Source organism: Stegostoma tigrinum, chromosome 10, assembly GCF_030684315.1.
Source record: "Stegostoma tigrinum isolate sSteTig4 chromosome 10, sSteTig4.hap1, whole genome shotgun sequence".
Classification (NCBI taxonomy): Eukaryota; Metazoa; Chordata; class Chondrichthyes; order Orectolobiformes; family Stegostomatidae; genus Stegostoma; species Stegostoma tigrinum.
This window is the reverse complement of record NC_081363.1, coordinates 42,787,114-43,047,770: the sequence shown is the minus strand read 5'-3', so window position 1 is coordinate 43,047,770 and position 260,657 is coordinate 42,787,114. Positions and strand designations below refer to the sequence as shown.

The following is a 260,657-nucleotide window of genomic DNA, read 5'->3' as shown; positions in this document are numbered from 1 at the left end:
TCCCCAAACAGGTTTTGTCCAAGGTCAGCTTTGAATTTTCCTATTCATTTATTTTTCTTAGACAAACTTCAATTTCTGGACTTGAAATCAAATAGCATTGGCAGTAACTGTAAAGATTCACTGCTGGGTCAGACAGCAGGGTAGGCTGCTTTGTTAATTCACTTCCCAGCATATGGTCACTGCTTTTGTCTCCCTTCCTCCTTTTTTAAAGTGCTGTTGTTTTGATCTTTTTCCCCAAAGTTCCAAAACAATGCAACACCTTATAAAACAGTGATCACTGCTCTTAGATTTCAAGGAAATCGGCTTCTTTAGTAAAAATACCTCAATAAAGGAGCAACTCTTACAGCCACAAATTTTTCCCGTCCTCTGTCTTGTATTGCCTAATCCCAATTCGTTGTCCCCTCTCTCTGTCACTGATACCCATGTCAGTATAACAAGAGGAACAGAGGTATCTGAGATAACAGGGTGTAGAGCTGGCCAAGCAGCATCTGAGGAGCAGGAACGCTGATGTTTTGGGTCTGGAACCTTCTTCATTTTCTGAAGAAGGGTCCTGACCCAAAACGTCAGCTTTCCTGCTCCTCAGATGCTGCTTGGCCTGCTGTGTTATTCCAGCTCTACACCTTGTTATCTCAGATTCTCCAGCATTGGCAGTTCCTACTATCTCTGAACAGAGGTATCTGGTTTGTGTTACATCTGGAAAATTCTCAAGAATCTGTTTTATAGCCTCTGGATTCAGATGCTGTTTGAGCCTCCAATTTTTTGTGATTTCCTTTTTTTTATTTTCTCAGGAACCAAAACAAAACCCTAAAATCAATATTGATTAAAAGGTCCTTAATAGGCACTCATTTTAAAGCACTTCACTTGTACATAGGGGCTTCCTAGTTAACACATTTCCCATTTGTACAATCCAATTTATGAAAAAGATTGCTACAAATGCTGGGCTTCATGAGAGTTTTAAAAACTGTCTCATTTAATTAAAGAAAAATGTAGTTTGCCCAAAAGCAAGCCCATGACCCTGTACTAAATATGCTCAGAGATAAACCCATATAACCTGCTCATTATCAAGACAGAATCTCAAATGCACACTTAGTTCAAGTAAAGGTGCAAGTTTTAACATCTGAACACAAAGGAGGAAGCAGTGGTTTTAAGCTCTCAGAGTCTGACAGAGGGAAAGATTTTGGAGGACCCATTACAGGTGTTGCAATGCCAAATAGATGCAAAGAACAGCTTTTGGGTGCGTTTGATCTCTAGAGAATGTTTCACTTCTGGTAGTCTATTCAATTTGCTCAGGGAAAGCTTTGCTTTTGAAAGAACATTGGAAGATTCACCTTGGTACAGCAGAGGTGAGAGTTCCTATTAATGGAAGCATGTGTTTGGCACTTTAAACTCAAGGCTGCATTGCTGGCAGAAGTGCAGTGAAAGGTAGGAACATTGGCATGGGGTTTTCAGTTATGTTAAGTAGTTAGTAGGGAATATTCATAGTTTAGTATATTAGTTGCCTACTGAATAATATTTAGTTGATGTTGATTTTGTTTTGGCTGTTTAATATTTAAATTATCAAAATCCATTATGAGTAAGCATAGTGATGAAACACCATAACTTTTATGTATTGGAGACATTATTAGGAAAGTTCTTTGAGTTGGCATATCTTTAGTTGCCAAATACTGACACGTGACTTTAAGGAATTATATGTGGAGTTAAGGTTAGGACACATTTGGACTCTGGTGAGTTTAGCATGAGAGGTAAATAGATGGCAAGGCTGAAATAATGATTAGCTAGGGGAATGGCCCGAGGAAAGGACCTCTGGCTTAATGACTAAATTAAGATTGAATTGTAGTGGGAAGCTAGGAATGCTTCTTCCATTGATCAAGAGTTGCAAATATTGGGTTTGAGTTCTTAGTCATGTTGATTCAGAAACGCCTAATTGGACTAAAAGCTGCAGTACTCAATGAACATTCAAACTCTGCCTCATTATTCTGGTGGGGTAGATGCTTTAAGCGTAGTCTCTGTTACTTCAGAATGGTATCAGTGTGGATTTCACAAGCTTCAAAATTTCCCCTCCCACTACTGCATCCCAAAACCAGCCCAGTTTGTCCCTGCCTCCCTAACCTGTCCTTCCTCTCACCCATCCCCTCCTCCCACCCCAAGCCGCACCCCATTTCCTGCCTACTAACCTCATCCCACCCCCTTGACCTGTCCATCCTCCCCAGACTGACCTATCTCCTCCCCACCTACACTCACCTCTACTGGCTCCATCCCTGCCCCTTTAACTTGTCTGTCTCCTCTCCACCTATCTTCTCCTCTATCCATCTTCGATCTGCCTCCCCCTCTCCCCAATCCCCTTTTCTGATGCATGGTCTAGGCCCGAAACATCAGCTTTTGTGCTCCTAAGATGCTGCTTGGCCTGCTGTGTTCATCCAGCTCTACACTTTGTCTTGGATTCTCCAGCATCTGTACTTCACATTATCTCAGAACATACTACATTCTTATTCTTGAATGTGTGAACAGCAGATGTTATAAAGTTTTCAAGTGGTTGTTAATGTAACTTTTATTGCACACCAGGAGATGTGGGTAAACAACATAACCAAAAAGCTGCATTTGCCTTTGCAACAATAAAATTGTACTTTCGATGAATGATGTCTTTGCCCAACTCTTGGAAACGGATATCAGTTAAGATCTGCTTGGCTCATCGTATCTAACTCTGCAGGCTATCATAGTGAAAGTAACAGTCCTCCCAATTAACATCCTTATCTCACTTCTCATTTGGCTGTGCTGCTCTTCCAGCTCCTCAGTGTCCGTCACATCCTTTCATTGCCTGCACCCATTGTGCAGAATAAAGCATGCCAGGATTATACCGCACAGTCTATCTGGGCTATACTGCAAGACCCCTGCAGGACAGTCCTAACATTGGAACCTCATCTACCATCTGTTTCATGGTAACAAAGTGAAAAGCTGAATGAACACAGCAGGCCAAGCAGCATCTCAGGAGCATAAAAGCTGGCGTTTCGGGCCTAGACCCTTCATCAGAGGATGATTGTCATTGGCTCTGATGAAGGGTCTAGGCCCGAAACGGCAGCTTTTGTGCTCCTGAGATGCTGCTTGGCCTGCTGTGTTCATCCAGCTTCCCGCTTTGTTATCTTGGATTCTCCAGCATCTGCAGTTCCCATTATCACTGATAAGATCTGTTTCTTGATGTGACTGAATAGCAGACTGCATTGTACATGGATTCAGGCTCAGTCAGTAAACCACATAAAGGATTCATCAGCATAGTTGCAGAGGGTAACCCTTGTCTTTAGCAGCTATTCATGTATGGCATTTGGACAATGAACTGACGTAGGAATTTGCAAATTATCAAGAATACAGGTATCATGCTAGCTTCCATATACCTTGTACAGACCTCTAAGACTTGGTAGAGATGATCACATATTAGTTGTGGTCAAAAAGTCACATTACATCATGTTATCGTTCAACAGGTTGATTTGAAATCACAAAGCTTTCAGAGCACAGCTCCTTCACCTGACGAAGGGGCTATGCTCTGAAACCCTGTGATTTCAAATAAACCTGTTGGACTATAACTTGATGTCATGTGACTTTTGACCTTGTCCACCCCAGTCCAACACTGGCACTTCCCCATCACAGAGTAGTTGGACAATGAATGAGTGCAACTGTTGCTTATTATTGAACTCTGCTGCATTACACTGTGGCTCTCAATAGGTGTACAGTTAATAATGGCCTGAGCCTGGGACAAGTCAGCTGCATTGGAAAATCCCAGTGCCCAGGCTCTCGCACTGACCTCACCATGGGGAAAAGAAATGCTGAAGTGTGATCTTTGTTACATCCTTGATACATTTATGGGTTGAAGTTTAGAAGATTCCACACACATTCCCACTGAATCCTTGGAATGAGCCAGTCACCTAAAAATTACATACCTTGAAGGTCACTGGGATGAAATGGCCACCCAATCCTTTAGAGCAAATGTGCTTCCGCATCAGATGATTCAGATATGGTTGTGCCAGGACATCCATAGATAGTGTCACCACTGAAAATCAGACATTTATCATTCAGAACTCAAGAAGAGTTGAAACATTAACTTTGTTTCTCTCTCTACAGATGCTGCCAGACCTGCTGCATTCTCTATGTTTCTTTCAAATTTCCATCATCCAAAGTATGAGGCTGTTTTCGTTAGAGAGAAGAAGGTTGAGAGGTGACTTAATTGAGACACATAAAATAATCAGAAGGTTGGATAGGATGGGTAGGGAGAGCCTTTTTTCCTAGGATGGTGACGGCGAGCATGAGGGGGCCAACTTTAGGTACATTTAAGTCGTCATTGGACAGGCATATGGATGTACATGGAACAGTGTAGGTTAGATGGGCTTCAGATTAGAATGACAGGTCGGCACGACATCGAAGGCCGAATGGCCTGTACTGTGCTGTTATGTTCTATGTTCTATTCTTCTGGTATTTAAGACATTTGAACAGCTTATTATCAAATTTGTGTCATGGCCTTAATAATGCAACAGCCTTACATCTTCAAACACATTGTCCTGTGGTCAAATTGTCATGTACCAACCATTCTCATCCTCTTTGACAGTCTGCAATTTGTAATACAGTATACTAGACCCCACCCTTCAATGTCTCACCTCCACTCCCAAGATGATTGGCATTGTTCTTATTGATACAGGATGATGAATGGCTTGTAGGGAAACCTAAGTATCTGTTGCGCTTGTCCTTCTAGATGATAATGGTTATAAGTTGGAAGTTACTGTCTAAGGAATTTTGGAGAATTTCTACAGCACATCTTACGGATGGGACATATGACCAATTATCCCTGGTGGAGGGAGACAATGTTCGTGGTTGTGGTGTCAATCAAGCAGGTGGTGTCAAGCTTCTTGAGTGTTGTTGGAGCTGCACTCATCCAGGCAAGTTCAGAATATTCCAGCACACTCCTAACTTGTGCCTTATGGATGGTGGACAGACTTTTGGGGGGTGTGGGTGGGATAGGGAGGAGGTTGATCAGGAAATAAGTTATTCATGTGGAATTCCTGCTCTTTTACCCACTGTACTTATATGGGGAGGCCAGTTCAGCATCTCATCATGGTAACTCCCAGAATGTTGACTGGTAACACCATCAAGGGATGAAGTTTAGATTGGCTCTGGTTGGAGATGATCAAGCCTCATGTGTGCTGCGAATGTTACTTTTCATTTGACAGCCCAAACCTGGATATTGTCCAAGTCTTGCTAGATTTGGACATGGACTGTTTCAGTATTGGAGGAGTTGTGACTGGTGTTGAACATTGATCAATCAACAACTAGCATCTCCATTTCTGATCTTATGTTGGAAGGAAGGCCATTAATGAAACAGCTGAAGATGGTTGGGTCTAGGACACAAGGCTGAGGAACTCCTGTAGAGATGTCCCGGAGTGGGGACGATAGACCTTCCAACAACCACGGCCATTTTCCTACTGCCAGGTATGCTGAATCCCTAGAGTGTGGAAACAGGCCCTTTGGCCTCACAAGTCGACACCAAACCTCAGTGTATCCCACCCAGACCCATTCCCCCATAACCCACACACCCCTGAACACTACGGGCAATTTAGCACGGCCAATCCACCTAGTCTGTACATCTTTGAACTGTGGGAGGAAACTGGAGCACCCGGAAGAAACCCACGTAGACACAGGGAGAACGTGCAAACTCTACACAGACATCCAAGGTCGGAATTGAACCTGGGTCTCTGGTGCTGTGAGGCAGTAGTGCTAGCCACTGTGCCACCCCGCCACCCCCAAGATATATAGTTTTTTCTCCTCATCAGCACCTCTTACTCTATAGCCTCTGTTGTCAGTCTGCTGGTCTAAAATACAGATCTTGATAATGGGAACTGCACTATCTCTTGATAGTGCAGTTGCCTCCTGTAAAACTGAGAAGACTGATGTAATCACTTTCAGTTCCTGCTACAAACTCATCACCAATTCCACAACATTTCGACCTTGATTCAATTTCAAGCTGTTTGTAATATTGGCATCCTATGAAACTGAACCGTGCCATTGTCTCCTCTATTACAATTAACACTCGCTTTCTCTTCCATTTCATTTCCAGTTCTGTACTAAATTTCAGTTAATTTGAATCTGAGCCTATGAGCATAGCAGGCCTTCTCTGAACTGTTCCAATGCATTAAAATCCTTCCATAAGTGTGGTGACCAATACTGTACAAAGTATTCCAGATACAGTCCCACCCGTGCCTTGTATAACTGAAGCATAACCTCCCCCCATCTCTTGCACATAATTCCCCTCACAATAAAACATAACTTTCTATTAGCTTTCCTTATTACTTTCTGTACATGAATACTAATCACAGAGATTTTTCTCCTTCTCAGAGCTCTGTAACCTCTCACCATTTTGGTAATAAAAACTTAATTTTTATTCTGCCAAAATAGGCAATTTCACACTTTTCCACATTTGCTAGATTCTTGCCCACTCACTTATCCCATTTATATCCCTTTGTGAGCTTGTTATGTTTTCCTCTCAACTAACTTTCCTCCCTATCTTTGCATCATCGGCAAATTTAGCCATTGTACCTTTGGTGCCTTCATCCAAATCATTTTTAGAAGTTTTAAAGAGTTGCGACCCAGCACTGACCTCTGTGGCATGCCATTTGTGACATCGTACAGCTGGCTTGCTCACAGGAAGCAGATCTACTAATCACACCAATATGTTAACCCCTACACTAGCAGTAACCTTTGATGTGGATTCTAAACAACACCTCCTGGAAACCTAAGCACAATGCTGGTCCCCTTTACGTAGAAAAGTACATAGAACATAGAAAAGTACAGCACAGTACAGGCCCTTCGGCCCACAATGTTGTGCTGTGGAATAATCCTAATCCAAAAATAAAATAATCTAACCTACATTCCCCTCAATTCACTGCTGTCCACGTGCATGTCCAGCAGTCGCTTAAATGTCACTAACGACTCCGCTTCCACGACTACCACTGGTAAACTGTTCCATGCGCTCACAACCCTCTGGGTGAAGAACCTCCCTCTGACGTCTCCTCTATACCTTCCTCCTAACACCTTAAAACTATGACCCCTCGTGGCAGTCAATCCTGCCCTGGGAAAGGTCTCTGGCTATCGACTCTATCCATGACTCTCATTACCTTGTACACCTCGGAGATAATGGGAACTGCAGATGCTGGAGATTCCAAGATAATAAAATGTGAGGCTGGATGAACACAGCAGGCCAAGCAGCATCTCAGGAGCACAAAAGCTGACGTTTCGGGCCTAGACCCTTCATCAGAGAGGGGGATGGGGGGAGGGAACTGGAATAAATAGGGAGAGAGGGGGAGGCGGACCGAAGATGGAGAGCAAAGAAGATAGGTGGAGAGGGTGTAGGTGGGGAGGTAGGGAGGGGATAGGTCAGTCCAGGGAAGACGGACAGGTCAAGGAGGTGGGATGAGGTTAGTAGGTAGCTGGGGGTGCGGCTGGGGGTGGGAGGAAGGGATGGGTGAGAGGAAGAACCGGTTAGGGAGGCAGAGACAGGTTGGACTGGTTTTGGGATGCAGTGGGTGGGGGGGAAGAGCTGGGCTGGTTGTGTGGTGCAGTGGGGGGAGGGGATGAACTGGGCTGGTTTAGGGATGCAGTGGGGGAAGGGGAGATTTTGAAACTGGTGAATCTCCCCTTCCCCCACTGCATCCCTAAACCAGCCCAGTTCATCCCCTCCCCCCACTGCACCACACAACCAGCCCAGCTCTTCCCCCCCACCCACTGCATCCCAAAACCAGTCCAACCTGTCTCTGCCTCCCTAACCGGTTCTTCCTCTCACCCATCCCTTCCTCCCACCCCCAGCCGCACCCCCAGCTACCTACTAACCTCATCCCACCTCCTTGACCTGTCCGTCTTCCCTGGACTGACCTATCCCCTCCCTACCTCCCCACCTACACCCTCTCCACCTATCTTCTTTGCTCTCCATCTTCGGTCCGTCTCCCCCTCTCTCCCTATTTATTCCAGTTCCCTCCCCCCATCCCCCTCTCTGATGAAGGGTCTAGGCCCGAAACGTCAGCTTTTGTGCTCCTGAGATGCTGCTTGGCCTGCTGTGTTCATCCAGCCTCACATTTTATTACCTTGTACACCTCGATCAGGTTACCTCTCTTCCTCCTTCTTTCCAGAGAGAAAAGTCCAAGCTCAGTCAACCTCCCCCGTAAGATAAGCCCTCCAGTCCAGGCAGCATCCTGGTAAACCTCCTTTGCACCCTCTCCAAAGCCTCTACATCTTTCTTATAAATAGGGCGACCAGAACTGGACACAATATTCCAAGTGTGGTCTCACCAGGGTTTTGTACAGCTGCAGTAAAACCTCGCGGCTCTTAAACTCGATCCCCCTGTTAATGAAAGCCAAAGCACCATATGCTTTCTTAACAAACTTATCTACCTGGGTGCAACTTTGAGGGAGCTATGCACTTGAACACCAAGACCCTGCTGTTCCTCCACACTGCCGAGAATCCTGCCTTTAATCCAATATTCAGCATTCAAGTTCGATCTTCCAAAATGTATCACTTCGCATTGATCCAGGTTGAACTCCATGTGCCATTTCTCAGCCCAGGTCTGCATTCTGTCAACGTCTTGCTGAAGCCTGCAATAGCCCTCGATACTATCAACAGCATCTCCAACCTTTGTGTCACCAGCAAACATACTAACCCACCCCTCAACCTCCTCATCCAAGTCATTTATAAAAACTACAAACAGCAGAGGCCCAAGAACAGAGCCCTGCGGGACACCACTCAGCACTGACCTCCAGGCAGAATACTTACCATCTACAACCACTCTCTGCCTCCTGTCAGCCAACCAATTCTGAATCCAGACAGCCAAATCACCCTGTATCCCAAACCTCCTGACTTTATGAATGAGCCTGCTGTGGGGAACCTTATCAAATGCCTTGCTGAAGTCCATGTATACCACATGCACTGCTCGACCCTCATCAACCTATCTCGTGACTTCCTCAAAGCTACATATAGCACAAGTTACTTCTTTAAAGAGCTGATTACGCCTTCAGCCACCTGCTCAAAGATCTGAAATTCTGTCATAATTCACTCCACCTCCCCATCCTTTCAAATATACCTCTTTGCTGAAAGGTCGGGCAACTCCATCAAATTTCTCTTTTTTTGGTTTTGTCAATTTTCATCTCAACACATCTATGAAGCATTCAGGGATGTATTTCGATATTAAAGGCATATTATAAATGCACATGGCTTTGGGTCATTGTTATTTGCACTGAAGCAGGGATAGCTGACAAGGTATTCAATAACTTCTTTAAGGCATACAGCAAGAAGATTGGTAAATTAGTGACAGGGCAACACCAGGGCAAAACTGCGATGAGCAAGTAAATTAAGATAAATTTACTTAGGCAGACAATTGGTAGAGCATGATAACAAAGTGTGAAGCTGGATGAACAGCTCCTGAGATGCTGCTTGGCCTGCTGTGTTCATCCAGCTTCACACTTTGTTAAATTGAAAAGGACTGCAAAAGCAACTTTGAGATTTTAAAGTTTGAGCAATGTTAGCTTGTTAATTGTTATTGTCTTTATATTTTTTTTTCCAAACATTACAGCTATTCTTACTGGTCAGACAATTTACTGCAATTATCAACCCAATATCAAAGAAAGTTTTAAATAAAGGTCAAGTGGCCACAAGTGTACCGCAAGGGTCGGTGTTGGGTCCACTGCTGTTTGTCATTTTTATAAATGACCTGGATGAGGGCGTAGAAGGATGGGTTAGTAAATTTGCAGACGACACTAAGGTCGGTGGAGTTGTGGATAGTGATGAAGGATGCTGTAGGTTGCAGAGAGACATAGATAAGCTGCAGAGCTAGGCTGAGAGGTGGCAAATGGAGTTTAATGCAGACAAGTGTGAGGTGATGCACTTTGGTAGGAGTAACCGGAAGGCAAAGTACAGGGTGAATGGTAAGATTCTTAGCAGTACAGATGAGCAGAGAGATCTCAGTGTCCATGTACACAGATCCTTGAAAGTTGCCACGCAGGTTGACAGGGCTGTTAAGAAGGCGTACAGTGTTTTAGCTTTTCTTAATAGAGGGATCGAGTTCCGGAACCAAGAGGTTATGGTGAAGCTGTACAAAACTCTGGTACGGCCGCACTTGGAGTATTGTGTACAGTTCTGGTCACCGCATTATAAGAAGGATGTGGAAGCTTTGGAAAGGGTGCAGAGGAGATTTACTAGGACGTTGCCTGGTATGGACGGAAGGTCTTACGAGCAAAGGCTGAGGGACTTGAGGCTGTTTTCATTAGAGAGAAGGTGGTTGAGAGGCGACTTAATTGAAACATATAAAATAATCAGAAGGTTAGATAGGGTGGATAGGGAGAGCCTTTTTCCTAGGATGGTGACGGCGAGCACGAGGGGGCATAGCTTTAAATTGAGGGGTGAAAGATATAGGACAGATGTCAGAGGTAGTTTCTTTACTCAGAGTAGTAAGGGAATGGAATGCTTTGCATGCGATGGTAGTAGATTCGCCAAGTTTAGGTACATTTAAGTCGTCATTGGACAAGCATATGGACGTACATGGAATAGTGTAGGTTAGACGGGCTTGAGATCGGTATGACAGGTCGGCACAACATCGAGGGCCGAAGGGCCTGTACTGTGCTGTAATGTTCTATGTTCTTTGTAATTTAATTTTATTAAAATATTTATTCTGATAACTAAAATTTACTTATAGGGTATATTTTGTAATATATGAATGCACTAAATCATGCACTAACAGTTGAACAACATTACAGTTATAGCCCAAATGACTGCACAGGATGAATTCAGTCAAAGTGATTATGTGAGCAGTACTCATTACATTTTTCATGTAGAAATCAACATTTTCCTGCTCCTTTTTTAAAAAGGAAGAAAACGATGTTACAGCAGCAGGAAAAATAAGAACTTATCAATATTGTGAAAATGTAGATGCAATTTACTATTCTTAACATTCATTTCTATCAACATACTGGCCCCTCTGATCATTGTTCAGCCCAAATTCTGACTTGCCTTAACGCACACTTCCAGCAGAGGTCACTGGATAGTATTCAAAAAGTCTGGAACTGCGACTGATTAAATCCTTAACTCAGCAATGACAAGGAGATCTGGAATATTTCTGGCAATATCTTGGTCAAGGCAGCTCACAAGAACCCTGAATGATGCTGGTATTTTCTTATTTGTAAAGCTCACTGGATAAACCTACCGAGCCATCAGAAAACTACTTAGTTTATACAAAACAGATCAGCACCACACAAATAACAACGTATGAGTGATATATTTAGTGCCGAGTGGATGATTCATCTTGGCGTCCTCCAGAGCTTCCCAGCTTCTAAAAAGGAGAGACGATGGCTTAACAGTACAATTGCTGGACTGTTAATCCAGAGATCCAGATAACATTCTGGGACCAGAGTTCAAATCCCACCATGGCAGATGGTGGAATTTGAATTCAGTAAGATATCTGGAATCAGAAATCTAATGATGACCATAAATCCATTGCTGATTGTCAGGGGATATTAAAATAAAAACACTATCTGGGTCGCTAATATCCTTTAGGGAAGGAAATTGCCATCCTTACCTGGTCTGACCTACATGTGACTCCAGACCCACAGCAATGTGGCTGACTCTGAACTGCCCTCTGGGCAATTAGAGATGAGTAATAAATGCTGCCTAACCAGTGATGCCCTCGTTCAATGAATGATTGAAGAAGAAATGCCAATCTTCATCCAATTGTATTCACTTCATGTGATACAAGAGACTGCTGAAGGCATTAAATACCGCAAAAGGCTCTAGGCCCTATCAACATTCTGGCAATAGTGCTGAGGATGTGTGCTCCAGAACATGACATGCCCCTTGCCAAGCTGTTCCATCTACCCAATGGGGAAAATTGCCAGGTATACAAAAGCAGGACAAATTCAAGCTGGCCAATTACAATCTCATCAGTCTACTTGCCATCATCCATAAAGAGATGGAAGGTGTCATCAACAGCATTATCTTCAGTACATGTAAAGGAATGACCTACTCACAGATCTTCAGTTTGGTTTCTGCCAAAGCCTCACAGGTCCTGACCTCATAATTAAGCCTTAGTTCAAACATGAATAAAAGAATTCAATTCCAGAGGTGAGGTGAGAATGACTGCCCTTGACATCAAGGCTGCATTTGACGGAGTACAGCATCAAGAAGCCCATCAAAAACAGAATCAACGGGAATCTGGGGGGGAAAGCTCTCTGCTGGCAGCCACTTTGTCTCCATACCCCTCGATCCCTTTAGCTGCAAGGGCCGTATTCAGCTCCGTCTTGAATACATCTAGAGCTGGCTCCAACAGCATCCTGTGGTAGAGAACTCCACAGGATCACAGCTGAGAGAAGAAATTCCTCCTCACATCAGTCCTAAATGTCTTAACCGTTATTCTTAGACTATGGCCCCTAGTTCTAAACTTCCCAACATGGGGCATCTTCTTCCCACATATAGCTTGTCCAGTCCCATCAGGATTTTATATTTCTAGGAGATCCCCTAAATTCCAGTGAGTGCAAGACCAGCTGATCCAAACTTTCTTCATGTGTCAGTCCTTCTGGAGGAGGGTCTAGGCCCAAAACGTCAGCCTTCCTGCTCCTCTGTTGCTGCTTGGCCTGCTGTGTTCATCCAGCTCTACACAGTGTTATCTCAGATTCTGCAGTTCCTACTATCTCTTCCTTTGCCACTATGCTATTGTCTCAGATATTAAGTCTGGCTTTAATTTGTATATTCTATAACATTTGTTTTGAAAGGCTCAGTTCACATTGCTAAAAAATACAAACTATTCAACATCAGATTTTTCAATCTTACTAACTGCATAATTGCCTAGATTATGCAGAACATTTTTTTTCAGTGAATCTTAGCAAGTATTATCCCCTAAATTGTGACAATGAACCGTGCCAAAGGGAAGTATCCAGTGATGGGCTCAGAAATGTTGCCTGAACAATGCGAAACATACGCTGGAAATTTTTAACGAAGCGCACAGCATGGTAACGTTGGATCTCCATCAGAGAAGCAGAGTTGCATACAAATACATCTGTTTGCACTGGGTGAGTTTGCCTGGTCTCAGCTGAGCTGACAGATGGAGCACTCTGACGAAATGGAGTGGCTACATTTGAAGGGCAGCAAAAACCTGGCAGAACCTTGAAAACACAAGCGTTTTGTACCCAATCACGGAGCAGCATTGACAGCAGCTGAGAGGACTCTATTGTTTTACCCCGGGGGTGAAGATAAAATTACATAAGAGTGCACAGGCAAGGAAACCATTTTCCCCCACACACACAACCCAACCCACTTCCCAAGATCCTTCCAGTTTAGCGAAGAATATGGGTAGTTACTCAGATAATAAAATGTGAGGCTGGATGAACACAGCAGGCCAAGCTGTTGCGTTGCTTAGAATGCTTACTTATCGCGATGGGAAACACAGCATGTGCACGGGTTCCTTAAAATAGCAAAACTTCCAATCTCTTTTAAAGAAAACCCCAAACTAGGTGCTGTCTGTACGGCGAGGAAAGAAGCTTAGAGTCCCGTTTGACCCAATCACTAATACAGCAGCACGTGGGAAGGCACAAGGCGAAGGGAGAGAAAGGTTTGCAGTTGTTCAAACTTTAGGATTAGGACTCGTTAGGTATTATAGGTAAATAGACGGAGGCTGTGTCCAAAACTAAGAAGTGATTTGCTTTCCGTGTTCAGTAGAGTAGTTCAGGGAAGTGCTGTTAATCTTCTTGCGTGCAAGTAAGATATTACAAGGGTAACTTGCACGTAGACCGATGTGCATGTGAGTGGGTGCAGCACAAAATAGAAACGCATTTAAAAAAGGACAAGGCAGAAGATGATATGGAAATGCATCTGCTGCCTAAATGGATAAAAAAACCAAAACAAATATAAATTATTAATTATAAAGTAATAAATAAGAAAAGCAAGGCCTGTGCAAAAACGCTGGCGTAGAAAGTCTCTTTGTATTGCCTTCCTCGTCCAAAAGAGTTAATTGTACAAAGCCGGACAAGCAATCCTGAATCACGCACGTATACTTTAGTAGGATTGGAATAGATTGTATACTGAAATTTGTGAATTTTTCATTTTTGAAGAACTTATAGCATTGGATTTATTAAAAATATAAAACATTATTGAATTATTTTCAGAACTTAGATATTGAAGAAATATAGACAAAGTATTACAAGTCAGTGTAAAGTACATGCACGTCAAATTTATGATTATACATTTTCCTATAAACGTTTGGTGTTACCCCCATCGCCTCTATACAACTGGACAATTTGCCAGACATCCAACCTTGGATGAGCTACAAATTCCTTCAGATAAACATTGGAAGAAGCAAATACCTGATAAGACAATTAGTTATGTTAGCTCTCAGAATGCAGCAACTAGATACGGGCAATGTAAGACAGCAAATTTCAGAATATGCTGATTACAGCTCCTGATGGTTACATGCATTGCGGTGTCTGACAAAGGTTAAAATATTCGGCTTCAAACTGCAGCAAAATACCATCTAGTTTGAAAGAGGACCTGGGTCTTGCTAAATTAATATATTAATTCTTCCAGCATTAGTAATATAATTTACATGGAGACCTTTAAGTGAAAAATGAAAGGCTGAGGTACCTTCAGTCTAGACATACTTAGGCCACCATCTTCCTATAAGATGTAGGTGATGGAGCTACACCAGTGTGTGGTTGTTAACTTTCCAACCATCCCATCCAGTTCTGCATGAAGCTGGTCACATTGTACTTTCTTGGAAGTTTGAGCGTCTTTTCACATTTGAGGTGCATTACACCACACAAAAATTGCATTGAAAGAGCCTGGGTACAGCTCTTTGACAGTCGATGAAATAAACTGCACCACACCTTTGTTCCATTGCAGTTTGGCTTGAATCTTATGAATTACCACCATAATCGAGACCTGCTGATTTGTTGGTATCTTACGTTTTAGGTAGTTTGAGCAATAAATGCTGACCTAGCCAGCAAAACCCTCATCCCATGAATGAATGAATGAATGAATGAATGAATGAAGAAAGCCAAAAAAAACCTGCCTTTTCAGAACACAAAGTTCATTGTTGTAAAAGCTTCTGATAATCTTATACCACTGCCATCTTTTGTAAAGCAACCCACGTTGAAAGTGTGCCCACTTTCCTAAATTAGCCTTTTGCTCATTTGACTGTTTTACTGATCATCTTGCATTTTGTTCTAAGGTCTAGATTGGCCTTTGGAACCGGATTTTTGCAAATACAAACCAATGTCCTTCGGTGCCATGTAGTTAACAGATGTGAAGAAATATTGAATAGCAACAGGTGAGAACTGTTAAAAATCTCGTTGGTTTGCTGACTTTGTAGACTGTAGTAAGAGTGTTGATTGCACCTGAACACATCACGATTGCTATCTTCCAACAATGCGATGATCTTGCCCACAAGATCCCTTCTGAGGCTTCAATTAGTGTAAAGGTGATTACCAAGTCAATGAGTCTCTCTAAATATTTTCCTTTGGTGAAATCACATGACTTTTGCTAAGGCATTTTGGGACAGGTTGATCAATAGACTCTTGGTGTTTCTGTCTGTATAACATGAGTTACAGTCTTAATCCAGAAATTATTTCTTAGCTTCAGCTGATCTTCAAGAACCCTCTAGATCTTTTCCGGAATTAAAAGAAAACACCTACAGCAAAATCAGATATTTTAATCCTGCAAGACCCTTCTTGCCAACAGCAAGATTTTTCAGAACTCCAGAAATCATTTCTTACTCGACATGCAAAATTAAGCTGCAGATATTGTTTAACCAGCTATCATTCAATAAAAGATCATTTGTTGCCCAATCCATAATTAGGGTTTGCATTCAATTTCTCTCTATTAAAGCAACAGACATTTACAGTACTAAGATTGTCTGCTCATTTGTTTTACTGCTTTGTCCTTGTAAAACAAAAGCAAATTAAGAACAGTATTTTATACTGGTTATAAATCACTTTCAAACTGTTCCTTCAAGAAAAGGAGGCATATAGTAGGAGGTTTCAGTCACTGTATGCGATTTATGACAAAATAAGGAGTGATTAAAAAAGTGCACAGGGCTTTCCCCAGCAACATCAAGACAAAACAAAGACAGAATGGCTGAATCCACTGACTTCTGCACACAGGTAAGCTTAGTTTAGAAAGCTGCTTTTTACTATTTTAAAAGTGGCATTTCATTCAGATTAGCTTTGTATTTAAGCTGAGAGTAACCTTTGACTGTAACACGATTTTCTTTCTTAAAAGAAGAAACTTTCACATAAAAACAAACTAGCAATTTAAGTACAAAGCTCTCGTGAACAAAGTGCCACTTTTAATCTGTAGCTGTCTACTCAAATTAATGCTGTTTTCAGAGATCTAAGTCCAGAACTGGCATCTAGTTAATCTTCAGTAAAGTTTCAAAGTGTTTGCCACTGTGAACTTGTACTCTTAAGTGGCTACTGTTGCCCATAGTTGAGCTGCCACCACATTAGGTTTCTTTCCCTCTAGCAGGGTAGTTGTACCTGATTAGGTAATACTTACGTTACCTGCCATGACATAAATCTAAGATAGTAAAATGTGAGGCTGGATGAACACAGCAGGCCAAGCAGCATCTCAGGAGCACAAAAGCTGACGTTTCGGGCCTAGACCCTTCATCAGATGAAGGGTCTAGGCCCGAAACGTCAGCTTTTGTGCTCCTGAGATGCTGCTTGGCCTGCTGTGTTCATCCAGCCTCACATTTTACTATCTTGGAATCTCCAGCATCTGCAGTTCCCATTATCTATGACATAAATCTACTTGTGTCTAGCTCTTAAAGGGAAAATGTATTTATTACAGCTCCTAGTATACTTATATACTGCAGCCATAATGATTTCAGTGTCTGAATCAAGATTAAACAAATTGGTTACAAAAACTAACACACTTCCATCAATTTATTGTGCTTCAAGTGGCCCTAGTTAAGGTATGTCTGAGACTTCTGTACTTTCATGTCACATACTAATGATACAATGATGATTTTTTGATCTTGGTTTTTAAAGGAGTACTTAATACTAGCTGAGACATAAACCTACAGACACAAATTGTTACAGAGATAGTAGGATTTCTGAAGAAGGGTCTCAACCTGAAACATCAAACTTTCCTTCTGATGCTGCTTGGCCTGCTGTGTTCATCCAGCTTCACACTGTGTTATCTCAGACTCAGAAATTCTAAGGTTCGCCACCACTCTCCCTTCTTTTATGACTTTCAGCACTCACATTTGTAACAAAGCTTTTGGTCACCTCACAAAAAAAATCTCATTGAGAACAGTCACCCAAAAGAAAATGGGCTGTTTTAAAAGAGATAATGGTTCTGTTCTGGTCAAGAGACATTCCCATGAAGCAAAAGTAAGGCAAACAAAATCAGAACTTAATGAGGGTGAAAAAGCAGAAAAAGAACATTTGTTAGATGTAATCATTTTTTACAATATCTACAAGTTAGAATATGGAAGGTGCTATCGAAGAGAGAGTGGAAGCAAATTTGGTTGATGCTTTCCAGAAAGGATTTGGGCAAGTATTTGAGGTGAATGTTTGAAAGGCTGCAGGAAAAAGACAGGGGAGTAGGACAGGCAAATTGCTCTTGGAGAGAGCCAGTATGGTTTTGACTGGTCAAAAAGCCTCCACTTTAGCCACTAATTCTGTTTCCCCCCCTCCGATTATGCTTCTGGGAATTATTTTTTGGGTGTTCTTTTTTCCAGTTTGGTGGTTGTATGCATAAGTTGGACATCACTATTAACATAAAAGGAAATTTATATCATGGGTTTTGTAGATGGTATGACAGAGCACTGGTAAAACCAATTGACCCCTTTTGATGGTTTGATGGCACAGTAATTACACATTCAGAATTTAAGAAACAGTCAAAAGGTAACTTTACTAGTTGTCATGAATACATTCACTGCTTCATTTTTAAAAGAAGCTGAGAGTCAGCTAAACGTTTCTTAAAAAAAAGGAAGAAAGCAAGTTCAAGATACAATTTGAGAACACAGTAGTTCTAATATTAAAGACAAAGCTGAAATTAAATTTCCAGTTGAGCTACTTTGATATTAAAAGGTTGATTAGCACTAAAGTAGAAATCAATAAAAGGTTTTCATTAGTTCACATTGCAGATTAAGATCAAGCATACTAATGTGCTGAAAGTTTTTGAAAGTTCAAGTTTCTTTAGCAAACATTTGCAATATTTACTTGAAATACAGATCAAATGAAAAGCTGTGTTGAGAAAACAGGCTTTATGGCAAAGTAAATTTAATTCAAGTATTGTGTTTCATTATTAGGGACTGTAAATACCACATACTGTCTTAAAAGCACAAATAATACAGCATACTAACTTAAAAGATAAAATCCTTACCTTATGTTGCATTAAGAAGGCTGGATTTAAACATATGCAGATGATGAAGGGTCTAGGCCCGAAACGTCAGCTTTTGTGCTCCCGAGATGCTGCTTGGCCTGCTGTGTTCATCCAGCTTCGCACTTTATTATCTTGGATTTAAAGATTACCACTAGGTGGTGGTATTACACCAGTGTTAAATATAGGCCAGCGAGATTACAACCCAAATATACCAGACATGGTTACACCTTTGTGACCTTACATTTTAAGAGGTATTTTTGTCAATTGCTTTCACATTTACCAATTTTAATCATTTCTAAACCTTTAGAGGTTTCTTTCTGACTAATCTTTCTTACTGTTTCCTTCAAATTGTGCTCACTTGCCATGGCTGTCTCCAAGACAACCATGAATACTATTCTGAAACACCAAAGATGTTCACTTCTTTGCTTCTGCATCTCCCCACCACCCCTGAGATGTTATTCTCTTAGGGCTACAGAAAAGCTGAATACTGAAAAAGACTTTTGTTCTCAGATTAACGAGCAAATTTATAAAAAAGGATTACAAGAAACAAAATTGCTTTCTGAATTGAAAATGCTAGCAGATGCAGAACATAGAATGGCATATTGGAAAGTTATAAAGAACCCAGAAACATAAACTGCATACCTGTGGAAATGCATTTATGTCAGAATCAACTTATTTTAGCACTCGGCGACAATTCTGAAGTATTGTACATAATTGATTCCAATCATATTTAGAGGTCGGTGGGATGCTGTTCAGGAGGGTCGGTGTGGATTTTATGGGCCGAATAGTCTACTTGCATGCTGTAGGGATTCTATCAACTGTTGAATAAGTGACAAAAATCACAAATTGTGGTGTTACGTATTTCACGTATTGTTTCTTGAAAATATGTATTTCAAATTTTGCTCATCAATTAGTGCATAAAGTTAAGTTTGAGCCATGTATAAATTATGCCTAAAATAGGTTACTGTATAATCTGATGTTAAATCACTAATACTAATTTGAATGCTGAACAAAAACACTGATAAAAGTTAAGGAGTAACATTCAACACATTATGTAAAATGTACATAACTACTAATAACATCCAATAGTGACCACACAGAAAATGCTAGAGAAATTCAAATGGGTCCAACAGTATTTGGAGAGACAGAATTAAATATTTCAAGTCTAGCCTAATGTTCTTCAGAAACAATACAGGTTGCCTCTCTGTTAAAGGCCTAGAACACAGTAACCCTATGAAAAGTTGCAGATAGCAGCACAAGAGAAAACAGGCTACGTCTATACCAAACACTACTATTTTTCAATGCTGAATTAGTCACAGTCAAAAACAAGAAGACATTTAACATATGAAATTAATTTTAAAAACGTGTTCTTTTTTCTAAAATAATTCAATAAAAATTGAGATAAGATTTGGAGCTGGATGAAGAGAAGAAATTTTGCACTGGTTAACAAAACGGTACATGAATCTAGTGACCAAAACTAACAAGGAACTTATTAAGGCCTTTACTACAACATTAAGAATAATGTAACTCAGTAACATTACTTTCAGGAATCCAACTCATTGAATATTACACTTCAAATAATTCAGGATGTAACATATTGCAAAGTGCTGAGAAGTAGAGTAAAATCAGCTCACTAGTTTAACACACTGGTGCAAAGTACTCTGGCTTCAAGTGTATAAAGCTTTGCAGTAACCAAGTTCTTTTTAATTTCACATTGACTGTTTGGGAAATGCATATCCAAAGGATAGGAGGAAACATTTGCTAATGTCCATAACTTTGTCATCTTTGTATCAAAGATGAATGTGAAAGTTATATTTTCTAGTATTTTGAACACTAACATTTAACAATTAATTTAATACTATGGAAATATATTAGAAGCTAGTCAGAAGTAACAGAGCAAACACCACTCCAGAGACATGAGCGCACATTCTCGCCTTGCAATTAGCACAGGCGCTGTTGTGTTGCTAGAAATGTCAACCTTCAGATGCGCTATGAAACAAAGACTCTCCTGGCTTCAAGGATCAGGGGAATTCTCTTGACGCCCGGCCTAAGATTTGTTCCTCAAACCAGTATCACCAAAACGGATTATCCAATACTGTTTGGAGAACACTGTGTAAACTGGTTCCAGAAGATTACAGTGACAGCATTTCCAAAGTACTTCAATTAACTACTTTGAAACAAATCAGTTCAAAAGGTGCTAGGTAAATGCAAATGTGTTCACTTATATTGGCTAGGTTATTAATGTCAAATGGAGTAGTATTATTTATTTTAGCTTGCATTTGTATAGAAGCAGCAGGTGATTTAGAAATTGTCAACATTGTAGCTTAACTTGTAAGATAGAAAATAGCCTTTGTGGCTTCAACCCACACTCCAAAACAGTTCTTGCACCTGTAATTAAAAGTACTTCATATTGCATATCAATCCACAATAACATCTATCAACTTGCTTGTCATTAAAGATGCTAATGAGAGAAGTTGCAAATTCCACTTTAACATTTGATTCCAATCTCCAATCAAATTAAATTATTTTATAGAAAAAAAAGTCTGCACGAATTTGTTTTGTGGCCTATCTAGGAAGTTCAATTCAAAAAGGTTATTTGTGCCATGGGATAAGAAATGGTCATTAATAAATAGTTCTAGCATTTACATAACTTGAACTGAATTTTTTGATAATAAAGGTGATTACCATCCTTCAATGGATGTCAGGTACACAATGTAGGATCAACAAAAAAGCAGTTTGGCATATAAACATGCAAATAAAAAAGAGCACTAAATTTGATGATACGTTGATGATAAGCACTAAATTTGATGAAATGGCTATCGCTTGTACAACTCCTGAAGAGACCTCTAACAAAATTGCTACAAAATTGCTACAATAACTGGGAAAAACTAGAAGAATGACAATTAGACAGCAAACCGAAATAATTTTGATGCAGCTCCAAAAGTAATTTTATAAATTGTGTTCTCTCAAAAAACCCAAAAACTAATTGCATGCATGTGAATGTAGCAAATTAGCTTCCAAATGGACTTTAAAAGGAATACAAACAATAGGTGTCCTGTTAGCACTATTATTACGGTAAGTGGAGGAGCATTGCCATATCACTCACAAGCATGGAAGCACATTTAACTATTACAGATGTTTCACACATGCAAAACAAGAAGGCTTATTAATAGTGAAACAGCCTATGGTTATGCTATAGAGATTTTAAAAAAAAAACACCAAAAGATTGAGAAACAAACTCATAACCCTGAAACTTAAATTTTTATGATGAATTATCCAGCAAGACATTGAATAAAATGAATTTAAAACTGTATAAGATCACAATGGGGGTTTGAGAACTTCAACTGTTCATCTGTAACATCCTACATTCAATGTAATTAGCTTACTTTCCATAATTAAAAAGAAACACACACAGGTCAATGTCAGTTCTTTTAATAGGAGTTGTTCAATTTTCTGAACAAGTTGCAATCGTGCACTAGGTATTCAATCCATTGAATGAGGTAAGATATAAAGGCACGTCTTCACAAAATATACAGGCATTTAGACTTTGCCATGAGCAAAAACAAGTTAGGAATCTCAATATACTTAAATTTTTTAAAAAATTTTGCTAAAACTAAGAACCTAGTCACGATTGTCACAGTTTTACAACACAAACAGGGCAAAAAATTAAAAAACATCTTGCTGTTTAAGCGCTACAGGTTTAATGAAAAAAACCTTCACTTTCTGATTGTCTTCTATAGACCATACAGAACACTATTGTTAAAATTCAGACCAGGAAACATTTTATTATAAAAAAAAGCAATAAAAGTTTTGTTAAAAAAAAATTAGACTTCATTCTAAGGGCTCTGCTACATTCTTACTATAAAACTCTCCATTAATAAATTTCAAGGATAGGAATTATACACAGCAAATTCGTAAAGACCACAAAAAGCTATAAATAAGTGTTTTTTCTGTTTGTGTATACAAAACATTTTACATACCTTACCTGTTATATGTTAGATGACTAGTCTCCAGTTTTTTAAAAATTTTCCTTGAAGTTGCTTATTAAGCAGTTACGGTAAATTGAATTTAACAAAACCCCAAGAAAACCCAGAGTGCAACATAAATATTTTCCAAGTGTGCAATACAACTTTTAAAATATACATTAAACAAGTGGTTTTGATCTTAAAATTTTCAAAGAAATTGAATTTCACATTTTACTTCTTAGCCATTTTTGTTCCAGTATGGATCAGTAATACCCAACAATGATCAGGGAACTCATTACTGAAAAAAATTCCCCATTAACAATAATAAAACACCATAATTCTTCAAAGAACACACATTTATACAGTTAAATAAGAAAACGCAATAAAATCAGTAGTAATTTGTTATTTTTTGAATCTTTTGACATAGAACTCAAATTTTCATATAATTGCCCATTTGTGGCATCAAAATAAACTTTTATACTAGAAGAAAATTAAAGTTCTATGAAACAGTTCAAACTTTAATTTTCTAAATTCAGCCTTGAACAACAGAAAATTCACTACACCCCAAACGATCAAAACGCTATAAATACAGTATCAAGTTTCATCAGGAGAAAGAAATAACATTTAGTAGTTGTTCTTAGTGCTATATTCCAATCACAGCAAACAACAAAATTCATAACTGAATTTCTCCAGAAGTTAAGACCACATATTCAACATTCATAGGTTAAAGCTGCAGTACTGCATTTCAAAACAGTTAATTTACCTCTCATTCAGAATGGTATTGGGTCACGTTGCTAGGTGAAATGTCATACCATCAAGTGTATCTATGTACAGCAAAAACTATTTCTGAAGGAGTAAGAGTGTTTGCTTAGACATTAACAGACCAAACAAACAATTTAACATTCACCAGCATCAGCATTATTGTGCCAGCGAATTCTTAAACTGTAAAATTCAGGATACTCGATTAATCAGTTGCTTATTGATTTTTAAATAATGGTTACTATTTTGATGACTCAGTAACGATTCAGCAGGAATTTTCATTTAAAGCGAACCCCCTGCAAGGTGCCATATTTGTGCAATGTCAAATCCAGGGCTGGTCAGGAAGAGGGGAAACATAGTAAAAGCCAACTTTAGGAACCGAGATCATTAAAATCTTTCAGACTGAAAAGAAATGGGACACTCCCCTAGTGAATACATTTGGATCTTCTTGAAATGAGAAGAAAATGGTTCAAATTTTACAACATTGTTTCCTATGAAATACTGCAACTTCAACAGATTTTTAAAAAATATTGAAAGCAGATTTCTTTTCTCACATTTTATGCAAGAAAGTAATGCAGTGGAATTTTTCTTTACACTTGTAGCCTAAACCGTGCAAGGTTTCCAGATATGAATATTAACTTTAAGATATTCAAATTTGATGCTAAGTATTATCTAACAGCAATATTCTTTACAAGACCACAGTGGAATTTGCGTATGTGCCTGTACAGGTCACCCGACTGAGTAAATCGTCTTTCACACCATTTGCAGGCATGTGGTTTCTCCCTGGTGTGCACAACTGTGTGACGGCTGAGATTATGAGAGTACTGAAAGCTCTTTCCACATTGACCGCAGGTGTAGGGCTTTTCACCCGAGTGAGTTCGTTCATGACGTTTTAGTGTGTACATGCAGGAAAAGGTTTTCCCACACTGTGAGCATGTGGGCATGGAGCCATCAGGAGGCATTTTGGCTCGAGGGCCATCTTTTTCCTTGAAGTGAGTGCTCAGGTGGAGCTGAAGAACATGTGGGCTTGGGAAGCCTTTGCTGCAGAGAGGACAGATAAAAATGTGTCCTGTTGACATTACCATCGTTTTGCTTGAAATATCAGATGACGGCACATCATCCTCACTCCCATCCCTTTCATGCTCTCCTCCTGCAGTATGCGTCACACCATTCCCTGAAAATACAGGGCCAAATCCTGTCAGCATACTACTGGCAGAATTCCCACTCTGACTTGCTGGATCCATTTCTTCACTGTCCTCTTGGTCTGACAGCAAATCTTGTTGATCTCCAACAAGTGGCACGGTGCCCTGCTGCTGGCTGTTGGAGGCCAGCTGTCCAGAAACATAGGAGGAATAAAATAAATCTCTTGCAGACACAGGCTTGAAAGACAGATCTAGAGCACAGTCCACATCAGCTGGGGCCTTGATATGGTCAATAGCTGTCTGAGACATAGGTTCTGTGGAACTACTGACGCTGGACTTTGTTTTTCCAGCTGCTGCATTGTGTAATTCTGGTTCTGCAGATACAGGATTGATACCTACAAGGTCAGAAAAGCCTCCACAATGTCCATTAACCTTTTCACTGCTTGTGGGTTTATTATCTGCAACAGTACAACTTTTCTTGATTTGTGTGTCACAATGTGCTATTGGCTCATCGTTTTCTGAAGAGCTCTCTTCTTTCACAGATCCAAGTGCATTACCATTCATTCTATCATCTGCGCATTGTTCTTTATCTTTCAATCTTCCTTTACAAACTTTCACAATATTGTACATGTGAAGGTAGCTGGCTGCAGCTAACACATCTTCCACTGGTAGACTATTAAACTGAAGTTTTCCCTCATACATGAATTCAAGAAGCAGGCCAAAGGCAGGAGCTGTGACAATGTCACTGTTCAAATGCACAATGTCTCTTTTGTCCAGCTGGTCCCTGTAGAATAGATGGAAGTACATGCTGCATGAAGCAAGCACTGCGCGATGGGCTCTAAACTGAACGTCTCCAACTAGAACAGTACAATCACAGAGAAAGCCCTGGTGACGCTGCTGACTCAGGCACTGCAGCAACTGCCGGCTATGGTCTGGAAACTCCATTCTTCCTTCATAACCTGCTGAAGCACGAAAATGAAACAGAAATTACAACACAAGAAATGCATTCAATTGAAACTGCGCTATTAATACTTTAAGACAGTCGAAAATTTGCAAAAGAGAGTAATAAACATAACGATTGCGCGGATTTGTAACGTGCACCTAGGGTTCGTGCAGATGGCATCTGAAACACGACAGCTGTCAGAGAAAATGTTATCAATTAGGGAAATTAAGTAACGATCATTTAAAGCAATTAAGTTTTCCGAGTAATCACCAAACTTTGGCACTTCAACATGACAAAAGAGCGTTCATTCAGTGATCACTCGCATGGCGAGCAAACAACTGTTTACTGTTAATACCTTGACCACAGACAAATCGAATAAAACTAAAAATTCTCACGCCCCCTTTTGGTTCACTCCTCCCTTAAAAGCGTCAAATACCCTGAAAGCTTTTCTTCAAACGCCGCCATCACCACCACGACCACCCCCTTACCGAAACCCACCCGAATAAAATCGGTTGGAAATCCGAAATGGACTCTGAGGAAAAGTGGCCTCGAAGCAAAAAGGAGGAAAGAGAGAGAGAGAGAACTGGGTTTACTAACTCCAGGAACAAGCTGGAGAGTCAGCTGCTCTGACATCACTGGCAATGGAAATGCTACCTCCAGCTGTGCTCCTTTAATGCCATATGTTCCTTTAACTCCAGTTCGCAGCCAACGACCAGAGGGGGAGGGATAGTGAAGAGAGTTCACTGCTGTTCCAACTTTACATCCTTCTCCTGCTCCGGCCCTTTTCCTCCGTGTATTTTTTTTTAAATGTTGGTTCGCTGCCGTCCTTGTTGTTTTTGCAAACACAGCACCCAACTTTCTCAAGTTAAAACGTCCTGGAAAATTACAAAAGTGCGAGCGAACTCTTGATACTTCGGCCTAGGGGGGCGGTAGTGATTAAACCAGTGTGAGAGAGAGAGAGAGAGAAAGAGGAAAGGAGGGGTGCAAAAGAAACAACACGTACGGGCATAACTCGTTACAAAACAAAAAGCAAAGCCGCCCCCCGGGTGCACGGACACAAACTTGGGAGCTGGGTAGGACAGGAGCAGCGGCGGCGCCTGGCTGTCTCTGCGCGTGGCCGTGGTCCGGAGCGCGTGCTGAATCACCCCCCCATGCCCCATGCCCCATGCCCCCAGGTGCGGATGCACTTACCTGGGCAGAGCGAGCGGTGCAGCTGTCGGCTCCGGGACGAGGTCTCATGAGGCCAGTGTCTGCGCAGCCACCGTGTGGTCCCCTTCATCTGCGGCGGCCCAGATGTTAGTGGCCGCGCAGCCAACTGTTGGTGAGTGCGGGACTCGTCTGGGAGCCCGCTCTCGCGATACTTACCTATTGAGCAGCGCTGCTGTTAGGTCAAGCTAGTGCATTCCCTACCTCCCTCCTAACCAACACTCCGGACTGTTTACTCACTCCGCTCTACCTGCTTTCCACAGCCACCCAGCCATCTCACTACATACAGTTAGTGTTCCCCCCTCTTTAATTAAAAACCCACCTCCGTTCAATTTTTGCACTCGCACCCCGACAGAGCTGCACGTCAGTTTATGACTGGAGCGTGAAAAAGATTACTGCAGATGCTGGAATTAAAACAAAATGTTGCAGATCACAGCGGGTCGGGTTGAAGGTTATGTTCCGTGCAGTGGATACTTATTTATTTGTGTATCATCTTCCACCCCCCCCCCCATCATCTTTTCTAACTCTTGCCGCACCCCCCTTCCGCTCAGCGCATGATGTGTGCCACTATTAAAAGAAAAGTTAGGAAGTTCTCCCAGTTCCCCTGGTCAATATTTGTCCTCACCCAAGTCTATCCAAAACAAATGCCGTTTGTGATGTGTAAAGTAACTCTTGTGTTTACCTACATAGCAACAGTCGCCGTACCTCAGAAGGAATGCTGCAAAACACTTTAGGGAGTTTCCAATAAAATATGAATACAGGTCTTTCCCTCGTTTTTGCCAATATTATTCAGGAATTGACTACATAAACACAAGAGGATAATGCTCAATGATTGCTTTTAATGGTTACATCCCACTTTTCTTGGCATTTACAGTTTTCCACTGCCCCTTTCCCATTGCTGCAATGCCACTCTTTCTCACTCAGGGGATTTGCTCATTGCTCAATGAAAGGTCCATGGCACTATTTAAAGAAAAACATAATGTTCTCCCAGGTTCCTGTCCAATATTTATTCTCACCCAACTCTATCCATATAAATGCTATTTGTGGAATCTTGCAAAGTGTAAAACAAATCTAATGTTTGCATCCATAGCAATAGCCAATGCATCCCAAATGTGGACATGAAAAGCTTAAACTTAAGATGAAATCAAAACTGACATCTTTTCACTCCATGTATGACACCCATGACAGGAATACTTTAATAAATGATCCTTAATAGGTTTAGTAACAAAAGACTATCATGACATCCTCACTTTAATAGTTTATTCAAACTTAATCATCAATCAATTTAAACATTGAAGAAAAGTGATTTGGTTCAGGGCAGGAAGATCAGTCATGATTTTACGGAGTTTGGCAGCAGGTTAAATGGCTATATTATCTATTTCTACTGCTTTTTCTTCTGTGCTTACATTCTTAAATACACGATGAACACAAAGAACATTTTAACATTGTGGATTTATTCCAATTTAAAAGCAGTGCTGCCATTAGATTTGTTCAACAACGACAGTATTTTCTTCTTGGGCTTCAGGATCCCTGCTGTAATGGAAGTCATAAACTTACACCGTGGGGAAAAGTCAGTCATCTGTGATTTTTCATTTAATAGCTAGAGGGTGGACTCACTATGCAAACTAAGGCAATTGTTGGTGGTCTGTTGAACCCAAAGAGCAAAGAGGATGCCTGCCAGCATGAAAAGCAGCAGCAGCTGGATCCATGGTGGACAAGTGAGGGAGATGGTGGTTTAAAATGGAACCACTCTTCTCTCCAATCTTTCAAGTATAAAATGAAAGAAAGCATTTTGAGCCTTGCTGCTAATGAGAGGGTTGTCACTAATGCTGAAGCCACGCAGGCTGGTGGGATCTCCAAGGTTCAGAGTGTGTTGATCACCATACTTTGCCACCAATAAATTGCCTGTTTGTATCTGTACAGATCCCCATCATGGGGTGGAAAATCCCAGTCAGCCTCTGACAACAGGCCTTAAACGACCAGTTGGCTACCCACCACTTGCATTTGGGTAGCCTTGCCACACCTCCATAATGCCCCTCGGAAATGGTACAAGGATGAAGCTAAGGATGGGGCATGCTGACCAACACTGCTATTTATGTTCCAATGCAATCTTGTGTGTCACAGTTCTACCCACTTCATTTTGGTTTGACACCAACTAGAATGTAACTCCACTGCAATGTCAAACCTGAAATAGAACGTGCCCTTTGACACCTCCACTCTTTACACCTACTTGCAGCATTCAGTATTTAAGTGCCAAGAGAAAAGTGCTGCTCATATTTGTAAATTTACATGTACCTTTTTCTCTTCTGGGCAGAAATATACAGTCTTCAGCCCAAGCATTGTAAGTCAGGTACTGAAGTGCAACTGGAAGGCTTACATGTCAGATGTAATAATATAAATGAATCAGAAATCAATAGAAATAAACAGAAATATCAAATCATATCAGAAAGATAAAATATAAAGTATAGTAATATAAAGTTCTATCAGACTGATACAGCAAATTCAATGTAGTATACATCTTGCCTAATAGATTAAAAAATGTTGCAGCATGCTGACACGTTATATCACGGCCTTGCCGCAGTAAAGGCTCAAATTCATGCTTGTGATTCTTTATATAGAAAGTTCTTACATTCAGCCATGTTACTTGGAAGAGCCACCTTCCCATTGAGAAAGAGAGTGAAAATTAGAGGAAAAGACATCCTGAGCCACCTTTGGCAACCCCATAGCAGCTAGTTACAGAATGGCACTGGCAGAGTGCTTGAGAACAGATTGCCTTCTTGTCATCTTGGCAAAGATGTAATATGTGACTCAGGGGAGGGGACTAGAAAGGATATAAGGAAAATATAATCCAAAATCAAAGCCCCAAAGCAGTGAATCTTTACAGGTTATTTATAATAGATGCATTATTATTCAAAAATACACAGAAGTAGTTTTATACCTGGCTTGATATGACACTTTGAAACACATAATCAAATTTGGTGTAGGTATAACATTTTATCAGATCCAAATTCAGTTGCACTCCTCATTATTTCATGATGTAGACAGGACTTTAGTGAGTTAGGTGGTCTCAGTCAGGACAGTAGTTGGAATTTAAGGCTAGGGAGGAGAAAATTCATCAGTGTTCTTTCCCCTGATCATTATCTATTCTGAGAGTGCCTGCATGTATCAGTCGGATTGTTTGGCGGTTGCCACTGCAGCTAACTACTTAGGCAAAGTATCTGAGAGGACGTATGGAGTACAGAATGCCATGAAAAAAACAAGGTGGGAAGTGTGTGAGAAAAATAAGGTTTAACTTCAAATGTATTTTGAATATTGAAAACAATATTGACACTTTTTGAAAACAATTACAGTTGCGATGTAAATATAGTTTAGTTTCCACATTGGAGGCAGTTCAGAGGAGGTTTACTATATTTGTATAATAAACTAAAGAACTACAGGTGTTGGAGATTTGCATCAAAAAGAAATTGCTGGTGAAACTCAGCAGGTCTGACAGCATTTGTGAGAGAAAGCAGAATTAATGTTTTGTATTTCACTATTTCTCACATATTTTGAAAATCATCATATTGAAAGTGTGCACTCAGTTGCATGACACTACCAAACCCCTTATATCATATTTGTAGAGCAGCACACCTTTTGCAAAAGACAAACAAAAAGGACTTAAATATCTACATATCTGCTGAGTATGTTTGATTTGTTCACATTCATCTATTGAGTGACCCAAGCGAAAACTAAGAAATCACTTTTTTAATTTTAGAAATGCAACCAGTAAGTAACACAAAGCCACTAAATCTCTCCAATTTTTGGTTGTACATGTTTTTAAAACTATTTCACTTCAACAAACCAAATGAACTTACATAGCAAAACATTAAATTTACATCTCAACAAGCTATGACTTTTTTAAAAAGTAAAGCTTACGCATTAGATTCTTTGCTTAATGTTAGAATACTCTGCAAGGAGTTTCTTTGATAATGGTTGTGTTTTGATATGGAGCTTGAGCATAAGTTTCCAGCTGTTGAAAAATTCTGTGTGAAAATGAGCAGAATGAGATACATATTTTTTTAACCTCTGATTATAGGAGTAGAATATCGGTATGCATTGTACCAATCAATGGCACATTATAACTAAGTATAAAAAGAAATAGGGAGTTTTGGCTCCTGTGGCAGAATGCTTTGATGATGAAACGGTTTTACATGGAACTTAGTTCCCATCTTTAAATTAGAAATAAATCTTCAAAGGTCCTTTAACATAGTGGACCATTCCAAGACATTTCGCGAATGAAATTTGAGAGACGCACATAAAGAAAAACTAAAGTAGATGATGAAAAGAATGGTTAAAGAGATAGGTATTAAAAGAAGAAAACAAGATGTAGGGTTTAGGGAGGGAATTCCAAAGCTGAGGGCCTTAGCAGGTGAAGGTATGTCAACCAATTATGGGTATCCTAAAATTAAAGAATTACCAGAGTCTACAGTTATTGGAGTGCAGATATCTAGAGGCTTGTAGCAATGGAAAAGGCTACAGAGATAGAGAACGGCAAGAGCAGGGAGGGATTTTAAAACAAGGATGAGAACTTTAAAATTGCCAGACAGGGAGCCAATTAGTCAATGAGTGTAGGGGTGATGGGTCAAAGGGATTTACTGCATATAAGGAAATGCCAAGTTCTGCAACTGTCTTGAGTGAAAGATCTGAAGACAATGTCTGCAGAATCAAATACAATCTCCATGATAATTCATCTCATCAAACATCAATGCCCTCTGATGTGAGTATTAAATCCTGCTTAGGTGGGAAATTGTTTAATCCTAGACTCCTCTGTGTCAATATTGAACTGACCATGCATGATCCAAAGTTATTGCCCACTTTACACAGATTTGCAAACCACTCTAAATTTCTTTAACACTGCAGATCAGAAACTCACCTGGTTCTTGAATGTCGCTGAAATAAAACTGATATCAACCAACATCTGGTTAGCCAAATATTATATCTCCAATATATTGAAGGTGAGACTCTGGAGAGACTCAGTTTATTCACTTGGCAACCAAGTCTATTTCAAAGGGCTACCATTGACAATGAGATCCAATTTTTACAGCGCAGTCTTGTTTTACAATAAATATTTCCCCAATGTTCAAAAGAGCAATCACTGAATTCAAAATTCATGAATTCCACAGATGCTGCCAGACCTGTGAGCTTATTCAGAGCTTTCTGTTTTCATTTCAGATCTCCACCTTTGCTTCTTTCTACTTTTATTACAAAATATACATCCATGAGACAGGATGAGAAGCCATTTCAGGTGACTGAAAACAAGGAGTAGGAAAAAATTACTGCAGATGCTGGAATCTGTACTGAAAACAAACAATGCTGGAGATCACAGTGGGTCAGGCAGCATGCTTGGAGAGAGGGCAAGCTAATGTTTCGAGTCAGGTGATTGTCTTCCTATCACTGAAGAGAAAAGAATTAAACTAGCAAAGAGTACTCTCAAGAATTTGGATGGCAGAGGGTGCGGAGTCAGAGGGTCGATATGTAGTCAACCATGGCACAGAGTGAAGTCAAGGTGAGAAGGTTAAACTACAGTTACACCAACAACTTAACATTTACAGATATTTTCAGAGATATTTTTATCCAAGTTCAGAGATGTTACCTCTAGATTAGGTGGGTCATGAACCCAGGCTTCCTGGCACAGAGACAGGGACTCTATTACAGAACTACGGAAGCCCTACTAATCTATATATAATATATTTAATGAAGAATAGATTTCATAGGCCAAATGGTCTCCCTCTGTGATGAATCTGTAAATAACTTCAAACTCTTTGATTGGAGTAAAATAAGGCAATTACTGATGATGTGCTGTACAGCGGTTTCATTGAAATCTTGGTCAAAGAGGTAGAATTCAAGAAGAGTTTAAATGAAGAGAAAGGTATGAACAATGTTAGTGGTTCTGGGAAGGAATTCCAGAGCTCACAGTATTGAAACCTGACAACAATGATAAGGGCAAAGACAATGGGGCATGCAAAAGTCCAAAATTGAATTGACACAGATCCTCAGTGTTTTACAAGAGGAGAAGGTTGCAGAGATAAGGTGAAATAAGGCCATGGAGGAATGGATCATGAGGATGAGTATTATAATTTGAGACATTAGTAGACTGGAAGACAATTAAGGTCAGTGAGTATAGAGTTAATAAGTGAGCAGAACTCAGGGCTGATTACTGTAAAGGCAACCAAGATTTGAATAGGCACAAATTTATAGATAGTGGAAACTTGGAGACTGGCCAAGAGAGTATTTGCATACTTCTGCCTGGAACAAATCTACAATGCATGAAAATTTCAGCAGCAAACATGCCAAGGTGTGACAGAGATGGACATTTTTATAGATGTGGAAGACCACAATCTGACAATGCAATGAAGATGACGTGCAATTGGAAGCTCAACCCTGAATAAAATATCAGGTTGTGAACAATTGGTTCAGGCTGAAACAGAAGCCATCCAGGGGTACTAAATTAGGGCTAAAGGCAATAGTTTCAATCTTCCTATTGTTTAATTGGAGGAAGTGAGATATATTGAAAACTAGATGTTGGAGAAGCAGGCTAAAAGCACGGAGACTTTAGATAGTTTGGGAGAGCTGGTAACAAGAAACACTGGGGTTTATATATGAAGGCAAATGTCACATTTTGTGATGTTGTTGCTAAGAGCAATAATGTAGGTGTGAAATTGCTGAGAGTCAAGGATAGATACTCTAGTCAGTTATATGTGACACTTTGCCTCTTCAAAGTTGCTGTCTTACTAAGGATGAAGTGTTATTATATTTGAACTGTAGCAGATTTGTGAGAACATCAAAAGGTACACACTTTTTTGCAGTACCCTTGAACAATGTCAATGAAGTTGACTAAGATTTGCGAAAAGAAAACACAGATGAACATGCAGGAGTGGCAAAGGGAGCTGGAATGAGTGGTTAATGGAACGGAATGCAAGGGAGTGTTGTGGAGCAGGAAAGAGCAGGAAAGAGCAACGGGAGATGAGATGAGAAGAAGAGATGTGGGAGGCAACAGATGTGCAGCAATGATATGAGGAGGAAGTTTGCATGCAATGGAAGTTGGAGTGGCAGGAATCAGTATATCTGACTGACTATATCACCTTGAACATCAGGTTCGATCAAACACATGCTATTGAGGTGGTTTCTTGTAAATAATTTTCCATAGTCTAGGTTCTGGGCAGTTTTGTGTGATACAATAGCTAAACATTATTGTAAACTATTTGAGCCTGATTGTATGACAGTTATTACTCCATCAATCTTGTACCTGTAAAGGGAAACAAATATATACTGTCATTATTTTTGCTCTCCCGAAATGTGCTAGAACCAACATAAAAGTTTACATTTTAGGGCTACATCAAGCACAATGTAAAATAATGTGAGGATTTCTAATTGTCTTCAGGATGGATTCAGTAGATTTTCCCATGGAATTAGTAGTTTTTCATTGTGTTATATAAATACAACACCAAACAATTTTGTTCACTAACAGTGTTGATCCCTAGCACAGATACCACCACAGTTCCAGGTATGTCATGTTCTGACTATCTTCTCTGTTTATCGTTCCGCAGTCAGGAAGTAATGCTGAGTCACTTCACTAGGGAAGTGTGTATGTGTGTGGAGGTGGGTGGTGATGATGATGTTTGTGGAAGTGACAGATCGGTGCGTGTGTTTAGTGGAGGGTTATGCAGAGCTATTTGGACAAACCCTGTCTTTATTTTAGGTAATATGTACAGGTATGCATGGATCATCGAAGTCTAGGACACATGGAGCTCCAATGTCCAGTTCTTCTACTGCAGTAAATTATGTGTTTGTGGGGAAGGTGAAAAGCAAACTAACAAAACATTTTATGTAGGAACTCAGAAGGCTTTGTTGGCATTGTGGCAGACATTTTATGAAATACGCAGTTGTCAGTACATAAATTAAGATTGTCAAATTAAGACTTGGACTGCATTATTGCATTAAAGTTTTTATGCAAGAAATGTTTAATATACTGAAGAGTATTTTAGATTAATTCCATGTTACTTCTCTCACATTAAGCATCTGATCATTTCAGGACAGGTGAGTTATTGTTCAATCAACAGATTTATGTTACATGGATATGGCCTAGTATGTATACAGCTCTTACAGACCATTCGAATTTGTACGATATAATGTTTATTATTCTGTTATATCCGTACTTGTAAAATACAAGTAATAGTCATCTTAAATGATGGCTGCCTGTGGTAGCACAATGGCAATATATTTTATTAATTCTTGGAATGGAAGCATGTTTGTTTAGTCATCATCATGGTGGATGGTGGGGCTAGAGAAAGCTGGAGCAATGTTATCCTAGGATGAATTGATGTGGCTTCCGACTGGTGGAACAAGAATGGAATTAGCAGATATACTTTGTGCATTTTTCCCCGACTGTCTTAGCCCATTCACATACATGTATAGTTCATCAAGAGGATCAGATTATGATGCATGATCCAATGAAACAAGAAGAATGGCAAAAATTGTATTTGTGTTGATAGTCGTTACATCAGAAGACAGAATGTAACCTGCATTGGACTAAACATAATTGCCTAAAGCAGTTATGTACCTTCACATATATATCATGACCAAAAGGTAACTACAAAATACATTTAGAGGTAGTAAGAACTGCCGATGCTGGAGGTTGAGATAACACAGTGTGGAGCTGGAGGAACACAGCTGGTCAGGCAGCATCAGAGGAGCAGGAAAGCTGACGTTTCGGGTCTGGACCTACATTTACTTCTCTTAACTACGCCCCAGTAGATGCACAAGGCTGGGGAAGTTGATGCTATGATTGTTTAGTACCAAGAGGAATTAAATATAGTTAGCTTTCTCAGAATTAGAAGTAAGTGGTTGATCAATTGACAAAGTTCCCTTTTTGTGTTCTTGAAAGCAGTGAATAACATTTTGTTAAAAGTTGAAAACACATTTTCTTCCTCATTTTCATTAGACATTGTGAGTTGAAAAGAGGCCCCAATTCCTGTTACTGTAAAGTTCCACAAACTTGTTATTTTTTAAGGATCTGGCAGAATAACACTGACCTTCCATCAAGAAAACAGACACTACCCTATGCATACAGTTCAGTTGATAGCATTCACACTTGGAAGACATTGGCTAGACTGAGAACCTACACCAGGGAACCTTTACAGATTAACAGTACAACTTCAGTTACGGTCTTAGATAAGAAGCAGCTGGTTCATTTTCCACTGATTATAGTAAAAGGCTCGAGCCCAAGCTTGATGGGGTGAAATTGGATGAGAAATTTTCACTGAGATTGTCTCAACATTTTTCATTCAGAAAATGGCTGCCTGAGTAAAGTCTTAATTAAATATCTGGAAGTTTTTTGGAAAGGTCTAGGGACAATCAAAGGAGCCAAGGCCACCTTGCATTTTGACGAGGAAGCAATTCCGCAAATAGAATAGAATCCCCACAGTGTGGAAACAGGCCCTTCAGCTCAACAAGTCCACACCGACCGTCAGAGCACCCACTCAAACCCACCCCCCTATAACCCACCTAATCTACACATCCCTGAACACTGTGGGCAATTTAGCATGACCAATCCACCTAGCCTGCACATCTTTAGACTGTGGGAGGAAACCGGAGCACTGGAGGAAACCCACACAGAGACTGGGAGACTGGGAAAATGTGCAAACTCCACAGTCGCCCATGGGTGGAATTGTGCCTGGGTCCCTACTGCTGTGAGGCAGCAATGCTAACCACTGAGCCACCGTACTGCCCTATAATAAAGAATGGCGGCAGTGAAGTAGCTGGGAATACCAATGAGAGTGGGATTCAAACCCACGTGTACGGAGCACAATGGTTTAGCAGTCCATTGCCTTAACCTCTCGGCCACCTCACGCATTCTGCAAGGCCCACCCAGTGCCATTTACCTTATATGCATGGATAACAGACATGCTCGATATAAGGTCCTGTGATATACGGAGTTCCAGTAGGTGAGGTGGTCCTGAACAAGCATGTGGGCCAGATGAAAACTGCAAATTTACAGATGGGGCAGGAGTAAAACATATCCAGCCCCATAGACTAGCTGGAAAGGCTGTTGGAACCCACGGGTTCTCCCCCTCCACCAAGTGTTGGAGAAACCGTGGAGTCTGAGACGAACAAGGTGGATGTCGCAGCTTTGATGTCGTTACTGACTGAAGAAATGGATAAATTACTTCTGAGGCGCTCCAGGCGCAAGAGGCAGGCTCAGGTCTGTTATACGTCACCTGTGTCCAAGGCTGAATCGGAGGAACCCGACCCACAGGAGAGGTTACAAGAGAAAGAACAGACCTACATCCCCCTGATTAGAGGGATGTGGTGATTCTAACCAGGTCAGGTAGGTGGACCTCATTGAATACAAGCTCCCTAACTTTGGCTATAAACCTGGTCCAGTCAGGGAGCCCTGGTAAAAAGACATAAACAAGAGTATCAGAGGTTCAGCTCACGCTCAGAGCTGGCTGAGGAAGCCACACCAGTGTCAAGTACTATGCACATGTAAATGGTGATGAGATACTGGTTTCTGTCGAGCTATTTCAGCCCACCTCTCTCTATTGCTGAAAAACCTCTCTCACAACTGACTCCGTTAAACAGGATGAAACAATGTTAAAAATTTATGCAGTAAAGAGGTTTCCTAATTTAATAGATTTATCTAATCAATAGCTAACCACAGTGACTAGGTAGGTCATAAGTTCAATTCCTAGCCTGTGCTGAGGTGGCACAGTTACAGTGATACAGACAAAAGTACAGACAATTGGCTAGTTGCGATAAGTAAACCTGATAGTAGTCAAAGTTCAAATGTTTGGTCAGAAAATATTGCCGACTGGAAGACTCTTGTTATTTAGCAATTACAGCAACAGTTCAGAATCAGATTGAAACATCCTCAATTCATGTTGGTCAACTGCTTGATTGGTATCTCATAATAGTACATAGTCATCAAAATTTAATATGTTATAATTTTGAAGTAGTACAGGCTGTTGTGGCACAGTGATAGTGTCCCCACCTATGAGCCAGGAGGCCTGGGATTCAAGTCCCACCTGCTGCAGCAATGTGTCATAACATCTCTCCACAGGTTAATTAGAAAATATCTAAAATATCGAAGTCCTCAATCCTTGTTAGAAATGCTATATTATGCTGTAATAAATACAGCAAGGGCTTATTCTTGAAAAGAAGTTGGAAAATACTGATTCAAGTAATTAAAATGCAGACAGGAGATGTTAGCTTGCAAACCTGAACTCTGGTTTTTCTTAGATAACTGGTTACCTGGAACAAATTAAATTATAGATGCTGTCTGACCTGGATTGAAATGCAAAAGTAAAACAAAATGTAAATAAGGTATTTGTAATTATGAGCTTTATAAGCCTGGTATGTTTGTAAGATTGTTTCTGTCTTTAGGATAAAAGGAGTGGCTTATGTGACTTGTTTAACAGGCCTGGATGAGAGGACTAATAGTGATTAATGGAAGACCTATGTGCTGTTCGTAGGAAAAAAGGTGCAAAATTTTCACACTTGGAGGCAATGGCACCTGCATTTCTGTTTAAAATGGTTAAATGCCTAGTCACAAAGTCCCAGAATATGTTGAGAATGTTGGGCTGTCAACAGTTCTGCTTTTAATTCAGTTGTTGCGTCCAAGATAAATAGGAATTGAAGTGTCAAGAATCAATATTTCTACCTGGAAACAAGATCTGTGATTCATAAAGAATGGCTTTAAATGGGAAGGATGTCACATAAAGTGTACAGACACAAGCAGTCTGCACTGGATCTGGTAGAGAGGGAACAGCTAAAACCTTAAAGTCCATATGATTCACTGAGCAAGAATGTGGCTAGGAGTGCACACTTAATTGAGAAGAACAAATTTGTGTGACTTTCAGATGATGGTGAATGATCTGCCTAGCTTGTGCAAGAGGTAAAATCACCATGAAAAACCTCACAATAAAAGACATCTCTCGGCTTTAGAGTTACTGTGCTGGAAAAGAAAAACAATGGAAGTAAACCCTCAGAAGCGCATTTTGGACTTGATCCAGGAAAATCAAAGGAGTGCATAAAGAGCAATGTAAAGTATACCTGTGAGATGGAAAAGTTGGTTGTGTTAGAAGTGAAAGGGAGAATTCATGCTCTGTAATTTAAGTATAAATTGCCTCCTAAATATTATGTTTAATCCACAGTATATTTTGTCCATTTGTTACAATAAAAGTCTTGAGATCTTGTCACATTATTGTTTCAGTTATCAAGTAGGAAGTTTGAATTTCTTTTTTCAAAATGATCAGTTTCCACAATGATTGTAAAAATCTCCCTAACTTTTGGATGTGTTACCTCACATATTTTGGCATATGCAAGATAGAAAACAGGAGCAAGAGTAGGCCTTCAAAATGATCATGGCTGCTCATCCACCTTTGTCCGCATCCATCTTTGATCGCTTTACTCCTAGGAACTATATCTAACTCTTTTCTTGAAAACATTCAATGTTCTGGACTCAACCACTTTCCGTAACACACAATTCCACAGCTGACCACTCTCTGGGTGAAGATATTTCTCCTCATCTCAGTTCTAAATGGCCTATCTAGTATCCTTAGACTGAGACACCAACCCCTCCACCGCCACCACCATCCCCACCCCCCCAACCACCACCATCTCCTCTTCCTCCCCCCCGCCAATGGTTTGGGATCCTCAGTCATCAGGAACATCCTTCCTGTGTTTTCCTCATCTAATCCAGTTAGAAATTTATAGGTTTCTTTGAGATACCTCCTCATTCTTCTAAATACCAGGTGAGTATAGTCCTAACCAATCCAATGCCTCTTCATAATGTGGAGATGGTAAAGAGGTCAGCCAGGTGGACCTCACAGAATATAAATTCCCTGATTGGGGCTTTTAATCTGGTCCAATCAGAGATTCATTCTGAGATCTTGCTGTAAGGGAGTTGCATCAGATTCAAGGACTCTCCACATGTAAATAAAGGGTGACTTGGTGACAGGATACCAGTCCTCACGTTCCTAGGAATAACTCTGGTAAATCTTTGTTGCATTTCCCCATAGCCAGAGCTATGAGGTTCCTGAGATAAGGAGACCAACCTCCACACAATATGCCAGGCTTAGTCTCCCAAAGCCCTCTACAATTACACAAGACATTCCTATTCCCGTTCTTGAATCTTCTCACTGAGAAGTCCAACAAACCAGCTTCACCACCAACTGTGCTTGCATCCTCACTTTCAGTGACTGGTGCACAAGGGCATCCAGGTCTCATTGCTCTCCCTCCCTTCACAATCCATCACCATTCAGATGCCAGAGTGAATAATCTCATGTTTATCTACATTGAACTTCTTCTGCTTTGCATTTTTCCTCTCAGTCAACTTGCCCAAAACACACTGAAATATTACTGCATCTTCACAGTTTGCCCTTTCACCCAGCTTTGGGTGGTCTGCAAACTTGCATGTCATTTTGCCCCCTCCTGTAAATCATGAACATATTTGTGAATATGCAATATGTTAAATGTCAAACAGTGATGCAACTTATTTCAGGGCATAGTCATGTTTTCCTTGTTAAATAATTTTTGTTAGAAAAGCTGTGTGGTTTAGTAGTTTTGTGGCAAATTGGCAATAAATCTGTCACTGCATGTGTTAGATATTGGGTTACAATCTGTTCTTGAAGGAGATGCATCCATTTATTCTAATTCAATTTTCTGGTACTTTGTAGCATATTTATATTTGAATGCTTTTTTTAACCAGGTGAATACATTATTCACTTTTTTATTTAAAGGAGTATAGTCACATTATAATGAAACTGACTAATAGTACATTACTTAACACTTCTCGGGTATAAGCTTATGCAATGACTGTTGCTTAGCAGTAGTTAGCTGCCATGAATCTTTAGGAATCAGCACAATAGGTTTATTCACTATGAATCATCCAGGGGTCATTTAACTTACTCTCAATGTTTTTATTTTATGCAATTGAATTTACTCTGCTGGTCCCACATTTAACTGTACGCGAGGCAAAAATTTTCAAAGACATTCAATAGGCAAACAGTCACGTCTGATCTGGGATAATTACATGTTCGTGACTAACAAACCAAATACTAAAAATAACGCTACTTTGCAGTACAGATGCTAACTATAATGTAAACATATTCTGAATTTTCTGATGTAGGCTGAACTAAATTCTGTAGGTCAATTTAGCAATGAAAATGGAAGGAAGTAGTTGTGCAAAATAGTTTAAAACAAAATAAGGGCAAAAGAATGTCTGTACCCAGTTTGAAGAGTGGGTGTCATGATATTTGAACCTTCCATGCCCAGTTTAAGCAAGCATCACAAAACATCACACTTCTCTCTCATTTGCCTCATTGTAATGCACAGCTGAGCACAATGCATACTCCTGGCTGGCTGCATGTGTTGCAACTAATCTCCAGTTCTTAAAAACACTGACTGCCCTTCTTTTCTAACACTGAATGAATCCCTTGCTAACTACCAGCATAGAAATTGGCTGAAAGAATAAGCAATAGAAATGGAGCAACATGGCAAAACATGAACTCCCAGGCTCATGGATAGGGCACTTAGTGATGGAGGTCAACAGGAGAAGAGTGGCCATGTTTCTGTAAGGGAATTACAGACACTGAATGATCATCACCCTCTGCTGGGAATGGGAGAAAGTGGTTTTGAGACTTAATGTGAGGAGTTTGGACCTGAGAAAATGACAACAGTGCTGGGAAAAGTTTTATAGCCCCACATTGATGGTCAAGGTCAATGAAAGCATCTTTACATGATATCTCCAACTATCACACAGTCAATTTCTCATGCAGTTGAATGTACCACACCCCACATCATTAAACAAAAAACAGTCTTGAGCAGTCAGAACTGAAGCTTAACATTCAGATATTCTGCCTTCCTCTCACACAATTTCCAAGGATGCAAGGTGCATACCCACCTCCTGCAGCCTCCAAATGCTTCTAGATGTTTGGAGGCCGTAACAAGCACATCAGCCAAATACATTGCAATACACTCATTGACATTCTTTCTTCAAATCGTGCAGGTCAAGGTGGCACATAATAAAGGGAGGCAAACAGAACTAGTGGAGGCAGGCATGCCTCCATTACATAAACACAAAGGAGCTGATGGCATTCCACATCACATGGCTAGCTGCAACAGAATGTCTTTTTATCATGAGTCAGCAAGAACATACACGATGTCAATGTTATATCAAATACGGGCTATTAATTTTTTTAAAATCTTGTTGACCAACTTTAAGGTCTGGGATTTTGAGGTTGAGAGATCAACAGTTACAAATTATCTGGAACAATTAAATGGCAGCCAAGGTTAAATTAGCTGAAAAGTAGACAAGAACTATTACAAGGAATGGAATTGCTGTGACTTAGAAAAGGCAAACTGTTTAAAAAATGCAAGGTGGAGGTGAGAAAATAAACAGGTCACCTTCAGTAATGTATCAAATAAGAGATTTCTCGACTGCAGGTATTACTGAAAGGAATATTTAAGTTTGAATCTCATTTTGCAAAGAGGAGGAATGGAACTGTCCTCACTTATATTGAAGGACCATAGGGAACTCTGGAGGGAGCATAAAAACCCATTGTAAATCCAGATTGTCCTCATTTTGTACCAACAACCAGTCCTAATACAACAAGCCCCCACACCTCCTGCCCTACCCTTGTGATGAGCCAGGGCTATAAGCCTGTATTTGTTGCTCCAGTCACACATTCGATAAGTGCAGTTACATCCAGAGTGAGGGATCTCTCTCTCTTTGGCATAAATACCAGCGCTATAAAATGTGATCAGCCCTGACAGAAAACTGATTGTGAGCTGAGAATTTTCAATGACTGCAACAGTATGATAAGTGACACCTAAGAATTCAGATAAACAACATCAACCTCAGAATTAAAAATAATCTTACACATAAAGACAACCAAATGACTCTAAGCTATGTATTATTTTATCTTAATAAAAACTGATCAGTTCTGAAGAAGGGTCACCGGACCTGAAATGTTAACTCTGTTTTCTCCTTCACAGATGCTGCCAGACCTGCCGAGCTTTTCCAGCAACTTTGTTTTTGTTCCTGTTGTATTATTTTATCTTGCTTTGTATTTCTCGATTGTGTGTATGTGTATGTGTTGGGGGTGTGCATTCAGGTGATTGCACAAAGTGTGCTTGGTGTCATATTTTAATTACCCTTCTCTGGTATAACAAAAAATAAATCTGCCCAATTTAATTTGTTTGAGAAAACTCTGTTGATTGGCTCCTTATTACTCACAGAAAAACATAGTTAACTGCATTTTTATTTAGGGAGAGGCACAACCTTGTGCAAAACAAAAGTCAGAACTTTGTTATGACCAAACAAAGAGACTGAAAAGGAGGAGGTTGGTTCTCCCCTTCTCCTTAGTTCTAAATAAAGGTGGGGCAGCATCTTTCTGCCTAGTACCCTTTCTCAAAAGTCATCTCATGTTCACCCTACTTTCTAGCAATGAAGTGCTACATGAAGATGGTGTGGCCATGAATCTTTTGCTTCCCCCTATCTACCTGCTCCCACATTTTTCTTCCCCAATCATGTCCTTTTCAATGTCTGCATTTAACATGGGAATAGCTGTTATTTGGCAGAGACACTGCAATGACATCCTAATGTGACATCAATCAGGTAACATGGACAATTGCCTAGATATGGACTGTTCACAAAAGGCAGGACAAATGCAACCTAGCCTATTACCACATCATCAGTTTATTCTCAATCATTAGTAAGGTGATGAAAGCTGTCTTCGACAATGCTATCAAGCAGCATTCAATGAGCAAATGCTCGTTTTGTGTTCCAACAGACCAGGCCAGCTTTTGGCCTCATTATAGCCTTGGACCAAACATGACAAAAGAGCAGAACTCAAGAGGGGAAGGATGAATGACCACCCTTGTCATCAAGGCAGCATTGGCCAAAAAAGTAACAAGGAATTCTGGAAAAACTGGAATGAATGGGTATCAGGGGAAAGCCCTCCACTGGGCATATTCATGCCTGGCATAAAGAAAGATGGTTGTAGTTGTTTGAATTCAATCATCTCAGCCCCAACACATCACTACTTATGCCTCCTCATCATAAATATTTTCTAAACAACCTGTGATGACACATTCTGGAGCAGGTTGAACCCAAACCCAGGCCTCCTGGCTCACTGCATCACAAGAACCACCCCAGTCCCTCATGCCAGACCTAATCATCTACCACTGCTTTAGCAATGACTTCCTAAAATCATAAGTTGAGAGTTGGGATATTTTCTAATGATTGCAAAAAGTTCAGCACTTTAAATGACTCCTCAGATACTGAAGCAGTCCATGCATCGAGAAAAACCTGGACATCATTTTTGCTTGGGCTGATAAATGTCAAGTAACATTTGCAATATATAAGTGCCAGGCATTGACCAATGACAAGAAAGAATGCAACCATCACCCTATGAAATTCAATGGCATTGCCATCAGTTAATAGCCAACCATCAATATCCTGGATGGTGTTATCATTGACCTGAAACTGAACTGAATGAGCCACTTAAATACTGTGGCCACAAATGCAGGTCAGGGACTTGGAATTTTGTGGTGAGTAATTCATCTCCTGATTGCTCAAATACTGCTCACCACCTACAAGGCACGAGTCAGCAGGGTGTTGAAATATTCTGCTCTTGCTTGAGTAATCACAGCTTCAATAATACTTAAGAGACTCAACTCCATCCCATTAAACACCTTCAGCAATCACTACTTCCAGCGCTGATGCACAATATCAGCAGTATGTAACTCATGAAAGATCCTCAAACAGCATCTTCCAAACCTGTGACCTCTATCATCTTAACAGAAAAGGGCAGCAAATACATGGGAACACCATCGGCTGCAAAATCTGCTCAAAGTCACACAGAACCTTGATTTGGAACCACATCTCCCCTCTTTCACTGTCACTAGGTCAATATTTTATACCCTCACTAACAGCATGTGAGTGTACATATATGACAAGGATGACAGTAGTTCAAAAAGACAGCTTATGGCCACCCTCTCAAGTGCAAATAAGGGATGGGCAGTTAAATACTAGCCCAGCCAGAGACACCCACAACTCAATGAATGAATAAAAGAAAATGCACTGACTCATCAAAAGAAATCCAAAAACAAGCCATTGTATTTTCACAATCTTTGCTGGTTGAAATAAGTCTAGAAGACTGGATACCTATCCTGTAGAAAGGACTAATGCAAGTTCTTCCTTGCAGCTTAATTCACGTCATTAGATCAGTTGGAATAGCGGTGTAATATCATGTGTCCACTCCTGTGCTTCCATATGACAGACCCAAGCTCATGTCTTTCCAGCTTGCGCCATCAAGTAAATGATGACATAACTCTCCAGGAACTTGGCACAATCCATTTACAGATTTTAGGCCGCTATAGCAAGGGCACTATGGAGCATATTTCATGAACTATTTGTCGCTGTTTAGCATTGTTGTGAGGATTTCCTCTATTTAATAAAAAGGGTCAAGTATTTGTAAGGAGAAAGGTATCTCAACTGTTAAACACATGATAAACTTCTGTAGAATTACATATGAAAGAAAAATGGAAAATATGAGTGATGTACACCCGATCATATCTGGAGCTGAACAAAGGCAAAATTTAAAGTATTCATCACAGCACTTACAAAGCAAACAAGGTAGCTTCATGGTAAACAGGTAGATATCTGTTTATAGGCAAGGATTTTGTATAGGCGCAGGAAAGAGGAAGAGCAGCTATACCAAATCCTTACTATAAATGGATGTTCCTGCAACTTCATCCGCAGATTCCTACTAAATAGACAACAACAGGAGGACACAACGTGCCCTAACACACTGGCCCCAATGCCCTACATCAAGAACATATTGGAACTGACATCGACTCCTAAGACCACTAGGAATCATGGTGGCTCACAGGTTCACAGCCACTCTATGACAAACGCTTACAAGGATTAAGACCCCATTCCCACAACATGCAGAATCAACATGGTTTACAAAATGACTGCCACAAACATTACATTGGACAGACAGGAAGGAATCTAGTCATCCGAATAGCCAAACATCAGCTAGCAGCAAAACGGCACAACGGACTCTCCTTAATATTGGTACACTCGGACAATTACAGCCACATACATATCCATACAGATCAAAACCAGAAATGACAGGACTCACCGTAACAGAGCAGACAGTATAAATTCCAAGCTGAGCAGAATAACATTGGTTTATTGGAGGCTCCACTGATGATGTCACCCAGCATGGTGACGAAATGTCTGAACGAGAACAAGCCAGCTTGGCAAGCAAATCAACAACCTCACCCACAACCCGAGCTGCAGATCTTGGCCAAACCTTTAGCCTTAACTATATTGCTGTTCCTACACTATTGCTGGGCGAAATCTGGAGCCCCCTTGCCTTCATACCCAAAACATTTCTTCCAGTTTTTACACTGTTACCTCCTGAATTCTCTAAGGATCTAATCATGATCCATCGCTTCCCTGGTTCCCCTAAGCAACATCATCCACACATACAGGGTCAGATTCAAAATGTACAGACTCTCAGTTAAAATATAGTTTTGTATATAATTACAAACTTCCTCTTGGCCATAATAGGATCTGTTCTCCTTACCATCCAAGCGTCAATCTTCTGGTGTCCTTTTAAACAAAGTCTGCTCTCTCAAACTTCTGGGTATAACTGAATGGACTTTGGTAGCAAGACACTCTCTAGCAATTCCTTGGTTCTCCTCAAATCTTTATTTTTCTTCTTTTAGAGGATTTATCATCACTGGCATTCTGTTTTGTAGTTAAGCTGAAAATAATCCTTTTCCTGTGCTGGGAACAGGAACACATGATTTGGTCTTCTCCCTCAATTCTCTCTGTCTGACTGAAGCTCAGATTCTGTAAGTCTATATAGAATAAAACCAGTTCCTTCCTCCTTTATGTCGCATCTTTCTTTCAAGGTGTTTCACATAGATTCCTGTCTCTGTGGCAACCAGGTCACATGCACTTGTCTCTTGGTGGATTTTGATCAGATTTTCTTTGCCAGGTAACTCCTTTTTGTCTTGAATTAAAGGAGACAGTTTAAAATATTTCTATCTCACAAAGTCTAAGATTTGTAACAATTATATATCAAAGAGAAAATAATCCCTCTTTATGCAATTTAATACAAACTTTCAGCAGTAATGATACTGCAGTGATCTCATTATAACAATTTATAATTTGTTATTCTTCCTTAAGCAACCATTGTACAACTGGTCTACCAAAATACATTCCTACAATTTTTCAAGTAGTTTAATTCTGTGTAATAGCTATCAATAATGCTTCTTCATATAGAGGATTCAGAGTTGTAAGAAGTCTGGGTGAAATCCAGTTGAGAGTGTGTAGGTAGGTATTAGGTCATTTTAAATGTTAGACAGAAATTAGACTATATATTTAATAGCATAACTTTTCTCGAGTAACTATTTGTTTAATTTCATTGGAGCCCTCCAAAATCACTGACACTCAGAAGGTTCCAGGTGGAGAGGGATGGTCCAGAGCAACATTAAATTTCATGTTTGTCATACAATGTGAAAAAGTAATGAGTCCTGTACAATGCTTAGGAAGTTCCATATGTTTTTAGCAACAGTAGCAGTTACTGTTTTGAGCAAATAGTAGTTGATTCCTCAACAGTAGATAGTTGTATGTTTGCCACTATACCCACAATAGTTAATGAGTGGTTTGTTCTAATCATTTAATAGTTCAATAATAGTTCTTTGTTTAGTAGTGGTTTCAAATTCAGCTTTGGGCAGGTTCTTCATTTGGTAAAATAAATATTTATATTGCTCAGTATTAGTTCTTTAGTCCAAATAGTTACATAGTTTATCTGCTAACAGTTACTTTTAACATGTTACTGGTCCAATTCTCATTCAGAATAATTGCCAGCAAAGGACCACGCTCTGACATACATCCACGTGTGAAGAAAGGGTTTTGCAGCACTGAAGGACATCGTGGACACCTGGCACCAACATCTCATGGCACATTCCAAAGCTTTTTTTTTCAGTTCATAGAAGTCAAGGTTGGATTGAATGTATGTAATAATTTGTCCTAGAAAAAGGAGTTGCTTTCAAATTCCACTTGGGAACCCTGCAGCCCAATGGTATCAATGTGGACTTCATAAGCTTCAAAATCTTCCCCTCCCTCACTACATCCCAAAACCAGCCCAGCTCATCCCCGCCTCCCTAACCTGTTCTTCCTCTCACCTATCCCCTCCTCCCACCTCAAGCCGCACCTCCATTTCCCACCTGCCAACCTCATCCCGCCTCCTTGACCTGTCCGTCCCCCCTGGACTGACCTATCCCCTCCCCTCCTCCCCACCTATACTGTCCTCTCCACCCATCTTCTCCTCTATCCATCTTCGGTCCGCCTCCCCCTCGCTCTCTATTTATTTCAGAACCCTCTCCCCATCCCCCTCTCTGATGAAGGGTCTGGGCCCGAAACATCAGCTTTTGTGCTCCTGAGATGCTGCTTGGCCTGCTGTGTTCATCCAGCTTCACACTTTGTTATCTTGCTTTCAAACTGCTAGGAAGTAGGTTAGCTCAGTGTAAGGTCTTTAGTTTGAATCTTCCAGACCAGTTGTATTTGGTAGAACCTGGAAGGGATTATTCATAGCTGAGAAAATCTGAGCTTAGTTATCTGACTAATCAGGGAACAGGCTAATAAATTGTCAAGACCAGGAAGTAAAAGAAATAGTTATGTTAAATCTGTGGATGTGATAAAGAATGCAACTCACGGTGGTTTTTGAATATTGTAACATGATCGAGTTGGACTAGATGGGATAATGTTGTTAGTGTATGTTTAGAAATCTTTCAAATTGTGTTATATACAAATAGCTTACTTTTTAAATTTATTTTGCGTAATAAAAACTTCTGTTTTATTGTTAAAATGAAATCTGCAGCATGCATGTTTAGGTTTCAATGAAAGACTATCTCACTAAATAAAAAAAATATGATCTATAAAGCCAGGTTTCAGTCTGGAATTTGACTAGTAACAGCATCCGCTGGGATCATAACAGTGCATCTAAGAGATCTTCACTTGGTCTCTTCATGCTCACTCATTTTGTGCCTACTTGTATGCTCACAGCCTCCCTGCCTTGCCTCAACTTTGTGCACTTTGTCCCCTCAGACAAAGTTTAAAGGCTCACAAAATTTTTGTTTGCCTTGCCTTTCAGCACAAACACAAAGGCAGACAGCTTGTTAAGGTTGTCAACAGTCATCAGTCAATTGGGTGGTATGTGCTGTGTCAGTCTCAGAACTGCACCCTGTATCAGTGCGTGCAGCGTCCAGCACACTGCATATGCTTCATACAAATGGTCATGTCTCAAAGTCTGAGGGGAGTAGTTCCCAATCAAGTCAAGGGGGACACGCATTTTGCAGGGATTCCTGGCATAGTAAGTCAAGGTCAGCCTCTGGTATCAATTCAGAGGCTTGGGTATGGTCAGTGGAACATCTGGGATGGTCATTGTCAGTGGTTCATACTTCTACAGCCTGGGGGTGAGCCACAGTCAGCCCTGTGGCTCCAGTACATCCAGTTCGGGGAGCTGTGGAACCACAGTCAGGGAGCTATCCAACTACCAGTCAGTGGGCCTGGTCACTCATTGTTCTGGCCTTCTAAGTGACTCAAGGGGGTGAGCTGTAGTCAGCCCTGGGGTCTGTTCACTAAAAGTCCCTGGGGGGTTTATCAGGGGCTTGAGCGTGGGAAGGTCGCTGGAAACTTAATTTTGTGGATTAGAGGCAGCATGCTGGGGTTCAGAGGGGATTACAATTGTGCAAGGGGATGGCAACTCATTATATAATGAGGAGGATGATATGTTGGAGGTAAGGGGGTATTACTAGAGTCATGTCATCAACAGTCAGCAACACCCTAATTTCTACGGGTGACAGTGGAGGACTAGGTCTGGCATGTTTACTTGATATGCCTGGGGATGGGGAGCAGGGACTGTGTCAAGTGGGGCAATGAAAATTCAGACAGAGTGGGAGGATACTTGGGGATGTTTGAAGACTATGGGGATTTACGAAAAGGGCTACAAGAAGGGAACATGTAATTTGCAGACTCATCTAGAGTGAGAGGCTGAGTTGACTTTCACTGGTTGAGGAATAACCACTGTTTCATTCCACTGTACTGGAAGCATCAAGTGCTGAAAATGGCTGCCACCACACCCAGAGACAGGGTAAGTGTGAGGGAAGGGTCTTCAATAAGTTTCTTCAATAAGATGCACTTTGAAGGGCAACAATACTTCACAGATACCCTTACCCTTTTGCTGAAACATATCTGCGAGCATTACGTACTATGTGAACCAAAGGCATTAAATCCTGGTCCCAAGTACTCTTGACTGCAACAGGCAACAATACAAATCAATTCCATTATTGGCTGTGATGCACAAACAATGCTTTGCAAAGTGAAAACATTCACAGTTATAGAGCCATAGAGTCACTCAGCACGGAAACAGACCCTTCAGTCCAACCAGTAGATGTTGACTGTAATCCCAACCTAAACTACTCCCACCTGCCTGCACTTGGCCTAGAGCCCTCCAAATGCTTCTTATCTAAATACTTTTTAAACATTGTAACTGTACCCACATCTGCCACTTCTTCTGGAAGTTCATTCCACGCACAAACCACTCTTTGTATCAAAAAAAACCCCCTCACATCTTTTTAAAATCTTTTTCTTCTCACCTTAAAAATATGTTGTCTACTCTTGAAAGCCTTTACCCTTGGGAAAAGACACCTGCCATTCACCTTATCTATACACATCATGATTTTATAAATCTTTATAAGGTCACCACTCAACCTCCTACGCTCCACTAAAAAAGGTCCCAGGCTATCCAGCCTCTCCTTATAACTTAAGCCCTTCATCCCCGGCAATATCTGGTAAATCATTGCCAGAGCAGCAATCACATTTCAAATTCCCAGAGCCTGTACATGAAGCTTAACACCTTGGACAAAAGGACATTGTGTAGCACTACAGATGGTTAGGCTCTGTACCTTCAGTGTCAAAGTTGTGACAGATAGACATTCGCTCACAGACCACTGGGGTGGCACAGTGGTTAGCACTGCTGCCTCACAGTGCTAGGGACCAGGGTTTGATTCCACCCCCAGGTGACTGTCTGTGTGGAGTTTGCACATTCTCCTTCTGTCTGTGTGGGGATGCTCCGGTTTCTGCCCACAGTCCAAAAGATGTGCAAGCTAGGTGAATTGGCCATGGTAAATTGCCCTTCATGTTCAGGGATGTGTAGATTAGGTGGGTTTACAGGGGAATGGGTCTGTGCAGTTTATTCCATACATGCACCCTCCTCTATATCAACAGGTTAACTCTTATGTCCCTTTTAAATCTTTTCCCTCTCACCTTAAACCTATGCCCTCTAGTTTTGGACTCTCCTGCCCTGAGAAAAAGAGCTTGGCCATTTATCTTATCTATGCCCCTCATGATTTTATAAACTTCTATAAGGTCCTGCCCCAGCCTTTGACGATCCAGGGAAAATAGCTCTAGCTTATTCAGGCTCTCCTTATAGCTCAAACATTCCATACCCAGCAACATCCTTGTAAATCTTTTCTGAATCTGTTCAAGTTTCACAACATCCCTCCTATAGCAGGGAGACCAGAATTGCACATAATAGTCCAAAAATGGCCGAACCAATGTCCTGTACAGCCACGGCATGACCTCCGGACTCCTATACTCACTGCACTGACCAGTAAAGGCAAGCATACCACATGCTTTCTTTACTATCCTGCCAGGGACTCCACTTTCAAGCAATTATGAACCTGCACTCCAAGGTCTCTTTGTTTGGCAGCAATTCCTAGGACGTTACTATTAAGTGTATAAGTCCTGCCTTGGTTTGCCTTTCCAAAATGCAGCACCTCACATTTACCTAAATTAAACTCCATCAGCAACTCCTCAGCCCATATGCCCATCTGACCAAGGTCTTATCGTGCTCCAAGGTAACCTTCTTTGGTTTCCACTACACCTTCAATTTTGGTGTCATTTCCAAAATTACTAACTGCACCTCCTATGTTCACATCCAAATCATTTATATAAATGACAGCACCGATCCTTGTGGCACACTGCTGGTCACAGGCCTCCAGTTTGAAAAGGAACCTTCCACCACCATCCTCCATAATTTTAAGAATATATTTACAATAAAGTGTCACCCATTGCTAACTAAGTGCCCGCAGAAGCTCATTTTCTTCCTTTCCTCCCAGTCTGTCTCAGTGAAATTCTAGGTGCCTCAACATTGATGGAGGCAGCTTGCCCCATTATGGAGTTAAATGGACTGGGAGTTTTGGTTGGGTGATACCGGATGCATTTGTGCCTATAGGGTCCAGATGCGCTGCGTGTCTCTTGCCCAGAGTCATCTCCGCAGCTTGACCTTCCAGAGGGCTAAAGGTGAAAAGCAGGGAAGGGGGTTGAAAGCCTAGTCAACTCTGCAGTATCCTGAGAGATGTCTTGGGGGAATATATACGATTCCTCCTCTGGCTGGGTGTCTACCAGCACTGCCCTGTGTGCTGGTGAGGAAGGGATGAGTCAGAGTCCATTGAGACAGTTGGCACCCCTGGCATTCTCTGAAGTGTTCTTGGAAACAGCCAGACAATCATAGACCTAAGGCTGCAAGGTACCTGTAGCATTTCTGGAATCCTGCAACCTTTCTTTCATGTTGCCCGGTGTTCCTGACAAACGTACCTGTTGCTCCTGTGTTTGTCTCAGCATTAACTCCCTTGTTGCCAACATCAATGGGCTCCTCCCCTGGGTAGTGTGGGCAGGTGCCTGTTCTCCAATGCCAATGACCTGGGGCATTTCTCAGTCAGCTGCACAGACCTAGGAGTGACATGCTCATCAGCAGATACTCCCACATCTAGTTGAAGCATTCACTGAGGGGGCAGTACCTGAACTAGTGGATAGGTACATGAGGCTGCCTTGCTGGTATATCCTCTGAGGCAACATGCTACTTTGCTCAGAGATGTGAGGAATGTTGACTATGGAGACCATGCTATTGCTGTTTATATCTGCAGGATAGAAAGGAGACAATGCATTGTGAACAAGGAGTAAAATTTCTAATGTGTTGCAAAGTCATTCACAGTGATGTAATGTAGGAGTAGCACAGGAATAGAGATTGCTTTGTATAGAAGACAGCGAGAAAAGTTACCTCAGCGTACGACTGGATCTTGATCAGATGGGCCAATGGGCTTAGGAGTGACAAATGGAGTTTAATTTAGATAAATGTGAGTTGCTGCATTTTGGAAAGGCAAATCTGCGGAGGACTTATACACTTAATGGCAAGATCCTGAGGACTGTTGCTGAACAGCAAGCCTTGGAGAGCAATTTCATAATTCTTTTAAAATACATTCATCACAGGTGGGCAGGATGATGAAGAAGGCATTTGGTATGCTTGTCTTTATTGGTCAGTGCATTGAGTATAGGAGTGGGAGGTTATGTTGCAACTGTACAGCACATTGGTTAGGCCACTTTTGGAATACTGTGTGCAATTCCAGTCTCTCCTTCTGCATTGTTAGGTGTTTCTCCAAACTCTGGAGTCCACTGATCCAGGTGGCAACCTTATAGGCAGGTAGGGTCTGGTTCCAAGATCACCTCTACCAGGCTGGGGTTGGAGGACGGCCCTCCTCAGCAGCATGCTATCGACTAAAGCTTCCAGGTCCCCTGGTCTACAAAGTGAGGTAGCAATTTTCCATTACCTGCATCATCCGGGGCAAATATCATTGATTACACAGGGCAGCACTGGACTGCCAGCTCTAGATAGGATGCACAATGAGCCGGTGCCAGTAGTCCTGGGACCAATGCTTCTGCTTACTGTGAATTGGCTAGCACTGGCTGTCATGGGCATGGTACCTGGTCAGTGAGTAAGTTTGGGATTGACAGACCTCTCTGGGAGAAACCCTCCATGAAATTTGACAAAATTTCCACAACACAGTCCTTTTACTTAAAAAAAATCTTCAATCTAATCCCACCTGCCAATGGAAACAATGATTTTGTTGACTATCCACCACAATAGTTTGCCCCTGTTATTGACTGTTCTCTGCTGGTCGAGGGGTTAGTCTGAAAAATGGCTGTCCGAGTCGTTGATCTGCTCAGTGTCACGTGCAATAGTAGCAGGTTAGTTAATTTTTGAGCCCAAGCAGTTCTTATCTCATCAGTTTCTGTGAATTGTCTGCTGTCAGTTATGATAGTTACTTTAATGCTAGTAGTGAGTCTCAGTCGTTACTTTCTTCACTGCTGTTAATTGCCGGAGTCGTTGAATTTGTTGCGGAACCTACCGATTATTGTATTTACTGCTTGTTAAGGATGTAGAGCTCGCCTGGGCGTTGTGTAGCCCCCGTACTGACGTGCTGGGGAGACTAAGCCAGCCTAACGTCACCCATTCTCGCACAAGGAAGAAGCTATCACACCGTTTACTGCAGTTCAGCGCCTTGCGAACCTTAGTTATGATCCGGAGCTAAACATAGGGGCAATACAAAGAGGTCGGGAGCCGGACCCGACTAGCTGCAGGTAGGAAAGCAAGCCTCAGGGTAAACCTTTCACTGAGGACGGTCCCAGCGCCTACAGGCCTGCCTCAGCTTTAGGCCTGTTCCCATTTGCCTGTCCGGAGATGTTAGACTGGTCTGCCCCCTGCCCTGGGCTTCCCTCCCGGCCAGCCGCCTCAGGAGCCGGGGAAGCCGCTTGTCCTGCGGCTGTGCCCGGGGAACAGGATGCTAGCTGCCGATGCTCCGCCAAGCGCGTTACGTTCTCTGCCATTCATTAAAATCAGTTCAGAGTCTGGACCGTAAGTTCATAATGGCCTGGAAATCACTGACTTGTACGTGAACGCCCACCTTGTCCTAACCCACGCAAGCTTGCTAACTGATATAATTACCTGCTACTTACCCTTGCTTTTTTCTCCCTTTAACACAGGTTGCTGTGAAGAATAAAGGGTTTCAATCAGGAACCTTCGAGTCAACTTACTTTTAAATCTTTTGTATCACTATGACTGAAGGTACAATCGTGAAAGAGGGGTGGCTTCACAAAAGAGGTAAGATTTTGTAATTGATTCCAGTGGAAGTACACAACACTCTTCTTTCCACGTGTTTAAACAGACATTTTACTATTGTCTAGTTTTAACAAGCAGAGTTGGTAAACAACTGTATTCCTATCAAAGTTTGCAAGAGAGCATCTTGATTTGATATAATTTGCTACAGTAACCCTATTTGATCTTATGGTATCGGTTAAGGGTTTTCTTCTGTAATGTCAGAAGCACTGTCCATAAGGTGCATTTTTTGAATTGTATTATTGATTATGTTTGGTGAAAATGGTAACAAATATAGGCACTTAAAATGTTGAATTGTGAATTAAAACCTCCTTGCTGCATTTACAGTATTTAACACAATAATACTACTGTCAATATTAATAAATAATTTTATTGTACAAAACACTATCTTGCAATAATTTTCACATGCCAATACTATCTAAGTCCCCAGTTATGGTATAGACCTTGAGTGCAGTCTGAATAGGAGGTTCTAACATAAGTACAAATACTGGAATTGAGCTTTTGTGCAATGATGGATGTGGTTTACTCTCCACTTCCTGACATGAATGAATGCCTTTTGAATGATGAAGACATGTCATTTGCCACTCCAGCAATTTCACCACATTTTTACGGTGGAAAAACTGACTCCATTGAGTTCAAAAACTGACATATAGACTCTTTAATCGCGCATTGAAAAAGTTCTATGTTTACTTTGTCAAGAGTACTTGTAATAAAATATTATTGATATGCAACTGATTACTTTTATTATATCACTTGGAGGAGAGTATTGCATTGTGAAATGCTGTCATCGCAATTAATTTCATGGGAGGTATGTCCTTATAACAAATGCCGCACAGTGTATGAAAAGATTCAAGCACATTTATACATTACAAGATAGGATATCTGATATACACATCATAATATTACCAAGATGTGTATATGTATTTTGAGGAAATGTTTTTAGATATATATGTCACTTTGTTAGAATGGCATATTACTTTTTACTTTTATACAGTGCTGCTTAATTTGTGGCAACTGCTATACAATATAACCAGTTGAAGCATAAACTGATGAAAACTATTACTCAATATTAGATAGTAGATGTTTGTGTAGTAATATTTGGGAAAAAAATAGAAATACAAACTTCATATTTAATCAAAATTGTAGTGATAGTGGGCATAAAAACATTTTATCTAGGATAAGTAATGTTGAGTGTGTCCCATTTAATGTAATGGTTTATTTGATACATTTCTTGAAATTAATTTCAATCAAAATATTAACCTTTGAGATTTTAGTATAAATGGGTTCATTTAACTGGTAGGTTAAAAAAGAATTTCTGACATCTATAATTACATAAAATAGTTGAACGATTGGACTTTATGCGATGATTTTATTCTGACAATTTTCAGAGAGTAAATTGTCCATAAAAATGTGAGTTTAACATTTCATAGCCTTCATTTTCCAGGTTTGTTAATTTTTATAAATATTGTTGTGTATAATGAAGTGGTTTTCACAACATTTAACATTCTAAAAGAAAACTTTTCTGATTGTGCTCTGAAGACATAAAACGTAATTCAGAAATAAGAATCTCACAGTACGATAACAACTTGCACTTAAATATCACCTGGAGGAACACTGCAGGCCAGGCAGCATCAGAGACAAGAACGGTCCCGACCCGAAACATCAGCTTTCCTGCTCCTCTGATGCTGTCTGGCCTGCTGTGTTCCTCCAGCTTCACATTGTGCTATCTCTGACTCCAGCATCGTCAGTTCTTACTATCTCTGAGTGACTTATATATCACCTGTGTTGAATAAAATGTTCCAAATTACTTCATTGGAGCATGATCAGAAGAAACTTGCCACCGAAACTGGTAAAAAGAGTTTAGGAGGTTTGATCAGTTACTTTGCGAAGAGATAGATTTTAAGGGAGGACTTAAAGGACATTTGGAGGAGAGGTGAAGCAATTTGCAGGCATATGAAAAGAAGCAGAAGTAGACTACCTGGCTGCACAAACCTGCACTGCTATTCAGTAAGGTAACAGCTGATGTCTTTGTATTTTAAATGTTACATTCCAACCTACTTTCAATAACCTTTGATTCCCTTGTCTAGCAAGAATCTATCTCCGTCTGCCTTAAAAATACATTGTGACCCTACCTTTGTTGCCTTCTGAGCTAGAAAGCTCTAAAATTGCATGATCATTTCATAGGAAAATAGTCTTCCCGTTTCCGTCCAATAGGGGAAATCCCCTAATTTTGAACATATGCATAAGAGGAAACAGCCTTTGCACATGACTTTGCCAAGACCATTCAGGATCCTGGACGCTTCAATCAAGTCCCTCCTCACTCCGCAAACCTCCAGTGTAAACAAACCCAGCCTGCCTAATCCATCCACATAAAATAAGCCACTGATTCCATGTCTCACTCTAGTAAACCTCCTCTGAAGTACCCCCAATTCATTTACATCCTTTATTAAATAAGATTTAAACTGCACAAAATGTTCACAATGTGGACTTATTATTGCTATGTATAATTGAAGCTTAACATCACTTTATGTTTAATACCTCTCATAATGAAGATTAGTATTTCATTACCTACCTTAACTACATGCTGTAGCTGAATGCTACTTTTCCGTGAATTATACACATAGTAAATTCCACTGCACCTTAGAATTCCACAGTCATTATCCATTTAAGTAATACTCTGCTTTTTCATTTTTCCTGTCAAAGTAAACAATTTCAAATTTTCCTCATGTTATATTCCATCTGCCAGATTTTTGCCCACTCACAATGCTTATCTACCTACAACCTCCTTATGTCTTCTTTATAACATATCTTTCCAACTCGTTATCACTCCTCATTTTGACTGCAGCAGACCAGTGATCATTACACACAGAAACTACCATCTATTTTTACATTCCTAGCTAACTTCCTGTCACGCTTTTTGTCTTTTCTTGTTTTGGTTAACTTTTTAGTCATTCTCTGCCATCCTGTATTCTGACTAATGACTCATCTTTGTACAATTCCTTCCTTTTCCTTAAGTTTCGTACTTTCCTAACTTCTTAAGATTGGGTGATCCTTCCTTTAGAATTCTTTTCTTATTAGTAGTAATATACTTATTTTGAATATTGTGAAATACCCCCTTAAACATATGCCACTGCTTGTTTTATTCCTCAGCATCAGAAGCTAGCTCAGCTTTCATGCCCACATAGTTGACCTTACTTTAAATATTAGATTTAATCAAATCTTCTCTGAATTTTATATTCAGTTTAAAAAAAATCATATTATGGTTGCCAGTGTTCCCTCTAAGTTGCACATGCAGAGCATACACACGTGTCAGTCAATGTGTGGACACATTGATGTTCAGAAGCTGTTGCTCTGCACAGACTTCAGTGATCTGCAAAGTGGCAGAAAAATCAAAAGGGAATGTAGCTGGTCTTTGATACCTAGGTCATTACTCTGAAGTCATTAATTAATCCTGCCACATCTCATAATGTCAAATCTAATACAACCTGCTCTCGATCCTACATTCCCCCTTTTTTCTCAGCTGCACAAACCTCTGAGGCCCAGACGCAACAGGAACTTCTGCATAGGAATTGAGTACAGGAGTAGGGATGCCCTGCTGTAGTTATACAGGGCCCAAGTGAGGCCAACCATGAGTACTGTGTGCAGTTTTAGTCTCCCGGTCTGAGGAAGGACATTCTTGTTATTGAGGTAGTCCAGCGAAGGTACACCAGGCCGATTCATGGGATGGCAGGACTAACATATGAAGAAAGACCGGATTGACCGGGCTTGTACTTGCTACAGTTTAGAAGAACAAGGGGAGAATCTCATATAAAATCCTGATGGGACTGTACAGGCTAGATGCAAGAAGAATGTTCCCGATGTTGGGAACTCCAGGACTAGGGGTCACAGTCTAAGAATAAGGGGTAAGCCATTCATGAGTAAGATGAGGAAGAATTTCTTTACTCAGAGAGCTGTGAACCTGTGCAATTTTCTCCAACAGGAAGCTGTTCGGTCTAGTTCATTAGATATATTCAAGTCAGAGTTGGATGTGACCATGCAGTTAAGGGGATAAAGGGTATGGAGAGAAAGTAGGAAGGGGATCTGAAATTGCATGATCAAATATGATCATATTGAATGGTGGTGCAGGTTCAAAGGGCCAAATGACCAAATCCTACACCTATTTTCTATGTTCCTATGTTTCTATGAATATGAAAGTCAATACATCAGCATGTCATTCAGCATGCCCGGGACCTTCCAGCAGCGGCTTGGCAGTGCAGCTTAGTGGGACCATTGTCCTGGTCAGTCCCAGAATATGCCGCTCTTAAAAAAAAAGCCTTCAAAAGTATTCCATGAATTCTTCATTCAGACTATTACTGCCAGTCTGATTTTTCCAGTGGTCTAAAGTGACTCATGATTATTGCTGTCTCGTTCATCAGTTTATACCACATCCTGACTTACTGAACCAATTCATCCCCAAGTATTGTGCAAAAGCTTTCCTTTCCTAACAATGCTACCCTTCCACCTTTGTCCAGCATCCTTTTCCTTTTGAATGCCACAAGTTCCTCAATTACCAGGACCAATCGTTCCCATCTTGCAACCAAGCCTCTGTCATAACTATCAGATCATATTTATTTCCTTCAGTGTATGCTATGAAGTTGTTCGTTTTCAGCATGTTACACGCATTTTGATATTGAGCCATTAGTTTTATCTCTCTAAGATAACAAGGTGTAGAGCTGTATAAACACAGCAGGCCTAGCAGCATCATAGGAGCAGGGAAGCTTGACATTTCGAGCCTAGACTTGTAATATCTTGTATTAATTGTTGATGTATTTCAAAGTTTTCTTTCTCTCTGTCCCTTCATGTTACTCTCTGACCCACATTTTCCATACTACTATTTTTCTCCTCCCAGCTTGTTTCTACTCTTTGTACAACACCTTTCTACATTTTATCCTTGCCCATTACTTAGTTTAAAGTCCGTTGGACTTCCTTGTTCTTGCAAACTGCATAACTAATGGTGCCAGCTTGTTTCAGGTATAGAGTGCCCCCAAAGTCTAGCTTCAAGTTTACCCACTGGTGGTGCCAGTGATCCGTGAACCAGAATTTCAGAGATTAGAGTCTAGATGTCTGAATGACTAGCTGCAAATATGTTGTGAATAAAATAGGCAATTCACAAGAGGCAAGAATTGGAAACATGCAAAGAGCTCAAAAGTTGTAGAGTTGGATGAGTTTTCAGAAATATGGACGTGCATTGTCATATAGGGATTGGAAAAGGATTTTAAAATAGAGGGATTGTAGGTCAGCAAGAACATGCGTGATGGAAATACAGAACTTGGTGTGAAAAAAGATACAGCCGGTAGAACCATGGATATGGTCAAGTTTTTATATTAGGTGGAAGAATGGGAGGCAAGTGGGTGATCCTTTCCATACTTCTGTCTGAGGGTAAGAGCATGAGGCTGAGGAATAGGCTGAGACTCGGTTATTATTGTTACCTTTTCCATAACAGAGGGTCAGAAGCACAGCTTAGATCGTGTGGGATGCTGAGGTTGTGAACAGTGTTGTTCAGCTTGAATGAGTGAGCAGTAGGTGAATTGAATCATTAGTTGGGAAATCATATTTGTAGTAGGGACTGAAGGCAATGACTTGGGTTTTCCAATATTTTATTGGTTTAAATTTATGCTAATTGAGGATTGGATGTCAACAATACATTCTGACGTCACAAGAGGTGGAAAGAGGTAGTGATAGGACAGAGCTCGCTATTGTCACATGGAACTGGGACAAAAATGGATCTTTGTGTGGCTGGAGTAGCAGCAGTAGAGACAGGAGGAGAAGCTATTATATGAGACTGAAATGACACCAATAATAACCATGTTTTATTTCTGCAGTCCTCATAAATATTTCCTTGTGTAGTTTTGTGACAGGGTAGGAGCTATCACTGAAATGTAAAGCTCATTCTACTCATGTGGACACTTAAGTATTCAGAAATATTGATTTATCTCAAAACAATTATTTTGAACTGTGTATGTGCTTTTACCAAGAATTAGTTTGATTGCTTTGATAATTAATTAACTGTTTCCAAGTTCTGCTGAGTATTCAAGCCTTCAGTGCTGGCATCCAATATTTATACATCTTTTTAATTATATGAAGTTGGTCCTGTCATATGAGAAGAATCACATTTAAAGCAGCTACTATCTTATACCTCATTATTCAAGCAGCAACAAGACACCAAGAACAAAGATTGAAGTTTTGAGACCATTACACCATAAATTGACACCATCTTGGGTCAACACAGGGTGGAACTGAAGGAACACAGCAGGTCAGACAGCATCAGAGGAGTAGGAATGTTGATGTTTTGGGTCAGGACCCTTCTTCAGACCTAAAACATCAATTTTCCTGCTCTGATGCTGCCTGACCTGCTGTGTTCCTCCAACTTTATGGTGTGTTGGTTCTGACTCCAGCATCAGCAGTTCTCGGCACCATAAAATATTGAGCATAGTTCGGACATTCAGCCCAGCATGTCTGCTCCGCCTTGCAATCATGGCTGATATGTTTCTCAATCCCATTCTCTTGTCTTTTCCCTCTAACTCTTGAGATCTCCTTACTAATCAAGAACCTATCTATCTCTGTTTTAAATACACCCAATAACTTAGCCTCCACAGCCTTCTGTGGGAATGAGTTCCACAGATTAATTACCTTCTGGCTGAAGAAGTTCCTTCTCATCTCAGTTCTAAAGGGTTTTCCCTTCACTCTGAGCCTGTGGCTTTGGGCCCTAGTCTCTCCTACTAGTGGAAACATCTTCTCCATGCCATTCTGTACAGGCTTCTCAGTACTGTTTCAATCCGATTCCCCTTCACCCTTATAATCTGTACTGAGATGGACGTAGAGTCCTCAACTGTTCCTCAGATGACAAGCCATTCATTCCTGGGATCATTCTTCTCTTCCTCCTCTGGACCCCCTCCAATTTCAGTACATCCTTCCTTAGATATGGGGCCCAAACCACTTACAATATTCCAAATGCAGTCTGACCAGAGCCTTATACAGCCTCAGCAGTACACCCCTGCTTATGTATTCTAGCCCTCTCCAAATGAATGCTAACATTGCATTTGCCTTCTTAACTGTGAACTGAATCTGCATGTTAACCTTTAGCTAAGAGAAGCCTGAATTAGGACTCCTAAGCCCGTTTGTGCTCCAGATTTCCAAAGCATCTCCCTGTTTAGAAAATAGTCCACTTCACTAATCTTCCTACCAAAGTGCATAACGTCACACTTTGTTTTTATCTTTCACCAGTTACCGTAATAAATTTAAAAGAAATATTTTTAAAAACCTGAAGATGTTAATATTGGGCCTAGAAGGCTGGTAGAAATATGACTGCTACTCTGACGTTTTTTTTCTCTTCTGCTTTCAGCTGAAAACTGCTCTGGTATTCAATTTCTTGTACTTGTATTTTTGCCTTCCTTGTATCTCCCCTCCGACCTTTCTCATCATTTGGTTCCTGTTTAATAATGTTTCCGTTTGTAATATATTCAGTTCTTGCGAAAGGGCCTGTGTATAAAAAAGGCTTTTCTTTCTTGACAGAGGCTGCCTGACTTGAGAGTTTCTGCCGTTTTCTCTCTTTGCTTCCAAATTGCAGCATCTGCAATACTTTAGACTTTGTGAACAAAGCTGTGTTGAAATGGAAAGTGTTTAGGTGTTGTTGAACAAACATGGAAGAATATGTAACTTAAAAACTAAGGTGGCCTTTTGCATACAGAATTGTTGAATTTTCCCACATGGATGTTTATAATGTACTTTACAAATTATCAACCTGGAGAGAAGTGCTGGGATAGTACTGAGAAACATGTTACGACTCCTCTTTTAAATATTAATATCAGAGCAAACCTAAAGAGCTCAAAGCTGAGGAACCATAGGAAAACTGCATATTTTCAGAACATTCATTGACAAGTATTCAAAGAATTTTAATAGTGTGTGGTTGGCAGCTCATTCAGTAACCCGCAGGTGTTACTAGATTTTCATTTAAAAGAATACCTTGGCAGATATCTTATTCTTCTTTTTGTGAAGTTTAACTTTTATAAACTTTGTGTGCTGCCAGAACATAATTTCATCATGCCTGAATTATAGTGGACAATTTGCAAATCTCAAATGTTAACATTTAACCACAAAATTGTTATTGGATTGGATTTGCTTGCTTTGATAATAAAACTGTTGCCCATTCCTTCAGTTTTTAAAACTATTTTGAACTTGTTTTAAACTTTTCCTTTCTGTATTTATTTTGTTCCTTCTCTTTTCTTTTTTATCTTCTTATTTCTTCTTTATCTTCTTATTTCTTCCTGTACCTGATTTCATTCTCATTCCCTCTTCTCAATCGTTTCTCCATTTCTTCCTCAATCTCGATATCTCAACACTCAAGGAGGTACAGTATTATCCTTTGCATTCGTAAGTTCCTGCTTGCCTTCTCACTGTGTTATCAGTTTGCATATCTGCATATGATGGTGCCAAATCTCTGAGCTGAGGGTGTAGGATAAAATTTAACAGAGGTGCCCATTCCAACAGATCTGACACAGTGCTTGAAAATAATTAAAGCAATACTTGTGGATGGTTTACCTTATACTTAAACTTTTTTGACTTAATGTGATTTTTCATGCAACATAAGTGTAGAATTTTAGACCGTAACCTGAAAAGTAGGGCTGATACTGATTCTGCTTGAGGAGCTTAGAACAGAAATTGAATTAAATAAGTAGGAGTTGCAATTTTGCTCTAATGTGATAACAATTATTACGTTTAATAGTTCTAATCCTTAACATTACAGCTGTTAAGTGCACTGGGGCATGAGGAAGTTATAATGGGTGCTATGTAAATTCAAGTCTTTTCTCTTCTGAATGATTTTTTACACCATGTGAATCCTACAGTTGTCAATCCTGTCAGTTGATTAAACTGTCCTTCATTCTTCACAGCCACACTGTTGATTTTGCCATTTCCTGCTGCCTCTCGCCTGATTTCAGTCAAAAAAACCAGACTCATCTCTGTCCACTTCCGTGTACCTCACCACCACATCCACTGTCTTATTCTAATTCCTTCATTATCTGTTCCTTTGGAAAACTTGTTCTCAAGGCCATTTACAGCTATTTTTCAAAAAGCAACTGTTCAGCCTTTAGCTTTCCATTTAAGAAGATACTTCAAATTGTTCAAACGTTCCTTCACTTCCATTTTGATCCCTCGCCCGTGTTATTTATTTCTGTAAAATATTGGAAAGACTGAAGCCCTCGTTGTCAATCATCATCACAACCTCAGCACCATTGCAATCAATTTCACTGACTTCCCTGGGTAATATAACAGGCTCAAGCAGACTCTGAGTTGAGTAGTCAACTGCATATCCTTTCCAATGTGAAGATTGTTTACTGTCTTTTCTATCTTTGCAACTATCTCAGTCCTTATTTTGTTGGCTTTAAAACGCTTCTTGTCAGTGCGTTTGCTCTTTGCAAAATAAGCTATTCCAATGCTCTTCTTGTTAATGTCACAGCCTCCTCTCTGCTAAATTTCGGGCGATCTAAAGTACTTCCTGATTTCAGCCTCCACCAAGTCACACTTTGCAAACACCCTTGTTTTTGTTGACAATTCTCTTTTGGTTCCTGGGCCCCACTGCCTCTGTAATTTAAGATTATTTTTTCTTGTATTCAAAACTCTTACCTTGGCTGTCCAATAGGACTGTGTGGTCATCTAGCAAACCCATTCTAGACATTTTGCATTTTTGGACCTGATGGGAGATGCCCAAGATGGTCATGCTTTTAACTCTGAGATGTGAGGCTGGATGAACACAGCAGGCCCAGCAGCATCTCAGGAGCACAAAAGCTGAAGTTTTGGGCCTAGACCCTTCATCAGAGAGGGGGATGGGGTGAGGGTTCTGGAATAAATAGGGAGAGGGGAGGCGGACCAAAGATGGAGAGAAAAGAAGATAGGTGGAGAGGAGAGTATAGGTGGGGAGGTAGGGAGGGGATAGGTCAGTCCAGGGAAGACTCCAGTTCAGGCAACCAGCTTGGAACTGATGTCCATTTCAAACCCACCAACTCTCACAGCTACTTAGAACACACCTCCTCCCACCCACCCTCCTGTAGAAATTCCATCCCCTATTCCCAATTCCTCCGCCTCCGCCGCATCTGCTCCCACGATGAGGCATTCCACTCCCGCGCATCCCAGATGCCCAAGTTCTTCGAGGACCGCAACTTTCCCCCCACAGTGGTCGAGAACCCCCTTGACCGCGTCTCCTGCATTTCCCGCAACACATCCCTCACACCCCGCCCCCGCCACAACCGCCCAAAGAGGATCCCCCTCGTTCTCTCACACCACCCCACCAACCTCCGGATACAACGCATCATCCTCCGACACTTCTGCCATCTGCAATCCGACCCCACCACCCAAGACATTTTTCCATCCCCACCCTTGTCTGCTTTCCAGAGAGACCACTCTCTCCGTGACTCCCTTGTTCGCTCCACACTGCCCTCCAACACCTCCACACCCGGCACCTTCCCCTGCAACCGCAGGAAATGCTACACTTGTCCCCACACCTCCTCCCTCACCCCTATCCCAGGCCCCAAGATGACTTTCCATATTAAGCAGAGGTTCACCTGCACATCTGCCAATGTGCTGTACTGCATCTACTGTACCTGGTGTGGCATCCTCTACATTGGGGAAACCAAACGGAGGCTTGGGGACCGCTTTGCAGAACACCTCCGCTCGGTTCGCAACAAACAACTGCACCTCCCAGTCGCAAACCATTTCCACTCCCCCTCCCATTCTTTAGATGACATGTCCATCATGGGCCTCCTGCAGTGCCGCAATGATGCCATCCGAAGGTTGCAGGAACAGCAACTCATATTCCGCTTGGGAACCCTGCAGTCCAATGGTATCAATGTGGACTTCACCAGCTTCAAAATCTCCCCTTCCCCCACCGCATCCCAAAACCAGCCCAGTTCGTCCCCTCCCCCCACTGCATCCCAAAACCAGTCCAACCTGTCTCTGCCTCCCTAACCTGTTCTTCCTCTCACCCATCCCTTCCTCCCACCCCAAGCTGCACCTCCATTTCCTACCTACTGACCACATCCCACCTCCTTGACCTGTCCGTCTTCCCTGGACTGACCTATCCCCTCCCTACCTCCCCACCTATACTCTCCTCTCCACCTATCTTCTTTTCTCTCCATCTTCGGTCCGCCTCCCATCTCTCCCTATTTATTCCAGTTCGCTCTCCCCATCCCCCTCTCTGATGAAGGGTCTAGGCCCGAAATGTCAGCTTTTGTGCTCCTGAGATGCTGCTGGGCCTGCTGTGTTCATCCAGCCTCACATTTTATTATCTTGGATTCTCCAGCATCTGCAGTTCCCATTGTCACATGCTTTTAACTCTATTGGCTCAACTAGAATTCATTTGCTTGATCTCTCCTCCTCCTTTATTTAACACCTATTCAAACCCTTCATCATGTTTTGGCTCACTCTTCAAACAGCCAGTTCTTCAGTTTAGTACTAATATTTGCACTTTTTACTTTGTAAGGTGCTGGAGGTATTTTTCTCTGTTAAAACCATGATATGAACATGACAATATTGGTACACATATGTTCATCATTGCAAATGGATCCAGTGAATATTGTGGTGTGAGGAGGGCGTCACATAACTAATGAAGGTAAAGTCACCATAATCTTGCCAGATCATAGGGCTGCTCTCTCAGTAGAGAGAGATGACTAGCGGTGATTTAACCTACATACCATCCCATGTGGATGTGTAGAATACCCGAGGTGAAATTTGCAAAATCACTCTCTAGAGATGGAATTCCTCGAGGCCTTATTTATCGTGGCCAGCGACTTCAACCAAGCCAACCTCAGGAGGGCACTGCCAAAGTACCATCAACACATGTCCTGCCCCACCAGAGGACTGAACATCCTGGACCACTGCTACACAACCATCAAAGACGTGTACCGCTCAATCCCCCGTCCACACTTCAGAAAATCAGATTACAGCATTGAGTTCTGACTCGCAGCTTACAAGCAGAAGCTGAAACGGGAGGATCCTTCATGAAAAGAAATACAATACTGGTCCAAAGGAGCGGAAGACCGTCTCTGGGACTGCTTGGAATTGGTGGACTGGACCATATTCAGGTACTCAGTGGAAAACCTTGATGAGCATGCCGCAACTGTCATGGACCTCATTAGCAAATACGTGGAGCACTGTGTACCAAAGAGGTCAATAGAGTGTTCCCCAACCAGAAACCTTGGATGAACCAGGAAGTCCACTTCCTACTGAAGACTAGACATGCAGCAATCAAGTTGGACAACCCAGACCCATACAGAAAATCCAGATATGACTTCTGCTAAGCCATCACACATGCCTAGAGGCAGTATCTGACCAAGTTACAGGCTCAAACTGACCATACAGACCTCTGCTGCCTGTGGCAAGGCCTAAGTAACATTACGAGATACAAAATGAAGCAGAGTAAGATAGTGGACCAAGGCACATCCCTCTCTGATGCAGTCAATGTTTTCTATGTTTAGTTTGAGCAGAATGCCAGTGGCGCGGTGTCACTTGCCCCAACAGCCCCGGATGCACACGTACCCACTGCCACTGCTGCAGATGTCAGAACGGTCTTCCTGGGAATCAACCCAAGGAAAGCGACGGCCCAGATAGAGTTTCTGACCAAGCACTCAGATCCTGTGCTGACCAACTGGTGGAGGTATTCACCAACATCTTCAACCTCTCTCTCCTAAGACCTGACATCCTCACCTGCTTCAAGAAGACCACCATCAACCCCGTACCTAAGAAAGCACATGCCTTAATGACTACCGCCCAGTGGCTCTGACCTCAGTAATCATGAAGTGCTTTGAGAGGCTGGTCATGGCCCACATCAACTCCAGTCTCCCAGCCTGCCTTGATCCTCTAAGTTCTGAGGCAAGGTCACCGGAATGTTAACTCTGTTTTCTCCTCCACAGATGCTGCCAGATCTGCTGAGCTTTTCAGCAACTATGCTTTTATTCTTGATCCTCTACAATTTGCTTACTGATGTAATGAGTCCACAGTGAACGTCATTTCCCTAGCCCTGCACTCATCCCTGAAACACCTGGACAACAAGACCACCTAGGCCAGACTCTTGCTTATTGAATGCAGCTCCACCTTCAGCACCATTATCCCCTCCAAACTGATCTCAACACTCCGAGACCTAGGTCTCAGCTCCTGACCCACAGACCGCAATCATTGAAGGCAGAACACTGCACCTCCTCCATGATAACACTCAGCACTGCCCCCGCCATCCCAAGGATGTGCTTACTGTACTCCTTGTGCACCAATGACTGTGTTACTAAATTCCAAATGAAGGCCATCTACAAGTTTGCTGACAACACCTCCGCAATAGGACAGATATCAAACAATGACAAGTCAAAATAGAGAAAGGAGATAGAGGGCTTGGTGAGGGGTGCAATGAGAACAATTTCTCTCTCAACATCAGCAAAACTGAAGAACTGATTATTGACTTCAGAAAGAAAGGAGGAGAACATACCCCTTTCTACATCAATGGAACTGATGTTGAAAGGGTGGAGAGTGTCAAGTTCCTAGGAGTGATGATAACCAACAACCTGTCCAAGTCTTTCCATGTAGATGCGACAGTCAAAAAGGCACATCAAAGCCTCCTCTTCCTCAGGTGGTTCAGGAAATTTGACACAACCACAAGGTCCCTCACCGATGTAGCATTGAAAGCATATTGTCAGGTACATAATGGTCTGGTATGGCACTTGCTTTGCCCAGGACCGTAAGAAACTGTGGAAGGTGGTGTGCATAACTCAGATGATCATGGTAGCCAACCTTCCATCCATGGACTCCATTTATACAGCCCATTGTTGTGTGAAGGCTGCCAATACCATCAAAGACCCATCACAGCCTGGCAATGCTCTCCTGCAACCTCCTTCCATCAGGCAAAAGATACAGAAGCTTGGACATACGTGCCAACAAGTTCAGCAACAGTTTTATCCCCATCACTATTAGACTAATGAATGGACTGTCTAATTTCAAATAATGCTGACCTTGTTAATGTTGATCTTGCCTAGCACATGCCCTGTGCAATGTAACTTGTATGCCTCTGTCTGTTTTTTTTTTTCACCCTATGATCTGTATGTCTTTGCATACTGTGATCTGCTTGTACTGCTCGTACACAAAGCTTTTCACTGTATTTAGGTACATGTGACAGTAAATCAATTCAGCCTAATGGTTGCCATGCCTCAGGTAAGGGGAGAGATTAAGAAGGCTGGTTCTTCATGCTCCTGTCAGCTGGAGGAGAAATTGAACCCATGCTGCCTGAATTTCAAACCACTTGTACAGCCAACTGAGTGAAATTTCAATTTGCATTCATTGGGACAATTTGCAAGAAATTGCAAAGTGAAGGGAAAACAATATATATTGTGAGAAGTGAGTGCTGATTGGGTGGTGGGTGGATTCTGATTGCAAGAAGCTTTACTGTGGAGACTGCACCAGTTAGATGATGACTGACAGTTAACTGCTAGGTTTTGTGGAAGTTTTGACCAAGGCAGGTTTACGTTAATTAGACAAGACATTGCCTTGAAGATTAAATTGGAGAATGGCTTTCAATATTTTTGTTACATTGTAACAGGAACGTGTACATGGTTTTTATGTCTGCAAAGAACAGGGCCCTGTGTATTAATATATCAAGCTTCCAGTACATGCACATGTGCCATATTGTGAGTCCAAATAACGATCCAAAATTGGTTATCAACATAATTCTTTGCACACTCTCAATAATGTCGCAAATGTTGTTCAATCGCAGATTCACATCTAATATTGGACATTTGGGAGTTTTGCAAATGTGTGCAAGTGAGGTACTGTCAGTATTTTGCTTGTTGCAAACAAACAGAGAAATATGCTATTTTAGTATAATTTGTCAGTCTTTAGGATGCACTGTTTTATATAAGTAGCATCACAATAGCACTGAAATACACATGTACCACATTATTAGTTAGCAGACAGGGATTGAAATCTACATGTATAAGAGGTAGATGAGGTACTCTAGTAATGTGCCTCACCTTTGCAATGCACTCTATATTGTTCCTGCATCTGTAAATGCCACAGAACTAGCTAAAAATTTCACAAACCAGAAAAAGAAGTGTTCCCTAAGATAGCTAGACTCGATATTGAGGTATGATGGATGTGGATGATCAGACATTACTGATTTGACAGAAAATCTGTCAAGGATTTTTTTTGGATTTAAAATATGTATATCCCAGTTAACATTATTTATTGCTTTCTCTATCTCCATCATTGTTTAGCATTCCCATTCCTTTTTTTTGCACTTTCTTTATCTTCTTAATACTTTTCCTTTCAGTTTGAATTACCTTTTTTTTTTAAGGAGAGGCTGTAGTTTAGTATTGGTGTCACTGGATTAATAACCCATAAAACCATAAAACATAGCCGTTTAGCCTGTAGAGTCTGCTCTGCTATTTGATCAAGACTGATGTGTTTCCCAACCACACTCTCCTGCCTTTACCTTGTAATCATTGATCCCCTTAATCCAGAAGCTAAGACTAATATTCTGGGAAATGAATCTGAATCTCACAAAGTAGATAATGAAATTTGAACTCAACTTCTTTTTAAATAAAAGGTCTGGAATTAAAAACTAGTCTGATGGTCATTCGGTGGCCATTATCAATTGTCATAAAGATCCGTCAGGTTGATGAATTGCCATCAAGGATGGAAATCTGTTGTACTTACTTGGTGTAGCCTATAGGTGACTCCAGATCCGCAACAAGCAAGTGCCCTCTGAAATGGACTGGCAAGCCACAGTGTTGGTTTAGAACTGTTGCACAATCTAAAGAAGGGAATGACAGATGCACAACCTGGATAACCTAGCGCTGGAAATGAGAACAGTTAACCCACCTCCTTTGGGCCTGCAGAGTATTCCTTAGTAGGATCTCGAGGCATGTATCAAAGATTGGAGAGCTATCCCACCAACTTGTCAAGCAAAAGCCTGACATAGTCATGCTCAAGGAATCATACCTTTCAGACAGTGTTCCCAAACACCACCATTACCAGATGTGTCAGTATTGTGGTTTCCAATCAGATAGCAGTTGTCTTGAAAATGCTCAACATTGATATTGGGCTCCATGAAGTCTCATGGCATCAGATCAAACATGTTGATTTCCCCCACCTCCACCTTAGTTGATAAATCAGTGCTGCTCTATTTGAATATGACTGAGAGAAAACACTGAGATTATAAGAGCAAAGTATGTACTTTGGGCCAGGAACTCCAAGAATGGCTCAGTAGGACCACTACTGATTGAGCTGGTAGAGTTTGTAAAGTATACGTCTGCTCGTCTGGGTCTGCAGAAGATGGTACAAGAACCAATAAGAGGGAAAACTTTTTAACTTCATCCTGACCAGTCTACCTGTCACAGATGCATCTGTCTGTGACAGAATTGGTAGGAGTGATCACTGCACAGCCATTGAGGAGCTGAAGTCTTGTCTTCATGTTGATATATTCTCCATCATGTTTGTGGCACTATAACTGTGCTAAATGACAGATTTGAACAAATCTAACAACTCCACTTTGGGTATCCATGAGGTATTGAGGGCTGTCAGCAACAGAAATGTATTCAGCTGTAACCTCCTGGCCTGGCATATCCTCTACCTATCCAAGAAATCAAACCTGATTTAATGCAGGAGGGCAAGCCTGGAAAAACAGAGTTTACCTAAAAATCAGGTGTAAACAAGACTACTTGAGTGCTAAGCAACATGCAATAAACAGAGGTCAACAATTCCACAAGTAATAGTTTGGGTTTAAACTCTACAGTCCTGCTATATCCAGTTATGAATAGTGGTGGACAATTCACTAACAGTCTCAACAAATATCCCCACACACAATGGGAGATCACAGCAAATAAGTGAAGAAGACAAGGCTGAAGTGTCCTCATCCATCTTGAGCCCAAAATTCTGAATGGCTGATCTGTCTCAGCCACCTTCTGAGGTCCCCAGCATCACAGATGCCAGTCTTCCACCAACTTGATTCACTCCACTTGGAAAGTGCCCTTGACGATGTTTATCAAGTGGTACTTGCAACTGAATAACTTGTTCACAGATGCTCAGTTTGGTTTCTGGTTTCACTGCAGTCTTGCTCCAAATGTGGGGAAAAGATCTGACACCCAGATGTGTGGTGTGAGTAACTGCCTTTGAAATCAAGGCTGCATTTTACCATGTGTGGCATTGAAGCGAGCTAGCAATACTGGAGTGGATAGGAATTAGTAAAGGCGCTCTGGTTTGTACAAAGGAGGACACTCGTGGTTGTTGGCTGTTAATCACTTCACATCAATGACTTTCGCCGGGCTAAACTTCTTGGAGAGGGCTCCTTTAACAGTTAACTTCTCTGTATTATAAGGCCATAAGTGCGATGTGCAATTATCAGTTAACGGTGTTCTGTGCCACTCGTGACTTCTCAAATGCTGAAGCAGTGCATGGCCAAAAACAATCAACCCGAACCTTAAAACTGTCCAGGGCTGACAAGTGGCAAGAAACATATACGCCACACAAATGCCAAGCAATGACTTTCCCTACAAGAAAGAAACCATCGTAGAAACATAGAAAATTGAAGCAAGAATAGGCCATTCGCACCTTTTGAGCCTGTTCCAATATAGTATAGTCATTGCCGATCATCTCACTCAACGCCCTGTTCCTGCTTTCTCTCCATAGCTTTTGATCTTTTTAGCACTAAATCTCATTCCTTCCTGAAAATATTAAATGTTTTGGCCTCAATCACTTTCTGTGGAAAAGAATCTCCCAGGTTCACCAGTCTCTGGGTAAAAAAAATCTCATCCCAGCTCCAAAGGGCCCACCTTGTATCCTGAGAGTCTGAAATTCCATGGTGTTGCTATCACTCCATCAATATCCTAGGATTTCCATTGACCACAAACTGAAGTGAACTAGCCATATAAATACAGTGAAAGCAAAGTAGGTGAAAGGCTAGGAATTTGAGTAACTTGCCTCCTAATCCCCAAAGCCTGTCCCCAATCTACAATACACCAGAAAGTGTCTCTCTGATGAAGGTTCTAGGCCCGAAACGTCAGCTTTTGTACTCCTGAGATGCTGCTTGGCCTGCTGTGTTCATCCAGCCTCACATTTTATTATCTTGGAATTCTCCAGCATCTGCAGTTCCCATTATCTCTCTCTCTACCAGAAAGAGTCTGTTGGCTTAATCTCTACTTGCCTGGATGAACAAAGTTCAAACAACATTCAAGCCTTCACACCATTCAGGATGAAACATTCTGATTGACACCCAATTTAACACCTCAACCACCACACACACTGTCAGAAGTATATATACCACCCACAAGATGCATTGCAATAACTCGCATGACCTCCTTGATAAACTGTACCATCTAGAAGGACTAGGGTACCAGGTCTGTGGAGCACACCGAAGAAAGTTTATTTTCAAGCCATGCTCCATCCTGACTTTGAACCATATTGCCATTCCTTCACTGTCACAGGGTCAAAATCCTGGAACTCACTTCCTTAACATTTGCGTGTCCCTACTCCCCAGAACTGCAGAGCTTGAAGAAGATAGCTGACTACTGCCCAATTGAGCACTCTTGGGGGTGGGCAATAAATGTTGGCTGTTCCAGAAATAGCCACATCCCATGAATTAATTTTTTTTAGAAAAAGTTGGGATTTTGTTAAGTATTGTAAGGGATGGTGATAGGTGAGTGCAGGTCGGCAGTGGTGGGGATTGGTCAGGTGAGGTGGGAGGGGCGGACGGGTTGTGTCAGATCAAGGAGATGGGGATGAGAGGGAGGGTTGGTCATGGGATGAGGAGATTGAAACTCGTAAAGTTCACATTGAGACCATTGAGTTGTCGGCTCCCAAGGTATAATATGAGATACTGCTCCTCCAGTTTCCGGGTGGTGTCATTGTGACACTGGAGGAGGCCTAGGATGGACATGTCATCCAGGGAGTGGGAGGGGGAAATGCTGATGCTAATCTGAAATGCTAATGAAAAATTATTTGTGATTGAGTTTCTCTGACACTGGATTAACAGTGAATGTGATGAACAGTTTCCATATTGTAAGTATGCAGCCTTTATATCCTCGAATGTTTTAATGAGACATCACATGTTGAAGTGGTGAAGAGTTCAACTGCCAAATTATTTGCTTTTTTTATTAATTTCACTGGAGACCTGCCCCTCAAAGAGGGTTTCCATAGAATTTTTTAAGGTCAAATTATTTGATGTTAGAAGTGGATTTAGTTCCAAAAAATGAGACATAAGTAAATTAGTATACTCTTGAGCTAAGTAGAATTGATACAAAATAATATCATGTAGCCTTGCTTTGTGCAATTGGCAGCTGGTATTGATTCCACAGTGTATGGTGCCTATTGCATCACACAGCGAGTTCACTTGCCAAGACATGCACTGATATTTCTTTTCATTTTAGGGGTAATGTCACTGCCCACAAGAAACTTGCTTAGACCCTGTTTTGTGACTCCTTAACCAATATCAGCATGTTATGCCTCAACGGTATGCATCATTCACAGGAAATCTGCATTTAATTCTTCAACCTTTGTAATTTTATCTGTTAATGTAGCACCTCCCTTGAGGGGAAAAAAAATCAGTATTTTAAGAGACAGAGAGGTGGATGCTTTGCAGGAATTTGGAGAACATGAGCTGAAGAAATGATTGAAGAGCAGCAATGAGGCAAAATAATGTTGGGAGAAGATTCCATTGAGGTTGGATTGCTTGGCTCAATGAATGGATTGTGGGAATAGGGAACAAAAAATTAGGCTTGGTATGGCAGAGAGTGTACTGTGTGATATATAGCAGCAGAACGTCACTGACAAAACTGGGAGAATTTGAACACTGGAATGTTGACGTTTATGCCAATACTAGTGGAGTGCATGATGATAAAGAGTATACAGAGCATTGATATCAATTGGTTACAGACTTTGCGATTAATTGAAGTTTGGATAGAAGATTGACTGTGTTTGTTATGGACTGGCTTAAAACATAAGCGGAGTAAAACATAACTCCTCTCTGAAGGATTCATGATCACAAGCTAACCTTGGGTCTTGAGCAAAACTATGAAAAGCTGTCTAGAATAGAAGCTGGTCAGAAACAATATAGAAAAAACTTCATTTGCTATCGAACTTTGAAATTTCACTGTCTCTTTAGTGTTCTACAAGTCAGACAGTTCTGTGAAGTTGTGTCCAGTGGCATGTGTGTTGTCGGAAGACTCATGTATTGTGAGGTATAAATGCAGATTTGCTTCCAACACAGTATTTCTTGCATCGGTCTGATTTTCTAGCTTCAGACTTGCCGAGAGGATATAGCATAGCTTTCCTTTACGTTTCATGTAGTATCACAAAGAAAAGTGCGTGGAGGATGAAATTGAGTCCTCCTCTCTTTTATTCACTTTAAACAAAATCTTTCAGAAGTATACATTTTGCTGCATGTTACTCATGTCTAGTTAAATAAGCTCATGTTAGGGATAATAGAACAAAATCTTAATTTCATATATTCAAATAGTGCAGCTGTTCAAAAATAAAGAACTGGTGCTGGGGAGATAGTGATGTTTCCACAACCCGATTCAATGTGGTGTGTGTGTGTGTGTGTGTGTGTGTGTGTGTGTGTTGTTAATGGTGAGAATATTTGTGCTGTGCAAGTGTAATGTTTAGCCCAAGGCATAGAACTTTTCTTTAGTTGTACCTAAGTCACTATTTGTCCTTTTACCAGTTAACAATTCAAAATGTTCAAATCGTACTGTGAGGCCATTTGTGGGTAATACATGATGAGGCTATTGCTATTGAAAAGGTATTGCAAAACATTTTGTTGCAGCTTTAAACAAAGAGAATAAAACGCAACTTGTTTAGATGGTACAATTGATGCCTTTGTTCAGAATGTAAAACTTTCCCCTGTAGTTTGTTTGAAGAAACTGTATTGCGTATGCTGCAGCTGAAAGAGTGGAGCAGAAACTTTGTTTAGTAATTATGGCTAAATGCCCACCGGATCTTCTGTACATGCAGGAGGTCTGTCTAGTTGCCAGTGTGCCAGGCTTTCAGTGAATTATTGTAAGCCAGATGCAAAAGCTTGCTCTCATTACACAATGTTTGGTAATACATGATAGAATACTTCTGCTGGTGGAGTACAGATTCAATAATCTGGTAGCCCAGACTGAAATCATAATGAAAGCTTTTCCATGTGCAGATTAATTAAGTTTCAGGATGGAAATAACAATTTTTAAACTCTTTGTCGGTGTTCATTTCTAAAAAATACGAGGAAAGATTCTTGGGTTTGTAATTGGGGCTGGTGATATTGAACTCAATCTAAATGCTAAATCAAGAAATTAATACTATTTTTACGTATTTGATTCTAAGTTTGCAAACTGTAAGATGTATAAAGTAAATTGCATTTGAGCAGCTGTTGGGATTTGACATCAGCTTGCAAACAAAGTTAGATATTAAGCCCATACAGAAGAAAATAGCCATTGGCTGTCTACAAGCTCAGAAGGCCTGCTGTGTTGTTAATTTGGTGTGTAAAATTAGCTTGCTTTACAGCTGCAAAATGTAGCATTTCTTTTGGCTTAACAGAGAACTGTGGTAAACACTGGAATATAGAATTTTGAAGAGGAAATAATGTGAACGAATATCTATGAAAGCAGGAACAGAAAAGTGTTTTCTGGAAATCAGAAACTTGGTAGATTAGCATATAAAGTTAGATGAAGAAATAGAAATTGCTTTGATGTTTTGTTTTAAAATGGATGAATAAACTTTTTGTGAATAAAAGGTGTGTTTTGGAAAGAAAAAATTATGACCCAATTTGCTCCAGAGTTTGGAAGCATATACGGAGGTACACTTTTTAAAATGGTTATTCCTTTGAACTCATAATCCTGAAATCTGGACTCACGTTAAAACAGGAGTTCAGCACAGCAGCTGGAGGATTCATATTGGTCTAAGCTGAAGTGCTAAAAATATTTGACTCTGGTTGTTTAAATTGAAATATAATCACCTACGAATGTCCTTGCCAGTCTGCCATAGTCATGTACCCAGTACCGTTAGGCACATATATTGCGGGCGACCAGCTTAGACCTGCTTCAAATAAGCACAACATTAGGACCCAACTTCTGCCTTGTGAGCACCAAAGAAGATGTCAGAACTGAAGCTGAGATCCAGTGTGGAAGGCCGGTTTAAAAAACAATCACCGCTGCTGATAGAGCGACCCAGTAATATTCAGAGCTATGAAAGCTGCAGTAAGCAACTGAAATAAACTTTAAAACTAACGGAAAGATACAGTAACGTTAAGAGAGAGAGAGAATGGCTGCAGCTTTTCTCTTAAGTGCAGGTCAAAATAAAAGGTGACATGAAGCAAAACATGCAGTTATTCCACACATCCTGGCAAAATTTTTACAAACTAGTAACTGATCTATGCTGCAAGCTAAAACAGATACAATTTGTACACTCATTAACACTGTTGGGAAGGCGCTTTGTAATAGTTTCAAAGGGTATTCCATTGTATCTCTCTGGAGAACAGAAAAAGACTGCAGAAAATTTGACATCCTTGAAGGAACATTTTGAACCCTGAGCAAATGTAACTTATGAGTGGTTTGTAATTAAAAAATTTATAAAAAGAGTCCATTAATCATTATAAGACCATATCAGCTCAGCTCACAGAATTGTGTTTAATTTGCAATAAAAGAATCTAATTCTAAACCGAATTATGCATAAGAAATCTTGCAATGAGAACATGTCTACCGAGAAAGGTGAAGCTCACTCGAGGAGCAGCAAGTGATGTGTGCAGAAGTGCTGTGGTTATAAATCGGGAGCTAGAGTATATTTGCAGCAGAACAGATCTGACATTGCATTATGTTGATTATCTGCCAGTTGGGTCTCTATCACTGAAAAACGTCTGGATGCAAATACTATGGACTTCATGCAAAACTCAAGAAGACATGGCCTGTGTAAGGCAAGTAGTGTTTTCACTGCAAGAAGCTAAATAATTTTGGACAAAAAAAAAGTATCGCCAGAAGGAAGCACATCAAAGAAGCACAATTGGTCACTGGAGAGATAGCTACTTCAGATGCTAAAAAAAATTATTCTATACCATATCACAGCTTGATTTAGTCAGGTTGATAGGTGATGCATGGTTGGGAATGAGGACTGCAGTAGGTGAACTTGAAATGTCCGATTAGACACCATGCAACATCATGATCTCCTGACAAGAACAAAATGGTACTCCAAAACTGAGGATCTTGAAAGTATGGTTGAGGCTGTGTGAAACAGGATGAAAATAGTAACTTCTCAGTCACGTTCTGGGTGCTCTCGGGAGATATGGATGGTTGCACCTGCTGTTTAACATATCAGTGAGATACTTACTGATTTTCCTGGAGTTGGAGGTATATTGGATGATCTATTGGTTTATGGAGACAGAAACACAATCAACATTCCCGGTGTCATTGTGTCGCCGCTTGGAAGGTCCTCACTTGCCAATTGACATGTGAACCCATTGAAGTCCTATTCCTGAAGCCATGGCCATGCACAGACATCAGAGGACAGCACAACCACCGAAAAACTTAAAAGGGCATGTACTGCCAATATAAGGTCTTCACATGAATCCTGAAAAGGTGAGATTTGTAGTAGCAACCAAGCATTGCACCAACTTGTAGCCAAAATGTGATTGATATTGGAGCATGGACAAAGAAGCAGCATTCACTAAAGCCAGGTGACCAATGACAACAATGTCAGTGCTGAAATATTATGAGAGAAATGATAAAATTGCCTCAAGTGTGTTGCCAGCAAGGCAGAACTTGGGCAACCTTAGTGCACCAAGGACAACCAATTACATTTGCATCCAAATAGTTGACACAAACAGAACAGTGCTAATCTCAGATTGCCAAAGAGTGTCTAGCCATTGTCTTTGCTTGTGAATATTTTCATCATTGCCTGCTTGGAAAAGACAAAGTGACAGTTGAGGCTGATCAAAGCATTTTCCTACCATCTGCATCTTCCTCAGACTTCGTTACAGAGGCTATCAATGTAACTTGTTGTATCGATTACTGTTGGATCATAAACTACATCTGGTTTAAGACAAGAACCTCGTGTTAGATTATTCTTTTTAAAATTCTCTTCCAGACCAAACCAGGCCCTGTAGATACCTATTCTGTAAAAAGATGGTGGCAGCGTTGAAGCAAAATTATAAATGAGAGAAAGATTTGAGGGATAGAGAAAAAGGAAAGTAAAAGTGAGCCAAATACATCTTTTTAAAGTATCCCCCAAATACTATGGCTAATTCAGCATGCAGGTTTGGACTGAGGGAAGAAACTGGAGCATTGGACCGAAAATCGTGCAAACACAGGGAAGACCATGCAAACTCCATATGGAGTCTACCAAGTTTGGAATCGAATGCAGGTTCCTAGTGCTGTGAGGCAGCAGTGCTAATGACTGAGCTACCATGCTGCCCCCGTTGTAAGTTTTATGTTGGTAATGTTTTTGGAGAGGTAATAGTAGGAGAAGGCTTGAGGAAGATGATTCACAAACCTATTCAGCTGTTTCCAGGATGTTGTATAATTAGTCTTTACATATGCACGAAAGAGATGTTGTAACAGTACATTATGTGTATTAATGTGTTGTTTCTTGTACAGGTGTATCTCATGCAGTAAGCCACTGAGCTCATTTCAGGTGATCTGAAGGAAATGGAGGCCATTTGTCGTAAGTGAGAGAGAACAGATGAACTTATGGTGGTGGGGGTTAGGGGGGAAAGAGATGAGAAAAGAAGAAGGGGGACTCCATTCCCACATCATTCTCGTCCTCCATTTAATAACCATCTATATGAAGAAACCTTAATAACAGAAAATCATCTTCCAAAAAGGAATATAATAGTTAAAAAAGAGCATTTGTGGAATTCCGAACTAAATATGCTTTGCAGTCAGTTTTAAAAAAAAAATACTAAATGCAATTTAAACAAGTATTTTCTAACTGCATTATTCAGACTTTCAGCTGTTTGATGTTAGTTTTGTGTGTCTGGATTTTTACAAAGTGTAACTTGTAAAGTTACTGCCTTATAATGTTGCATTCAGATATTTCTACAGCAATAAATCATCCAATTAATTCTAAGACGAGAAGTTCAGGAGGATTTTTAATTATATTTGCTTGCCACCGGGATTTAAGGAAGCAAGCTGAAAAGATTTTGCAACAAAAACTCCAGAGTTACATTGTCATATCTTTTTATTTGTTAACTCAGAACTTTGGGTACCAATATGTGCATAATAGTATGATAATTAAGCAGGTGCAATATGTAATGTGTGAGCGTGAGAATAAAATTCAGCTTAAAAAAGGCTGTAGTGGCACTTGAGAGCCTGGCATTTCTCATCAACCTGTTGACGGCAATGTCAGTCATCCTAATGCAGTCTGTTGTAAATGCATTAATGCAAATTTCATAGGACTGAAGTACGTACAAAAACAGCAAGTGGATTTGCCTTATTGTGAATAGGTGGTTTTAATGGTGAGCTGCCTTATATGGCAATGAAAGATGCAAAGCGTCGCTAAGCTGTGGAGCGCCAGCCTAGTGCAGACAGTCTGCTGACTCAGGCTTGACCTCTCCATTGGGGTGCACTCCTAACTGCAGTCTGAGCAGGTTCATTGAGATGCAGGGCACAGTGGAACAGTCCGCAGCTGTACGCTGGAGGCAAAGTTAGAGAATGGATACAGAGAGTGACCGTAGAAAATCAACAAAGAAGCAGTCCTATAATCTCTCAATAGCCAAACAAAACCGAGGTTCTCAGTAAACACATGTTCTTTATTTAGCATACAGCAGAGAAGAGAAAATGGTTCTCGTTTGAGATTTTTTTTCCACATCTTCATAACAGCAATCTACAGTTTCAATAAATCTGTAACACCAGTTTGAGGACTATCCAATCTGTTATCTAAAGAGGGTGTAATATTGTTAATGCATCAACTTTGACAGAATTCTAACATTTGGCTAATCAAAATGCACTAACATTTATTCTGTTTAGAGCTTGATTATTGCATTGTTGCCTGTCCCCAGACGTTTGCTTGAAAGCTGCAGCTTGTGATATTGAACAATCTATGGTTGCAAGACAGCACTGGATTTAATGAATTTCTGATTTGGTGAAAACCTGCAGATTATCTTCTTAAAGATTTTGGATTCTTATCTTTCTTATTCTAAAGTTAACACCACTAAACACTTTTTTTTTAAAACGCCATTTTCAGAGATCAGACCCCATTTGATGAAATGCTGAATTAAATGATAAAGATTAACATTCCTTTTAATGTCGCTCAGTTTGAGTTTATCTGTCATGTTTGCCCTTTATTTACCTTGTCTACATAAATCAAGCTTCATATTTGTTCTTTGTTACACTATATAATTATTAGACTGGGAATATAAGATGACAGGAAAAATTAGAAGTTGTGCTGCAGTTAGGGAAGTTTTTGAAGAGATCTAGAATTTTAGGAACAATTTTATGAAATAAATACATTAATATGGTTCTATTTCATCAGAGAATCAAAGAAAACTGATTTTCTCTTTCATAATATATCTTTGAAATAGATTTCTGCTTTTATAAAAATATTTCTTTGATATATACTGCCTTTGCTGTTGGTCCAGTTCTGTCATTATTAAGTGAGAACTGGTGGAATTGAGTCATTTTTTCACCTCCAGTCTAGAACAAAGAACAAAGAAAATTACACCACAGGAATAGGCCGTTGGGTCCTCTAAGCCTGCACTGATCCAGATCCTCTATCCAAACCTGTTGCCTATTTTCCAAGGATCTGTATCCCTCTGCTCCCTGCCCATTTGTGTATCTGTCTAGATACATCTTAAATGACACTATCATGGCTGCCTCTACCACCTCTGCTGGCAACATGTTTCCAGGTACCCACCATCCTCTGCGTAAAGAATTTTCCGCACATAACTCACTTAAACTTTTCCCCTCTCACCTTGAAATCATGACCCCTCGTAACTGAGTCCCCCTCTCTGGAGGAAAAAGCTTCTTGCTACACCCCCTGTCGATATCTGTCATGATTTTGGAAACCTCAACCAGGTCTCCCTTCAACCTCCATTCTTCTAATGTAAATAATCAAAATCTACTCAACCTCTCGTCATAGTTAGCGCTCTCCATACCAGGCAACATCCTAGTGAACCTCCTTTGCACCCTCTCCAAAGTTAAACCAGTGGGTAAAAACTTGGCATATGGAATAATGTGGGGAAATGTAAGGTTATACTCTTTGGCAGGAAGAATAGAGGAGCTAAATATTATTTGAATAGGGAAAGATTGCAGAAAGCTACTACAGGGAGGGATTTGGGAGTCCTCATCCATACATCACAAAAAGTTATCGTACAAGGTAGGAAGAAATCATTTGGAATGTTGGCCTTTATTTCAAAGGGAATGAAATAAAAAAAAGGAAGAGTTGCTAAAATTATACGAGGCATTAGGCAGGTTACACTTAGAACACTGAACACTTGTTGTGCCTTTATCTAGGGAAATATTTACAAGCATCAGGAAGTATCACTGGGTTAATCCAGAGTATGGACGGACTGTGGTATGAGGACAGGTTCAGTAGATATTCATTGGAGTTGAGAAGAATGAGATGAGACATTGTTAAAACATTAGAAGTCTCTTGAGAGTCTTGACAGAATTGATATTCTAGAAACAGAGGGCATAATCTCGGAGTAAGGCATTAGCGAGTTAGCATTGGAATCAGGAGAAACTCCTCTCAATGGGTAGCGAAATGTGGAATTTTTTACTATAAAGAGCTGGAGAGGCTGGTTTGTTGAGTATATTGAAGGCCAAGATAGACAGAATTTTACTTGGTATTGGATTTGAGGGTTATGAGAATAATGCATGAAAGTGAAGTTGGGAATTATTAAATCAGCTATGATTTCATTGAATGGCAGAACAGACTCAAGTTGTATAGCCTTTCCCCACACCTACATCTGAATTGCCTGTAATGTTCAGGGGTGTTTGGGTTTTGGGGGGATGTGTCTAGGTGGGATACTTCAAGGGGCGGTGTTGACTTGTTGGGCCGAAGGGCCTGTTTCCACACTGTAGGGAATCTAATCTAATCTAATCTTACAGTCTTAAGGCCTTTTGCTACCTTACTTAAGTTACAGTCTTTATGCGTGAGTCTGGTCAGTGTGTTCCAATTGGTATTTGATTAAAAAATATGCCACATACAGTAAAATTCATTTTTAAATTGAGATTAATAAATTTGACGTAGTTCCTTTCCAGCTTCAGCTAAGGACCTAACTCATACAGATTGTATCCAGTGTTTGTATACGCTCTTGCTTTGTATAAGATATTAAGGTGACCTTTTGTTTTACAGACCTTTCCCATCTTAATTTCATTTCCAAAATGACAGTTTACATATTTATAGTCTCTTAATCTTTAAGCTTGTATACACGTGAGCTATATGGGCAATAAAGTTAACCTACCACGAATGGGGCTTGCGTTTTTCATGAGTGACATATTTAGGGCAGCCACTCCATCTGCTTGATGCAGATATTTAGGGCCTGTGCATGTCCCGTTGCTAACCCTCCAGGTAAAGGTAAATTCATCATAGTCCTACCGGACCATAGGGTTGCTCTCTAATCAGAGAGAAATGATTGGTGGTAGTTTAACCTGTTCGTCACCATGCCTCAGGCAAGAGGAGGCGTTGAGAAGGAGAGTCCTTCAGGGTGACGCCAGCCAATGCAGGAATTAAACCTATCGCTCTGCATTGCAAACCAGCTATCCAACCAAATGAGCTAACTGACCCGCTAAGCCTAGATCAAGCCTAATTTAATTGTAACTGGCAAGTCGATGATGATTCTGTTAAACAACTTGCCAGTTGAGATGGATGGCTTCTGCTTAAGGCCAAACAGCAGCCCCTTAACAGGGAGGAATATTTTCTTGATAATATAGTAAAAGGCATAAAGCAAAAAGCCTGCCTTTGACCATGGCCATTGTTCCCTCCAAATTGTGTGATCACAGAGCAATCCGGAAATTTCGTCCGAGGCCAAGACCTTTTCCGTTTTAAGTTATCATATGTATCTGGTGCTATTAAAAAAAGTTAAGGATCTGTGCAATTAAATGAATCAGCTACATACTACAAGTAAACAAAGTGTATGATATGATGGCTGAAGTCCTGAAAATCTCTGGTGTGCTGGAGGTAATCATGGCATTTGTTATCAGCAAGACTATTTCCTTTCCAGTGAGCAATAGTTACAGAGCTGGTAAGGCAAGTAAATGCCACAAATTCTGTGGAACTTCCAGCAGTGCAGTGCAATTGAAAAAAATGTAATGAGAATATTAGAGCTGCCAGAGTGGGTTTGATTCTAGTGCAGTTCAACCACTGAGTGAGAGTTCCGGAGAGGATAACTGACGTAAGAGTACCAGGGCAAGCTGTGTTTCCAAAAGTAACTAATCTCACATTCTCTGTGCAAGGACAAAGAAAGTAGAGCTGAGGTCGTATCGTTTAGCCTGTGTCCAGTCAATGATTTTCTGGACCTAGGGTAAAACAGGCATCCTGTTTGGTTGTCTGTGAGGAAAGTTAATGCAAATACTGGAAATGGTGGTCTTCCATCTTGCACTATCCATAGTTTATGGGTGGGGCATAAGTCAGTGGTAGCAATGTTAACTGAGGCAGAATTGCCACTGGCCGTTTGAGAACAGAATTTGACCTTAATGTTAGTTAGGTGCACACCAGTTTTCCAGTGAGCACTCTAGCAATCTAAAACAAGGACTTCTTCTACAGCATCCGGAACCTGCTACCACCATGTTTTTGGTGTAAACTGAACAAGATGAATAACCTCTCCCCACCGTGTGCTGTGTGAACATATATGATTGACCCTGTAAATAGAATTTCAGGATTAAGTGATCACTATATGATGGAAGTAGCTAATAAACTGAATTTTTTTCTTGTATGATGCAGTTAAATTGATTTGATTAGTTCTATTTACATCCCCGTTACAGTTTGCTTAAAATTATTGATTTGATATCTGTCTCTTACTCCATTTGTCATTCCCTCCTTTCACATATACCCTCATGTTTAAACTTTGGTGTTCATTTATACAGTCTGCATCAATGTTGTGCTGTTGCTGTTCTCAGTGTGCAATTCCTGATTGAACTCGCTCTTTCTGCTTCTTCAAAATCCAATATGCAGTTAAACCATAAGACAGCTGTTATGGCAACAGTGAGATTAACATGACAGTAGAAAGTCTATGCAGAAGTGTGTTCCATGACTTATTAAATGCTTCTGATGCTGAAATGCAAGTCATAGCCATAACCTGGGTCATAACCACATTTTTGAAACAAATTGCATTTCATGTGGCTTTCTTCAGACTATATCCTGACCAGCAGCATAGTTATTTGATTTTGTCGCCATATTCCCAACCCTTTGTGATGGCATTCTGTTGCTAGAGAGTACTTCACTTGTATGCTTGATATTTGTGAACAAGTAGGAACTTGGTGAATTGTATCAGTTTATTTTTCAATCTGACCAAAAATGGATGAAAGCGTTAATGATAATATAAAAATTAATCGGAAGTGTCTCATTCCAAATTTTCCACTGAAGTTAGTGTTCTGGTATAGGATGAATCATTAACCAGTTCTGCCACATATAAATTCTACTATATGTTAGCAGCAAGCTGAAGCATTTGTTAGTAAATGTTGCTACTTTATTGATTTGAAACTTTCTGTATAGTTTTATTCATGTGGCATGAAGCATTATAAGTTAATAATTCCTTCAGTCATCTGGAACATTGAATTTATCTTGAATATGCCCAACTGTGTAACTTCAGTTTGAGATATAGTTATCAAAGTTTACCTCTGGGTAACTTGGTGTTTTTTGCACAAGGAGCATTATTTTATACCTCAAATGCTTGATTCTGATACAGCTGAATGGCACCTTGCGCATAGTGAAGTGGTTTTAGAAGTGAGCTGTTGTAGACAACCTCATATTTTTCCAACTCATAGTCATGCTGTTGATATAATAGAATCTTGGACAATGACCCAATGCATCCATTATTTCTAGGGCCATAAGAACCACAAGATACAGGAGCAGAATTAGGCTGTTTGGCTCAGCAAATCTGTTCCGCTGTTTTATCATGGCTGATATGTCTGTCAACCCCAGTCTCCCATAACCTTTGATTCCCTTACTAATCAAAAACCTATCTATTTCTGTCTTAAGGGTACACCATGACTCGGCCTCCTTTCTGTGGCAGTGAGTTCCACAGATTCATCATGTCTGGCTGAAAGAATTCCTCCTCATCTTAGTTCTAAAGTGTAGCCTCTTCACTCTGAGTCTGTATTCAGTTTGGCTAGTACATTTTCAGTTGATCTATTCATATATTTTGCGAGGTAACATTCCCTTGGAAGCTATTTCTCCTTTGACAAGTGCTCAGTGCTTAATTTTTGATTACTATGAAACAATCTCTGAAGCTATAATTTATTAGATTACTTAACTTTCTGCGATGTTTGAAGTTGTACAGAAATTCTTTATAAGTTTTAGAACCAAGCATTGTTAAGGCTGATTCAGTGTTGGTGTGTGTGATCTACTTCATCAATCTATGTGTGTGCAATTTTGTACTATTCTATACAATTTTGTACTATTTTGTACTACAATTGTGTAAATGATGCGGGAAGTTATGAAGTAGAATGAGCAGAATACCGAAAATAAGCCCAGGCATTTATTGTAACATAAGTTGTGCAAATTGCCAGAACTATCTCTCTCTTTTTTTCACTGGATCATAGGAGGTTGAGAGGTGACCTTGTAGAGGTTTATAAAATCATGAGTGTAAATATAGTGAATGGCAAGTGTTTATCCCTCAGGTGGGGGAATTTCAAAACTAGCGGGAATATATTTAAGGTGAGAGGAGAAAGATTTAAGAGACATGGGGACATTTGTTTTTTACACAGATGGTTGTTCATGTTCATGCATTGAATGAATTTCCAGAAGTGGTGGATGCGGGTACAGCTAAAATGGTTAGAAGACATCTGGATAATTATGAGTAAGAAATGTTTGGAAGGAAAGATATGGACCAAGAGCAGATAGATGGGGATTGTTTAGTTTGGGATTATGGTCAGCATGGACAGGTTGGACTGAAGGGTCTGTTTCTGTGCTGTAACACTTTATGTTCCATCCCCTTCTGAACCCATTTATTTTAATGTTTGAAAAATCTTAGAAAAGGATTTTGCATGTTTATATTTTCACTGTTTTGATCAGGATTCATATGGTTTTGGATGTGATGGACTTAAAATTTAGTCTGAATATGGCATTAGATTAGGCGCAACATTTCTTTCAGATTTGTAGAAAAAAAAATTAACTGTTACTAAATTAATGGTAGGTAATATATTATTGCTGGTCCAATGATTTATGTTGTTGTAAAGAAAACCAGACATTTTCTGTGCACCATGTTAAAACTGATAGCTATATCAAGACAGTTCTATGGAGTCTGCAAAAAGTGTTAATTGGTCTAGTTGTATTTTACAGAAACCAAGCCAGTACAAGAAATCCCATGAAGATTTGTTACGAACATATATTGAAAACTGTGTGGTGGAATACAAGACCAATCTAGAAATAATTTAGTATTTTGATATTTTTCTGGTCAACCTCTTCAGAAATGTTACTACGTACCTCTGGAGCAGGTGGGATGTGAACCCAGGCCCCCTGGCTCAGAGGTAGGGACAATACCACAGTGTTACAAGGGACGTCAAGTAGTGTTTTGATATTTTTAATCAACATTCAGAGATGTTATGCCATTCTTCTGAAGCAGGTGTGACTTGAACTTAGTATTTTGATATTTTTAAATTATTACTTGAGTCCTTGCCTCCCAGTGCAGAAGTAAGGACAGTGCCACTACATCACAAGAACCTTAACTTAATATTTCAATTGAATAAATAAAGATGCAAAGAATGAGGGTGTCACCACCTAAGCCAGCATTTACTCTCCATCCCTAATTTCCCAGACAGTAGCTAGAAATCCACCACACTGCTGAGAGTCTAGTGTCACTTGTAGTCCAGACTGAATAAGGATGACAGATTCATTCCCTAAAGGACATCAGTGAACCAGATGTGTTTTCCTGATATTTGGCAATGGATTAATGGTCATAATTAGATTCTTAATTCCAGATTTTTATTGAACTTTGACCTATTTTCAGCCTATTTTTCTAATCAACCTGCTCAGTGATGTTACTATCCACCTCTGGAGTAGGAGGGGTTTGAGGACTGTGATTATAACCCATATGAAGTGCGGTATATCAGCCATCAAAACAAATCATTCACATATTTTGACAAGTATGCAAACAAACTGTTGTCCTCCTGTAAGATAATTGAGGTTGTAGAAATATCCAGTTCATGAGGAAGACATCCACAAGTGTGAATGAAGACATCCAACCTACTCAGCAAGCTGAAGTAAAGAGATTACGTATTTCAATACAGAGTTATTTGCAAGATGAGAGTAAATATTTACTTGAACAAAATGGAGATGAGCTGCATCTGATGCAATGGAAGACAGTCCAACATCTGCAGGCTCAAGATTTGGTCAAGAAGAGAAAATTATCTGTATAAACAGATTAATCATCTTTCATCATCAAGTTTCATGAAGTTAAAGGCTCTCCTGATGTTGTTATGGGGCAACTACCTGACCTAGCAAGAAGAAGATTTTCTGCAAAGGATATTATTCATTGTCTCAACAGTCTTATGGACCAACGGCCAGATTTTGCAAGAATAACAGCCTCTGTGAAAGGCTTCGCAAAGATGACTAGACCACCTGAACTTGTGGAGTCAGAGATTTAAGGGCTATGGAGTATAAAAGTAGTTATATACCTAAAAGTATAAATGTTAACCAAGGGATAAAATCTTGTGGGGGATGTTGTGTAAAATAGCAGTTCTGAAGGTGTTAATGTTGAAGCTGTAATAAGCTCCACAACATTTAATATTGTGGCAGTTTTCGGGTGGAGAAGAGCGGTCAAGTACCATGTCCCAATGGAAACAGACATGTCCTCTCTGGCTCCTTGTGGTCATTCTAATTATACCTCATTAGTCAATGTAACTGGAAGCTAGTTGCTGACATGCAATTAACAACATCATGTGTGGAAAACAAGTGCAAACAAAATATTCTCCAGATTTACAGTCACATACTCTATCCTGGCCATTGGGCCATTTGAAGAAACAAAGAACTCGCAGTTATATAGTGCCTTTCATGTCCTTAGGATATCCCAAAGCAAGCACTTTAATGCGTTAGCTTAAAACTTACTCTATTACACAACATTATAAATGAGTAGTTTATTGGTTCAAGTTTTGGTGGTGGTTAAATGATGAATGTTGTCTAGTAGATACCATGAACTCTGAAATGAACCATGGCATCTTCTGCATTATCTAAACAAAGTCTCATCTTTGGAGAGAAACTCCTTGAATAAACTTAGTATTGTATGGGAAATTAAAATATCAGTCTAGATTATATGGTGAGGCTGTGGTGTGGGATTTGAAACATCAAGAGTTGATTGTACAATCAAATTGGTTAAACTTTCATATCAAAATGCACTTTACAGAATGGTGCCCCAAAATTCATGCAACTACTTATGAATTCTATTCACAGCTAATTTCGGAGAGCGTTGTGTTAGTAGGAATATTGGAATGATTTGGTTTGATTTATTATTGTCACACGTACTTAAGTACAGTGAAAAGTTTTGTTTTGCATGCAGTACAGGCAGATCGTACCATACAAAGACCATAGGGTGATTGAACAGAGCGGGGCATTCAAACTTAACTGAAATTGTTTCGATGCTGTGCAAACTTGTTGTTCATATAACTACTGCAGATTGGTCCCTCAGGCAGTTGTACAAGATTGATAAAAACCTAAGAAATGCTGTTTGGGTTTAACTTGAAGTAGCTGAAAGGCAAAATTTCCTGAATTTTCTTTTTACAGTCCTCTGCTGGAAATTGATCGCAAGGAAAATTGTGTTTTATAAAGTACCCTTTCTGAAAGGTTTTTAGTTTTTGTATATTCTCTAATACAAGGTCATGTTGCGACTGTACAGAACATTGGTTTGGCCAATTTTTGGAGTATTGGGTGCAGTTCTGGTCTCCCTGATATAAGAAGGATGTTGTGAAACTAGAAAGGGTTCAGAAAAGATTTGTGAGCATGTTACCAGGGTTGGAGGATTTGAGCTATAGAAAGAGGCTGAATAGACTGGGGCTATTTTCCCTGGAACATTGGAAGCTGAGGGTGACCTCATGAGGGGCATGTGTCGAGTAAATAGGCAAAGTCTTTTCCCCAGGAAGGGCAGGTCCAAAACTAGAGAGTGTTATTTTAAGGTGAGAGGGGAAAGATATGAAAGAGATCTAAGGGGCAACTTTTTCACACAGAGGGTGGTGCTTGTATGGAATGAGCTGCCAGAAGAAGTGTGGAGGCTGGTACGATCACAGCATTTGAAAGGCATCTAGATGGGTATATGAATAGGAAAGGTTTAAAGGGATATGGACCAAATGCTGGCAAATGGGACTAGATCAATTTAGGAAATCTGGTCGGTTTGGATGAGTTGAACCAAAGGGTCTGTTTCCATGCTGTATATCTATGACTCTACGTCAACACAAATTCCTGAAGTGTTCACCTAGTGAGTGAAGATGTAACTTGCAGCAAACTATATCTGTTACCTTTGTAGGAAGCTAACTAGTCATGATTGCACCAAATCCTAACTTATCAGGAGCTAATGACTTGACTGGAAAAAATTGTATTTTCATTTATTCATTCATGGGATATAAGTGTTGATGGCTGAAGTGTGCATTTATTACCCATCTCTTGTGTATGTGGTGGTAGAAGGCAGCTTTCTCTATCCACTGCAGTCCTCAGGGTGTTGAAAGACCTACAGTATTTTTATGAAGGAGGAAATTGACCAGCAATAGTGGAAGAACAAGAATATAGTTCCAGGTCAGGATGCTGATTGGCTTGGAGGGTGTTTGGTGGTGTTCCTGTGCACCACCTCCTTGGTGGTAGAGCCCATGGGTTTAGATGGTCAGGTTGGAGGAGCCTTCATGAATTGCTGTAGTACATCCTGTAGATGGCATTCACTGGTGAGTGAACATTGAAGACGGGACACTGGTAGTGCCAATCAAATGGGCTGTTTTGTCTTGAAAGGTATTGTACTTCTTGCGTGGTCTTGAAGCTGCACTCATCCAAACAAATGGGGAGTATTCCTTTACAGAGATAGTAGGAACTGCAGATGCTGGAGAATCTGAAGAAGATTGATTTCTGAAGAAGGGTCTTGACCTGAAACGTCAGCTTTCCTGCTCCCCTGATGCTGCCTGGCCTGCTGTGGTCATCCAGCTGTACACCTTATTATCTCAGTATTCCTTTACACTTCTGACTTTGCTCTACAAATGGTGGACTGGCACTGGGGAAACAGGAGATAAAATTATCGCTGCAGAATTCCGAGATTCTGACCTGATTTTATAGCTACAATATTTATATGGCCAAACTAGTTCTGTTTCTGGTCAATGGTAATTCCCAAGTGTGATAATACTGTGGCTTTAAGAGATGTACTTTGCCCTGGTTTCTTTTAAGAGAGAGATTGCATGAGAGGTGTTGAGCATCCTGCAAGGAAGTAAACAGCTTTTCAGGCCTGAGATATTAAGGTGCTGGATGAACACAGCAGGCCAAGCAGCATCAGAGGAACAGGAAAGCTGACATTTCGGGTATAGACCCTTCTTCAGAAATGGGGGAGGGGAAGGGGATTCTGAAATAAATGGGGAGCAAGGGGGAGGTGGACGGAAGATGGCTAGAGGAGAAGATAGGTGGAGAGGAGACAGACATGTCAAAGAGGTGGGGGTGGAGCCAGTAAAGGTGAGTGTAGGTGGGAAGTTAGGGGAGGATAGGTCAGCCCAGAGGCTGGCAGTTAGGAGGTAGGGATGGGGCTTAAGGTGGGAGGAGGGGATAGGTGGGAGGAAGGACAAGTTAGGGAGGTGGGGACAAGCTGGGCTAATTTTGGGATGCGGTAGGGGGAGGGGAGCATTTGAAGCTTGTGAAGTCCACATTGATACCATTAGGTCGCAAGGTTCCCAAGCGAAATATGAGGTGCTATTCCTGCAACCTTTGCGTGGCATCGTTGTGGTATTGCAGTAGATCCAGGATGGACATGGTATCTAAGGAGTCGGCTGGGGGAGTGAGTTGAAATGATTTGTGACTGGGAGGTGCAGTTGTTTGTTGCGAACCGAGTGTAGGTGTTCTGCAAAGCGGTCCCCAAGCCTCCGCTTGGTTTCCCCGATGTAGAGGAAGCCACATTGGGAACAGCGGATACAGTATACCAATCAGCAGATGTGCACATGAACATCTGTTTGATTATGGAAGGTCCTCTTGGGGCCTGGGATGGAGGTGTAGGGGCAGGTGTAGGACTTACTGCGGTTGCAGGCGAAGGTGCCGGGTGTGGTGAGGCTAGTGGGGAGTGTGGAGTGGATAAGGCAGTCACAGAGAGAGTGGTCCCTCTGGAAAGCAGATAAGGGTGAAGAGAGAAAAACGCCTTTGGTAGTGGGGTCAGATTACAGATGGCGGAAGTGCCAGTGGATGATGCATTGGATCCAGAGGTTGTTGGGGTGATACGTGAGGACAAAGGGGATCTTGTTCTGGTTTTTATTGCAGGGAGGGGGTGTGAGGGATAGGTGTGGGAAATGCAGTAGACGTGGTTGAAGGCGTTTTCAACTCCTCTGGGGAGGATGTTGCGGTCCTTGAAAAACGAGGACATCTGGAATGTCCGAGAGGTAGAGGAATTGGCAATAGGGGATGGCATTTTTGCAGGAAGATGGGTAGGAGTCAGTAGGCTTGAAATGGATAACGTTTTCCAAGTGGTTGCCAGAAATGGAAATGGAGAGGTCCAGGAAGGAGAGAGAGGTGTCAGAGATGGTCTAGGTGAATTTAAGGTTGGGGTGGAAGGTGTTAGTGAAGTGGTTGAACTGTTTGAGCTCCTTGTGGGAGCACAAGGCGGTGCTGATACAGTCGTCGATATAACGGAGGAAGAGATGGGGGATAGGGCCAGTGTAGCTTGGGTCCATATGGGTACCCATGGCCACCCCCTTCGTGTGTAGGAAGTGGGAGGAATTGAAAGAGAAGTTGTTAAGGGTGAGGACGAGTTCAGCTAAACTTTTGAGGCCTTGAAATTTTGTCAAAGAATGGAACAATAGAAGCATCAGTAGAATGGGTATGGTGCAGCTCCCATGGAGTCAGGACAGTTAGATTTTAGCTTTCAGCAGTTGTGCTGTGGTCTCAGCAAGGTTGGAAGCTACTGTAAATCTTGCCTGTGTACTACACCAAGTTTTCTCTTTATGTTTTTCTTCTGGGGCTTCTGCAGCTGCTGTTTGGGTCTTGAAGAAGTGAATTCTATTCTTTCCCTCTCTCGGTTACAGCCAAAAGCTGGGAGTTCTCTACCTGCTATGGGAGTTGCAAGTGAGACAATCTGTTTTCTGAATTTACCTTTTACCAAGGGTGTGTTTATAAGATGTTAATATATTGGAATAGAATAGGTCAGATGTTGGGAATTCTATGGTGAGTAACTTGCTACCCGATTCCTCAAAGCCTGCCTGCTAACTACAAGAGAGGAGTGTGATTGTGTGCTTTCTCCTCGTCTGGGTGTGTGCAGGTCCAGCAACACGTGTGAAACAAAATATCTTCCTGATCAAAGCTGCTTACTTTCTGGCATCCCATTCACCACCTTCAACATTTACTCAATCCACCATCTACATGATGTACTGCTGCAACTCACCTAGTGTCCTTCATCAGCACCTTTTCAAAACAGCAATCTCTGCTACTTGGAAATGCAGACCCACAGCAAACGGGAGTAGACTATTTGGGCCTTTGAGCCTATTTCATCTTTGAATATGATCATGACCGATCATCTAGCTCACTTACCTGTTCCAGCTTTCTCCCCACACCTTTTAGTCCTAAAAACTCTATTTAATATCATGTTGAAAACATTCAGTAGTTCGGACTCAATCACTTTCTGTGGCAGAGAATTGCACAGGCTCGCCTGCCCTTCATCTTATCTATACTTCCATGATTTTATAAACCTCTAAGGTCAGGGTTAGAATACGAACAGTCTCTCTTCATAAGTCAGCCTGTCATCCCAGGAATCAATCTGGTAAACCTTTGCTGCACTCCCTTCATAGTCAGAAAGTCCTTCCTCCGATAAGAAATCAGAGTTACAAATAAGACTTTCGTTGTGGTCTCACCAAGGTAAAATTGCAACAAGACAACTCTGCTCCTGTACTTAAATCATTTGGCTATGAAGGTCAACATAACATTTTCCTCTTCACCGCGTCCAAATCATTTATATGACTCATAAAGAGATGACGCCCAAGCACTGACCCCAGTGACACACCACTCATGATGTCAGTTTAAAAAAAGAGCCAGCCCTGCAGTCTGGCTAGTGAAAAGGAAGCAATCTCTATCCACAACAATAGGTGTTATCCCCAACACCAAAAAGTTTTATTTTCCACAATGACTAGTGATTTGTCATCTTATCAAATGTCATCTTCAAATCTAAATACAATATATCCACTGGTTTCCCCTTCCATCCACAGCACAAATTGCGTTTTCAAGGAACTCGAATAAATGAGTTGAACTAGACTTGCCTTTGACAAAACCAAGTTGGCTCTATCTGATTACCTTGAACTTACAGAAATGTCATAGGATCATGGAATCCCTACAGTGTGGAAACAGGCCCATTGGCCCAGCAAGTCCACATTGACCCTTGGAGTATCCCACTCAGACCCATCCACCTATAACCCCCTTAAGCTACACATCCCTGAACATTACAGGCAATTTTAGCATGGCCAATCTACCTAGCCTGAACATCTTTGGAGTGTGGGAGGAAACTGGAGCACCTGGAAGAAACTCACGCAGACATAGGGAGAATGTGCAAACTCTCCAGAGACAGTCGCCCGAGGGTGGAATTGAACCCGGGCCCCTGGCGCTGTGAGGCAGCAGTGCTAATCACTGTGCCACCATGCCGCCCCTGTTTATAATATCTTTAATAATAGCTTCTGACAAGCATAGGCAATCCTGACTTGGGGCTTTTTATAACCATGCATCCTGTGTAATCACATCAAAATCTTGGAATTCCCTAACAGCACTGGAGGTGTTCCTAACTTCCCCATGGACTGCAGAAAGTACTGCTATCAACCAGCCAGAAATGCCCACTGTTTGTGAATGAGTAAAAACATCTCTGAGGTGGCACAATGATGTTCAGTTTATCGATTTTTAAAAATCTTAATCTCCCAAAGCAGCTCCTGATCCAAAAACAAAGTGTTTGCATCTAAATTGTTTCCACTGTCTAAATGTTGTTACCAAGTTATATTTTGGGACTGTCTTTAAAGTAAACTAAAGAGAGTCACGTAGTCTGTTCTGAAGTCTGCCTAATGATTACAGATTAAAGTGTTGCTTGGGCTTTTTGACGGGGAAGAAAGTGCAAGATGTTGATTCTTGGACACAAGCAGCAGTGTCTGTGTTTACAGTGGTGGTCTCATGTCCCAGGGATGTTGCCCATGCACAGCTATCTTGCGAACTATTTACTGATTTTAAGATAAAATGAAGTTGGTGTCTCGAGGATAGCTAGTCAGCATTTCCACTTGGATACAAGGGCCACATCTTTTACTTCACTGTGCGTTGAGGCTGTGAGAATTGAAGGGGCTCGAAGATGTCCCTAAAACTCTCAGGCACAGTTATTATGCCAGGATGTGAGGAAGTGAGAATAGCTAAAGACTGAAATTCTCTATGGCTAACCACGCAGGAATGAAGGTGGGAGGCCTTGTTCAATTGAAAGAACAAATTCACAAGTTAAACTTACAGGTTTGCCTAGCTTGTGATGGGAAGAATCTCCAGGAAAGCCCTCCTTAAAACAGGCAGTTCTGGGATTAATAATTTACCGGGGTAGGAAAAGAATGGAATGGAAGTGCAGATCCTTTGGATTTTGTCCAGAAAAATTGAATGCCTGTTTAAAAGATAGCATAAAGTATATTTGCAGCATTTGACTTTTGATTGTGCTACAAGTGAAAGGGAAAAGCTCTGTTGTGTACTTTAAAGCATAAACTGCTGACAACATAGTTAATTGTGATTTTAGTATGTTTAGTTATTACAATAAATGTCTTAATGTGAAATCTTATAGTTTCCTTTCAGCGTGTTGGAACTTTTGAAAAAGGTATTGCTCTCTATAGAGGTCATGACAAATTTGGACTCTTCTGGGATTTTGAGAGCTCACAAGTTGAGACTGGTACATTGGATTTGACTAGGATTTAAATGAACTAGTTTGCACAGTCACATCACAGTTCTAGCTTTGGTTCAGGCGTATTTCTTTCAGAAGGAGCCAAAAGCAGGAGCTGGGAGGCTAAACATACAGAAGTCATTGTCTACGTTGGCACAAATGATATAGGTATGAAGAGTGACAAAGTCCTGCAATGACAATTTAGGGAGTTAGGCAGTAAACTAAAAAGCAGGACCTCTAGTGTAGTAACCTCAGGATTACTTAACATGCCATGTGCTACTGAGGCTAGGAACAGAAACATAATGCAACGGAACACATGGCTAAAGAGCTGGAGCATGGGGGATAGCTTCAGATATGTGGATCATTGGGATGTCTTGCAGATAAGATGGAACCTGTACAAAAAGGATGGTTTGTATCTAAATTGGCGGGGTACAAATATCGTGGCAGGGAGGTTTGATAGTGCCACCCTGGAGAGTTTAAGGTACTGTGGTCGGGTTGGGAACTGGAACAGCAGGTCAGTAACTATGTAGGGATTACTGCTCTAGAACTCCTGCTTTTTGGTAGGTGGTAGAAACCACAGATGGCCAATAAGTTGCGGATCTAAGTAAGGGCTAGGACTTGGTGCAGGCTTGGTGAGCTGAAAGGCCTGTTCCTGTGCAGTGTTGTCCCTTGTTTTACTGAATTTATGGGAAAGTTAAAATGTCTACGTCTATTTCTAAAACATCCCTTAAAAGTGAGAATTTATCTTTTATTACTTTGCAACAATACAAAGATTAATTTGATGTCAGTGGCAAAGAAGTTAGAAATAGATTTAAAAATGTGCATTGAAACTACAGGGATAGTTGAGCTCAATTCTTAGAACTTGAGGAATAAAAAATATCCAAATAAAACACAAAACAAAAGGCAAAATAACTGCAGATACTGGAAATCAGAAAAAAACCCAGAAATTACTGGAAAAACTCAGCAGCTGTGGCAGCATCTGAGGAGAAAAGCAGAGTTAACATTTCAGATCCAGGGCAGCATGGTGGCTCACTTCCAGCCTCAGGCGACTGTTTGTGCGGAGTTGGCACATTCTCCCCATGTTTCCTCTGGGTGTCCTAGTTTCCTCCCACAGTCTAACAATGTGCAGGTTAGGTGGATTGGCAATGCTAAATTGCCTGTAGTGTTCAGGGATGTATAGATTATGGGGATAGGTCTCTGTGGGATGTTCTGAGGGTCATTGTGCACTTGTTGAGCTGAAGACCCTGTTTCCACAATGTAGGGAAAGCTTTTGGGAGTGGGAGGTGGAGGTGGGGGTGGGGGAGAAGGAGAGGGAGAGGAAATGATAGGTGAAGATAGAGCCCAAAGAGAGATGAAAAGGAGTTATTAAAAGACAGTCTGGGGGTATGAATAGCTGTGAAATGGGGGCTATCAGTAGCTGACAATGGGTTGTGTTTGGTAGCATGTGATAACGAGGCCTGGTGAGGTCGTGGTGGGGACATTGCCTCAAGCCCTAAAATGATTGAACTTGATATCAAGTCCAGAAGGCTGGCAGTCCCCAAGTGGAAAACGAGGCCTGGTTCTTCCAGCTTTTGCTGAGCTTCGCTGAAGTACTGCAGCAAGCCTGATACAGAGATGTTGGCAGGGAACAGGGTGATTTGTTAACTTGCCAGGCAACTGGAAGCTCAGTCGTTTTGGCGAGCAGGATGTAGATGTTCCACAAAGCAGTCACCCAGCCTACACTTCGTTTCCCCAATGTAAAGAGGACCGCATTGTGAGTAGCGACTGCAGTAGACTCGATTTGAGCAAAGTGCTGCAACACCTGACGGGTATGTTTGGGCACTTGGATACTGAGGAGGGAGGAAGTGAATGGACAGGTTTTATACCTTCTGTTGCTGCAGGATAAGGTGCATTGGCACTGTCAGGGTGTGTGAAGACTGATGGAGGTGTGGACCAGGATATCCCAGACGGAATGGTCCCTGCGGAAGGCTGTCAAGGGAGGAGAGGGGAATACTTGTCTGGTGTTGGCATCTCGCTGGAGGTGGCAGAAGTGGTGACCAATGATCCCCTCGATGTGGATGTTGGTGGGCTAGTAGGTGAGGAGAATGACGACCCTGTCACTGTTGTGGGAGGGAAGAGAGGTGGTGCAGGAGATGGGTTGGACATGGCTGAGTGCCCTGTCGACCACGTGCTGGGGAATCCTTGGTTGGGGACGAAGGTAGACATTTCGGAGGCTCCTATTGTCGAAGTTGGCATCCTCAGAATAGTTGAGACAGAGGAACTGGGAGAGTGGAATGGAATCTTTACAGGAAGATGTTAGTCAAGGTAACCATAGGAATCAGTGGGTCTGCAGTGGATATTAGTGGCCAGTCTATCCCTGGAAATGGAAACAGAAATGTTGAGGAAGGGAAGGGAGGAATTCGAGACGGACCAGTTGAAGGTGAGAATAGGGTGGAAGTTGGAAGTGAAATCGATAAACTTTTCCAATTCTGGATGAGAGAGGGAAGCAGCACTGATGATGTCATCGATATACTGGAGAAAGAGTTATGGGTGTCATTGGAACAAGGAATGTTCCATGTACACTACAAAGTGACAGGCATGACTGGGGTCTCTGTGGGTACCCATGGCCACCCCTTTGACCTGAAAAAAATGAGAGGAGTTAAACATGAAGTTGTTCAGGGTGAAGATGAGCTTGGTCATCCAAGGAAGAGGGTGCTGGTGGAAGGGTTCATTTCAGGCCTTTTTCCCAGGAAGAAATAGAGAGCCCTGAGACCATCCTAATGGGGATAGACATGTAAAGGGACTGCACATTCGCGGTAAAGACAAGGCGGGTGGAATCCGAAAACTGAAAATTCTGAAACTAACGTAAAATGTCAGAAGAATTGCAGATGTAAATGGGCAGGGACTGTGTAAAGGCAGAAAAAAATCAAGTCAAGGTAGGAAGAGATGAGGTCCATGGGGCAGGAGCAGGCAGAAACAATGGGTCTGCCTGGGCAGTGCAGTTTGTTGACTTTGGGAAGGAGGGTTGGGAGACTTATCAGCTTGGAGACAGTGGTGGGGGAGATCACCAAATGAAATGAGGTTAGTGACTGTGGTGGACGTGATGGCCTGATGTTTCATGGTGGGGTTATGGTCCGGGGGAGATAACTTGAGATATCTGAGTGCTGGCACTAATTCTATTCAATGGAAATGTCAGTGTGCCAGGTAACAACAGCACCGCAGTTACCAGCAGGCTTCATTACAAAGTCAAGGTCGGATCAGTAGGCTCGGAGGGAGATAGGTTGGGATAGAATTTGATGGTGGGGCAGAGAAATTGAGGTGACCAACATCATATCAACAATTTTCGATAAACAGGCCAAGTGCAAGTAAAAGGCCAGAAGAAAGTGTCCATGTGGACGGAGAGTGTTGAAAGTTGGTGACAGGATCTGTGGGATGGCTAGAGGACTCTTCTCCAAAGAAATAGGGATGGGGGCAAAGGTGATAGAAGAAGAGATCGATGAAGTGTCGTGCCCAAAATTCATTAAGGTGGACACCTGGAGGCATAAAACACATGTTGAGTTGGCCAGAATTCAATTATAACTGTAATTTGAAGTGAAAAGAGGAATTCATCACGGGCTGAAAAGAGAAGGAAGGGAAATATGAAGGCTAGAGTTAGAATTTCAAAGGAAAAGAAGAGGAAGATGTTGGAGAATTTCAGAGTGCCAAAGAAACTTCTGGTTCGCCTTGAATTGCAGAAAGAAAGCAAAGCCAGGAGGTTTCAGTTGGGCAGAAAAAGGCTTTGAACAGGAAATGGCAGGGAAACATGATGGAAGGTTGGATTTAACTCCTGTTTACAGTTTTGCAAGGAATACACGCCTGATACTTAAACTCAGTGAGGAAGGGGTTAAAATGTATTTTGTCTCCTTTGAGAAAACTGTTCCTATGCTGCAATGGCCAAAATAAATCTGGACAATTTTATTGCGGTGTGCTTTGGTAGGGAAAGGGTTAAAAGTTTATTCAAACTTTTTGTGATCTGGTTAAGACTGCTAAACTTAATGTATGTGTGGTAGTCCAGAAGCTAATGGTCAACAATTAGGAGCAGGCAACATTGACTGCTATGGAATATTACTAGAGAAAAAAAATTATTGTATTTGTATAAGGCGATGAACGTTGATTAGGATTTTGAAATCTTTAGGCAAGTGTAATTAATGGAGGAATTTCAAGACAGTATGAGGCCCCACCTAGGAAATGGAAAAATTTCTAAAATAAGAGAATACAGTTATTTCTGAATTGTCCTACAAACACATACTTGTTTGAAAAGCAAGCTAATGCAGAAACTGGAGAGATGATAGATCTGGTACTGAGCAGAGTATTATGTGGAGAACAACAACAATGCAAGGACAGATGCTTCTCAGAGTAGCAAAGGGGATAGAATGGGAGATAAATGTGATTCAAGTCCAACGTGTTCATTTTGCCAAAGCACAGGGCATGCAAAGGCAAACTGTTGGAAGCTTAAAGCTAATCTGTTAGCTTTAGTGGGAAAGTTTAGCGTTTCTCCAGAAAATGTTGTGCCAGTGAGTGAAGCTTGTGGAAAATTAATGTTGTTTGATATGTTTATTGAAGTTCATCAAAACTTTAAAAAAGTATAGGATTTCTGTATTTGTGGCTTAAGTAATTTCACTTGGCCTGATACTTACATAGGGTCGTCCAATTCCTGAAGTTAAAAAATAGACTGTGAATTTCTCTCCAGATGGTTCACTAAATAAAAGAGTACCAATGGAAGTTGTTCACCTGTTCCATTGTGTGACATGAATTTGAACTGTGCTTTGGTCAATGTATCTATTGTCGGAATGAAGTTGAAATTACGGTTAACCCTAACTATAATCTTAACGGTATCGCAAGTGGCCTATCCAAGTCAGTTATGTGTAGAAGTCACCTCATGGGAACTGAAGTGCTGCCATTTCCCGGATGGTACACAAGTCCAATGACAATCCCTGATCTGAGATAATGGGAACTGCAGATGCTGGAGATTCCAAGATAATAAAATGTGAGGCTGGATGAACACAGCAGGCCAAGCAGCATCTCAGGAGCACAAAAGCTGACGTTTCGGGCCTAGACCCTTCATCAGAGAGGGGGATGGGGGGAGGGAACTGGAATAAATAGGGAGAGAGGGGGAGGCGGACCGAAGATGGAGAGCAAAGAAGATAGGTGGAGAGGGTGTAGGTGGGGAGGTAGGGAGGGGATAGGTCAGTCCAGGGAAGACGGACAGGTCAAGGAGGTGGGATGAGGTTAGTAGGTAGCTGGGGGTGCGGCTGGGGGTGGGAGGAAGGGATGGGTGAGAGGAAGAACCGGTTAGGTTCTTCCTCTCACCCATCCCTTCCTCCCACCCCCAGCCGCACCCCCAGCTACCTACTAACCTCATCCCACCTCCTTGACCTGTCCGTCTTCCCTGGACTGACCTATCCCCTCCCTACCTCCCCACCTACACCCTCTCCACCTATCTTCTTTGCTCTCCATCTTCGGTCCGCCTCCCCCTCTCTCCCTATTTATTCCAGTTCCCTCCCCCCATCCCCCTCTCTGATGAAGGGTCTAGGCCCGAAACGTCAGCTTTTGTGCTCCTGAGATGCTGCTTGGCCTGCTGTGTTCATCCAGCCTCACATTTTATTATCTTACAATCCCTGATCTCTTTAGTTTACCGTGTGTAATCCTGCTGTAGAAGGTATTCCGTCAACTCAAGACGTGCCCCAACGGTCAAAGACTCAGATTTCTGAAACTGAAGTCAGAGAGTTTTAACAAACTGAATCTGTCTGCAATGAGGCTGCCTGCAGAACTAAAGATGTTGGTAACTTTAAAAAAAGCAATATTGGTGCCAGAGAGAGAGAGAGAGATGGTCTTTTAAAGCAAAATGACTTGGTGATTCTGTGGAGTTACAAGTATGAAAGTTTTGGAGTGGAAAGTAAAACTTCAAAATGAAGACAGTATCTAGATGAGGTGGAATTGAGCAAAGCTTTGTGTTTACTGAGATGATATGGAAACATTACAAGTGCAAATGAATCTGAGTGCTGATATTTAAAAATGAGTATCTGGATCGATGAGATTCTTTAAGCAGTGAAACATTTAAACTGGGCAAAGATGACTCATGCTTCACTCACTGAAGCTTTGTTTAAAATGTGAGCGTCAGGGGAACATAGAGCTCTGAAACAGAAGGATGATTCAAAGACTTGCATTAAAAAGTCACCACCCCGATGACAGTGTAAGTAAGATCTGAAGGTAAAAAGCGTAATGGGAGAGAATTTCTTATTGGTGTGCAGGCATACACTAGCTGGTTCTCAAAGACCCGATGGATGATCAGAAATCAGCAGTGTTGTTCATGAGAAGTTGGACGGCACTGCTGCCTCACAGCACCAGGGACCCAGGTTCAATTGTAGCCTCGGGTCTCTGTCTGTGTGGAGTTTGCACATTCTCCCCGTGTCTGCGTGGGTTTTCTCCGGATGCTCCGGTTTCCTCCCACAGTCCAAAGATGTGCAGGTTAGGTGGATTGGCCAAACTAAATTGCCTGTAGCGTTCAGGGATGTGTAGCTTAGGTAGGTTATAGGGGGATGGGTCTGGGTGGGATGCACTGAGGTTTGGTGTGGACTTGTTGGGCCGAAGGTCCTGTTTCCACTCTGTAGAGCTTCTTAAATAAATTTAGCCAAGTCAGACTAAGTATAAAACTGTCTAACCAAGAGCAAGAAATATAAATGATCGTGGGAAAGGAGAGATACTACAATGACCAATGGAAAGCAAAGCCACAGCTTAAAAAAAAATGCTTAATACATGAATGAAGAATTTTAGAAATCGAAATGAAGCCAACTTTAAATCTTAAGTGGTGCAAACATTTGGTTGATGTGTATTGAGGTCAAATATTGAGATGCTGCCAACATGGACTGATTGATATATTAAACTGTGACAGTATGTGGTTGGGGACAGTGGAGGAATCATTTTACAAAACAAAGTTGTTGGAAAAGCTCAGCAGGTCTGGCAGCATCTGTGAAGGAAAAAAACAGAGTTGACGTTTCTGAGGAAGGGTTACTGGACCCGAAACATTAACTCTGTTTTTTCTTTCACAGATGCTGCCAGACTTGCTGAGTTTTTCCAGCAACTTTGTTTTTGTTCCTGATTTACAGCATCCACACTTCTTTTGGTTTTTATGAGGAATCATTTCACTTGTACTGAATGTGCTAAATTAGTTAAAATGTGTAAATTATTGTTCGTTACGAAAACCCATCACTTCAGTGACTTTTCATTTCTGAGCAAGTTACAATTTGAGATTTTTCTTTATCTTTTAATTGCGGATAATTGAATAGAGTCATCTGATCAGTTCTGATGGCAGCTTGACAACAGATCTGGCCAACATGGCTGGTAAATGTTTGTTTTTCTGGGAAGAATGTGCTAGGTGGTCATGCTTCGGTACCTGTGTTTACATTGGTGAGACTGCAAGTTGCCAAAGTTCCAGGAAGATGCTGACAATGTTGGAATTGTAAGCAAATATGATTTAAAATTGTCCATATACTTCAAATATTGAGGTCTGAAGAGTAATTAGTCAGCATTTACAATTACATTTAATCTCCAAAAGGTTTTCTGTGATGTTCCTGAAAACTCTCAGGGGCCATTAGTCTGGCAGGACCCAGGAGAGAGGAAGAAGCTGGAGACTTACCAATTTCAAAGGAAAGCATGTCAGAGCTCACACTTAGGATGTTGGAGCCAAATTTCTGAGGTGTAAAAAGAACACTGAAAATTTCTCCTCACTTTGAAGGATCTGTTTCCATTCTAATCAACTCTGAATTGCACAGAGGAATGATCTCCGGTGGAATAAGTTTCACTGTGAAGGACAATACTGATATTAAAATTTACCAGAATAAAAATGGCTGTAAATTTCAAGCTCTAAATTACTTTGGATTCATTCTGGAAAATCAAATATCCAATTAAGGGATAGTTTAATATGTACCTGAGACATGGGTTTCTTGATTTCAAAGTATAGGGGATTTTGTTTTTCTGTGGAGTAAAGTATAAAGTTCCTATGAAAATTAGGTTTAGTTTAAAGCACTTTCAGTCTTCAACTTTTAGTTTTAGTTTTTACAGCAGAAGTTTGAACGTGTGAAATATGGTCATCATCAGCTATCAACTGAAAGCTTGAATTCCTTTTCTAAAAATTCTCAGTCTCCACCAGGATCATGACATTCTTTGCTTTCTTATTTCTCTCAATTTCATTTGACTTTCCAGTTTTTTTGTAATTTAGTTCAATGACTTTCACTGTTGATGTCATGGCTGTTTATCCAAGGAACTCTAATGTGATTTTAGAATCATGGTGCAATGTTCCTGACCCACCCAATATTTTTAAAAGGGCAGATGGAAAACTTAATTGGGTGGGAGGCAAAAAAATCACCTTCCTATTAGTGCGTTAAAGATTTGTGATTGGGTTCTTGACCTTTCAGGTGGGTTGGCTGTCCCAGCCCTGATGGTGAGGAACCTGCATTGCATTTGTTAGAATGCCATGAGTAGTCATTAATAACCCAGTCCACTGGACTTAAGTTTACAGGCACAATAAAACATATGTTCACGAATTTGCCTGTGTAAGTGAGTTGTCCTCCTCCAAGCACTAGTATAAACTCTTTCAGGACCTTGTCCCCTTCACAATCGAGCTATTTCTTTGCTCAAATGCTTACAGTGTAAAGGATGAAGCCAGATGGGATCAACAAGCCCGTCCAAGCAAGGGAGCCAAAATGCCCACAAACCTGACAGGGAGAGGAAAATTGGGCTGTACTCAATATGGGGCTCTAGTGGTTTAAGCCTTGAGGTACAAATAAAGGTGGATTAAAGGAAAAAGAACAATAGAGCATGTGTAACTTTAAGAGTATGTTTGTCAGTGGCACTAAGATTCCTGGAGACTTGAAACGGGGATACTGTTCAAAGGAGAAACTCTCAGTGATAAGGACAAAATGAACGAGGAAGGATTGGAGCTTCATATTTAAGGTCAGGAACGCGTAAGGTAGTTGTGAGTGTCAAGATGGGAGAAAGAGCAGGTTAATTGCTGAAAGGGTCCTATAAGGCTAAGACTTAGCAAGAGGATCTAGATGGGAGTGAAACAATGGAGTAGTTGGAATACTGGAGGGAGATTGAATAGAGAAAGGAGATATTAGAGGAAAAGAGAAGGTCATCTACAGTGATTGGGAGAACTCAAAATGTACAGAGGGAAAAGATAACAGATAAAGGAAATGAATGAAAAATCAACTAATATCCTTCTCTTAAATTGGTTTGCATATGTGGTACAAATTTTGATTTTAAAAAATTGATTTATTATTGGCACATATACCTAGCTGCAGTAAAAAGTTTTGTTTTGTGTGCAGTACAGACACATCATACCATACGAAGTACATTAGGGCGAAGAATCATGGCTGTAGAGAAGGCGCACAAAGAGCGGGATCATCATTTCAGTTTAAAATTTGAAAGGTCCATTCAAAAGTCTGTTAACAGCAGGGAAGAAGCTGTTCTTGAATCTGTTGGTATGTGTATTTAATTTTTGTACCTGAGAGAATCGAGCATAAACTGAAAAATTCTATTGCATTTGCACACAGTTATAAGGGCTTAGTGCTAAAGTGAGGCACTCTGCAGAATAAAGGTGAATAAGCTCTATCAATTACAAACACAAATATCATGCCCCTTTTTAAATCTAAGAAGGGAACCCAAGACTCCCCAGAAGTGGTTGTGAAGGTTTGTTATTGCATAGGCAGTTGTGAAGGAGCATTCAAAGGCCCTTTCAGCGAAGGTCAAGGACAGGGGATAAAACTTTTTGGTAGATTGTAGGTTCCATTGTTGTAAAGCTGCCTTGCCGAGGATAATGAAGACTACTAAAATTCAGATTGAGCTAATTTTCACCTGCGTGAAGAGCAATATGAACGTCAGCATGGACATGATCGTACATAGGGCAGAATGAGGAAGAGGAAAACCAGTCATGGCTTATGGAGGATGCACCTCATCACAGAGAGCTGGCTGTCAGTCAGGCTATCTCACAACACGTTAGCAACCTGATAAGGGCCCAATGGGTAGCATGACTATGTCGAGATTTCAAATAGGAAAGAACTCGCTCTGATATTTCTTCATAGATTGGAACTCCCGTGCCAGATGTTTGACCAATTTAACCGAGTAGCAGCATCAACATTGTTGTGGTTGAGGAGCAGGAGAAGAAGAATTACCCAGTGCTAATAGAACCAGAGATGTGGGAGTGAGATGGCTGCTGTGGACAAGTAAGCAATGCCTGAAAGGAGGAACCAGGGTCTTCGGTGCCATCAAGCTGTAAACTGAGAGACGATGTATTGAAGATGTTGTAGCTATCTACAGATGAATGAGAGACAATGTTGGAAACATCTTCGCTTAACTATGGAAACCAAGTCATATGTCTGCCACCTTCTGTACACAATCTGAAAATTCATGGCTTGGGAGGCAGAGCTATGGCTGTGGCACCAAAGATGACAACGATTTAGAACCTCCTCGCTACTAGGTCCTTTCAAACCTTAGTTGGGATGTGTGGCAACTCCAAATCTGCAGATCACAAGTGCAATTATAAGTTTATTTGTTGCAGGAAAGCAATATGGTTGTGTTACATGGGGAGCTGACGTGAAGTAAAAGACATTGATTGCATATGAGACATCTGATGGAGATGCCCGGCACCCAAACTTGTATGTGTCAGTGCTTGTAATGGCAACCTTACAGCGTCAACTTACGCACAGAGGAATGAAGCATCGAGCAAATGGTGGTATGACCCTTGCAGAATGCAACAGGTCATTCATCCTTTTGTGGCATTGGAACCACATTCTCTTGAGCCACCCATGTGGGCTAATTCCTGCTACCACCTCAAAGTTCAAAGAACTTACCTTCCTGCCTGGAAAACTTGCAGAAGAACATTTAAGGAAAGATTGTTAAGGCCTCACTTTTTGCCTAGTCTCTGACATCGCTAGGGATGAATCAGGGTTATATATAGAGATTGAGTAATCTTAGTTGCAGAGAATGAAGTGCTGAGTGTTACCTTTTAAATATGGTGTCTGGTGGCTGGAGATCAAAGAGTCCCTGGCCTTGGGGTGGGTGGTGGTGGGAGAGGTTCAGAATTTAGTGCAGGTGCAGGTCTTCCCAGTTGCCTTTCCATACAACTTGATATACTACCTGTGCATGCATATCCAATAATCTGAGAAGGATATAATCACACAAGAAAATCTGAATGGACATACCTCCTACTTTAGGCACACATCTGTACTTAGCTTCCATAAAACAAGATTACACCCCATATGTGGTTCGCAAGTAGCATTTTCAAGTCTTCCTGGAATATTCCTCAGGGTTAATTTATTTGATTTATTTTTAAAAAGGGACAATAACTGGTTTAAAGAAATCGTATGCAGATAATAAAACAATTTTGTGTACACTGAGGCAATGCACAAGCAGAACACTTCACTCTTTCTTTACTTTCTATAGTTAATCAAAAGACATAGATGCTGTGTTATGCCTTTAACAAATAAATTACTTCAGACAGTCAACATGCATTAGCTGTTCGGCAGCATGGTCCTTCTAAAAATGAAGCCATTGGTGTGTCATGCTAAAAAATGACAGCAGCAGAACAAAAGTGTTAGGCATCTGCAGTGGTTTTAGAGAGAGTTATTTCAAATGAGATGTTTGAGAGCTGAGAATGATCTATTTTGCAGCATCAAATAGGTGTTGGAGTTAGTATTTTTATTTATGTGGCCTATTTCCTAATTAGCTTTGAACCTTTGTCTTATTTTATAACTCATCTTGCTCCTGAGCAAAATCCTCTGGTGCTTTATTATTTTTGAAGCATCTAAGTATTTGGAGTGATTTTCATACATATTATCTCATTATAGATTTTGGGCTTTGCATGTTGTTCTAATTGTAATTGTTTAGAAGTTATGCTGTGCATCAGTTACTCAACTGGTTAACGGTTTTCCTTTGTACGTGAGGAAGTATTTTGTTTGTTGTTGCAGCGATGTATCCAGTTTTGTCCAGAACTTCAGTAATGTGAAAGACAAAGCAAGGGCACAGCATTTAGTTTTTCTTATAATGTTTTAAGCCAACCGCAGCTGGATGTGGATTCCCCAATTAGATGGCTGTCAAGCCATTAGATTTTAATAATTAGAGGAGTCTAAGCTTGTCAATTTTAAACTAAAATAACACAGCGTGGAGCTGGAGGAACACAGCAGGCCAGGCAGCATCAGAGGAGCAGGAAAGCTGACGTTTCGGGCCGGGACCCTTCTTCAGAAATGGGGCTTTTCTGAAGAAGGGTCCTGACCCAAAATGTCAGCTTTCCTGTTTCACTGATGCTGCCAGGCCTGTTGTATTCCTCAGCTCTATGCTGTGTTATCTCAGACTCCAGCATCGGCAGTTCTTACTATCTCCCCAGTTTAAACTATGTTATTTTCAGTTGCTCAATTATTAAAACTCCTAATATTCATTTGCTTTACCTGTCTTAAAACAAATAAGCATTGAAAAGTTTATGTATAAAACCTTGCTTTTACTGTAAACGCTTGATCCTAACAAATTAGAATATTGAATAGATGAGCCATTCTTTTCAAAACATAGAGGTAATTTTCTATCTGCTGGAATATGGTGTTAGATATCTGTGGTACAGTCCCTTGATACTGATAATCTAATGCTTCCTTGCTTAGTCAGTTTATAGGAGTGTGCCATTTTAGTTTTGAAAACTGAGCGACAGTGATGCAGAATAGATACTTCAAATATGATAGCTGTTACAAAGTAAATTATTCTTTAAGTAGAATTTGTTTCTTCTCTAGAAAGATTTAAGCAGTATGCACAAATGACAATACAACAGTTTTTGGTATTGTAAATTGATTTTGTTCTCTGTTGATAGACTTTGAAAATTTATTAGTTCCATTAGTTGCAAATTACAAGATGCTCGAAGGTATTCTGAATTATTATGTTTATTATTTTTATTTTGCTATTGGAAATAATATCACCACATACTTGACAGCAAGTATCGATTGTGTGGATATCTATATGTTTGCCCATGTAACATGTTTCACAGACTTGGGTTTTTATTCAAACAGTTATCTAGAAGTGCCTAAAAACAACTAGCTACATAGACTGAGATAACAAGGTGTAGAGCTGGATGAATACAGCAGGCCAAGCAGCATCAGAGGAGCAGGAAGGCTGACATTCTGGCCCTAGACCTTTCTTTTCTGAAGAAGGGTCTAGGCCTGAAACGTCAGCCTTCCTGCTCCTCTGATGTTGCTTGGGCTGCTGTGTTCATCCAGCTCTACACCTTGTTATCTCAGACTCTCCAGCATCTGCAGTTCCTACAATAGCTAGTTGTACCAACTGGCTTATAGTTGGTTGGCTGACTGACTAATCTGTCTGAGATGATGGGAACTTCAGGTGCTGGAGAATCCGAGATAGCAAATTGTGACGCTGGATGAACACAGCAGGCCAAGCAGCATGTTAGGAGCACAAAAGCTGACCTTTCGGGCCTAGACTCATCAGAGAGGGGGATGGGGAGAGGGTTCTGAAATAAATAGGGAGAGAGGGGGAGGCGAACCAAAGATGGCTAGAGGAGAAGACAGGTGGAGTGGAGAGTATAGGTGGGGAGGTAGGGAGGGGATAGGTCAGTCCGGGGAGGACCGACAGGTCAAGGAGGCGGGATGAGGTTAGTAGGTGGGAAATGGAGGTTCAGTTGAAGTGGGAGGAGGGGATAGGTGAGAGGAAGAACAGGGTTAGGGAGGCGGGGACGAGCTGGGCTGGTTTTGGGATGCAGTGGGGGAAGGGGAGATTTTGAAGCTTGTGAAGTCCATATTGATACCATTGGGCTGAAGGGTTCCCAAGCGGAATATGAATTGCTGTTCCTGCAATCTTTGGGTGACATCATTATGGCACAACAGGAGGCCCATGATGGACATGTTGTGTAAGGAATGGGAGGGGGAGTTGAAATGGTTCGCGACAGGGAGGTGCAGTTGTTTATTGCAAACCGAGCAGAGGTGTTCTGCAAAGCGGTCCCCAAGCCACCACTTCGTTTCGCCAATGTAGAGGAAGCCACACCGGGTACAGTGGATGCAGTATACCACATTGGCAGATGTGTAGGTGAACATCTGCTTAATATGGAAAGTCATCTTGGGGCCTGGGATGGGGGTGAGGGAGGAGGTGTGGGGGCAAGTGTAGCACTTCCAGCGGTTGCAGGGGAAGGTGCCGGGTGTGGTGGGGTTGGAGGGGAGTGTGGAGCGGACCAGGGAGTCGCGGAGAGAGTGGCCTCTCCGGAGGACAGACAAGTTTGGGGATGGAAAAATGTCTTTAGTGGTTAGGTCGGATTGTAGATGGTGGAAGTGTCGGAGGATGATGCGTTGTATCCAGAGGTTGGTGGGGTGGTATGTGAGGACTAGGGGATTCTCTTTGGGCCGTTATTGTGGGGGCGGGCTGTGAGGGATGTGTTGCGGGAAAGGCAGAAGACACGGTCAAGGGCATTCTCGACCACTGCGGGGGGGGGAAGTTGCGGTCCTTGAAGAACGTGGAGATCTGGGATGTGCGGGAGTGGAATGCCTCATCCTGGGAGCAGATGCGGCGGAGGCGAAGGAATTGGGAATAGGGGATGGAATTTTCACAGGAGGGTGGGTGGGAAGAGGTGTATTCTAGGTAGCTGTGGGAGTCAGTGGGCTTGAAATGGACATCAGTTTCTAGCTGGTGCCTGAGATGGAGACTGAGAGGTCCAGGAAGGTGAGGGATGTGATGGAGATGGCCCAGGTGAACTTGAGGTTGTGGTGGAAGGTGTTGCTAAAGTGGGTGAACTGTTCGAGCTCCTCTGGGGAGCAAGAGGCGGCGCCGATACAGTCATCAATGTAACGGAGGAAGAGGTGGGGCCAGTGTAAGTGCGAAAGGGGGACTGTTCCACGTAACCTACAAAGAGGCAGGCATAGTTTGGGCCCATGTGGGACCTGTTCTTCCTCTCAACTATCCCCTCCTCCCACCTCAAGCCACACCTCCATTTCCTACCTACTAACCTCATCCCGCCTCCTCGACCTGTCCATCCTCCCTGGACTGACCTATCCCCTCCCTATCTCCCCACCTATACTCTCCTCTCCACCTATCCTCTCCTTTATCCATCTTCAGTTCACCTCCCCCTCTCTCCCTATTTATTTCAGAACCCTCTCCCCATCCCACTTTTCTGATGAAGGGTCTAGGCCCGAAACGTCAGCTTTTGTGCATCTAAGATGCTGCTTGGCTTGCTGTGTTTATCCAGCTTCACACTTTGTTATCTATGACTAATCTGTCTGTTCAGTTGACTGGTATGAACGTCTGACTGTGTACAGAGAGTGAGATGGAGATCTTGTATACCACATAAAAACCCGAAAGAGCTGCGGATACTGTAAATCAGGAAGAAAAACAAAGTTGCTGGAAAAGCTCAGCAGGTCTGGCAGCATCTGTGAAGGAAAAACCAGAGTTAATGTTTCTGAGGAACGGTCGCCGGATCTGAAACATTAACTCTGGTTTTTCCTTCACAGATGCTGCCAGACCTGCTGAGCATTTTCAGCAACTTTGTTTTTGATCTTGTAAACCACAGTTTCACATACTGTGATGTAATTTACCTGCTTTCGAGATACGGTGCCTTTCTGGAAAATGTGCAGCAATACAGCAGCGATTATGAGTCAAACACATGCTCTGACATATTACTAATTGTGAATTTTCCGATTGTGTTTGTCATGTGTGAGGTGACTTTCATGTTCAAGAACTTGGAAAACCTATCTTAAATAGTTAAAATGCAAATATTTCTGCTTACATATTTGGACTTGCTTTGCAAATATCCACTGTTAATTGGACTTAGCATGTGGAATTTAATTCAGAACATCTTTTAAATGTTGCACCTGGGATAAGTAGGTGTCTCTCACCAAAATCATCGATCTTGATGAGGAGATCCTTCAAATATTTAGCATTGATTCTCGGCAAAATAGGCTGAATCAATTCTCGGCAATTACGCTTTTGATTGTGTTTTTTTAGTGGAGTGGGATTTACCAAAGTTTGTTTTGCCGATTTATTTCCTCTTCCCTCTTTCTTTGCCTTTCACCTCCCCAGCTGTGGTTCTATTGTTAAAATAGGTAAGACGCTGTGAGTGGGTCAGGACTGAGGGGGCAAGTTGTACCGTATCGAGCATGTGTTGCTCTTTTGGAACTGCTGCCATTTGAAAGAGTTAACCAAGGATCCTTTTTGAAACTGAGGGTGTTCCTGGCAAGGTCAGCATTTATTATCCAATCCTAAATAAACCTCAGATAAGAAGATGTAGGAGCGGAAGTAGGCTATTTGATCCATTCAGTCTGCAATGAGACCATAACTGATCTGATGGCCCTCAACTTCACTTTTTCCTGCCTCTTCTCCATAAACATTGATTCCTCAAATACTGAAAAAAAATCTGTCTGAATGCTGAAATCATTATCCTCTGAAAGAAAAAATTCCTCCTCATCTTCGTTTTAAATGTGTGACTCCTTTTACTCTGACTCTCCCATTGGTAGAAATAACAATAACAGCATGTTTATCATGAGGACTTGAATCTTTATGTAGATTAGGGAAGCCAGTTTGCTAGAGATAGCAATGAGGGAGAATTGGAAGATCTACCCTGTCAAATCTCCTGAGAATCTGATACATTCCAATGAGGTCAAATCTCATTCTTACAAACTTCAATGGGTGCAGGCCCAATCTATTCAACCCCCCTCCTCCTGAGGCAGACCCTCTGTACATTGGATCAAACCTTCTCTGGACTACCTCCAATGCTTTGTCCTGGATGGTGTCGAGCTTCGTGAGACTTGGTGACACACTCGTCCAGATATATGGGGATTGTTTCATTACACTCCTGACTTTTGCCTTGTACATAGTGGATGGGGCTTGGGGAGTAAAATATGAATGAACAAAAATCTACAACTTCATGCCTCTGTGTATTACTGAATGAACATAAAACCACAAGACTTTTTGTTTTGGTAGGATCAAGAAAGAAATTGGCTTCCAAGCAGCATCTATTCTGATGCACATTGTTTACTTTTACAGTTGCCTCACAACGAAGGTGAGCGTCAGTCTGATGTGTCTAATATCTGGTTATGATTGAAGGAAAAGTATATTGACAATGCTTCTGTGCTGTTTATAAATCTTCTCTGCCCCTTCAACTGGGATAAATCTTTTTTTTAATTACTCTGTAACCATAATATTATAGCACACAATAGGAGAACGTCTAACAGCAGCAGTTCAAAAAGGAAGAGATTACATTTTGTGCTTGGCCCCTGATACTTTCCCGTTTGTCAGCTGTAAGCACCCTCTGAGGTGCACATAATAGCTTTTCCTATCCTGTCCTAACTATGCATTCATGCCTAATTTTGAAGTTTGAGAAATGCACACAAACAATCCATTATTCTGTTGTGCAATTGAACTTGTAGAGGCCTGATTTGAGACAATATAAACTCATTGATGGTTGATCTGATTATTTAAAGTAAGTGCAATGTCCAATAACTGTGAGATGCGTTGATGTGGAGTGCATTGATGATCTAACATGCTGTGCCACAGAGTGGATAGAATGTGATATTGCACCCATGAGCTCTTGCACGAGAAATCTTCGTCTGGAGGCAGTCACTTCCTGGAAAGGGAGGAAAATAAGGTGAATCACCAGAGGCCTATCATGCTCAATCTATGATGACAGAGACTTGGAAGCCTACTAGGTTCCCATTATGATTTAGGTGACATGGGATATTTCTCTTTAAAATATGGAAGGACATAACTGGGGAGGGTGGGAGGAGTGCATATTGCTGTAAACATGGAAGACCCTCGGGGGGACTTGACAGGTTGGATATTTCCTTGCAGAAGAATCCACCTTCAAAAGGCATAATCTTAGAATAAGGGCTTAACCTTTTTAAGACAGAGGTGAAGAGGAATCTCTTCTTTGAAGGTAATGGATTTGTCACATTATTTACCACAGAGGGCTATAGAGGCTGGGTCATTAAGTGAGATTGATTAAAAATATCTGAGGGAACATGTGTTTTGGAGAAAAAGCAGAGAAATGGAGTTGAGGATTCTGTCAGCCGTGATCCCATTGAATGGGGAAGTAGACATGATGGGCTGAATAGCCTGTTTCTGCTTGCATATCTGAGATGTAGGCAGTTGCAAAAGGGAGTAAAATATTATGTTGGGATGTGGCTTTAGTTGAAGTTTATTTTGACTGACTTTGTTTGTTTGCTTTTGTACGGTTATATAAGATGCTGGTGAAACACCTTGTGCCATTTTTAGGTTGCAGAGTACAAACTTTACAATGACTTCCGTCATTCAGAAATGAAAAATTACACAGCCACTTCTGTTCATCATTTAAAATCAAGCCGACTCCTTTCCTGTGGAGTGTTCTGTGACCTTTCTACATAGTATTCATCATGGCTTTGAAAGACGTATTTTCAAAACCTTACTGAATTACAAAATGCTGAAATTAAGTGATTGATAAATTCACTTTAAATTAACCACACACAAACTAGACACAATACTTGTATATGAGTGAAAGTAGTATTAATCCAATGGTGATGATTCCAGCCTAGTCCTTTGATGAGTAACATGTAAATGTAATAATTATGACCATTCACAACCCTTTGGCAGGAATTTCCAGTTCCCTTGTCATAAAAACATAATTGAATATCAGAAACAGGAGCAGGAGCAGGCCAACTGACCCTTCGAGCCCACCCTGCCATTCAATATGATCATGGCTGAACTTTTTGAGAACTCAGTTCCACTTACCCACCCTCTCACCGTAACCTTTAATTCCTTTACTTTTCAAAAAACTACCTTAGCTTTAAAAACATTGTGACGAAGTCTCAACTGCTTCACTGGGCAGGGAATTCCACAGAATCACAACTCTTTAGGTGAAGAAGTTCCTCCTCAATTCAGTCCTAAATCTGCTCCCTTCTAATTTTGAGGCTATGCCCTCTTGTTCTAGTTTCATCTGCCAGTGGAAATATCCTCCCTGCTTCTATCTTATCTATTCCCTTCATAATTTTATATGTTTCTATAACATCCACCCTCATTCTTCGAATGAATGTAATCCCAGTGTACTCAGTCTCTCCTCATAAGCCAAACCTTTCAACTCCAGAATCTACTCTGCACCCCCTCCAGTGTCAGTACATCCTTTCTCAAGTAAGGAGAAGAAAACTGCACACAATGTTCCAGGTGTGGCCTCACCAGCCCCCTATACAGCTGCAACATAACCTCCCTGCTTTTAAACGCTATCCCTCTAGCCACGAAGAATAAACAAGTTGCGTATTAGGACCCAGCCCAACAAAGGTACTAACACTACAAAGCCTGTTTCTTATCCTTCTGAGTTCCTTTTAGCCCCGTGGATTTGAGGTTATAGCACAAAAAAAGTTTTAAAATATATCTTCTAGTTCTATGCAAGCCCTTGGTCAAAAAACAGGGATGAGAGGAAGGCATAATTTGAGCATGTTCTTCGTGCTCAGGTGTACCTGCTATACATTAGAATGATATATTTTCTACTTACCTGTATTTCCAGGAGAGTACATAAAAACATGGAGGCCCCGCTATTTTCTGTTGAAGACTGATGGTACATTTATTGGCTATAAAGAGCGGCCACAAGATGCAGAGCAACTAGAAACACCTTTGAATAACTTCTCTGTAGCACGTAAGTAAGACCTACGGTTTCATTATGGAATTTCCTATGCTGCCAGAACCCACAGTTCAGCTCAAATTCGAAATCGCTGTGTGTAAAATGAAAAGACAGAACTGCTATATTAATGGTACAATAACAGATCACTGAATGAAGCCATTTACTGGTGAATTGGTTTGAGCTAATTACAGTTTGTAACATTGTACATAAGTTTTAGACGATGAGTTCAACTCTTAAAAAAGGTTCCACATTGAGCAATTACAATATTCTGAAAGTACACAACTGGGCAGCTCGGTTGCGCAATCGTTAGCACTGCTGCCTCACAGTGCCAGGGGCCTGGGTTCAATTTCAGCCTTGGGCAATTGTCTGTGTGGAGTTTGCACATACTCCCTGTTCTGCGTGGGTTTCCTCCGGTTGCTCCGATTTCCTCGCTTAATCCAAGATGTGCTGGCTCGGTGGATTGGCCATTCTAAATTGCCCATACTGTCAAGGGACATGCAGGATTGATGGATTATCTTTGGGAAATGCAGAGTTATGGGTGGGGGTGGGTCTGGGTGGGATGGTCTTCAGAGGGTCAGTATGCGCTTGAGGAAGTGAATGTCCTGTTTCCACATGTGTGATTCTAAAGCTATCAGCAAGAGCAGAGTCTGATCTTAAATGGTAGAGGTACTAAGATATTTTTGGTGTCTTACAGTTACAATTCTAAGGTTTGTAACATTTTTTTGGTAGGTTTTAGGAACTGTCTGTTTAACTTTAGTGAAGTGTAGGGAGTTCTGTGATCTATTCTGAATTCTCCTTTAAAAATAGGCCCGGATGATCTGGCTATTAAAGGCTACAGAAAATCCCAAATTACTTTGCTGGAAAGTTGGTGTAAGATGTTCCTATGTTGAGATGAAGCAGCTGCTTTTGTGTTTAGAGTGGTCACGTTGCTTTGATGTGCTAGGATGGTGTTAAGAATGTCAAGTTGTAAAACAGTTATGCTGTAAGCTGCCCATTGACTTCCAGGATGAAAGGAAGTTGGGATCTAAAGGTAGCTAATCAACATTTCTATCTGGATACAAAACCCGTGCGATTCATGTTGCCAAGGAAATATACTTTGAGGGGACAAGGGTTTCTAAGAGAATGTTTCCCTTGTGGGAGAAACTAGAACTGGAAGGAATAGTTTAAGAGTGAGGTGTGGATATGAAATAATTCTTCTCTCAGAGGGAAAGTTGATGGAACATTTTCTGGAGAAGGGGATTGGAGGTGGGAGTCATTAAGTGGTTTTAAAGCAAAGGTAGATATGTTCTTGACAAACAAGGAAGGTCAGGGTATACAGGAAGGTAGAATTGAGGTTACAGTCAGATCTAACATAATCTTAGTAAATAGTTGAGCAGGGTAGAGGGTTGAATAGCCTATCCTGTTCCTAATTCATTAATTCTTATGAAAGCCTCTGAGATGTACCTTTTAGGAGTGCACGTTGGAGCTTACACTCTGATTTAAGGATTTAAAATGACATTGGCAGATTTGCTGAGCCTGTGTTAAAGAAAGTATGACCAGCAATATCCCTCACAGTGAAAGACTGTTCTAAGGTTAAAGGTTGTATGGCTGGGAATTTTAGTAAATCTTCATGAGCCAGGAATTAGTCCGCACTGAGTCTGGGGAAAAATGAATGACTACATTATTGGCAGTACAACGTTGTATGTTGTTAAAAATTGAAGACAAATATTCTTTTCTGTAGTTCTAAAACTAAAGATTTCCTACAACAGTTTTGTTTATAATGTTTTTAAATATTTGTTACAGCAAGGATCTTAAAACATACACCAGTGTTTAACTTTAGAAAGTGCAAATTGATGTTATGGATATCTCATGCAATTATAAGACGGCTTTTAAGCATTCCTTCCTCTCAAATTCGAGGTATATTTGTATGATGTTTGAATGAACCTTTTTTGACTCAAAGTCCTAACAAAGTTCATAAAAATAAGACCAAACTTATATTTCAATTTTTTTTCTTAACCTTGAAGAATTACAAGGTTCCGTTGATGGTATTAATAGAATTAAAAATGCGTATTAAAGGTAAAATTGCCGTAGTCCTACTGAACAGTAGGCTGCTGTCTCATTAGAGAGAAATGACTGGTCTTGGTTTCACTCAGGGGTCACCATGTCTTATGTGAGGGGACAGGTTGAGAAGGAGAGTCCTTAATGGTAATCTCCGCTTCTGTGGGAATTGAATACAACCAATGACTTCACTTTGTCACTCTCCACAGATGCTGCCAGTCCCGTTGTGTTTCTCCAGAAATGTCGCTTTTTTAATTTTAGATATTTAGCATCTGCAGCATTTTGCTTTTTCAACACAAATGTAATTGTTTTACCTGGTTCTTCATATGGCCAGTTATGCGCTTTATCCATATTAGACCCACAATAAAAAGGTCCAACAATCAGATTTCTTTAATAAGCATTAAATTATTGATCTATTATAAAATGAAACTTAAAGATGATGCAAAATTAGTTAACACGTGTAGTTTGTAATTTGAATGTATAAGTATTTACCCCTTTAAATATCTGAAGAAAAGTAAATTAAGTAAAAAATATTTTTAAAAAAATTATAAATGCAATTTCTTATTAATACAAATTAAGGTAGCACAGTGGCTCAGTAGTTAGCACCAGGAACCCAGGTTCTATTCCACCATTGGGCGACTGTCTGTGTGCAGTTTGCACATTCTCCCTGTATCCGTGTGGCTTTCTTCCAGGTGCCTCCCACAGTCTGAAGATGTGCAGGTTAGGTGGATTGGTCATGCTAAATGGCCCATAGTGTTCAGGAATGTGTAGATTAGGTGGGTTATAGGGGCATGGGTGTGGGTGGGATGTCTGAGGATTGGTGTGGACTTGGTGGGCCGAAGGACCTGTTTACATGCTGTAGGGATTCTATGTCTATGACATGACATGACAAAATCTCTGCAGAGATTGTTTTTGGGAAAAGATCATATCGGCCAATAAGTATTCGGGGTGATTTTTTTTCTTCCTTGGTGTTTTGTGAGCAACAAAATTGGGAAATGTGGAATGTTTGAAAACAAGCACAACCTTAACATTTGAGAAAAATTATTTCCGATAATGTTTCCATCAAACTTTAAATAGAGACTTCAAAATCTCACCATTGAGCAATCTTATTTCCATGTACTTGCATATCATTAAAGACACAACTCACCTTGTTTGCATGTAAGTTTCCCTCCTCCTTCCCTGAGAAACTTGATGGTACTAGTTCCTGACATGTAAAAGAGCAGTTACCTTGTGGGTATAGCTTGCCAAATGCTTGTCCCAGCCATCATGCAAATGCTTCTTTAAAACCATGTCCCTGCATGCTCCATGGCTGCGATGCACCTCAACCGTTCGTTTGCGCAAATCAGCATTGCAAACCACCAGCCTCATTATATCACTTTATCTGCTTCTCCCAGGTTGCGTTACATGCAGGACACATTTCATGCATTTGCACAGGATACATCTCATGACTCTTAGCTTGTGTTTACTAGGAGGCCATCAACCTCTGTCTACTTCACATTGCATTCTTCATGCATACTCACTGACTTCAGCAGTGACTTGGAGGCTGCCAGCCTCTACGGGATTCAGAGATAGTAGGAACTGCAGAAGCTGGAGAATCTGGGATAATGCGATGTGGAGCTGGATGAACACAGCAGGCCAAGCAGCATCAGAGGAGCAGGAAGGCTGACGTTTCGGGCCTAGACCCTTCTTCAGAAATGGGTCTAGGCCTGAAACATCAGCTCTACAGGATTCACGTTGCTTTCTTAGTACACAGAACCTTCAGTGCTCGGTTGCAGGTTTCCAGCCTCTGTGACTTTTTTGGTGCATAGGGAATGGCGGGCAGATTGTGACATGAGGATGAACTGGACAATCACGAGTGACAAGTGGTGAGTGGCACCGTGTAACGTCAGCACGTCAGCATGTGCCAGCCATATAGACAGCAAACACACTGCTTGTGCTTCATACAAATGACAATGTCTGCAAGTCCAAAGGTAGCAGTCCTTAGTGCAGTGCATAGTTAAGAGTACTGCCACAGTCAGTCATGAGGCTGGCACAGTCATCAGGCATTTGATCCTACCGGAGACCGGGGCCCATTTCCTTCGTCTGGGGATTAGATCATGTCAGTCCTGAAGGTCAAGTGCAGCCAGTCTGCGGACTGCACATAGGTCAACAGGAGTGCTGTGGAGTTTGGAGAGTGAGCCCATTGTTTAAAAAGGGATAATAGGAACTGCAGGTTTTCTGATGAAGGGTCTAGGCCCGCAACGTCAGCTTTTCTGCTCCTAAGATGCTGCTTGGCCTGCTGTGTTCATTCAGCTCCACACTTTGTCATCTCCATTGTTCAAAAAAATCATTTTTTAAAAAATTCATTTTTTTTAAAAGGAAGACTATAAAATTGGACTGTTCTCTTCCTGCAGTTAGTTGTTTGTGCCTCTCGGAAGAATATGAGAATAACCCAAACAGTTCCCTGTCAGCGTGTTGGTATTTGTGTGAGATTCCTCGTGAAAGTTTTGGAAATCATTGCCTTAAATGGACTTCACAGTGACTGATTTATCATTGTATTTGTGCACTTGGTTCTGAATATTGCAAAAATACTACAAAAATATGTTTATTCGTAACTGGCAGCTTAAAAGGAAAATAACCATATGTTGGATGAACGTTAGTGTTCCGTATTGTAGTTTCTGTTACCAAAAAGGCTCAAAGCTCGTCAGTGATCTGATAATGTGACAGTCAGAGTAGAACTGGGTAATTAGGCAGCAGTTGTTCCATATGACAAAGGCATTCTGAATGACTTTGTTGATTTGCCGTGGTTATTAGTTGACAGAATTTCTGATAATCCTAGTTGCATCTTCAGTCTGCTCCATCAGCAAATTTCAAATCCGTGCAAGGAAGGAGACTGATATCTTCTTTAAGCCACAAAATCAATCTTTCATTTCATCTGTCAACGGCAGATAGTTCACCAGTAAACCAAAAGGTATATTTAATCTGAGTTTAAGAATATAGCACTTTTAATATTGTTCTTCATCAAATTACTTTTGCATTGATTTTTTTTTCAAATTTGTAGTATTTATCTCTTTTATGGACCTCTCTCTGAAATTGAGCCTATTTCTAGGCCTCATTCAGTGTTGTTTAAGTCAGGTGCTACATGCCATTTACAACCAATTTCTCACCCTTCCCAATTGGGAACTGCCCACCTTCCATTGATTCCAGTGTGGCCAAAATCACTCTGCACTGTGATGTATTTGGATGTCATAAATATTGAAATTGAAAAACATATTGTGCCACCTCTCCACATTCACACTCCTCATCTTTTGTATAGAACAATTGCATTTAAATGATTAAATGTTCCAAAGAGCTTTACAAACGATTATGGAATAAAAGTAGATTACAAGTGACATAAGGAGATGTATGAGGTAAGATGACCAAAAACTTAGTCATAATGGTAAGATATAGAATCATAGAGTCATTCAGGTGGAAACAGACCCTTCAGTCCATCCCCATCATAATCCCAAACTAAACTAGTCCCACCTGTCTGCACTTGGCCCATATCCTTTCAAACATTTCTTATTCGTGTCCGAATTCAAATATCTTTTAAATGCTGTAACTGGACCTCCACTGGAAGTCTATTCTGTGCACATGTATCATTCTCTGTGTAAAAACATTTTAAAAATGTTTTCCTCTCTTATCTTTAGAAATATCCCCTCTTGTGTTGAAATCTGCCAACCTAGGGAAAAGACACCTGCTATTCACCTTATCTGTACTCAAGCATCTTAAGAGAGCTGACAAGATGTATGATGGATTCCCTCCATCATAATATCAGAAGTGGGGCTGTTGTCAGATGACTGCACAATGTTCAGCACAATTCGTGACTCTCAGAAACAGACCATGTTCAAATGCAATAAGACCCAGACAATATTCAGGCTTGGGTCGAAAGTGATTAATAATGTTCGTGTTACACAGATTGATTCACATGCAACTCCTGTAGCAGGCAGACAACACCCAGTTTCTGGTGGTAACTAAGAGGGGAAAAATAGCTTTCATTTCTTCAAGACCCCAGTAACAACTGCTGTAAGATAATAAAAAGATCCTTGTTCAGTAGTAATTTGATCCATGCCCATTCAGGCTGCTTCTATTGTTCTAACTTTAAAAATAAACAAGGTCTCTTAAGCTGTTTAGTAAACTGCCTGTCACCTCTGCCTTAAAACCTTTCTTAAAAAAACAACAGGTCAAAGTCACCACTTAAAGCCACAGCATTGTCAAATACTCCTGCCCCACAAGTGAATAAAAGCTTATTTTCCAGAACTTAGGACCTAAACATCTGATGGCAAGGTTGATGGTGATGAAATGATTAAAATTGGATTACTCAGTAGATCATAATCTATAGAGAGATAGGACATGTGCAGGTTTTGTATGGCTGAAGTACATTATAGACCCAATTCAGATCCAATGTGGATCAGATAGCACCATTTTCACTCCTAGTTCACTTTTTCAGATGTGTTGGCAGGAATTGATGTGAAATGGGCAGCAGAGTTTATAGTGACATCCAGTTTGTGGTGAATGAGACATGGGCAACTGCCTAGAAAGGCATTTTGATGAGAGGGGGTGATGGCAGCTATTCAGGCAAGAAGAGAGAATTGCTAATAATGGCACCTGCCATGGGAACAAGAAAGGGAAGTTGTAGAATCCCTACAGTCAGGCCATTCAGCACATCAAGTCCACGCTGATCCTCTGAAGAGCCACTCAGACCCACCGCCCTACCCTGTCTCTGTAACCTTGCATTTTCCACAGTTAATCCACCTAGCCTGCGCATCCCTGGGTACAACAGGCAATTCAGCATAGCCAGTCCACTTAAATTGTGTTGTCGCAAACAAGGTGAACTAAAAGACAGTCTGAAGGGAGATAATAGAGCAAGTAGAGAGGGGTGTTGGCTCAAATATTCAAGGTCACTACAAAGGGGAAACCTAGAAGAAGTTATGCTTAACAAGCTAAGGAAATGGAAGGACATACAAGAGCAATCTCACTTGCTAGTCATGATCTTCATCAGAAAATGCCCTTTAGTTCATGGCACTCATTGTCAAGCATGAAAGTGGAGGAGACAATGGTAAGTGCATCTGAAATGATAGTGCTGCTGAGAAGCTGCATGGTACCTTCGCCTTCTACGTTGATCTTTGAGATGTGGATTGTTTGTGAACAACCAAATTAAGAGCATTTTTTCTAGTCATTGGAAGGCAATTCTAGGTTATGTCACATGTTAAAAAAGTTTGAGTAATTTTTTTCATTCTGCTTGTTAATGCTTCACGATTTTGAGTGCAGAATTTTAACACCATGTCACTGATTAAATTTGTGTGGTCTGGTCCCAGGAGTTTTTCTTCAAATCAGAAACATTTCCTGTTTAGTAGTAGAACCTTTTTTTTCAAATAGGCCCATGTAACATATTTATATGAAGATAATAAAATGTGAGGCTGGATGAACACAGCGGGCCAAGCAGCATCTCAGGAGCACAGCTGCTTGGCCTGCTGTGTTCATCCAGCCTCACATTTTATTATCTTGGAATCTCCAGCATCTGCAGTTCCCATTATCTCTGATAATATTTATATGAAACTTTTTTTTGTAAAATAGTAAAACCTAATAGCTATGTGGAATGGTGGGGATAGTTTAAGTGATGGATATGATGGTAAACTCTGTAACTCACTGAGTTAGCAGTCACTTGGGATGATAAAGCACTGTTGAAGAAACACATTCCCATTGTGAGGTTTCTATCATACTTCGTTGTTGATTACTGTCAGATTCTGCTGCTTTGTATTACCTTAAGATGTTTTAAATTATTATAGGCACTAAATAAATGAATGTTGCTGCTCTTGTCTCCATGATGCATTATCTGTCTTGGCCCAGCATTTATTGCCATTGGTTTTATCTATTTAGATCAAAATGTGTTAAAATTACCTCGGGCCACATTAAAGCTGAAGTTATGCCTGTATAAGGATTCATCCTGTGAGAGGAGATCAATAACACAAGCTATTTGGAAAATCTACATGAATGTGGCTTTCTTGCCATGATTCTATACTTTGAACTATCTAATAGTAATTCTGTGGATAAATTTGTCAATGGGTGCGTGTCTTTTTTAAAGCAAATGTTGACCTTTGCAGATAATAATTTTAACATAGATGAGGACTAATTAGGCCATATTGCTTTTGTAATTGTGAGTTCCAGTCCCATGCTAATACCAATTACTATGCATATTTCACTCTTCCTCCGTATTTATTCAGTTTATTCTCCATGTTAATTTACTTCACTGTGAAATGCTGTAATTGAGTTGTCTGAGATAGCCATTATGGCAAAACATTCTCTATTTTGATAATTCCCTGCTCGAGAAAGAACAAACAACCTAAATATTCAAGTTTTCTTCTAAGCACCTATTTGCTCATTAACAAGTAACACAAGATAGCCAGAATCAAAGTACTTCTTTTGCTACATTCTCAACTGCTACTTGTCTTTTTCAGTCATGCTGTCAAAAATAGCTCTCTTTTTTAACGTTTGAAATGTCAGCAAAAGGTTGCAAGGGTAAAATTTTCCCTGTGATAGGGTTAGGATTGGGAAATAGACATTGGAGGAGGGAGAGATAGTTACAGCCTCTGATTTGTGCAGGTGCAGACTGCCAATTTGAGAGTCCAGAATGGAGGTGGACATTGCAAGTGTGTATCCCATTTAAAAAAAAATCACAGCAGCCATTACTGTGGCTGCCATTTGACTGAAAGCATGAATGCACCAGGGATTCAGAAACCTGTGATTTTGCAGATGACACCACACTTGCAAATATTATTAACTCTGGGGAGGATTGTGTTAACCTCCAAAAGGATATGGGCAGGCTGGTGGAATTAGTACACAGGTGGCAGAGAAGAGAGAAGTGATTCATTTTGGTAGGAAGAATGAGGAGACATTATATAAGAAGAAGGGCAAAATTCTGATTGGGTCACAGGAAAAGAGAAACCTGGGTGTTGAGGGGTTGGGGGCGGAGGATTATTGGTATTTCTGCATAAGTTGTTGAAGTTGATAAGCCAAGTTAAGAAAGTAGATAATAAAGGGATCCTGGGCTGTATAAATAGTGGCATAAAATGCAAAAGCAACAGACCTGTAATATTTGTTTGACCTCATCTCTCTAATGCCTTAACACTAGAGGAATATGTTGTACTCCGATTAGAATTCAAGAGAATGGCCCCAGTTAGATAGATTAGGATAGCTGGAACTGTTTCTTTGGAGAACTCAGTATTGAGATGGGATTTGATTTGAGGTGCTCAAAAATCATGATCCATCTGGACAGATGAGGTTAGAGGAAAAGGTTGTTGCCCTTGGTGAAAGGGTTGAGTATCAGAAGACACAAATTTCAGATAACGTGAGGAAAATCTTTCTTATGCCTTTATCTTTTAGAATCTTGATTACACTGCTTGAGAGTTTGGTAGAAGCAGAGTCCATTAAAGCCTTCAAACAAGAATTGGATACTGTCTGAAGACAGAATAATTTGCAGGTTTATGGAGGAAAGGCAGGTTTCTTGTAGAACTAAGTGAGTTGCTGTTTCAGAGAGCTGGCATAGATAGGAGAGTCTGAGTGGCCGCTTTCTGTGCTGTATGGATTTTGTGGTCAAGTCTTGAAGAGCCTCTCTGAAGACCTTAATGGTCCATGAAAAGCACCCAAGAAACAGTTCTGAAGGTATAAACCACTACTTTCTTTGTATTGCATACCCCAATGTTGCGTTTTAAATTTCCCTTTGTTTCAATTTTTTTGTCTAATTAAGAAAAAAGATTGTACACCCCAATCTCTACGTTTGATGACTTTAATTATTTCAAGTAGACTTGGGTTCTGGCTCTCCTTCCTACATCACCCATGGAAATGTACTGCTTCTGCCTATGTATGTTGAATTGTAATTGGCATACATCTGCCGATTTATCTATTCTGCCTAAATCCTCTTCCAGCCTCCTTGAATTTTTCTCCAGAATTTAAGATCAACAATATTTGATATCATTTGTGCTGTTGTGCAAGTCATTTGTGAATTTAGAGAATGAGAAAGGTTCCAACACTCCCGTGAGGCACGTCTCTAGCACATTTTGGCAGTCTGAGAGCATTAATTTAGTCATTGTTTCATTATGTTTTATCCTTCAGCCATCCCTTTATTCTTGAATATCATTAACTTTAATTTATGCATCAAGTCCCATAAGTGGCACTTTATCAAACAGTTTTCGAAAATTCAAATTCAGTGCATTCTTTGTTTTATGCTCTCATTTTTTCAAAGAATTCAATGGAAATAATCAAGCATGACATGCCATTTACAAATCTGTGTTGACTGTCCTTGATTAGCTAATACTTTTTCAAATGTATAGTAATGTTAGCCCTAATGGTTTCCGCTAGTTTTCTTCCTCTGATGTGAGATTAACAGTTTGTAGTTAGGCCAGATGGCTTCTCTGTTTTCTTATTTAAACTTTGCCAAGTGACCTTTGTCACCTTCTGGTGCTTTGGTATGTATATTTTTATATATATAAAAAAATGAGAAGTATGATTAGAATGTCTGATGTTTAATTGTTAAAATGCTGTCTGGAACTCAAACTATCTGGGTCTGCTGTCCGCTTATCATTATATTGCCATGACTGTTTAAAATAAATATGTAAGTTGCTCCTCATTCTTTTCAAGAACGCCTATTTTCATCCTTTCAAATGGAAAAGCAAAATGATTAGGAATCTCTATTCCATATAAGATTGCTGCTGACATCCTTTGACAGCTTCATCTTTTCTTTAATTATCACTTGCACCTATTCTTTATTTTCAGCGACTGTATTTACCAATTTCCTTTAAGGCATTCAAAACTCAGGTTCATTAAAATACATGAAAGTTGGTAGCAATGATAAACGTTTAAGTACCGGATGCATGCATTGCAATGGCTCGGTATTCCTTTTGCATAAAATAACTCAATAGGAAAAGTAACCCAGTTATGGTTGAAGAAAGGAATTAAGATTGCTACTAGATCCAGAGAAGAGTCATATAAAGTTACTCGAGAAAATAGCAAACCTAAGGATGGGGAACAGTTTAGATTTTAGCAAATGAGAACCAAGAGATTGATTAAGAGGAGAAAAAGTAGAGCATGAGAGTGAACTTGCAAGGAACATATAAAAGATCTTACTGTCTACTTAAGTATGTAAAAAAAAGATTTGGGAAGTCTATGTAGACTGCTTACAGTCTGAATGGAGAAAAAGGAAATGAGAGGACAATGAACGAACAACTTTACTACAGAAGGAGACGCAAATATCTTCCTCAGAATGGTAGAGAAGCAAAGGTCTGTTTGGAATGAGGAATTGAAAGAAATTTTATTCAGTGAAAGAAAATGAGTACAGGAATAGTTAAGGATACTGAAAACTGATATGAAAACTTTTGCTGATTTTTTGTTATTTTTAATTTGATTCTTCCATCAACTTTTGGTTTGTAGCTGGGAACTGGGAATTATGAGCTGAAGATGGCTTTTGGACTTTGGGAAAACGACTTGTAGTAAATGGAAAAGAGCAAACTAACTAAGCTTTTGTTGATGAGGCTAGGCCTAGAGTTTAATTGTACACTGATCCTTGATTAAAAGAATTTCTACAGACACAGGGACCCCTGGAAGAGCACTGTGTTTAAACAGATAGCTATTCTATGCCTGTGAAACAATGCATCATGGAAACAATTTGAATAATCTGATCATTTTTGTTGTACTCTTTCACTCGTCGCTTAACTCTCTTGTCTATTTTGTATAAATGGGGCTGAGAACAAATGTTTTGGCTTTCAAACATAGATATTAATTATCTTGTTTATTTTTTTCTGTGCTAAAGTTATTGTATATTTATCAAATTGTTAAGCCTTTTGTTTAAAATGCAAAACTGGTGTCTGGACAAAGCCAGCAGGTGGTGGTACATTGGTATATTATCTGAAGGGATTGTCTCAACATTGACTCCTGATCCTATGAAGTCTCATGGCTTCAGGTTAAACTTTGGCGAGGAAACCTCCTGCTGATTACCATGTACCATCCTCCCTTGGCGGGTGAATCAGTGTTCCTCCATGTTGAACAACACTTGGAGAAAGCACTGAGGGTGGCAAGGGCACAAAATGTATTCTGGGTAGGGGATTTCACCATCTGCCACCAAGAACGGCTCGGCAGCAGTCCCACTGATTGAGCTGGTCGGGTCCTAAAGGACATAGCTGCCAGACTGGGTCAGCAGCAGGTGGTGTGGGAACCAACAAGAGGGAAAAGCATATGTGACCAACTGGAGATGCATCTGTCCATGACATTATCGGTAAGAGGGACCACTGTGTTGTACTTGTAGAGTCAAAATTTCACCTTCACTTTGAGAATCATCCCCGTTGTGTTGTCTGGCCCTATCACCATGTTGAATGGGACAGACTTCAGACAGATCTAGCAACTCAAGACTGGACACCCATGAGGTGCTGTGGACCATCAACAGCAGCAGAATTGCACTCCATCACAATCAGCAACCTCATGGCCTGGTGTATGCCCTGGTTCAACTAATACCATCAAGCCAGGGGATCAACTCTGGTTCAATGGAGAGAGTGCAGGACAGCATGCCAGGATCAGCACGAGACTTGGCTAAAAATGAGGTGTCAACCTGGTGAAGCTACCAAACAGGACTCCTTGCATGCCAAATAACCGAAGTGGTGAGTGACATGCAGAACTAAGTCATTCCACAATCAATGGATCAAATCTAAGCTCTGCAGTTCTGTCACATCCAGGCATGAGTGGTGGTGGACAATTAAACAAGTCATAGGTTGAGGAGGATCCCCATCCCCACGCTCAATGATAGAAGAGTCTATATCATCAGCACAAAAGCATTCACAGCAATCTTTAGCCTGAAGTGTTCAAGTAGATGATGCATCTTGGCCTTCAATGGTCACCAGCATCACAAATGCCAGTCTTCAGTCAATTTGATTCACTCCAAGTGATTTCAAGAAATGGATGGAGGTACTGGATGCTGCAAAGGCAGTGGGCCCTGACAACAGTCCGGCAGGAGTACTGAAGACTTGTGTTCCAGAACTTTCCATTCCCCAAGCCGTCAGAACTTCAGTTAATGTTTCGGGTCCAGTGACCTTGTTCAAAACTTCACTTTTCCCTCCATACATGCCTCCAGATCTGCTGAGTTTATCTACCAATTTCTGTTTTGTTTATAAATAAATGGTTAATGTACAAAGGGACCTTCTAGCAAGTTGTGCAGTTTGTTCTCCTTACCAAAGAAAAGTTATAGGAAGGGACGCAGTATAGGTTTACCAGACTGTGTCACGGGATGGCAGACTTTTCATGAAGAGAGACTGGGTCGACTAGCTGTGTATTCACTGAAGTTTATAAGAATGAGAGGACATCTCATAGAAGTGTATAAAATAGTGTCAAAGCTGGACATACGATACAGAGATAATACTTCTTCCGGCTGGGTGGTCCAGAACCAAGAGCCTTGGTCTCAAAGTGCTTGGTATGCCATTTAGGACTTAATCGAAGAGAAATTTCTACACTGAGAGGGTGATGAGTCTGTGGAATTCTCTAGCAGAGAAGGATTTGAATGCCAAAATCATTGAATGTGTTCAAGAAAAAAACAAATACGTTTCTTGAGACCAAAGATGCCAAGGGATATGGGGAGATAGTGAGAATGTGACATTGAAGCAAGAGATCAGCTAGTCTCGTGTTGAATGAAAGAGTGGGCTGGATGGGATGAATAACCCACTTTCTCTATTTATGTTTGTATTCTCCATTTATGTTTGTATTCTCCATTTGTATTTTGCCATTTCTTCTGCTTCCCTTCTGTTCTACCACCCAAAAAGTGTACTGCACACTTAACTTTTAGGTTTAGGTTTGAGCTTTTGCAAATTCTTTCCTCCTAGTTAGAGTTTTAGGCTAAGTCCTGTCCACCATCGTAGTTAAATGTCTCCCATTGTGATCTTCAGCATTACCTTCAGCTTCTGTTCCAGTTATTTTTCATCCCATATCATCTTTGTGTATTTTATGTCTATATTATAGTTGTAAATCTAGTAAGATTACTGCACCGAAAAGGTGTTCTACCCCTGGGTTATTAGATGCATATTTTTAAACTCTACCTTGTTTCCATTTGTACATTCCCTTCTATGTCAAAGCCTTCTTTGTGTGCTGCATGCCACTGTTGCTGTGCCAACCAATACTCCTCTTACGTTGACTGGCTGAGAGGTGCATCATATCAGATCAATTCACCCGGTGATCAATGTTATGTTTCTCCATTTTGCCTACTCCACAAATCCCTTACTTAAGTGGGATATTTAATTGAACATTCTGCCTTTCCAAAAGTGTGGATGCAAGATGAAGTGGGAGATGGGAAGTGAGTGTTGTGTTATCAGAGTTGTATTTCAAATTATGCCTGGCAGTGGAGGTCAAGTGAAAGTCTGATATTTAGAAATGTAATTTTCAAGCTAATTTTATCTTTCCGTTAGAATGTCAACTGATGAAGACAGAGAGACCAAAATCAAACACATTTATCATTCGGTGTCTCCAGTGGACTACAGTAATTGAAAGAACATTTCATGTTGACAGCCCAGAAGAACGGTATGTTTTAGAAAAGGATGTGTGTTTATCAGTAATAGTACTGATCAGGACAGTTAAAACTGCATTTTTTCTTTACAACACAGAAGTTTAATCACCAACAAATTAATTCATAATACATGCCTAAAGTATTATACTCAATTTCAGAATTCAGATAATTTTCAGAAATATTTTTGAAGAAGACAAACGTTTGGTGTCGAATTAGTATGTTGTCGGTGCCTTTCAAGAATATCGTTTAAAATTTTCCACTGCCTTGACTGATGTGGGCAAGGCAAGGAAGTTGCAGTGAGAATGAAAATCTTGACTTCAAGAAAAAGTGTCCTTATTTTCCCTTTGCAATTCATATGGCAAGATTAGAATCTCACTATTATGTGGTGACTACTTTATTTCGATGTATTTGAATCTCATCATCAACTAAACTCGCCCCGTTTATGTTCCATTTCCAGTTCTCCTTCCCCGAGGAACTAGATGGTACAAATTCCTGACATGCTCAGTGGCAGCCACTTATCGCAAACTTCTCCAGGTGTTCATCTAACTCTATCTTCTTAACTATATCTCCATATGCTCCATGGAAATTGCCCTTCTCCAGCCTTCATCCATACAAACCAGCACACCATCACCCTCATCAGATCTGATCTCAGTTCAAATCTTACACCACCTCAACCTGTGGATTTCACACTGGAGCTCGGGGATGCCAATGACTTGCATGCTTCTGCCAGGTTGCAAGGTCAAACACCTATGCATCTACACAGGAAACATCTTGTGGCCCTGAGCTTTGTTTGTGAGTGATTAGGAATTACAGATAGCAACAAGAGTTAGTAGCTTGGATAGTTGAGAGTCTTTGAATGGACATGATGCATGCAATAATGAGACATATAGTTCACGAGCCTTGGGGAAATGCTTGTGGGGTGACAGAATTAAAGTAAGTAACGGCCCTGTGAGTATAAGGTGGCAGAGAGAGATTGGCGGCATTAACCCTTGTGGAGATCAAAACGTTGTTAATTTTCTGGTTGCACTGCCATGTGTTGTATTTTAGCTGGGACACTGCATTAACATGGTCACTGTCTCAATCCAGGCTTCCGGTGTCGTGGCCTCCTTTTGCTTCTCAGCATGATACACCATTGCTCTCCTCTCTGTCGGTTACCATCAAGGTCTCTGTCAGTGTGCTGAGGAGGTAATCTTTCTGGGTCATGTCCTGAATGTAGACATTCAAGCACCACAGCCTGAAGTGGAGGTGGCAACAACTGGGAGGCCCCAGCGGTGACCGGTATTTCCATCTCTCCTGTCACATGATTCTCTTAGAAGGATGCTTATGATCCAGATGCATTATTAACAATATGAAGAGCAGAAGATTGGGTGAAAAGTCTCATTAGCCATCAGAGCCCAGGCTCCACCATCCTCACTTGATAAACATTTTGGTTGTGTGATGGACCAGACCACATTCCCTACAGGTATATCAAGGAGATGGCCTAGATCTTAACTTTTATCTTACTTAAAGGCAAGTGTAAGTTGCAGTGATCCAATAGTTTGGCTTAAAGCAAAACCCACTTTGTTCTTATCCTACAGTTAAAATACAACAAAAGGAATAAGAATTGGAATAACTTAACTCGATTGGAAAACTTAACAGAATAATATATTATCTAATGGTTAAACAGCAACTGTTCCAATATAGTAACAATGCATAAACACACACTTGGCAAAGGCAAATTCAGTAAAATAGATTGTTTCAAATGGGATTGGGCAGCAGAAAGAAGCCAAGCTTTTAGCTGTAGCAAAGAGAAAGTGTGTGTGTGTGCGTGTGCGTGTGTGTGCGTGTGCGTGTGTGTGCGTGTGCGTGTGCGTGCGTGTGCGCGTGTGTGCGTGTGTGCGTGTGTGCGCGTGTGTGTGTGTGTGTGCGAGAGAGAGAGAGAGAGAGCTTCCACAGCCAACTTCAAAACCCCAACAACTTTTGAAAGCTAAACTGAAACCGTGGTCTTGTGGGGACCTGACTCCACCAATTCATGATGCTTCTTATGTTCCAACTTGAAAGCAAAACAAAAGCCTCACAAGCTGTTCACTTTATTTGCTTGGAACAGACTGCTCGACACTTTTGTCTCAACATCTCTTTATTTAAAAATTAAAAAATCCTCTTAAAGCCATAGTATCATCACAGTTGATAATGTGAGAATTTCATCTTGTTTAATTTTTGGTGCCTTTACTTTTTTGTTTAGAGTTTTAGATTGAAAGAATGTGCACCTGCATTTGGACTTCAGTTACGCAGTGATGAGATTATAAAGAGGGAATTGAAATACTAAGACTTTTTAACCAGAACAGAAAAGCTTAAGGAGATCTAGAAGTTATGTTCTAAGTTTTTGAAACTATAAATAGAAAATTAGTAATCTGAAAACTATTACCAAGGGAATAAATGGGACAGTTTCAAGAATATATTTCACAAATTTATTAGAAAAATGGAATATGTTCCTATTTGCTTATTGAGATAGAGGCTAACTCAGATTAATTAGCCAGGTTTATGGTAAAAATAATATATAAGATACAGAAAAAAGCAAGAAATTCATATTAATTTCACTTGAAATACAAGAGCTTTAATGAGTATGATGGACCGAATGGACATCTTCTGTGTTGTAATTTTGAGTTGACGCCTAATCTGTTCTAACACTGCTTTCAAATTTTCTAGCCATTGACTTCTACCATTTAACTTTATGCCTTTGTCTTCTGCTGTACTGTTGAAAAGATCAGTTATAGTTAGAGTTATATGCATCATGTTCTATTAACAATGGTGATGTAGGCACTTAAAAAGAGGAAAAGTGAACAATCAAGCTCCATACGATGTGAATCTAAAGACTGATATTTTAATCCTTTATGTGTTGCAAGCGGGTGATTGTGTTTTTGTTTGTTCCCCCAGTAACTGTTGCTGTTAGTGACATTTGTGGCGAGATCCTCAACAGGGAGAACTCTTTGAAATATGTGCAGTCAGCCACAGAGTTAGATAAAGGGAGAGTAGCTGAGCCCAGCAATCACTGTAATGGTTTCTATCGCAGGAAAGAATACTGGGAGCCTTCCCTGATCCTGCTTAGCCATTTACACTTTTGGAAAATATTTTACTTTAAAATGAGAGTTTCTTGAAAAAGGAAGAAGAATAATATATTGTTATTGTATTAGAAATAAGAAAGTGCAAGGAACAAAGAAAAGTAATAAAAGAGAATAGTGGACACCGACAGAAGAAAAATAATATACCGAGCTGAACTTAAGTACAAATAAGGAGGGAAAACTGAGGAAAATAAGAAAGATATTCATTTTCTTGTCAGAGTTGTTTGGGGATTGGTGTTTTACTTTGGATTTAAATTATTTTCATTTTTATTTTTAATGCTGGCGAGTTTTATAGCTACCTACTACAATACATACATCTCCATTGGTAGAGAAGAAAGTTGCCATTTAAAGACGTCAATCACTACTACTGGAAGTCTCCAAGCACTTTACAGCCAATTAAGTACTCTTGGGATGTAGTCCCTGTTATAATGGTGGAGACAGTTTGCACACGGCTAACTTGCACAGACAGCAGTGTGACAATGTCCAAGCTATTTATTTTTGTGATGTTACCTTTTTCACACAGTGGGTGGTGTGTGTACGGAATGAGCTGCCAGAGGAACTGGTGGAGGCTGGTACAATTATATAACATCTAAAAGACATTTGAATAGATACATGAATTCAAAAGTTTTTGAGGGATATGGGCGGAATGCTGGAAAATGTACCTAGATTAATTTAGGATATCTGGTCAGCATGGACGAGTCAGACTGAAAGGACTCTTTCCTTGCTGTACAACTGTATGTCTCTAATTAAGAGATTAATGAATGCCTGGACTCTGGATAAATTATCTGCTTTGCATCAACAGAGTCAGTGGGATCTTTTATGTCTACCCAAGAGGGTAAACAGCACCTCATTTGAGCATCTCATCCAAATTCTGCCACCCCTGATAGTGCAGTGCTCTCTCGGCACTCTACTGGAGTGTCAGTCTGGAGTGTTTTTTTGTGCTGAAGTCCAGGAAGACGGTATGAAGCATCACAGTCAGTTACATCGGTAAATCTAAACTCGCATTGATGATTATGTTGAATAAATTAGTAATGGAGACCTTCCAAAGCCATGCCCACTGCATGCTATAAGGACAAGGGCAGCAGATACATGCGAATACCACCACCTGCAAGTTCCCCTCCAAGCCACTCTCACCGTCCAGATATGGAAATATATTGCTGTTTCTTTGGTGTTGCTGAGTCACAATCCTTAAACGTGCTTCCAAATGGCATTATGGGTCAACCATCACCAAATGGACTGCAACAATTCAAGGAGGCAACTCACCGTCACCTTTTCAAGGGCACCTAGAGATAGGCAATAAATGTTAGCTCAGCTGGACAAAGTACCTATCGTCAATGATGTGGTAAAGTAGGAATCCTTTTTTATAGAGCAGTTTTACCTGACACCTGTTAATGACTGGTTGTGGAGTACTGAGATATGATAACTTGTATTCACTGAAAACATCATAAAGTAACGGAACATTTGAAAACCTGTTGCAAATGGGGGAAATCAAGCAACTGATAAAACTGCATTGTTTAACTATTGATCATTTTATCTGTAATTTAAGTTGAAGCATTGAACAGTTTAGAAAGAATATCTGTAACAGAAACAGAAGTTGCTGGAAAAGTTCAGCAGGTCTGGCAGCATCCGTGAAGGGAAAAAAACAGGTAATGTTTCAGGTCCGGTGACCCTTCCTCAGAACAGAAGAAGGGTCAGTGGACCCGAAACGTTAACTCTGTTTTTTCCTTCACAGATGCTGCCGGACCTGTTAAGCTTTTCCAGCATCTTTGTTCTTATTCCTGATTTACAGTATCCACAGTTCATTTGGTTTTTATATCTGCAACAAATATGTTTTACAAAAAGAAAACCAGTAAATGAATTGTAGAAACATTAACTTTGGGATGTTTCATCAGTAATTTATCTTGTATGCAAGGTGAGGTTTAGAATGATTGATTATTTTTAGTTTCATTCTTACAGGGAAGAATGGACAAAAGCCATCCAAACAGTAGCAGATAGTCTTAAGCAAGAGGATGAGATTATGGACTACCATGCAGAGTCCCCCAGTGATCACTCATGGACTGATTCCATAGAAATTTCTCGTACTAAACCAAAAGACAAAGTGGTAGGATGTCTTAATTGCAAATATGCAAACACAAACTATATTGTAACTTTCATTATTTAGTGGAATGACATTTTTGATTATATTGGAATAGTACCCCATAGATTAGAAATTACTGTTGTTGCTAACACTGATAATTACTGAAAACATTACTAAGATATAACACTGCATGATTTAATAAATGAATTAAAATAGACCAAGAAATGCATTGAAATAACTTAAACACCCACATAGCTTCTCACTGATTAATTTGTAAGCTTCTGCTTCTTTCATGAATGTGTAAACTGAGAGTCATTTTCTGAAGAAGGGTCTAGGCCCGAAACGTCAGCTTTCCTGTTCCACTGCAGCTTGATCTGCTGTGTTCATCCAGCTGTACACCTTGTTATCTCAGATTCTCCAGCATCTGCAGTTCCTGCTATCCCTGAAACTATTGTTGTCAGTTTGCTCACAGCAAGGCCCCACATGCAGCAATATCAGACTGAATGCTGACCTTGAGAAGTCTTTTCCCAGTCCCCACACAGGGAAGGCTGTTCCTATATTTTCTTCAAAATACCAGCAGGGCAGATGCACGTAGGCTTTAAAGTCTCAGGTTTCACACTTGCAACATAATTGCTCAACTTCTTATATTTTTGGGTGCTAGACAGGGAGGATCACCAAAATTTGTGTCACTGATTGATTGTATAATTTCCCCCAACGTCATTCTTTTCATTTTTCACCTACTCAATTTAACACCCATCCAGAGTGGGTTTCAATATCATCAGAGCTGGCTGAGTCCTGGTGGATGTATTTGTCTGACCAGGTCTGTGGCACAGAGGTGAGTAAACCTACTTAGATTCATATTATTTTTTCACCAAATCCATCTGTTGCAGATGCATTTGTTGATGACCTTATTGGTAGAAATGGCCGTTGCAACGTCCTTTTTGGGGACAAGATCCTTTCTTCACACTCTATCTTGCTGTGTGGTACTGCCACTGTACAAAATTCTGATACATTGAATACTCTCAGCTCAAAACTGGGCAATGAAGTGCTTTGGGCCATCAGCAACAATAGAATTAATTCACTTACAAGCTGTAACTTCATGGCCCGATTTATCTCTTACTCAACGTTGTTATCAAAGCAGGGGATCAACCCTGGTCCAGTGAGATGTACAGCAGAACATGCAAAGGAGCTACAAAACACATACCTAAGAATGAGGTGACAATGAGGTCAAACTACATCTCGGGACTAGAATCATAGGACAAACATACTGCAACCATTATATCATGTCCATACTGATTATCTGCATAAGCAACTCATTTACTCTCTCTCACTTGCCTTTTCCCTGCAATCTGACAAAATGTATGCAATTCTGTTCTGGAAGACTGCATTAAATTTATCTGAACCACATTCTCATGGGGCAGTGCATTTTGGATCCTAACGACTCATCGCGTAAAACAACTTTTCTTCTTATGTCAAAATTGATTCTTTTGCCAATCACCATAAATTGATGAAACTTGCTCTTCTAACTTTTTTTCTATCTGCTCTGACTAACCCACCCCTCATAATTCTGAAAACCTCTGGTAAGCTTTGTTTCTCGAAGGAGAATAATTCCAGTGATTCTAATCTATCCACTTAACAGAAGTTCTTCAACTCTGGAACCAGTGGCCTGAATTTTCCTTGCACCTTCTTGAATGCATTTACATCTCTAATACATTGCAAGCTAAGCAGTAAAAACAGCATGCAACAGACAGCTGAATAATTCCATATCCAATGGATGTGCTCCAAACTCTGCAATCTGCTGCATCTAGTTGTAAAAGTAGTGTACGATTAAGTAACTAACTGGAGGAGGAGGCAGAACAGCTGTCGTTATTCTCAATGATGGGGGAGTCCATCACATCAGTGCAAAAGACAAGCATTTGCAACCATCTTCAAACAGAACAGCTGAGTCAATGATTCACTTCACCCCAGCCTCCAGCATCACAGATACCAGGCTTCAACTTTTTCAGTTCATCCCATGTGATATCAAGAAATGTCTGAAGGGACTAGATACTGCAAAGGCAATCGAATTCTCCAACACTCCAACAATAGTATAAAAGACCAATGCTTTAGGACTTGCCACATCCCTAGCCAAGTTGTTCCAGTACAGCTATAATACCAACATCTACCCAGCAATATGAAAAATTGCTGAGGTATATTCTGTACAGAAAAAGTAGGTCAAATCCAACCCCACAATTACCGCCCCATCAGGCTCCTCTTATCGCTAAAGTGGTGGAAGGGATTTTCAACAGTATTATTGAGCAGCACCTAGTTAGCAATAACCTGCTGTGGACACTTGGTGTGAGTTCCAGCAGGTCCACACAGCTCCTGACTTCATTACAGCCTGGGTTCACACATGGACAAGAAAGCTGAATTCAAGAGGTGAGTGGAGAATGACAGCCGTTAACATTAAGGCTGCATTGAACTGAGCATGGTGTCAAGGAACCTTAGCAAAATGAGAGCCAGTGAGAATTGGGGGGTGCTCCTCAAGGCTTACAGTTTTACCTAGCCTGAGACCATAAGATATAGGAGCAAGGTTAGGCCATTTGGCTCATTGAGTCTGTTCTGCTATTTGATCCTGGCTGATATGTTTCTCAATACCCTTCTCCTGCCTTCTACCTGTAACCCTTGATCCCTTTATATCAAGAACCAATCTATTTCTGTCTTAAATACACTCAATGACTTGGCTTCCACAGATTACCAGCCTCTGGCTGAAGAAATTCATCCTCACCAGTGGTCCCTCTAATTTTCTTTCCAGATTCTCAGGCCTCTGAGATCTTCTAAAAAAAATCATAATTTTCATCATGATTATTAGACTGAGTTTTGAGATTTTTGTCCCAGAGCTCCACCTATTTGATGAAAATCTTCAAGAACTAGAAGTCAATGCTGCACAAGGTGTGCACAGAACTTTGGAGTGCAGCTTAGAGGGAACATTGCCTAACATATAGGAAAATGGTTGTGGTTGTTGGAGGTCAGTCATCTCAGTTCCAGGACATCTCTGTAGGAGCTCCTCTCAATGGTGACCAGTCCCAGCCAACTTCAGTTGCTTCATCAATGATCTTCCTTCCATCATGAGGTCAAAATTGTTCACTGATGCCCGCACAATATTGAGCACCATTCATGACTCCTCAGATACTGAAATGGTCTAGATTCAAATGTAGCAAGGCCTGGACGATATCCATACTTGGGCTGACAAGGAGCAAGTAACTTACATGTCGTACAAGTGCCAGAGAATGACTGTCTCCAGCAAGAGAAAATCTGATCATTGTTCCTCAGGTTTCAATGGCATTATCATTGCCAATTATCAATGTTCTGGGGGTTAAACGTTGCTAAAAGGAGATAAGATTTGAAGCTTTTCATCTTTCACCTATCAGAATTATGATGGAAGAAACATACTTGAACAAAGGACCACCATTTTATATAGAATGAGAAGAGGGTGCTGATTGATTGAGTTGAGCTTTTTGTTGCATGGAGATGCAGCAGATCAGTAATGATGGCCTAGCCTCGCCTAGGAGGGGATGGTGAGAGGAAGAACAGGTTAGGGAGGCGGAGACAGGCTGACTGTTCCCACTGCATCCCCAAACCAGCCCAGTTCGTCCCCTCCCCCCACTGCATCCCAAAACCAGCCCAGCCTGTCTCCGCCTCCCTAACCTGTTCTTCCTCTCACCATCCCCTCCTCCCACCTCAAGCCGCACCTCCATTTCCTACCTACTACCTCATCCTGCCTCCTTGACCTGTCCGTCTTCCCTGCACTGACCTATCCCCTCTCTACCTTCCCACCTATACCGTCCTCTCCACCTATCTTCTTTTCTCTCCATCTTTGGTCCGCCTCCCCCTCTCTCCCTATTTATTCCAGAACCCTCTCCCCATCCCACTTTTCTGATGAAGGGTCTAGGCCCGAAACGTCAGCTTTTGTGCTCCTGAGATGCTGCTTGGCCTGCTGTGTTCATCCAACTTCACACTTTTTTTTATCTTGGATAAACTATTTTCACTGGTTGTAGATTCTAGAACCAAGGGGTATAGTCTAAGAATTAGGACCAGGCCATTCAGGAGAGGTGTTAGGAAGCATTTCTACGTCTCCATGAGTATTGGAAGCTTGGCACTCTCTTCTTCAAACAGTGGTCAATGCTGACTCAACTGTTAATTTTAAATCTTAGCTGCACAAATTTTCATAAAACCAGGATATTAGAGGATTATGGGCCCAAGGCAGGCATATGGAGTTAAGCCTAAGATCATCCATGATCTCATTCAATGGCAGTGCAGGCTCAAGGGGACGAACAGCCTACTCCTGTTCCTGTGATAAGATGAAAAGCTTAAACCACTTTTCTTCTAGTAAACATTGTTTATGTTCCTTATTGTCAAACAATTATTTACATCCTTAAGGCTTTCATTGACCAGAAACTGAACTGAACTAGTTCTATCAGTACTCTGGCTCCAACAGAGGTCAGAGGCTAGGAATCTTACAGCAAGTAGCTCACCTACTGACTCCCCAAAGGCAACTACAAGTGAATCAGGTGCCTATCCCTGAAGCTTGACACCATCCAGGACAAAGTTTGGCTGGGATGATAGCCAAAAACATTTACTTTTTGCACCGTTGAAACTTAGATATTTGCAGGTATTGGGACTGGTGGAAAATGGGAAGCTTCAAAAATGAGATAATGAGATTCCAGAGACAGTATGTTCCTGTTAGTGTGAGGGGCAAGGCTGGTAGGCATACAGAATGCTGGATGACTAGAGAAATTGAGGTTTTGGTCAAGAATAAAAGGGAAGCATATGTCAGGTATAGACAGCAGAGATCAAGTGAATCCTTAGAGTATAAAGGCAGTAGGAATATACTTGAGGGAAATCAGGAGGGCAAACAGGGGGCATGAAATAGCTTTGGCAAGTAGGGGTAAGGAGAATCCAAAGGGATTCTACAATACATTAAGGACAAAAGAGTAACTGAAGAGAGAATAGTGCCCCTTACAGGTTAGCAAGGCCACCTGTGTGTGGAACTGCAGGAGATGGGGCAGATATTAAATGAGTATTTTGCATCAGTGTTCACTGTGGAGGAGGATATGGAAGATAGAGAATGTGGGGAAATAAATAGCAACATCTTGAAAAATGTCCATATTACACAGGAGGAGATGCTAGATGTCTTAAAATGCTCAAAGGTAAATAAATCCCCATGACCTGATCAGGTGTACACTAGAACTCTGTGTGAGCAAGGGAAGTGATTGCTGGGCCCCTTGCTGAGATATTTGTATCAATAGCCACAGGTAAGGTGCTGGAAGACTGGAGGTTGGATAATGTTGTGCCACTATTGAAGAAAAGTGGTAAGGAGAAGCCAGGGAACTATAGATCAGTGAGCCTGACATCGATGGTGGTCAAGTTGTTGGAGGGAATCCTGAGGGACATGATTTACATGCAATTGGAAAGGCAAGGACTGATGAGGGATGGTCAACATGGCTTTGTGCATGGGAAATCATGTCTCACTAACTTGATTGAGTTTTTTTGAAGAAGTAATGAAGAGGATTGAGGGCGGAGTGTTGGACATATCTACATAGGCTTCAATAATGTGTTTGACAAGGTTCCTCATCGTAGACTGATTAACAAGGATAAATCGCACAAAATAGAGGGAGGACTAGCTATTCGGATACAGAACTGGCTTGAAGGTAGTAGACTGAGGGTGGTGGTGGAAGGTTGCTTTTCAGACTGGTGGCCTGTGACCAGCGATGTGCCACAAGGATTGGTGCTTGGTCCACTGCTTTTTGTCATTTATATAGATTATTTGGATGTGAACATTAGAAGGTATGGTTAGTAAGTTTGCAGGTGACACCAAAATTGGAAGTATAATGGATAACGAAGAAGATTACCTCAAACTATAACAGGATCTTGATCAGATGGATCAATGACCTGAAGAGTGCAGATGGAGTTTATTTTAGATAAATGTGAGGTGCTGCATTTTGGAAAGGCAAATTAGGACAGGACTTATATACTTGTGAAACTTGAAAGGGTTTAGAAAAGATTTACAAGGATGTTGCCAGGGTTGGAGGTTTTGAGTTACAGGGAGAGGCTGAATAGACTGGGGCTATCTTCCCTGGAGCTGGAGGCTGAGGTTTGACCTTAGAGAGGTTTGTAAAATTATGAGGGGCTGGTAGAGCCCAAAACTAGAGGGAAAGGTTTTAAAGGGACCCAAGGGGGTAACTTTTTCACGCAGTGGGCGGTGCGTGTCTGGGGTGAGCTGCCACAGGAAATGGTGGAGGCTGGTACAATTAATACATTTAAAAGGCATCTGGATGGGTGTATGAATAGGAAGGGTTTACAGGTATATTGGCCAAATGCTGGCAAATGGGATTAGATTTATTTAGGATATCTGGTTGGCATGGACAAGTTGGACCAAAGGATCTGTTTCTGTGCTGTATATCTCTATGACTCAGCAGCAACAGTCTGTACTACCTATAAACTGCACTGCAGAAATTTGCCAATGCAACTTAGCATATTCTAAAAGCATGACCCCTTACTATCTCAAAGAATAAGCACAGCAGATATATGAGAACACTATGACTGTGAAGTTCCCTTCCAATCCATACAAAAATCCCTATATTGAAATGTATCCTGTTCCTTTAGTGTCACTGGGTCAAATTCCTGGGGCTCCCTCCTTAACAACATTGTGGGGCTGTGTACACCAAATGCACTGCAGTGGTTCAAAAGGGTAGTTCACGGTGTTTTCCAACCAGCAAAACCACATCCTGTAAGTGAATAAAAATAAATTACTCCCATCTTGTTTTTTTTAATCCCAAGTAATTTTCTCCTTGAGTCTTGAACAGAATTTCGAAAAGTTCTTTCAAAGGGAAGGGTCTGTGTAGCCACTAAAATGTTTGCACGACATCAGTTCTCTCTGTTTAAAACAAAATAAATCTCCGGCTGCCTGTTTCTTCCTGCATCTACACCACTCGGTCAAAACATTTCCCTCTGAGTGGGGCACTTGTTACTCAGTGTTCGCTCAGAGTTCAGCACATGGCTAGTTTTCTTCTGCACTGTTTGCCTCTTCCCAGGAGTGAATTCCTTTTCATTCCTTCACTGACTGTATCTGTATTGGTGTTGCCACGGCATCTTTTATTTCTTGTCCTTTTTTTTTGAAGTGCGGCCGATGACTGCAGTGAGGACCACGATCGTTTCTCCAATGCATCAGTGGATAGGCCTGGTGGATCTCAAAGCAGCCTATATCCTCATTGCCAGTTTTCTTCTTATTAAGGATCAGCAGGCTGAAACGTTAGCTTGCAAGGGCTTTCTTAAGGTGATGCTCACACTCACTGGGCAGCAAGATCAAACTTTTCCTGCCCAAAGTGGCAGATGATGACATTATTATATTATGTGACTGGACTGTTAAAGTGACAGTCCAGCATACTTAAACAAATACGTAACAACAAGAATAAAGCATGTAAGTGGCATTGAAGCCAATGTCTTCTGATCTTATGTCTGCATTTTTTGAATGCAAAGAAATCAAAAAGTGCTTTTGAGTGCTTCTCAACTACATCATGAATCTGCTGTTAGAGCAGGGGCAAGTAACTCTTTGACATACAAACATACAAATTGGGAGTAGAAGTAGGCTAATAAAGCCTTCCATGTAGTCATTAATACTTTGTAAAATAAATCTTTAGAAATTGTCTTCTGATTCTAAAATTTTGAATGCATTTGGTCTGTTTTGTTTGCTGTTGGACACTTGTTGGTCTTTGTTTGGTGTGTTGCAGACTATGCATAATTTTGAATACTTGAAACTCCTTGGAAAAGGTACATTTGGAAAGGTGATTCTAGTAAAAGAGAAAGCCTCTGGGAAATATTATGCCATGAAGATTCTAAAGAAAGAAGTAATTGTAGCAAAGGTAACAACTCATCACCATTAGTGCTGGAAAATAGTTTAATTTATGAAGCTTCATTGACTATTTTTCACTAAAACGTTTAATCTTCTTAAACAGTCTATTCATTTACTATCTGTTATTTGAACTGAAATTCAGTTCTATTATTGCTATGCCTTGGTTTTTCTTGATCTACAACTCTTTTATCTTTGATACAGGATGAAGTAGCACACACTGTGACAGAAAACAGAGTGTTACAAAATTCTAGGCATCCATTCTTAACTGTAAGTACTTACTCACACACTACAGGAGATGTTAATTAACTACTCTGTTGCAAAAGCTCAAAATTCATGCACATAATACATCCAATTTGACTTTTTTAATTATATAATTTAATATTTTCTTTTGAACAGACTCTTTCGGATCTGTCATAGAGAGAAGCCAAAGCAAACTGTTCAAATGAGTTTTTGAAAGTGCATAGATTATTTTGCTTTTTGAAATGCACTTTATGATTTTTAATTCACTTTGATCTTTTCTAGCATCACCATTTAGCAAAATTGAACGTAATTTGCTTGACATCTAATCGGTGTAATCTATTTGTATATTACTTGGGGAGAAGTTTGGAGTTCGAGAAATTTGATTGCACCAGACAGTAAAGGCCTGAAGTCTGAGCTTGTTGAGAAGCAGAATATCTCAGGAGTCTTACTGCCCTACCCTAAAGAGGAGAAAGAAATCAACCTCACTGATGTGGCCTCAAGAGCACATTGTGACCACGTCTCAGATGTTGAGCATTTTAGATATCATTGAAATGACTAAATTGATTATTGGACCTTATTTTTCAACTCCTACATCATTTTTTTTGTGTTCTGAGATTTAACCCCATAGCATACTTTAATAGCTGCCAAAATAACTTGCAGTTAGGACTAATGCTGTATTCATGACATGGAATTTGTTTAAAAATAAGTCCTTGCAATGAATTCAATTAAATTAAAGACCAAGTAATAAAATTCCTTTCACCTTGTTATCATGGTTTCTGCAATATTGTAAATCACATATTCATCACAGTAGTACATTGAAAAAAATCTTTTTTCAGGGAAATGTTTGTATTGATTGTGTAAATGTTACGCATATACTTTAAATGCTTAAAGGTTATGTCTAGTACCTTGCATATTGTTAGCAAAGGTAATATTTGTACAATCAAATATTTTATTCCTGAGCTGTGAACTATATAAGTCATGTATTGTACAGGTTAATGAATTCCTTCCTGACTCATCTATATACAAGTAGAATTTTAATCTATGATGTTTTCAAAGAAAAAATTCTTGATTTGCTTCATTATTTTTCGCTGTATAAGAGTTTAACTGAGACTTAAGGCAGAGATTAGACAGTTTTTTGTTTCTGGCAAAACTAGAATCAGAAAAAATGCATGTGTTTCTGTTCACAGAGTAATACCCAACTTATGAAGTGTTCAAGTCAGCATGGCTTTTCATAAGAATCAAACTTTATTTGCAGTGCAGGATTGCTGTTACTGATTAAATGACCTAGTTATTTAAACAAAAGAATCTGTTTAGTTCTATTAAATTATGTTTCTCATTTAAGGTATTTTTTTCTTCAAGGCACTGAAGTATTCTTTTCAGACAAATGATCGTTTGTGTTTTGTTATGGATTACGCAAATGGAGGTGAGGTATGGAGGAATTTTTTTAATTGAGAAAGGACATCCAAAATGTTTGCTTTTTCTCCTGTTAGATTTCCGTTCCTGTTTTTTTAGGATATTCCTGGTTGAATAAAGGTTTACAACATAGTATTGTCACTTGAGAGTTTTGGTTCTAGAGATGATTGGGTTTTTGGTTCTGGTATTGTGAAAGTACTTGTTTGTTGTTTCCAAAAAGTTAGAAAGTCATTTTTTTAACGGTGAGCCAACTTTACAATTTCTAATAAAGCTCAGGACTTCAGTGAAATGCCTAGTAAGCTATCAGGTGAATTAATGTCTTACTTGCTGATTGAAATTTTGTGATTGATGAAAAGCAGATGGCCATGGCCATAACTGGGCTTCAGTATGAGAAGAAATGGCTCCTACCAGCAGAAGTGCCATTTAGCTTTCAAGAGTCTCCAGGCTGCCCAGGGCTGGAAAAAAATCTCTAGGCTGTCTGGAATTAAAATAGATAACCGAGGAGTGATCCTTCACTGTGTTTGAGTTACTGTAAAGAATATTGGTGTGAACAAGGAATGAATTTTTCTCTTTGCTTTTTTTGATCGTTCCAAATTATCTACGTGATGACTCAGTGTTTTTCTCCCTTTTGCATAGTAAATTATGTCCTTTTGATAAAAGTATTTTGTTAGTCTCGTGTGAACATGTTCAGTGACGACTGACCAGCATGGCAACCAAATTGCAAAACTAAAATTTACGTTCCATTAAGCCAGGTTTCACTCTGGGATCTGATTTGTCCAGTACTACCATCGGATGGAATTGTAACACTCAGTACAATTTAACTTTCACTATGATAAGAATCACAGCTATTGATCATTGCTGATGATGATTCTCAGTTAACGGTGCTTCTACTTGTAGTGACTGGAAGATGCAGAAGAACTAAAGTTCTAAATAATATTTTCCCCTTTTACTTTTATCCAATGGTCTAAAATCACATGTAATATCCCTCCCTTTATCTTGGCAGAAATGATTCAGCGTGGCATGAATGGGCACTGAAGCCCATTGAACTCCCCTGGCCTGTGTGGCTCAGTACTTACTGGACAAATTTACAGAATAGTTGACTTATAATTGAAACATGAATAACTATGGTCAGTGTTTTTTGTAACTCTTAGTATATGTTTTTATTTCAGTTATTCTTTCACCTGTCAAGAGAACGTGTTTTTTCTGAAGACCGTGCCCGTTTCTATGGAGCAGAGATTGTCTCTGCCTTAGATTATCTCCATTCTGAAAAAAATGTAGTGTATAGAGATCTTAAGGTAGGAAAGACATTGTGCAGTGCATTGCATCATTTGAGTACAGTAAACTGTTAATAATAAAATGTTCTTGAGTGATGTAAAACATATCTCTCTTTGCAGAATTACCAACAAGATTCCCCAAAACGGGTATTGAATCATTCAAATTAAAAATCGTATCTTTAAGTTGTTGAGTAAAGTGTCAGCTTAATATGTGAAAATTAATTTAAGAGTTTAAGCTGATTAGCAATAACTAGTTTCTTTATGCTCAGTGTGTTGCTTAATTTTGTTTAGTTGGAAAACCTTATGCTGGACAGTGATGGTCACATTAAGATAACTGACTTTGGACTTTGCAAAGAAGGTATCAAGGATGGAGCAACTATGAGAACATTCTGTGGAACTCCAGAATATCTTGCACCAGAGGTTTGTTGTTTCATTTTATTACTTATTTTTATCCTGTGCCATTTTTGCGCTTTATCAAATGAGGGATAATGTGACTAGAGAACAAAGTATGCTTACCACATTTACTTTCCATTGTTGGCATCAAGCATTTCCAGGTGAAATGCTGTTCAACCTGATGTTCTATTTAAGTATATTTCTGCTGAATCTCAACAGCATGCCTTAAGCCAATCCTGTAGTTTTCTGATGCACTAGTGTCTGTGTGTTTGAGTGAGGTACCTGTTTAATGCCAATTGAACTGCTGGCTAATTCTTTTGTCTTACTGGTCTGAACTTACTGGAAACAAATCTTGTTCAGACTCACTGCAGCATTCCCTCATTACCATGCTGCACTGTGAGAAGCGCTACCCTTCATGATAGAGTAGACCAGGCCGTGGCCGCTCTGCCAGATGGACATTAAATGACATTATTTGAAGAACAGCAGGGGTATATTCCCAGTGTTATGGCTTATATTTATATCTTAACCAGTATTTTTTTTTAATGTATTTAATGGTATTATATTTCACAGTTGTTTGTCGGACTTGGTTGTGCTAAATTCGTTGAAGTATTTCCCAACACTGACTACATTTCATTAGCAAGTATTTGGCTATAAAGCACTTAGAGGTGTCCATTGGCTTTGAAAGATTTTCTGTCAATGCATATCCTTTCATTTTGCACAAAACATAGCATTGAAACTAGTGTTAGGATAAATTTTGAGCAAAGCAAAGATTCCTTTGAATTTAAACTAATTTAGTTAGTAAACCCACTAAGATATATCTCTGAGCACAAATATCAGGATTTATGTTGATAGCAATATTTGTCTATTAACAGTTTTTGAAATGGCAAATGGTTAATTTTAACACACTTCCTCATCTTTTAACCATGCGATTTTGTTGCTAGACACTTGGTTCCCTTTGCGAATACCACACTGAACTATTTGTTTCTCTTATTTGCATGCTAGTAAGCATTGAAGTATCACTTTGGTAACTTTGGAACCTTAATGCAATTTTTTTTAAAAATTACTTGACTTGAATCACTTTCCTGTCATCAGCCTCTGTTTGTTTTGAAAATTCTACTGTTTTGGAGTATTTGGTTTAAACAACAGGTCTGCTGAGGAGATTGCAGCACAGTAATATCTTGTATTAATCAATTATAAGTGTCTTAAAGTACAGTGCTTAGGTGCATTTTGAAACAAAAAAACAGGCTTTTGGAGCTTTTAAAAATTAGGATTGTTGAAACAACATCAAAATATGCTGTAAAGTAAAAATATCTAAATATGGTTTATTAATTATTGGAGCTTTAATCGTGTTTTATGCATATTGTTATGTGGTCAGGCAATTTCTGTAAAGCCCATATGACCTGATATGAGGTTGCAAACTTCATTGATACCATTTTCAGCTGCAGTTCAAAGTTAAGTGCATAATGCTGGAAAACCTCACTCGATAGATTAAGTGAAAATGTTTTAACCAATAAATTTAGAGTGTCACCAATAAAATTTATTTTCGACCCAGGGAAAGTGTTTTGTGACATTCCTTCAAGAAGCATATTTAAAAAAATTGGTGTCAAATTTAAAAGAATAGTATAGTTTTGAATATTATTATCAATGTGACTCAAAGACCACAGCTTTAGGTATTTTTCATAACCATGTTTGGGCTCTGACAAGAGAATAAATTATAGGAATTTATGAAATGTGAACATATAGAGAGGTTTGTGGGGATTTGACATCAGTACTGGGGAAAATGGGATCTATATTGATTGGATGATCTCCAGATGAACCATGATGAGCCCAGTGTTCTTCCTGCAAAACTAAGGAAATAGCATGAAGTCAAGATTAAATGGTTCAGGGAAGGGATAAAATTTGGGAATATGCAATAAATCAAAGAGTAGAATCAAGGCCAAAGAGAAAAATATTAATATGTGGAATTATAAATAAACTGTGAAATTACAAATCTAAAAGTAGATCAAGAGAACAGCCTTGAATTTACAAAAAGAATGAAATGATTAAACTAATGGCCCTATATCTGCATGCATATAGGATTTAAAGAAGAACAGCTGAGACCAGAGCATAAATATAAACTAATAGGTACAAACAGTCATTACATAGAAATGGCTGCAGGATGACATTGACAGGGACATGAACTTTTAGACATGCAGGAAGCTTGGAAAAGGTGCAGAAGTGGCTCTGGCAATTAATGCTGAATTGCCACTGTAGATGATCTAACTTCAGGTAATCAAGATATGGGAGCAGCTTGGGTAGAGAGGGGAAATGGTAAAGACAATAAGTCACTTATGGGAGTGATGCTCAGGCCTCTAGTCGTAACCACACGATAGGGTGAAGTGTAAAGGAGGAAATAATGAGCCTATCAGAAAGATATGGTGATAATCATGGGAGATTTTAATCCACATAGTGACAGACAAAGGTAGTCTAGAGGAACAGTTCATAGAAAGTCTGTGGGATTGTTTCTTAGAGCAGCATGCTCTACAGCTAATGACAAAGATAGGTAGTGAAGAGTACTTAAAAAGGGTACAAAAAGATAGACGTAGTTGAAATCAGTGGACAAGGATTTGGCAGAGCATAATGTGAGGAAATGTGAAATTTTCCAATTTATGATGATGAATTAAAAGGAAGCATATTGTTTAAATGGTGAGAGCTTGCAGAGCTCTGCAATGCAGAGGAACCTGGTGCCCTACTTCATGAATTGGCAAAGGCTAGTTTGAAATTACAGCAAGTAATTATTAAAGCTCACAGGATGTTGACATTTATCACAGACAGATTTGAATACAAAATTAAGGAATTTATGTTTCAGTTGTACAGGACATTATTGAGACCACACCTGGAGTCCTGTGCACAGTATTGGACACCTCATTTAAGGAAGGATGTAAATGCTTTTGAAGTAGTTCAGAGAAAGCTTACCAAATTTGTTCCTGGATTGGTTGGTTTTTCTTATAAGGAAAGACTAGATAGACTAGACTTATATCTAGAGGAATTTAGAAAGGTAACAGGTAACATGATTGAAATATGTAAAATCTTGAAGGGTCTTAACAGGGTAGATGTGGTGAGGATATTTCTCCTACTGGGAGAATCTAGAAACATGAGTCACTTTAAAAATCAGGGAGTCCCATTTAAAAAGATCAGACAAATTTATTTCTCTGGGGGTCATGAGTCTGTGGAACTCTGTACCTGAAAAGGTGGTGGAAGCAGAATCCTTGGATATCTTCAAGGCAGAGGTAGATATATTCTTGTTAAGTAAGAGGGTGATAAATGAGGGATAGACAGGAGTGTGGGTTTGAGGTTAAAAAAGTAAGGCCAGCCACAATGTTATGGATTAGGGTAGGAAACTTGGGTGACAGATATGCCTGCTGCTGCCCCTTGTTCCTGTGTTTCTACAATGAATATAAACATTCAGGAGTGTACTCTTGCAATCACCTTTTTAAGTCCATGTTGCACTGAACACTGGTACTATTGAAAGTATTGAAAATTATGCTGTCATTAATAAAAGCTGAAGGTGGGCAAAAGAATTCCTTCCATTAAGAAGGACCTAGGGATGTTTACAACTAAGAACAATTTGTTCAAGTCTGGATCATTGTGCTGTCGTGCAAATTTAAAACCCCGTGTTTTTTCTGTTTGCTAACCTCAATGATGCACTTCCATCGAAAAAGTGGATGCTTCTTTTGCTTTAATGTCATCTTTTAACATGGGTTCTGGAATGTAAAATAGTTGCTTCTGTTTACACAGTTGTTGCATAGTTGTTTTTAGCTGCATGATGGAATTTGGTTCTGGGAATGGGAGTATCTTGGAAATGTGAGCTTCTGGTTATCAAAGGCTTCAGTGTTTATCACTGCCTTGGTTCCTCTTGTAAATTGTGTTAAACAGCTGTCATGTGTTGTACTTGTGATATTCTAGTGCTACCCATTTTAACAGACTTTGGTTTTCTCATTGTTTCAACGTAATGTTCACAAATGGGGATGTGGTGTGGGCATTCTGCAAATGCCATCAGAGTTCCTTTATTTTTACAGCTGAGTTACTTAACAACAGTCTTTGATTAATTGAAGTCAATTTTATTGATGGTACCTCCACGAACTATGTAAAACTTAACAAAAAGAAAATCAGGAGCCTTTCCAGAGGCTCATGCCAGTTGGAAACAATTATTCCAACCTGCTGCCTCCCTGCAATGAATAACAGGAGATATAGACCTGTAGCAAGTCTTAGGTTTCATCTAGGTTTGTAAGCTAGTGGAAGGCTGGGGCAGTTAATCTCAGTTGCTCTTATTAGGGAGGCAGCCACTGGGGAGCACTATGCAGCAATCCCTGTTGGATTTTTCTATGCCAAATGCAGACTGACTGCCCTGCTCAGTCAAATAATAGCAGTTCTGAAGAAGAATCAAATGGGACTCCATATTAACTGTTTCCGTCTCTCCACAGATGCTACCAGATCTACTGAAATAGTCCAGCACTTTGTTTTTATTTCAGATTTCCAACATGCGGTGTATTCTGCTTTTATTAACAGAATATTTTTTCTTGCTGGGTAAGAAAGACTGCAATGGTCTGAGTTTTGAGATTTAAAACTGATAACTTCAGAAAGTGCTAACGTGGAACATATCACAGGAGATAGTAGTTACACGCAATCCAAAGCTGAACTGGTGGATCTGCTGGATGGTCTTGAGATACAGAAGCTTGCAAATTGAAGACCAAGATGGCAAAGCTTGGTTGTAATAGTTTGAGAGACTATACCTTTCTTATTTCTTTGAAGAGTTCTTGGCTTGTATAATTTTCTGGCTGAGGATTGAGCTCTCACTGCAATGAATGAGCTGTTGGATTAATGGAGCTGGTTTTAAAAAAAAATTGATTGGAGCTTTTCTTAGAAATTTGTATGGAAACAGCAACTGGGACTTCTTATTATGCAGCAGAACTCATTCAAACAGTTAATAGTAAGGTTAAGAGGGAGATCTTTTTTAGGAAAGGTCACTTTAATAGTCAGGAATATTAATAATGGATGATGTAAAAGTGAAGTGGGACCAACTGCCTTTAATATCAAGGCTGCAGTTCATTGAATGTGGCACCAAATAACCTTAGTCAAACCCAAGCCACTGGCAATAAGGGAAAACTTTCCATTTGAATTCGGAAGTTTGTTATTGAACTCAAAATATCAATTCTGTTTCCCTCTTTGCAGATTTTGCCAGATCCCCTGAGTTCCTTACATACATTCTCTTTTCAAAACTTTTGACTTGTTGGAGTCATATCCAGGCCAAAGCAAGCTAGTTGTGATTCTTGGTGTTCAGACACATTGGTCTACGAATGTGACTGTTGAGTTCCTCAGGATAGCGTTCTAGGCCCAAATATCCTAAGCTGCTTTATCAATGCCCTTCTGTGCATTGTAAGGTCACAACGGATAGTTACTTATGTTTAATTGGTGTCCTGTGCCATTTGTAAGTTCTCACATACTGAAGTAGTGTATGTCCATATACAGCAACATTTAGATAATGTTCAGGTTTTGACTGAGAATTGGCAAGTAATAATTGCACTGCACAAATGTCGAGCAATGACCACCTCCAACAGGAGAGAATCTAACCATCGCCCTTGTAAAGTAACAGCATTATCATCTCTGAATACCTCACCATCAACATTCTGAATGTTACCATTGTTCAGAAGAAGAACTGGACAGCCATGTGCATACTGTGGCTACAAGAATAGGTCAGAGTCTGGAACTTTTGTGGGACGTAACTCAACTCATGACTTCCAAAGCCTGTCCATTATCTCCAAGAGGGAAATGAAGAGTGTGATGGGATATTCTCCTTTTGCCTGGATGACTATGGCTGCAGTCAGAATAATTAAATGGTATCGAGTCTGCTTATTTGCTATTCCATTCATCACCACAAGTATCCACTTCATCCACCATCAATGCATAGTGGCAGTAATTTGCTAAGACAGTTTTAACAGCACCTTCTAAACCTGTGACTTCCGTCACCTGGAAGGATAAGAATATCCATGTGAGCATGCACACCTGCAAATTTCCATCCAGTCATCCTGATTTGAACAATATTCCGCTCACTTGCTATTCTTTGGCCAAAAACTCCCTTCCTAACAACACTATGGGTGTACCTACACCAGATGGCCATCATTGGTTTATGAAGGCAGCTGACCATCACCTTCTCAAAAGCAAGTAATTAGAGGCGAGAAACAATGCTGGCCTTGCCAACAACACATCGATTCCCTGAAGAAATGAAAGAGAGCTAGCTGTTGGCATGTGAGAACAGCCAGCTCAGCCCATGCACTTTCATTAAATGCAATAGCTAAATGTGGCTGGGAGGTTTCTTCCTGACAGCACAGCTGACATCAAAAGGTCTCCAGGTAAAGAGCTCAAGCCTGAATATTTCCTGTTATAATCCTGATCATGTTGTATGGTAATTGTTATATAAAAGTGAAGTTTTCCAGAAAAATAACCTGTCTCAGTTACCCCTGTTCAATTGATTTTTAAATATGACATGGGTTATTAATGGAGAAACAGCAATGCATATTTGGCTCACAAAATCAAAATACTGCCAATGCTGAAATAAAAGCAAATAGTGCTGGAAATATGCAGTTTTTTCTCCACCACAGATGCTGTCTGAGTCAGATTTAACATTTCAGATCTGTGACCTTACATCAGAACAAATCTGCTATGCTCAGTTGTTTTAAAGGAGGCACAAATAATAAAGGAATCGAACCATCACGTTCGATTTGAACTATCCAAAGTGCACTTATGAAACTAAATGATAGAGTTATTGCATGTGTCTGTTAACTCTGTGTAGGAAGGCTCAGGTGTACTAGTAGACTCTTTCTCTGGAGCCATGTGGAAAGGAATTGAAAACAAAGCTGTTGTTCGTATTTAAAATGAGAATTTGAGACCCGATGCTGCATTTAGGCAGTTTCTACAGTTATTATCATTGTAGAATCTAATTTTAATCTTTTCCCTCTCTACCTTATTTCAGTGTTTCTAGTATTGTGTGCTTTAATCTAAGGAATATTGATAATGTTGATTTGCTAAAATTGCCTCCTACCTTCGTTTCATGGTGGAGAAATGTATAGCCATGCTGTTGCAGAATTAACTCTGACTAATACTTTTGTATGTTGGGCCAATGCAATGTAACTTAATGGCTGTTCCTGCCAGTAAAGGGTTGTTAGTATGAAATGGATCAAGAACTCCAAGTGGGGATTTAAAATGACAGCTGTGGAACTTGTAATAAAACACACTGCAAGTCAGTATTGCAAGCACCTGAAAAGGGGGAGGGTAAGATTAATCCGAATTAAGATGCACTTAATTAACTGCAACATCTTTGGAAAGTTGCATCTTTTTAATTTTCAGTTCTGTTGATTGGAAAATCCTGAATTTTGGGTGCAGTGATACCTTCCAAGCAGCAAAAAAGATTCTGATTACTCTTAAAAGAGTCGATGAGTGTAGCTCCTGGAATTCTGGCTGGCAAGCAGCTGTGTTCCTCCTATACATATATGGGGCAGCTGTACAACCAGCTGTCGCTTGGTTTGAATCATTTGGGCAGGAGCTGCTGTAAATAGACCTGTGTGTAAGTAATATAATACCTGCTCAGATTCTTGTCAGCAGATGAGTTTTACTTTTCTCCACAAACCTTTTTAAGAATTAAAAATGAGCAGTTACACCGGCTAATAATGCTATTAAGGAGGTCAGTGAAATCACCCTATGAGGTAATTTCAGAAGACATTTGATTCTGAACTCAAAAGAAATATTTTTTCTTGAAATGTAAGTTTAAATTCAGCAGATGTCTTATTTTTAAAAAATACACCGTAAATTAAATTTCCAAACAACTTAATAAGGCTCCTTAGACATCATTTTACAAACGCATGACCCTCACCACCTAGAACAACTAAAACAGCAAATACAGGGTATCACAGCCACTTGTGGGTTCTCTTCATGGCTCACACCATCTTGACTTGGAACTGTATCAGTTCCTTCACTGATGCTGGGTCAAAACCCTGGAACTCCTGTTGAGAAGCACAACGGGTGGTACCTACATCATATGGACTTCAGTGGCTCAAGAAGGTGACTGAAGGGCAATTAAGTGGGCGATAAATGTCTAGACAGCAGTGCCTAAATCCCATGAACGAATAATGGAAAACAAATTAAACTCCCTGAATAAATTGAATGACCGAGCTTCCATTGCGTACACAAACCTGGTGCACAAATACTAAACCACAAACAATGGACAAGGTGCAGTTTTCAAGGGCTTCTAGTTTTGTTTAAGAAGAAAGGTTCATGTCAATTTTCTCATACCTAATTGGTCACAAATAGAGACACTTACCAGTGTGTCCAATCATAGAATCACTCGCTGAAGCTTCTGAATGTGTTTAACTGCATATGTGTTCATTCTGAAGTTACTGCCAGTTTCAGAGAATCATTACAGCAAAGGCTGACAGTTTAGTCATTATTTGTACTCTAGAATCCAGACCTTTATAGTTTTATCCCCTTACAAATTAATGGTGATGGAGGGATGTTTGGAATGCACTGTATCTATAATCAGTGTTTAAAGTGAAACCTTCTATATTGCATTGTTTCGGAACACTCAAGTATGCAGCTTTTCAGATAAATAATGGATCATTTCTACATCAAAATCATAACTGCAGTTCTCTTCACTTGTGTGTGACTTTCACCGCCTCCAGACCAGATTACTCTAACAGAATTCCAACTTTTCAAAAATTGTACATTTGTATGTTTTGGATCAAAGTCTGCTTGCCTATCATCACCTTCCATGCACACCTGTATTGATTCCCAGTTCTCCCATGTCTAGAATTTAAAATGATCCATTTCCCTAACATCAGGATGCTCTCCCTTACTTAACCTTATTAGTGCCCTGAATGGATTCAGCTACCTTATTGCTGCTTACAGGAATTTCATCCCTAAACCCTTCTATCTGACTTTCTTCCTTTTAAGACTGCTTAAAATGCAATGTTTTGAGTGGATTTTCAATCATCTTTTTCATCCCTTCGTTTGTCAGCGTCTTTCCTCTTTGATAATCCTTGGAACATTTTTCTATACTAAAATATAGTTTGTGAATGCACCTCATACAAACAGAATGTTCCAACATTTTTAAGGCAAAGATAAATATATTCTATTATCCAAGGGGATGGAACATTGTTGTGGACATACAGGAACGTCAAATTGACATTAAAACTAGCAGGACCAAGTTCATATTGAAATTCCAGATGATGCAAGCCTACTTGTCTAGCCTTTCCTCATAAGGCAATCCACCCAATCCAGACACTAGTCTCGTAAACTATTTCTGAACTACTTCCAGCGCATCCTTCCATAAGTGCAGTGTCCAATACAGTACACAGTACTGGTCTCGCCAACACTCTGCACTACTCACACATAACCTCCCTATTCTAGCATTCAATTCACTTCACAATAAAACATAACATTCTCTTAGCTTCCCTTGTGTTTGCTGTGCATTTATACTAATCTTCTGCAATTTATGCATTAGAACACAGATCTTTCTGCGTGTTAGAATTCTACAACCTTTCACAATTTGCTTTTTCTTATTCTTTCTGTAAAAATGGACACTTTTGCACTTTTATACAATACATTGCATTTGCCAGATCTTTGCCCATTGATATGCGTTTGTAAGCTCCTTACATTCACTTCATAGTACACTTTACTGCTTATCTTCGGGCCATCAGCAAATTTAGCTTTAGTCCCTTCATCTAAATCATTTATATAAATTGTAAAATTTGAGGGCTCAGTGCTGACCCCTGTGGCACACCACACATGACATTATGCCACCTTGAAAAAGACAAATTTACTCCTACTCTCTGCTTCCCATAACTGGCCAATCTTCTAATCATTACACCTGACACCATGACCTTTTATTTTCTGCAATAACCTTTTGATATAGTACCTTGTCAAATGCTTTCTGGAAATTAAAATACAATACATTCACTGGTTACCCTTTACCTGCAGCATTAATTCAAATAACTAATAAATTAGTTAAGCATGATTGCCCTTTGGTAAAACTGTGTTGGCTCTGATTGCCTTGAACTTATTGAAGATCCCTGTTGCAATGTCATCATTGATCTTCTTAGAATCCTACAGTTACGAAGCCAGTTATTCAGCCCATTGAGTCCACACTGACCCTCTGAAGAGCATCCCACTCTCCCACTCCTTATCTCCACTGCCCTATCCCTGTAACCGTGCACTTCCTATGGCTAAATCACCTCGGTTGTACATCTGTGGACACTATGGGCAATTTAGTATGGCCAGTCCACCTAACCTGCATATCTTTGGACTGTGGGAGGAAACTCAAACAGACACGGGGAGAATGCACAAACTCCACGTAAACAGTCGCCTAAGGCTGGAAGTGAGCCTGGGTCCCTGGCGCTGTGAAGTTTTGTCCATGTTGCTTTGACTCCTTCTTTTCCTGGACATGGCTAATTGCTTTCAATTCCTGTATAGCTTTGTCCATGTCCCTTAAACAGACTTAATGCTGCTTCTTTCATTTATGAAGTGTTATTAACGTTCTGAAGTTTACACACTATCGCATGCCCTTGTTTAAATTCAAAATAGTACTTTTGGACCTGCGCTGCTTTTCTTTAAACTATATGTAAAATTCAAATATATTATGCTCGCTGCCACCGAGGGGTGCACTGAGTATGGACCAGTAATTATTCCTATCTCATTTGTAAAAAAAGCTATAGCCTGCTGTGTGGTTGGTGCTGGTCTAAGAAATTGTCCTGAAAACTTACAATGAATTCTTCATCTAAACTGTTCCCATTTTTCTAGTCTGTGTCAGTTAACGTCCCTCATGACAGTTGCTGTTCCCATTTGACAAGTGCCCATTATTTCTTCCTTGATACTCTGCCCTACCATGTTTGGAGGGGATTGGGGGGCTGTACACAACTCCCACAAGTGACCTCTTGCCTTTTATTATTCCTCATCAACTCAGACAGCTGCTGCGTTCTGGTCTCTTGAAATTTATATCATTTCTCTCTATTGAGCCAATGTCATCTTTATTTAAAAAAGCCACTTCTCCACGTTTTCCTGGCTACCTGTCTCTCCTATATGTAACATACCCATCAATGTTTAGGTCCCAAACTAGGTCATCCTACAGCCACATCTCCTTAATAATCACTAGATCATACATATTTACCTTTGTTTATATTATTAGTTAATTCGTTTTGCAGCTTGGTTAACTAGACGACTGGTTTGCAATGGGGATAAGGGGATAAGGCAGGAACAGGATACTGATTGTGGATGATCAGCTATGATCATAACGAATGGTGGTGCTGGCTCGAAGGGCTGAATGGCCTACTCCGGCACCTATTGTCTAATGCAAAATGATGCCTCCTGTACTGACTGCAGGTACCATGAAGGCTCTGTTTTCTCAAGCTCACCCCTTACCTTAGGCATGGTTTAAGGTTAAACTACAAGCAGTCATTTTTCTCTAGTGAGGGAGAAGCCTATTGTCACCTGGGACTTTACGTTTGTCCTTAATGCTACATGCTTTAACTATTTTTCTTTATTATTTTTGTAACATTTATTTTTATTTGCTGGATGGTCTTAGAATTCTGTCCCTCCCTGCCATTGTCTATTTACTGTTAATTCCTACCTCTGTTGCCTTTTCTCCACTTTTTATTTCACCACAACCTCCCAAATTTGAGCCCTTGCCCCACTATTTTGTCTAAAACCCACTCTACTTTCCTGGTTATGCAGTTTGCAACAACACCCGTCCCAGTAACAGTTCAAGTGTAGACTGTACCACCAGTACAGATCTCATTTTCCCCAGTGTTGATGCCAGTGTCCCATGAACAGGAATGTATTTCTCACACACCAGCCTTTCAGCCACATATTTATCTCTCTAGCCTTGTTTACCTGATGCCAATTTGCATGTGGTTCAAGTAATAATCCACAAATTAACTTTGAGCTTTTGCATAATCTGATGCCAAGTTCCTCATACTGGCTGTACAGAGCCTCTTTCCAAGTTGTACAATTGTCATTGGTGCCTTCATGGAACACAACAACTGTATCCTCTCCCTCCACTGTATATCCTTCTCCAGGACAGAGCACATGTCGTGAACCCTAACCCGAGCCTTAACTCTAACCCGAACCCCACTTGAATGGTTTCCTGTACCACGGTAACATGGTCATTTAGCTCATCCCTCCCATAGCCCCTGTCTTCAGACAAACAACCTGAGAGAATCTCAAGTCAGTTGGACAATTGCACAGACTGACACTCCTGTCTTCTGGGTCCTCTTACCTGCCTTACTCTTCCTGTCCCTGGCCACTGACTGGATCAGCACACCCGATGCTAAAAAGTGTGACGGCCTCTTGGCAAAAAAAAATCCAGGTAAAGTTCGCCCTTCCCTGATGCACTGCAGTGATTGTGATTCTGCCTGCAGCTCTCATACTCTGAGGCAAAGCTACTCAAACCTCAAACACTTAACACGTTTAAAGATTTCCCTGGATGATATTCTTGAGCTACCACATGCTGCAACTTTGACATCCCAACTTGTACTGTCATTCTTAATGAATTTTCATTACTTATTTAGTTATACTATTCACTTATTTAAATTGTGTTTTACGTGTTCTGTTAACTTTACCACTAATATGTACACATGTTAAAACATGAGAATGGAACACACTTAAAACAGTTAACAAATACTCTGTCCTGGTGACTGTGTCAGATCTTAATCTGATGTTTAGGTTTGAGCTTCCTGCCTTCAAATCTTTTCTTTCCAATACCAGCCAATAAACTTGTGGACTTACTGTGATACTTCATGATCTTGAACAACTCTGTCATGGAAGTCTTTTTCATGTCTGGAGACATAGTTCTAAATTTCTTAAATCACTCTTCATATTGTGAATCTTCACCAATGGTAATATGCAAGTAAATCAAAATTGCACTATTTAATTGATTTTGACAATCTTCCTATAATTCAGAAACGCAGTTTATGCAGTTTTCTCTAATCTTATTTTGCAGCCAATGTGCACCGTGAATCTTTGATCCTGGTTCTCTGCTCTCACCTGACAGCAGATCCAATGGACCTTATGTCCCCTCAATTTGCTTCTGCATCCATGTATGTTATTGCTTTTCGCTGTACCTTTTGAACATCTCCACATGTCTCATAATTTCCTTTCCATTTCCTGCCCAAACCGAGCCTTTATAAAGCACTTAAAGATATTTGTAGTATGAGAGGAGCTATAGAAGTACAAAGTACCTAATATGAGAATGTTAAATGAACAATCAGGTTATTTTAGGGATGCCAAAAGTTCATAATTTTTTCATCAAATAATGTTTTTACAAAGCTGTCATATTTGTTAATGAGCCATGGTACAAAGCTTCCCCAGTCATTGTACAATGGATGCAGATTGTTTATCTAGTTACCAACAATAGGCGCATTTGTAGCTAGTAGAATAACTTACTGTTCATTGGTTGGCACTTCCTTCCTGGCCATGATGAAGTGCCTCAAAGTGAGCAATTCTTATAAAAGCTGAAAATAATATATGAATTGTTCACACTTAGAGCAATGTTTGATCTTTCAGATAACCTTACAACTAATTATATTTATTGCTATAATGTATACCACATGTTCATTTTCATACATTTCAGGTTTTAGAGGATAATGACTATGGGCGCGCTGTAGACTGGTGGGGTTTTGGAGTTGTGATGTATGAAATGATGTGTGGCCGCCTTCCCTTCTACAATCAGGATCATGAAAAGCTGTTTGAACTCATTCTAATGGAAGAGATCAGATTTCCACGCACTTTGTCACCTGAAGCCAAATCTCTTCTTTCTGGGTTGTTGAAGAAAGATCCTAAACAAAGGTGTGTGTTGGCTTTCTCTGGGTTGTAGAAGGAATTTAATTACAAATAATTGCACCATCAATGCTTACAAGTCTGAGCAGTGTTTGAAAACACTTAGAGAAGGTGAGCTGATACTATCAAAGATAAAATGTACATTTTAGTTTAGAAATTTATACATTTTGCTAATACATGATTCTGAAATTTCATCACCATATTTACCAGATAAGAATATTCTCTACCATTTTAATGTGTGTTATCTATAGAACTAGGTTCCACTGGGGCAAGAAAGGTCATTTAGGCTGAAGTCTCATTTGCCTGCTTAGGTGAATGTAAACTATCCTATTGAAAACCCATAAAAGTGTGTCGTAGTTCTGGCCAACATTTATGCTGGCAAACATTTTATCCTTCAGGCAGTATCACTGAAACAGATAATCTGACGAGGTATATCATTGCTGTTTTTAGGACATCGGCATCTGTAAATTGACATTACAAGTGACTACATTGAAGGGATTTTGGGCATCCTAATGATTGTGAAATATGCTATGCTGCTTGCAGTGTTTTTCTACTGAAAAACACACAAACATGTAAGAACTGGAAAGAGTTCATTGATTTGCCTTTGAAAGCCAGTGGCAATAAATTAACTTTGGCTAAATATTTGATAGAGTAGAAACTTATGATGTTTGAGATTATTTACCATTCACTTGCTTTGTAAAGAATTCCAGGTCATTCATTTTCATATATAGATGCTGTTCCTGAAAAAAAACTGCCAATAAATTTTTTAGTGTACTTGTGTTTTAAGTGGTTAATGAGGCAGAAGTATCTCCAATTAATACTTATTTTTTACAAAACCCATCTATTTTAGTATTCTTTTTGTTCTTAGTTCTTCCACAATGCATATCATTCCCTGACCTGGCTGCTGACTTTGAACCACTTTAGTAGCATCGTGGTCCTGTTACACATACACATTCCCTGATACTGTTTTAATAGTTCACCATGGTGGAGTGACTTACCCAGTGATAATACTTGGGATTAATTTTGCAAACTGTTGAATGGCTGTATGTACTTTTGTGGAAATAAACTAAAGCTATCGCAGAATATTTGTCCACTTGGCTTGGTTTATGGCACTTATTGAGAGATTAAGCTGCAGATCAGGATTTAAATACTCCATTTCAGTTAACATTTCAATGTAGTACAGAAGATAACTGTGCTTTGTGAAGTGTTACACTTGAGACACAAGTTATCAAACTGAAATCCAACGTATAAAAATAGTTAGATTTTCAATGATGGATTTTAAAAATGAGCAGAGGCACCAGCTGACTTTTTTCCCCCCTCTGTTAATTGACACAAAACAAAGCAAAAGACTAGTCAATCATCTCTATTATTTCAGGAAAATATTGCTAATCTAGTGGTTTATGGTCATTAAACTTCAATTGAAGTAATTAATTGTAAGAAGTGACATGAGATGTACAATGTAATTGTGATTTCATGATATGTTGGAAGTTGGCATTGTTGAATCTGTGGATCTAATTTACAAAAAAAAAGTTAAATTTATATCAAGCCAAGTACTGTTTTCTTTCATGTATGTGCATTTTTGAATATTATATGCCTTGGAATAATTTTGTTTCCCTATGCCTGTGTAATGTGCATTGAGACATTTTCTCTATGTTGAAAGCATTAGGTAAATGCAAGTTGTTATATTTCTTACTAGGTTGGGTGGTGGCTATGATGATGCAAAGGAAGTAATGCAAGATAAATTCTTTGCTGGAATTGAGTGGCAAGATGTGTATCAGAAAAAGGTAATGAAATATATTTAAAATGGTCTAGCCATTCAGTTTGTACCGCAAGTGCATAACTTACTGAACAAAATGGGTCTGAATATATTCATTTATGGAGAGGCTTAATTTGCACTGGATTGGTCTTTCAGTGCTGCATTTAAAACTGTAGTATGTAGGAATCGCAGATATAAATGCTGCATCCTGTCAACGACCCCAGTGCACTATTATGTGTAATTCTCCCGTTTTTCCTGTTGTGCAATAATTTTTTTATACCTCTTCCAGTTGTTGGCTACTTTGGTCTCACTGCACCATAATTTAATGCATCATGGTGGAAGATTTGATTAGGGAGGCTGGGAAGTTGGCTAAGGTACCACTCTAAACAACCTTGTTACTGTAGGATTTACATTGTTGAGGAAAGCATAAGGCTTTACATATGACAGTGCTGTGCCTGAACAAGGAATACTGAAAACAGTTTCTTGAAATGAAAGGTATTCCACTTTCCAAAACCAACATTCCTAACATTGTAAAATGTGAAAAACGGTATGTCAGTGATGTATTTAATAAATCCACTTTGTGTTTCCATGACACTGCCATATGACCAAATTATCACTTTTTAATCCTCTATTAGCTTCAATTTGAGAATTTTTTTATGACACCAATGAAATAATGACATTTTCTACATTCAACAGCTTATTCCACCATTTAAGCCTCAAGTGACATCTGAGATGGACACAAGATATTTTGATGAAGAATTTACTGCACAGACAATAACAATCACTCCACCTGATCGAGGTACAGTGCATTACATTTTTATTAATGGCCCATTCCATTGTATGTGTTGTTCAAAAATAATTTAGTCAAACTTTTGAAAATGTTACACTTGTCTGCTATATTGATAAGGCCCTTGTGTTGAACAGATGGCAGCATGGAATCCATAGACAATGAGAGAAGACCACACTTTCCCCAGTTTTCCTACTCAGCCAGTGGAAGGGACTGAACTCAACCACCTTAAAAATGAATAAAGGAAATCAGATCAAATTTTAAGGACTTATTATAAGGAATGAGTACAAGAGGTCATCAGTATAAACTGGTTGGTCGGTAGATAATTTGGACAACAATGTTTGCTGTTTCAACAAAATCTTCATTTGTGATATGTTGGAAAATGAGCTACTTCTTAAACTGAAGTATTGTTTCTTTGTGCACTGAACTAATTTCAAATGAGCAGTTGTGAGGGTATACATTTGGGATAAATAGGCACCATTCTGATTGACAGAACAGTGGAAACTGATATTTTGAATGGAACACACCCTTTATTGTTGCTAATTATTTATGGACTTCATTAAATGTACCCAACTGATCAGATAGGTTTAAAATTCTATTTCAGTAATTGGTTCTTTGTAAGATATTTTCAAATCTATAAAATAGGTAATGATCAATCCAGTCTATTGATAACATATGTAAGATCTGAGTAAGATAATAGTGCAAAAAGTAAACCTCTCCAGTCACAGATGGCTCATTAAGTATTACTGGTCCAGTATACAGTACTGTAAAGGTGAAATGTACTCTGGAGTCCAACCAGAGCTTCTGCCACAATTTGTTTACCTTCCTACAATGTGTAAACATCAGATTGCCTCAGTGAGGCACAATAATATCTTCAGCAGCAGGAACTTTGCTGCAGTCTATGAGGAAAAATTGAAATCTACAACAATTGTTTGCATTTCAGTGTCAAGCTTCATACTAACTGAAATACACTCCACATATTACCTTGTTTATATGTAATATATGTGCCATTTCTTTGATACTTCCTGGTCATCTTTAGATGTTACTTTCACAGTTTGTTAATATTATTTATCAGTTTAAAAAAAATTAAATCAATTATGTCAATACCACATTTAGTAACTTAATGTTTAATAATGAATGTTGAGGAACATTTATTTCCCCATTTGAGGTTTGTTTCTGTATCTTATTGTCCTAAATGGAGCAGAAAAATATCTATCATATTGTATTCAAATGATAATGAATCAGTTCAGTCATCAGTTACATTCCATTGAGATTGTTCACATCATTCTAGCTCAATTGAAACATCTAGATGGAAATTGCAGGATTGAACTAGCACCCGGTGCACTATTTGTGGAGTGAATATTCTACAAATGACTTGTGTTTTAAATACTCAGTAGTTCCTGCTTTCCATTTGGCTTTTGGTGGTTCAAGGATAACTACTTAATTAGGTGTTGGTAAACAAAACCAGTTACCACTATTTTGTACCCTCTATGGTAGTATTTTTACATATCTAATGTAAAAATTTACTTCAAATATAAATAAATAAATAAGAGACATAACCTCTGAAGCCTATAATCATTGGATGTTATGCATTGACTATGCATTTTATTTTAGCATTGAGGCAAAAAATGTGCTGTTTTGACAAAATCTATTCATCCTCAGAATGGCAGGTGGTTACTAGACGATGTTACACAAGGATCAGTGCTAGGGCCCCGTTGTTCACAATCTGTATTTGTGGGGATTATTTATGATGTTTCCCAATGTTCTGATGATACAAAGCTAGGATGAAACATCAGTTATGAGGAGGTGGCAGGAGGCAGGATTTGAACAGGGTAAGTGAATGGGCAATGACATGACAGTTGAAGTATTATGTTGTCACAACAAAATTAAAATATGGCCTTTGAAGTTTCAACTTCCACCATCTGACTTTAATAATTGAGGCCTTCATGGACCAAAATGGTTTTAAACAAGGAAGGAAAATTAACCTAGAATAACCTGGAGCATAAATGCATCAACTGAAAAATGTGCACCATAGGTTAGCAAGCATTAAAAAAAATACATAAATTAAGCACCAGGCTTTATTCCTAGAGAGGTAGAGTTGAAAAGTATAGGAGTTATGCTAAATCAAATCAAGCCTTAGATACATCACATGTAAGACTACAGCATACAGTTCTGGTTTCCATATTGCATAAAACAATCATTGAGGCACTCGTGTGCAGGGGAAATTAACAAAGAATGCTGAAAGTATGTGGGTATACATATCAGCAAAGGCTGCAAATAAAATCAGGAGTGACCTGTAGGAAATCTCTAAAATTATGAAAGGTTTTAATGGAGTTGATATGTAATGAGTGTTTCCACTTTGAGAGAAGAGCGCAACTAGACAACATCAATGTAAGACTGTGCCACAGGGAGTGGCTGAAACAAACATTGCATTTATGGAGGAGCTAGCCAACATAAGAGAGAAGGGAATAGAGGGTTACAATGGTCAATTTAGATAAGAAAAAATGAAAGATGACTTGAGCTGAGCTTAAATGTTAACACCGATTAGTAGGGCTGAATGGCCTGCTTTTGTCCAGTATAGTTTAGTATTTTTACGTCCAGATATGGTAATCTTTTGTGTGTACTTGGATCTGAAACAACTTCAAAAGCAATGTTCCTCGTTATTCCATGGATTAAATATCCTTTTCCACAGGTTTTCCAATCAAGCATTCATTAATTAAATATTTGAAATCATCTCTCGTTGTAAGTAAATGCACGTTACATATCTTTGTGAGAAATAGGCTAACCTGCACCATGTGGCAGTGAGGCCATCAATGGTTGGCACTTAATTCAAGTCCCGGTGGTATGACAGACAGGCTGTATTCTCCCTAGTTGTTAGAATGTGACATCTGTTAAGTGCCCAGATGATGCTTGTAGTGAAAATTCAAACCATTTTACATTGAGCTAGTAGGAACTGCCAATGCTGGAGAATCTGAGATGACACGATGTGAAGCTGAATGAACACAGCAGACCAAGCAGCATCAGAGGAGCAGGAGATCCTGAGTATGAAAAAGGATTCAACTTGAACAATTTTACAGTAGAACAGAATGCTTTGTATTCCATTTGAGCGCTTGGTCATGTACGTCATTACAATGTGCCTCTTTGTAGCAAATTTAATGCACTTTTTTCGTGTTTGCCCAGATTTCTTTGAAAAAGAACAATATTTTATTATGGGTCTTTAAATATTTTAATCATTGCTGGGGTCCCATTCGTAAGGTGAAGAATCTTAGAATACGTCTAAGTTCCCTGCATTTAACTGCCTTTCTTTAATTTAGTCCTTCTCTTTGTCCCCTTCCCACTTAGTTCCTAGGATCAACATTTCCTTGTGCTAATCTTGTGCTCTTGCTCCAACCTAAAACTTACTGCAGATTGCAATAGCTACGTTTTTATCCAGTTAGTCTGCGACACAATATTACACACCAATGATCATAGCTGACTTTGTTAATAGGCAGATCTATGATGTTAAGTACTTGTAGAAAGATTCTCTAATAACTTCCACATAAGATGCGTCTTGATAGCTAATTAAGTTTAGATAATCAATAGAATAGTATATAAGTTAGCTAAAATGCCAGGCACAAATTCTGATCTGTACTGAATTCACTGACATCAGTTTGAATAGAAGTTGAGACATGACAATTTGCTTTATTACTTTCCACATCTGATATTTAAAGCTTGTTGCTTGACTGAATATTTAATTGGTCCTAACTGGAATGTGCTTTTTGACTGAAGCCTTTGAAGAAGCGTTATAAATAGTCACTTTGCTGAAGTGCTAGAAGCTGACTGTAGAATCCTACATCATTAATGCAGGGAATGGTCACCACTTTCTAGAGCTTTAATTTCCATACTCTTTTTTTAAACCACATGCTCGTTCCTGATGTAATTTGCAGGGTAGGTCATTTTGGACTGAGATGAGGATAATTTTCTTCACTGAGGTGCTGAACCCAAGGAATTCCCTACCATAACAGGCCATACAGGCCAAGTTACTGAATATATTTAAGAAAATAATAGATGTCTAGACACTAGAGGCATCAAAGAGCATGGGAAGAAAGCAGGAGTATGGTACTGAGATAGAGAATCAGGCATGATCATGCTGAATAGTGAAGGCTCAGTGGGTTTGAATGGAGTATTCCTGTACCTATTTTTAGTGTTTCTCTGTGGAATTCATAATCAGACCTGTGAAACATGTATCTGACTTGCTCATAATCTAAGTAGAATTTTGTGAAAAGGTCACAGCAATGTTAGGGTAAGACTATTTTAGTTACTTTTAATTTTGGGTTAGCCTGCATGAGAGGCTATTTATGCTCGTACTTCTGCCTTGCTTACCATCTCAGTTAGTACCCACGGTTTAGGAGACAGAGGTAAATTTTATTAATGAGTGAAAGGAGAGATGAGAAATAATTTAGGAATTAGAATGCCTTGCAAAGGAAGTGGTGAGGAAGGCTTTTTAAAAAATATTTGAAAAGGATAAAATTGCAAGCTTCTACGGAAAAAGCAGACAAGAGGAACTAACAGGATTGTGTTCTCAGTAAAGCTATAAGGAATCAATTAACTATGCCACCCCTGTATACCTGCAATAGACACGAAGCTAAAGGTTGGCACATTCAGTGAGTGTAGTGACCGGTTGCACTGTTACAGGTGCAAGACCATGCAGATATTTTAAGATGCCTCTATGAAGCACCAACAAAGTAAAGACTTATTGCACCTCATCCAGCATCAAACCCCATCTCAGGGATCATCAAAAGTATTGGGGACTGGCTGCTTTTTTACTTATCTGCAGATTTCTAATAAATCATAGAATCCCTACAGTGTGGAAACAGGTCCTTTGGCCCAACAAGTCCACACCAAACCTCAAACCATCCCATCCAGACCCACCCCACTATAACCCACCTAATCTACACATTCCTGAACACTGTGGGCAATTTAGCATGGCCAATTCACCTAACATGCACATCTTTGCATTGTGGGAGGAAACCAGAGCACCCGGAGGAAACCCACACAGACATGGGGAGAATGTGCAAACTCCACACAGTCGCCCAAGGGTGGAATCGAACCCGGGTCCACAGCGCTGTGAGGTGGCATTGCTAACCACTGAGCCACTGTGCTAATATTAACTTAGATTTCCTAATCCTTTACTTTTAAATTTTATTTATATTTCATGTTTTGAAATGCCATCAATCAACTCTTCAATCTCCTCTAGATTTCCCAAAGCTAGAAGAACTTTTTATCTCTAATGTTTCTGATGGTTCAATCTAGCCTTTACATTTTCCAAGGATTTTCTGTCTACACATATTCAAGTATCTAACTGAGGTGGAAAACCGGGTGCAAAGAGCAGACTTCCATTTTGATCAGGTTTGAACATGTTTCAAACTGTGCCAACACCATAAGTTATTGGGTCATGTTTCTGTACCTTTGTTGCAGTAGACCGAAAATTGCATGTTGAGATGCCAATACTAATGATCAGCTGACTTTAAATGCAATATTAAAAATAATAACTTTCTGATGCAGTTCTCAGGGTCACTTGACCCAAAACATTGACCCTGCTTTCTCTCTACAGATGCTGCTGGACCTGCTGAGCTTTTCCAGCAATTTCTGTTTTTTCGCTTCTCATTTTCTGATGATTGTGATCACATTCATTGGACATCTTAGAAGGAAGACAAATGTTTTGAAACCAATATTTGACTATATGTTATTATGGAACCAAATTTTATTGTAAATATCTAGTGTGTTACTTTTTTTGAGGGTGGGGGAACATTACATTAGCCCCAACACAGCTATGTAACTTGGATATCAAGACAATCTAAAGCTGAATATGAATGGTTGTTGTGCCCATAACAGCATTTCACCATCTGGTGCACATATAGCCTTCCAGTCTGAAACTGGCATTGAACAGCAGGCTTTGAAGTTTGATGATTCATCTTACTTTGGGATCCAGCTTCATTTCCCACCATAATTCAAACTTGGAACCCCACAGCAGGAAAAGAAAACATAACATAACCACAAAGCCACCTGTGCTCACATGACTAATTTAGTAATGTCGAACTATGAACAAATTCAATGTATTCTTTTAAAAAATAAATTTCTAACTTTTCACAAAGACAATGTTATAAGCTTATATAAACATTGAAAATTAATTCGTGGTAATCATTTTGTAGGCAAGAATTTGACTAATATTCTACTTTGGATTAAAAAGTTCTATAGTAGCTGATAGGCTCTTGTCATTAGCCACTTGCATTATATGGTTGTACATAAAATATCAGTCAATCTTTGTCCTATATCGATGGGATGTAGTTATTAGACAGGGGAAACCACTGGTTGCAATTGACTAGTCAGAACCTCTTCAGTATCCTACTGTGATTGAGTGATGCATGGGTCCACTTTGGTCAAAAGGTCGAGGCCTTTGGACTGCATGCTGTGCTATACTGAATCAAAACTGCCCCAGAGAATGTACTGGGGATCAGCCATGTTCTTTTGCCCCATCCAGACACACAAAATACTTCATGAGACTAGACGTGCTTAGAAACTCTGCATAAAAGCAGTTGTGAATGACTGACAGATTGAATCATTCTTTGTTTTGCAAAAGTAGGAACATGTGTCAGCTGTCACAGCATCTGCCCCCAGTAGATGTGATTGGCTTGAACCCTGAAGCAACAGATTGCAAATCCTAATCTTAAAAATCCTTGACTTTTATAAGAAAGGAGTAACTTTTAATAAAGAGAACAAACTGCCATTTCATATAACTGCAGCAACTTAAAGCTAAGCTGCAAAGAACAATTGTCATGTGTCTTGTGAATTTCTCACCAAAAGGTTTACATCTGTATCAACACAATAGTTTGCTTCATAATAACATGCTGGCCTTTAGGGGGAATAAAGAGCTCATAGAAGTTGTGTTTCCCATTTTATGGTCAGATATAAAAGAAAGTGTTAGCTATCTACTTCAAACTTTATCTTTGAAATGTGCAAACATGAAAAAAGAATAAATTATTGAACATTAACTGATTATCTTATTAAATCCAGGGTTTAAAATGAGTCCTTTAATATACTGAATTCAGATATCATTAACAGATCAAAGCCATTTGAAGTGGAATATCCTTTATAAAAGAAAAATTTGAAAGTGAAAACATTACATTAAGTTTAAAACAGATATTCTTGTAATTTTAATTTATAGTGATAAAAGCTAGCAAGCTACCTGTATTTAAACTTTTCTATCTTTTGCATGTTCAAGTAGTTTCAGTGCCTGGAGGACATTATATATCAACATAACTAGATCTTCAACAATTTATTACTTGTGTCTTGTCTAAGGAATTCACTTGAAAACGATATGAACTATATCACTTTACACTCTGACAGTGAAACTGGATTCCTACATTGATTTGAAATTTATTTTGAATTCCCAGTGTATATAATGCAATGGGAAATAGAACTCTTTGTGGCCTACAGATGAGAAAGAGGCAGCTTTATCTGCTATCATGACCAGACATGGTAGTACAAAGCAGGGCAGAGATTTAAAAAGATTGTAAGGAAATGCCAAAATGTAAAACAAAGTAATTTAGTAAAAAGATGCATCTGTAGGATTTATTTGAGTATGATCATGGTAAAGTGCTAAAATTTGCCAGTGCAGCTTATGATTGTAAAAGTGCAGGAACACATCCATTGTATGAAACACTTTTTCTTTAGTCAAGATGCAGGTTCAATGGGTATTAACATTAATGATCATTCATTTGGTATTATTGCTCAACTATTAATCCTGAAACTCACCAAAATTCTGGGGACCCAGGTTTGACTCCTGACATGGCAGATGGTGGGATTTAAATTCAATTAAGAATCTGGAATTAAGAGTCTAATGACGACTATTTTGGGCAGTTAGGGATGGGCAGAGATGCCATCATCCTGTGAGTAAATAGAACTCCAATAATATTCTCAGGTAATTCAAATAGAACTTTTTTTTTAAAAAAAAGTCCACTTCCCCAAATTGCTTATGAGCAGATTTACTTTAAAATAATTTCCTACTTGTTTTATATATATAAAAAACTGCATGCACCATTCAATACCGCTTCGCACACATTTTCTTGGGATTCTCATTCAGAATAGGTATTTTCAGATTCCATTTTGCAAACTTTCAAAATCTTTCTTTATTCAGGTTGACAACTTGTAATTCTATCACAGATTAACATATGATGAACACAGCAGGCCAAGAATCCTATCTCTCTAACTGACAATCTTATCAAGTTTTGCAAATGTAACTTTAATTAGGTAAAATCAGATTATGCAGAAACTAAATCTGAAGCCTCAATAAATCTTAAATACTTTGGGGTAGTCTACAGTTCAGGAAAAAAGTAGTCAGTGCAAATTTCCCCAACTGTGGTTAACCTCAATTCATATTAATTTCATGTGTAGCTCAGCAGTGCACTCTAGTGGCTGGACAGGCATTCACTAAAAAGCTGAAAGAGAAACTGATGCATCTTAGGGGAAAACTGAGAAACCAAGGGTGGCAGTGGAGGAATGAAGCCATAAAGGAGGCAGCTTGAGGGCACAAGTGATTTAAATCAGCTATGTAGTGAGCTAGCCACAGATGTGCATAAGATGAAAGATTACTTTTTTAAAAAAAAAGTGACCAGTTTGATTTTGCTTGACTTTTGACTGTCTTTCAAATCATTTACTCCACTTTGTACCCTTTTGTCACTCAGCATTAAATCAAAAATTATGCTGTTTGAATGGATCCTAAATTTCACCTGTTCCAGTAGAATAGATGTCATGGATTTGTCCCAGTAGCCTTTAAATCAATCTCAGTTGCTGTTCACAGAGTATTACTGCCAGTCAGCTCACATTTCCCTTTACAACCACACAAATGCTTTGGATCCATCCTTAGTAAAGGCAGATAGACAAAAGAAATAAAATATTCTTCCTTCCTTTTTTCAAAAAAAAAAAACACCCCTGCCCTGATTAAAATATACATTTGATTACTTTCCTCACGAGTACATTGCAAACAGAATGAATACTGCAAATCAGACCAATTCTCAAGTGTTCCGAGGGTCACCAGACCCAAAATGTTAACTTTTTCCTTCACAGATGCTGCCAGACCTGCTGAGCTTTTCCAGCAACTTTTGTTTTTGTTCATCATTTACAGCATCCACAGTTCTTTTGGTTTTTAGAACCTCAAGTAAGGAGGGCCTCTAGGCACAATGGAATTGTCCTTCCCTCAGAGCCAAGAGGTCTGCGTTGAAGCTCCACTTATTTGGTGCAATCACTGTTCAGATATGTATAACATTTCTAATTCTGTGGTTCAAAAATACATTTAGCAGCATAACTCTGGAAATTTTCACTTAATTGCAGACATCCAACAGGCTACAACTCAGACAGTGGATGAAATATTTGTAGAATTCCTAGTCTTAATGGTTCCCCTTTAAGGGGATGAGCCAAAAGGGGTTAAGTAAGTTCTCAGGTTTGACTTTATTTAAGGGACAATACAGGTTTAGTCTACAAGAGGGAATAATTTATACCAAAAAAAGGATATTCAAGTTTGGTCCTGCTCAAGCACCATTTGCTAATGGATGTGCCTACTGCTACAGAGGACCAGTGTATCAAACTTCACCAAGCAGCATCAGTAGCAGAGTTAGTGGGAAGGCACATCAACTGTACTAGATTGCATCAACACCAAGTTATCAGTATCACAGGATCAGACCTAAGAGATACTGCAACAAATCCATACTTGGAATTTTGCAATTGTGACTAACTGAATTATGCACAAGCCTTTGGAAATAGCCCACTTGTAGCAGGACTGCAGAATTTTAACTAGCCTCACTGGATACTCAGTCTAATTCATAATTTCAGTCTGCAATTATACCAGTGAATTCATTCAAATCATTTGAGTCTTTTCTCCTACTTTCTGCACCTAGCAATTATCCTCAAGCTTTAAAGTTGTAATTACGACAACATCTGCTTCCTTTTAAAGGATAAATTTATACTAAAGACTGTTTGTTTTCCATATCTAACAGCAGCCATCCTGACACCTTCAGATACCCCTTGGCTAAGTCTTCAGTGTTAGCTTGGTAATGTTCATTTTCAATTTTACTTTTGCTGGAAGAATTAGACAGGACTATCACCCATTAGAACATAAGTGCAAATCAGACTAAAGCTAAATTAGGATTAAAAGTAGAGTCAGTACTTAACGAATAAAAAGCAAGAGCAGTGGAGTACTGTAAAAATTTATACAAAGTTTTATTTATACAAATACACATTAAAAATAGTATATTACAATGTAGGATTTCACTTCCATTTGTGAAAGAAAGTGATCAAGTTAATGCATTAATTGTAAAACATTTCTATACAAGTTACAGCTAATTCAAAGCTTCAACATCTTCACAGGAAGCAGCCATAGCAGAAAACACGATCATAAGCTTCATTATAACTTTAAAAAAAAGAAAGAAAGCTGTGTTAGTGTGGTATTTCTCACATTATAGGAGGACAACTATTTGATTGTAGTGAAGAAACCATTGATAATCAGTTGTAAGATCAAAGCACTCCAATTACAACACCAAACCACTCTTGTGCACCAACTCCAAACTGCTAAGTAAAACTAGCCTAAGCAGAGTCGCGGGATGTCAGGTGATCAATAAAATTTAGAACAGTCACTAGAAATGGAGTTCTAGCCACCACTGCTCCATCATCATTATTGCAAGAACATACTGCATTTTCAAAATGCAGTCAAACACTGAGCAAGGGTCTAGCCTGAAATGTCAGCCTGCCTGCTGTTCATACAGCTCTACACCTTGTTATACTGAGTTTTTTTTTGTCTATTTTTTTTAAAACAAAAGACAAATAAGACAAACTTGAATATGAAATTAGTGAAGTGAAGTAATTCAATCAATGGCTCAGAACCAGGAAGGGATGAGAAGTAAAATGGCCAACTTGGGGCAGTGTTTAAATCTTGATTTAATTAGATGTTTTAAAAAAGTGTACAAAAATAGCATTCAAGTTTGGTGGAAGAGGAGCAACTTGACAATTCTCCCTACCAGTGAGAGAATAGATATTGAGCCTTTGATTTTGTCTCCTGCTTTTTTCCACTAAGCATGAAAGATTTGTAAACTTCTAGAATGGTTGAAGGAATTTTGTTAAGAGAAATGGTGGAATTATGTCCTCCAGCTTCCTCTCCCTCTCTCCCCACCCCCCCACAGTATGACAATTTATAGAATGCAAAGCACAAAATAGGATTACTCACTCATCAAGTGAGCATAAAGAACAACAAATCCTTGCACAGTGATCACACACTTTGCTGCAATGTTGACATATTAAGTGGTCACACAGAGAGCATGGCTCCTTGAAATTTGATGGCTTCAAACAGCTAAAACAGTTCACGGTTGCTGGCTTGACTGATGCTATGGAATGAAAATGAGCGTGTTAGAGCAAACTACAATAAACAATTTCATATAAGAGATATAGGAAGATTTATTAAATTCTTATACTGTGTCAAAAAAACTTACATTTTAAAAAAACATTTGTCAATCTGAAACCAGCAAACACTACCCGAGTTGTCAGGGAGGTTTGTCTCATCTGGCCACTTAGTGGCAAGTTGATAATTCAGCTATGCTAGTCTGAGAAGACATCAGCAGTTATTTTGCTGTCATACTCCACCCAGTGGCTAGCTTCATCATGAACAGAAATGAGAGTCAAACAGCCTCGGTGACACCCTGCAACCCAAAACTCACATTTAATGCCAATAGTTGAGTAACTATCTTAATAGATATTAAGACTCTGCCACACAAGAACAGCATTTCTATTCACTTCTACAAACAGCTCAATATGCATTGAGTTACCACATTACTATAAAGGTGCTGATATTGCCAAAAATTGCTTATGAAACTTTAGTTTTAGCAATCATCTTCCAAACAGACAAAAAGAGCACAGAACACAAGCAATGCCCCATTTCAAAACAACAGACCCACAAGTTTATAAACACTACCTGAAATAGATTTAAACTTGTGAAATGAGGAACTGGTATAAATCCTAATGCTATTAAAAATGTTCTAGGCAACTGTTTTTAGGGTGCTCACTTGGATACCTAGGAACACATTTGTGGACTTCAGTGTTTAGAAGTTTAAAATACTCCAGCAACTAGACAAGAATCCAACAGAATGCAAGCACAATATAAAACAAATATGGATTAATTTGGAGTAAGCTTACATCTATATGAAGATCGTGAACCTTTTATAAGTTGTCCATTGTGTCCGAGAAAGGTCTGCCCATGGAGTAACTCTCGTCTTTCACATCCATTACAAACATCTGTTTTTTCAAAGCAGGTATCTTCAATAGGCTTGGTCATGGGAACCAGTGTACAATTCTCTTCTGAATTGCCAGCCCACATACATCCCATAAAGGCTTGTGCACCATTAAAAAGCAAGCTTTTTGTTTTTTCTGCAAGAAAAACATTAAAAATAAAAATTAAGTTGATATGAAAGGATTAAAAAAGTAAAACAAGTCAGTGACAAAATTCTAAAAAGATGAATAGATATTCATAGAATCTCTACAGTGGAAAAACAGGCCCTTCAGCCCAACAAGTCCACATTGACACTCAGAGCATCCCACCCAGATTCAGCGCTCTAAATCTACACATCCCTGAACACTATGGGTAATTTAGCATGGCCAATCCACCCAGCCTGAACATCTTTGGATTGTGGGAGGAAACCCACACAGACATGGGGAGAATGTGCAAACTCCACACACTGTCAACCAGGGCTAGAACTGAACCCAGGTCCATGCCACTGTAAGGCAGCAGTGCTAACCACTGAGCCATCCCTATTTGTTCAGCAGCATTTAAACAGAAATATTATGGCACAGATATTATCTGCTCTGGAAGTTCTGCATGTTACTCACCATTTCGCTTACATTATTAATCGGGCTGCTGATAGCGAGTATTCAAGAGATGAGTTGTATTTCCAGTGTGATGGGAGCGATTAACTGAACTGGAAGAATGATGTGCACAAATAGAAGATATACAGGGATATGGTGTACTAAAGGGGTAGTGTTAAAAATACAAAATAGTTGCACATTGGAAAGGAACAGACCAAGAAGGAATGAAGAACATATGAAGAGGAGGAAGACTGTGTTGGAACAATGGTGCAAGACACATCAGATGAATTCTTCAAACTGGAACCAAGCAAACAAGTTCACAGGGAAGAGAGAAAGAAAGCAAACAGAATAAAATGGTGGAGTACAAAAACCCAAAACCTCCACCATGCAAGTAGGAGACAGCATTGGCTATATTACAGAAAAGGAATGACCTGTACTCAAGCCCAGGACAAGGCTAGACTATATAGCGGGCATTATTAAAAAAACGTTCAGGAAAAGGATACTACAAAATTGAAGTGGAGACAATAGAGGTAAGGAATGAAATTGTCAGGATGTTTCCAGTGCTAAGGCAAGTAAGGGAGAAGATAGTAGAAGTGACTTTCCAGACATATGGGATGTATTAGAAGATTGGAAAGTAAAGAAGTGTGATATGGCTGTTCAAGGGAGGATGTAGGGATATTCCTGGTAACTAGAAAAGTCAGTTTGGCATCAGTTGATCAAAATTTTAGGCACATCAGGGCATGAAAAAAAAAAAAAATCAGACACCTAAGAGGTGGAGTTGATTAGAGAAACTGCACAGATTTGTCAAAGACAATGCATTTGACCAATTAAATTTGCTTATGAAGTAAAAGTTGAAGTGAATTGCAGCAAACGGTTGACTTCTATTCATGAAGAAAAGTTACTCAACACAACAGATGGAGAAAAACAAGGAAATTGAGTAGGGCAGTAAGATAATTTGATTGGCATGGTCAAAATTGTAACAGGTTTTGATCAAGTAGACAAAAAAACTTCCATTTACTTGATGAAAAAACTACAGGACATAGTTTTAAAGTTTTCATTAACAATTGAAAGGGGTGAACTAAGTTATCTGGAGTTTGCTCTTCTAAGAGCAGTTGAAAGATGATAAGTGATCTCAAAACAAAATTGTACAGGTACTTGAGAGGTAAACCTGTAGGGCCATAGGGCTACAAGGAAATAGACCAAAATACTCTACAAAAAACCAGCACAGATCGACTAATGCACTGGACTCCGAGCATTCTGCAATGAAGCTATGGACTAAATGCATAGCCTAATCTGGCAAGCACCCCTTAGCAGCAAATGCTAGCATTATTAATTGTTTTCAGCCAACACTATATGGGGCCAAGTATTCTTGTCTTACTTTTATCACCTGTATTTTCAAAATGCACTTTAGTTAAGTACGAGTTCCATATTTGTAACTTTGGAAAAGAAGTTTAATTTCAGAGTTCTTTGACAAATGTTCATTATAAAAATACATCAAGAATAAATTGCCAAACCATCAACAAGTGGAAAACTTAGAAACATCCATGATGCAAATTTCCACATCTAGAGAAGAAACTGCATTGCGAGGTACTACAATAGAACAAGACGACAAGCAATTTACATGGGTATTGACCACAAAAAAAAGCCTAGAACTTGAGGAGCAGTGGATCGAAATGCTGAAACCTCCTCCCTAACAGCACTGCAGCGGTTCTAAAGGCAGCTCACCACCTTTTCAAGGAAAGCTAGGGACAGACAATAACTGGTGGGCCACCCAGCAATGCCCACATCGCAAGTTACTAAATAAAAGAGTACTTATTAGGCAATGGAGCAAGAAAGGCCTAGTTTCAAACATTTGTAGCACGTTACTGACAGAAATTATAAGCCACTTAGATCAGGTTTTGGATTTCTGATTTAGTCTCATCTACTATCACGTGAAATTGCAATGGTGTTTGAGCACAAGTCTTCACTATTTTCAAAGCAAATTAGGAGGCCCAGATCCTGCAATAAAAAGATGCCAGTGTAAATCAGGTAAGAACTTTCAACAGCCAAACAGTTCAAGACAAAATCAGGAAGTTACCACTCTCCAGGAAACTGGTACAGTATAGAGAGAGACTCAGCAGTGAAATACAGGCCCCATGAAGCTACTGTACTCATGAGACTCAGTCACAGTCAAAGTCATACAGCACAGAAGCAAACCTTTTGGTCCATCCGATCCACACCAACTAGAAATCATAAAATAATCTGGCCCCATTTGCCAGTATTGGCCCCATATCCCTTTAAATCCTTCCAATTTATATTCCTTTAAAATGCTGTAACTGTACCAGCCTCCACTATTTCCTCTGGCAGCTCATTCCATACACACCCACCCTCTGCATGGAAAAGGAGCCCCTTAGGTCCCTTTAAAATTTTTCCCATTTCATCATAAGCCTACAGCCTCTAGTTTTGAATACCCCACCCCAGGGAAGAGACCTCATCTATTCACAGCCCTAATGCTTTTATAAGCCTCCAAGATCACCCCTCAGCCTCTGATGTTCCAGGGAAAATAGCCCCAGCCTATTCAGCCTTTGCCTATAGCTCAAACCCTCTACCTGGGAACATCCTTGTAAGTCTTTTCTGAACCCTTTCAACATGCTTCCTACAGCAGGGAGACCAGAATTGCACAAAGTATTCCAAGAGTTGCTTAACCATTGTCCTGGACAGCTACAACATGACCTTCCAAATCCTATACTCAACACATTGACCAACCAAACAGCTCCTTCACTATCCTATCTACCACCAACTCTACTTTCAAAATAAAAGCTATGAACTTGCATTCCAATCTCTTTGTTCAGCAACAATCCTCAGGACCTTCTCTAGAGGAGAAGAAACACTCGAGGAAAAAGAGACTTAAAACAACAGCACAAGTTCCACCAAACAGCCACTTCAGCACCAAGTCAACTTTCAAGTGTGAGAAAACTCACTTTTTCAGCTTATCGTTTTAATTTTAAAGAAACTTTTCATTGGAAGCTATGGTTTGGAGATTTCTTTCCCTTTCTCCAGTGAAATTAAAATGTTCTGTTTCAGGTAGTACACGGTTCAACAAAGATTCTGCAACTGAAGTTATTACTAAGACTCGCTCTGTTACCCAACTTCAACAAACCCTCAACCCTCCACCAAAACAGCCTTTCTCCCTCAAGCAAAGTTTTGCTGCAAACAGAAACGCAGCCCACAAGTGTTTTAATCCCCTCCTCCCCCGAAACTGAGCTCAATTTAGTAACAGCCCCAGTCGCAGCTCACTGAGAAAGTGGCCGCGCTGTTCAGAAGGCCAATTACCATCAACGCCGAGGTACATGACCAGACACTAGCGTTTTACTGACTCCTATCTTCTCCTTTCCTGCCGACTTCTCAATGCTGGACGAGCCTCCCTCCGGGTCAATCCTGACCGTGGGCTCAAGACACTCGGCTCTCCCTCACCTCACCCCTCCCTCCCTCCCACCCTCCCAGTGCGGCCTCTAAAGGCCCAGCCTCACGCACCGTACACCTCCCGCTTGTATTTCTCCCCGAAGACCCCCTCATTCAACTCTTTCTGGGTAACGTGAATCTTCCACTGCAGCGGCGCCGTGTCGCCAAACGGGCTGGCTCTCTTAGTCATACCGACAACAGCACCACGGCATACACGGGGAAACCAACAGGCGCCAAACCGCAACCTCTGACCCCCTCGGAACGCGCCTATCAGGAGGCAGGCGCTCGCCCACGTGACGGGGCGGGGCCCGGTGGTGTGGCCCGCCTGTGTGTCTCGTGACTCCCCTTGCCCCCACCTCCTGCCACGACCTGCAGTGTCAATGTGTGTTACTGTGGCTCAGGGAATCAGAGCATCTGTTGACAGTTAACGCTAGGACACTACCTAACTATTTCAGCATCCGCTGCAGTGCTTTCCCAAAGTTTAATGCAAAAGTTCTGAGGAAGGGTCACCGGACCCGAAACGTTAACTCTTTTTTCACCTCCACAGATGCTGCCAGACCTGCTGAGCTTTTCCAGCAACTTTCTTTTTGTTCCTGATTTACAGCATCCGCAGTTCTTTTGGTTCTTATTAAAGCTTAATGCAAGCTGTAGGAATTACACGTTAGGTGACTTACAGCCTTCAAGACTCAATACTGAGTTTAACAGTTTCAGAGCACAGGCATTTCCTTCCTTGTGTATTAGCTACCCACCACTGCCCCAGGTCCCATGCTGCAGTAAGATAACAGTGTTGAGCTGGATGAACACATCTGGCCAAGCAGCATCTTAGGAGCACAAAAGCTGACGTTTCGGGCCTAGACCCTTCATCAGAAAAGGGGGATGGGGAGAGGATTTCTGAAATAAATAGGGAGAGAGGGGGAGCCGGACTGAAGATGGATTGAGAAGATAAGTGGAGAGGAGAGTATGGGTGGGGAGGTAGGGAGGGGATAGGTCAGTCTGGGGAGGATGGACAGGTCAAGGGGACGGGAATGAGGTTGGTAGGTAGGATATGGAGGTGCGGCTTGAGGTGGGAGGAGGGGATAGGTGAGAGGAAGAACAAGTTAGGCAGGCAGGGACGAGCTGGGCTGGTTTTGGGAGGAGGAGGAGGCAGTTGGGGGAGGGGAGATTTTGAAGCTGCTGAAATCCACGTTGATACCATTGGGCTGCAGGGTTCCCAAGCGGAATATGAGTTGCTGTGCCTGCGACCTTTGGGTGGCATCATTATGGCACAACAGGAGGCCCATGATGGGCATGTCATCTAAGGAATGGGACAGAGAGTTGAAATTGTTCGCAACTGGGAGGTGCAGTTGTTTACTGCGAACCGAGCGAAGGTGCTCTGCAAAGCGATCCCCAAGCCTCCACTTGGTTTCCCCAATGTAGAGGAAGCCACACCGTGTACAGCGGATGCAGTATATCACATTGGTGGATGTGCAGGTGAACATCTGCTTGATGTGGAAAGTCATCTTGGGGCCTGGGATGGGGGTGAGGGAGGTGGTGTGGGGGCAGGTGTAGCACTTCCTGCGGTTGCAGGGGAAAGTGCTGGGTGTGGTGGGGTTGGAGGGGAGTGTGGAGCGGACACCTCCCCACCCATACTCTCCTCTCCACCTATCTTCTCCTCTATCCATCTTCAGTCCGCCTCCCCCTCTCTCCCTATTTATTTCAGAATTCTCTCCCCATCCCCCTCTCTGATGAAGGGTCTTGGCCCGAAACGTCAGCTTTTGTGCACCTAAGATGTTGCTTGGCCTGCTGCGTTCATCCAGCCCCACACTTTGTTATCTCGGATTCTCCAGCATCTGCAGTTCCCATTATCTCTGAACCCATGTTGAAGTAGACTGTTTTCCTACAGCCAACCCATTTTCTACTACTCATAGTTCCCATTAGCTATCCCTGGTTTACTATCAACAATACCCTTGTCTGACATTTTTTCTCTTTCTCTCCAACTATTCACTCTCTCCTTTCTTTCTAACCGTTAACGTAAATACTATGTTACTCGACCTGCTTCTAGTTGTGAAGAAGGGTCACTGCACTTGAAACTCTGTTGTCACTCCACAGATGCTGCTGATCTGCTGAATTTTTCCAGCAATTTCTGTTTTTGATAATTCTGCTGTATAATAGACCTGCATGTTCTTCGACTACTTGTCCACGTTACATTAACAATCTATGATTGAATCAACTGTCAATTGGAAAGCTTTACAAGTTTGGTTTTTTGGCCTTTACAATGCAATTTGTCTAGCTCAGCAGCAAATAAAGGCACCTGGAAGCAGCAGATCATCTTGAGTCTTGGACTCATGGGAGATTTTTAAAAGTAGGGTGTGGTGCTGGGAGCCACTAAAGCTTTCCAGGCGCTGTACTGGTGGGTATGAATTTTTCAAGCAAGTTTGAGCAAGTTAGAGACAGCCGTGCTTAGATTAATCATTCAATCTTTCAGTAAGTTTACCTCCTGGCTCTGCTGGTATGGGCTAATTGTTCTCCACTTCTCTCCCTCTTGTGTCTCGACCCATTGTTGGATTAACTCTGCAAACTGAGGCTCACTTTACAGTCACCTTCAAGCTAAGTGCCAGCAGGAAATAAACTGAGTGGGAGTTCTGCCTATGATCACCAACTATCCACCTTGTTCATTTAAATGGCTGCTAGGAGTCAATGAATGGCATCCCATAGTTTAAATGGTTATGAAATTTCTTTTAATGGCCATTGATAGATTGAGGATGTACTTGTTAGTCTCCTGGGGTGAGCAACACTTCTATTTAGAGCAGCAAGTTTTGTATGACATTGCTGTTTTAATGATCAGTAATCTACAATAGATGGGTGTTTAAATAATTCAATTTCGCCAATACTGTAGCATATGTAGATAAAGTAGGGGGCATGTTTTAGAATAGACTAAAACCCACCTTTGCAATCTGTATGTTTCTAGCCCAATGAGAATAACATTGCTGAATTTAGTTCTGGGAGACATGTAGTATCTGTAACCATGTGAGAGTGGGGGAACAAGTGGGAAACATCAAGTAGTTCAGTTCAATGGAAGCATCAAAAGAAAATTGCAAATGTTGCACACTTGTGAAGAAGATAAGCACAGTAACTGCAGATGAGTCAGTTTAATCTTTGTGGTGGGAAAGCTTTTAGAAATGATAATTCTAGGCAAAGTATTGATTACTTGGGCAAACATAGGTTAGATGGATAGAAGGCCAGCACAAATCAGTTTAGGGCAATTTGTGTTTAACTAACTGGCTTGAGCTTTTATCTGAAGTAGCAAAGGTTGTTGGGGGTAATGTGATCAATGGTATACAGGAGGCATTTGATAATGTGTCATACATCAAATTTGTTAGGGAAATTACAGCTCACAAAATTAAACAGACAGTAGCAGCATGGATACAAAATTGGTTCAGTGGTAGGGAATACGGTATATCAAAACAGTTGTTTTCATTTTAACTGGAGCAATGTTGATAGTGAACTTTCTCAAGGGTCATTGTTCATATCCCTAACGTTCCATAGATATTAGTGTTTTTTCATGGTATGTGGGCATCATTGACTAAGCCAGCCTGGAGTCCTTGAGGTGTAGGGATACCCACTGTGCTGTGGGAAGGCAGTTAAAGATCTTGACCCAGTGACAATAAGGAAAGGCTGAAGGTGGTGGATGTGATGCTGATCAAGTGGGCTGCCTTATCCTTTATGATGTCAAAATTATTGAGTGTTGCAGTTTTACACAGCACCTTCATAAACGTGGACTGTACCTAAAATCTGACAAGTCACTTGTGGTGCAGGATTGTTTGAGAAAGTCAAACCATACCCCTTTTATCACAGCAGTAATTGAGATTTAAGATCCAATAACATTGACAGCTATTTTGACAGCTTCTGTGAAAATTCAACAATGTAAGAAAAGTGGGCTCAGATATTGGGTGAATAGGGCGTCAAGTGAATGGGGTACCAAGTGTGTTAGGTGCCAGTGTTTCAGGGTTGTAGCAGTCAATAGGGTGGTACCGTGCCAGAAACTGGGTGTGCAAGGTACTAGTCCAGGAGAGTGTCAGGTGGATCAGAAACCAGTTGGATTAAGTGCTAGGGAGCAAGATGGGTACGGTGCCAAGTAAGTGAAGGAATGTCTATGCTATGTTGGGGCAGCTGAGGCGCATCAGATCTGGCAGCATGTAGGAAAAGTGCCACTGTGTGTGATGGCAGGCTTGCCGATTGCCATGCCTGGATCCTTGGGAGCAGCTGTGTGTGTGTCCGTATCTATGGACCCATATATGTAGCTATGCAGCTCAGAGGGAACTTTGGTGGCGGGGCTTGAGATCAGCATTCCCAATCTTTTTCATTCTTCTTATGTGCAGACCTCTGAGGTTCGTGTGTGGTAGTGACTTCTAGGAGTGGATTGTGCTTGGACTCTTGGAATGGCTGCCCGCAGGTGCAGCCAGACTACTGGGAGGGAATATTCTTTGGGACATCAGATCTGGAGGGAAGGCGAGGCACATTAGGTCCAGTGTCTGCCACGAATGTGTCAATTCCGGTAGCTGGCAAGGTGGATGTCAATTCATGTCAGATCCCAGAGAAGAGGGGTGTCAGGTCTGGCGTTACGGTGGGGATTTTTGATTAGGGTCAGTGGGTATTAAGGGTCTAGGAGAAGTGTAGTGGGATGGTGAATGGTACATTAGGAGTGGGTGTAATTTAGTATTTACCCAGGACTTAGACTAGATTTTTAATCTTTTAACTTTTCCTAGCCAACTGTTAACTGCAGCTGAACCCCTGTAGCATCCAAATGAAATGGATGCTTTTCCACGGGTTTGAGGTGCCAGGGAATTACCCATGGAATCTTCAGTTTCTTGGGCAATTCTTTTAGAGTCAACTACACCAGGGTTTCCTCAAGGTTCCACATGCAACATCCTCCTATGCTACAGAAATGACTATCTGGCCATCAGGAAATCCAAACCTTAAATTTAAGGTTGTTACAGAGATAATAGGAACTGCCGATGCTGGAGAATCTCAACCCGAAACGTCAAACTTTCCTGCTCCTCTGATGCTGCTTGGCCTGCTGTGTTCATCCAGCTTCACACCATGTTATCTTAAATTTAAGGTAATAAAGCTCTCTGATGAAGGGTCTAGGCCCGAAACGTCAGCTTTTGTGCTCCAGAGATGCTGCTGGGTCTGCTGTGTTCATCCAGCCTCACATTTTATTACCTTGGATTCTCCAGCATCTGCAGTTCCCATTATCACTGATTAAATTTAAGGTGTTGGACTGGGATGGACAAGATCTGAAATCACATGACACCAGGTTTATTTGAAAACACAAGCTTTCGGAGCAAAGCCTTTTTGTCAGGTGTGGTACCTTAAATTGAATGTATAAAAGCTTAAAATCCACAGGTGAGAGACGGGGTCATAGGATACTATTTGTATTGACATTACTTTAATGAGGAGATAACTTTGTTTGAAGATCACATGATACAGTGACCAACTTTGTTCCCTGTTAAAAATGACAGAGTGTCCTCTGAACATCATGTCTAGGTGGCACAAAGAGCAACAACTAAGCCAAGATCATTTTTAAGCATTGAGAGGCAGCTGCCTGTCTGAACATTAAATGTTTATGACATTTAAAAATCCCTTGGATGTGTACTTGAAGCCATAATGTATAGGCCTAAGGATCAAGGGCTGGCGAGTGGGAACAGGCCAGATAACTCCTTTCCACTGTGTACAACCGGGTGAAGACGAGGAATCAGCTGTCCTCCATCGATTGTCTTGCTTAGTCGCAGCTTTTTTGAAATCTAAACAGGAATCTAATTAACATTCTACCTGAGCTCTTCTGTCTCTAGCACCCTTTCAGACAGATCCCCACCACAGCAGGGTGTACAAATGGTTCAACAATGTCCCTATAAACCTCACATCAATCATTCTATGACTGTCATTATTGATTTCTCTGCTAAAGGAAATAGGTCCTACAAATCCAATCTATTTAGGAGCCTCATAATTTTATACATCCCAATTAAATCTTCCCTTCACCATCTCTGTAGTAGAGAAAAAGAAGTCTTTCTAAACTTTCCTTATAGCTAAGATTCTCAACTTATGGATCTTCACATATCTCCTCCCCATCCTTTCTTGTGAGAGTGCATCCTTCTTGTACGCAGATTTGTTAACTGTAATCAGTACTCAAACTATGGCCCAGCTAATGTTTTATCATAACTTCTTTGTTGGGAGCATTTGGTATCAAAAGGAAGATCAAGAATACGTAATTTAAAAAGTGCTAAGTGTCCTTGAGCTGTTAGGTTTTAACCTGAGACTACAGTTATTTAATTATTGATTTGCATTCTTCAAATTAGTAACAGTTGTAGATATGTGTGAGTTCTTGGATAATAAATGTCTCTCTGTTTTGCTCCAGTGTTTGCTTTGTTTCCGAGAGTCTAAAAGAAATGACGAGAAAACAAGTAAGCCTTTCAGTTCTGTTGTTATGAATCACTCATCCTTCTCTGCCCAAAGCAAAGGCCTGAAATACAGTTCTTTTATGAAATTCCATGTCTGGTTTCTGATACTGGACAAGCTGTCATGAATCCCACTGACTTTCACCCCAATATCTGCAACTTCAAGAAAGATGTAAATCCAATAAGAGATACATTTGGTCCAGTCATTTTGATGACATGTCAACTTCTGTTCAGACCGGGTCTTGTTAATTGATGGTTTCATCAAACTGGCTCACCCTGTCATCAGGTGATCAGCGGAACCTTCTTAAATCAATATTTCATGCTTTTTAAAAATACATTTTCATCTGTGAAGTGTCTCAAGTATTAAAAATCAAATAATAGAAGTTGAAAATTGATTACCCATTTTTCCTATTTTTGTAACAATTTTGAGGTAATCAAGATAAAAAAAACACATATTCCCCAGGATGTTAGCTAATGTGCAGAAATTTGAATACAAACTACCGCTTCAAAGCTGCTCTGTTAACATCAGTTAGTCGAATAGTATATAATAAGAGGCAATACACAGTAGATTAAATGTACAAGATTTAGAACAGAGAACAAAAGAAACTTCTTTAACCAGAGAGTTCAGGTAGCGGAATTTAATTTTAGGATTAGTAGGTGAGACAAAAGCTGCCAACTTTCAAAATCAGATTGGGCAGACGAATAACAAAATTGGAGGTCAGGAACATGAGAACAGCGTGGGTAAATGTGATTGAGATTATATTTTTACGCAAAGGTTAACATAAGTATGGTCATGTGTTTTTTCAATGCTTAAGAATTTTCTATGAATTAAGAAAGCGTGAAACTAAATTATATTCTGTTTTAAGTTATTTCTGCAATGAAGAAAAGCATATGACCTAGGTCAGAAGTAAGATCATGGTTTTAATGGTTGTTCGTATGGCTCAAGCTAATGTAAATTGTGAGAATGCTTTGAGGAAGAAGGATTCTTCTTCTCAAACACACTCAAACACATAGCTATGTTTTAAATTGGTTTAGTTTTAGAACTTAAAGTATGTAACAGATCTATGTGTATTAGTTCTGAATTTTTATTTTGTGCTTTAATTTAGACATTGGCAGTTGTTGTGTAGTCACACGTGGTTCATTGAATCAATAGGGTATCGATAGGTTTCAGAGAACATTCAATATATTAGATTAGACGTTTAAGATTATATTAGATCACTATAGGTTGAAACTACATACTTAGAGCGGACACCTTGTTCATTTATGCCACACTACCTTGGTAAAGATCGATGGACTTGGTCGATAAGAGAGAAAACCATTAAAAAAGGAATAATCTAATAAAGTGATTGGCATGTCAAATAATCAGTCGGAAGACAGTAAGGAATGGAATAATTATGATGATCTTTTTTGTTGAAGAAATCAATCAGGACACTACCTAGCCAATCCAGAATTGACCAAGAGCTGTTCACATGTTGATAAATCGATTTGAGTTCAGGAAACTCTGATCATATACCGTCGGGGCCAGTAGCTAGCAAGGATTAGCACACAGTGATTCTCAAGGGTTCAATGCACACAGAAGAAGACCAAAGACAAAAGAAGAACTTAGTCAACAGAACAAAAGGAGATCTGTGCTTAGTCAACTAATGTTATAAACTGTAACCTGAAGAGAATTAATTGAGAACCACTGCTTTTATAAAGTTTTGTTTCTGTTGCATTTGTTATGATAATCATAAATCTGCAGAACTTGTAAAAACATACTTGTACCTAGAATGGATCTTGTAAACATTCAGGACTTGTAAACTGTTAGATTGGCCTTCTCTAAACTCAGTCTATCATTGTAATTGACTTAAGTCCTACAATTAAAGTTCAAGTGAACCTCTAAATCTTATACTTGAGTCAAATAATCTGTTTCAGTGCTGTAACTTCAATGTATTTCTAACCTGTGATTAAATGAATCATTAGTAGTTTTAAACTTGTTCTGCAATGACTAATTACAGAATAACCCTGCAATGATAGGAACATCTAAAGGAAGGCAATTCTTTTCATTATTGAAACTAGTTTTAAAGAGATCACACTGTACAATTTAAATGACATTAGTTTCAAATACACAACAATACAAATCACAGTGTTGTACATCCTGCATCTGACTTCATTCTGAAGTGGTCATTTTGTTTATGCTCTTTTCCTAAAATTATGCATTTCATAAAGATGGTGTGGTTATTCCATTCATGGAGGTGACAAGGAGCATGGCAAAAAGGGCAAATAATTGGGTGAACTAAACACACTGAATGCTAGAGAAACTTGACAGGTCTGGCGTCATCTGTGAAGAGAAGAAACAGAGTTAACATTTTGAGTCTGAAACGACTCTTCACATCCTGAAAAAGCTTTACCCTGAGTACACAGAACATTGAATCTTGGCCATAATAAAAACATGTTTCTTTAGTAAGTTGTTGGCATAACTGACAAAGCCCATCCAAAATGCCCTTGAATTGATTGGCTTACTGCAGCATTTCAGAGGGCTGTCAAAAACCAACTACATTGTAGTCGAGTTGCAAACAGGCCAGGCCAAGGAAGGATACCAGATTTCCTTCCCTAAAGAATCTGAGTCAACTAGATGGGTCTTTGCAACAAAAAATGGAAGTTGTCATGGTCACCATCACCAAAACTAACTTCATATTCCAGATTTATCAATTGAATTTAAATTTCACTAGCCAGCGTGGCGAGATTTGAATCCCTATCCCAGAACATTAACCTGGGTTTTTGGATTACTAGTCAAATGACATTACCACTACACCACTATCTCCATCTACTCACAGCTTATGTAAGAAAATAAAAATACATCTCCCTCCTCCTGCCATTAATTTTAATTTATGCCAGTCTGTCTGACATCACAATGGGATTATTGTATCACTTCAATCAAGCTAAATTATATTTGATAATTTATTGAGGGTTATCTTCCAACAGGTCAAAAATTTCATTAATCAGTTGAGGTATGATATTTTATTCTTTCATGCATTAAAGTTGAATTCACAAGTACTCAAATCATGTCAGGGCTCAAAATTAAATGCAATGTTAAATTAAGTTAATGATCAGAACGTCATGACTCTTTGATGAAAATAGGTGAAATTTTGTGGCCCATGTATATTTAGTATTTTTGTATTCTGTCTTAATTTAATATTTTGTTAATTCAATGCACTAAATTCCAGGTACAAAGTAGTAAACTTAATGTGAGGACTTTATAGAGAGAAAAGAAACAACGTAGGGGAACTTCTGTGGTAAAACTTCATTCACTTGACAAATGTCAGGTGTAACTTGTTCAATATGTATTTTCTGTTTCTATCTCTGCACCCATATCTTCCCATATGAGTTGTATGAATTTGTGATAATCAGCTAATAAGAAACCACTATGAACACTGATGAATAGCTACAATTCTCAAGATATTACAGAACACAGATTAAGTGCCAACAGTTCTGATAGCATCGGTGGAAAAAGAAACAGAGTTAATGTTTCAAGTCCAGTTTCACTTCTCTTCACAGATCTGCCATACCTGTTGAGCTTCTCCAGCTCTATTTGTTTTTATTTCAGATTTCCAGCATCCTCAATATTTCGCCTTTATAGCTGAGGTTTTATTTGATGAGATCAACTGAAGTAAGCATCTTTAATTGCACTAACATTAATATACAGTGAATTATTAGTCTGGGAAGGAAGGTTTATTTGTTCATTTTCTTATGATTTTCTACAGAATCTATCTTTATGGATGAAAGCTAATACAGAGGATTGTGTGGAAAAAATCTTCAGAGGGGAGAAGGAATGCTTAATAGGTCATGTCCAAGAACAGCAGAGGAGAAATTTGTTGGAATTAACTTTTTTCATGCCCAGCGCAATTTTGAATTGAACTGCAATGTTGCAGTCTCGCTATTTCAGCATGTATCTGTGATAAATCATTTGGATGCAATATAACAAAAGTAGATATTTAGAAATTGAGAACACAATTGATAGTTGTGGTTGATACAGAAACAGTGCTTCATATAACATCTTCATTAAAACAGAGTTTTGCCATTTTCCTAGCCTGTTAATGTTAAAATGGACGATATGGAATTTTGCAGGCATCCTTTTGCAAATATGTGCCCTCCTGGGTGAGTATTTTATATTATTTTGATAGATTTCCAAGTTTTCAAAAAAATCTGCATTGTGTAAAGTATGCAAAAACATGTTTGATTGCATTTGAATTTTGAAAATGATAAACGGGTATTAGAATAGCTTGAGGCTCCTTTCATTTCAGGAACTTGGATGGATGGTATATAAGCCTCTAAAGTGCAAATGTAGAAAAGTTTTGTTCACCTTGAGGGAGTTCATAAGAGGTGTAGGCTCATAAAATAATTTTATGATCTCTTTTCAGGTAGGTATAATATGGATAGCACTGTAATGAAAAATGGATGCAACTGATCACCTCTTACTGAGATTTGAATCGGACGTATATTTGGCATGGCCGTGGTGGAAATGAATGACAAAATTAGACACTATGTGCTCCTGTCCAAACCCAATTTTCCTCCACCTACCAAGCATCTATTTCTCTGACTTCCAACATGCAATTCTAATGGGAAATAGGTTTGGAAAGGCAAATCGGTGCAGTACTTATACACTTAATAGTAAGGTGGAGTTCCAGGTAGACAGGACAGTGAAGAAGTGTTTGGTATACTTGCCTTTATTGTTCAATGCATTGAGTATAGGAGTTGGGAGGATATGTTGTGGCTGTACAGAACAGTGGTGAGACCACTTTTGGAATACTGCATGCAGTTCTGATCTCCCTGCTATGAGAAGGATGAAGTGGAACTTGAGAGAGTTCAGAAAAGATTTACATGGATGTTGCCAGGAGGGTTTGAGCTAAACGGAGAGGCTGAATAGGCTGGGGCTATTTTCCCTGGAACGTTGAAGGCTCAGGGATGACCTTAGAGAGTTTTATAGAATCATGAGGGGGAATGGAGAGTATGAATAGCCAAGGTCGTTTCACAGGGTAGAGAGAGTCCAAAACTAGAGGTCATAGGTTTAAGGTGACATTGGAAAGATTTAAAAGGGACCTAAGAGGCAATGTTTTCACGCAGAGGGTGGTGTATGCATGGAATGTGCTGACAGAGGAAGTGGTGGAGGCTGGTACAATAACAACATTTAAAAGGCATTTGGATGAATGGGAAGGGTTTAGAGGATGTGGGCCAAATTCTGGAAAATGGGACTAGAATAATTTAGGATATCTGGTTGGCATGGACAAGTTGGACCGAAGGCTCTGTTGCCATGCTTTACAGCTCTATGTCTCTATGGCCGTATGACTAGCTGCCCCATTCTCCTATCTGCCAGTGCTTTTCTTTAACAATCTCAATGGCTAGAAGGGGAAGAGTATTGATTGGTTGTGTTAATAGTAGCTTTTAAAAACAAAATCAAGTATGTAAAATCATACTGAAGCAGGATCAGAATCTGTAGGCTTACATCGGAAGTTAAATGCTTGATTTGCAGGTTAAATATTGTAAAATAAAACAAAGAACTGTGGAAGCTGGAAATCTGAAACAAAAACAGAAATTGCTGGAGAAACTGAAGAATGGTCACTGAATGTGAACTGGCAACTCTGCTTTCTCTCCACGGATGCTGCCAGACCTGCAGATTTTCTCCAGCAATTTTGGATTTTATAACATATTGTAAATTCTAGTTTGGATTCTAGTAGGAGGTCTTCCCCAGTGCTTTGAATTTCATTAAATCAACATTAAAAACACTTTGAAATTATGTAAAAGATATATAAGAAAACATTTCTGAAAGGTTACACAGTTTAAAAGGGAAAACCTACACTGAATGGAATAAGAAACTACAAAATATAATGCGATAAAATCTGGTTGTTTAACAAACATTACAGGGAACAATATGGTAGACCTGCTGAGCAAACATATCATTCTCAGGCATATATGAATACTCAATCCAATTTATGCTGTATTCCAACATCAACTGGATCACAGAAGTTGGTTCCACTGGATGTCTATGGCAGACCAAATTTTGATCGTTGGACGACAACATACCATGATGCCTACAACACATACCATGATCCACAGGATGTAAGTTGAAATCATCTTTTTTTCTGATAACAGGTTAAACATAAGACATTGAAATTTTGTGATCAGCTACACATTTTTAAAAAGGTGGGTAAATAAAACAGAATTTTGCCTTCTCCTTTTCTTACCTCAATAGGACACTCTGTAATTGACAAACATTGACAACAAAGGAAATAGGAACAAGATAAGGCCATTTATCCCCTCAAGCTTGTTCCATTAGATCATGGCTGCTCTGTTACTTGACCCCAAATACCCATGTTTGCACCGTATTCCTTGAAACCTTGGGTTAACGACAATATTCATTGCAGATTTAGAATTAACAATTGACGTAGCATCAATTACTGTAGTAAAAATAGAGTTCCAAATTTCACTTATGCTTTTCATATAGAAGCGTTTCCTAACTTTACTACTGAAATGTGAGACAATTTTTTTTTGCCTCTATCTCTTCACAACTGGGGAGATAGTTTCTCTTTGCCTACTCCATCTGTTCTTACTTTATATCTAGAAAGATAAATTTTATTTTCCAAGTTTCAAAAGTCCAGGTGCAACGGCAAGAATTTTCATAATCCCTCTTTTGACTTTCACTTTGGAGTCTTGATATCATTTAGTAAATCTGTACTTCACTCACATTAAGGTCATTATATCTGTTTAAATCTGTGGAGACCATTCTGTTCACAGTTCTCAGGGGGTGGTCAAAACAGACTATTATATAGCTGCAGTAAAACTTCTAACCCTATTTATTTTAGGCCTATTGATAAAAGGCTAACATTCCATTAAACCACTTCATTATTTTCTGCACCCATCTACGACAGTTTAATGATTTTCAAAATATTATTCCAAGCATATTGTTCATATTTCTTTGTTTTATATTACTTATTTACAGCTTTAATCTTTAATCTCTTTACCCATTAATCTTGGCTGGTCCGAACCTCATATCCATGTAAAAGCTTTGCTTAAGTTTAAGATTCTTGTATATAACTGGAAAATGTCACTTCCAAGCTCATCATGGAATTCAGTAGTATTACAATAATTATTTCCCAGTGAATCTTCTACTATGACATTCCTAATGAAACTTGACTTAGTGCACAATACAAGAGCTAAGTTGGCTTTATTCCTAATTAGCTCCACACTGTCTTGGTCCAGGAAGTTGTCATGAAAACATTTCAACAAACCTATCTTTTAAATCATCTTTGCCAAAATCCTCAAGCAACTGTCTGTGTGAAGTTTGCACATTCTCCTCATGTCCGCGTGGCTTTCCTCGGGGTGCTCCTGCTTCTTCCCACAGTCCAAAGATGTGCAGGTCAGGTAGACTGGCCGTGCTAAATTGCCCCCTAGTGTCCCAGCATGCGCACACATGGTAAATACAGGCAGGGTAAAGGGGTGGGTCTGGGTGGGATGCTCTTCAGAGGGTCAGTGTAGACCTGAGCCAAATGGCTGTTTCCACACTGCAGGGATTCTACGATTTTATGAGTGTGATAGTCCGAGTCTGTTTGAAGATTAAATCCTCCCACTCCCACAAATATCACATTGTTTTTGTGACAAACTGTTATTCTGTTATGGTTACTATTGGGGGTTTACGTAGTTCCATTAGTATTTTCTGACCCCTGCTATTCCAAAAAACTACCCAGAGTAATTCCACGTCACAACTTCAGAAGCCAGATACCTTCTCACTAATATTCTCACGTACTTTCCCTGTAATGGCGAATACATCTAAACCATTTATCTCAATTTGTCCTACAAGGTAGTTGATCTTATTGCAGATGGTTTGAGATTCAGACAAAAAAAACCTCTGGTTTATTTTTTAAACAATTATACTCTGCATCAACCATAATCGCTGTTCTATAAACTAACAATAAAATTCTGTCCCACTAGGCATGGCTTTACCTAGTTCCTTTGCATTGATCCTTTTTTTATTTTTTCTGAATTCCACTTCACCAAAACTCTACCCTGCCACCTCTGTTAGGTTAAAGCCCTGTCACAACCCTTGTCACATTAGCCCTAGCCTGGTTTAAATACAGCCCATTCCGACTAAGTAGCTGTCTGCTTCTAAGTACCGATGTCAGCACCCATGAATCAAAACCCCTCCTTTCCATACAACTGTTTGGACCACATGAAAAATTCTCTAAACTAGACAAAACACTGTGGATGCTCGAAATTTGAAACAAAAACTGAAGAATTTATGCAGGTCTGACAGCATTGTAGAGAGGAAAACAGTGCTAATATTTTGAGTCCAGTTCAGCACTTTTTGTTTATGTATAAAACCCTAATCAGCATTACTCTGTGCCAATTTGCCTGCGACTGTGACAACCTTCCAGAGATGATTACCTTCCATCTTCTTTGTCTTAGTTTGCATCTTAACTCCTCAAGCTCTATTAGGAGAGTGTGTAATTGTTGGTTCCCAACTGGATCCAACCCCTCCTACCTCAAGTTCCTCTCAGCCAAGAGGAGATGTCCTTAATCCTAGCGCTGGGCAGGTAATTCAACATTTGGAGCTCCTGGCTGCAGATAAAGAGAACATGATCCTTTCCTCTGGTTGTACTGTCTTTTATCAGTATGACATTCCTTTTTGCTCATCTGACTTGAATGGTATCTGCATCCTGATACCATGGTCAGTTCATTCATTCACCCTGCATTCCTTCTCCACATAAATGGCAAACAGCTCAAGGATCAAAATCAAAGGCTTTGGCTCCTCCATCATTACATGCAGGTTCTCTATATCTACCCGACATGCAGTCACATTATCCCATCCCTGACCACTCAACAATTCTAAACTATTGGCTAACCTAAGGGGTGTGACTGCTTCCTGAAAGAAAGCATTCAGATAATTTTCCCCCTCCCTGGTGTCCCACAATGTCTACTACTCAGTCTCCAACTGATCAAATCTGTGGTAAAATTGTGCAAAGTGCAGACACTCACAGCTTACATGTTTATCTGGGATGACAGTGTATTCAACAGATTGCCACAGATGCGGCCCACCATCTCTGCAACTTCTGTCTAACCTCATTTATTTCATTAGCTATTAATCTATACAAATAAAATAATATAAGGTTATTACTCTCGTAGCTTGGAAACAAAATAAGAACACTCAGCTGCTACAGGATGCTTAAAGGAAAAAGTAAAAGGAGCATTTTATTGCTTCTGCACCAAATTTGCTAACTAATATTTGGTCCCCATTATACTCAAAGTTTCCTTTCTGTGTGTCCCCTTGTTTAGTGTGGTTTGCAAACCTGTTGACATCTAACAACACTGGCAAATTAGTTTCAGAGATAGTAGGAACTGCAGATGCTGGAGAATCTGAGATAACAGGGCGTAGGGCTGGATGAACAAAGCAGGCCAAGCAGCATCAGAAGAGCAGGAAAGCTGATGTTTTGGGCCTAGATTCTTCTTCAGAAATGGGGAATGGTATAGGCCTGAAACGTCAGCCTTCCTGCTCCTCTGACACTGCTTAGCCTGCTGTGTTCATCTAGCCCTACACCCTGTTATCTCACTGGCCAATTAGTCCCAGGTTGTGATACTACCTTTGCTTCCTGCTACAATAATCTACAATAATTCAGCTTTAACTAGACCTTTGAAGTGGTTTTCAGTTGAAGATTTCTACGTTTGAATCTTAATTTAAATTTAAACTTATCAGGAATTCCTATGTGATGCAAATTCCTGAACTGACATTCAGTCTACATTGCACTTTGGTGTACTCTCCTCTTCAATGTGTCCTCTTACTACTTTTGGACATGCACTGTCTCTAGATCATCGTCATTTAAAAGGTTCACTACCCTTTTCAACCCAAATTGAATGACTCTTAAATCTATCTAGATTGAAATTCAGTTGTCATAGTTTTGCTCACATAATCCAACAATATTTCTTTGTAACTTCATGCTTCTACCTACACTGGCATCGATCTTTATATTCTTGACAGATTTCCATGTGTAGCTTTCTATCCCAACACATAAATTGCTAATAAATACACTGAACTTTGAGGCTCTAACAAGATGTATGCATTTCACTATTTCTCACATATTGTCAATTAGAATTCCTGCTCAATATGTCTTCTCTCTTGTCTCTGGCTCATCATCTAATTTCCTTCAATTCCACGAGCTTCAACTTTAGCCAACAGTGTATTCTTATTGAGTTTATCAATCTCCATATCAGACTGTCTATTTTTGACAATTTTTCCTCAGATAAGTTTGGAAGTTAGCGAATGTTAATGATATTTGATGTTTCCTATAAGGCAACTATAAACTATGCTTAATACATTTAAAAATCCCCTGGTACAGCATATAACATCTTTAGCGTATTACACTGTTGCAGGACCCTTTTGATTATAACTGAAATTGTCTTGAGAGAAGATGGGATTGGTAGGAGGTGTTAATCCTACAAACATAAACTGCTTGGTAGAGTCATTTTCTTTTTCAACAAATGTTTCAGGGTATAACATTTAACTGGAAAACCGAAGAGGAACGACGACAAGAAAAGGCAGGGTGTGTAGGGTGTCAGCATGGGCCAACAGTGAGTAAATGATCAACTTCATGAAAATATTGCAAATACAGTAACTGTGATGTAAGTTCTAAAAAAGTTAATATAAAAAGTTGCATTGGCTCCACCCAATCTGATGTTACGCTGGATATTTTGGCTGGATATGGTGAGTCCTGCGCTATGTTTTACAGATGTATTCTGTATCGCTCCAAAGAGTCCTTCATAATTGTGCCTGACTAGAGATGAAAGTTGTGCTTATTGTAAGTTTCTATGAATGTTTTGATCTTTTGTTACAAATAGGGGACGTTTAAATCATTTATGGCTTACTTTAAAACAAAAGACAAAGGAGGATTGGGGACAGTGAACTATGCCAATAACCCTTAAACTGTGCCAAAAACTGAAAGTGGTGCCGGGTGTCTGAGGTGCCACCAATAACTATCAGGCAAAATACCTCGTGGCAGCAGTGCCGATTTGAATTCCATCCAGAGTTCCCAACAACCAGGATATCCAGAGGAAATTAGTCTTTTAAACAAAAACGAATTCACAATTTTCCAGGAGCATTGCTGCATTGGGAAGACCATCAATCAGGGGCTGAAATGCAAAAACTGAAGAAGGAGATTGCAGAAACAAGGCACCTTAAAGACAACCTTCACAAAGACATTGGTGAGAAGGGAAAGAGTATGAGCTCCAAAAAGGGAGAAAAAGCTGAACACACTTTTGAGAAGACAGAGACCTTAATGGAAGAAACACTGTAAGTGGCAAGAGAAGACTCTAGAGTAAAAAGTTAGATATCGCTAGGGAAAAGAAGGGAAGTAATTTCAAATACAAAGCCCAGAAAGGGAAGGCAAGCGAGTGTAAAGAGAGTTCTCATCTCTCAACGAGCAATGTACAGCTGCAAGGCGCAGGAAAATGAACAGAGAAATAATTTATCAGTGTTACAGAATCAGAAAGTCTTCAACTTATTTCAGCTTGAAGAGAGCAAATCCAAGGAAAAAGTAAAACAGTTGTGATTTTAGCAGGAAGGTTTATAAAGGCTAGAGCCAGAGATATTTATTTAAAAGTTTCTGCAGAAGAAAATGCATTGTGTTTTGGTCCATAAAATTTGGGAAAACATCCATTTGCTTGGGAAGTAACAGGAAACCATCATCTTAGCTGTAGATGGCGGAAAACTCCATAAAAAGACAGAAGTATTAAGTAAGTCATATAGTGATACATTACTACAAGAAAACAGACTTTTGAGAGTTTGAAAGCAGTAAATCACTACAGAACAGATATCAATACAATTTAAATCTTGTAGACATAGCTTGCCCCCCGGACAAGGATTGAATTCCTCCATAATGCATAAAGTTCACTAATTCATATCATTCATAATTTTTTGTTGATTGTGGTCACCAAGATTTAAAAAAAATCAGATCTTAACTATCAGTTTGCAAGTTGGACTGTAACTACTCATTTAATTTGAAAACAGATTCTCTTCTGACCTGACAAAGTAGAGGTGCTTGTTCTGCTCAGAACTCTTCGTGTTACTTATTATAGTATTCATGCAATAATATAAGAAGCATTGAGCCTAAATGTTTTTCATTAGCACCCACACAGTTGTGAAGTAAAGCATGTTGGACACTGTCTTACTAAAGGAATTAGAGCTTGCAGTTACTGTCTGCTGAAGTATACAGTGCAACTTGACATTTATGTCAATCAATGTGAAGCTGTGTGCAGCGCTGTTTATTTTGAGATTCAATGTTCCAGCCTCTCCGTTAAGTGCAATTGAATGTGCATTGGTCAGCTGGAAGGATCTCCCTACCAGGATGATTTAAAGGAGTCAACCATTATATCAATAGGTTCATTGTTGATTCTTTTCTTCTGGCTGTTGTTATGATCCTAGATGTTTTTAGGGGCATTCCATTATCATTTAAAAAGTCTGCAGTGAGTGGTGTGGCAGATAGTGAAGTTCTTCTTGCTGACTTCAAGATTTTTTCACAAACCAATTGCTGCTAGACATGGATGCCCAGTAGGTTTCTTCTTGGAAGAGAGTAGGATCGCTAGAATGATCAGAATCCCTTGAGAAGGACAAACTGATGGAAGAGGGAGGAAGAGGGAGTGGAAGGTGTACTATAAGGCCATATCACTGGGGGCATATCTCGTGAACCTCAGCAATGAGTGATAGGTGAGGTACAAAAAAGGAACGAAAGATAAGTATGGCACAGCTCCTATGATGCTGCTTGGCCTGCTGTGTTCATCCAGCTCAACACCTTGTTATCTTGGATTCTGCAGCATCTGCAGTTCCTATTATCTCTTATGGCACAGGAACAGGCCCTTCTGCCTTCCAGCCTTGTGCCGATCATCTTGCCCTGACTAAACGGAAAAAAAACAAACCTTCTGCTCTTATTCGAGCCATATCTCTTTATTCCCTCCCTGTTCACGTAACCATCCAGATGCCTCTTAAATGTCGCCAATATGCTTGCTTCCATCACCACTTCTGGCGGTGTATTCCAGTCTCCTATCACTCCCTGCATGAAAAATTTTCCTTGCACATCTCCCTCAAATTTTGCCTCCTCACTTTGAACCTGTGCCCCCTTGTAATTGAAACTTCAACCCTGAGAAAAAGTCTCTGACTATCCACCCTATCTATGCGTCTCATAATTTGTAGACCTCCATCAGGTTTCCTCTCAGCCGCCGTCTTTTCAGTGAAAACAATCCTAGTATTTTTCACCTTTCCTCATAGCTAATGACTTGGAGACCGGGCAACATCCTGGTGCACCTTCTCTGTACTCTCTCCAAAGTTTCCACGTTCTCCCGGTAATGTGGTGACCAAAACTGCACACAATACACAAGGGTTCTATATAGCTCAACATGTTTTGCCAACTCTTGTGCTCCATGCCCCGCGCGATGAAGGCAAGCATGCCGTATGCCTTCTTAATCACCTTGGCTACCTGTTTTGTCACTTTTAGGGAACTGTGGACCTGCACACCCAGATCTGACTGTATGTTAATGTTCCTAAAGCTTCTGCCATTTGCAATATAGTTCGCACCTAAATATGATCCTCCAAAATGCATCACCTTGCATTTGTCTGGATTAAATTCCATCTGCCATTTCTGTGCCCAAGTTGCCAATCTATCTATATCCTGTTGTATCCTTTCACAATCAGCGGCACTATCAGCAACTCTACCAATCTTCATATCCTCTAAAAATTTACTAATCAGACCACCCACATTTTCCTCCAGATTATTTATATATACTACAAGCCGCAGAGGACCGAAGACTGATCCCTGTGGAATACCAGTAGTTACTAGTGGGAGATGTGCGAGGAAAGTTTTTCATGCAGAGTGGTAGGAGCCTGGAATGCACTGCCAGAAGGGGTGATGGAAGCAGGTACATTCTGAAAAACACCCTTCTACTGCTTCCCTCTGTCTTCTACGATAAAGCTAGTTTTGCATCCATCTCGCCAGCCCACCGTGCCATTTTAGTTTTTGAACCAATCTGCCATGTTGGACTTTATCAAATGTCTTTGTAAAGTTCACAACTCTTCCCTCATCAATTATCTTTGTCATCTCTTCAAAAAATTTGATCAGGTTGATGGCATATGACCTTCCCTGTATGAAACCATGCTGCCTGTTGCTAACATTTTCTACCAAATGTACATATATATCCCATCCCCCAGTATCTTTTCCTCCAAGATCTTTCTGACCACAGACGTCAGACTCACCGTCCTATAATTTTCTGGATTATCCCTGTTTCTTTTCTTAAAAAGGGAACAACATTGGCTAATATCCAGTCGTCTGGAACCTCACCTGTGGTCAAGGAGGATGTGAAGATATCTGCTAATACTCCAGCTATTTCTTCGCTTGCCTCTTGCAGTAACTACCTGGCCGTGGGGACTTGTCTACCTTAATGCAGTTTAGGATACGGAGAAATTCCTCCTTTAATATATTGACATTCTCCAGAGAATTCACAGACTCATCCCTGAACTCAACATCAGTCATTACCTTCTCCTCAGAGAATGCCGATACAAAGTACTCATTAAGGATCTTTCCCACTTCCTATGGCTCCACACATTTGTCTTTGAAGGAGTTTACTCTTTCCCTTGCTACCCTCTTTCATCTAATATATGCATTAAAAACCTTGGGATTCTTCTTGAATGTCTGCTAAAGACATTTCATGTTTCCTTTTAGCTTTCCTAACTCTGCGTTTAAGTTCCGAATTTCTGTATATTCCCCAAGGGCTTTGCTAGTTTTTTTTAGCTGCCTAGACCTATTGTATGCTTCCTTTCTCCTTTTGCTTAGGTTTACAATTTCCCGTGTCATCCATGGTTCCTGAATCCTGCCATTCCTATCCTCCAGTTTTGCAGGGACATGCATGTCCTGCACTTTAATCAACTGGTCTTTAACAGCCTGTCACATGCTAGACATAGATTTGCCCTGAAATAATTGTTCCCAATCCACCTCCCCCAGTTCTTGTCTAATTTGGATGTGATTGGCCCTTGCCCAATTAAGCACCCTCACCTGAGGGCCACTCTTGTTCTTGTCCATCACTGCTCAAAATTTTCTGGAGTTATGGTCACTCAGCCAAAAATGTTCTCTTCCTGAAACATTGATCACCTGTCCCTAATACTGAGTCTTGAATGGCCTCTTCTCTGGACAGATTGTCAACATACTATCCCAAAAAGCCTTCCAGGATGCATCTAACAATTTGATCTCCATCCGAGCCCCTGGCTCTAAGGGAGTCCCAGTCAATAAGACGAAAGTTGAAGTCACCCACCTCAACTACACTACCTTTTTAGTATCTGAGTACATATCCGCTCCTCTGTCTCACATGGGCTGTTGGGACGTGTATAGAAATCTCCCAACGCTGTGATTATCCCCCTCCTATTCCTGAACTCCATCCATAATGCCTCACTGCAAGATCCCTCCAATGTTTCCTCCCTCAATACAGCTTGTGGTGTGATCCCTAATTAGCAGTGCAACTCCCTCATCTCTTTTCTTTCCCTTTCTGTCTTGTCTGAAACAGTGATATCCAGGAATGGTATGCTGCCAGCCCTGCTCCTCCTTTACCCATGTCTCTGTAATGGCAATAACATCATAATTCCATGCAGTAATCCATGCTCTTAGTCCCTCTGTCTTACCTATTATTCTTCTTGCATTGAAATGAATGTACTCCAGACCACCAGTCCCTCTGAGCCCTGCGACCAACCTGTGCTTGCTCTTACTCTGTGCTATGTATATCTCAGTCTCGCCTTTGTCACGAGTCCCTGCACTTACTGGCCTGTTATTTCCAGTTCCCATCCCCCTGCCACACTAGTTTAAACCATCCTGAAGAGCTCTAGCAAACCTCCTCCCCTTGGGATATTGGTGCCCCTCCAGCTCAGGTGCAACCTGTTCTTCTTGTTTAGGTCCCACTTTCCCCAGAAGATATACCAATGATCCATACATCTAAAGCCCTCCATCCTATACCAGCTCTGTAACCACATGTTAAACTGCATTTCCTCTCTATTCTTAGCCTCACTCACCCGTGGCATGGGTAGTAATCCTAAGACTACTACCCTGGTAGTTCTGCTTTTTAGCTCCCTACCTGAATCCCTGAATTGTGTTTGCAGGACCTCTTCCCTCTTCCTACCCGTGTCATTTGTACCAATGTGGACAATGACTTCTGTCTGTTTTCCCTCCCATTTCAGGACGTCCTGCACCTGCTCAGAGACATCCAGGACCCTGGAACCAGGGAGGCAACACACCCTGTCTGTTTTGCTATTGCCCGCCTGGACTTTGCCCCGACCTGGTCTACAGCAGAACCAGTTGTGGCGCCACAGGCCTGGCTGCTACTTATACCGTCTCCTGAGAGGCTATGCCCCTCCAACATTATCCAAAACGATATAACTGTTTGAGAGGAGAATATCCACAGGAGACCCCCGCTCTATCTACCTACCTGGGCCTGTGGTGTAACCACCTCCCTAAAACTAGTGTCTATCACTCTCTCTGTTCCCTGTGTGCACCACAGTGAGCTGCTTTTCCAACTGAACAATGTGGTCTGTGGGGAGCTGCAGCTGGTCACATTTCCTGCAGATGTGGTTGTAGGGGACAGCAAACTGTTCCTTGATTTCCCATATCAAGCATGTTTCAGATGATACAGAAAGGGAAACAAACTGTCAGCACATCTGCAATTTCAGAGTTTGATAAGGAGCACATTTCCAGCTGCAGTAAAGATGACTAAAGCTACGAACGTTTAAACCTCAGGAGTTTTTTTGAGCTGCTAAAAGCAATGTCTGCAACTTCTTGCAGTTTGCAATGCCCTGATGCATGAAGGCCGTCACTGAGGCTTTTCATTCGTTGAGATAATTTAATTCCCTCTTGCCTGAGTGAATCAGGTGAAGAGAATACACAGTTTTCCCAGATTTGCAGGTTTCCACGTGATGCAGTGTGCCGTTGACCACATGCACATGGCTTTGTGGGTGCTGCAAATCAATCCTGCCATGTAGTAGAATTGAAAGGGATTCCACTTCCTCACTATCTATTTGCTGGCTGTCAATTGTTAGCACACGATGCATGCCAATAGCTGATATCTTGGAAACTGTAATGGCAACTTCATTCTGTGGCTTTCTGTTATGTTGGCTACATTTGAGACAGATGGAGAAACAAAGACTGGATACTGTGTGATAAGGGTGACACACTTAGTTCAATTGTATCTCTTAATCACTATAAGGAGTGTAGGGGGGGTTAAAATTGTTACAGAGATAATAGGAACTGCCAATGCTGGAGAATCTGAGATACCAAAGTGTACAGCTGGATGAACACAGCAGGTCAAGCAGCATCAGAGGAGCAGGAAAGCTGGCGTTTCGGGTCTAGACCCTGCTTCAGAAATGCTGGAGGAGAAGAGGATTCTGACATAAATAGGGAGAGGGGGGAGGTGGATAGAAGAGAAGATAGGTGGAGAGGAGACAGACAGATCAAAGAGGCGGGGATGGAGCCAGTAAAGGTGAGTGTAGGTGGGGAGGTAGGGAGGGAATAGGTCAATCCAGAGAGGATGGACAGGTCAAGGGGGCGGGATAAGGCTAGCAGGTAGGAGATGGGGGTGGGGCTTGAGGTGGGAGGAGGGGATAGGTGAGGATGGGAGGACAGGTTAGGGCGGCGGGGATGAGCTGGGCCGGTTTTGGGATGTGGTCAGTGGAGGGGAGATTTTGAGGCTTGAGAAGTCCACATTGATACTGTTGGGCTGCATGGTTCCCAAGCCGTGTTCCTGCAATCTTCAGGTGGCAGAACACCCAAAGGTTGCATGAACAGCATCTCATTCACTTGGGAACACTGCAGCCCAATGGTATCAATGTAGACTTCACCAGCTTCAAAATCTCCCCTCCCCCGACCACCACCCAAAACCAGCCCAGCTCATCCCCGCCTCCCTAACCTGTCCTTCCTTCCTCCCACTGATCTACTCCTCCCACCTCAAGCCCCACCCCATCTCCTACCTACCATCCTCATCCTGCCTCCTTGACCTGTCTGTCCTTCCTTCCTCCCACTGATCTACTCCTCCCACCTCAAGCCCCACCCCATCTCCTACCTACCATCCTCATCCTGCCTCCTTGACCTGTCTGTCCTCCCTGGATTGACCTATGCCCTCCCTAACTCCCCATCTACACTCACCTTTACTGGCTCCATCCCCGCCTCTTTGACCTGTCTGTCCCCTCTCCACCTATCTTCTCCTTTATCCATCTACTATCTGTCTCCCCCTCTCTTCCTACTTATTTCAGAATCCCCTTCCCCATTTCTGAAGCAGGGTCTAGACCCAAGACGTCAGCTTTCCTGCTTCACTGATGCTGCTTGGCCTGCTGTGTTCATCCGGCTGTACACCTTTTTATCAAAGAGTGTAGAGGCATTCTTAAGAGAGAAATCAGAAAGGCAACAAGGGCATATGAGATAGCATTGGCAGATATGGTTAATATATTAAGATACAAATATATTAAGAGCAAGAGGGTAACTAGAGAGAGGGAGATCAAGGAGGTCAGCTTTGTATTGAACTCTGGGAGATGGCAGAGATACTGAATGAAAATTTCATGTCTGTTTTTAGTGTGGAGAAAAAAATGGAGTCTAGAGAATGCAGAGAAAAAGACTTGATGTTTTAAAAACAGTTCACATTACAGAAGAGGAAGGTCAGGAGGTGTTAGAGAATGTAAAGGTGGACAAATCTTCAGGACCTGATCTAATGTATCCCAGAATATTGTTGGAAGTAAGAGAGGAAATTACAAGACCCCTTGCAGAAATATCTGCTTCATCTGTAGCTATGGGTGAGGTATCTGATCACTGGAGGGTGGCTAATGTTGTACTTCTGTTTTGGAAGGGGTGGAAGGAGAAACTGAGGATCTATAGACCTGTGAGTCTGACTTCGGTTGCGGTTAAATTTTGGAGCTGATTATAAAAGATAGGATTTATGGACATTTAGACAGGCAAAGATTGATTAGCAATAGTTAATATAGTTTTGTGTGAGGAAAATCATGTCTCACAAATTTGACTGAATGTTTTGGGGAAGTTACCAAAATGGTTGATAATAGCAGAGTAGTAGATGTTATTTATTTGGATTTTAGTGAAGCCTTTGACAAGGTTTTGCGTGGTTGACTAATTATTAAAGTTAGGTTATATGGGATTCAGGGTAAATTGTCAATTGGATGCATAATTGGCTTAGCAGCAGGAGTAATAGTGGAGGGTTGCTTTTCAGATTGGAGGCGAAGTCACACAGAAATTGATTCTGCGTCCTCTTTTGCTTATCATTTATATAAAATGATTTGGATGAGAATATAGAAGGCTTGGTTAGTAACTTTGCGGACGACACCAAAATTGGTGGCATTGTAGACAAAGAAGACGGTTTTCTAAGATTACTAAGGGATCTTTATCAAATGGGTCAATGGGCTGAAAGATGGCAGATGGAGTCCAATCTGGATAAATGCAAATTTTGCATTTTGGTATAAAAAACAAGGCATACACAATTAAGGGTAGGTAGAACAGGGGACATAAGGGGTGCAGATACATAATTCTTTAAAGTTTGCATCACATAGGACAGGATGGTTAAAAAGGCATTTGGCACACCTGCCTTCATTGTCCAGTCCTTTGTGAGTACAGGAGTTGAGACATTGTGTTGAGGCTTCTTCTGGAATACATGTTTGGCTCTGGTCACCCAGTTATGGAAAAGGTATTTATCAAGCTGGAGAGAGTTCAGAAGAGATTTCAGGATGTTGCCAGGTATGAAAGTTTTGAGTTATAAGAAAGGCTGGATAGACTGAGATTTTATTCACTGGAGTGCAAGAGGTGGAGAGTTGATGCAATTGAAGCTTATAAAATAATAAGAGGTATAGATAGAGTTGATGACAGTTGTCTTTTCCCTAAGATGGGAGATTTCAGTACAAGGAAGTACATATTTAAGGTGAAAGGAGAGAAATTTATAAAAGACACGACAAACAAATTTGTTTACACAGAAGGTGATTCATGCATGGAATGATCTTCCTGATGAAGTGGTGGATGTGGGTATAATTAAAGTTTAAAAGACATTTAGACTGATAGATGAATAGCAAAGATTTGGAGGGATATGGGCCAGGAGCAGACAGGGGTATTAGTTTAGTTTGGGATTAGGTTCAGCATTGACTGGTTGTACCAAAGTTTCTGTGCTGTATGAGCCTACAACTCTACGACACTGAAGACATGGCTCTTGAATCTAATATGAACTGATGCACACTTACACGGCACTGTCTCAGTAAGTTGATATTGCAGACCTTTGGTGTGCTCAGGTGGCAATTCTGCTGCCTGGGTTGAGTGGATCACAAGATTGTATCCAAGACTGTGGCAGTCTCTGGACACTATCCACCCTCACCATCATAAGGGAATAAGACTTACTGGTTGGTATCAGGCTACTCCTTTTTGATGGTCCCCAACAACTTCGGAGGAGTTGATGGATTGCTGTGTCACCTTGCAAATTGCTTTGATTACTGTAAACTGCAGATATGTCCACAACAGTCTGAGTTTGCATAACCTCAGTCTAAGCTTTCACAGCATCTGCCAGCATTGATGTTTGTGCTGCAATGGGAGCTGTAATGTGACTAACAGATGCTGCATCATGGTCACATCTAAGGATGCTGAAGAACTGAGCCATCACTTCTATGCTAGGAAGGATGGACTCCAAACTCTGCAGAGAATTCCCGTGAAAATTCAGAGAAATCTATGTTCTTTGATATTGACTGCAGGCTCTCTGGTGCTACATTAAGCATTTTGTGATGTGCACCCTGAGTCATCTTCCAAAGCCTGTCCTACCAAAGTCCTCAAATAAGTCCTGTACAGTCCTGTACTACTAACCTCACCCTCTGGCAACCTGGTGCCTTGCAATACCTTGTCCCTACCATAGGTGCTCGGCACATGCTCAGTGTCGACTATGTTCAGATCCTGCCCCTACACTATCCTCTTAAGTGGGGTATCTGAGATAGGTCCAGTTCAACTGGATCCGATATACAAACCACTGAAAAACAGAAGCGGAAGTAATATCATCCACCCCAGCAAACCGAGGCACATAAATAACAAGTGGGACAAAACACCAACACTTCACTGAAGGCGCACTGACAATGCTACCTAAAAGGGAGATGAAATGTTTGCAACCAAACCCACTGGCTTGGCGAGCATGTCTACTACCTCATCTGCAACCTGAGCTTCTCAAAAATCTTTAGATATACCTGACCCAGCTCCTGATGTCCCCTACCTACCAAGCAGGGACTACCTCCTTCCAAGGGCTGTGAGTCTTCAGAGACTGCTGACTAGCCCTGCAGCATCATAAACCTGCCTGCACATCTTGAAGTCACCTTTGATAAAATTGCTGGTAGTCCTATCAGCCATAGCTGTGGTTAAATTCAGGCAATAAAATCATAGAAATCTTCTATGAAGGAGGCCCTTATACCTATTGTGACTAGTTTAGGAGGAAAGAAAAGGATTGTCCAAACTAAACTCATCACCACGGTCTGTTTGCAGGCCTCTAAGTAATGGTGCACTCACCTCGAGGTTGTTTCAGGCAGTTAATTCCCACCCTTCACCAATCTGTGAATGAAAAGGTTTTTCCGCCAATTTCCTCATATCTTCCTTCCAATCCATCCCATCTGTTACCGGTCTCTCCGCTAAGAAAAATAAGTCATTCCCTTGATCTCTATTTAGGCCCCTCATAATGTTAAACGGCTCAGTTAAATCCCCTCCTAAGCATTTTTGCTTGCAAAGGAAACAACCCCAGCCTATTCAATTTTTCCTAAGAGTGAAAATATCCCATTCCAGGCAACATCTTTGTAAATTTACACTGTAGCCTTATTAGTATGATTTCACTGTGATCAGAACCAGGACACTGTACTCTAACCTATAAAATCAGTGCTTTATAAAGTTTGTAGCATACTCTACACTTTGTGTAATAAAGGAATGATATCCTCCATACCTTCTTTACCACATTATCAATCAGTCCTGCATTTTCCTGCATCATCAACAAACTTCTAAAACAGTTACCTCACATTTAAACCAAAGTCATTGATATGGAAAATAAGGTCCTGGAACAGACCTCCACAAAACAACACCGGATGCAGCATTCTTGTCATAAACACACCTGGCAAACTAAGGTGGGGATATGCTGAGCAGGCAGCTACTGGGCCTCTTCCTGGGTTTGAATAGGACTCAATGAGGAGCATCATCCCCACCATTGACCTTTTTCATTTCAACCCTCCCACCTCCTTAATGTGTTAGTAACATTCAGCCGTTGTTAAGAAACAATGTAATTCTTATTGTGCTTGGTTTTGTACAGTGGTAATTTATTTGACATACCATAGCTGATTTTAACGTATCCTAGGTACACAATGCAAACTGCAACCTGGCTTAGCACACAGGTTAGTTCATACTGCCTCAGTGAGTTTAAGCTGGCACTGTTATTTACTGATTAAGATGCAAACTCTTTGGAAAAACAGGGTGCGGGGTTTATAAATTTATTTCTGTATCCAACTTATTTTATGGCATATTCCTGTAATTCAAGTTCCAGTAATTTTTTTAAAGAAGAATTTCAATAGTCAGTCTCTTCTGTTCTTAGCCGCAGGGATCAGAGAAACAGAAATTCAGTCAGTAATTAACTGGATATTGGAAAACACAATAAAGGTTTGGGAAACAGTGAATTAGAACAAAATCAACAATTAAGACATGTTGCCAGCAATTATGTAAAAATGTTTACTCGTTAAAAACTTTTTTTCTCTCAGAATACAATTGTGCCACCACTTGGGACCATGGAACTTTGTAAAGGCAGGATCACTCGCAGGTAAGGTGTGCAAATTTCACTTTTTTTAGATCCTAAAATGCATCAGAAACAGTCGGGCTGATTCCTATTTAGCAGGAATTGAGATGAATGACTTACTCTGTGAAGTGTGGGGTCCAGTCTACTTTCTTAATAAAATAACCTGATGAGTGCAACAACAATAAATTACTGCCGACTGATTGGTGGAAACAGATCCTGGGCAAGGGAGTCATAGAACTGTGTATGCTGTCAAGTAAGTAGCTGAAAGGGAGGACTGGGGGATCTCACAGTTAAATAGATGACAGAACAGTCAAACATAAGAATTGAGAGGAGTTGTTAACAGGATCCTTTAAACTCCTCTGCCATCCGATAAGATCATTGTTGAGCGGACTACTGCTGATGCTCACCAATTCCTGACTATTTTTCAGCTCTTTACTTATGATCTTTCTTACTATCTACTTTTGCCTCGAATATACATTCAATGATGCTGCTCCCACCATATTTTCAAGAAAATTTCCAAAGACTCATGACCCTTGTGAGAAAAGAAACTCTTGAATGGTGACCCTTTAGTTTTAAACAGTAATCTTACATTTTCGACTCTCCCACAGAGGAAACATCTTTCACACATCCACACTGCTAAACCTCTCTGTCTAATATACTGCAATCAAGTCACCCTTACTTCTCTAAACCCTAGCAAATATAAACTTAGTCCATTCAGTCTTCCTCAAAAGGCAACCCACCCATCACATGTTAGTCTGGTAAAGCTTCTCTGGACTGATTCCAAAGCACGACACCTTTCCTTAAATCAGGAGACCAATACCCTGCATTGTACTCCAGACATAGTCTTATTAGTGCTCCTTGTAACTGAAGCATGACCTGCCTACAATATTCAATTTCCCTCAAAATAAACAGTAATGTTCTTAGCTTTCCTAATTAGTTACTGTTCCTGCATGCTAACCTTTTATGATTCATGCACAAAGTCACCAGGATCTGCACCTCAGTGCTGCAAATGCTCACCATTCAGATAATATGTTTATTTTTGGTAATTCTTGTGAAAATGGAAAATGAAGTTACTGTAACCATACTATTTATCCTGCAAGTGCAATTCAGGTCTGTTCAATGGCCAAGCTGAGGAAGGTGATGACAGCAATGCCGTTGAATACCAAGCATTGGAATTAAATGCTCTGGTTGGAGTCGTGTGGCATCAGTCTAACTACCACATATCAGCCAAGCCTAGATATTGTCTGGGTTTTGCTGCATTCAGGCACAGATTACATAGTTATCAGAGAAATTGTTAATCGATCTGTGCAATCATTATTGAACATCCCCAATTGTAACCTTATGATTTAGAGAAGGCCATTACTGAAGTATTTTAAGATGGTTGGGCTCAGGAAATCATTGTCTTGGTGCCAATAATCACAACAATCACCTTTTGCACAGCATATCACTCCAGCCAGTGGAGAGCATTTCCCATATTCCTATTTGACTTCAATTGTAGGTCCTCCTCGATGGACACTTGATCAAATGCTACACTTATGTCAAGGGTAGTCACTTTTCCTCATACCTGGAATCCAGCTATTCTGTTCAGGTATAGACTGATTATATAATGGGTTCTGGAAGCAAGCCTTCCTCATGGAACCCAAACTCAATAACAGTGAACAGATTAGTTCTGGGTGTCCTTACCAAAGGTGAAACTTTGGTCTGCTCAACACCCAATAGAAATTTCCAAATTCCTACCAGTTCTCCTACAGAGCCAGTAATTCACCCAGTAATTGGGTGTTACTCCTAAACATCCAGCTCCAAGTGACCAGGAGTGGCAGGATGCTCACACCTGGATCAAATGGATGGCATAAATTGAATAATGTTTTAGACCATCACCCATTCTGGCATGTAACAGGCAGCAAAATGATATTGTCCACCCTACAAAGTCAATTGTCAATCTCTCCCCAGTTCACAAGCTAGGTCCTGTTAACATCAGAGCCAAGCAGCGTGTGAGGGCTGAATGACATTACCAGTATGGTGCCAGGCCCTAACAAAGAGTCTGACCAGGAAAGAGATGAGAGAAAAACTGACATAAAATTGTCAAGACTTCCACCACATCTGTATCCAATTTTTTTTTAAGATACAGAAAACATTATCAGGATTTTACAGTTTACACAGCTTTGTTTTATTCTTAATATTGTGCATTTTTCACAATCTCAAAACATCTCAAAGCACTTCAAAATCAATTTTTTTTATTGTACTCAGTCTACTGTATAAAAATACTGTAGTAAATTTGTAAACAGGAACATTCCACACACAGTATTTAGATTAAAACAATAAAATAAACTGTTTCAATGAGATTAGATGTGGGATAAATGTTGACGAAAATGTTGCAAAATCTCCCTCCACTTTTCTATCCCTTGCCTAATGCTGACACATGTAGTCAGTACAAATGCCTAGTTGATCCTGGAGGGAAACAAAATCTTTTTCCCTACTTTCCACCATATTTGCATCAGAGTCCCCTTTGAGTCATTGTGTATAATAGCACTACTTTATCCTGCTCTTGTGATAGGACAGACTCATAGAACCAAAAATATTCTGACACAGAAGGATGGCATTTGGTACATTACATCTGTGCTAGGCAATTTCTGGAAAAAAAGAAAAATCAATAATACCAGCAATGAAGGGATCTGTGTTCAGCCAGCGAGAGAACATTTTATGATGTTGAAGAAAAGCAATCGACAGTTGTTATCATTTCCAAGAGACTGACAATTCTACCACATGCAATACGTTGTGATCAACTGCTGTTGTTGGTTGAATTATTTTCTAAATTGTAGTAACTCCAAATTTCTTTAAAAATAAAGAGGAAAATAAATATAACTCAGCATAACTGTAATTAAAGCATAACAAGAAATAGGAGTAGGCCATCCTAACTGCAGACCTGCTCTGCCATTCGATCATATTATGCCAGATCTTTTCCCTCAACTCCAGTTTCTCACTGTGTGTACATCACTTGATTTTCTTTGTATCCAAAACAAAAATTGATCTGGGTCTTGAAAATGCTCAATGAATAAGCATTCACCTTGGGTCAGAATGCCAAAGATTCCTAATCTTCTAAGAAGAATTTTCTTCTCATCTCAGTCCCAAATGGCCACTCTTTTATATTGAGACTGTAACCCCTTATTGTGTACTCACTAAATGAAGAGGAAACTTGCTCCCAGTATTTACTCCTAACAAGCTCTTTAAGAATGTAACATTTTCATCTATGTATCCCTCTCTATTTTCAACACTACGAAATATAGGCCAAATCGACAAATTTCTCCTCAAAGCAACAATCCCCTCATTCTGGAAATTAGGAAAGATGACTAAAACAGCACACAGTATGCCGGGTGTCTGCTTTCCTAATTGTGTCATGTAGTATCTGTATTAACTTTTTGTGATCCTGGTACAAAGATACCCAAGTTCTTCTCACTTTTTAAAAACATTCTGGTTTATTGCTTTTCCTAATAATAGAAGATGATTTCATATTACTCTACATTATTTTGTACCTGACACATTTGTACCCAGTCACCATGTTTTGACAGGCACTTTGCACCCTCCATATAGATTATTTTCCCACTAGATTGTGTAATGCCAGCAAACTTACATACAATACAGTCAGTCCCCTCATCTAATTCATTCATGTTAAATTGTAAATTGGTGAGGCCCAAATAAAGGGCCTGACGTACTCCATTATTTGCAGCCTCCCCAAACATTCTTAGACTCCCACTCTATTTTCTGTCTATTAGTAATCATTATTTGCATGCTAATACATTAAATTAAAGCCCTTAAACACTAATTTCCTGAAATAACCTCATGTGATATCTAATAATAAATTATTATTTGTGATAATATCACCTAATATCATCTATTAGCGAATTCTACTGAAATGTCAAATATACTACATTCACTTATGGCACTCTATATACCCTCTGAGCTACAACTTCAAAAATGCTAACAGATTTATCAAATATATATATGCTCTGACTTTACTAAACTATATAAGTATTTCCTAAGTGCCCTGTTTATCTTATCAGTAATATAGATTAAGCATCACTGATGTCAGGCTAATTGGCTTAATTGTGTAATAAAACTTGAAAATGAAAGATCATAATCGTTTAAATTAGTGCATTAACAGAGGACTATTTAATAAACATTACAGCAGCGAATATGCAAGAGTGGTTGAAGAACTGAAGTGTGAAGGTGGCACTTACAACAATCTGCAAACAGCAAGAGAGACATTTAAACAAATCCCAAAAGATATATACGGGCAACCTGACACCTATCGCTGGAAGACAGAATATGATTCATCATACAACATAAACCCTGATGTAAGTTATAATTAATAGGCAAGTGAAACTTGATTCACTGACTTGTTATATAATACCTAGGCTGCATTACTGACTCTGCTGAATCCATTTACAGGGCACTTGGAAGTAAAAACACTGGTGACATGCTTCACAAAGTTCAACAGGCTTGAAAAGGCATTTGGAAAAATGTTTTCTGTCTACTGTTAATGTCTAATAAATACACAAAGTTCACACTTAATCCTATGCATTGTGATTTTGTTTCATTAGAATTTATATTTGCATTTAAATAATGAAATTACCTATTACAAAACAATTCTGAAGCTATTAAAATAAAAGCACCTCCCTTTTGTAATGAAATAAAACAAATGCCCATCGTAATAATTTTTTTAAGAAGAGGAGCTGTAGGATATAACTTAAATGCTTTGATTGAGTTAACTTGAGGGTCTTCTGAATAAATTATGGCAAAAAATACAAACATGATCTACAGTAGTTTTTGTTACCAGGTTAATTCAAACAACAATTAACATAAATTTAATCTTTAACTACAAACTCCAACATTAAACATAACTTGAGTGATTTCAGTGCTCTTAATTCTAAATGTTTGCCAAAATAGTATCCATTCACAATTTCAGTTTGTTATATTATTTGATGGAAGTGACTCACTGGTGTATTGTTTTAGCAAGGTGTACATGAATTGTAAGAATATGGTGGTGTTTCAGGTATTCTAAACTTCCAGTTAACGATGACCTTAAGAGCTATTAATGTACAGAACTGAAATTGTAAATTAAGTGCTTCATACAATATCAGGAATATTTTCAACATAACACAAACATTAATCTTAAATTTATGCAGAAAAATCAGGGCAGGGTGTTGAAATTACTCAACCCTGTCCTGCTCTGCGATTAGAAAAGTTGGATCATGGACTCCCTTGATTTTCCAACACCAATCCATTTAACTGAAAGAAAACCAATGCAAATTTTAGTCAGTCATTGTCCAATGTTAGCACAAAAAAAAAATCAGGTATTTCTTTACTATTAAAACAACTTGTAAATATTAAGTAAAAATCCTGAGTAGATCACAATGATGAATGTATTGCTTAAAAATATACAGTCCTTTTTTACAAAATCTTATTAAATAACTTCCTTCCGTACAATTCCTGGAAACTCACTTGGGACTGCCACGTGATTTTCAATGAATCTGATGTAGTTTTGAGCCTTAGGTGGCAGATCGTCCCATGTCCGAGCATTGCTGATTCTGCTCTTCCAGCCCGGAAGTGTTTCATACTCAACCTCTACTTGGTTCAGGGTTTCCTGGTTTGCTAGAGGAATGGATAAAACATAACCATGAGGTAACAATACTACTCTAAACTATTATTCTATCTGAGAATGAGGCACAAAAAATTTTACATGAGAACTAAAATGTCTCCATAAAAGCTATTAAGCAGAAAGCCAAAATATATGAGGAAAGTAGCAGACACAATGTAACAAACTATTTCTTCAAACTGTAGAAGAGGAATAAAAGGACATAGCAGATGGTGATGCATTTTTGTAGTCAGGTGGTTTTAGATTTAAAAAGTAAAATCTGGAATCTGAAATGAAATCAGAAAATGCCAGAAATACTCAGCAGATCAGGTGCTGTTTGTGGAGGAAAAAAAACAAAATTAACACTTCAAGACATTTTTCTTTCATGACAAAGGTTAGAGATGCATCAGGTTTTAAACAAACAGATGCAGAGGAAGGCAGAGGAGGAAAGAACAAAAGGGATAGAGTAAAAGGCAGGAGTGATTAAATGGCAAAATGGTTGTAACAAGGCAAAAGGAGAGGGCAACGGGATAAGAGAAAACAGATCGATCTAGAGGAGCTCTAAATGATGTCAATTCCAGCAGCTGCTGTCTGGAAAGATGGAAGATGCAGTTAATATCTGAAATTGACAGACTGATGTTCAATCAAGACTATTGTATAGTGTTCATTACCTGATTTTCCTTTAGTTTCTGCTGTACTTCATTCACGTATGAGACTCAGAACTAAGAAGTCAGAGTGGAAAGGGACTAATAATTAATATGATGGATGCCGAAACCTCAAGATCACATGATGGAAGGGTATAGGGAAAACAGCAGGTGTTGCATTACCTGTATTTGCATGGAGGTACCGTATAAAATTGGTTAATGGGAGTTATGGTTGCTATTTAAAGTGTGGACCAGGGTGTTGCTAATAGAACAATCCATTCAAAATTCTGAAAGGGAATGAGAGAAGTTAAGGTATGGTCGTTACAGTGGAAAGTGATTTGCCAAGTCACGAGGCTAACGGGATGGAAGGTGAAGACAAAGGAAAACCTGTCAAAATCCTGGAAGGGAAAGAGTAAGGGATGTGTGGGCAATGGGATAGAAACGGTCAAAGGCTGAGTCAGTGGGTGGATGGAAGTCTTTGGTTGAGAAAGTTAGACATGTCAGAAGCAACAGTATGGACAGCTGCATTGTCAGAACAGAGACAAGTGAGTTGAAGAAACTGGAGGAATGGTAAAGAGTCTACATAGGAAGTGGGCTGACAATGAGTGTACTTTTGGGAGCTGGGACAAGATGGTATTAATATGGCAGTGAGAATGAGGACTAGTACTTCCAGAGGCCCAGGTAATGATCTACTAACAGGGGTGCACATCTGTCACAAAAGCAGATGACATTTAATTAATAAATCAGGAATTGAAAGCTTTTCTCTGTAATGGTGAGCATGAAACCATTACCAATTGTCGTAAAAAAAAGAGATCAAGTTCAATAATATCCTTCAAGGAAGGAAATCTACCATCTCTCCCTGGTCTCCAGACTCACAGCAATGTGGGTGACTCCTAACTGCCCAATGAAATCATCCTGAAAGCCAATCAGATCAAGGACATTTTGAGATGGGTATCAAATGCTGGAACTCTCATTAGAGATAAATAAACAAAAGGAAAAAAATCAATGATGTAGATTTGGCCTTGCACTCATTCATATAACTGTTCCTCGCTTGGTAGCTAGCTATTTGAAGGTAGAAAGTACGTGAAGAAACAGTATTCCTTGGTGATAGGCAAGTGGTAATATAGAGTTACATTGGAATATATGACTTAGCAGTAGAAGTAGACCATTTTATTCTTCAAGCCTTCTGGGGAAGTGAATTACAAATTCTAATGGCCTTCAGAGAAGAAAATCAGCTCCTCATCTCTATCTTAAAAGAGAGGCTTGTTCTTAAACTTAGTCTCTAGTTTTAATCTTCCCCAAAAGAGTTCCCTCAACCTGTCAAGACCCCTCAATCTGGTATGTTTCACTAAGATCATATCTCATTCTTCTAAGCTTTAAAGAAAATAGACCTAACCTGTTTAAAATTTCTTTGTAAGGTAAGCTCTTCATCTCAGAAATGAGTCAAGTATACTTTTTCTGAAATGCTTCCTAAGCATTTAAATTGCTTTTCAAGTAAGGAGACCCAAACAGATACTTCTTAGTATTCCAACAGTGTTGAAACAGGCCCTTCAGCCCATCATGTCCATGCCTACCCTTACAGCATCCCACCCAGAATCATCCCCTTGCAACCCACCTAACCTACACATCTCTGAACACTATGGGCACTTTAGCAATGGCCAATCCGCCCAGCCTGCACGTATTTGGACCGTGGGAGGAAACTGGAGCACCCAGAGGAAACCCACGTAGACATTGGGAGAATGTGCAAACTCTACACAGACAGTTGCCCAAGGTTAGATTCGAACCCGGGCCCCTGGCACTGTGAAGCAGCAGTGGTAACCACTGAGCCTACTGCTCTGTGCAGCTGCAGTAAATCTCCCTACGTTTATATTCCATTCTTCCTGCAATAAATGCCAACATTCCATCTACCTCCCTAATCTCTTACTATGCCTGTAAACTAACTTTGTGATTCATGTACAATGGCATAGATATTTCTGCAATATTTCAACATTCTGAATTCTGTCAGGATAATAAGCATGGGATTTTTGGCTGCATCCACAAATCTGGAATGCTTCATAAAAAGAATGCAAAGAAAACATGCACAAAGTTCCTTCTACTGGGTGAATGTGTAGCTGTTATGTAATGTCAAGCATATGTTCAGTCTGAGTCAATCCAAAATTCCCCTCAATTCCATTCAAGTCACAAGGTTTCAGGCGGGTTTCTTCAAGCATAAAAACAAAGCTCAACTCACCAGACAGTAACCTGAGCAGAGCTGCAGCTCTTACCAGAGCTTTCACTGACCAAATCATGGGCATTCAGAAACAAGTCCCACCCTTTGATGCACACAAGCTGATCAATGAGGAATGCTCATCCCCTTTCACTACTCCAGCCACTTGAACAGATCTTTCTATTTTATGAACTCTCATCCCTGCGGATGTGAACTGCCATTTACTAATATGAGTCATGCCCACAGTTCACTCATCATATACAAATCAAAATCCTGGGACTCCACCTCTGACAGCATTGTGGGTGCAGCTCATCACCACTTTCTCAAGAGCAACTGAAATGGGCTATAAAACTGTCCCAAGGCTATATGAAAAAGAAGTTATCAGCTAGTTTGTGTCAAACGACAACATAATCAGTTGGTTGCCATGGACACTTTATTCATTTCATGTTCATTTTGGAGATGTTGAAAATCTCACCCATGAAATCACAAGAATATTCTAGGAACAGAATACATTCTTCCACATAAAAGCACTATCATATGGCTTAAACAATATATGTGAGAAATATTTAAAGTATTTCAAAATATATAGGTAGTTGAGCTTTATGAAGAAAATTTGAGTGACTTCAACCTATGTTCCAAATGCTGACTGCCTTGGAAATTTGTTTGTGACAATCCTAACAGTTTTGGTTTTATATTACAAGATGAACCATAATTTTGCTTCTGGTACTTCTTCTCTGAAACTCTATTTCAACATGTTGGGTTGAGATTTTAGTTTGTGAAGCTGTTCCCGTCTTCTTGCATTGAAACAAGCTAAGTTGAAAACTAACAAAATGACGAGGCTACAACATTTGTTTGCATACAATACCTGGAAAATATGGAATTCGCTTTCCATTCAATTTGTAAGCTAAACCGATTTTAATCTCATCAAGGATCTCCAGGATATCCAGCTTCATTAGAGCCAACCTATGGGTACAGCAATAATATTACTGTTAGAATTGAATGCGGGTCCCAATTTTATTAATCTCGCCTATTGGTTGACAACTTTTAGTATTTTTGATACCTGGGTAGAAATGCACTTATGTACCACAGTGTCCTAAGTTTTGGTTCAGATATTCTATTCAGAGCACATTGAGGTGCTTTGGAATAAATACATCACATTTTCCAAGTTGTGCGGGCTTCTGTTGCATCTTTCTGTTGGCAAATTTGAATCCAGGTATGTATATTGGGAGATGGCTTTGTTCAATAAAGTGTGTGTGTTTTTTGCATTTTAATTGACTAAACCAATTGAGGATCACTTAATTGGGGAGGAGCATTTTTTAAAAATACATTACTAGAAGGGGATTTCGTAAACAAACAATCAAAGCTACATCATTAGGAATTTGAGAAAATTGGCACATTGGTTATCATAACAATGCTGTTTGTGTGACAGTAACTTAGCTTCAGGAGATCTTATGATTCACATCATTTTATTTTCTGTCAGGCATTACAAATGCCCAATAAATGTAAAGAACATTGAGGTTGTATTGAGCCAAATCAGACACTGGGATGAATGTGTGATTAATGTAGGTGTGTGGCAAGATGAAAATCTGAATCTATTTTACATCTGTCCTGATTTTTATTCTATTGAATGCTATTCAGTTTTCTCCTCATTCTCTAGGAACAGTGACTCATATGAGAATGAAACTTCACAGCTGAAACATAGGTATTTAGGCATGGCGGAAGAGAAGCAGTATCACATCAAAGATGTATCTTTAACGATGAATTGATTTGTCATGTTCTGATAATGTAAAAGGCACTACATAAATTGAAGTTTTTTTTACCATTAGCACATACAATGGAATTTGGTACTCACGCAGTAAATCCATTAATCATATTAGCATATTTCAGTATGACTAGATCTAACCAGCCACAGCGTCTCTTCCTGCCTGTAGTTACACCCACTTCATTGCCTCGAGATTGTAGTAGCTCACCGATTTCCTGAAATATTTCAGTTAAAATTCAGCAATTGATGCACTAAGCAAACTTAATCTTGGTTTGCAGGAGTACTCTGTAATTGGTATAAAACCATATACATACAAGTAGTAACTTAAAACAAATGCTCTACCATTCAAATATTACCATCATAACGTCTGCCTTTAAGATAATATCAATACAAGTTCAGATAATTGTGGTAATTATGGAAATTTATTAGGGGATTAGGGGGCAGCACAGTGGCTCTGTGGTTAGCATTGCTGTCTCACAGTGCCAGGGACACGAGTTCGATTCTACCCTGGGGTGACTGTCTGTGTGGAGTTTGTATGCTCTTCCCGCGTCTGCATGCGTTCCTGCCAGGGGCTCTGCTTTTCTCCCACAGTCCAAAGAGGTGCCGGTTAGCTGGATTAGCCATGCTAAATTGTCCCATAGTATCCAGGACTCATGCAGGCTAGGGGAATTAGCCATTTGAAATGTGGGTGATGGAGATGGGGGAGCTCTTCAGAGGGTTGGTGCAGACTCAATGGACCAAATGGCCTCTAGCTGCACTGCAGGGATTCTATGATTTTATTATGGTTTTGATGTAAGCCCCATTAACTGTTATAGGGTCTGAGCAATGTATGCAGTGGCGAGATGTGTGGCAAAATTGAACCAACAACTACAACGAGGCCTTTCTGAATGTCAGGAACAATATTCACCAGTGTTTATGTTTCTCATGGCAAGATTCCCACCTGGCAGTGGAGAGTTGCCAATGACAGCAATTATTGGTTCTTAAACAGTTTGTTAACACCCAACTTGCATCATTAATATTCATCCTCCAATTTTACCAACATCATCAAACACGTTCAACGTCAGGAAAACTTGCTCTGGTGCCCTTGTTCAGCACCTGGAGGCTACAACTCACTGCTTGCTCTCAAAGAGCTCCATACTAGACAGAGTTCTGAGCTCACACTGGCCACGCACACCTCAAACAGCTCCATATTGGACAGAGATAACAAAGTGTGGAGCTGGATGAACACAACAGGCCAAGCAGCATCTTAAAAGCACAAAAGCTGATGTTTCGGGCCTAGACCCTTCATCAGAGAGGGGGATGGGGAGAGGGTTCTGAAATAAATAGGGAGAGAGGGGGAGGCGGACCGAAGATGGATAGAAGAGAAGATAGGTGGAGAGGAGAGTGTGGGTGGGCAGGTAGGGAGGGGATAGGTCAGTCCGGGGAGGACGGACGGGTCAAGGAGATGGGATGAGGTTAGTAGGTGGGAAATGGAGGTGCGGCTTGAGGTGGGAGGAGGGGATGGGTGAGAGGAAGAACAGGTTAGGGAGGGGGGGGCTCTTCTCCCGCTGGCTCAGTGCTCACTCACTTGGAGCCTAACAAGGCATTTCTGCATTTTGCCTCTCAGCCAGATGTAAGTGACTCATATTACTGTTGTATTATGTCATTTAGTGCAGACACAAAGGGAGGAAGTTGTTACTGTTGTCAGCAGATCTCTGCCAGGACACAGGGTTCTTAAACTGTTTACTAACCTTCTCTCAGTGGGTTCGAGCACAATAATTCAACAGCAGCCTCCAACAGCACTTGCATTTCTTCTCATACAACAAACCTACCCTCTGAGTAATTAGTCTGGTGAACAAACTACCCACAATACTCCAGATGCTCCATTACCAAAGCCCTGAACATCTGCAGTAAGATTTTCATGCCCTTGCAAACGGTGAGTAGATTATTATTTAAACAAACTGTCCAGACATGTAATGACACATCTGGGGCAGGTGGGGCTTGAACCCAGATCTTCTGGCCCAGAGGTAGGGACACTCCCACTCGGCCACAAGACCTTTCTAGCAAACCTAGTTTTTGAGGAGCAAATTATTGTAGATGCTGGAATCTGTGCTGAAAACAAGAAATGCTGGAAAAGACAGCTGGTTAGGCAGCTTCCATGGGGGGTGATAAAGCTAATGTTCTGAGTCTAGATGACTCTGAATCTATTATCATAAAACACTCCAAACTTACATTTTTGAGTTCTGTTGGGAATGCCCCAATACCCACTCTAGTGGTATAGGCTTTGGCAACACCATAAACTGCTCCAATGTTCGATGGAGGAATGCCCAGGCCTGTGCATACACCTCCAGCTGTGCAGTTTGACGATGTCACGAATGGATAAGTTCCTTTGAATATAAAAAAAACGGATTACAGTTTCTGCAGCATTCTTTTAGTTAGGCTTAATAAACAACTAACATTTTTCAAGATGTTGATCCAATGGCTATGAAATTATAAACAGGCATAAATTACTTATTCATACTTGAAAAGTATTTTGTTCAAAACAATAATGCAGAATTGTATATTTGACTTTTAATTATTAGCATTCTTGGTTAAGCTCAAGTCAGGCGATTAAAACTATACCATAACTCCTGCTACTGGTTGGAAAGGTATCAGGAATATGTGTACATGTGCACTTGGCTTGCCACGGGGCCGTTGATGAATGCCCAGATTGTCTTACCAAAAATGCAGAAACATATTGTGTAACCTGCACGCTAGTTTTACATGCAAAAAGGCCAGTTTAACTTCAACTTTAACCATCAAACAAAATGTTCATATATAACTAATCATATTTAAAGCAGTGATCAAGTTAGATAATGTTGGCGTAGAAAGTTCTCATAATAGTATGGCAACTCAACTTGTGGACAATGGCATCTTGAATCAGAGAACTGTAGTTTTGAGGCCTACATGTGGTGATGACGTTTTTCTTGAATATTTACTGTATTGAAAAAAATCAATTGTGCAACTGCACCATTAAAGTTACTAATTAGTAGCTGGAATTAAAGCATTCACTTGCCACTCTCGGCTATCTTGTATTCACTACTTGAATAACTGGATCCAATTAACCGATATTATTGTAAAGGAGATAGTGACTAAACAGCAGCTTGCAAAAAAGGTATGTAATTGAGCAACTGACAAAAAGAACAGCTCCTAAAACATGTGTGCCATTATTTTCATTGGGATCTGGGAAACATGGAGAAGACCTCTGTCGAATTGAAAATCAAGTATCAGAGTCGAGCAAAATGTTGCAAGGCAGGATCAGTGCCTCGTACAATCAGACTAAAGGTTGAGGCAGAATTAAACCTACTTGACAGGGCTCAGAAAGGATTTCCAATGATGTTGCCAGGGTGGAGGATTTGAGCTATGGGGAGGCTGAATAGATTACTTTCCCTGCAGTTTTGGAGGCTGAGGGGTGAACTTGGAGGTTTATAGAATCATGAGGGGCATGGATACGATGAATAGCCAAGGCCTTTTCCTTCGAGTAGGGGAGTCAAAACTAGAGGGCATAGCTTTAAGGTGAAGGGGGAAAGATTTAAAATGAAAGTAAGGGGCAACGTTTTCCAAGCAGAGGATGGTGTGTGTATGGAATGAGCTGCCAGAGGAAGTGGTGGAAGCAGGTACAATTAGAATATTTAAAAAGCACTTGGATGGGTACATGAATAGGAAGGGTTTAGAGGATATGGGCCAAATACTGGTAAATGGGATTAGATTAATTTAGGATATTCTGTTCGCGTAGATGAGTTGGACCAAAGTGTTCTGTTTCCATGCTGTACGCCTCTATGACACTATGACCATAATTGAGTGACACTGGTCAAGATGGGAATCCTTGAATCCAGAAATGATTGGCCTACACCTATCATTCCACTGATAGCTGGAGTTTACAACTGCGCTGCTTACAAGTTCGCTACTAATCCAGCACTATGTGCTGAGCAGTATGCTTTGCCTGTAATCGATGACCTACTTGTTGGACCAGCTAGAGGTCTGCTTTTCAGTAAGATTGACCTTAGTCAAGTCTATCTCCAGATGAATAGAGATCCTGAGTCACGGAAATACTTGATTATTGTAACACATAAAGTAGTATTCAAAAACAAGAGATTTCCATTTGAAATCCATCTGTGCTTGGATTATTCTAACATGCCATGGATCAGATTTGAAGTGGATTGAAAGGAGTCCAGTGTTACCAAGACAATATTTTATTCACAGGGAGAACCTAAAAAAGAGCATCCTCACAAGTTAGATTTGAAGAAGTGAGGAAAAATGACTAATGATTTTTAAAAATAATTTCCATACAATACTAAGGCCATATCATTGATGCCGTGGGATTATACAAGTCCCCTTCAAAAGTAAAAACTGAAGTCCACTGTGGGATGCTGTAAATCAAAAACTTAGGAGAGAATGCTGAAGGATTTTAGATTACCTTTGCCAAATGAGTTGACAACAAACAGTCCTTATGTAGACATTTTCTACTTTGAGCAAGTAGGGAACACTCTGGCAACGGTAGGACAAATTAAGAGAGACAGTAAAAATGACCCACTACTCCATGAGTGGTGGATGTGGTACTGCAAAGGGAGCAACTGGAACTGAAACCACATGTCTGGTGGGATACGGGCCAGGACCAGGCAGGTGGGACCCGTTTAGTTTAGGATTATGTTCGGCATAGACTAGTTGGACTAGGGGGTCTGCTTCTGTGCTGTATGACTCCTAATTTGTGGCCTAGCCAGTGACATCTACAATAAACAACAAAAATACATCCACATTTCATATTAAGAGTGAGCCCTGATCAAAGCAATGGAATTCAAATGGTCCCGGTAGAATCATACGTATGAGTTGATTATTTGGTTCTGAGAATGAAAGAGAGGCGTTCTTGTTATAAATTTTAAAACGGCACAAAGCTTGATATTCAGTTTTGATTCACAGTAGGTATATCCGTTTTATATTCAAAGCATCCTTTTTGATTTTGTTTTTGAGATGTAGGAGTCACTGACAAGACTAGCATTTATTGCGCATCTCGCATTGCTTTTCAAGGTGCAGTTATCTTGAACTGCTGCAGCCCATGTGCCTTGGGTGCACTATAGTGCTGTTGGGGCAAGTTGAGCGTTTTGAGGCAGCAACAGTGAAGGATTGGTGATATAGTCCCAATCAAGAATGGTGTGTGGCTTGAAGGGAAATGTGCAGATGGAATATAAAGGGAAAATATAGGGCTATGCATTTTGGCGGGAAGGACAAAAGAGGTAAAAATTATTTAAATGGAGAAATACTGCACCACTGAAGCATTGAGGTATTGGATGTCCTTGTGCATGAATCAAAAAATGTACACACGAGTGCAGCACATAATAGACTGGGTACACAGGAGGTTAGTGTCCATTGGGGTGCCACAGGGATCAATGATAGTTGATAGCCAGAGACTATTTCCCAGGGCAGAAATGGCTAGCACGAGGGGTCATAGTTTTAAGCTGGTTGGAGGAAAGTATAGAGGGGATGTCAGAGGTGGGTTCTTTACACAGAGAGTTGTGAGAGCATGGAATGCGTTGCCAGCAGCAGTTGTGGAAGCAAGGTCATTAGGGTCATTTAAGAGACTGCTGGACATTTGAGGGTGCATACATGAGGATCAATGGTCGGCACAACATTGTGGGCTGAAGGGCCTGTTCTGTGCTGTACTGTTCTATGTTCTATGTTCTATCTCTCATTTTAAACAATCACAGGCTCTGAGTCTAAACACTTTATCTGCAGGTGAGCAAGACATCCTCTGCTGAATGTCAAGGTTAGGCACACAAAAACACATCCTAGAAGTATCATCACTGGAAAAGAAACACAGAGCAGATGGGATCCGGGGTGCGACTGAAGGACACAAGCTCAAAATTCACAAGCTTCAAGATCAGAGGACAACTCCATTCTCCCAGAAGAGAACGGATTTGTGGAAAACCTCCCAGAGAAAGCAGTTAACACAAGATCAGATGCTACCCTTAAGAAAGCCACATGCAAATTCTTGGAGAGACAGAATATAGTCAACAGTCATATTTAACACTGCTTGATCCCTACAGGAGAGTTTGGAGAAATAGATTTATTCACCACCAGCTTGGGTTCAATAGATGATTTGATGATGGAATTATACATGAATTTTCAAGGTAATAAATCTTCTTGGCTAATAGTGTTTTGTTTGACCAATGTTTTCCATAGAGACAGGGTTTGCTAAGATGTGCTAAGTACTGCGCGAAGGAGATGGTAATTATATTGATTAATCACGATTTCTATCTTCAAGCTTACAAGACATGGACACAGCTTAATGGACAACTGTCTTTGAATTTTATAGAAACTTAGCTGTTTCAGCAGCAAATTGTTTTCTTCTTATTCAGGGTGCTCTCCAGTTGGGAAACCTCAAACTGCAATAAATATTTTGAATTATTTTGGGAAATAAAGACAACACATAAATATGGATTTTTTTCATAAGTCCTCACTACACAGTTCTGTTTTCAGATCTATTGGTTTCAGCTACATGGTAATTCTGATCATCTTAATACGTACCATAATATATGTATTGTAAACAGCCTAATGGATGCTCTGACCTGTTGAACATCATTTTTTAAATATATACATTTAACATGAATATCTAGTTGATTAATTGTGTTATCACTTTCCAGTTGATTAAGCCTTAATTTTTCCTGCTCCTGAAAGGACACTGGTCTGATCCTATTAACTTTCAATGAACCTCAATGACTGAGGTGGATGTTCTCTGATACCAATCTGGGTGATATAGCAAAGCTGCAGTAGGCATTGTAGGTATTTCTTATTTTACTGAAATGGCCAAGTTAGCAATCAACAAGTGTGATCATGTGTGCTGAAAAAGGTATTTTTTGCCAAATAATGATCATAACACATTAACACTGTAACTGATGGGAAGAAAAAAAGACATAAAAGCAGAAGCAAGCCATACAGTCCCTCAAACTTGCCCTGCCATTCCCTAAGATAATAATTGATCTACTCAAGGCTTTAATTCCTCTTTGGTGCAAGCTGCTTGTAGCCCGCAATTCCATATTTCAAACATCAATCTAAGTCCTTTTTAAGTGCTTACAGTGATCTGGGCACCATACTTCTCTGGAGTACAGGATTTCAGACATTCACTAGTCGAAGAAAAGATATTCTATTGCATCTCAGTTTTAAATGAATGTTCCCTTATTCTGTAACCCTGTCCGTTATTTCTAGAATTCCCCCATTTGTGGAAACATCTTTGCAACATCAATTCTGTCAAGCCCCCTCAGAATGTTGTATGTTTCAATGAGATAACATTTTATCCCGATAAACTCTATTAAATAAAGGCCTGCTCTTTTTAGCTGTTCTTAATAAACCTGGAAGTAAATGTTTGCTAAATATGAACATACTTCAAAATAGAGCAGCTAAATCCCTGCTGCTAATATCATCATTTTTTAGAGTGCATTAATACATTTCTCAGTTCCGTTTTGAATGTGAAATGCATTCATTTATTTAGTTGGCAAAATGCACAGCTTCACAAACGTACCAAAATCGATGTCGAGTAATGCTGCGTTGGCACCTTCCACAAGAATTTTTTTTGCTGGACCATGAAGAGCCTCATGCATAAAAAAAACACCATCTCGCACCATTGGCCTTATACGCTCAGCATATTCCTGACAATGAGAGTTTGAACCTTACAGTATACTTTTGGTAAAGAAGACAGATAAATTCAGATATCATATTTATGAGCAAGCTTCAGATAACAGCAAGCTGATTGCAGCACCAGAAATTCTCCCATTCATTTCTATGTTACAGAATTACCATTAACAGCAATTTGTTTCTCTTCAAAAGAAAATTTATAGTTATCTGTTAAGTGAAACCATATCAGATTCTGTATTGCAAAGTCCTAAAACATCCAACACAGTAACATTGGGTTCAAACAGCAATATTTTAGGATGAGTGCGTCTGAAGGCTAATGAATTTAGCCATTATTGACCTATACTATAAAACTCCAGGCTGTCGTTAATACAAATTTGATTAAATGAACCATGATATTTGAAGTAGCTAAAAGACATACTACTAACTTATAGGATCTTCCTCATTCTTCTTTTTATTTAGCTCCCCCATAAATGGCAAGAACAGATTCTAGCTTGATGGGTTGAGGAAATTAAAGTGTGGTGCCCAGCCCAAATTTATTGTAAAAATAACTGTGAATAAGATCAAAAATGCCCAGTTTTACTTTACATAACTTGGACAATTTTAGGAGATAGCTTTACAGTTAAACAGGAATATCCAGAAGTTGCTGTCTAAGATGAGCTCTTTCTCCAGGCGGCTTGTGGAAACTGTATCTCTCTGATGGCTCTGCATTTAAATGGTGTGAAGTTCCTGTATGCGCATTGATGATCAAACTTATCACAGAAAGTTAGGACTTTTCCACTCAGGGAGGTGATGGCCTAGTGGTAATATTAATCCAAAGAGCCAGGCAATATTCTGGGGACTTGAGTTTGAATCCTACCGTGGCAGATGGTGGAATGTGCATTCAATAACCTGGAGTCTCATGAAGGCCATTGTTGAGTGGTGGGAAAAACTTATCTGGTTCACTAATATTCTTTAGGGAAGAATATCCTTACCTCTTCGGGCCTACATAGGACTCCAGACCTACACAGCAACATGGTTGACTCTAAGTACCCTCTGGGTGATTAGGCATACTAGCCAGTGATACCAGCGTGAAACTGGAAAATTAACATCTACAAATGTGACTTTAACTTTTGTTGAAGACTTTAAAAAATTTAAGTTACATGTTTTCTTCTCTCATTTTTCTCTTCGTGTTTAAGAGTTTTTCTCCTTAGTTTGCTTTTTATACCTTACTGACTGAGGTAGTTGGATAGTTGGGATGAGTCATTAAGTATTCCCAGAGTGGTATATTGATTTCATTCCTACCTCATTACTCTCCCCATTGTGGGGAAATATTTGGAAATGTGTGTAAAGGCGAATGAGATGGTGACTGAACTTGAGAAAAGGAGCTGGAGACCACTTATGTTGACATCAAGAACTCGATATTCACAGGGTAAAAGAAAAGATGGAATTGGTTCCATGAAGCTATTGCATTTATTGAACCAATAATCTGAGGTTTTGATTCACCAGTTCAAATATCACCATGGCAGGTTGAAAATATGAATTCAGTGTCTGCGAAGAAAAATAAAATGTTGCCCTCAATAAAATTGATAATGACATTGGTAAATTGTCATCAGAAATCCAACTGGTAAACAAATTAGTTCATCAGTATAATAGTGGATATTTCTCCCTGGCCTGGCTTATACATAACTTCACTCGTAAAACAATGTGGTTGGTCTTGAATAGCTTCTTAAGTGTCCTGGCAATCTCCTTATTTGAATCACCTATCCAAAGATCTGAATGCAGTGGTTCAACAAGAAGGTCTGCTATCTCAGGTCAACTATAGATAATAGGCAACAACCACTGGCTAAGATTGAATTTCAAAAAGATATTTCCTCTGAATAGGTCATTGGTGAGTTATACGAGGATTCCAGAGAATCTCCATGAACTCTTATACACTCAATTCAACGTATGGACAGACATGGATTATTGACAAATAACTGTCCAGATCTTTGTGACCATGGTTCATTGAGCTCTAGCCAAAACAAATTGCAATAAAATACAATATGTCAATCATCAGGGAAGAGTACCTGAACATTTACCAAGTACGAGCAGATCAAATGTACATATGTTTTTGCATTCATGTCAGATTAAAAGGGTTGTTTTATTTTTAAGGTCATAAGCATGGTAGAGAGAGGAGTGTCAGGATTATTATGTATTTTATGCACTTCCACAGCCCACATGATTATGCTGGGTGGAAAATTTGAATTTCTGCGTATTTAGCTGGACACCAACATTAATATTAAAGAGGTAAACACTGGACTTTACCCATCAGAATTTTCTGGTATGGGATTTGAACCTGGCACCTTTACAGAATGCTACCAAAATCTCCTCTTCACTAAAGTAAACATCTTAGCTTCTAGTTAAAAATATTTATTCTCTACATGGTGCATTAATTTTCCAATTCTCTATGGCACCTTTATGATGTTCAATTTAGCTTATGAAAAAGCAAAATAAATCACCTATTCATAGGTTTTTGGCTTTTCTTGTTTAAATCATTCACTAACAGTTATTCAAAGGCAGCCAGGAGCCAGGTTTCAGTGTAGTTCCTCCACTACAGAATGGGATTCTGAACTCAGTCTGACGAGATCTAAGAGTAGCCTCCAATTTAGCACTTCAATGCGGACAAGTATACCACATCCATACATGATTGCATTGAGGACTTGGAATTAGAGTGTTTAATTTGTAGATATCCTCAAACTTTACATTGCCCTCTCAGTGCTAGTTTCTTTTCTTTAATACAATCCTTCCAGAATTCCATAAAATGCCTTTGAAATTGATAAAAAGTATGACAGACAAATATTTTGGCATCATTTGAAAATTGTTTGGAATTGTAGGCAAATTAATATCATGGGTAAATGTTTTACTGTGTGAAGTACAGTTACCATGCAATGACCATAATGATAATAAATTCTTGCATGCAATTTTGAGTCACAGAAGAAAAATCTGTTGATGCTCTTACATCATTTTACCTTTAATTTTTTAAGTTGTCCTTCAATGTCTATTCTCAGGTTAGGAAACATGGACTGATATTGTTGAGCCAGAAGTTTAAACCTGTTAATGATTCAAGAATCATACAAAAAGTATTAGCTTTACTTTCTATTGTTTGTAGCCAAAGAAAAATCATTTAAGTTCACAGCACAGAAGGGGACCATTGGCCCTTTCTGGTTTTATTGTCTTTTTGGCACAGCAATGTAAACTTAATTCCACTGTCCTGTCCTCTTCCTATACCACTGTATCATCTTCTACGCCAAATATTTATCATTTTTCCTTTCAGGGAGACAATGACCTCTGTCTCACCACTCTCCCTGTGGCAAACCATTCTGTGCTCCAACACAGGTCGAATTTGAAAGCTGAGTGCAGGATTAAGGATAGGATTCTTGGCAGTGTGGAGGAACAGAGGGATCTTGGTGTGCAGATACATAGATCCCTTAAAATGGCCACCCAAGTGGACAGGGTTGTTAAGAAAGCATATGGTGTTTTGGCTTTCATTAACAGGGGGATTGAGTTTAAGAGTCGTGAGATCTTGTTGCAGCTCTATAAAACTTTGGTTAGACCACACTTGGAATACTGCGTCCAATTCTGGTCGCCCTATTATAGGAAAGATGTGGATGCTTTGGAGAGGGTTCAGAGGAGGTTTACCAGGATGCTGCCTGGACTGGAGGGCTTATCTTATGAAGAGAGGTTGACTGAGCTCGGACTTTGTTCATTGGAGAAAAGGAGGAGGAGAGGGGACCTAATTGAGGTATACAAGATAATGAGAGGCATAGATAGAGTTGATAGCCAGAGACTATTTCCCAGGGCAGAAATGGCTAACACGAGGGGTCATAGTTTTAAGCTGGTTGGAGGAAAGTATAGAGGGGATGTCAGAGGCGGGTTCTTTACGCAGAGAGTTGTGAGAGCATGGAATGCGTTGCCAGCAGCAGTTGTGGAAGCAAGGTCATTGGGGTCATTTAAGAGGCTGCTGGACATGCATATGGTCACAGAAATTTGAGGGTGCATACATGAGGATCAATGGTCGGCACAACATGGTGGGCTGAAGGGCCTGTTCTGTGCTGTACTTTTCTATGTTCAATGTTCTATGTTCTAACTCTGGGTAAAGAAATGTCTTCTAACCTCTCTCTTAAATCGGTTAAGTGATAATTTTAAGTGAATAATTCTCATCACTAATTGTTCAACCAGGACAACATAATCTTAAAATTAGATGTTGGCCAAAAATATCACATTTGCTAAACAAGTTCTGAAAAAGCTAAGGAAGGCAGGTCAGTATCATGGTGTTTCTCATTTTACTGTGAAAAGAATCTTAAGTTTTGGATACTTGCATTACACGTGGGCAAAAAATGTAACTTCAGAAATTGGTGTAGTGATCAAACTTTAGTTGGACAATCATTGAGTGTTAGCAGAGATAGTCAGAACAGTTGATACTGGAGTCAGAGGTAACACAGTGTGGAGCTGGAGGAACATCAGCAGCATCACAGGAGTAGGCAAGTTTACATTTCGCGTCAGGGACCTTCTTTAGAAATCATTTCTGAAGAAGGTCCCGACCCAAAAGCTAAGCAAGCCCCAGCACTTACACATTGTGAACATTATCAATCATGGAAAGCTGATATATGGATTGGTCCTTCAAATATCTGGTGATATGCAGTCAATACAATTGTGAATAATTTACGTTTGCTGCTTTATCATTGTGAACCAAATCAGGTCCATCACTGAAAAGAATGCACTTCACGTGTTAAATATTATTATACAACTAAAAACACAACTGATTGAGCAGGCTTGAAAATATTCCAAGAATCCGGACATTTCATCCTGTATGCACTTAATTTTCCACTTTAAAATACTTACATTCTCCTTTCCACATATACACTTGACAATAAAGGGCATTGCAGGAAACTTGGTTCAGAGCCTTACGTGTGTAAGGAAATCCTCAAGTGTGACTTAAATTCAGTCCAGAGCTACTTAGTATTATCATCAACAAATTACACTCTACAAGCAAACTTCAGTAATTTGCTGAGCTGTAACCTAAGTCATCCCGTAAATGCAAGTGTCTACAACAGTCGCTATATTATTACCTGGTGCTGAAATCGCTGAAGTCAGCTAAAAGGTCACAGATTCGCAGACCAGTTCGTGCTGCTTTGGAGGAGTATGTTGGTCCTATCCCTTTCTTTGTGGTGCCAATACTAGAAAAACAACATATGTTTCTTTAATATAATGTAAACAAAAGAAGCCCCATCATTCAAATAAAAGTACTTTTAAAAAGTATCGTGGCAAAGGAAAGTTGTGAAAAGGAAATTAGTAAAGATAAACATAGATTTGTTCTTTACTAAGTGATATCAATTGGATTGCTCATAGTGGAAGCTATTTTGTAATGTTATGCAGTTCCCATGCTGCCAAAGCTTCTCCAATGGCACTGCATTAACATTGTGTGCATACATTTAACTAAGGGGTAATATTTTCAGGGTACAGATCTTTCCTGAAATCAAGAGAGAGGCTCAGGCCAGTATTGTGAAAACATTTTGCAGCTTTTTAGTCTACACAAATGTGTTAAATCTGACCTAAAATCACAGATGTCATCTTATACTTATTTATACTTCTAATGGCAAGTCTTGGGTTGGAAATACCCAGTGGTATAAAACTTACAGGAAGACTCCCTCTTAATCCAGCACTGTTGTCATTACAATCAATTAAAATCTGATTATGCTATTTTTGTATAAATGGCAATAAATGGAATAATATACATTAATTGGAGAATAAGCCAGACTGTCAGCATCATAATTTTTTAAGATAACTTAACTTCTAAGTGCTGCATCATATATTTAACACCGACGGTGATATTTACTTTTTTCCCTCCTGCTCTTGTCGCTGAATTTCTTGGAGACCATCAACAGCTTGATGAAAATCAAACACTGTTAAATACAACAAATAAAAACATCAAACTCAAAATGTATGCCAAATTGCATTTGTTATTTTCCTTAATTTCAGTGTTAGAGAAAAATTACCAAACTAATGGTTAAGAAATTCAAAGTGTGATTCTTTCAACAAACAAAATTTTAAGAACATCTTTACCATCACTTACATACCCAAGTGTGCTCTGTCTGAAATGATCAGCCTCTTCTCCCATTCTTTTAATCCTGATAAAAATACAAAACAGTGCAGAAGATCAAAATATAGAATTCTTACAGATTATCCATGAGACAGGGTAAGCAAATTCTTCAAAGCAGCTTCCATTTGACTAAAAGAAAGCTGGCTGAGTGAGATCAGCTCCAAGGACTTTCATGGTCATAACTGTGATGGAGTTAAAATTAGACTACAATGGGAACACAGTCCTGGTTATAATATTGTTGAGATGGACAGGAAGAAAAAGGGATGAAGTTAAAGTGTATCCTTACTAGAGAGAGTAGGGGGTCTAGGGCTACAGCATTAAGACAGAATCAAATGGATAATTCAAGAAATTGGCAGATCAAGTTGTACAATTTCTGACATTGACCTATGATTGAAACTTGTTGTAGGCTGCCATTTTGAGAAGCTCTGTGAGCTTAAAAACATTCTGGAGATAATTTACTAAAACTTCTGACTGCTTCACTTGAAATCTTTATCAAGAATTAACTTCCTTAAATATATACTTCCTTAATATTCCCAAGATGGCAAAACATAACAGAGAGGAATGGTGGAATTTATCAAAGAAGAAATTATGGTACCGATGTAGTTATAGGAGGTCAAAGACAAGATCCAGTTTGGTTAGGATTAAGGAACAATATTCTAGAGAACCTGGATTAACATTAGAAGCATCCATGTAATAATGATGTCAGAGACACACGTTAAAACAGCAACAGCTGGGAAGGAGTAGAAGCTCTCTCATTGTGAAAGGATAACATTTGTTTCGAGCTGTAAATAAAGAATGCATAAAGAAAGTATTATGGGGTGGAATTTTACCTTCCTGATGTGATGTGAACAATGGTAAGAAAGGTGGGAAAATGCAGGGAGCATGAAAAAAAATTCAGATTCTTGTGTTGAGAAATCTTTTCCAATATTCTACTCAAGATACAGATTGCAACTTCAGATTCTTGCTGGTCAACAGTGACTGTTGCCTCGCATTTGCATTTAATTATTTAAGCTCTAATTTGCCTTAAATATGTGTCACTTCCAATTCTCCTCCTCGTCACTGAGAAGTAAGGTGCATATTCCCAACATGTAAACCAGCACTGGTACAGCTCGCTAAGATTTTCCTGTCTATCGTACAGCTGCTTCTTCACACCAATGTCCCTGCATGCTTCATTGCTATCAGCTTCCTTATCCTTTTGTCCGAGCAAGTTGGCATCAGTAAACCATGAAGCCTCACCACTATATCACACATGCTTTCGGACCAAGACACACACTACTTTAGCCCTTCTAATCTCTACTTTGGAACTGAGGGACACTGCAAGGGTTGAATCAGTTTCAGTCACTTAGGGATCAAATTTTAATAACCACAAATGGACCACGATCCATAAAGGAAGGCTAGGGTCAAGGTTCCCTCCATGCTGCGTGGCTGCATCAGCACCTGCTCAGCAGTAACTTCCCGTTCCAGAAGTTGGAGGTACACACAGAAAACATGGTGATGGTGGCTAGGAGTGCAGGAGCTCGTAGTGTTGGGCTTAAAAATGATATCTTCAAACCAGACCATTAAGGCTAATGGTTAAGAGTTAATTGGACGTGAAAATTGCAATTGAAGCAAAGTGGACAAATAAATGAAAATAGGGCTGGTGTTAAAATAAACAAAAACAGCCTTACCTGACTGAGCAGTAACTGTATAACTTTGATTGTTTGTGGGAACTATTTGTTTATGCAGTTAACATGGAGCCACTAGGAGAGGTTTCCAATTTTTTTTGATCAATGGAATGTCCAGAAGAGTATTGAAAATACCATGAAGTGATGATACAGCGTGTAATCAGTGCAGTGCTATAGTTTTATTCCCATTGTATTGGCCCACTCGTTGGACTTTCTCCATTGGACTTGGTCTGTGAGACTGGGCCATGGAACCTGAGGTGGAGCTTGAAATGTTAGCTGTCCAAAAACTCTAGTGTGAAGAAAATGTACTGCAACACGTTAGTTTGCCGTTGTATAAAGTAGTTTATGCTAATAGATTTGCTCATTTACTTGTATATAAAGTGGTTTAAACTAATAGATTAGTTTGTATATATATATTAAGTAGATTAATCTAATACATTAGCTATATATTGCAGTGCATATATCTTCTTGTACTCATTTTGATCTGGCCTTAAAGAACAGGAGTACTTTCAGGTTAATAATTCAGGGCTTCACTGTCAGCCAGATACAAAGTGCAATACAAGAGTCAACCGCATTTCTACAAGTCTGCAGACACGTCAGCAATTTTCCTTCCATGCAGTTGGAACATTTGAGTTGCTGTCTCCTGGTGTTTTGGGGCCTGTAAGGCCTAGGCCTCCTAACAGGCCCCTGCACAGATGCAGGCCCCCCCCTCTTCAGCCTAAACTGCTGAAGGGTGTAATTACAGACAGCGAGGAGATTGAGGAATCAGACACTTCTGGATCTCATTTGACAACACTCTAATGGAAAATGGGAAAATTCCACCATGGTGTAGGGGGTAACATAAAGATATGGACAGAAGATTGGCTGACTAACAGGAAAAGGTAGAATAGACATGAATGAGTCATTTTCTGGTTGCCAGATGTAACAAGAGATGTGCCACAGAAACCAGTGCTAGGGCTCAGCTTTTTACAACTTACGCAAATAATTTGGATGCAGGGACTGAAATTATAGACGCTAAATCTGCTTATGACATAGGTTGGAGGCTATACATCAATTATGGAGGGTTTTAGTGAGATGGCATTTAGAGTGCCATGTACAGTATTGATCACCTTATTTAAGGATGAATGTAATTGCATGGGAAGCAGTTCAGGGGAGATTTGCTCCATGAACACTTGAATTGACCAGGTTGTGTTAAGAGGAAAGGCTGGCAAGCTAGTCTTGTAACAGATGGAGTTCAGAACAGTAAGAGGTGCCTTGGCTGAAATATAAGATCCTGAGGTGTCTTGGCAAGGTGCTTGTAGAAAGAACATTTCCTCTCGCGGGAAAATCTAGTACCGGGGTCACTGATTAAAAATAAAGAGCCAACCATTTAAAACAGAGAAAAAGCTCGAAGGGCTGAGTGGTCTCCTTTGGATTCATATATTTATATGTATGGTGGTATAGACCATAGAGAAAAGCCAGAAATTAACATAACTCTTTCATACATATCTGAAACGTTATTCAAGTGTGCTCTAATTTTGATGTAACAGTTCATGTAAAGGTCACAAAATATGCGGAGCTGAACAAGGGTACCTTTTTTTTCATTCTTGTCAGCTTCTTCAAACAAACCAGGTAAATGTATTACAACACCATTCCCTAAAGTAGAAAAAACATAATGCATTAGGATATGGTAATTAGTAATAGTTTTAAAATCCTTCAAAAGGAATCAGGAATTTACTCCCAGTTCAGATCTGTGTGAATGCCCTAAAATATCCTTGCATTCAAAGGTGACATCCCTTACTGCAAAATGAACTCCCACCCGTGACATATTTGCAATCAACTCATCATCACGCCTTTGGAGTGGGTGAGACTTGAACCTTGGCCTTCTGGTTGAGAGGCAAGGTCACTATCATTGCATCACAAGAGCCCTTTAAAGGAAAGACAGTGTTTAAATTCCACTTAGACACGCATATTGGTGCACTCAGTGAATTCAGTTAGTTATTTTTTAATCAACATGCTCAGCCATATTATGAAATACACCTGGGGTAGCTGAAACTTAGACCTCAGCCTTCGAACCACTATTGTACCACAAGAGCTCCTTCTAAGCATTCTATTCTTGCAAAAGTTACTCGCTTTAGATCTCAAGAAATAACAAGATCCTTGCATTCTCCCACTCTTGTGCAATATTCCAGTTTTATGGTTTCCTTCCTGTTTGATTGAGTGCTGCACAGAAATGAGCAATTCAGATCACTGATTTGTTGTAATATGGTATGGCATTAATATCCTTGCAGGCTCCCAAAAGCTTTGAAAAGTGGCACACAGATTTTACTGCAACCAGTTATCTTCGTTATTGTCATTCAAGCACTTCTGTCCAGTTATTTCTAGTGAAGTGGCTCTCTTTAATGAACAACAGGTGATTCTTCAGCATAAAACTCAATGCTAGTTGGTGCAGTGGGTTTGCGCCTACTTTTGGGTTCAGAAGTTCTGGTGCAAATTTCCACCTGCCCTGACAATGTGTCAGAACATCTGATCAGTTTGAATCAAAATCTCATGGTTCAGGTATACCAATGATTTTCATTTACATATTCCTCCAATCCCAGTGATCTTGTATCATGATCTTTCCTTAAGTGTGGAACCACAGATGACAGATCCCCTTTAGACTTCTCATGGTCATTCTCTTCCATGACAATACAATGTTTATTCCCACTTCATTACTAAATGGTTATCACACCTGAGCCTGATCACATTTTCTCAAAGTGTTTTTTCGAATTTTACCAGAAACCACTAAATAATCTCAAGAACAGGAATGTTAGCTGATTTTTCTACTCCAACGCAAGGATGCTGAAGCGAATTATAACATCCAATCACCAGAGCTGAAAGTACCTAATGGCATGGAAAATGGAAAAAGCCATATATGTTTTCAACGTGAATGGTAATAACATTTTAACCGATCATTTCTTTTCTCAAAACTTGGCAGTTTTTAAAAATTAATTGACTTACCAATAAAGGAAGTAGCTTTTGGGTTAATAATGCCACTTGGAAAGAGGTGAAAATCATATTCCTTTCCATCTGCAACAACCGTATGGCCAGCATTGTTTCCACCCTAAAAGATATTTGGAATTGCAAATTAGTGCATGGAGCAAAACACTCAACAGTAATTTGTGCTACTCAGAAAATATTAATACATTTGTAATCTTAAGAAATAATACATATATTGGTGATATGAATTAAAAAGAACAATTATTTTATTCCAAAAGCTGCCATTTTTAAAGTGGTTCCATAACAAGATGATGTTGCAATAAAACAGTGGGAAACAGCTTTATGTCTACAATTGCTTGCAAGACGACTTCTGATCTCAAATGCTACACCATAAGTAGATGTTCAGTACGGACCAGGTACTTCCCATGTGTGGGCAAGATGGAAAATCAAGAGATATGGAGAGACAGTGAAGAATGTCCATGAATACAGAACAGTGAACATACAAATGTAGGGACATCAGGAAGAATCTAGAGGCCTTATCTATATGATCTTTTCCCTGGAACATACTCCTGGAATTTAGGAATTATTCTGGTATTCATACATGACATTCTCTTTAAAGCCACTATATCCTATCAAAGGTGTGGTGCCCAGAATAGCTTAAAACTCATTTTAGTATAATTACAGGTAAGTGTTGAGGAGATTGACAAGTCCTTAATACTCTCGCATAACCTCTTGGTGAGAAAAATCTGGAATTTTCCAACGGGTTTTTGATCTTGGATGAAACTTCAATTATATGCAAACAACTGGATTAATTAATTAACCCCTTTTTGCACAAGCATAAAAGAATAAGTCAGACAATATGTTATGCATGAACAACTCTTTATTAACTTAAATAATCATACTATTACATGTTCAGAACTTAGTTGTTCATAGATACAAATCAATATAGTCAGGGTTAACCAGTGGTTTGAATAGAAAGTCATTAAGTGCCAAATGTATAAAATGAAATTAATAACAGAAATAAAATTAATGACTCTTTTAATTTGCACCAAAGGGTCCTCTATAATTCATTTGCCACATAAGTACCGCACAATGACCATCTCCAACAAGACAGAATCTAGCCAGTGCCCTTTGATGTTCAAGGATGTTACTGTTAATGAATCAGAGAAACAGAGAATATAGCAGCAGGTGTCGGCCATTTGATGCTTTGAGTCAAATAAGATCATTGCTGATCATCCAACTCAGTTTCCTGTTCTACCTTTCTCCCCATATTTTTTGATCCCTTAAGTTCTAAAAACTATTTCTATGTCTTTCGTGTAAGTCTTCAATATTTTGACCTCAAACGGTTTCCCGTGGCAGAGAATTCCACAGGCACACCAATCCCCGGCTGAATAAATTTCTCATTTCTGTCCTAAAAGGCCTATCCTTATCCTTAGACCGTGGCCCTGGTCTAGGACTCTGGGACTTGTAATCTAATAACTGCCTGTAGTCCCAGTCCTGGGTCTCTGGTGTTGATGACAGTATTGCATCTAGAGAATTGTCAGCTCTCCAAGGCCTGACTTCCATCTGAGTTAGAGCAGGATTTCCCATCTCTGGCTAATTAATATTCCTTGAAGCGGTAAATGGCTGTGGGGTTGTCATTATTGTTTGGGATGTGTTCCTGTTAATTATTTAGATGGCAAGGCATGAAATATTGCCAACTAAAAATAATCTTGCCCAGTATATCACTGTAATTCAGTGTTGGTAGTCAGAATGTGTGATCATTACACATGGTCTAATCCTTACAGTCATTTGATGGCACAGAACTTGAGTATTGTAGTTTAAAGACATACTTGCAGTGCTTTTCAAAAAATACAGGTGACAGCTATTCACTGGTTCATTTCTCAGATTAATGCCCTGACCAAAATCAACCTGCCTGGTTTAAAATGTAAACAAAGCCTGGCAGTTAACTGTCAATCAAAATTATTGGGTCCATTTTCCATTGCAATATCCCTACCATACACAGTCCACTTACTAAACAAATCTCTTGTCATGCAGCAAAATTTTGGTTTTCTCCTTGAATGTGTATTCTTGTGAAACATCCTGATAAGTGCAAGATGACAAACTTTGACTGCTTTGGGTGGCACAGTGGCTAGCACTGTGGCCTCACAGCACCAGGGGCTTGTTTAATTCTAAGCTCAGGTGACCGTCTCTATAGAGTTTGCACATTCTTCCCACATCAGTATGGGTTTCCACAAAGTGGTCTGGTTTTGTCTCAAAGTCCGAAGATGTGCAGGTTAGGTGGATTGGCCATGGTAGTTGAGGGGTTGCAGGGATGGGGGTGCTGGTGGATATGGGTGGAATGCTCCTTCGAGGATTGGTGCAGACTCAATGGTCCAAATGGCCTCTAACTGCACTGAAGGGATTCTATAATGTGACAAAACTTCACCTTTTGAAAGTAGTTCCCAAGTTTAATTGTTAGGTAGCTGGCAAGTTATCTGCAATATAAACTGTTAGTCTATGACAAAGCTCTACATCTCAAACAGCTGTGTCAATTAAGAGTAAAACTGGATGGGGTGTAAAACCATCAGTGAACCTGTAGTTGCCCTATTTTTATTGAATGGATTTGTTCTTAGAGCCTTATGTTTTAATTAGCTTTAATCGGCTGAGAATTTTGCTTACTTACCAGTTTGCAGCACTTCGTTCAATAGCTGAACTCCATATTAAATGGGCAGCTCTAGAGCTGGAAGTTCTTAGGTCACACAAAGAACATTTCCCCTTAGGTATTTTGAAAGCATTTGCTGGTGACTACAAAGCACTTTTGAAAATTTGGGGAAATGTAAATTTATTACAATACCTTCAAATACAGTTTTGAAAATATTGAAAAGAAAGCCATTTGCCATGGTAACTGTAGTCAACCTAGAATAATTCCAATCAAGCTTCCACTCAAGATTTTAACGGAATTAAAATGAGATTACTTGCATGATCCCAAATATCAAACTTGCATTTACAGATACAAAGACTGTGGAGTTAAAAATTAGAATGAAATTATTATAAGTTACTGGCCGGGTTGGTATCATAGTGTTTATGTTTTCCTTGGAACTTACCCAAGTACAAACAAAGCCAGTTACAGCAGTTTTCATTTCCTAAGTCATGGTGTTTAAACCTCAATTTGGAAGGCCACCCAAAACAAACAGCCAAACCACTGGGTGGAGCAGGGATTGCTAAATGGTCATGAAGTAACATTAAAAATTTAGAACTTTTACCATGAGAAGTTGTGCTTCTCTGAATTCCTCAAGGAATCCTTAGCTTCCTTGATGTGCAGTGACATTAATCCTGCCAGTTTTAAACAGGAGACTGTCTGACTTTATTCAAATAATGCCTGGGCAAGGCCAGTTAAAATTGCCTGGGCTTTAGTAGAGTTTTTTATGTATGTATCACTGCGATTGGTAGCATTGTTGCCTCTGAGTCACAAGGTTCTGGGTCCAAGATCCAGTCTGTGGTTAAGCATAAGGCTGATGTTCCAATTCAATACTGAGGAAGTTACAGAGGAAATTATAGGCCAGTGAGCCTTACATCAGTGGTAGGATTATTTGGAGAAGATCCTTAGGGACAGGGTCTCCTCCCATTTGGAAAACATGGGGCTTAATAGGGATAGCCAGCATAGCTTTGTGAGAGGGAGGTCTTGTCTCGCAAATTTGATTGAGTTTTTTGAGAAGGTGACAAAAATGATTGATGAAGGTAGTGCAGTGATGTTGTCCACACGGACTTTACTAAAGCATTTGATAAGTTCCTTCATGGTAGGCTGACCTAGATGAATAAGACACACAGGATCCACAGTAAGTTTGTAAGTTGAATACAAAAGAGAAGGTAAGAAGGGGCCTTTCTCTGACTGGATGTCCATGAGACCAGTGTCGTTTCACAGGATTAGTACTGGGACCTCATGTTTATAATTTATATGAATGAAAATGCAGGTGGCCTAATTAGTAAGTGTGCAGATAACTGGGAAATTGGTGGAGATATTGGCAGTGAGGAAGGTTATCAAAGGATACAGCAGAATATGGATCACTTGGAAAGTCGGTTGAAAAAATGGTAGATGGAGTTTAATGTAGGCAAGTACGAGGCCATGTATTTTGGGAGGCCAAACGCAGGAGGAAAATATACATTAAATTGCAGCATCTTTAGGAGCATTGATGTACAAAGAGATCTTGGAGTGCAATCCATAGCTCCCTGAAGGTGGTAACACAAGTAAATCGGACGGTAAAGGAGGCATATTGAATTTTTGCCTTCAATGTTCGGGACATTGAGTACAAAAGTTGGCAAGTCATGTTGCAGCTGTATAAGACTTCAGTTAGGCCGCATTTGGAGTATTGTCTGCAGTGCTGGTCGCCTCATTATAAGAAGGATATGGAGGCTTTGGAGAGGGTGCAAGAGAGGTTCACCAGGATGTTGCTTGGATTGGAATGTATTTAATGTAAGGAGAATTTAAACAAACTTGGATTGTTTTCACTAGAGCTTCGAAGGCTGAGTGCAACCTGAAAGAAGAATAAAAATTATGGGAGGGGTAGATAGGATGGATAGTTGGAGTCTTTCTCCCAGGATGAAATTTCAAACACTAGGGGGCATAGGTTTAAAGTCAGAGGGGAAAATGTTTAAAGGAGATGTGCAAGGCAAGCTTTTTTTAAACAGAGGTGCCAGAATACATTGCCAAGGGAGGTGATAGAAGCAGCTATACCAGTCATGTTTTAGGAGGCATTTAGACAGACACACGAACAAGCAGAGAATAAAGAGATACAGATCATTTGCAGGCAGATGGGATTAGTTTAGAACAGCATTGTGGTTGGCACATATGGTGGACCGAAGGGTCTGCCTTGTGTTGTACTGTTCTAAGTTGTATATCTGAGGAGTCATCTTCCAAATGAGGTGGTAAGCTGAAGCAGTACTTTGGTGGGTTTAAGAGAATCCAGGACACTATTTCAAGAACAGCAGGGAGTTATGCTTGGTGTCCTAGCCAATAGTTCTCTCAAATCAATATCTCATTATCTGGTCATTATCATATTATTGTCTGTGGACCTTGTTGTACACAAATTGGCAACTGTATTTCCTACATTCTAACAACAACAGCACTTCAAATGTATAGAATTGGCTGTTAACCATTTTGTGCTGCCTAGTGGTCTTGTAAAGTGCTATATAAATGCAAGGTATTTATTTTCTTTTCTTCTCCAGGTGAAAATAAGCCCTTTCGTGTTCTCTAATGTCTTCAATACATAGCATAAAATAGACAGGTTATTAATTTTTCAGAAAGTAATAATGGTAGGTTTGTACGTAAAAGTTAATAAAGTCTAGGCTCTGCGGTATTCTGGACAAAACTTGTACTTGGATGACTCTCTGGTTTCCCTATTCACTGCTCTGAGCTTTCTGCTTCTCTACGTCTCATACACTTGACCTCCAACAACAATTCTAGCTGTGTTACTACAGAGCAGCACAAACCACAATCAGAAATAATGGGAACTGCAGATGCTGGAGAATCCGAGGTAACAAAGTGTGGAGCTGGATGAACACAGCAGGCCAAGCAGCACAAAAGCTGACGTTTTAGGACTAGACCCTTCATCAGACAAGGATGAAGGGTCTAGGCACAAAACGTCAGCTTCTGTGCTCCTCAGATGTTGCTTGGCCTGCTGTGTTCATCCAGCTCCATACTTTGTTACAAACCACAATCAGTTGGCTAAGGAAGCCAGCATTAGCACTTAAATCTGTAAAATACAGCAATATCAAGTAGCCTCAAAAATATACTGCTTTACAGTATGATAGGTGAGATTTGCTGAAATTGATTTACATTTAAGTACGTCTTATTATTTCAGATAAAGTAGACTCATCTAGAAATATAAACCATAATGAAAAACTTTATTGTTTCACATAATCCAATTTTATTTCTAACACTTGTACTTGGTGCACATAATGGATTAAAACATCTACAGACAGTACTGTATTTTTTTTAACTTCTAAACAGCAATTCATCATGCATGTGTTTCTGAATGAGTTTTTAAAGCAGTCAACATGTTAAAACATCTAAGTGACTAGTGGCACAGCATTAGGTCTTGTTTGACTGTCAACAACTGAAACATTTAACTGACCTTCTCATGTTCTTTCTGATGACTCCAGTCTGACCTTTAGCTACTCCACAAGGGAGACTGGACTGGATGCACAGCCTGATAAACAAGTGTATTCTACACAAAGGCCTGAACTTTCTCATGAGGACTACAGGGAACGACAGAACTGCTAATCTTACATTAGTAATAGGAAACATATTAGAATCTAATGTGAAGGATGTGACAACTGGGCACTTAGAACATAATAATAGAAATTACTGGAGAAACTCAGCAGGTCTGACAGCATCTGTGGAAAGAAAGCAGAGTTATTGTTTTGAGTCTAGTGACCCTTCTTGAGAACACCAATCGCTGTCTTTGTTTCCAATCTTCAGCAACCGCAGTTATTTGTTTTTCTTAAAAAAAACGGTTGGTCAGTCAACCTAAATTGATGAAAGGGAAATCAGAAAGAAAACACAAACCTGTTGCAGTATGTTAGTGGAGAAGGGGGAAACAAGTGAGAATATTGTGCATTTGAATTTTTAGACGGGGTTCAATAATATCCCACATAGGTTCATAAACAAACATTGGAGCACACAGGATGAAAGGTCCTGTGCAGGATTGGTTAACAGAAGGAAAACACAGTAAGAATAAATGTGCCATTCTCAAGTTGGCAGATGGGACAAGCAAGATTCAGTGCTTGGGCCTGAACTTTTCGCAACTGATATCAATGGCTTGGATGTGGTGACCAAATGTAATATGTCCAAGGTTTTAGATGATACACCACCAGAATACCGCAGAGCCTAGACTTTATTAACTTTTACGTACAAACCTACCAAGTGGGAATATACTTTGTGAGGATAATGCAAAGGTGCATCAAAGGAATTTGGACAGACTGAGCGAATGTGCAAAATCACGGCAGATGGAACATAATGTGGATAAATGTGAGGTTACCCACTTTGGTAGGAAGAATATAGATGCAGGACATTGCTTAAATGATGGAAGAGTTGAAGATGCATGCATCCTTCATTAGTCATGGAAAGTTAACACGCAGGTGAAGGCAAATGGTATGCTGGTCTTTATAGTTAGCGGATATCTTGCTTCAATTATATAGAACTTTGGAGAGATTGCTCTTGAAGAATTGTGTGTGGTTTGGTCCTCTCACTTGAGGAAAGAAAAACTGGTTCACCTGACTAATTCATGGAATGGTGGGATTGACCTATGAGAAAAGATTGAGGAGAGTGAGTTTATAATCTCTAGAACTTAGAAAAATGAGAGGTGATCTCATTGATACTTGAAGGATTCTCAAAGGGCTAGATAGGGTAGATGCAGAAAGGATGATTCTCCTGGTAGACGATCTAGAAAAAGGGATCATAGACTCAGAATAAGGGGAAAACATTTACAGTTAAAAAAAGAAGAATTTTTACATATGGATCGTAAATCTTTGGACGAGTCTGACCCTGAGGGCTGTGGAAGCTCTGTCATAGAGTATTTTCAGGACGGAAATTGATAATATTTCTGGAGACTAATCACTTCAGGGGACATTGGGATAGCACAGGAAAATGGCATTGATGTTGATGATGAGCCATGATGTGGAATGATATCACAGGCAAGAGGGGCTGAATGGTGTATTCCTGCTTCTATCTTCTGAACAAATAGTTGTTATAATTTTGGAAAAGGTAAGTAAATCCTGACACACAGATGTTGGGGGCAAGAAATCCAACTTTCAGATGCCTAGGGCAGTTAATGCAGATAGGAAGGTCTCCTGCCTGTGGGGTCTAGATCCAGGGGATACAGTCTCAGAATAAAAGGGAAGTCAGGTAGGATTTTGATGATGAAGGACATTTTTACTCACAGAATGGTGAATCTTTGGCACAGAGAATTCCAAACAGTGGTAGAAGCTCATTCATTATTTCAGAACTGTGCTGCAACAGTTTGTAATTTCAAATAAACATGTTGGATTACAACCTGATGTTGTGGGAATTCAGACTTTGTCCACTCCAGTCCAACACCGGCATCTCCACATCAATATTAACATCAATAGATCAATAGATCTCTAGCGACTAATGTCATCAAGGGATATGGGAATATAGCATTGAGGTAGATGATCAGCCATGATCTAGAATGGCGGAATAGGCCCGAGGGACTGAATGGCTTGCTCCTGCTTATATATTCTTTATGTCATATTCCTAGATCATATTGAAAGACGCCACAAGATACATAAAATGTAGAATAGGAAGAATGTAATAAAACAGATGACTAATGTACATGGTCAAACCATGAGTGGTATTAAAAAGGTTGGGTTTTATTGTGCAACTCTAACTGCCCTGAGAAAGTTGAGAAGGGCCCCATCTTGGAAGCAGTTTGATAAAACTCAGTTGCTATCAAGGCGCTTCGAGGAAAAACTTACAGACAACTACACAATGGAGTCACATATAGGCCAGATGAAATAAGGACGGTATGTTCTTTCAAGAAAAAAAAACATGAAATAAATCAAGAAGAAGCTGTTCAAAATCAAAATATTACACAGACCACATTATCTCGCTCTTCAACACAACTTCAAGTGGCTTGTCAACTTGAAAGCCATTGATTTTGACTGATGAGCAAAATTCCTCTCAGATTAAAAGAACTAATTTCTTTCTTAATATGTGTTTATGTTTACAAGTGAACAATGAAATGATTAGTGTATAAGAGATTGCACACAACATAAATTTGTCACAAAAATATGAACTTAATTAACAGACCTGTTCCCTGCTCCAAATGAAAAAAGGGTTGACAAACACTTTTTAAACAGCAAACACTGGAAACTTTTAAAACCCATAATAATACCAACTAGAATGTGAGCATCAATTTTTATAACTGTCATGTTAAACTTCCCAAGAATCAACACAGGTATCCACGTAACAAATACTATTGAATCATTCATTGAAGTGTATCATTTCACATGATGTCAATGGGTATAGTTTGTGATGATATTCTTTCATATTTACATTGTGTTCTATTGTTGTGATTCATGCCCACTTCATGGTATAAAAAAAACATTTTTTCAGATGGTTCCCTATAAATTCTACTGCTTTCAACCCAAGAGGATACCTAAAACTAACAAGGCTGCTTATGTTATTTAAATTACGAGCCCATAACACATTGCCTGCACGGAGCCCTCCTGATTATTCATCTGCCCCTTGGCTGTTCATCTGCATTGGCTCCAGTTAAACAAACCTTGATTTTAAAATTTTCATCCTTGTTTTAAAATCACTCCAAGACATTGCCTTTCCAAATCCCTGTCACCTTCTTCAGGCCAACCTAAGATATTCATGCTCAACTAATTCAAGTCTTGAGTAAATCAATTTTAATCATTCCACTATTAAGAACGGTGTTGTTAGCTGTTCAGAATCCAAGCTCTAGAATTCTCTCCCTAAACCTTTTAACCTCTCCACCTTTCTTTCCTACTTTAAATTCCACACAGATGTACTTTGTCAATGAATCTATATTTGTATAGTCTGCCCCTTGCCAATATTTCGTTTAGTCCAGTATCTGATTGCTTTTCTGAACCATATTTTATACTTGTGGAAAGCCTGATTCTCAGAAAAGATGCTTAGCACGTAACTTGCCATTGGTGACATCAGCGGCTGGCTGATATGGTGTTTCGACCTCAGAGTTTCTTCTTTCAACAGTGTCTGATCTTGATTTGTGCTTAAGGAGCTCTCTGATTCAGAACTTCCCTTTTTTTTGATAGCCTAGTCTTACAGCCCAACGAATAAGTCAAAATATAACAACATCCCTAACCGGGCGAAGGAGTAGAAGTTCTTTGCGGCTTAGAAACTTGCACGATTCCACACCAAAGTTGCAACCTGCTAACCTAGATATATTATTTAGGAGCAAAATACTGCAGATGCTGGAAACCATACTGAAAACAGAAAAATGTTGCTCTGACCAAGAGCCAACTAGACTTGTCATGTTGGCTGCTCTCTCTCTCCATGGATGCTGCCTGGCTCGCGGTGATTTCCAGCATATTTTACTTTTACTAGAAATATTGTTTGCTGTATTTCTTATTTGTACGTATATTCTGGGATTTTCAAATTATAGCTTTCATGCTCTTCTAAAACTACAGGTTAGACTGTGTGCAATCCGTTCCACTGCTAACATGATCACAGATCAGTTGGTATTGAGATCCGCTGCTCACACCAGTAAACTGTTTAAAAGTACTTGTTGCTCACCATGATTGAGTGTAATCATGTAAAGAGTTGGATAGTTAAAGAGTCTCAAAGGTCAACCTTTTGGACAAAACATGAATTGCAAATTATTTCAGTCAAAACATCCCTCTTTCAAGAAACATCATTTATTGAAATACGGGAAAGATGATTTTATAAAATCTTCAAGGCAGCTGTGGATTTATTAGCTCCCACTCACCGATACTGCATCAAACTTTGACAAGAAAACTAGTATTAGTAACTAGTGATGGCTGGTAATAATAAGGTACAGAAAACGAAAGTTTGTGGTGGCAAAAATTAATTCCAATGGAAAATGTCCTATTCTCTGTTCAAATAAACACAAAGAAAACGAGGGCTGATTTCTGCAAGTTAGTCAACCAGTCTGCAAAATTTAGAATGTGTTTTTGGATAGGATAAAGTTATTGTAATCACAAGAAACTGTTTCATGAGAGGGCTAGGTTTTGTGTATTGGTCAATTAGCATGGGGCAAATTACCTCTTTCACTCCACACTTCTATACAATTCACCCTCCTAATAAAATACACTTTAATTACAACGTCCTAATCAACTGAAGATCTACGATTTTATTAACATTATGAAAGTATGCTGCACGCAGGCTGATATTCATGGCCGTACAGTACATGACTCTCAGAACCTATCAAACTTCCTCTTCAACTATCAGTTACAATTGCGTCAGAGGACGATCGACCTTGGTTGAATCTGAGGCCACTTTTTAACTAAGCAAAATGCTCGTCTATTTTTAGTTAAGTTTTCAGCAGCATTTCATTCCCTGCCCTGGATGACTGACCTACTCTCAAGACAGAATGGTGTCACAACCAATGAGGTTAAAATCAAAAATGATTCCTATGCCGCGATTATAAATTGCAAATTAACGCTTGAAACAAAACAAATGTAACAGAAGCTGGATGCCACTTTTTACACTAATGTTAACTTAAGAATCAAAGTTTAGGGGATGGATTCAGTTACAATGCTTGTAAAGTAGGATATGCCATAGAGTTTCCTTTGCAATAGATACCAATTGACTTGTTGCACTGAGAGCTGCCCTTACCTGGCACCTGCACACAATATCAGCATCAGTGGCCAACAGGTCCACCAGCTTCCCCTTGCCCTCATCTCCCCATTGCGCACCGAGGGCCACTGTGACTTTATTGCCGCCGTTGCGAGGCCGTTTGCAGCCGGTATAGTTTCTATACTCACTGCCCCGCCGGCTGGATTCGCTCATTGCTGCTGCTCGCTGAAACCCAAGAAAAGCGCGCACTGCTCCCGCACCTCCACGTGCACGAGCGCCGTGGCCGCGCGTTCACCTATTCCCCCTCCCCCAGATGAGGGCGTGACCAAAGGGCCCTCCTTCTTCCCGCTAGGATCTTCTTGCATCTGACAGTGAGCAACTTGGACTGCTGTGAATCATCAGTGGGTTATTTTCCCAGAAGAGTAAAATAGTTGTGGACGCCGCAAATATGAAATAGAAGTGGAAAATATGTTGGAAGCACTTCACAGGTCTTTGGAAGGGTAGAGTTAACCCCTCTCAGAGATAGTAGGAACTGCAGATGCTGGAGAATCTGGGATAACAAGGTATAGAGCTGGATGAACACAGCAGGCCAAGCAGCATCAGCGGAGTAGGGAAGCTGACGTTTCGGGCCTCGACCCTTCTTCAGAGAAAAAAAAAACCCTTTCAGGTTGTATTTCGCTATTAGGACCTTTAAGGAACCTTAGGATACCATTATTGCATCAGGCACATCATCTGAGAATATAGAGGTCTCACACGCCATCTTACCTCAGAGAATTTGAAACATGACAGGCTTTTCAAACATGTTGCTGTATGTACTTAATAGCTTAATATTATCCCAGACATTGATAAGCCAGAACAAAGCAGTGTACATGATACCTAAATGTAACAGACGCCTGTTGGATTCTTCAATCCCACAATAGCTACGCCTGGTTTCTTCTATTACAGGAGATAATGTAAGTATTGCCAAATCAGGTAAACTACCCATGTTGGAGGCAAAATTACATTCAGTAATGTTTAGTAGTGGTGGCTACCTACAAATAGGATGCCAATTATAAAGAAGATGCCAATATTTTAGTGGAAACTGGCTGGAAAATTAACCAGACAACAGACGTGGACGTCAGTGAATTCTAACAATCTGCAGCCTCTATTTCTGCCAGTATGCACAGCTGTGCCAGTCTGTAGATAGGGCATTGACTATCGAGAGGACAGAGTTATTTTCTTTTCAGTTCTTTCATAAAGAAGTAATATCTAAGCAGGCTCTACTTAAAAGTAACAACGGTGGAGCTACTAGTACAATCAAAAGTAAAGTTCACACGCACTTGTATAGCAGCAGAGAGTATGCTGCCTCTCTTTTTCTTCAAAGGTCACCTGATTCAATTTTTACAAAAGCAGTTAAATGGTCCAAAAAGCACAGTTCTAAAGTCATTTGATGAGTAAATACAACTTAAGAACACTAAAAAAGCAGTTCTTTACATTAAAATGTGGAGATGTCAGTGTTGGAGTGGGGTGGACAAAGTCAGAAGTTACAGGACATCAGGTTATAGTCTTCACCTGATGACGGAGCAGTGTACTGAAAGCTTGTGATATTAAATAAATCTGTTTGGACTATAAATTTGTGTTATGTGACTTCTGGCAATTGAAAAAGTTAATGATCTACAAGGATAAGACTTTGAAGTGAGATATAAACCGAGCACCAGGATGATTACATCAGACATGCTAAACAAATTGCCCAACTCAGGGAAAGACTAAGTTGATGCACAAGACTACAAAGCTGAAGAGTTTCCCAACGTTGATCTATTACACTTTGGCCAGGGTCAGTGAAAATAGTTGCAATTGCAAATGCTGAGGATGAACAACTAGAAGAGTTGTGAAGAATCATTATCCAGGGGCATTCTGACAGTATGCTGAAAAACATACCTAAGATTATTTCTTCATTTTGGAGTTGCAGAGATGAACTTGCAGATGTAATTCATTTTCAAGAGTAAGCAGTTCCTATTACCAAAAGAATTATGCCTAGATATTATGTCCATTTTACATCAGGTACACATGGGTATTGTAAACATAAGATGGATGGCCCATTAGTTTGTCTACAGGCCAGGGATGAATCAGGATATTCAACGATCTGAGTGAATGTGAGATGTGCCAAACATAACAACCCCACTGACAAAGGAAGCATCTACATCCGCACAATATTCTAAGTACTCCTATAGTGAAAGTAGCAATAGACCCATTCATAGTGCACTAAGAAGATTACATCCTTATGTTAGGTTATTTCACCAAATTTACCATTGTTTGATGACTTAATGCCAGTAACACGATGGGTGCTATCTTCAGTTTATTTGGTATTGCAGAATATATAGTATCTAATAAAAGTTGACAATACACAGCCAAACTATAAAAAAGATTTATATAAGTGGAATTGATACATATCACATCATTATATCACGAACATGTTCAAACTGTCGTCCAACATATGGTGTATACTATCAAATCAATGACAATTAATTGTCAAGCAACAAAATAGGTTTTCACCTTGCATTGTTCCAGTTTTGTGAAACATCACTGGATAAGGAATTACAATTTCTGGTCCAACTAATGCTTGGAAAGCAGGTGATAACAAAGCATTTCATCATTCCAAGGCACAAGACATTTTTTTTCAAAGACAGAATAATGTAAAGATAAAGAAATTAACAATATATATATGTGTACAGGGGTGCACTACACAATAGGATGGGTGCCAAGCAAAGCCAAATGTCACTTCAGTGGTGAGGCACAATTGATGTAAGGTTGTGGCCCTACCATGTAAAGTGAAGAACAGCTTAGTTTTTCAAAGAAACCTAAGTGCTGTGGAGAATTGGGGAACTTTTAAAAATAATTATAGATACTGTAAGATAGATTCTCAATTGGCTTTATAAAAGAATATACTGTAAGGTAAAGGCATGATCAACCTTACAAAGCTTGTAGGTATGCAATGAATAAGGATGTTTGAGAAACTGATGTTAAGATGGAGATGTAATGCAAACTGCAGTTGTGAGCAGTATCTCCAGTTTGCATACTTGTACATTAGATCACCGTGGCTTTGTTTGCATTTTTAATTGTCTTTGTGTCCGGTGTTTCCTGAAACACCACAGAGAAAGAAGAAGATACCCAACAAACAACCAGGTAGAGGACTACAAAAACTACTCATTAGAGAGTGCAAATTATGAATCCAAATACAAAAGCCTGAACACTGGCAAATGTTTCCAGAATGTACAGTGATCTCAGGTCACACAAAGCCATGACTGATCATGATGCAACATTGCGAACAAACAGAGGCCAGCTCAAACCAATATACAGCACAGTAGTCATGCATGTAGAAAGTGAGGAAGAACACTCTGTCAATGATGATTGAGTAGTGATATTGAGTGACATCAACAAACAATAAGACAAACAAGTTGTCAAATAATGTAATAGAAAAAATGCATCTCTCCAAATGGGTATACTATCACCAGATTTGGGTGAGTTTGAAACGTTAAACTCATAAGCTGTGTTTTATCTTTTGCATGATCATTGAATTGGCAATATGCGCCTATGTAAGCAATTTAGGATTTTTTTTAATCTTTGGGAAAATGGGAATATTGTGTTATTTCTTGTAGTTAGTATGTCTCTATAAGAGACATTCTCTTGATTTTGTCAGTATTTCTTACTTAGTGTGACTGGAATTAACCCATCTTAAGTTAACACAATTGTTTTCTTAGTATGTATTATTAGTTTATTATGTAATAAACTAATTTTAGTTACTCAAATATATGCATCTTCTGCTATGGAGATATCAGTGGTTAATCATTCACTACTTAATATTAATGGGCCAGGAGATAGAGATTAAACGAAGGCTCGGTGACTTCAAATCAACAAAGATACTAGCACAACCAGGCTCCTGCTGTGGACATTTCGTACAACATGGTGGCAAGTAATTCAGATTGCTATTTGAAGTGAAGAAAACACCTGCTATGCAAAGAATTCAGATCAATTTGAAGAGAAGATGGAACTGTGGAATTCTGCACAAAAAAAGTGTTGAAAAATATAAGACAACAAAATGTGAGGCTGGATGAACACAGCAGGCCAAGCAGCATCTCAGGAGCACAAAAGCCGACGCTTCGGGCCTAGACCCTTCATCAGAGTCTCCAGCATCTGCAGTTCCCATTATCTCTGTTGAAAAATATAGCTGTTTTAACAAAGGAGCTGCAAGGCATTGGCAGCTGTAACAGCTGAAGCAGCAATCAATTGGTTCAGAATAGAAAGGCTTTAAGCAGTGAGGCAGTCTTTCTTCAAAATGCTTATAAAAGCTACAACTAGGGAAATGAAGAGCAGGAAAGCTAATGAGGATATCCTCCCTTGTGCTACAAGGGAGAAATTCTGAGTCACAATCCAGGAAGGTAAAGGGTGACATCAGATCCCAGATGTAAGCTGAGACCATATGTGGAAAGAGTGAAAACCATTAATGTCACAGTTCATGAAACAAGGCAACATTCAGTATCAGAATTAAAACGAGAATTTTTTTTTCCCAGTCAAAGAAACTGTTGTGTTTCAGTCAAATTCTTCAAAATATCAGGTAGTTCTTTAAAAAGTTCTTCAAACTAGCCAATAGGTCAAAAAAGATAGAACCTAAAAGTCAAAGATACAAGTTTTTGCAAAAAAGTAGACAGACATTCTGAAGCAAATTTTTAAATTTTAATTGTACAACAGAAATTATTTAAAATTAAAAGTGTGAGATGCTATTCTTCAGGTTGTAAAGAGAGCAGCTGTTTTGGGGTAAAAAAAAGGCATGAATCAGACATGTTGTTGAAAATGGCACAAAACCCATCAAATCGAAGGGCAAAACAGTTCAAAACCACCATCTTACATTTTTGTAAGAGGAAAATAAAAAAATTCACTTATTAAAAGATTTGAGAAGATTTACAATATCTCAAATAATTTAAAATTAACAAAGCTTCACTGAAGGAATATCTTTACAGTACAGAGGTTAAAAAACTCCAACCATTTAAAACAGAGCAAAAAAATCCAAAACAAAAATAAGGAAAGGATCTTTGCTTCTTTATTAAAGCAGGAACTCATTGTAATTTTGCAGCTTATGAGATGATTTGTCTTGCTTTATCAGCAATTAAAATTTAATTACAATTTCAAAAATTATTGTTAATTCTGAATATTCTGGACAAGCTTTATAGTGGTTGAATTGAAAGCACAATTCAAACTTAATGAAGAAAAGCTGATCTTACAACAAAATTTATTTGATTTTAAGAAGTTCTGAATTTAAATTGAGAATTTAATTTAAACAAGGAAATAGCAAAATTTATTACATTTCCAGGCATTTTCAAAAATTACAGATAGTTTTAGCAGAGAATTAAATTGGTCAGCATAGAAGAAACAATTTCTGAGATACAGAAGTGTTTTAGATCCAAATTGGAAGCAGGACAAGTTAACACACTGTTTTATTCAGTGAATAAAAGCATGTTGTTAACAGACAAAATGTAAAAAAAAAATTATGTCTTAAAAGCATCTGATAATTATTTCATTCGGTGATACAATCATATTGTGGAGAAAGCAAGAGCTAATCATTGAATATAGTTTCCAAGAGAATCTGTTACCAACTTAATCTTTATACATTGTCTGCATCTTGTGAAAATATGGAGCATTACAGTCAGAACTAATTCATTAAATAATTGTCATCAGGCTTTCTGGTTGATCTCTTTCAGATCCTTTTACAATTGAAGGTCTCACATTGTAAATCTTATCCCAATAATGATGGAAACTGAGACTCAGGAAAATCTGGGGAACAGAAGGACAAATTTATTGTGGAAGACCATCAGAACTTACCAACCTCAGATGGCATAAACACTTGTAATCAGATTACAAACTAACAGAGTGTTCAAATCTTTTGGTTCAAGATGTAGAACAAACTAATTATACAAATAAAAGCGAAGTCTGTATCTATTTCAAGAATATCACCCTCACTAGAAAGTGCGACATTTTCAAAGATGGTTTCCAGGTATTGCACAATCTTTAAATAATAGAAATAACGCTGGCTGTATCTTTACCAAACACTTTTGAAACTAATTACTGATTCACAACTCACACTTCCATTATACCGTGTATCCAGACATGATGACATTTACCATGTTTTGAAGAAATATATAGCCATTCCAATGGGAAACTAGTGAACCATCTGAACCAGACATAACAGAGTTCATCTCCAGATATCAGAGATAGCAAGAAATGCAGATGCAGAAGTCAGGGACTACACAGCGTGGAGCTGGAGGAAAACAACAGACCAGGCAGCATCAGAGGAGCAGGAAAGTTGACGTTTCCGGTTCCCTGATGCTACCTGGCCTGCTGTGTTCCTCCAGCTCCATACTGTGTGGTCTCATCTCTGGATATGCAGTTCTGTTCAAGCTTGATACAAGATTGAATGTTGATCTGATTGTACATGAAGCACGTAGATCAATGTCTAGGATTAAAAGAATGTTCATTTTTTTCTGACATAAATACGATCAGTTCATAGATGGTTATATCATCCAGAAGCCAAAGTCTTCACTTCTAAACACAAAGGAATGGCTGCATTAAAAGTCCTGAAATTGAGGTAGGCTTTTAACCAATTAAGAAAACATATGTCATTGAGCATAATAAAATGTGAGGCTGGATGAACACAGCAGGCCAAGCAGCATCTCAGGAGCACAAAAGCTGACGTTTCGGGCCTGGACCCTTCATCAGAGAGGGTGATGGGGAGAGGGAACTGGAATAAATAGGGAGAGAGGGGGAGGCGGACCGAAGATGGAGAGTAAAGAAGATAGGTGGAGAGAGTATACGTGGGGAGGTAGGGAGGGGATAGGTCAGTCCAGGGAAGACGGACAGGTCAAGGAGGTGGGATGAGGTTAGTAGGTAGATGGGGGTGCGGCTTGGGGTGGGAGGAAGGGATGGGTGAGAGGAAGAACCGGTTAGGGAGGCAGAGACAGGTTGGACTGGTTTTGGGATGCAGTGGGTGGGGGGGAAGAGCTGGGCTGGTTGTGTGGTGCAGTGGGGGGAGGGGATGAACTGGGCTGGTTTAGGGATGCAGTGGGGGAAGGGGAGATTTTGAAACTGGTGAAGTCCACATTGATACCATTAGGCTGCAGGGTTCCCAGGCGGAATATGAGTTGCTGTTCCTGCAACCTTCGGGTGGCATCATTGTGGCAGTGCAGGAGGCCGATGATGGACATGTCATCTAAAGAATGGGAGGGGGAGTGGAAATGGTTTGCGACTGGGCGGTGCAGTTGTTTGTTGCGAACTGAGCGGAGGTGTTCTACAAAGCGGTCTCCAAGCCTCCGCTTGGTTTCCCCAATGTAGAGGAAGCCGCACCGGGTACAGTGGATGCAGTATACCACATTGGCAGATGTGCAGGTGAACCTCTGCTTAATGTGGAATGTCATCTTGGGGCCTGGGATAGGGGTGAGGGAGGAGGTGTGGGGGCAAGTGTAGCATTTCCTGCGGTTGCAGGGGAAGGTGCCGCGTGTGGTGGGGTTGGAGGGCAGTGTGGAGCGAACAAGGGAGTCATGGAGAGAGTGGTCTCTCCGGAAAGCAGACAGGGATGGGGATGGAAAAATGTCTTGGGTGGTAGGGTCGGATTGTAAATGGCGAAAGTGTCGGAGGATGATGCGTTGTATCCGGAGGTTGGTAGGGTGGTGTGTGAGAACGAGGGGGATCCTCTTAGGGCGGTTGTGGCGGGGGCGGGGTGTGAGGGATGTGTTGCGGGAAATACGGGAGACGCGGTCAAGGGCGTTCTCGATCACTGTGGGGGGAAAGTTGCGGTCCTTAAAGAACTGGGACATCTGGGATGTGCGGGAGTGGAATGTCTTATCGTGGGAGCAGATGCGGCGGAGGTGGAGGAATTGGGAATAGGGGATGGAATTTTTGCAGGAGGGTGGGTGGGAGGAGGTGTATTCTAGGTAGCTGTGGGAGTCGGTGGGCTTGAAATGGACATCAGTTACAAGCTGGTTGCCTGAGATGGAGACTGAGAAGTACAGGAAGGTGAGGGATGTGCTGGAGATGGCCCAGGTGAACTGAAGGTTGGGGTGGAAGGTGTTGGTGAAGTGGATGAACTGTTCGAGCTCCTCTGGGGAGCAAGAGGCGGCACCGATACAGTCATCAATGTACCGGAGGAAGAGGTGGGGCCAGTGTAGGTGCGGAAGAGGGACTGTTCCACGTAACCTACAAAGAGGCAGGCATAGCTGGGGCCCATGCGGGTGCCCATGGCCTCCCCCTTAGTCTGTAGGAAGTGGGAGGAGTCAAAAGAGAAGTTGTTGAGGGTGAGGACGAGTTCAGCTAGGCGGACGAGAGTGTCGGTGGAGGGGAACTGGTCGGGTCTGCGGGACAGGAAGAAGCGGAGGGCCTTGAGGCCATCTGCATGCGGAATGCAGGTGTATAGGGACTGGACATCCATGGTGAATATGAGGTGTTGGGGGCCAGGGAATTGGAAGTCCTGGAGGAGGTGGAGGGCGTGGGAGGTGTCACGGACGTAGTTGGGGAGTTCCTGGACCAAAGGGGAGAAAATGGAGTCCAGATAGGTGGAGATGAGTTCGGTGGGGCAGGAGCAGGCTGAGACGATGGGTCGACCAGGGCAGGCAGGTTTGTGGATTTTGGGAAGGAGATAGAAACGGGCCGTGCGGGGTTGGGGAACAATGAGGTTGGAGGCTGTGGGTGGGAGGTCCCCTGAGGTGATGAGGTCGTGAATGGTGTTGGAGATGATGGTTTGGTGCTCGGGTGTGGGGTCATGATCGAGGGGGCGGTAGGAGGTGGTGTCGGAGATTTGGCGTCTGGCCTCGGCGATGTAGAGGTCAGTGCGCCATACTACCACTGCGCCACCCTTGTCTGCGGGTTTGATGGTGAGGTTGGGGTTGGAGCGGAGGGAGCGGAGGGCTGCCCGTTCTGCGGGGGAGAGGTTGGAGTGGGTGAGAGGGGTGGAGAGGTTGAGGCGGTTAATATGTCATTGAGCATCTTGACATATATCAGCAAAAAGAAAACTTTATTGGTCTCAAAAGAATGCTGGCCAAACCCAGGAAGGAGCATACATGAATTGAGATCAGCCACATTGGTATTAAATAGTTGTTTCATATTATCAACGTAAGAGAAACTATAAATTTTGCTGGGCTGAACAAATTGTTTACTTGTTCCTCATCAATAAGAAAAGCCTTTAGAACATTGAGTCAGACAGCATGGAAACAGATCCTTCAGTCCAACCAGTCCAAACTAACATAATCCCAAACTAAAACTAGTCCCACCTGCTTGTTCCTGGCCCATATCCCTCCAAACTTTTCTTTATTCATGTACTTATCCAAGTGTCGTTTAAATATTGCAATTGTACCCATATCTATCACTTCCTCAGGAAGTTCATTCTGCACACCCCTCATGTCTTTTTTAAATCTTTCTCCGCTCACCTGAAAAAATATACACCTAGTCTTGAAATCCCCATCCCAGAGAAAAGACAGTTAACTCTATTTATACCCCTCATGATTTTGAAAATCTTTATAAAGGTCATATCTCAACTTTCTATGCTTGAATGAAAAAAGCCCCAGCCTTTCTTTATAACTCAAACTTTCCATACCCAGAAACATCCTGGTAAATCTCTTCTGAACCCTCTCCAGCTTAATAATATGCTTTCTATAGCTCAGCAGCCAGAAGTGGACACAATATTTCAGAAGACACCTGACCGATATCCTGCACAGCCTCAACATGACTTCCCGACTCCTATACTCAAAGGACTGAGCAATGTAGGCAAGCATGCTAAATGCCTTTTCAACCACCCTATCTGGGTGTGACACACACTTTGAAGAATTATGTACCTGAACCCATAGGTCCCTCTGTTCTACAATGCTACTTAACGCCCTACCATTAATTGTATAAGTCCTCCCTTGCATTTATCCAGGTTGAACTTTATCAGCAATTTTTCAACCCATTGACCTATTTGATCAAGATCTCTTTGGTGATCTTAGAAAACCATTTCTACCATCTAATATGCCACCAATTGTGGTGTTGTCTGCAAATTTACTAACCGTGCATTTTATATTCTCATCCATATCATTAATATAAATGACAAACAAAACAGGACCCCAGAACTGATTCCTTTGAACACTGCTGGTGACAGACCTCCAGGTGAACAAACAACAGTCCACCATCATTCTGTCTCCTGCTGTTCAACCAATTAAGTATCCAATGGGTAAGCTCAATCTAAATCCCATGTGACTTAACTTTACAAATTAGTCTACCACGTAGAATCTTGTCAAAGGCTTTACTAAAGCCCAAGTAAACAACGTTTTGTTCAATCTTTTTGGTAACTTCCTCAAAAAAACTCAATGAAGTTTGTGAGACATGACTTTCCTCGCACAAAAACCATGTAGACTATCCTGAATCAATGTTTGCCTCTCTAAATGTCTACAAATCCTATCTTTTAAAATCATTTCCAACAATTTACCCACAACTGGAGTCAGATTCTCAGGTCAGTAGCTCCCCAGTTTCTCCTGACAAACCTTCTTAAATGAAGGAACAACATTAGCTGCCCTCCAGTCATCAGGCACCTCACCTGTAGTTATAGATGATGCAAGTGGCCTTGCAATTTCCTCCCCTAGCTCCCACAAAGTCCTGAGTTATATTAGATCAGGTCTGACAAGATAACTGTGGTGGAACTACCATTTGAAGCCATTTAGTGAACTCTTAGTACAATCATTCCAGAAAACATTCACAGCAGAGATTGCACTCGCTATACATTCAGTATCACTGACATTAAGAAACAAAACAATGTTTATATCAGCTAAATCTACTTTGTGACAAAATTAAAAGGTGAAGATTATTTCTTGAACCAACTCTGTTGTTTTCCATTATGCACTTTGAGGAAATTAAATATCCTCTGGACAGGACAATGGTCGACCATCTAAAATTTTCTTCTGTTTCTATTCAAGAAACAGAAGACCAACTAATAGCAGACAATAGTAAAGAGCACCATCTGAGTAGAGTATGCTCAAGCAAACAACCACCTACTCCTCCAAATCAAAATCAAATGCATAAAGTCAGAGACTTAGGGAAAAGAGATCATTGTAAACTTAAAATATTTGACTAAGCAATTGCATAATGTATTAAACAGGAAAAAAAAGTTCACAGTAGTTATTGTGTAAGGCAGTTAGCCTGAAAGAGTTAATTCTGATGCTTTAGTATCATGCAACTCACATGGCTGTCTCTGGATGGAGCTAGCCAGTTGTTCTAGATTAGTTCTAAGCTAATCACTTCTGCAGTCCATAGCCATGTAGCATAGTTTTAGTTATAACCTCTTAGGAGATAATAATATTTCTTGCCTAGTGTCAATGTAGTTCATCGGTCTTAAACTAATGTAACCTGTCATTTTTTAAATTATGTGTTAAACTACCTCTTTTTATTCAACCTTGTGCCTCTTTTAACAAAAGCTTGTTAATGGTTAATCCTTCACCACTTTGTTCTCATAAACCCCATGGACGACTATTACAAAAAGGGTTGGTCACAACAAATCTATGTAAAGAAGAAACAGGCAACAATTGTTGACATCTGTTAAAACAGTGACAGAGAGAAATGACAGATAGGCATGATGGAAATAGTATCAGAAGCTACATGACAAAAATAGACCTGACAGGAAATAAATAAGACACTTAAAGAAAGTACATGCATAAACAAGACTTTTGATAGTTTACACACAGATAGAATTTTAAAAATTGTAGATGAGGGTTGTACTTCAGTTTCAAAATTCTATGGTAACTACAAAAGGCAAGTTTGGAAAAGAATTCACATGAAGTCAGGATAAGCAGAAGTTTCCTTTAGAGTCCATTGCCTCATGATTGCTACTTCAGTTAGTGAGCTATTACGAAGTAAAGCATCTTATGAATCAAATCTAAAGGTGCTTCAATAAGTCTGCCTTTGCAGGAAGTACAAAAATCATATGAGACTCAGGCATGTTCACACCACAAAGGGACTTAATTATTGTACAACCAGGTGCTGCTAATGTCTTAGCAAATACGGGGCAGCGTTTCAAAGATAGTACTCAACAGGTTCACTTGATGAATGATTGACACCACTGAACGCAAATTTACCCCATCTGTGTGACAAAAAGCAGATCTGGGATATAAAGTATATATTTCACTCAGCCTGTCCCTTAGAATAGTGGTTGCTGGAGAACTATATTTCAGTAGGGTAAATCTGAAAAAATAAATGTGAAATGTGGATGATAAAGAATGTATTTTAGCTTGGTATTGTATCCCTATCATCCCTCTTGTTATCACTCCATTCATTTGTGCACCTCTTCCTTCCCACTCCCTCTACAATAAATCCTGACCGTCCTGGAATTTCTCCAGAGTTTTCTGCGTTTGTTTCAGATTTCCA

General features: G+C 40.0%; 4 protein-coding genes across 15 annotated transcripts; 1 reads left to right on the top strand and 3 right to left on the bottom strand.

Moving 5' to 3' along the window:
* Positions 1–21,809: 21,809 nt before the first annotated feature.
* On the bottom strand, positions 21,810–26,792 carry zbtb42 (zinc finger and BTB domain containing 42). 8 transcript variants are annotated; one of them, XM_048537785.2, is made up of 2 exons: positions 26,394–26,792; positions 21,810–25,221 (listed from the first exon to the last, which is right to left on the bottom strand). In XM_048537785.2, the coding sequence occupies exons 1-2, from the start codon at positions 26,479–26,481 to the stop codon at positions 23,786–23,788; spliced, it is 1,524 nt and encodes a 507-aa protein (XP_048393742.1). In that variant the 5' UTR covers positions 26,482–26,792; the 3' UTR covers positions 21,810–23,785. The 8 variants fall into 8 exon arrangements, with proteins under 8 accessions (XP_048393742.1, XP_048393743.1, XP_048393748.1 ...); XM_048537786.2 differs by having other exon boundaries at positions 21,810–25,218; XM_048537791.2 differs by lacking the exon at positions 26,394–26,792 and adding an exon at positions 25,800–26,103 and having other exon boundaries at positions 21,810–25,218.
* Positions 26,793–53,452: 26,660 nt separating this feature from the next.
* On the top strand, positions 53,453–164,300 carry akt1 (v-akt murine thymoma viral oncogene homolog 1). Of its 3 annotated transcripts, none has more exons than XM_048538326.2 (14): positions 53,453–53,559; positions 54,355–54,472; positions 115,237–115,365; positions 129,843–129,954; positions 134,995–135,139; positions 142,885–143,016; positions 143,208–143,273; positions 144,606–144,674; positions 145,829–145,954; positions 146,225–146,353; positions 159,981–160,195; positions 161,883–161,970; positions 162,639–162,741; positions 162,867–164,300. In XM_048538326.2, exons 2-14 carry the CDS (start codon positions 54,427–54,429, stop codon positions 162,944–162,946), a joined length of 1,440 nt encoding a protein of 479 aa, XP_048394283.1. In that variant the 5' UTR covers positions 53,453–53,559; positions 54,355–54,426; the 3' UTR covers positions 162,947–164,300. The 3 variants fall into 3 exon arrangements, with proteins under 3 accessions (XP_048394283.1, XP_048394282.1, XP_048394284.1); XM_048538325.2 differs by lacking the exon at positions 53,453–53,559 and adding an exon at positions 53,654–53,952; XM_048538327.2 differs by lacking the exon at positions 53,453–53,559 and adding an exon at positions 54,169–54,226.
* Positions 164,301–173,007: 8,707 nt separating this feature from the next.
* Positions 173,008–179,327, bottom strand: siva1 (SIVA1, apoptosis-inducing factor). Of its 2 annotated transcripts, none has more exons than XM_048538547.1 (4): positions 179,125–179,327; positions 174,946–175,176; positions 173,984–174,140; positions 173,008–173,173 (listed from the first exon to the last, which is right to left on the bottom strand). In XM_048538547.1, the coding sequence occupies exons 1-4, from the start codon at positions 179,240–179,242 to the stop codon at positions 173,125–173,127; spliced, it is 555 nt and encodes a 184-aa protein (XP_048394504.1). In that variant the 5' UTR covers positions 179,243–179,327; the 3' UTR covers positions 173,008–173,124. The 2 variants fall into 2 exon arrangements, with proteins under 2 accessions (XP_048394504.1, XP_048394505.1); XM_048538548.2 differs by lacking the exon at positions 179,125–179,327 and adding an exon at positions 178,924–179,036.
* A 7,037-nt stretch (positions 179,328–186,364) lies between these two features.
* On the bottom strand, positions 186,365–248,499 carry adss1 (adenylosuccinate synthase 1). 2 transcript variants are annotated; one of them, XM_048538569.2, is made up of 13 exons: positions 248,289–248,499; positions 236,966–237,068; positions 235,559–235,621; positions 232,300–232,350; positions 232,059–232,125; positions 231,292–231,399; positions 229,192–229,273; positions 226,092–226,218; positions 220,772–220,926; positions 218,651–218,775; positions 217,664–217,761; positions 213,816–213,965; positions 186,365–187,806 (listed from the first exon to the last, which is right to left on the bottom strand). In XM_048538569.2, the coding sequence occupies exons 1-13, from the start codon at positions 248,460–248,462 to the stop codon at positions 187,778–187,780; spliced, it is 1,332 nt and encodes a 443-aa protein (XP_048394526.1). In that variant the 5' UTR covers positions 248,463–248,499; the 3' UTR covers positions 186,365–187,777. The 2 variants fall into 2 exon arrangements, with proteins under 2 accessions (XP_048394526.1, XP_048394525.1); XM_048538568.1 differs by lacking the exon at positions 186,365–187,806 and adding an exon at positions 210,553–213,602.
* Positions 248,500–260,657: the final 12,158 nt, after the last annotated feature.

Bases quoted from the DNA above. Each gene is read 5' to 3' on its own strand.
- akt1 (XM_048538326.2), top strand. From the start codon at position 54,427: ATGACTGAAGGTACAATCGTGAAAGAGGGGTGGCTTCACAAAAGAG. The intron at 145,955-146,224 runs GTAGGAAAGACA...AATTTTGTTTAG, and splicing joins TAGTGTATAGAGATCTTAAG to TTGGAAAACCTTATGCTGGA. The intron at 161,971-162,638 runs GTAATGAAATAT...TACATTCAACAG, and splicing joins AAGATGTGTATCAGAAAAAG to CTTATTCCACCATTTAAGCC.
- adss1 (XM_048538568.1), bottom strand. From the start codon at position 248,462: ATGAGCGAATCCAGCCGGCGGGGCAGTGAGTATAGAAACTATACCGGC. The intron at 220,927-226,091 runs GTACGTTTGTGA...TTATATTCAAAG, and splicing joins ATTACTCGACATCGATTTTG to GAACTTATCCATTCGTGACA. The intron at 213,603-213,815 runs GTGAGTTTCCAG...GTTTTCTTTCAG, and splicing joins AAATCACGTGGCAGTCCCAA to TTAAATGGATTGGTGTTGGA.
- zbtb42 (XM_048537785.2), bottom strand. From the start codon at position 26,481: ATGAAGGGGACCACACGGTGGCTGCGCAGACACTGGCCTCATGAGACC. The intron at 25,222-26,393 runs GTAAGTGCATCC...TTCGTGCTTCAG, and splicing joins GCACCGCTCGCTCTGCCCAG to CAGGTTATGAAGGAAGAATG.
- siva1 (XM_048538547.1), bottom strand. From the start codon at position 179,242: ATGACTAAGAGAGCCAGCCCGTTTGGCGACACGGCGCCGCTGCAGTGG. The intron at 174,141-174,945 runs GTAAGCTTACTC...TTCATTCCATAG, and splicing joins TTCACGATCTTCATATAGAT to CATCAGTCAAGCCAGCAACC. The intron at 173,174-173,983 runs GTGAGTAATCCT...TTTTTTTTAAAG, and splicing joins TCTTTATGCTCACTTGATGA to TTATAATGAAGCTTATGATC.